We start from the raw sequence: 280,060 nt of genomic DNA on the forward strand, positions 1-280,060 counted from the left end.
ATGCAAAGTGAATGAATAATGAAATGAGTTAAAGAGGGAGAATGTGGTGAAATGATGAAGTAGGAAGGTGGAAATGCATGTGACTTGTTTGTGGAATAAAGAATGAATGGTGGAATGATGAAGAGTTGCATAAAGAATGCATGTAGGGTTAGCTAGGTTGGCTTTGTTTGGGTGCATGTGTGTTAATGGTGGTTTTGCATGTGAATTGATGGATTGTTTTTTATGGAATGGATGGTTCTTTGCATGGCTTTTGAAGTGATTGTGGGCTTTGGAATTAGAAGGAAATGCATGGCCTTGGGGTTGGTTTAAGAGAGAATGGGCTAGGCCCTTTGTTTTATGTCCAAAATGAATACAAGGCCTTCAAATTCGTCCAACACTTTGTCTCCAATCATATGCTATCCATTCCAAGCCCAATTTTGCTCCAAAATGCTCTAAAATGCATCTTTTTGCTTCCTTAGCCATATGAACCTAAAAACACACGAAAATGGCTTAAACTACTAAAACAACTATGAATTAACAACATAGATGCACGAAAACAAGCTAAGTAAGTCGCCTAAATATGCTCCTATCATTAATCTTTCAAACAAGCTTAATGCCATGCACATTTGTATCATTAATCAGTTCTTAGTTCATATGACATTAGTTCCACTGTCAAGTGACTACGAACAAATCAAAGTGAACTATAACACACAGAAGGAAACTTGAACCTGTTGGAATGAGTGTGAGATAGAGAACTTTTAGGGACCAGCTATAGGTATTCAGTTAGGTAGATAAGTCTTATTAACAAGAGGACTGCTAATCCTTGACAATAAAGGATTTTGTATAGCATTAAGATCAGTTCTTATACGACAGGGAAACAAGTATTTGTTTCATATTAGGATTTTAATAGGGAACCCTATCTAATCATGGAAAGAACTATTTGTATATATAGGGTGGCCTATCTTCGCACAGAACATACACTCATACCAGGACTTAAGCCTGTTTGTAAGTCGAGTTTTTAGTCGTCTGCTAGAGAAAATAATGTTCACTGGAAAGCTTGGTGTAATGGCCTCAAGTTCTGGAACTGGTGCAGGTACGCTTTTCTTCTTGGTTCTTTTATGTTCGAAATCTGGTTAGTTTTCTTTAAGTTTGATTCATGTTTTGGTCTTGATTGGTTGTTTAGTAATTCACTGCTAACAAGTGGTATCAAAGCCACAAGATACATAAACATGAGTTCAATCTATAGAGATAAAATGTTTGTGTTTTCATTCTAATAATATAAATAAATAAATAAATAAAACAAACTTTTGCTCTCATGGAGAATTGAAGTCTGGTCCTGGAGACTGCAAAAGAAGCAGTGATGGAAAATGACAAAATAACGACTCTATTAGATTAAAGGGTAAATATCAGTTTACTACCCTCAAGTTTCGTAGTTTTCAACATTTGGTACATAAAGTTTTTTTCGTCCCACAGTAATACCTAAAGTGTTAATTTTGGAACAATCTCATACATCTTTTAGTCTGGCTGTTAAGTCTTCCGTTAACTAATGACGTCGCGCCCATGTAGACAATGATTAGGAGCCACGTGTCAATAAGGGTCCCATGTGGATATTAAAAAAAATTAAAAAAAAAAAAGAAAAAGAAAAGTTGTTCTTCCTCAACCCCCGACCGTCCCTCCCTTCTCCCTCCTTTCTCGGCCTCCACCCATATGTGCAAATCCAACCCTCTCCCTCCCTCAACCCCTAACCTCAACCCCCAACCCTCTCCCTCCTTCAACCCCTGACCCACTCAATAAAAATAAAAATAAAAAATGGTTTATGGGCACCCTACCTCAACCCCTGACTCTCTCCCTCCCTTCTCTCCTCCGCACACCCACCCTCAATTCCCAGATCTGGGTTGACCATGGAAGATAAGCTGAGATCAGCCATCGGAATCCCAAAAGACGTGCTCGTGAATAAAAAGCTGGGTCTTGGGCCCTCTATCAAACTCCTGGGCTTCCCTTTACTACTCCAAGAGCTGTATGCATGCTCAGTGTCGCCAGATTCCGATGCTCCACGGTTATACCAAGGTTCCAACTTTTTATCCTTTTATGTTCGCTTCCTCAAAAAGTTGGAAGCTTTTTTTGGGTTTTTTTCTGCAATTTATCTTTATTTGGTAAAAAAAAAAAAATTAAATTTCCCGAGTTGGGATTTCTAATGTGATGTTGAAATTGAAATGGGTTAGTAGATATTTATGATTTGTGAGCATTAAAATCATTTTTGTTAACATGCATTTTTAGGAATGTTGTTATATTTCATTGTTGTTTGCAGATTTTTCCCGGTGCGATTTACATTCATACATTGACGGTAAGCCAGCAACTGGGATTGTATGAATAAGTTTTCACCATCTCCACCAACCCTTTTGCCGCTGGCAGGTGAAGAGGTGAAGAGGCGAAGAGCCGCGGGAGTACAGCTCAGCGGCGAGTTTGGGGTTCTGACTCAATATCTCTTTGGCAAAGCAAAGTGGCCCAGAAGCTATGAAGTGGAGATGGTGTGCGGAGAGGGTATGCAGAGAAGGAGAGAAAAGAGGGTTAGAGAGAGAGTAGAGATGATATGCGGAGAGGTTGAATTCTTTGGATGTCAACATTGGAGAAAGACAACTAGTATTCATGATTCTTCAAGCTCTACCAAGCAAATATAGTCAATTAAAGGTATCTTATAGTACTCAAGACAAGAGCTGGGATGTTGATGAGTTAATAGCACAATGTGTTCAACAAGAGAATAAACAAAAGCAAGAAAGAGGAAATGATGCTAAAATGGTGAATTTCTTGCAACCAAACAAGGGGAAAAAGGCATTCAATTCATTTTTTGGACATTCTAGTAAAAATTATCATACCAAGACAACCTCTTTTAAGTCTAATGCATTTGCTAAAGTAAAGGACTCTATTAAGGGATCTAACAATCTTAAAGTCAAAACCAAAAATATTGCTAAACTTAGATGTTTTTTTTGCAAAACTAAAGGACACTTAAGGAAAGATTGTCAAGTTTTTCAAGACTATCTTAAGAGTAAGGGTGTAGAACAAGCTAATGTCTGTGTTGAGTCGAATTTGATTGAAATCCTTATGAATTCTTGATGGTTCGATACTGGATGCTCAGTCCACATTACAAATTCTTTGGAGGGTTTTATGACATCAAAACAAACTGGTTTTAAAAACTACAATGTTTTTGTGGGTGAATGAACTAAGGTTGCAGTAGAGGCTATTGGAATTGTTTGCTTGAAATTGTCGTCTGGTTTTGTATTAAAATTGAATGATGTGCTTTATGTGCCAAAGATGAGAAGTTTGATCTTTGCTTCTAAAATAGTCAAAGATGGTTTTGCCTTTTTAGGACATGATGAATGCTTAAAAAAAAAATCAAAAGAACTGTCTAGATTGTGTTTTAGGAACTACATACTTAAGTGACAACTTATGGTGATGAATTGTACTATGGAGTCAATTAACCAACATGTTTTAAACACAAGCACCAAAAAAATGTACGGCAGTGATGATTCTTTCATTCTTTGGCACAAAAGATTAGGACACATCTAAAGAAAGGGTTTTAAAGCTGTCCAAGGCTAAGTTGATTCCTGAATTGAATTTTACTATTGTAACTAAATGTGTTGATTGTGTCAAAGGCAAAATGACTAATTTTAGGAAATTGGATGCTAAGAGAAGTCATGATTTGCTGGAAATTATACACACTAATATCTATGGTCCTTTTCCAACTAAAAGCATATGTGGAAACTCTTATTTTGTAAACTTTATTAATGACTTCTCAAGATTTTGTTGCACTTACTTACTTAGTGAGAAGTCAGTTGTTCTTGATTGTTTAAAAATTTATAAAACTGAGGTAGAAAAACAATTAGGAAAGACCATTAAGATTGTTAGATCAGATAGAGAAGGAGAGTACTTTGACAGGTACAGTGAAGCTGGACAACACAAGGGTCCATTTGCTATTTATCTTGAGTAACAAGGCATTGTGGCTTAATACACCACACCTAGAATGCCAAAACAAAATCGAGTCTCAGATAGGAGAAATAGAACCTTGATTGGAATAGTAAGAAGTATGATGAAAAGGTCAAAGTTACCAAGATTTCTATGGGAAAAAGCATTGAAAACAACAACTTATATACTGAATAGAGTCCCTTGCATAGCAGTTTCATCCACACCTTTCGAAATTTGGAATAAGAGAATGCCTAGTTTTGATCACTTCCATGTTTAGGGATGTAAAGCTGAGACTCGAATTTACAATCCAAATAAGAAGAAACTGGATTTAAGGACGAAATTGTGCTTCTTCATTGGCTACTTAGAGAAATCTAAGGCTTTGAATTTTATTGTCCCCAAGCTTGTACTAGAATTCAAGAAACTCACAATGTCAAGTTCTTTGAAGATCAAGATGTTGCAAAATTATCACAAGGAAGGTTCATTTTTGAAGAACCTGAATACGAAGAGAAGTCTTCGTGTAGTGATGCTTACAAGAAAATTTTGATAACTCCTTCATTTGCATTTGAGTTGGAAAAAGATCAATTAGAAGTTTAATCTAATGTAGACATAATGGAAGTTGATTTTGGGACTCGAATTCAGATGCAAGGGGATCAGACTTCAAACTTTGAAGTACAAATGGATTTGAATACTGAAGTTCTTCATGAACCAATATTACCATTAAGACAATCATCAAGGATTAGGAAAACGACAATGTCGAATGACTTATGTTTATTTGCAGGATAGTGAGTTCGATTTTAGTGATGTGGATAATCCTCTTACTTATTCTCAGGCCATGAATAGTCCTCAGCAATCATTATGGCATATTGCAATGAATGAGGAATTAGAGTTAATGTCAAAGAACAAAGTATGGACATTGGTGGATTACAATCCTCAATTCAAGGATATCGGATGCAAATGGATTTACAAGACTAAGAGAGATGTTCAAGGACATATTGAAAGGTACAAGGCTAAGTTGGTTGCTAAGGGATTCACTCAGAGAGAGCGGGTGAACTACAATTACATTTTTTCTCCTGTTTCTTCCAAGGATTTTATGAGGGTTATCATGTTACTTGTTGCTTATTTCAATCTGGAACTACATCAAATGGATGTAAAGATTGCTTTTCTAAATGGTGAACTGGAAGAAGACATATACATGAAACAGCCTCCTGGATTTGTTGAAAGGGGGAAAGAATATATGGTTTGTAAACTTAACAAGTCAATCTACGATCTTAAACAAGTATCAAGACAGTAGTTCTTAAAGTTTGATCAAATAGTTACAAGACAAATTTTCATTGAAAACAAATTAGATGATTGTATTTATGTTAAGTTTGCAGGATCAAGCTTTATATTTCTAATGTTATATGTCGATGACATCTTATTTGCGAGTTCTGATATGAAGCTGCTTAAAGACACAAAGACCATGCTTAGCAAAAATTTTGAAATGAAGGACCTTAGGGAAGCACATTATGTGCTTGGTATTGAAATTGTTCATGACAGATCAAAATCTTTACTTGGTTTATCACAAAAAAGGATATATAGAAAGGGTACTAATGAGATTTAAGATAGCAAGTTGCAACAATGGTGAAGTGCCAGTAAACAAATAAGACAAATTCTCTAAGGCTCAGTGTCCTAGGACAAAATTGGAGCTGGATAAAATGGAAAATAAGTCTTACGCTTTATTGGTGGGAAGTTTGATATATACAACTATTTGCACAAGACCTAACATTTCTTTTATAGTGGAAATGTTAGGTAGGTTTCAAGCAAATCCAGGAAAGTCACATTGGGTAACAGTGAAGAAGGTTTTAAGGTACCTGCAAAAAACCAATAATTACATGTTGGTTTATGGCAAAGATGAGCTTTTGGAGTTCGTTGGCTACACTAATTATGATTTGGCCGGTGATGTAGATGATAGAAAATCCACTGGAAGTTATATATTTATGCTTGGTGGTTGTGTAGTTTCTTGGAAAAGTGCAAAACAAACTCATAGCTACATCCACAATGGAGGCAGAGTTTATAGCTTGCTTTGAATGAATGAAACATGTTGTATGGTTAAAAAAATATGTGATATATTTGAAGGTTGTTAATTTTGTGCAAATGCCTATTAAAATGTATTGGGATGACAATTCTGCAGTGTTCTTTGCCAAGAACAATAGAACGTCAGTCTTCTGATGGATGTAATGTTTCTTAAGGTTCGAGAAAAGGTTAGGGAATGAGCAATTCAGATGGAGCATTTAAGTACTGATGCGATGATTACAGATCCTTTGACCAAACCACTACCAATTGGAGCGTTTAAAGCTCATGTTTCTCAAATGGGGATTCTGGAATCGTTTGATCAATGAGAGTAATTTGTCATAACAAACAATTGTTGGTAGCTACTATGAAGTTCAGAGAGCTGGTGTGACTATATAGACAAGTTTTATGCTAGTATCAGATTATTTTGAATTGAGATCAGGTTTTTGGTCTGTTGTTTTGAGAAATAAAGTTTGAGATAATTCATTTGATGCTTTTTACAACAGTTAGTCTGTTTAAGCAATTGTTATTGAATTATTGATTCATACATTGTTTGGAGCAATTGATTATCTTATAATCTTGTTGTCAATGCTATGAAATAGTGGGAGCAAATTGTTATATGTTTTGTTGCTGATGATCAGGTTCGCAATGATGAAAAATACAAATTAAATATATGTAATTCTGGAGAACTGTTTTGCATTATGGTTGCAATTCGAGTTACAGAGTTTTGTGTTTTAAAATGTAAATAAATGGTTTGTGATTGAGTGCTCTTGGTATAAGACTTAGTGATCAATTCTATTTGAAATTGAATAAGTTGAGTACTTGAAACTATTCTCATACTCAAGTGTGAGAATGTTGGAATGAGTATGAGATAAGAAGTTTTAAATACTTAACTTATTCAATTTTAAATAGAAGTGAGAACCTTAAGAAAGGATTTTGTATAGCATACTCAAGAAATGTCATCACTAATCTCATACTCAAGAAATGTCATCACTGTCAATCCACTAAGCACTTAAGAAAGGATTGTCTCAGGTTTAAAATTTAGCTCTTAAAGAAAGGTAATAAAATCATCAATGTTTTTGTCACTGTAGAGCTCAACATGATATTTGTTACTCACAACTCTTGGTGGTTTGATACTGGATGTTCTATTCATATTACAAACTCTTTGGAGGGATTTCAAAGCCTGAAGGAGACAAATAAGAACATTACAGTGTTTATGCTGGCAATGGCAGTAGAGTGGTTGTTGAATCTATTGGCACTGTCATATTAAAGTTATCTACTGGTTATATTTTAGTTTTAAATATTATACAATGAGAAATAACTTATTTTCAGTAACTCAATTTGCGAATTAGGGTTTTTCTTACGTTGGTAAGTAAAGAGCAAATTTATTTTTTCTTTCAAAACTAGTTTGACAACTTGCTTTGTTATGCTTTTCTCAATGGTGAATTATGGCAAATTTGGTGCTCCTACTTTCAAGAATGTCTAAATGTTGATCATACTTTTTCAAAGAGATTGCTTACTAATAAAAACTCTTCAATTCTTTGGCATAGAAGACTCACGCACATCTCAAAAGACAGGACGTTGAGATTAGTGAAAGATGGTGCGCTGCCACAAATGGAACTTAATGGAATTGAGAACTACATTGACTGTTATAAAGGTAACTAGGTAATGAATCTAAATGATTTATTACAAAAATTCAAACTTTGTAACTGGGTAACAAATCTAAAATTAAAGAAAATAAAATGAATTCACGTAAATACGAAATACGTAAAATCTGGAGACGAGATTTCACACCTTTAATATTAATATTTATCTTTTAATAAATTAAATATTAGAGTTTAAGCAAAGTCATAAAATTCAAGACTATTTCACTAGCAACCTTTTTACCGAAGAAATCCTAGAAGTTCAATTTACAACAGTAAATGAGTCACAAGTTTTGGACAAATATATACATAAGCAAAAGAGGCTACACAAGCCATTTTTCACTGAAAGCAGAAAATCAATATTTACATTTCAAAAGCTGATTTTGTAACTTGAAAGTTTAAGGTTGACAATGACAAGCTAACAACTGCACACCTTAGTGAAGGAAAATTTGTGAAAAACATGTTCATTTAAGCAACATCAATAGCATGCAATTAACAATTAAAGGCGGAATCATGCTTGTATGCACTTAAAACAAAACATTTACCCATGAAATTCAAAGCCTAGTAGATAGGTGAACCAAGACTCAACTCAAAACAAAGTGAGTTGAGAAATCAATACCTTTGTAGATTCATCTTTGCATAAGCAAATGCTAATCACCCAAAGAGAGGGCCTTCATTCCTTGCATCTTGGATCCATGGATTTGGATGGATGAAAAGGTTTCTCCAAGTTCCCAAAATTGAGAACCTCTAAGTCTCCACACCAAGGTATATTGTAGAAGAAATGAGTGACCTAGAGGAAGTAAGATTGCTAGCTATTCCCCTCTAGATTGGCCAAAATTTTTGAGAGAAAGGAGAGCTTGTGTTCTCATCCTTTCCCCAAAAATAACCCTTAGTAAATTTTAGGCTATAAAGTCCTTTATATAGTCCCTTCAAATAAGTGACCTAATGGACCAAAAGCCCTATTCTTTTACACATGGCTAGCCTATAGGTTTATTGGGCTTTCAAGCCCTTTGTTTTATTCAAGTTGTCATACAACTTGAGTTAATGGGCTTGACATTCAAATCCCATTGGACCTTGCGGCCCAAAACTAACCCGAGGTCTTTTAACGAACTTATTCGTTTGATTAATAATCATATTAATTAATCATTGCCATAAATAATTAAACCATTTAATTATTCTTACTCATCTCCGTTGAATCTTCAATCTCTACCTTACACGGTGTACGATCCATTAGGTTCCTTTTAGCGAGGCAGTGGGCGATTCAAACTCTTTCAAATCGATTGTGAATTGAAACTTACTTTCAATTCTCCCGTTAGTGATAATACACTTTTAGGGCTTCCACAAACCATGAGTGACACCTAGCAGCATATCATGGTTACCCAAGCTAATCAGAAGAGGTGGAGAACCTATTCAGTTTAGGATTACAAATGCAATACGGTCTTTCTCTAATACAATACTCTTGACCACATTGTTTGGTTTGATAGTTTATTCATGTCTACTATCCAATGTGAATCTTGTACTTATATGATTACCTTGAATGTGATCTGGAACGCATTCCAACATCTCATTCATACTCTGGCCAGAGATTCTAAATCATATCATAGAGTATTCTCCCTCAAACAGTTTGAAGGTTAGAGATCCCTTGTTGCGCATTCACTTGCCTCCATGGCTAAGTGGCTTAACCCCAACGATGCCGTGGACACCCTGATAGAGTGACTTTGACATAATCAAAGATTAAGGACCTAACCACAAGACAACTGTGATGCCTCAGGTCAAAAGACTAATTTGCATTATCCCAACCATGAGTTCTCATGTGACATGAATATGAGAACTCTTTGTTGATCGTGTTCAGTGAACTCATTCTCTATTGAGCACCTACGTACTTGTCTTGATGTCACACACACCAATGACTCGAGACTAGTCACTCTCCCTGAGAGAAGACATAGCACGTACTGATCTTAACGGACTGTCAATGCCCAATTGACAATCCTATGATCAGGAACGTTTAGGATGTGTCAACGAAAGAATGGTCTCATGAATCTAACTTCTTTAGATTGCATTCTTCCAATCACATATTCCTTGGACTTATCGTTTAAGCATATAACATTTATATTAGACGGCTCAAACAATAATCTTTACCCTTTACATTTAAACTACATTAGTTTGAAATGAACTACATTAGTTTGAAATGTCCGTAAAGTATCATCATATGATTGGTTTTAGGGCACATTTCCAACACTTAGTTCAACTCTTCAATTAAATCTCGCACAACACCTAAAAAATGTAGGGATGATCATCACATCAATCATCCGTACCTCCTCAAGAGGCACCCCACCTAGGTTTGAAATTAGATATACCTTTGTACCACGTATAAGGAAAACAATTTACACAACAAAATCATTTGGCTTGAGTTAAAAAAAAATCCATGCTCATTTAACTTAACTATATCGGGATCCCTAAATTCTTCTTGTCCTGGCAATCGAATACACGACCAACTATCCATACCTAAAAAAAAAAAAAAAATCTTGAATAATACTAATAGAAGGTAGGATAGCCAGAGTGTCCACTTACAACCTATAGCACATAGACACAAATAACCCCCCCTTTCTACAGTTAATGGTACGGGTTTGTTTGTATAGGATCCTCCAAAGGTTTAGGTAAACGAAGCCCAAGGTAGTCACTCATGCCTCTCACTTTCGGGTCGTTGGTACAACATTGAAATTGCATGCTAGAAAAATCAAAACTCTTTTTCCTAACTTGCAATTCTAACAAACAATATCCAATCCAGAGGTTGCATGCATTAGTATTTACATATATAATAAATACAAACTGAAAACCACTAACCAGGATGTGAGTCCCCCTACCTGGTATTCCAGTTTCGCATAACAACTCTTTCCACAAGTGTTTATTTTCACAATTTGAATTCGCTTAAGCAATGGAAGTGCCTAATCTGAAATAAAACAAGCGCACATACTAATATCAATTCCAATTAACACAGTGCACGTATGTCCCATGTAACCAAATCCAATATGTATTCATAGCTTTAGCTATATACAATTTCATCTAACACCCAAGGCACAATTGAATCCCAAAAACCAAAATTATCAACTTAAAATTTACCTCAATCTTCTTCAATGCTCTTCAACCATCCTTGAGGTTTCCAAAACAGTCAATTCAACCATGCAACACTTCAACATGATTTTCAAACTTAATAATATGAAATTCCCAAATAATAAAAATTTTCGAATCAGCATATGAGCTCTGAAATCTTACCTTCATTTGTAGAGCTCGACATTGTGATCGTAGTGGCGAAAACCGATTGTAAATCGGATATCTAGAGCTCAACTTATGAATTTTTTTCTTTTTGATAGCCAAAGAAGAGCCATGATTTTTTTTTCCTTCTTTTTGGTCTTTTGGGAGCTGTACAGCGAAACCAAGAAGATCAAAGAATCTTCTTGAGTGATTGTAACTTGCATGCCCTCCATCTCCCTTTTCTCACTTTTTTTTCATTTTTCAGTTTTTCTTCTTCTTATTAAGAAACTGACAACAACCTACTTTAATTACCAAATTCTTTACAAGCTCTCTCTCTATATATATATATATGTATGTGTGTATGTATGTATGTATGTATGTATATGTACATTTGGGGTTTCACAGTCTGCGTGTCATGTAGGTTTTGTAATTTTTAGGGTCAACATGTGCATAATTAAAAATTAGTCAGTCAAATAAAGCACGCGTGATTAAAAAAACCCTCACTCGCGCACGTAAGCACTTATGCAGAGGCTAGTGTGTCATAATACATATGGATAATAAGGGTGTGTTTGATGACGTTTTATAAAATGATTTTTTAAGAATGTTTTGTAAAACAAAAACGATAAATATAATTTTGCATTTTGATGACTTGAGAATGCATATGGTAGTTTAATTTGAGAACAATTTTTTAGAATAAAAACATTGAAAACGCGTCTGATACCAATGCCTAAATTAAAAAAAAAAATTAAAAATTTGTGATTGGTAGTGATTGCGGAGGTGGTGGTAGAGATGGCGGGTGTGACGAGAGGTAGTGATAATGTTAGTACTGGTGACAATAGAGGTGTCAATAGTGGTGGTAAATAGGTGGTGACAATAATGAGGTAGGCGACAATGGTGAAGGGAGTAGTGGTGGCAAAGGCGGCGATTGTGATGGTGACAGAGGATGGTTGTGTTAACAATTGTTGTGAGAGATGCTTTTTGTGAAAATGGTGGTTGAGATATGGTATGAATGATGGTGGTGGAGAAGGTGGAGGTGGTGGTGTCCATGGTGAGGGTAATGGGGTGGAGAATGTAGTGATGGTGGCGGGAAGTGGTGGTGTTGGTCGCAGTGGTGATGGCCCCAACAATTAGACGGTGGAGGTGGTGATGGACATGGTGGTTGTGATTGTGGCCATAGTGGTGGTGAAGGCGGTGACGATGGTGATGATAGTGGTGGCATACATGATGCTATTCTTTTTATATTAAAACTCAGAGTTTGTTTATATGTATCTCTTTTATTTTCTATTATTTTGAAAACTGTCTTAAAAAGCGAATGTGGCTACAATACGAGAAATTTTTCAATGTGCGAGAAACATGGTCTGATATACCAAGTGTAATAATACAATTAGTTAGAAACTTTACAAAAAAATTTACTAATTGTATTATGACACTTATGTATCGGGTGTTTTAGGCACACTGAATTTTTTTCCTACAATATTCACATGTATTTAATACAACCACTATCTCAACTATCAGATAGTGATTGTGATGCATAGCTAAAAACACGTGAGTTACTATTTAAATGACTAAACAAATACCAGCTAATGGACCAAACCCCCACTAATAACTAAGATTGCTCGGGCTTGGATAATCTATCAAATGATAATTTTTTTGTTAAAAAAAAAAAAGAAAAGAAAAACCTTTTGGCTATAGTTGCCAATGAGGTCCTTTTTTTTAGGCACTGGGCTTTGATTCGTCGCCATTCTTTAAGTGGAGTTGTGCCTTTGTTCATTGCAAGTGTTGAGTTTGAGGCAATGCAGAAGAAGTTTAATCCGGATGTGATCTTGAAGAAGAAGAATGTCATCGTTGCAAATGTACATTTTGTTGATTGAAAGAGGATAAGCGCTATCCATTAAGTAAATGAGTTATTCGGGCAGTTGGTAGCCCCTCGTAATGAGATAGGAGGATATTAAATAGATATATTCACATAAATTATATCTGAACATCAAATGAAAATTGTATTAAATATATTTAAGTATTGTAATATCTCTTAGAAAAACAAAGTAAACATCGATTTGATGTTTCACATAACTTAAACTAAATATTATTTTCTGTGTTTTTATTTTTTGAATTCTTTTTGCTAAAATTTTTTAAATTTATTTTCACAAAACAGTATGACCTATAATTTCCCCCAGTTTTGTATACTCAAAACGAACAACCCCTAAAATTCCCAATGGGTATAGCCTAGGCTTCACCGAAGAGAAACGACGACGTCTCAATGGTAGTAAAAATGAAAAACCCGGTAAATCTGTTACCTTTACCGCATTTTGGACTGTCAGATAAAAATCACATCATCCGCTTTGATCTTCAATCAGCACACCAGCAGGGGCAATCTTGAAATTTAACGAGTCTTTGGGGGTTTATACTTTCCTTCTTTCTTCCTTCTTTTGCTTTCCGCATACGCATTTTCTGTCGTTGATTCTACACCCGACGCCATTGAAGAAGAGAAAAAGAGCTCCCAAGAATTTCAGGCTTCAGATCTCCAATCGCAAACCCTATCCTAATCGTTCTTTTGGCGCCCGCGGTCCGATCAGGTTCTCATCATTTCCTATCTGTAATTCATGAAATTGATCAAAGAATTCAAACATGGAGCTCGAGTGTTCATCGTTGATCAATTATTTCTATTATTTGTTAATTTTTTTTCCTCAGAGTTAGCATTTAGTTTTGTCAGATATTTCAATGTTTTGCTAAATAATGTGGATTTTATTGTGTATTAGCAGCTTATTTGATGTAAATTTATGCTTTTTGTATATGGGAGTGTTAGTTTATTCATGTGATTACTTGTCGGAAACTCGGATAGTGTTTTGTTTTGGTTTGCCAAGAAGTTGAGGGAAAGGAATGGGAAAATGAGCTGGAGGTTTTAGAAGATTTTATTGAATATGTACTATAGGAAGTTTAACAGACTAAGTCAACTCTAACCAGTGTATTTATTGTGTAAAAATTAACTGAGGTAACCAAATTTCTAGTCCTTTTCGACTGGTTTCCGAAATTCGTGGATTAGGCAGTAATTTAGTATGATTCTGAGTGTATGAGAATTTTTTTTAACTTAGTGGTGTTTTATGTAACATGTAATAGAAGGAGAGCACATTGAGGGTGATGGGCTGGAATCACCATTTGCATCCTGACTATCCGATTAGGAAGTGTTGACTTAATATTAAAAACCTGGCTGTGGGGAAGCATGAATATTGTCAAGGGTGTTGCTGACCTTATTCGAAGGACTTCTGGTGGCCACGATGGAGATTCTTCTTCAGGGACCCAAGCTCAGAAGTTCTCTCCTCCTGGCTCGAAGATCCGCTTTAGGTACTTATGATTCACTGTTACACTACTTGTTGTTTTACTCTGGCATTTTAGTTATTGTAAATTGTGATTTTGTGTTTACTTATTTGGGGGTGCTATATTAGATTGAGTACGGTAAAGTTAAACTATTTGAATGAAAGGACTGGTATGTTTGATTATCATTGCATAAATTCAGGTATATATGGAATGATCTTAGTTAATTTTAGCTAGTTCAGTGTCTGGGTCTTTAGAAGAAAAAGACTAAAATGGTTGAAGTATTTTATTCTCCTCTCTCTCCAAAAAAAATTGAACCTAAAGCTAGCCTCGAGGCATTTAGGGATGTTTCATTTTTATAATTTAATCAGATGGGGGAGCAGCTCTAGGTACTTTTAAGAGTTTTGTATTACGATGTCATTGATGAAATTTGGGTCTGCTTTTATGAGAGTTGTATCAGAATGTTGGTGGACCTCTTGTTCACCGAGTGTGTCATTGTGTTTTATGATTTTTATTGGCAAAATTTTGTTTCCCATAAAAAAGTATCCTCTAGGCCTTCACTCAGTTAGTAAAGGGGGCAAACCTGAGATAGGCATTAGGTATGTGTCACGGTATTGTAAAAATTATAGAGTCCATGTGAGGGCTAAAGTTGGAAATTGAACATTTGAAGAAATATGATTATCACACTAATATACGGAGAGTGAATTTTTTAGAGCTTTTGGTGGGTGGAAAGAACTAGGGAGGATTATTTGTGGGAGAGAGTCCAATTTTCGGCTACTCCATGGGCTCTCCAGAATTTAGGGCGCTTTCTTTTCTGTAATACTGTCTGATTGAAGAGCTGTAGTGTTTTAGTGTCACATCCCAGCTCGACTCCGCAGTAGCACGAGGGAGGGGAGCATGTACATATAAGGCACATCACCCCCTCTCCGTTGGTCGTTGTGGGATCTTACATTTAGAGTATTGTTGTAGTAGTCTGTTATTTTTGTGTAGTGTTTTGATGGCTTTTTTAAATTCTTTAGTGAGTTCTTGTCAGGTTTGGGCCATTGAACACCTTGTACTCTTTCCTTTCCTCAATGAAAGGTTTTTTCTTATTAAAAAAATCTGTTAGGAAGAGGAGATTAATAGTAGAAAGCCTTCAATAGCATTTTACTGCCTTCTGGTGTTCCTTGGCACCTCCTTTTTCATAGTAATGCATGACGCAAAGGCCATTTATAGAGTCATAGGACAAGTTGTCCTCTGGCATATCAAACCTAACTAGCAGTATCTACGATCATTTCTTTATCAAATATATAGATATATATATTTATATATATTTCTAGAGATATATCTCCAGATTTTTGGGCAGGGAAACTATGCACAGCAACATAGGATCTAAACAATTATCAATGCATAAGGAAAGGAACAGAAACCCTTAAAAATGTATTTTCAAGAACTTTGGAACAATATTCTTTCTAGAATACAAGAATCCCAGTTGAACTCTGTAGTCTTTGCACAATCCTGATGACTGAATTCCACAAGGATAATGCTCAAGAGGGAATCTCCACAGCCATTTCCCAACAACACACTATTTTGTTTCACCAAATTCTCTAAAGCCAAACCCGTGACGATCCTTTGGTTTATGCATTGAACACATCTAACCAAACGGTCAGTTTCCCCTCTCCATTCCTCTCCCAAAAGTTATCTGTTGATTTTTCCAAAGTTTAAGCTACTTTATTCCACAATGGACATAAGTGGGAATGCTATTCAAGATTCAAGAGTCACTAAGCGAATCAGGGAAAGTGCCCCCTCCACATGAAGACATTCTCTCCTCCACCCATCTAATTTTATCCTCACTGTGTCAACACAGGGGTCCAGGAAGATAAAGCATACAGACTGCCCCTAGAGAAAGTCCCAAATAACTCAAAGGCCACTCTCCTGGTCCTGACCAATAACCCAAATACTAGCCATGGACGCTAATATCTCTATATTAGTACCTACCAACACACTTTTAGACATGTTAGTTTCAGCCCCAACTTTTTTTTTTTTTTTTGAGAAGAAACTATAACAGTTTATTAAAAAAGAAAAGTGAAATACACAGAAGTGGATAAGAAATCCACCAAGAACAGAACAAGAAAATCTCTCAAGAGGATCTGATTACAAGTGTAAATCCTCTTAAGGTCAGATATACAAGTGAAATACACAGAAGTCATTTTGGTTGAGGTTTCAGCCCCAACTTTAAGGTCAGATATATGTGTAAATCCTTGTAAGCTTATGCAGTTCAACCATAGTGACATTACATAGTGTGGGCAATTGTTGTAACTGCAAACGGGAGAATGCAAAATTTGTTATATTATGATGCCTAATTTGGTTAGCCTTTTGCTGTCCTTTTATTCCATTTTCTTCCGCTGTTAGTAATTTCTTTTGTTACACTATCTACGTGGGTATATGCAGAATTTTAAGAGAATTTATTAACCATTTTAGGATGGATAGTTTGATGACTTGGCCGTTTATTTTGCAGTGAAGTTGGAGATGAGGCGGTCCTAAACATACTTTGGGATAGATATGAAAAAGCTGTCGATAAGGTATGCTTGGAAGTTTATCAATTTGTCAAATTCTTTCTACGAAGATTCTTCAATGTTCTTCACAAAGGCTACTGGTAAATTATTATTATTATTTTTTTCTGATGTAATAAAATGAACTGTGCCAAAAACAAGGGTTGTGTGTTGAGATTTGAGAATTACATTTTGTTGAGCTATTTATAAACTTTTCCTTATGCACTATGTTCAAGATTGGCAAGGGATTTTCTGTCTTGCCAAAAATAAAAGAGGGACTTACTGGTCCTTAGAGGAGCTATTCTCATTTTCTTGTCCAGCCATGTATAGTTTCTCTAACAATGATAATACATAATTTACATGCTTAGGAAAAAAGAGTTATAACCTAACCTTCATGAAATTTGATAGCCTTCAAGAAATTTAATTAACAGGAATTGAGAATAGATACTGTGGAATTGTTTTATGTATTGTTACACAACAGGTTTTTTTTTTTTTTTTTTTTTTTTTTTTTTTTTTTTTTTTGGGGAAAACTGTTACACAACAGGTTAGGAATAATACAATAATAGCAGAGAATGACAATAATAGCTTTTCTTGTTCCTTGTGAGCTATAGTTGTAGTATGCTTTAACTTTGTGATTATTTGTTCACTCAATATATAGGTGGAAAAGAGGAGGCTGTTTCATGTTTTTCTTAAGCAGTTTCTGGCTGTATGCAAGAATTGGCAACCAGTAAATACAGGCCAAATGTCAGAGGCTGCTTCAACTACTGTTCAGTCTACAGAATATTCATCACATTCAGATGATGTAGTTATTGGCTGCTTTGCTGGACATCCTGCAGAAGTCATTTTAGTGTTGACTGAAGAGATTACACATATATCTTCTATGGTTGCCGAGTGTAAGTTGAAATTCATGTTTGCTTTTTAGCAATTGTCATTTACTTTGGTGTTCGGTTTAAATTTTTTTGCGAAACATAATTTCTTTATTTTTATGGGATATCTTTGGCAGTATGATTGATACCACTACAAAGTCCAATTGAAAATGTTAGCAGCTGGATATTGGAAATTTTATTATTTAATTTAATTTATATATTTTACCTTGTACATAAAGATAAACATTCTCTACTTGAGTTGAGTAAGAATGGGAATTGGCTTTATAGCTTCCAATCTTCTTTCCAGCCAAAATGCAGGCAGTTAGTTATTGTGTTTCTATGCTATTTTATTATTGTCATTGTGTGAGTTTGAGTTTAGGTAGGATCTTGCAGTTAATCAACTGCCAGGCATACTCAGTAACTTACAGAAATTGATCTAAAGGAAGGATCTTTGCTTTTGTTTTTTTTTTTTTTTTTTTAAATAATAAGAAAAAAAAGTAAATCATTGTTTTGTAGTATATGTTATAACAAAGTTGATTTTACTTGTGATAATCAGCATGGTAGGAGTGCATGAGTAAATGATAAGTCTTTCGGGACAAATTTGTAACTGCACATTATTCATTGGACTTCATGATTGCCATCTAAATTGTATCATGTTCTTCCTCTTGTCTCTTTTGGAAGACGTTTGGTAAACTCTTTTCAGGATTGTGGTCATGGTGTAATACATTGATATTTTAGCTCTTGATATTTGGTTAATTATTTCCTTATGGCCCCTTTGTTCCTCCCTGTATTATTTAGTTATGGTCTGTGTTCTTTCAATTTGGGTTTTCTTACATTTAATTTATGGTTACTTTGTTTCTCCCATGGTTAATCCAGTAAACAACAGTACAGTGCGATCGTCAGCAGATTTCTCTGGCCATTCCGCAGCCTTAAATATCATTTCGGAAGGAATGCCACTCCTGGATGCTCTTATGATTGTTACTCGTTCATTGCATAATTGCAGAATTTTTGGATACTACGGTGGGATTCAAAAGCTAACAGCATTAATGAAAGGTATTAGTAGTTTACTCTCCTAATGTAATATCTCTTTGTGATGACACATTCGGAACTGGTGTTCTTATAATTTGAATTGTTGCAATTGTTAACTTATTTAAAACCTAAACGCCCCCCATTTGATTGAAGATTTTTGTTGCTGATAAAAATATATGTTCTTTTAATTGTTTCAACCATTTGATTTATTTGATTTCAAACCCCAACACAACTAAATGATTGAAAATAACCGATTCAAATGACTTAAAGTTGGATTGGGTTTATAATTCGGTTTGCTTTTCTTTGGATTGTGCAAATATTTTGTTTGGTTTTAATTTGTGTGATGCTGTAAAATATGTTATTAGGACCCTATCCACCAAATTTGTTGATTTCTTTTTAAGTCTTAATTGATCTTATTCTTGCAAAACATTGCTAATTTTGTAAATGTTTTTGTGATTTCAGGGACTGTTGTCCAGCTTAAAACAATAAGCGGTGCACTTTCAGCTGATGAAAAGTCGTCTAATTCTACTATGGAGAGGACAGGACTCTTGCAACAAATACTTGTATATGTGGTGTCAATAATATGTAGTTTCATTGATTTAAATTCAAATGTATATGAGAAAGGTCAGTTGTACAGTAATACTATAGGCTTTGTTTCAAGGGGTGGTGCATCTCCAGTTGACTCTTCTGGTAGTTCAAAGGCTCCTTCCAGTGAAATAAGGTTACGATGGCAGCAGAGGGCAGTTGTGTCGGTGATGGAAGCTGGTGGACTTAATTGGTTAGTAGGTAAGGTAGGCAATTTTGTTTTTACTTGTTCTCTTATCTTTTCTTTTGGATGACAATAGGGTGGAAATTTTTATTTGTAACTTATAGTACATCACATCTCAACTTGGTAATACACACTAAAAACTTGTGCTACACTCTTAGAAACAATATGGTACAGGCTGGAGTCTGGACATCTTCCATATGTGATTTAATTATTTTGTAAAAAAATTTCATTACTCACTCTTCTTACGTCAACTTTTCCTAGAGAGAGTTTAATCTTATCTTGATGACCTGTACCACTTGGTAAAAAATGTTTTTGTATGGTTATGATTTACATACGTCAAAAGTGCTAAATGCGTTCAGACTGCATGTGCATGTCCTTGCCATTTGTTGTAAAGATTTTGTTTTGTGTGCCTTGTTAATTTCCATGATGTATCTGTCCGTGCTTACAGTTTTAAATTTCTTAGATGCCCAATCACTTCTGTATTGCTAATCCACAGTTATACGGAAATAACAAAACTTATTATTTTGTCACAGTTCCATCACTTCCACAAGATTGTTTTCTCGTTTTCATCTGTGTATGTATGTTATACCTTGACTGTGTAGTTGGTCTTAGTTCCACTATTTTGGAGATATTATTTTTATTTTGTCATCTGTACAGGACACTTAGTGCTCTACATGCTTGTATCTCAAGTGTCTGTCTTTATTTTTTTTTGTGCTTGACTATCTCCGTGCAATCTATTTCATTTCTTTTCTGGCAGCCTCTTTTTTTCCTTTTTATGAAATTACCTTTCTCTTCTTTCTGTAGCTTGTTGAATTAAAAATTGTTCAAGTTAATTTAATATGCTTTTGGAAAATCTCATGATGTTGAGTAAAGCCAAAAAAAGGAAAAGAAATAATTTTTTTTTTCAATAGTTGTATGAATTCCTTTGTTGTCCTTAGCATGTGCTCTTGGTATTTACGTTTTCATAGGGTTCAGTGAACATAATGCATGAAGACATCCTACACTATCCCATGCCAGTCCCTGTTGCCTTGAGCTCCTGCTATTTTCCGCCCCCTACCCTTCATTTTTTGCTCTTGGATATATTTGAGTTCTATGAAGGCCCCAAATTCTTTTTGGTATCTGTATGGTATCCCTAGTGCCTTTTGTGAACCCTGTACTCTCTTTGCATCTACATTTTCATTGATGGAGATTGTTCTTGTCCCAGAGCTGCTGCGTGTAATCAAAAGGTTAAGCATGAAAGAACAGTGGACGGATACATCACTTCTGTATTTGTCTTTGAGAATTCTTCATTCGACATTAGCACAGAATCCTCGTGGTCAGAATCATTTTAAGAGCATTGGAGGACTTGAAGTTCTGTTGGATGGTCTTGGAATACCATCAAGTAATGTGCTAATATTGAAAAATTCTGCTTCTGCCGTTGAGAAAAGGTAATACCAACTCCTTGTGTATGACTGGCATCATGAGGTTCGTTTACCTTTTGCAATCATACATGCAAAATTTTCTTGAAATGCTAATGAATAGTGAGCAACATTTCATTTTATTTACGGCTTTCTTAAGTTTGCGTGGAATGTAGATTCAAAATTAAAATTTCTCTGAAAGGATTTCTGTATCTGTTTGATCTCCTTCAAGATAGATTATGCAGGTGAAGGTGAGCTTTCGTTTGTTTTGGGTCATTTTAAAACATATCTTTAGTTGGTGTCTGGGGTTAAGGGAATGTGGCTCTGCCAGATCAAGAGTATGTATTACTTTACTACTAGAATTTGCTTGAGATTAAATTTCTTATCTTTTTCTGGTAAAGTATTCGCTGAACAGCTTATCAACGTCATAAAGAAAAGGTCCTGTAAAGGGTGGTATCTGTGTATATGTTTTAGTTTTGTATTTTTAAGATGTAATTTAACCAGCAAAGTAAGTTTTTGCTGATTTGAAATTGATTTGCTATGTTGTGAACTTCATAGCAATTTTTGTGACATGAGTCTGAGTTACTCAGAAAATTATGTGGATGGATATTTTCTGTTAGAAGGGAACTCTGGCTCTTTGTGTTATACACTCCATCGCTCTGATATGTGCTCACTATTTTTTTGCAGATATGAGAACCCCTTGCTAAAAATTTTCCAGCTTCATGTTCTTTCTCTGGAAGTTCTCAAAGAGGCTGTGTATCCTTTGTGTCCTTCGTTAGTTAACTTGTGAAATTTTGTACTTTTGTTTAATTAGGAATTTGATGTGGTGATTCTTTTTCTCCCAATAAATGAAGTTGTCTTACTGTGTACCATATGTTTTTATTGGATTTATGCTTATATCCATTGAATATCATGGAGACTGTCAATGCATATTTGTTGCATGGATGCATATATTGTTGAATTGAATGGGTACAATCATAAATCGTATAAACACATAAGGGAAGTACTGTTCCTATTCGATCATTTTCTGTGCAACAAAGATCTGCTGTAGCTTTGCCTTTCATTATTCCTTCTTTTGTTTATCAAATAGTAGACGTGACCATATACTGTTCTGCAAATTTGCAATTGTAACCTCATTAACTGCAAAGAATACTATTGATTCCCTTGACAAGTATGCAGCTTTGGGAATATCAGCAACTTGCAATTTCTTTGTGAAAACGGGAGGGTTCACAAATTTGCAAATAGCTTTTGTTTGCCTGCTTTCATGTTTCAAGAGTACAAACAGCAGACCAAGAATATGCCTGGTCAGCCTGATTTCCAAACGCCTATGATTGACTTCGGAAGTGAGAATAATGTGAAAAACCATATAGCAGAGGCTTCTGTTGCACTTCCTGCCAATGGTTCTTTCTCTCAACTTTGGAGTGATTATGCTGTTAAGCTGAGCAGAGTATTTTGTTCTTTTCTTCCTGCTTCAGAAGATTTTAAATCTCATGATCTCGAAGCATCCACTGGTCGAACTACTGTGGCAGTCTCTTCATTGTATGGTGAACTTTCAATCAAATGGATTATGAGGGTTCTTCATACTGTGTTCCCCTGCATTAAGGCCTATTCAAATAAAAATGAACTGCCAAGCCACTTAAGGTGAATTTATTTAGGAAGTATTGTGCCAAGCCACATCCAATTATTTATTAGGTGTTGTTACTTCTGTGTTAATGTACTGTTCAATTTCTCTCCCTTTCTTATGGATCTTACTCTTTGCCTTTTGCATTATCTGTAGGGTCTTTGTCAATACTCTGCAGCATTGTGTTTTAAATGCATTTAGGAATTTTCTTGTTTCTTCTCCTGTGTCACTGAAAGTATTTCGGGAAGAGGGAATCTGGGAACTCATATTTTCTGAGAATTTTTTCTACTTTGGACCAGCGTCTGATGACCTTTCCGGAGAGTGTTGCACATATTATGAGTCCTCAAGTAACCCTGAACTGCCCTCCGCTTCTAGTGGCATCAACGGTCAAGCAAAAGTTTGTGGGATTGAAATTCTCCAAGTGGAAGTGATTTCATTTGTGGAGTTTGCTGCAACTTCTAGTGGAAGTGCTCATAACTTGGTTGGTTTTTCTCAGACATTTACTCTTCACCAAACTCACAATCTGTTGGTTTATGTATCTGGCCAGCATAAACAGTAGAGCATATTAGTACTGCTGATTTATTGTGCTTAATAAAATAACATATTGTTTAAAGGTATTAAGGAATATCTTCCTGTCTTGGTATTGCTGTTGTTAAGCTGTTAGGTGACAAACCTTAGGGACAATATAAGCCCCGATAAATACCTTTCCCAGAGTTTCAGCCTATGCACCTCTCTCTGCACGTCCTCAAACATGAAATATATGTGCAAGGGGAAAACAACTTGTCAATGTCCTCAGAGTAGTTGTAGTACTGGGCAGCGCTATGGGCTTCTGTATCTCCTATTTTTAGGAATATACCTCTATCGACCATTTTATTAGATTGGAAGGCTGCATTATCTTGATCAATCTTAGTCCTTTTATAAATGTAGCCTTATGTATTTTTGTTTTGTTTTGTTTTGTGTTCATGGTGGATTACATGTCCCCTTACAGCTCTTATTTTGAAATAAAATCTTGTACTTTGATAACAAAAAAATTGCAGTACTTCAAATCAACACCTGCTTCATAGTTTCTGCATCTTTCCTTACTTCTTGCCTCTTTTCTGTATGGCAGCCTGAATTATCTGCTTTGTTAGATGCTCTTGAACACTCTGCTTGCAATCCTGAAGTTGCTAGTGTTCTTGCCAAGAGTCTGCGTCGCGTGTTACAGCTTTCAGCTGAGAAAACTGTTGCTTCTTTTAAGGCAGTTAATGCATTTCCTCGTGTGCTTAAAGTTGCTTGCATTCAAGCCCAAGAGTCAAGAAGTTTTGGCAATATAAGCCCTTCTCTTGAAAAAAATATTGATGAAGTGGTGCCAAGTCATCAGGGATCCAAATCACATCAGACAATGCAAAGATGGCTTAAATGCATGGAGACATCCATGGAGCTCTATATGGAATTTTTCTCAACAGCAGAAGATGCTAGAAGTTTGGTTCTGCATAGCGCTGAATGTATTGGTTATTTATTTGATTTGTTCTGGGAAGAAGGTTTCAGGGATAATGTGCTTAGGCATATATTTGAGCTGATGAAGGTATTCCTTTATATCTTGTGTTCATTTGATATGTATTTCTTGACTGTTAGTGTTTATAAGCTGATTAACTTTAATTCTATATTGAATTTTGATATATTACTTTTTAGATTGTACCATCATCTGAAGAGGATCAGAGAGCAAAATTACAATTATTTTCTAAATACTTGGAAACGTTCACTCAAATAAAGGAACGAGAGAAAAGCTTTGCAGAACTGTCTATCAATTTACTTGTTGGAATGAGAGATTTGCTCAAGATTGATCCTGTGGTATAATCCAATGCCTTGATTTTGCTTTCATCTTCAGTAGTCATTTTGTTTGAAGTTCCAATATCTCATCAGTATTTGTTTTACACAGTACTATCAGACTTTATTTCGTGATGGAGAGTGCTTTTTGCACGTTGTCTCTTTACTAAATGGTAACCTTGAGGAGCGTAGTGGAGAAAACTTGGTTCTGAATGTTCTTCAAACTCTTACCTGTCTGCTTGCAAGCAATGATACATCAAAGGTATTTCAATTTTTAAACCTAGATGGACATCTTTTCCATCTTTTTCTTGTATTTAGTGTTCCTTTTTTATTCTTAGAAAAAGTTTGTTTCCACAAAAGAAGGTAATCCTTTTTCTCTCATGGTTACTGTCTCTCTTTGTTTGGTCGTATAGAAGCTTGAATGCTTGATTTATGTCTTGTTGGTTCAAAGAAGATGTTGAATTTAGTTTCATGATGTCATCCAGAAGCATTCACTGTACATTGCATTTTTTATTTGACTTTGTGGATGTGGCAGTACCATGGAGAATAGAACATCAATTGAATATGCATTATGCACACATAAACTTTTTTGAGTTCCTGCTGATCACAAAGAGAACAACACTGAAAGAAGAATTACAAAACTACAGCATTCTAGTCCAAATAAATAGCGTGAAAAGTCCAATCCGCCTTGGAGCCTACAAGGATGACCAAGAACCCTGTCCCACAATCCCAACATCTTTAATAAGGAACCCTGTCTCTCTAACAGTTTCACACACACACACACACACACACACACACACACACGGAGTCCAAGCCTCCTCAGAGCCTACAAGGATGACCAAGAATGCTGTCCCACACCCCCAACATCTTCAATAAGGAACCCTGTCTATCAAACATTGTCACACACACACACAGAGGTGTGGGCTGTAAAAATGGTGAGTGGCCTTTGAATTTTTGGGGTTCCTTTAGGGGAACATCATGATCTTTGAACTTCTGGGATCCTGCAGTGGTAAAAGGGATCATCAAATATGTTAATTAAAGAGAATTGTCTTGAATCTCAACCTTTGGCTAATTTCTACATTGTACATGTTGATTTTTATTAGATTCAACAAAAGATTTGTTACCCATTAAGAAAGAATTCTTTTTATACATTTGTCTTTCCTAGGTTGCTTGACTCTCAAATATGCCAGCATTATTATGTAAGCATATGCATTTGATATTTGGGTACTACAATTTCCTTTTCTTGTTCATTATTCTAGGCTTCTAGTTACTAATGTTGACTGGGTGATATATTTTTGCAGGCTACATTTAGAGTTCTTGCAGGCAAGGGATACCAGACATTGCAAAGCTTACTGTTGGAGTTTTGTCAGTCACGCTCAAGTGAAGGACTTTTGAATGCTTTGCTTGATATGCTTGTTGATGGAAAGTTTGATATGAAATCAGGCCCTAAAATAAAGGTGTCTACCTAAAGCAAACCTTATCCAGAAAGTTTTTAATATCCTCTTTCAGGACTTTTCATTTCCATAATGCCCACAGATTTATTTGTTGTTTATGAGTTTTATACTTGCGCCAACTATGGCTATGGAATTAAATTCCTGTGTCCTGCTTCTTGTAATTATATTTTCTTTTTCACTTCTCTCCGTGCAGAATGAAGACGTGATTATACTTTATCTGCGTGTTTTGCGAGAGGTTGGTGATCATTTCTATTTTTGTTCTCTATCATGTCCAAATTTCCCAAAGTCTATGTCTTTCTATATCATTGCTTTCTATTTTATGATTGGGCAGAGCAGTGACTCGTTGCAGCATAACGGGCTGGATGTGTTTCAACAACTACTGAGGGATTCCATTTCCAATCGGGCTTCCTGCGTCAGAGCAGGAATGCTTAATTTTCTTCTTGATTGGTTTTCACAAGAAGACAATGATAGTGTCATCTTGAAAATTGCCCAACTAATTCAGGTCGTTGGTGGACATAGCACATCTGGAAAAGACATTCGCAAAATCTTTGCCCTTCTCCGAAGTGAGAAAATTGGGAATCAACAAAACTATTGCTCACTATTGTTGTCCAGTGTTTTGTCAATGCTAAATGAAAAGGGTCCTACTGCCTTCTTTGACTTCACTGGGAATGATTCTGTAAGTCCAACTCTGTCTTCGGAAGCTCCTTTGTTTTTCTTTCTTTTTTATTTTTTTATTATTTTTTTATTTTTAAAATGTTGTTACAAGAAACAAGAAGTTGATTGAATGAAGTGGAAAACAAGACGGACAAGGAGTCCATCAAGAGCAACCACCTAAAATTATAACCAATACACAACCCAAAGGGAGTAGAATGAAAATGAGGTGGTACTTCCAAGTTCGGACTAGTAGTTCAGTTTGATCTTTTGAATTGTTTGAAAACTTGGGACCAATGCTAACATACTAATAAAATCCTGCTAAAAAATTCCAAGTAATTAAAAGTAGCCCTATTGCGCATATTCTTCAAAGTTAAGAGTAGGTTGTAGGTCATCACCATCCCCTTAATTTTGTCTATTCTAAATTCTAATGTGTTCTGAAGTTCAAAGTAATTAAAAGTAGCCTAACTGTACTATTATGCATATTCTTAAAAGTTAAAAGTAGGTTTTAGGTCGCCACCATCCCCATAATTTTGTCTAGTCTAATGTGTTCTCTTCTTTTGGTTGGTATGTCAACTGAATACATATCATGGTTTGAAATAACAGTTTTTATTTCAAGTTTGAGGCTTTGTGGGGTTGTTTGGTGATGGCAGTTTTTTGGAACATTTGGTTGGAGAGTAATAGAAGAATTTTTTAGGATTACAAGGGAGTGGGCGTAAATGAACTATGGGATACAGTTAAATACCAGGCAGCTCTTTGGGCATCAGTTCCAAATGAATTCAGGGATGATTCTCATTCTTCTGTAATGATGGTTGTGTTAACAGCTGCAATATGAGTTTGGATTCAAGTTTTGATTTTTGTATATTAGTCCTATTTGAGAGGTCTGGTTTAGTACTTTAGGTTTAGTTGGTGGATTTCTTATCCACTTTTTGTAAATTCTACTGTTGTTAATGAGAGTTGTTTTGTTGACCGAAAAAATGGTTTTATTTACTTACTCTTGGTTTTGGATGCTTGCTTTATGTATATTGATACTATTCTCTAAAAGGTCATGTCTTGTGTCATCCTTATCCCAAAAGTTTAAGTAGGTCTGATTCATCGATATTATCATATGAATAAAACGTTTAAAGATAACTCCCTCTCAATTGTAGCCTCCCTCATACTTCATAAACTCTAAACTCTAGACCCTACATATGTACAATTTTTCCTGTTCTGTTTTATATTGTTAATTGTTTTGTGCTATTTGAAATGCTATAGATTATTTTATCTGTTGTATCTTGTGTCTGATCCTCTCTCTCTCTCCCACTCTCTCTCTTGTTTGCTTGTAGGGGATCATAATAAAAACGCCTGTGCAGTGGCCTCTGAATAAAGGATTTTCTTTTTCATGTTGGCTTCGCGTGGAGAATTTCCCCAGAAGTGGAAAAATGGGTCTTTTCAATTTTCTTGCAGAAAATGGACGAGGGTGTATGGCTGCACTTGCAAAGGACAAGCTTGTTTATGAGGTAAATATATTGTTGGGGGCTATGTTCTCGTGCTTGACTCATATTCTAAATGTGGATGTGTTCAATCTTGTTGCTATTTTAGTCATTTTCATTTACTATATCCTAAAGCTTACCACCAGTGTCATGCCACTAATGATGTCTTTCATGATTCCAGTCAATGAATCTGAAGCGACAATCGGTCCAGTTACAGGTTAATATTGTTAGAAAGAAATGGCATTTTCTATGTATAACTCATAGCATTGGAAGAGCATTTTCTGGGGGTAGCTTATTGAGGTGTTACTGTGGATGGTGATCTCGTTTCTTCTGAAAGATGCAGGTTGGAGGCTACCTCCGTTCTTCCTTCACATGTGGATTTGTTTTATCTTTTGTCTAGTTACAAATATTATCCCTTACTTTCATACTTTTGTGTTTCAGATATGCCAAAGTTAATGAATTATTAACAAGTTGTAGAATTGGCGCAAAATTTGATATACCCCTGCATGACGACGATTTGGCTCTGGAATCTGTAAAAGATTCACATCCTTTCCTCGGTCAGATTGGTCCTGTTTATGTATTTAATGATGCCATTTCTTCTGAGCAAGTTCAGGGCATATATTCTCTTGGACCAAGCTACATGTATTCGTTTCTTGACAGTGAAGCTGCCTCATCTAAGGATAACCCAGTGCTTAGTGGGATCCTTGATGCCAAAGATGGTCTTGCATCAAAAATTCTTTTTGGACTTAATGCACAGGTTCTCTCTTATTGTCTTATTAGAAAACTAGTTCTCTATAATCTTTCGTGTCTGTTTATGAAGTAACCCTAATCCATTAGTTATCCTATAAGGAAAAAGGAGTACGCTAAGCAGTTGGTCTCTTCTTTCAGGCATGTGATGGCAGGAAACTCTTTAATGTTTCACCAATGCTGGACCATGTATCAGATAAGAACTCATTTGAAGCAACTGTGATGGTTGGCACGCAGCAATGCTCCAGACGCTTATTGCAACAGATAATTTACTGTGTTGGAGGTGTATCAGTGTTTTTTCCTCTTATTGCCCAGTCTGAAAAATATGAAAGTGAAGAAAGTGGGAAATTTGAGCATACATTGCCTATTATCACGAGAGAACGGGTGACTGCTGAAGTTATTGAGCTCATAGCTTCTGTTCTAGATGAGAACTTAGCTAATCAACAACAGATGCATCTTCTCTCTGGATTCTCAATACTAGGGTTCTTGTTGCAATCAGTTCCTCCTCAGCAGCTTAATTTGGAAACACTTTCAGCCTTAAAACATCTATTTTATGTCGTCGCAAACTGCGGTATATATCATTAACTGTTTCTCAATTCTCATATAAACGGTTCTTCTCAAAAAAAAAAAAAAAAAAAAAAATCTCATATAAACCGCTAATACGTATATCTGTATTTCTTTTATCCCATGTAAATTGTGCCGAAGTTTCTGAATCATTCATTTGCCCAGATTTATTTATTCTCCTTTTTTTACCTTTAGGCTTGGCGGAGCTGCTTACTAAAGAGGCTATATCCAGCATATTTCTTAACCCTCTCATCTGGTTGTATACGGCTTATAAGGTGCAGCGTGAATTATACATGTTTCTCATCCAGCAGTTTGATAATGACCCAAGGTTACTTAAAAGCCTTTGCCGGCTCCCCCGTGTTATTGATATAATACGCCAATTTTATTGGGATAATCCAAAATCTCGATTTTCTGTTGGAAACACGCCTCTTCTTCATCCCATCACAAAACAAGTTCTTGGGGAGAGACCCAGTAATGAAGAGATACGAAAAATTCGTCTTGTTTTGTTGAGCCTTGGTGAAATGAGCCTCAGGTATGGCTCTTCGCTTCATTAGAAGGATTTTGTTGTTTCCAAACATATAGCTATGATCATGTTTTTTCTGTTCCAACAAACAAATTTAACATAACAGACTATCATGTCTTGTTCATTTCATGTTTTAAGTGAAATCTTAAAAATGTCCTGGGTAATATGCAGGCAGAAAATTGCAGCCGCAGATATAAGAGCTTTAATAGCTTTTTTCGAAACAAGTCAGGATTCAACCTGTATCGAGGATGTTTTACATATGCTTGTTCGAGCACTTTCTCAAAAACCACTGCTTGCAGCTTTCCTGGAGCAGGTGAACCTGATTGGTGGTTGTCACATGTTTGTTAATCTTCTTCAGAGGTATGCATTGAATATTATGAATTCAATGATGTATAAATTAAATCTTCACACTAGAGCATGTGGGTAAGACCTTATTTTCAAGTGTTCTCTTACTCTCTGTCTGGACGAGGGACTTTCAAAGTAACAAGGAACTTTAGACTGAATTATCAAAAATGCACTAGAACACTACCAATGAACTACCCAAGCACTACAAAGCTAGTATTAAAACATTACAAATGAACTACAAAGGCACTAAACAAAGGACTTTCAAATGACACCTTTCTAGGAATCATTTGAAAGTTATCTTAATTGTAATGCATCTAGTCATTTTCAAGTCTGTCTATCTAGTTTTTGTAGAACACTGCTTACAAATTTAGCCTAAGTTCCATGGAACTTTAAAGTCCATCCAAATGCACCATAAGAACTCAATTATTACTTGGGGTGCTTTGATTGTGGAACTACTGCTTTCCCGAAGTGTGCATCAATAAGAATAGACTTGGAAGAATTTGAGAAACATGATTACTTCAAAAGGCAATTATTTTTACCGTTAAAAGTAGTCTGGTACTTAAACTAAATTGGCTCAAAAGATTAGTGATGACTTAAAGGATTTAGAGAATTGACAACAATACTGATAAAGCTATACGTATATATATTGTTTTTTCTGTATGTTACGGTCTATAGCTATATAATTACTGGTCTGTCTAGAGTAATAGGGAAACCTAGGATTGATCTGGTGAAATGCACCACCCTTCCATAATTGGCATTTTATTTCATAGAAAAGAGAAAATCTCTTTAAAATCTTTAAATGAATACAAAGTTGAGAACAAGTAATACAAAGTTGAGAACAAGTAGTCCCCCTGAAAGACACAAATTTGAAGCTAACTACCAGAGATGGAACATTTTAGATTCTGACCATATCACAACACAATGCAGTGAACTACCGTAGAGCTGGCTTCTAGTAAACTAAAATAGCAGAAAAAGGATAGAGCTGTTCTGGAAATACAGATACCCAAAAGCCAAAATCTGATTTTACCACAAAGTACCTCCACACCCACCATAACTTTAATGCTTCTTCAATTTCTCTCCACCCAAAGAACCCCTCCTATCACCAAATACCACATGCTTATTGCTCAACAAAGAGTGATGATGTTGCTTCCAGATATAATTGCACGATTGCAAAAATATTATCTAAATATGTTTCTCAATGATTAATGGTGAGTTTTTGCTCAAATTGCTTATTGGTTTCTCCTCGAATAAGTCTTATATGATTGTAAATTACTATAAGTAACTGAGGCGGAAAAATCTTTTTCTTTTCTAGACCATTGTTTCAGAATACAGTCACTTATATGTCGTTAAAAGTATAGATCGATAAGAAACACGACCTATGCTGTTATATATTGTCATCTGATTTTGTTTTTCATCTCTTGCCATAGGGAATATGAACCTATTAGATTGCTCAGCTTGCAACTCCTTGGGAGACTTTTGGTTGGTCTTCCATCTGAGAAGAAGGGAGCAAGATTTTTTAATCTTGCAGTTGGAAGATCTCGGTTTCTTTCAGATGGCCAAAAAAAAATTAGTATGAAGATGCTACCAATTTTTTCAGCCATGTCTGATAGGTTATTCAGGTTTCCACAAACAGATAACTTGTGTGCTTCGTTGTTTGATGCTCTTCTTGGTGGTGCTAGCCCCAAACAGGTACTTGAAACACAGTTTTAGAAAATTAGAAAGCAAAAAATAAAAAATTTGCAGTTCATCCTGTCATTGTAGCTGTGCAATTATTGTTGCATTCTTGTTTTGATTTTTCAAACAGGATACTGGGCAAACTTACTTGAGAATTGATTTCGGATTTACAGGTGTTACAGAAACACCACCAGGTTGAAAGGCAGAGAAGCAAAGCAAATAGCACTCATTTTCTCCTTCCACAAATTTTGGTTCTTATTTTCAGATTCCTGTCTGGCTGTGAGGATGCAGGTTCAAGAATGAAAATTATCAGAGACATACTTGATCTTCTTGATTCTGATCCTTCAAATGTTGAAGCTTTTATGGTATTTAGCGCTACAAGTGTTTTATAGTGTACTTTCTCTTATTTTATTAAATTCTCCTAACTGAATTGTTTTGAATAGGAATTTGGCTGGAATGCCTGGTTAACAGCTTGTGTAAAGCTTGGTGTATTCAAAAACTACAAGGTTAATCCCCAAGACCAAGATGACAATGAGAAAAACGAGCAAGATATGGTGAGGAATCTGTTTGGTGTAGTTCTTTGTTACTATGTACATTCTGTCAAAGGTGGGTGGCAGCAGTTAGAAGATACAGTGACTTTCCTGCTAATGCAGTGTGAACATGTACGTTAAAATCCACTGTGCTATTCTACATCTCTTATTAATTATAGACTTTATATGATCTCAAGTTTTATTTTTATTTATTTTTTTATTTTTTTTCTACTTTTTCTGGCAGGGGGGCATTTCATTTCGATACTTGCTTCAAGATATATATAAGGATTTGATCATTAAACTTGTGGAATTGTCTTCTGAAGAGAATATCTTCATCTCTCAACCATGCCGGGACAACACGTTATACCTTCTAAGACTGGTCGATGAGATGCTTATCTCTGAAATAGACCAAAAACTTCCGGTAATCAGCTTACTTGGAATTGAGATCATAATATCCTAACTACTTCCATGCTCCACGACACCACCCAAGCTTAAGTAGAAATAAAAAAGAACAATGAATACAATAATTTATCATTTTACAAAAGTACATAAACAGATCTGCGTTGTAGTCAGTTTGCTAAATCAACTGCTTCAATTAGTGGATACTCCATGATCACGTGACACTCCAATTGCATTTCTCTAACTTCAGTCTTCCTATTCTGATTTATTAAGATGCTCTCCATCTTTCCTCGGCTGTGGATAGATGACTTGAAATTCAAAATATGACCAGTTATTCTTATCTCTTGGCAATCACATCACAGTTCTAAACTTTCACATCACATGCTCACTTATTTCACCAGTTTTCTGTTATGTCAACTACACCAATATTTCCCAATGGGTATGTTGGACGAACTCTGGTGACAGTCAGCCAATGCAGTTGATGGTTCCTTAAATTTTCTTTCAGTAATGAATTGTTAACCATCTGCTTCTATATGCATACACAAAAGCATTGCTTAATTGGTTTTCAATGCTATGAAATGGCTTGTAATTTTCTGTTTATTTCATTTTAGTTGCAGAGGTGAGACTATCAATTAAATTTGACTTTCTTGTAGTTTCCGGCAAGTAACTCTGACTTTTCCCTGGATTCGCTGGAGCTAGAACGCCATAAAGATTATGGCTCTGCCTTGTATGAAGTGCTAGAAGGAGAAATTGATAGCCAAACATCCAGGTACTAGCTTCTGGAGTTGCCACTTTTATTTTTGAAATTGATGCCCATTATGATATCAGTCGCTAATACTGTCTGTGTGGATTTAACCTATCTAGATGAATCTGCTTAAATTTAATTTTGCCAGATGAATAGTGTTAATGTTGTCATAATAGTTGTATGTAGTTATGCCAGTCTGCACTGGAGGGAGTCTAGTACTGAGGGCATTCTGGGATGGTGCTCTGTCTGTCGGTTTAGGTTTTCTATTTGGGTTTAGATGTTTCTGCTGCTGTTTTAGGTGTTACATGGCCTACTTGTAGATTTCTCTAGAGGTAAATAGAATTTGTGACCCGAAACCCTTAGGGCCTGTTTGGTGTCCTTCTTGGATTCTATTTCATGTTCAAAAATGATGAATGTGGCTAAATTACTTAATACTCATTCGTTTCAAAAACAAAAAACTGGATCCAAGAAGGATACCGAACAACCCCTTAGGTTTTCTGTTTGGGTTTTTATATTTCTGCTGCTGTTTTAGGTGTTTCATGGCGTACTTGTAGATTTCCCTACAGGTAAAGAGAATAACGTGATCTATTATTCTTCTCTCGAAGGAGGATTAAATAGTACATAGTTGATTACAAGGAAAGAAAAGAAAGGCTAGCAGTCAACTCCCATGAAAAAAGCCTATAACTATGCTAATCGGCCAATTTTGGACTATTAAACATATAAATGTAAACGCTACTTGTCCATGCTTCTTGTAATTCCTTCTGTGTTCACCAAATAGAACTTGTGTTTCTTATCAAAATAAAAAATAGTTTGTATGCAGTTATGCTACACCACTACTTAGGTAATCTGATGATCTGTCTATTAACCATTTTTTTATTGAAGAGAGATGCCTTTTATTCAATGTGACAGGATGTGAGCGTACAAATTACATTAAGACTGCCAAACTCTTATCTCTGACTGGCTTTTTACTCTATTCAGTTTAAGACAGCATAAAAAGATGAAGGAAAAAAATAAAAAAAATTCACATCCCTATACTCAATCTAAACACAAGCCCATCATAACACCCAAACAGAACTCTATCCCCCAATTCCTCTACCTCATGTCCTTATGTTTTTGTTTGTCGTCGTACAGATGACCCATATTATACTGATTCCTCATATAATAAATCTGGGGAGCTGATTTTCGCATACCCTTTTTAGCCTCTCACATGCTTCTTTATTTCTGGCCATTAGATTGAATAAATCAAACAGAAACAACAGAAAAGATTAAACAGGGGTGTGTGGAAGGAGAAAAAGCGTGTATTTATCATTTTCGTATATATTTACTTAGATTTGAAAAAGCGGCGACACTTTATAAAATTTTATTAGACTCCAAAGCAAGTGTTCAATTTTCTCCATGCGTTTTAAATTAATAAGCCAGGAAAATACTTGTGCATTATTTTGTTTGGATATTTTTAACTCTAGGTGAATAGAATGCGTATAATCCCCTGGCCATACATGAGTAGTTAGATTCATAAGCATAATTTAATTCTGTTCTTGACTTGATGCATTGTTCATCTACACAAGATATTTGTGAGTCTCCTCAAAAGGGCAACATGCCCAAATCTCCAATCACTGGGAAAGGACAAAGATTTACAAAATTGTGGTGGTTAAACTCTGATGTTTGTGGTCCATGTTGGCTACATCAAAGGAAGAATTCTCTTAGTTTATGACATTCTTCAGCGATAACTCTTGGTTGGATTTAGGAGCCTAGGAGGTTTCTCGTTTCAATTCTGAAGTTCTTGTGCAGTTTCCTTTGTTTATTTGTATTTTCTTTTGGACCGAGACAATGTTGGATTCTAGGACTTGTACCATTATCACTATCATTCCTTTTCAGTTTCGAATGATTTTAAGAATTACTCTCTTTCTCACATACTATGGGATATGTTAGCAGTTGTAAAGTGATTTGGGTTGAGGTTTTCCTACTTGTAATCAGATCCTCTTGAGAGATTTTCTTGTTCTGTTCTTGGTGGATTTCTTATCCACTTCTGTGTATTTCATTTTTAATAAATTGTTATAGTTTCTTCTCAAAAAAAAAAAATGATGAATACAATTCATGGTCTGATTGACTTATTTTTTTAGGATCCCCGGTAGTTACAAGCAGCCAATCAATAATGCAGATGACATAGTAAATGACAAGTGGTGGAATATGTATGACAATTTGTGGATTATCATAAGTGAGATGAATGGTAAGGGACCAAGCAAGACATCCCCCAAGCCATCACCATCTGCAGGTCCATCTTTGGGCCAAAGAGCACGTGGCTTAGTAGAATCTCTTAATATTCCTGCTGCGGAGGTAGCTGCAGTTGTTGTATCAGGAGGGATAGGCAGTGCTCTAGGTGGCAAACCTAACAAAAATGTTGACAAGGCAATGCTCTTGCGAGGGGAAAGGTGCCCAAGAATTATTTTTAGACTTGTCATCCTATATCTATGCAGATCTTCTCTGGAAAGAGCATCACGTTGCGTCCAACAGGTCATTTCGCTTTTGCCATGTCTCTTGGCAGCTGATGACGAGCAAAGCAAAAGCAGATTGCAGCTGTTCATTTGGTAACCACTTTTCACCTTTGAGGTTTCTAACCAAGTTCACTGATAATAAGAAAAAACAATTTGTTCTAAATTTTTTTTTGGGGTGGGGGGAACTCTGATTTCTTTGTTATAGTGTTATTCACAAAAATTTAACTTAACATTGTGGCCAGGGCTTTGCTTGTGGTTAGGTCGCAGTTTGGAATGTTGGATGATGGTGCTCGTTTTCATGTGATATCACACTTGATTCGAGAAACTGTCAACTTTGGCAAATCAATGCTGGCTACTAGCATGATGGGGAGAGAGGACTCCTTGGACTCGGGAAATAGTGTAAAAGAAACAGGATCTATTCAGAATTTAATTCAGAGGGATCGAGTGCTAGCAGCAGTGCGTCTTGCAAGTTATTTTAGAGATGTTATATATATTATCTTCTGTCCCCACACTCACACTAATTTAAATGTTATGGGTCTGATATACAGCGTTAATGTATAAAATTTTGTCAAGCCATGCCGAAACGTCGCACGTAAATTAGGTCCATATGTGCTTTGTCCATGTGGTGCCATGCACGATTGACCTAGACCTAGGGCTGAACGTGCCCATGCTTGTTTCATGTTTTTGAACGGGCCCCCTATGGTTTTCCTTTCATAGAACACAAATTTATAAAATGAATCTTAGTTACAGAGGTAGTATTAACTAGTAAGGTTAGAAATATTTTAATTGTTCTACTTGACAGATTAAGAAATGAGAATAAAACGCGATATTACCAAAATAAATAAGTAAAATGCGGAATAACTGTACCATTTGAAATTAAAACATGGTTTATTATTTAATTTGAGATATAAGATAAAATAAAATAATAAGAGGCAAAATATTTGTTGTAATCCTATGTCATCTACTGTTTTACTGTTTGGTTTTATTTTTCAGGTAGCTGATGAGGCAAAATATACAAAGTCATTAGATACAGATCGTCAAAGGCAGTTGTGTGAGCTCCAACTTAGGATGGATGAAAATTCCTCTGCAGAATCTAATACCAGGAAAGCTTTTGAAGATGAGATACAGAGTAGCTTGGCCTCCATTCTTGCTTTAGATGACAGCAGAAGAGCTGCATTCCGGCTCACTCATGAGGAGGAGCAACAAAATGTTGCTGTATGTGGCCCATTCTTTTCTGTTATTGAACATAACTTTTCAAAATGAATAATAAACAAGGAACTTGCAACTTCTTTTGTTCATTATTACTGTTGTTTTCTTTTCCGATTTGTGATGCATATTATCAGTGCTTGTCATTACTAACATAATTTTTCAGGAAAAATGGATACACATGTTTCGTGCTTTGATTGATGAGAGAGGTCCATGGTCTGCTAATCCTTTTCCAAATAGTGCTGTGAGGCATTGGAAACTTGACAAGATAGAAGATGCTTGGCGACGTAGGCAAAAGTTGAGACAGAATTATCATTTTGATGAAAAGCTGTGTCATCCTTCATCATCTGTGCCCAGCAATGAGGTTGCACCTCCTGTTAATGAAAGTAAATGTGGTTTCGTTGGGCACATTCCTGAGCAAATGAGGCGGTTTTTGCTGAAAGGGGTATGGAAGATAACTGATGATGGGAGCTCAGAACCAAATGAAATTGATAATGAACTTGGTGGGCAGAAACCCACCCTCCCTAAAGATACTTCAGACAGCCAGTGCTCGGAATTATCCAAAGACAGCGGTGATTGGATGCAGGAAAGAAAAGATTCTTCATCCTCTTCACTTGAGACAGAAACTAGTGAGGTATATTATTTCAGGTTCTTACAAAATCTAGGGAGAGATGATTTTGTGCTATAAAAATGAAATTAAACTTCTAACTTCGGGATTTCTGTTTCAGGTTCTTACATCGGTTCCTTGTGTGCTTGTAACCCCAAAAAGAAAATTAGCTGGACATTTGGCAGTGATGAAAGATGTTTTGCATTTCTTTGGTGAATTTTTGGTTGAAGGTAGTGGAGGATCATCTGTTTTCAGAAATTTCCATGCTTCAAATAATCATGATTTCACCAAACCTGATCAAAAGCAAAAGTCTCTGAAACAGCCTCTATATCTTGGTTTGGATGCTGAGAAGGGAGCCACAGTTGATAAATTTGATGCAACGAATGAAAATGTTCTTAATAGAAAACAGTTAAAAAATATGAAGCGCCACAGGAGATGGAATATTGGCAAGGTTGGAGAAATTTGCATTTAGCTTTTGCTTTTATTATATCTTGCGTATTGTAGTCATCTTTATTTCTTTATTCTTGATCACAGATAAAAGCTGTCTATTGGACTCGTTATTTGCTTCGAAATTCTGCAATAGAGATTTTCTTCAGTGATTCATCTGCACCAGTGTTTTTGAATTTTGCATCCCAGAAGGATGCAAAAGATACTGGAACCTTGATAGTTGCTACCCGAAATGAATATTTGTTTCCAAAAGGAAGTGGTCGGGACAAAAATGGCACTATTTCATTTGTTGATAGACGTGTAGCACTGGAGATGGCAGAAACTGCTCGAGAGAGCTGGAGGAGGAGGGATATGACAAATTTTGAATATCTAATGATTCTCAATACACTGGCTGGAAGATCATATAATGATTTGACCCAATACCCTGTCTTTCCTTGGGTCTTGGCTGATTACTCCTCTGAGGTTCTTGATTTTAACAAGTCTTCCACCTTTCGGGATCTTTCAAAACCGGTTGGAGCACTTGATATGAAGCGATTTGAGGTTGGTTTGTATGTCATAAGTTCTTTGACAAACGTAATCAATTCACATATTTGTGCATCTGTCTTTAACAAAAGTTATGGTGGCGTGCTTCCCAATACAGGTATTTGAAGATAGGTATCGTAGCTTCACTGATCCTGATATACCTAGGTAATATCCAAAGCCAGGTCAAGACTAAACGATTTTTTAGGCCCCAAGTTGTCTTTCTTTCGTTGTCTCACTTGCATTTTTAACATTTGCAGTTTTTACTATGGGTCTCATTACTCAAGCATGGGGATTGTGCTTTATTACCTTCTGAGATTAGAGCCATTTACTTCTCTCCATCGAAATTTACAGGTACTCTTATGGACAGTATCACATACCTTAAGTATCTTATGATATGTTATATGTCTTGTTTTCAACTAAAATAAAGTGATTCCTAGAGAGCCTTTATCTTTTGTGAACAATTTCATCTTCTGACATAATTGTTCTAATAAAATATAGACTACACATATAGTTTCTTCTCAAAAAAAAAAATAAAAAAATAAAAATAAAAAGACTACACACTACATAAACTGCCCCACTACCCTACTTTACATTACCCAACAAACCACATCACTGTATTGCTTTCATGGTTATTTTATCCTTCCATCACCATTTTCCTTTTTCATTTTCTATTTTCATCTTGTGGATATCAAATGGGCAATTTCACATGCATGAAGCGCGATAGTTTATAAATAAGTGGAGGGTTATTCTCATTTAAAAATTTCAAAGTATGAGTTTCTGCCTAATCTTGGAATTCATATCACATTAGTTCTAATTTTACATCTTTCTTAAGTGTGATCTGTGATGTGTGCGTAGCAGTGTTTTCAAAACTAGTTTTGATACTGGCCTAGGCTGTTTTTTTGGGCGGGGCTATAAAAAAAAACCTCTGCCCAGCCAGACTAGGTGGCATAAGGTTGGTGCAAGGTTTTAAAACCTTCTCAGCCTCAATTCGCTATGTACAAGGATCCAGTGGTGGGGAGTTCCTTCGAACGGCACAAAATTTCAGCCATCTCAGATGGCCGGAAATGGAAGTTATAGAGGGGTCAGATCGGAACTCTGGTGAACCTGACCCGCTTAGACTATAAAATATTATAATCTTAGGTACCATGAGGCTGTTGCCTCACGCCTCGAGACTACCCATGAAACGCCTTGGGGCTTTACCCCTCGCCTTTTAAAACATAGGTGCTTGTAAGTTTTTCAGGTGTCAGTTTTTTTTATTAATATTTCTTAGAGGATTCTTTTTGACGTGAGATTTTACCAAAGATATAGAGGTTCTGATGAAGAACATCATCACGAGACACCACAATTGGACAGTAGGACTATAATTTTCGACACATTATATAGGGTTTTCAAAAGACCACTGGCTAATTTAGCTAGATTTGCTAGATGGTGGAATTTTTATCCACTATTTTGTAATTCATGTTATTGTTCTAATAAATTGTTATTTTTTCTTCTCAAAAAAAAAAAAAAAAATCACTGTTTATTAGAAAATTTTATTCTAGTCAGTATTTTCTGAAAATCTAGCTTTATGATTTTTTGAATCTTGTTTCCTATTTCTATATTTAAGGTTATAGAGTTGTTGCTTAAGTGTAGTATCTTTTTATTTATTTATTTATTTTTTTCCTGGAGCTATCGTTATCTCTTATCATTTGTCTACTTTCTTACTGTACTGAATCCTGATTAATGGTCCATGCATTTTACCTGTTTCTTTTTATCAGGGTGGTAAATTTGACCATGCTGACCGTCTCTTTCAAAGCATTGAGGGAACATATCAGAACTGCCTTTCTAATACAAGTGATGTGAAGGAGTTAATACCGGAGTTCTTTTACATGCCAGAGTTTCTTGTCAATTCAAATGCTTATCATTTTGGTGTGAAGCAAGATGGTGAACCTATTGCAGATGTTTGTCTCCCACCCTGGGCCAAGGTATGTCTTAATGAATCCATAAACCCACCTAATCCTTTCAAATGCATACCATTTCCCACCTCTTGGCATGTGGCTAGGAAAAATGGTTTTCTTAATGCCACGTAGATATGTTTACTAAATTACCCTTCCATATCAGCACATTTAACCCAATTTTAACGGATTTGACAAATTCAGGCAGAGCGGAGTGAATATCGAGTTTCAGGGTGTATGGTGGTGATATTTTATTATTTTTGTTTTCGCACCCCGGGGGGGGGGTGGTTGATGAGTTCTAGGGGGCATAGCAAAAAATAAACCTATTTTTTATAAAAGAGGAACTTAGAATGATAGTTGAAACAAACACAGTGAATTTGTACAGTTGCACAAGATCCATCGACCTTGCTTTAATTCAAAGGGTGCCTGTGGAAAGATGTTACGGTGATAGTAGGTGTTGTAGCAATTCAAAATTTTGGACGGTTAATAGCTCATGCAGTTTGAGGAGTGATTAGTGAATCCACTCAAAACCATTCTACATCCTATTTAATTTGGGTGGAAATTGAACCCTGTGACCCTTCTGGGAATGGAAGTGTAGGTTGGCCAAAAGTTACAGTCGCATTCAATGGCAAAGCTTTGACAGTTCTGTAGGAAATCAGTGTGCATATCTATAGAAAATCTACCAAAATCAACAGGTTCTGGAACCACACTGCCTTGACTACAAATCGAGGGTTGTAAAGAACATACTGACCAAGTTGATTATGGTCTACTTCATAGACCAAAAGTGCACTCTAGGCTAACTGATGTGTCTTTGCAGGTAGGAATCGACTACATTTAAGAGAACACTGATAATATGTGAGAAGTAAAAAATTAACACAATAATAAGGGAAACGGTGGACTTGTTTACCCAAATGGATCAGTCATGATACTTGCCTTGGGACTTGATAGTTACACTCACCATTGGCTTACAAATGCACAAGACACAAACCTTTTGTCTGCATGTTTCTAACACATATGACCTTGCCAATTTTTTTCTTTGTTTGATTATAAACAGTTTGCCATCACTGAGACTGCACCATAATAGAATGCATTAAACTTTAACCACATATAATAGGGGTGTCACTCATTATTTTGGAAGCCAGTGTAAAGGATTTCTGCTTTACACATATAACTTTAGAAACTTTTCTTTTGGAATAAGACATCTGAGGTTTGAAGCTCTATTTTCTTTTCTTCATCTTCCATCTTTTCTATGACGTGAGATTTATTCACATAAGATACACCATTTCATTTGCATTGTTTTCTTTTCTTGCTAACTGATCCAATTATATATTCAGGGCTCATCTAATGAATTAGTAACTCTTTTTTTTATATATACTGATCTGATGATTTATTCAGGACTCACCTGAAGAATTTATTAACAAGAACAGAGAAGCCCTTGAAAGCGAATATGTTAGCTCTAATCTACACCATTGGATAGATTTGGTATTTGGTTACAAGCAGCGTGGAAAACCAGCTGTGGAGGTACCTATGTGATAATTCGTGTCCTGAACATTCTCTATTGGTTAATACAACTTCATTACAAATATACTGATCACTGAAAATATTATTGAAAATTTGAAATGCAGGCTGCAAATATTTTTTATTACTTAACGTATGAAGGTGCTGTTGATCTGGAGACCATGGAAGATGATTTGCAAAGGTCAGCTATTGAAGACCAAATTGCAAATTTTGGCCAGACACCAATTCAGATTTTCCGTAAAAAACACCCAAGAAGAGGGCCGCCTATTCCAATTGCACATCCTTTGCGCTTTGCACCTGGTTCTATTAACTTGACTTCCATTGTTTGTAGTACAAGTCATACACGGTCAGCTGCTTTATATGTTCGGACCAGTGGACTCCAATGTTGTTCTTGTAAGCCAGGGTCTCACCTTGTCAGTTAAGATGTGGTTGACAACCTCACTGCAATCTGGTGGAAATTTTACCTTCTCTAGCTCCCAGGTTGGGCTTTTGTTCTATTGTTTATTGTTAAGTTTGATTTGAGTTTTTATGGTAAGTACTTAGAATGCTTATTGCTTACTAAATTAACATGTACAGGATCCTTCATTTGGCGTTGGTTCTGATATTCTCTCTCCTCGTAAAATTGGGAGTCCTTCAGCTGAAAATGTTGAACTTGGAGCACAATGCTTTGCAACCATGCAAACACCATCTGAGAATTTTTTGATCTCATGTGGCAATTGGGAAAATAGCTTTCAGGTTATATCCTTAAATGATGGCAGAATGGTACAAAGCATCAGACAGCATAAGGATGTGGTTAGTTGTGTTGCAGGTATGTTTGACTAGAAGCAGAAATTACTGTTTCCTTTATGGAACATGCATGTGAAGGGTAAAGAGAAAGTTTGCTTCGGCCTAGTTAAATTAGCCCACCCCCTCCCCCTTAGGGTAGATTATATCGTTTGTTCAAAAAAAAAAAATCATTTGACAACCAATTGAATCACATTATTATGCACTTGCAAAAGACCTTTTTTATAATCGGCACTACGCACCTCTTAAGATGTTTTGAATGTGTTTAAAAATAGAGAAAATAATATTAATAAACAACTGATTGAATTATATTATTGCTAGTCCATTGTGAGGTACTAATTATAAAAAAATTTAAAAAAAAAAAACTGTACCAAAAAAATTAATTAAAAAAAAAATATTTAAATGACGAAAATACCCTATTTGATGCATTAATTTGGATTGGCTTTTGAATTTTTTTGTTGGGGGGCATTTTTGTCCCAAAATTTTTGGTGAAGCCGTGGCCCCAAAATGGAGCTGCTGGCTTTATATATAAAGATGAAATACAGCATATGCAAAGTGAAACGATTTCTTGTCCAAGGGCCATTTGGTGGTTCCTTACTGTGATGTCTGGGTTATGTTACCTTTTCTAGCACCCAATACTCATGTAGTCTTAATATGTTGTGGTTGGTTCTTTAAGCGAGTGAGTCAAGGCTTGTGTCCCAATGTTGTGATTTGATAGCCTTCTTTTATCTGTTTATACATGGTTAGATTGATCATAAAGATAAATCATCGTGGGACATGATTCCCTGCATAGGGAAACTTTACTTCCTGAATAAAAGTTAGTAGATTTGTCTGCTTTCAAAATCATGATTATTGCCCTCAATTATTCAAGAAAGGGTGGTGCAATATTGGGTTTTTCTTTTTTTTTTTTTTTTTTGGTGCCGATTTTATGCAATATGGATAGTTATCATGATGATCATGGTAATCTATTAAAAAAATAGATTTAGTTGTTTCAGTTTTACTGGGCAAGGTACTATTACTTTTTTTTAGGCGAAAGTTACTATTACTTTAGTCATGGTAGCATTTTACATTGTAAATTCTGAATTTTTACTTGATTAGTACACATTAGTCAAGAAAGAAATGCTGAGGAAAAATCTTTAAATTCTGTATGACGGCATGCATGTCTTTTTTCTGGACTATGAACTGTGGTAACCAGTTGGGTGCTAACATTCCAATGCATTAATATTTAATGAATAAAAACTCCACTGATTCTTCCTCCTGTTCTGGGTGAGGTTTTGTTTTTGGCTTTTATTCTGGAACAATTCTTCTTAGTGGTTTCAAAGATTGCTTTCTAAGATGTAACAATTATAATGTTGCAGTGACATTTGATGGAAGCTTCCTTGCAACTGGAAGTTATGACACTACAATCATGGTGTGGCAAGTCTTCCGAGGTAGAACCCAAGAAAAGAGACCTCGTAATACGCAGACAGAACTACCACGCAAAGATTATGTCATTGTTGAAACTCCTTTTCGTATTCTCTGTGGACACGATGATATAATTACATGCTTGTATATCAGTGTGGAGCTTGACATTGTGATCAGTGGATCAAAAGACGGAACTTGTGTTTTTCATACCCTGCAGAGTGGAAGATATGTAAGATCCTTGCGCCATCCATCTGGATGTGCATTGTCAAAGCTCATCGCTTCTCGACATGGACGGATTGTGTTTTATGCTGATGATGATCTGAGTTTGCATCTTTATTCAATTAATGGTAAACATCTTGCTTCTTCTGAATCCAATGGACGCCTCAACTGTGTTGAGCTGAGTGGGTGTGGTGAATTTTTGGTTTGTGCCGGTGACCAAGGGCAAATAGTTGTACGCTCTATGAATTCACTCGAGGTCATAAAGAAATTTGATGGTGTTGGAAAGATTATAACATCTCTAACGGTGACCCCAGAAGAATGCTTCTTAGCTGGAACAAAAGATGGAACCATTCTCGTATATTCTATAGAAAATACTCAACTTCGCAAAGGCCTTCCTCGAAATTCAAAATCCAAACCTTCTTCAACAGGATAAATTGACCATTTGTGACGGAAGCCGTTTAGTTTTAATGGTGAGTGAGGATTTGGGAGGTGAATCAAGGTATGCACTGTAGCCATTTTCCTGCAAGTTCACTTTTTGAATTTCAGTTACTTTATATTGCCATTATTTGGGCAATATAGACGTAACAATTGTGATTGATTTTTCTTCTATAGGTCTTATATTCACTGTTCTTGTACTGGTTTAACACGTTATTTTTATTATCCAGTAAGATGCACATTAATCTTTATTTGGACATAAACCAAAAAAACCAAACGTATCTTGGCATACTGTAACAATTCTCCATTCCTTCATAGGTTGATGGAAGTTCTAATAATGTGTTGGACGGTCTGTTGCATATAATGCCCTTGCACATAAAACATCAATAATCTATAACTCTTTAGTTAAGGATTACCTTATCAGTGTGAGTGTTTCAGGAAATATCCTTTGGAACAATGATTTGACCTCAACTGATATTGGATGTTCTTTCTCTGATGATAATACTTGAATTCGTCAACATCTTAAGTTATGAAATGTGACAGGCTATGTATTCATGAACCAGTTGTTTATTACCTCTATGATATTAAGTGCGCGTGTTTGTTAGATTCTCACAACAATTGTGGTTGGAGTGTCCATTATGACAGTTGAAATTATAGCGGTATTTGTTTGTGTTGCCATTAGATTTTGATCATGTTGTCAACTTTCAATACAGGCGTCTGCAAATGATCTCAAAATATTGAGCCATGTCCATCACATGCCTAGGGCCAGAGACTCGTTTCTTTTTCGGTTTTGTCTCCTTGATGCTTTGGTGTGTCAAGACTCAAGACAGTGAAGGGGATTACATGGTTCGGCAAGAATTGCTTGAACAGTTTTTAAGCATGTTCAAGCTCCAGTTATATTAATGTAAAACACACAGAGCTCGAGAACTTCGTGAGGTGAATTTTTCTGCGACGTTTCAAAATGGTAAAATACTGGCTTCTTACAAACTTATCGTCCTTCATCTCCGTCTTGTGGGGCATCAACACATACCTGTACAATAATGTTGTTGGTAGGTTGGATTTCAAATATTGTGTATTAACCAGTGTCAGGCCAACTCCGATTTTTCCCTTTCCAGGTAGCTAGCGTTAATTCTCCGAACTTTGTATAGACGGGCTGCAATGCCTTTTATTTCTTCTAAAGCAATGAAAACCCTTGTTCTCCTTTCTGTGTAGCGTATTTAGTTTGCATAAATTCTCTGAAGTAGTTACGGTTTTTCCATACTTTCGTGGTAACGGTTATGCTAAGAGGACTGCATGAATGCAAATGGGGGAATGCTAACTTATTTCAAAAGTACACATTTTTGTTGCAATTTGTGACATAATCTCCCAAGTTTTTTCGCGTCGAGTAAACATATAAAGTCGTCCACCATCCGATTTCATTTCCTTAGCACTAGTCCTTAACGATTCACCCAAGCCATCCACCATTGCCAACTTTACAAACTCAACCATCAAGTCACGAGTAAACTCCTGGCAATGCCCTTGATCGAGTATCTCCTCGATGTGATCCCTGAGCATGCGACTGCTCCGAGTGGTGTGAGCAGTGCACTAATGGAATGAGCACTACTCGTTAGGCTTTTTGTCGGCCAGATGGTCAAGGAGAGGTGTGCTATGGAGGACGTGTTCTATTGCTATTTGTTGTAAGAAATTGTGTGTTATAGTAGTGTGTGAAGAAAGATATTAGGTGACAAGAGAAAATAAAAATGATATTAGTCATGATATATTTTAAAATTTTATTCGAATAATACGCATTCTTCTTGGGAATGAGTTTATTTCTCACTTACAAATAACGTATTTGTACTATTGGAATTACATAATTGGAACCGTCCAATTTCTTAATCTTTGTTTGAGGATCATCCCTATAAAAATCATTCGAATCGGAGATCGTTTAGTTATAAATCAAATAAATTAATGGTGTACTTACCAAATAAATTTTTTTTTTTTTTTTTGTTTTTTTGCAAGGATATAAATTTATTAAGTTAAGGAAAATCCTTGGAAACACCTAGAACTCATACAGTTAAATACAAATATTGTCAACATTGTGACCAATAGGCGTAATAACATCTACGAAAAAGTTGGCTTTTATATAAATATGTTGCTACTAAATAGAATAAAAAGAGGTCGTCAGCCATTCGATGTTCTCGAAAATTGTTATGAGCCTCCAAGGGATCTTGCATCGGTTGAGAATCACATCTATAACCATGTTGGAGTCACCTTTAACCACCACATTCCGTTTATTTATTTGATATATTTGGATGATCAAACGATCTTCGATTCAAATATTACTATATTTTATTTGTACAGATGATCTTCAAATGAAGATTTAAAAACACAACGGTTCTAATTATAAATTTTTTACGGCGAATATACATTATTTGTAAGTAAGAGGAATGCAAGTTTGATTCATTTTGCTGTATGTGCAGAGATGTGACAAATCAAAGAAAAGAGTTAGCCCACAAAAACTCTCTCCCTGCGAAGCCCAAGAAGCCCAGGTGACGTCATCGGACGGTGCGTTTGTTTGTCCCGGAAACTCGAGACAAAAGCGAAAGGGCTTTCGTCGTAATTATGACCTCAAACAGGGGGATTTCTCGTTGTACCGGTCGTTCACACACTATCTCTCAGGTGTCTGATATCTTTCTCTTCCCCAAAACACCAACACTTTACTGAAGCCTGCGATTCGATTTTGGGCTAGGGTTAGGGTTTCACACATTGATCGGGTCCTCTGTGTAATGCTTGAATGACCATCGATTCGATTCGTGAGCCTCCTCCAATGTCAATGTACGGACACTCTCAGGACATGACCATGCCAAACCCGATCCCCGCCTGCGACGACGACGATGCCGGCGCCGCAGACTCCATCGACAACGCCCACATTCAATACGATTCCCATACGCTCGAGGACGGCGGCATCGTCGTCGTTGAGGACGTTAGCTCCGACGGCGTCTACGTTCAAGGCGGCTCCGCTAGCTCCGAATTGCGCGGTCCTCCTTACGACGGCTCCAGCCAGCTCACGCTGTCGTTTCGCGGCCAGGTCTTTGTTTTTGACGCCGTTACGCCTGAAAAGGTACGAACTTTATCGGAATTTGATTGGCAATTTAAGGCTTTATAGAGCTTGCGGTTGCGATGATGTTTTGTTAGGTTTACAACAAAATGCTGGTTGTTGAAAGGAACTAGAACTCTGTAATATGAAAAGTTTGAATATTTATTAAATTAGGCAAAAATTTTTGCTTCATTGAACAACACCATGCAATTATGGTTATAGTTAAGTTTCTTTGGTTACTAACTTTTTGTGTATTTTGATGGTTTTTGAAGGTTCAAGCAGTGTTATTACTGTTGGGGGGTAATGAATTATCTCCTAACGCTCAAGGGACGGAGTTGGCATCTCAGAATCAGAGGGTATCTTCTTACTTCTTACTTTCTTAGACTCTAAAATTTTTGCATCGTATGTATATCTATTATTGATGGTGTGTTGTCTTGTATTTCATATTGTGTAGGCTACGGAAGATTATCCCCGATGTAGTCAACCTCACAGAGCGGCGTCATTATTTAGGTTTCGTCAAAAGAGAAAAGAGCGATGCTTTGACAAAAAAGTGAGATATGGTGTTCGTCAAGAAGTAGCACTCAGGTTTGTTTCTTTTAAACAAAAGGTTCAGTCAGGTGGTGTAGTCTATGTGATGTTCTTCTGCTCAAATTGATTGGAGTAAAAATATTGCATGTGCCTGTTAAATTGAAATAATCGAGATTCCTTTCTGTTACCTTGTTCATTGCTGTGATGTTCTGTATCTGCGGTTGAGTTTAAATCAAATAACCTTTTGTGCGGGTTAGATAGCAGTGCACATGTTGTGTCTATGCTGATGGTGACAGATTTGTACAGATTTATGGTTTAACATTTTGTTTCCAGTATAGTTTATAATGCCACATAGGGGTCTTGATTCTCTACTTAATTGTTGGCATAGTTCAGTTTTGTAATTTTTTACATCATTCTACTACACTAATCACTCATAAGAGAGTAATCTATACATAATGCGTAACCAGTATCATCTCAAATGTTTGATTACACAAAACCAGCTTTCTCCTTATAAATAGGGATCTATCAATTACTGCCGGTAGGATGTGGTGGGATTTTTGTGATACCTATGTGGAATCGATTATATGTAGCACATTATTTTGACAATAAGCTAATTTAATCTGGAAAAAGCGAGAATACCTCAATTAGTCCATGAAAAAAGAAAACATACAGAAACTATATCTCTTGTTTTGGATTATACAGGCTCCTTTAATATGCTTTTACTCATTTGATCAATGGAAGAAAGCATGATATGATGAGTCTGCATTCTATTACTTTTTCTTTCATTGCTTATTATTACTTTCTTTTGTTGCATTATGCTGTATTCTTCTTTGTTTATTTTTTAGTGTTGAATGTTTGATTCATTTATATCTACATCAGGATGCAACGAAACAAGGGCCAATTTTCTTCTTCCAAAAGGTCAGATGGAGATAGTAACTGGTCTGCTGGCCAGGAGTCAGGGCAGGAAGATTGCCATGCCGAAACCTCGTGAGTCTATGCAATATTGTAGAGTTTTGTACTCTTAAAGAAAAAAAGAAATTAAGATTTTGGTGGATAGTTTCGAACTCTTCACCCTCCCCCCCAAATAATAGTTATAAAAAAAAAATCCTATCTCTAAAGGCATATTATATTTGTTTTTATCGTTCTTGTGCTTTTTGTGTCTTACCTGTGACTAACTATTCTTCAATCTTTTATGATTTGCATGTTCTACCCGTCCAGCTGCAAGCATTGTGGAATAAGTTCAAAGTCCACACCAATGATGCGGCGCGGCCCATCTGGTCCAAGGTCTCTTTGCAATGCTTGTGGGCTTTTTTGGGCAAACAGGGTCAGTATCTGTAACGATGAATTAATCACTTCATTTTTTTTTATTGCAAAGATATCTTATTTGTGACATTATTAGAATGCATAGTAGTTATGATCTCATTCCTCTTTTACGGATCCTTCGCCCTCTTCCAGCCATAACATCGTATTTAGTCTTTGACTTGTTTGTGCTTCGCATGAATCACTGACAAAAGTTATGTTTGACGGGTCGACCTCTGAAAAACGCCGAGTCTCCAACTAAGCCTATAGAAGACTTTGGCTTTAGAGGTGTTGTCTGTTAAATAGGATTTTATAGATTGGTAATGTCTGTTGTGAATAAATATATGTTCAATCTTGGGAGAGATGATATCGAATAAAGGGTGATAGCATGGATTGGTGGATGAGCATGGTTCTAACACCATTCAATGTACCTGCTCTATTCGTGGAGATGAGCACATAAAATTTTCATGCATTGTAAAATATACAAAGGTGTTAATTTAACTTGAATTTACGTTTTTATCTCCCAATTTTAAGTTTTAAAAGTTTTCTCGACCATGAATTAGACTCAGATTTCCGGAGAGTACACTATAGACATTCTTTGTGCGATACCTGTGAATCTGCCTTTATTAATTATGTGCACTTAGTATTTTTGTAGCGGAGATTTCATATATCGTACAATTTACCATCAACTTTTTGCAGGGGGGTTTAAGGGAACTTTCCAAGAGAAGCCATGATATCAAACGAATTGAACAGGTGTGTTCCATGTCTAAGTACATTATATCAAACGACTTGGTATTGCTACGCTTAGAATGATTATCTCATTATCTCTTAGATTGATTATATCATCATCTCTTCTCAATTGTGTGCCCTTCCCTTCTTTTATGTATTTAAAAAAACAGGGTGGTGAACCTGATACTAAAGATTTGGAAAGCGTAACTGCCATCGATGCACATAACAATCTTGTTCCCTTCTCTAATGGTGATAACTCGGCTTTAGTTGCCGAAAACTAGGTTTCGTTAAAATGCCAAAGTTGTCTCTATGGCATATCATTCAAGTAGGCTTTCCCGGAATGTTCATTCGGCTTGTCCGATCTTATGTACAGTTATAATAGTACCGTGATCCATACACGAAATCATGTATTTTTTTCTCCATTTTTGCTTTTGTTTGTTGAGTTTTGGTACCGACTGTGTGCTTGACACCAGCTGAGAGGATGTAAAACGTAACTAAACCATTTCACCATTCAGTATTTTCATATTATTATGCATTCAGCACAGATCATTAATGTTTAACTGCTTACATGATGCTAAGGGGCCTTTTGAAAGTGGGACTCCATGGGTTCTGTCACATCACAGTTCATCGTTAATTCACGTGTTAGTATTTTAAACATTGTGCTAAAAATGAGTTGGCAAAGAGTCTATGAAGAGAGTTACTTTTGAAAGAGTTGTCGTAACATTTCTCTAATGTCAAAGGTTTAAGGCAATGTACGCTTGAAAATTGATCAGCCAACTACCGTATAGTGATTGTCTATGGCAGAAAGTAATTAAACAATGAAGGGTATATTTTGGATAAAGGAGGAGGAGTAGTACGTTAGGTAGTCGACTCTTGTATTTAAAAAATAGAGTGCTGGTTGTCGACTACTTGATGCACTCTCTTCTCAACCATTTAATACTACAGTGTAGTGTTGTTCCTCTTCACTTGTAAGTGAGAGGTCTTAGGTTCAAATTTCGTAAGATGGTGAGTTCAATATCAATTTATTGTTCCTCTTCACTTGTAAGTGAGAGGTCTTAGGTTCAAATTTCGTAAGATGGTGAGTTCAATATCAATTTATTCTCCGGTTCAGTGTAAATATATTTATTTGAATAAAAAATCTCCTGGCTTTCGTGGAACTGTGATAAAGAACATTTGCCCTCTAGGGTTGGGAATGTAGTATTGAGGCCCGGGACATCAGGTGGAAGGCCCACATGTTCTTCTTCTGTAGATGCGACGGCTTCAATTCGTGGTGGTGAGAGTTTTAAGGTTATGGATACATTTATGAGTTTTGGTTGTTTATGGTTGTGTGGGCTCGGATATGGTTATGAAAGATTTTGACTGTCGTTGGTTTTTAAGTTGTTTGTGCGGATCTTGTTCTCTTTAGTTTAGTCATTTGGGATTTGCTACTTTTGCAGTCACGGTTATATTCATCTTTTGTGCACGTATACTTAAAGTCGTTTTAATGAATATCGTTACTTTTTAATTAAAATTATATAAGCTGATTAGTATAGAAATATATAATTATATCAAAAACTTGAAATTCATTTTTAATATAGGAAACTTGGCATGAGACAAAACGATAGCGGTTTTTTATTATACTATTAAGAACTCATACAAATATTAAAGAGGATATTTGAGATAACATCGAAAAGGTCCTCAATCCAAAGAAACCTTAACAAAACATAAAAGGACAACTTGTCAAACAATTTGCCACCATACTGGTGAATTTGAAGGTGAGACAGGCCTAAGAATAAGCAAAAAAACGCATCCAAGTTTTAAAATCATTCACGCTCAAAATTAGAGGATTGAGATGACACTCAAATCCACCGGAGTCTTTGTACCTTCGACTAAGCATAGATCAACAAAGTCTATAAAAAATATTTGTATAACTTTTCTTCCATTCGAGAAATATTCTAAGTAATTAAATAATGGAAAGGGAGATTTGAACTTGAGTCAACGAAGGGGACATATTACCCCTTCTAGACTCATGACGGTGAATGAATTGTTTAATTAAGATATATTAGTCATTGGTAGTGATTTTACTCTCGATTTTTACATTTCAGGTTTCGTGTTAGAACACTGTGTCAAAAAATTTATATAAAATGTAGTTTTTTTTTTTTTTTTTTGGGTGACATTATTTGATCATGCAAAAGTTATCGGAGCCACATTTTTTGTATCATCGTCTAAACACCATCTTTAAAAAAAAGTTAGTCAAATTGAAGATCGTTTAGTCATCACTGTGTGTTTAAAAAATCAATGATTGTGATAACAAATATCATCATTTTGATGAACGATCAATTTGTTTAATTCACATATATAACTAAACACCTCAAAAAGAAAATTTTTATCCGAACCCATCTTTACTTTCTGCTTCCATATTTTATTTGGTATAGTTATCATTATCTCCTAACACACAACTTTATTTCCTAGATTACCCTCACTTGTGAGTAAAACCCAACTCTTGTTTAAACTTCTCTTCAGTTTCACTCCTTACACACATCTCTTAATTTTCGATTGTTGAATCAAATGAATAAAAGAAGAACAATGACCAAAAAATTAACAAGGGCATAACAAGATCAATTAAAGTATATGCTTGAACATGCTAAAAATCACTAACGGGTTTGAACCCACACCATCATGTAAGAGCTCAACACTTTCCACCGTGGTAAATGGTCAATTGCCCCAATGTTGTAGTTGGCTATTTGATTAAAAAAAAAAAAAAAAAAGGGTCGTACAGGGTTCTAATAAGCATATTAAACGAGAGGTTACTGAAATTTTAATTTCGGCTTGAAACTTAACGGGCTTCAACACAAGGATTTAATTCCTAAATATTTTACCACGGGAGCTATTTTTTGATTAACTTATCACCGCGAAAACTATTAATCTAATTTGGCCTAATATAAAATGATTGATTTTTTACTCTAATGCATTAGAAAAGTTATAGTCATGGATTCTGCATTTGACTCAAATATTCATATATGAATATGCATTTGACATTAAACGCTATAATTGACTCTTATTTGATGCGCACTAGAGATGATATAACATTTAGAGTCAAATTTAACTTATAACTATTAGGTTAGAAATAGCCTAACCTTTGCAATTGAAGGATATTTGTCTTGAAAATTAGTAAAGCCCTTCTAAAATGGAACAAATGTGTGTGAATTATTTGTTAATTTTGTAATTTTTTGCTCAACAACTATATTTTCCGAAAAGTATGTGGACCAATCATAGTGGCAAGTACAACATCATCCATTTTGGATCAAATGGCCATGACTGTTATTGCCAACCTGGACCCAAATATCCCATATTCCATCCCATTGAGTTTCTTAGTCCATTCCATAAATTGACAAAACAGAGTCCCAACTTTCCCAGGGATTTTGTAGTGTATCAGAATACAGACGTATACGTAGAAAGATTAAACTTATAAACAAAATTTTATAAACCAAATGATATGAAATTGATGATTGGATTATTACTTAACTGTTTATAAACGTGCTTATTTTCTATTAGTAACACATAATTTAGTTTGTAAATTTTGTCTACAGATTTATGCTCTCTAACATTACTCTTATAAAAGTGGAGGTACACTTGAAAAAAAAAATTTCTTTTATTTGTATAATAACATATGACGCACTATTCAGCTTTCTGAGCAATTTTTTAGTGTGTACGGACCATTGGACAAAACACCACATGACATTATACAATTAGAGAAAATTTTTTTTCAAGTGTCCCTCTAATTATATAATAACATATAATATTTCGCTCCGTATTTTAAGCACATTAAAAAAATCTCCGACGCATTCTGAGCACATTGAGAAATCTCTCGCACTTTCCAATTTTCCCAAACACCAGACCATTTTGCAAACCTATTAACCTCCTCCCTTGTACAGTAATTTTCCATCACACGCCTGCAATCACTACCAGCCTACCACCGGCCGTTGGATTACATTCCCAACACCTACCCAGTGCCTCTGGGTCCCGCCCGCCACCAGAAAACACACGCATGTGACCGTGGACCCCACCCCGTCCCTATCCAAGCAATCCAAATCGCCCACGAAACCCCGCGCAATCTTATACATGCTCCGCGCAACACTGGGTACTACCCTACACGGAGATAAATATAAACAAAAGGATACTACCAAGTCACTATTGTTACGAGACAATATTTTATCATATAAATGTTATAATTATTTGAAAATATATATAAATCGGCCCTTGGATTTATTTGATACTTAGATGACTAATCCCACATTCATCTAGTTTGAGAATCATTTAGTCATTAAGTATTGCGTAAATTATCCATGATCAACTCTTAATTTATTTATGTATGATTTTTTTATTAAAATAATTGTTAAACGATTATAAAAAGAATAAGAATATAAAGTAAGAAGATTTTACGTTGTCATATAACAAAAATTAATTATACACATTAGCATTGTTTGGTACGTTTGTACTAATTATTTTAATAGGATGTATAAATACGGACCAAACAAATTTTTTTTTTGGAAATAAACTATATTATCTACACTAAAAGAGAAATAATGAGCTTAACCTCATAATGGATTAACATAATACGGTTCAAACTCGTTTTTAGCACGAATCAAACCTAAGACCTCTCATTTATAAATGAAAATAAATATAACTAAACCGTAATATTAAATGGTGACTAAACAAAAATTGTAAAAGAGAAAATAAAAGTAGGAAAATATGATTTTTTTTTTTTTTTTTTTTGAATATTTTTTGTATGGGAAAATTAAATTATTACCCAATTTGCGATTCTCAAATCTTAGCTATTTATGGAGGTTACCTTTTTTTTTTTTTCTCATTGATTTTTGGAAGCTTCTTCATCGTCGAGCTCAGAAATTTCAGCTTGATTAGCTTAAAGTAGTAGGGTTTAGGGTTAGGGTTTGTTCCAGAAAATTTTTACAGTTTTTCCTTGCGACGGAGGCGAAGGGTTTTCCGTGGGAACGGGTTTAGGGTTTTGAATTGGGAGAAGGTGGTGGGGGTGAGGGTTAGGGTTTGGTGAAGGGAATATTGGATGGCGGCCGTCAATCCACAGCCTCTGCAAGCTCGATCAATCGAGGAGCACGGGAGGGCTCCAATACAGGTAGAAGACGATGACGGTGATTACGAAGATGGTGGTGATGATGGTATGGAGGACATGGAAGAGGTGCATGTGAACTCCGTCAGCGTTGAGAAGCGAGGAGGAGGTGGGGGTGGAGGTGGAGGAGGAGGTGTGGTTATGGCTTACAGGACCAGTGAGCTCACTCTGTCTTTTGAAGGCGAGGTGTATGTCTTCCCTGCTGTTACACCTGAGAAGGTTCTCTCTCATTTGGTTTGAGTATTCTTTTATTGTAGTAAGAACCATTTTTTCTTTCTTCCCAAATATTCGTGTTGTTCTTCCGCGATTGTGCTGTGCTGTGCTGTGCTGAACTTTGAGTAATTGAGTTTTTGTATTTTTTTTCCTTGTAATTGTGAAGATTTAAATGCGATAATGTTCCAACTAAAAGCTGAAAAAAGAAGGAGAAATTTTAATTGAGTTGGGAAAGGAGGACGAGCTTATGGGACTTGAAGTTTTTATGTTTATGATAAAGTTTAAATTTGATTACGATTCGGTTCCTCACTTATCGTTTTTCTTTAGGTTGAAGACCCTTAGAATAGTTGAGCTGCTTTATTTATCAAATTGGTATTTTGGGTATGAAATGAATATGGTAATTATCATGTTCATGGATTCCCCTGTAACTCAGTGTTTATACAGATGTACTGGAAGGGAACAAAAGTATGCTGTCATGAGTTGTAAATCAATATGGAGCTAAAAGTTATTGACAGAAAAATATACGATAATACGTGATAATTCTTTGACTAGTTGAATCCAAGACAATCTTTATCTACTTCTGTTCTCTCTAAGTTGGCCTGTTAAATTTTTCAGTCATCCGTTTACTAAATTTACAATAAAATGAGTTTGCTGGTTTTGATTATACCCATTTTTAAAGAAGGCTTATAATTAGGATTCCATATAACAGGTGCAAGCAGTGCTCTTGCTGTTGGGAGGACGTGATATACCAACTGGCGTGCCCACTGTTGAAGTGTCTTCTGATCAGAATACAAGGGTAATTCATATGTTGACATTAATGAGACCAATTCCAATGCATCCTCTGTGCTTATGTTCACGTGTTGCCTTCCACAATCTCTAGGGTGTGGGTGGCACTTCAAAGCGTTCAAATCTTTCGCGAAGAATAGCTTCCCTGGTTAGGTTTCGTGAAAAACGGAAGGAGAGATGTTTTGACAAGAAAATTAGGTACACTGTGCGTAAAGAGGTTGCACAGAGGTAAGACGAACTGATGACCCTTCTTTCTTTCAGTTCCTTTTTCTTGTTATAGTGCTTTTGGGTTCAACTAATTTGAAACTTTCGTAGGGGATGAGGGATTTGTGTTTCAAAGAGAATCATTTATTGTGTAATCATAAATTATGATATTATGTTGGTAATGCCTAGTAAATTATGATACTTTCTGCCTATATTTCAGTTGCATCAACTGCTCTTACATTCCGAATGCATTTGATCTTTACTTAGTTACTTGAAATCATTGATATGTGTATCTTTCCATTACGGCATTCTCTTGATGTTCTGTCTTCTTCGAGATGGTTCCTGAACATAATGGATATTTATGCACTGAATAATAGCCTAACTATTAATGGTGCGACCATATGCTCTCAATCCTAAATGGTAGTGGGCCCTCCGTAAATGAAGCTGTATATTCAAATAGTAAGCCAAGGGTCTGAGACAACTGTAACCAAGGCTTCCTGCCTAACACTTGTGACTTCGCTCCCAATTTGGTGTGACGAGAAATACACACATTTTTCGGTTCTTCTTGACATCTCTGTTTAAGCATCTAGTTGCAGTTCATCTCAATTCTAGGGTAATTTGTGCTTTTTCTTGAGGAGTGTAGATCTGATTATGCTGGTTTTTATGTTAGTTATGTATTCATAATTTGTGTGCGGTAACATGACAAATGTCAAATGGGAAGATATGGATATTCATCGTTATTTGTGCACTTGTTCACAAGTCCGTAATATCATTTTTTATATCTTCCATGCACCTATGGTGTTAATGATGAATGATTCTTTCTGTTTTTGTTAATTTTTGCTAGGATGCTTCGTAAGAATGGACAGTTTGCATCGTTAAAACAAACTTCAGGTGCTTCTAGTTGGGAGTCGACTCAGAGTTGCCTTCAAGATGGCACTCCTCAACCAGAAACTGTGTGAGTTCCAAGCTAATTCTATTCTACCGCGTTTGAATGATGTGTACTTGTAATTGAAGTTTTCCATTTGATAATGTTGTGTTCAACGCTTTGTCCTGTTTCTGCTGTGTTTTTTCAGCTTACGGAGATGTCAACATTGTGGAGTTAGTGAAAATAATACTCCTGCAATGCGCCGTGGACCTGCTGGCCCAAGAACTTTATGTAATGCATGTGGTCTTATGTGGGCAAATAAGGTTGGTTTATTCTGCTTTTTATGTAATGTAAAAATATTAAATTTTTGACATAAACATAATACCACAGACCCTCGTTCTCTCACTCTTTATGTATCTCGAATAGATCCTTATTGTCATCATTATTTTTTTACAGGACTTTTTTGTCGTTATTGCTATGGTCACCAATGTCTGTTACTGTCTCATTAAGTAACTTTCATTTTCTTCACCAGTTTATTGATTGTACAGGGAACATTGAGAGATCTCAGCAAAAGTGGAAGGAACCTTACCGTCGACCATATAGAACCTGTATGTGCAACATTTGAGAAAGAGAATATGCATTTTTTTTATTTTAGAAGTAGATTTAATTTTCAAGTGTTTAATCAATGTTTTCTTTATTCTCCCTTATGCTGTAATTTGGCTGGTAGTTCATAAAATGTAATCTAGCCTCTTTACACTGTTTACCCCAAGTGTTCCAATCCAAATGATCAATCTTTGCAGTAACAAAACTGATCTTTGCAGGGGATGCCGATTGAAGCCAAGCCCGTAATTGTTGAGGAAGAAATCTCCAGAAACCAGGATGAGCATGTATGATTTTTCTCGCCTATTACTATTACCTCCTACATGAACTGCTAACCTCATTCTGTATATGCCTAATAATCATGGTGTATGCAGGGTACTCTTGGTGGTCTTTTAAAAAAAGTTGATGAAGGATCCAATGATGCTTCTGTCAACCCGGATGAGGAAGTATGTTTTGCATTTAAGGTTCTAGATCTTCAACGTTTATTTCTATATTTTTTGTCATGTAATGTTAAAAGTTAACTACCAGTTGGAAATTCTTTTGTTGACGAACATGGGCAACCTTGGACCACAAATATTTAAACCATTTTCTTAGCATTCGGATTTTCGTAGTGCACTCTTCAGTTAGACTTGAAGATACCAATGAGTTCGGTGGAAATTTTCATAAATGTCTCCGTATATTGAATACTAAGTTACCATCCCTCATCCATGCTGCAGGATTCGCAGGAAACTGCGGAAGATCTTACTAACAGTTTTCCAATGGGGATTGTTTCTCCAGCCAATGATGAGCAGGTATGATAATATGGATATGTTCCAATCTGAGCTAATATTAATATTCCGCAAAACAATCAAGAAGAGAACACTATGGTCCAACGAAATTGAACATCATATCCCTAAATGTATTTTGGTCCTGGTCAATCTGTCACTCCAGATAAAAATGTGGCCTCTTTGAAGTGCAATATCTCATGTTGAAGTTTTGGTGTCCACAGGAGCCGCTGGCTGAGCTTGCAAATCCGTCGGATACAGATATAGACATCACTACTAATTTTGATTAGAAGGTGAGGATTTGTTAGCCAATTGATGTCAGGAACTGTGGGTGGCAGTTGGGCCATGCCGCATTAGTTTCTCTCGTGACCTTGTGCAACATATAGATGAAAGTTATTGAACTTCTTAAGGACAGTCATTTAGGGACTTTACGAGTTAATCTGCAGTGAACCCCGGGATCTTCTGATTGGAACGATCTTATGAATGGAGGCGCTTTGCTACTTTCAGATAACAATAGATGAACCGGTGATGGTTAACGACTTGTTTACATATGATCTTCTGTACAAGAGTTGTTAGGAGAGATGTGGTTGAGAGTGTCAATCATTATCTAATATTATTTGTAATTTATTTAGGTTTGTTTAGATCATCAGATAAACTTACAGCCAACTGATGATGATTGGTATCAGATAAACTTATACCCGAATTGAGTGTTAAATGGTATCATACTAATAACGTATTATAATCCGCATTACAAGTGCTGCGTAGATGTCATTTATACAACACCGGAATCATTCCCGCAAGCTATACCATGTAAGGCGACGTTATAATAACCATGAAACGCTTTGAAAGAACTCTAACACGCGTTTTTGCGATGCAATTCATTCTTCGCGTCCAACTTTACACACGCACAGAGAGAGAGAGAGAGAGAGAGAGATTGTGCATTCATTTATTTAAAAACATATTTATAGAAATACACCTAGAGCTCTTTAAAATGTAGGAGCCTTGTGTTTTCTTCAACTCAACTTACAAAACTACACAACCAGCCGGTTGAGGCAAAAGGAATTACATACTCCTGAGGCCAACAAAATTGAGGTGTGAGAGATGGCTTCAGCCCGCATTGCTCGAAGTTAATCATCTCCGGATGCACAAATGCATGGTCTAAAAGTGATTCCAAGGGACGCATCAATCTTCCACACGTGTCCTTGGACGATGAACATAGTACCTGAAATCCTTCTTTCTATACCATGAGTTGCCACCCGAGTAAAAGAAACTATATTTGTCTCATTTGTGCTCCCCGTCTCAACTGGGGACGAAGTGAGACCCATCCTGTACCCTCCCAAAGCCGGCTTCAAGGAACCTCTTTGGAAGGCAGGGCGGGACAGCCCACAACCAAGGGAGCAGTTCCGTCGAGAATCCTTAAAGCTGTCACCTGCACAAGCTGGGACTTGTCCCTCACTGAGACTCTCCCTTCTCTCTCTATATTCCTACTAAATTGCATTTTCATCCTAAGTTAAAACATTTTAAACTGGAAAGATTGGCAGGCATGTAACAAAATTTCATTCGTATGGAATGCTCATGGGGTTCGTACAATTACTAACAAGTTCTGTTCGGGGGAATATCGGCCACCTACGAATACAATACAACCAAAACAAATCTCAAAAGTTTCATCACTCACTCATGTCCTCAATTCCTTCAAAATCACTAACACCATCAAGGGCAACATCAGATTCCTCTTCCTCTTCGTTCTCTTGATCGGTTTCCATGGCTTCCTCAGATCCCTCTCCATCACTTGTATCAGACTCATAAATAAATGGAGTGATTGTCTCGTTCTCGTCAACATCATCAATTACCTGTTCAAAAAGCTTGCATTAAATAGGTATTGAAGAATATTTCACTTGCCATAAATTTCACTAACACCGGCACCCTTACCCCTGTATAATGCACGTCTAAGACACTCGATAGCTGAAGAGCCGACTGAAAAGTTGAAACTCTGGACTCAATGAGCTGCATAGTCAATAAAAAAATTCAATGAAAGGAAAAGAACTACCAGGATTTCTTACGACAAAGAGATAAAACACTCCATACTTGCAACTATCTCTTAAACAAATGAGGAAATGAAAATTCCAAAAACTAACTAGTGATACAATACAAGCAGCGCATAAACATGTTGCTCCCGCAGGTTTAAATTTTATGAGTGATTCTAAAATTCTAGATGGCTTTTTGTTGAATGAAACTTTTACTTTGGGATACAGGATATCATCTTATATTAAAAGTTTCTTACCTGATATAAGGAGTTCAAGGCACTCAAAGAAGATTCTTGGGATACTATACCACTTGCGTGTTGAAGAAGCAAACTTCTAAGCCATGGAAGTGCGCATGCCAAAATTGCACCCCTGGAGTAAAAATAAAGCATACAAATCCATTAGGTATACCATGAGAGCATCCAGCACATAAAGCATACCTCTAGATATCTTACCTCGATTGAATGATAGAAATGAGAGATTGTAAGAGCTTCAAAAAACCAGATGGATTCAACTCTGAGATGGACTTTGCAATGACCTAAACCACCAGTTGTATCATCCACATTAACACTTATCTTCATGCATAAGTATTATATAACCAATATGAACTACGACAGCTACTACCTTCTCATCTTGGATGTATAAGCAATCTAATAAAAGGGCACGGTCATCGGCATGTAGTGCTTGCTTGAGTAAAATATGAACCGAGTCTGCACTTGGAGGCTTTGGATCCAGAGAAGATTCTTCTTTATCATGGCTCTCTGGTCTATCATTGTCTAATAAATTTAAACTTCCAAGAATTTCACCCATGGTTGGTTCATTCAAGTCATCATCAACAAGAACTCCATCTGCAGCCTCCCCATGACCTAGAAGAATTAGGGTACACGTATCAACATACCAAATGCTCAAGACTTGTATTTTATTCACAAACCACTGTTTTTCTAACTAAATTAAATAATTTGAAACAACTATGAAAGCATGTAATCAAATAATTATGCTATTATAATTTGAATTTCAATAGTACACAAATAGGAGTATCCTTTCGTATTTCTACTTTGTTTTATCCCCATCTTGAATGGGATGCGGTTGAGGACAGAAACAGTATTTCCAAATCTCAAAGTGTGCTTCTTGTTCTGTCTCAATCAGAGGAAAGTCTTACCAATTTCAAGGATGTCTTTGACAGTTGGAGGATTCGAATCCGGTGCTGCAGCACGCTTCTTACTGCCCTTTTTAGACTTGATTGGCAGATCTTCTGGTTCTAATTTCAAATCATGAACATCGGTGAGAAATCGTACAAAGTTTGAGTTAGAATCTATTGAACAGATAATTACTCGAGAAGTGCTTCCATAGTAGCTGATAATCATCACACAAAACAAAATTAACTTTGAAATCATTCAGAGTTTATCATCCTACGTACTAAACATTCAATCAAATAACCCTTTAATAACAAGTACATTAACAGATACACGGGAAAAAGAAACACTTGTTCAGCTGCTTAAAAAAGAGCAGTTCCAATGAAAAAGTTGTGATTTTTGACGCCACCCAACTACGCATATCTCCGAAGCTTACTTAAACATTCAGATATATGTGATGGTATAAATTTCCCAAAACTAAACAAAAAACATGAATTAATAATTTGAGTTTAGACTTTTATGGTTGGTTCATTCATTCAAAACACCGTTAACAAAGACATCATTTGCAGCCTCCCCAGAAGCTAGATGGATTAGGGTACATGTATCCGCAAACCAAATGCTCAAATATCTCAGATGGAGTTCCTAGTTCAGTGTCATGTACAAGAACATTACCAGTTTCAACCATGCCATTATCTTTAACCATGTCTTTTGCACGTGCCTTGCTTCCATTTTTACTCTTCATTGCCGGAGCTTCAGCTTCTAATTCTAATCCCAAATCACGAAATTACCAAGTTTTGGTTAGAATCTCTAAACACAGAATTATTCAACATTAGCTCACAAACACCACACGAAAGAAAACAAACTGATTCCGAGGGTTTCGAATTAAAAACCCTAACCTGATGAAGGAGAAGGAGAACAACAGGGGCGTGCTGTGGTGGCGTGGCGGTGGCCTTGCTGGACAGTGGCGTGCTGTTGGTGGCCTGAACAAGGAAAACAACGATGTTGGTGGGTTCAGTGAACGGAGAATTTGAGAGAGAGTGAGTGAAAGTCGGAGGGGAGGGAGGCGGAGATAAATATACCGAAACCCTAAAACCCTTAATCACTCATTCAGTGTAAAAGGGTCTACTGCAAGATGATAGAACCTACCTCATCACCAAGTTTTTCTAAAGCCCAATTATATTAAATCACAAATTTGAAGCAGATTTTGACATGCAATAGGTCAATAAGTTAGAAATCGTTCAGACTAACCTTGATGGCGGGCGTCGGAGGAATCGTCCAAATACAGTCGAAAACCTTGAATCCGAACAAAGCTCCTAGGTTATAGCGAGATGCTGTTGTTGTGAAATTCAACGTGCAAAGGGTGAAGGAGAAGAATTTCAATTTGAAAGATAGCAGAGTGGCTGCTCTGCTTGGTAAGGAGAAGTCGGCGAGTCGCAGAAGATTTTCTAGCTCCTCGTACAAAAACCGAAACCTACCGGGCCGGTTTCGGTGCCCTTCTGTTTTCGATTCAACCCGCACCTAATTTTGGGCCTGCTTTTATTTACTAGTATGCGGTCAACATTAAATCACAAATGGGCCTAGAAGAAAAAAATTATTTTACTTCTATTGTTGACCCCTGATCGGGCTTGGTCTATGGAATTAACTTATTGACCTGTAGTCCACTTTTTATAAATTACGATCCAAAATTTTAGGGTAAATTACATTTTACCACCTTAGGTTTGAGATCTATTGCAATCTCATAAAATATCTTCAAAACATTTCATTTTCATACCTCAAGTACTATTTTATTTTAATATAATAAATCTGTTACATTTTCCATCCATTGATCTGTTAGGAGCTGACGTTTCTGCCACATTTGTACCACGTGGCTGCCAAATAAAAAATATTTTTTTATTTAATTTAAAAAAAAAAAAAAAAGAAAGAAGAAAAACTGAAATCCTAGAACCCCACCCCACCTCCCCCACCTCCCCCATAACCCCCCCACCCATTTTCTTTCTACATCATCACCCAGCCCATACAACTAGCCATCCCTTCTATTTGCATCACCATCATAAAAGTTGAAATTTACATAACCAATTTGAATCCAAATATGATTCCCAAATCTTGACACACGACATGGCATGGATTGACGCCTTCGACATTGGCGGCTGACCATCCTTGCCACCTAGCCCGTGCAGCAGCAAGTCCAGTTCCGAATGCCCTTCATTCACCACCACGTGTTGATGAGGTCGATTGCTTCCCGCGGGTTTCGTCTTTCCAAATTTTCTCCATCTGGGTCTTCCGGTCGTGTTGCGGTAGAGGCGGCTACACCTAAGACTAGGGGCACGATCATAGAGAGCTCTCGATCTTGACCCTTCCTCATGAGTCCGTCGAAAAAGAAAGCTAATTCATACACAAACTCAGCTTCCGGTCCAAGAAATTTTCTTGGTTTTTTTTTTTTTTTTTCCCGGATTGAGAGCAAAAACTGAGGAAATATATTAGGAGATTTGGGCAAGACAAATAATCAGAAGAAATTTAGAAAATTTGGGAATGGGGTTTAGGGATTAGGAGGAGGATGATTGACATGGAGGTTGTATGGTAGACCTGTAAACGGGTCGGGTTCAACCCGCCTCGTTAAGCTAACGGGTCATCCAAATCCAACCCGTTAAGCTAATGGGTCATCCGTTTCACCCGTTAACATTTCTTTTTTAATATTTCATCCAAATTTCGTTATCATGTACTGTAATAATGTTGTATTGCAGTATTGTGCACACCGTTGAGTTGAAGAAAACGCCGGAGTGGAAAAAGATGAGGGCACGCCGGAGTAAGAGAAGAAGTCGTCGAGTATCCCGTATTGTGCACGCCGTCGAGTTGAAGAAGACGCCGGAGTGGAAGAAGATGAGGCACGCAGATGACTCAGAGGGAAAATATGAGGGCACGCCAGAGTAGAAGAAGACACTGGAAAAAGTGGTAATTTCTGAGGAAGAAGATGAGGGAGAACTTTTCAGAGACGGCATGCTTGTACTGCAATAGTGCAATGCGAGACAGAGGGAGGGCTTCATTATTGACTATTGAAATTACACAAAATTCCTCAATAACGGGTGTTAATGGGTGGTTAATGGGTTTCGCGAGTTCACCCAAAATGACCCGTTAACCACCCAACCCTTTAAACACTCACCCCGAATACTTATTTTAATGGGTTGGGTCGGGTTGGATTAATGGGTCGGGTTTGAAATGCCAGGTCTACACACATATATGTCTCACAATTTTAGGATGTCTTTTTGTTTTTTGCTAAAGAATCCCTATTTTCTTTTTAAATTCAACTATTAATTACAATTTTTTAGCATCAAAATGTATATTCACTTTCCCTAAATGAAGAAGTACATAGTGAAGCAAATATTGAGAATGAGAGAATGATATGCGATGACTGATGAGATATCAAAAGTCTACTTTCACTTGTGCTGGTTTTGTTCTTGATTTTGTAAATTTAAATACGAAATTTAATGAATTATGTGATGCCAACTGTATATTGATGATTAAACTAATTTTTTGCTAGTACTAAAATTTTAACCTCATTGTCACTCTTAGCCTCACTCACACTTTCAAAGTTTCTTTATGCACCAATGTCGTCATGCACTCTTAGGCTTAAGCCTCAAGTAATGATGGGGCAACACCAACCAAAAAATCAAATGAGTTAAGAGTCCAAATTGAACATAACCAATCAAACCGAAAAGGTGTGATATCAAAGCATATATTTAACTCGATTTAGAGGAGAATTGTGTTCATAAAGAAATGTAATATGAGAATAAGATATAGAGGTACGATTATATGCTTGGAACAATTTTTTATCCTATATGTGCATAGAATCATGGAAATTTATGTATATGGACATTCGTCACTTATCATCTTTCAGACAATTGGTGATTGAAAACTAATGAATTAGAGTGATATTATCCACACCTCTCTTTATCTTTCACACATTTCTCTTAATTTTTGATTGTCGGATCGAATAAAATTGAATAAGACTAAAGACATAAATTAATAGACAGTGTGTGAGAGATAAAAAAAATTGTGAATTACACCACCCATGAATTATTCTTTGTTGCAACTTCAAGCGGTAGACAATCTAACAGTTGAAACAATGTAAAGGAGAGTTGAAAAGGTTTTTATGATTTTTTTATTTTAATGGAGAAGTGAAGAGATTCTTAGGTAATGATATGCTTATAAAATATGCTTATTGGATGGATGGAGAATATTACCTACTGGCAAGTAATGGAGACAGAGATCAACCGTCTTCAAAGTTGAGTTGAGAGTTGAAACTTCCACTTCACTTTAATAAATGGTGGTTGTTTCTATGTCCAAAGTTACCAACTTACCTAAGTCATTGTCAGCGTCAATGTTTGGTCTCCGATCATAGGAAATTTTGGTACACACCCATTCAAATCATCTACTTTTGAATTAAAGTACACTACATAATCTAGATGATAAGTACGTTAGTACATTTATAATCGTAAAAAGTTAAACATTTTGACACTCCACAATTACGGATAGGATAACCAAATAAAATATTTTAAGAGCAAGTTTGGAAAGTAAGAACGATTTTATCAACTAACTATACTTTTGTACGATAAATCTAGAACGTGCTTTATAAAACAAAACCATCAAATTTCGAACTAATCCGGCGGCCGAGAACTACGGTGTGAAACGGACGCCCACGTCCACAAAACACACAGCCAGACACGTGGCATGAGACACGAGTATCATGCTTCGACATGCAACAGTTTAGTAATGCCAAGTCTATGAATTGTCTTATTGAGACTTAAACCCATGGGGCATCTTTGTAACTTGTCATTAATTAGTAATTTTTCAAAATTTGATTTCGTACATCATGTGAATGATATAAACTAATGACACAGAATAATGGTTGAAGTCATTCTTGCCCTTGGCTATTGATGACTTCAAGTAGAGTTTGCTGGGGTTGTGAGTATGATTCCCATCATTGAACTTTGGTCTTCCATTCACTTAGTCAGCCACTCATTTTCTCTCTTTGAACTTCTATGAGTTCATTGTTGATCCTTCAGTTTTAGTCTTCTGCATAACAGAAGTGGAGCGCAACCTTTGCTTTTGAATGGTCCGTCAAAACATCATTTCTCAGTGACTCATCCATGCTTGGCAGCTTCAATGTAAAGAGCCTACAACGTGCCAACTATTATGCGACATTGATGACTTGAAACCTGGCTCCAACAATAGTTGAAGATGACTATTTAAGGGCAATGCAAGGTAAGAAATCAAGCAAAGTTCCAGGCAATCAGTTCCAAATCGGAAGTTTGATTTCAAGTTCTGACTGATTACATTATTTCTCATTGTCTTGCAGGTAAGAGCAAGGGAAAAGAAAAAGACAAGGAAAAAGCATGATATGAGATACTTTTGCTCTCGACCCTAATGATAGGAGATATTTTGCTCTTGAAGAAAAACAATAGAAGGATTTGATGTTCACTCGTTCAAAAATATTTTCTCGCTTAGTATTTTGAGGGGCTTTGTTGAAGAAGCATTCTTGGCAACGAAGAAGAGTTAGACAATTTTGGAGCTTTACCTTATCATGAGGGAATGAGGTCAACATATAGAGGGATTTCTTAATAACAAGTAGTGGTGTTGTTGGGACCATCTCTTTCACGCTTGTCGACAATCGTAGTGTAGTTGGAACAATAAAATTCACGCGTTCCAACTTTGCCAGAGATATTTTGATAGAGTTGTTCTTAATATCTAGAAAGCTGAGATTTTGTATGAGAAGTGCCAATGAACTTTATTCAAGAAAATCCAGCTTTTGCAATCCAAAGAGCGGTGTCTCTTTATTTTTTAACAAATGGTTGTGTTGCTTGTCACATCTCGGGCTCGACTCCATCATAGCACAATATTGTTTTCTTTGGGCCCCAACCACACCCTCACGGTTTTGTTTCTAGGAACTCACACGAGAACTTCCCAGTGGGTCACCCATCCTGGGATTGCTCTTGCGAGAACTCGCTTAACTTCGGAGTTCCGATGAAACCCGAAGCTAGTGAGCTCACAAAAGGCCTCGTGCTAGGTAGAGATGGGAATATACATATAAGGCTTACATTGCTCCTCCTTTTATAGAGGCATCAATTGTATCCAAAAGCATGTTCGAAAAGTTGCGCACTTTATCTGATCTCTTTTTCATTCATCATTTCTAAAAATGGCTTGCCCATTTGACCCTTGTTTTTGTTTAAATGTTGTGGAAGATGCTGACGTGCCTCTTTAGGACACTATATGGCGCTCATCCTTCTTATCCTATAATGGTCTTCTTACGGTTGGAGACTCTGTGATGAAGAATGATATGACTGCTACTGTAACACCCCGGCCCCGAAATATGTTTTATTTCGGAAAATAAGTATATTGGTGATAGGCCCGAACTAAAATCTTGTTTAGTTAACATACCATTAATCCCAATTAAACACTTTAATTTCATGAACCCTCACAATAAATTTATAACCAACATTTAATTATCAAAGTATAAGGATAAAACTCAAGTTATTAACCCAAACTCCCTTCTCTTAGCACAATCGTTCAACAAAAGAATTACCTCAATTAATTTTGATAATTACTCGGCCACTGATGCTTTTGGTTTGAAATTCTGATAATTAATTGACAAAAGATGGGAAAATCTGGAATTTATGATAATCGTGGTTATTATGCTAGTATGTATCTAGCCGATGGTTGATGTTTTGGTATCTATTTAGCCAACAAGAATTATGGTTTAGGGTTGATATTATTTTTCGAATGAATGTGGCTGAGAATTTGGGAGTGTGAGTGAGAATCACGGTTATTATTCATTGAATGCTTATTTTGGAGCCTAAATAAAGTCATAAGATTGAGAGTATGATATCTTTCACCATTAAAGGAATGGTGGAAACAATTCTAATTCTTTTTAACTATTTGATGGTTGAAATCTCAGGGACGAAATTTATTTTAACGGGGGGTGATTGTAATACCCTGAAATTTTAAATATATGAATTTTATATTCATAATTGTGATGTGAAGAAAATTGAAATTTAATCGATGTACGGTCCTAAAGATAAAATTGGGAAAATCGTAAAGTTTTGTTCTAGGAATTATTATAATATACGTATTTGTGGTATTGAGAGTTTATATTATTTTTCGGGAGTTTATATTAATTTATTTGAGTTCAATTTTAAATTAAACTGCTTACGAGGTTTAAAGTTTGGAAATTAGCTATTTAAAGTTCATAGACCTTTTGAGGTCACAATTTATATTTTTGAATAGAGCCCAATCTCACGAACGCGTAAGCGCAAACCGTTCCTGAAACGGAGTTATAACGAAAGAGTTATTAACGTTTAAAATCAGGGCTATTTTGGTAATTTTATTTCCCTTTAGGAGGCTTCGGAAATATGGAGCCATGAGTTGTGCCACATGTGTGGCTGTGATTGAAGAGAAAAATAAATGATGGATGGTTGTGATTAAAAGAAAAGAATAGAAAGGAGGGTGAGGAATGGGGAGAGAGAAAGGGGCAGGAGAAATGAGAGAAAAGAGACACGGGGGATCGGGACCCGGGTCTTGGTGACCCGACCCGGTCGGTGCCCATGCATGTTTCCGACAGGTTTTCACCCCTTTTTTCGGTGAATTGCTTCAAGCAACCACTTGGAAACCCCTCCACGACCTTCCCTCTCCCTATTACACCCCAAAAATCATGAAATTTGGCCTTGCATTTGGGAAGAACACACCCGTGGGTGCCGCGACCCTTCTTGCTCAAAAGCCACCAAATCTGAAATGATTTGGTTCAATTACCACCACCATGAGACTAGCTTTGAGGTCTGGAACAAAGCCCAAACAATTTTATGGGCGGCGGAACATCGGAGATGACGAATCGAGGACACCCATTTATAGGGTTTTCGGCGGGTTCGAGGCAAATTGGAGCCTTTCCATGCCCAATTGGACTTGGCCACAGGTATAAAGTTTGTTCAACTCCTTGAGATCTTCATTTTTGTAATTTTTTAGAATTTTTAGAAATAGTTAAGTTTTCCGGCGAGCTGGGGCGGCCGACCGCCACCCACGGCGGTGGGTGCGGCGGTGCACAGCCAGGGAGCCGACATTGTGTTTTGATGCGAATTTCATTATTATAATTATGCTTCTGAAACCTAACTGCTATGGTTTAAATATCGATACGATTGTGGTATATGTTGGACTAAATGAATATACTTGGGTTTGGTTTGCATTTTTGAAAATGTGAACTACGAAAGGCTTGATCCCTATTTAGGGTACGTAGGCAGTCTAACGAGATGTTAGATGCATCCATAAAATAAGTGAGATTAAACACTTTGAGAATTTTTAATTAGAATGAGATTTGATCTATAAAGGAAGGTGGTGACAAAGTGTGAAAAGAAATAGTGTATTTGATATAGAAATTGTGATTGTGGACCATGGATGGAAACAAGGCCTATAAATAGACAAACACGTTAAGTGGTAGCTAATTAATTAAGGTAAATCTTTTGTTGAACGATTGTGCTATGAGAAGGGAGTTTGGGTTAATAACTCGAGTTTTATTCTTATGCTTTGATAATTAAATGTTGGTTATAAATTTATTGTGAGGGTTCAGGAAATTAAAGTGTTTAATTGGGATTAATGGTATGTTAACTAAACAAGAGTTTAGTTCGAGCCTATCACCAATATACTTATTTTCCGAAATAAAACATATTTCGGGGCCGGGGTGTTACAGCTACAATAGCTAAGAACTTTCTCCCTCCTAAAAATAAAAGAATACTTTGAAAAAAGGTCTGATGAATTGGTTGTTCAAGACTCTTTGGCTTTCAGTATTCAATGTGCGATTTCTGTATCCAACATGGGCCAACGTCTACTTGCCCGAACTCGCCATGTTGAATCACTAATGGCTGAGGTGGCAAGCCTTTGACAAGAAATTAGAGGGCTCAAGCATGAGAATAAAGAGTTGCACATTTGCAAATAATTACTCGACGAGCATGAAGAGAAAGCTCGACCAACTGCAGGAATCCGAAAGTCGAATTCAAAGTGACATTCAGATGTTTGTGGCTTTATTTCAAAGCCATTGCCTCCACCGTCTGGAGTTCTACTGAGTACCAAGGTTTCAAATGATTAACCTCCGATGCCTCTTCCTTATAGAGTTTCGCCAAGTACTAAGGCTTCACATGATCAATCTCCCCATTTTCGGGTTCTGCCAAGTACTGAGGCTTCACATAAGCAACCCTTGTGAAAGCTCATTTTTTTATTGTTGTAGTTGTAATTCATGTGTATGCACGCGTATGTATAGAAAAACTTCATCTCTTCGGGTTTTACACATTTCTGAAACTTCTAGTTCAGTTTGTTAGATATAGGAAAGTATGGAAACTTCTAGTTCCATTAATATGAATCAATGAAGAAACAATGGAAACTTCTGGTTCCATGAATATGATTCAATGAGCTTTTAAACAAAGACTTTTTTCTAACATCATCTGCTTTCACATGAATTCTCAGGCATTATAAATTCATGAAAGTATTTCTTGTATAAAATGTTGATGGTAACGAAATCGAGCTTTGCTAAGTTCACCATTTTCTTATTCCCAAAATGAAGAAATTCAGGTATGATGGAACTTGCGATAATTAACTCATACCATATAAACACATGTCCAAACAAAAGTGTTAGAACTTCAAGTTCTTAACAGTATTTATATTTTGAACTTCAAGTCAAAACATTATACATATGTACTCGAAATTTATTCTCGAGATCGAAATCATTAGACCTTTCAAATTCATATTTTTTTGGAATTCATGCCGTACGTAATGGATTAAGGAACTTATGGTCCTCATTTACATGAATCAATGAACTTCTGGCCCTTATTTAATAATATGTGGACTGAGGTGCTTTTGGCCGTCACTTTAATTTAGTTGAGGAAACGTTATTCTCTCAATTGATTAAAAAAACTTCAGGTTTTTATTTTAATCAAGGAACTTCGGGTTCGATCTTTTTATATGATGAGGATCAAGGAACTTCATATCCGATTTTATTATGTGATGGAACTTCAGGTCTAATCATTTAATATGATGGAACTTCAGGTCCAATCATTTTATATGATGATGATCAAGAAACTTTTGGTTCTAATTTGATCAAGGAACTTCGAGTCCTGCATATACTTATCATAACAAAATGTAGTACAATAAGTAAATTAAAGTATAGGGCGGTAATTCCAACCACTACAAATCAATTGCTTTAAATAAGTAATTATTGTGACAAAGGCTTTAAGTTAGAACCATTGATATAAATATCAAAAGATAATAATTGTTATTATAAGAAGGGCGACAGTGCTGCACCATTCACTTATATAGTAATGAATAAGGGCGATTATTCCACACCAATCACATTAATAACAAGATTAATAATGATAAGGAGAAAGTATATATTAACTTACTATGCTTCCAATTCTTCCTCTTTTGTCAACACTTTAGTACGTCCAATTTTTCTTTTCTTTTTCCTTAGATTCATGGCACCATGATTTCCACCTTTTGAATTTTGAATAAATGAGACATGGTGAGATTTTTGTACAAGCCTTAAGCCACTGACTTTTGTGCAAACCTGCACAACCTAACTTTGAATCAATTATTTTCTTTTCACATGCCATTCATCGCCAATAATAATAGTTATATAATCATATGTATGTTTACTTTAAGAAAATTAGTCATACATAAGTATGAAGATAAAGTAAAGGGATCTTCTTATCAATGAGATTCTAGCCGACAGAGGTGAGAGGTAGGTAGTGCTTCATTGGGTTTATGGCGTTGTGTTTTTCACTGACATGAGAGCTTTTCGGGTTAATAACGTGTTGTAAAATTGAGGATATATGTGCAGTGGAACATAAAGTAAATAAGACACAATATTTACAAGGTTCGGCAAGTGTGTCTACATGCTCAAGGCAGCAATAGTATTTTCTTTCATTATCTGAAATAATAGGAGTACAATGATAACTCTCACTATTTTCTATTTCTGGCCCAGCTCACTGGTAATTTCTTTTGATCTCTCTTCTTTCCTCTTCTCTTCACTCTTTCTTTGATGTTGAATTTTATGTTTACAATGAACGAATGAACCTCCTTTTATAGAGTTTTTCATCCGACAAAATAATGTAGCAACACTATTCACTTTACAATATTTCTTCAAATAAATAGTGCATAAATAGTAATCCATTTAATTTTTCTTCAGATAAATAGTAAAGAACTGCTCAGGTGGGCCATCAACATATTACATTACAACATAATAGAAGTTGGAAAAAAATGAGTGAATGGGGACGGGGAAGTGAGAGAGGAATGTAGGGCCCGCAATTTTTAAGGTATCCCCTACGAATTTTAATTCTTTATGTGCAAGTAAATGCAGTAAAGTCATGATTTGAACACATTTTATTTCTTTTTTATTCTCATTATTGATAAGGAAACGAGTCCTAAACCCCGAGTTGTGGAGTAATCAAAGCCCAGATTACGGTAGATTTTTGGGTGAAAAATGTCATTGTAGCAGAAGCTAGTATGATGGCATGGGCAAAGCCACATACACTCTGTCACATAACAGACCCAGTCCGAATAGTAAGATATTGTCCTCTTTGGGCCACACCCTCACGGATTTGTTCTTGAGCTTCCACCCAAAATGCGTCTCACTATAGGGAGGTGGGAATGTACATATAAGGCACATTACCTCCTCTTCCCCGAGCGATGTGGGATCTTACAATCCACCCCCCTTAGGGGCCTGACGTCCTCTTCGACACACTTCCAGTCGGGGAGTGGCTCTAATACCAAATTGTCACATCCCGGACCTAGTCCGTTTTAGGCCACGCCCTCACGGATTTGTTCTTGGGCTTCCACCCAAAACGTGTCTCACTATAGGGAGGTGGGCATGTACATACAAGGCACATCACCTCCTCTCCCCCGGGCGATGTGGGATCTTACATGCTCAAAGTGGTCAACCGACCCTTGTGGCCTTCTTGTGTGTTTTTCATTAGTTTATATTATATTGCATAAAAATTTATTAATTATGCACAATATGCTTGACCATCTCCAACTCTTGAGTTAAAACCTAAAATTTTTGACCCAAAAAATTTAAGTTTTGACCCAGAAACAGTTTTTCTGCTCCAACCCTTTTGGTTAAATTTTTAGTATGAGATTACAAAAGAATGAATTTAGGATAATTTTTTTCTTAAAGTAAATTTTTTTTAAATAAAAATTATGTAGACTATTCTAATTTAATTTTATGAACATTTTAACCTAAACATATTTAGATTCTGATATATATTGAAAAATCACTAAAGCGGCACTATAAAACTTGTAGAACACTACGAAAGAATATAAAGCACATGAACAAATTTTTTTCAATTATTTTAGCTGTTGGATTTAAATTTGGGCCATTAGATTTTTTTTTTTTTTTTTTTAAACCTTTGGATTTGATTGTATTAGATATTAGCCATTGGATTCAATGAATTTATAAATATGAAACTAAAAAATACACAAATATATGGTGGGCTAACCTACTAACTTGGGTGAAACTGGCCTCAATTTGCCCCAGAAATGAGTTTTGGGTTAAAACTCATATTTAGCCCAAGGGTTGGAGCAAGGTGGGATGGGTTTAGAACCTAAATTTGAGTTTTACTCTAAGGATTGGAGTAGATTCTATGACACTAAAAATTCCTAAACCCTATTTTATATTCAGATTGTCCCCAGTTTGCCCACTATTTTTGGCGCGTCCAAGACAACAAGGCTCCCTCTTTTTAATTCTTCTTTTGAATCAACTGAATGATGTAATTAAATAATCACTTAACTTTAACTTTGCAATTTTCTTTGGACAAAATACAATGAATTAGCTTATATCATCTTTCTTTCTTTTTTGTTTATATTTTCTTTAGTGGGCTGAGATTGTTTAATGTTGAAGGATTTATATTTTTATATGAGTTTTTGTTATTATAGTCTATCCTTATACTTATTTAAGATTCATCCTCTTTGAAATAATTTCTGCCTTTGTCACTATGTTTATTTACAATGAATTTAGCTATAGTGTTGCTACTAAATAGCTACTTACAAACAAATATTTCAATAACTTTTTAATAAGATTGTGATATAGTGATGGTGGCCCATATCACTTTTTAATAAAATGATCGCATTTCCTTTTTAGCCTCACACGCACATGTTTAATTTAGACTGATGTTTTTGTTTAATTTATTCAATTTGATGACAAAAATAATAAGAAGCGTGTAAGAGACTATAAGAAATGTGCGAAAATCATCTTCCTTCTGTGAGTTTTTAATTACTATAATGAATCTAAAATTTGTAAAAGAAAAGAAATTAGACTTAGCCACAAACCAAACCGGCCCAAATTAGATTGGTTTGATTTCTTTAATGACTTTTGTTAAAATTAAATTGAATAAACTTTTAATTGTTCTTTGGATTTATTTTTTTATTTATTTTTTCTTTCAAACAAATGATATTATCCTTACTAAATGATGAGAAAGTGAACTAAAACCTCACAATGGACTATCAATAATGTGGTTCAAATTTGACTTTAACGAGTCTCGAACCTAAAATTTCTCGCTTACAAGTAAAGAAAAATGCTACTAGACAGTAATATTAAATGTCTTACTATTCCTTCAAGTGTCATTCTTTGAATTGAATTAGAACAAAAGCGACAACGTGAAGTGTGTTACTATTCCTTCCAGAGTCTTTCTACTCTCCATTTATTTAATATTCCCTCACCATGACCTCTCCCGCATCCTTATCAGTCGGAAGGCAAGGCGGGACAGCCCACAACCAAGGTCGAGAATCCTTAAAGCCGTCACCTGCACAAGCTGGGACTTGTCCCTCACTGAGACTCCCTTCTCTCTCTATATTCCTACTAAATTGCATTTTCATCATAAGTTAAAACACTTTAAACTGGAAAGATAAGCAGGCATGTAACAAAATTTCATTCGTATGGAATGCTCATGGGGTTCGTACAATTACTAATAAGTTCCGTTCGGGGGAATATCAGCCACCTATAAATACAATACAACCAAAATAAATCTCAAAACTTGCATCACTCACTCATGCCCTCAATTACTTCAAAATCACTAACACCATCAAGGGCAACATCAGATTCGTCTTCCTCTTCGTTCTCTTGATCGGTTTCCATGGCTTCCTCAGATCCCTCTCCATCACTTGTATCAGACTCGTAAATAAATGGAGTGATTGTCTCGTTCTCGTCAACATCATCAATTACCTGTTCAAAAAGCTTGCATTAAATAGGTATTGAAGAATATTTCACTTGCCATAAATTTCACTAACACCGGCACCCTTACCCCTGTATAATGCACGTCCAAGACACTCGATAGCTGAAGAGCCGACTGAAAAGTTGAAACTCTGGACTCAATGAGCTGCATAGTCAATAAAAAAATTCAATGAAAGGAAAAGAACTACCATGATTTCTTACGACAAAGAGATAAAACACTCCATACTTGCAACTATCTCTTAAACAAATGAGGAAATGAAAATTCCAAAAACTAACTAGTGATACAAGAAGCGCATGAACATGTTGCTCCCGCAGGTTTAAATTTTATATTCTATGGACTAATTCTAAAATTCAAGATGGCTCTTTGTTGAACGAAACTTTTACTTTGGGATACGGGATATCATCTTATATTAAAAGTTTCTTACCTAATATAATGAGTTCAAGGCACTCAAAGAATATTCTTGGGATACTACACCACTTGCATGTTGAAGAAGTAAACTTCTAAGCCATGGAAGTGCACATGCCAAAATTGCACCCCTGGAGCAATCTAAAGTATGGTGCTATATCATCCTTTTATCATAGGAGGTTGTGGTCTTTGGTGTTGCTGGTTTGATTTTCTTACTAATTTTATGCTTGAATTTAACTGAAGGTACCAAAGGGAAATCCATATCATAATGCTCGTTTTTCGTGCAAACAGCCTAATTCTCAGAAGGTAATTGTATTAAGATAGTATTTTAATTCAACACCGTGATGCTAAGCTTTCTTTTGTTGTTATACTACACCCACATGTTTCTGAATATTATTATGCCTGACTTTGCCTGGAATAGTCGGAGGATGCTGCATTAGCTTTTTAAAAGAGTCAATTTGATCTTCTTCCCCAGGGATCCGAGGGCCCAGTATGCTGCTTAGAATTTAGTTATGGCCATACTATCATCCTTGGTGTATGATTGTAATCACCTTAGAAGATAAAACCATTATCAAATCAGAAGTTAGGCATTTAACCTGTCCTTCACAACAACCCAACAAGAGGGGACCCTCCCCAATTTTTTGTTTTGTTTTTGCTTCTCTCTTTATGTTATTCGTGTTAAGACCACAAATACTGTATTTTCCTTTAATTTGGTTCAAATTATTATTTGATTTTCTTTTTAAATGTGGTTTTTGGCAAGACTTGAATTAAGTTCTTGTGTTGGTTACGTGATTCCCAATTTAAAATTCCGTGCCTCCCTCCTTGTGCTGTTCTAGAATTTGTCTTCTCTCCTCTTTTATTCTCCTCGTTTTGAAAAATGCGAATGGGAAATTAATGGTCATCCAACTTTTTAATTTGAGGTTTCGGTTCGAAATCCAGTCAAACTTATGATCAGAAGAAACTGAAATGCCTCTATGAGTTTTTCAGCCCATAAAAGAGGTGAATAATTGTGATTTGCCATTTGTCCTCCTTTTTAAAAAGGAAAAAAAAATTAATTGGGTTGTTTGGGAAAAATATTTGAGTCTTACGTCAGACCGCCCGGTCGTGTTATTGATTTAAGTTTTATAATAGTGTCGGCGGTATGGTTTATATGTCATAAATTTAGAATATCATAACAACAAAGAAATGTAGGTAGTATAATATGATGATTGATAATATCATGTAACAAATATTTTGGGAGTTTCTAGAAGGGTCACGGATCGGTGGCATCTAGTCCTCTGTTTAATAGCTCAATTATTTCTTTGGGCGGTTATGGATTGTAGCTCAATTTTCATGCCACGTCAGTTTTTCTGCGAACCCTATATTGGTGTTGTATGTAAAATTCGTCATTTTTTCTACATTTTATAAAAATGAATAAGGTCCCTACAACCCTACCCGTGATTTGGTACATGTTCCTTGACCTGTAGGTTTGGCTCCAATGGTATGTTGACAGATGAATTAATGGTAGATTTGAGATTTGATTTTTATGGACAACGAGTTTAATACCTAATTATTATCAATTCGTCGTGTGATTTAACCTGAATCCGATGTCCCAATGTTTTGTTTTATAAAAATGATGGTAGATATGAGTTTCACCCATTTCTTTGTAAACAAAATGTGGTTAGGATTCCAGTCGGTTCAAATAATCAAATGTGTATATGTATGAGTAATTACGCATAAACTTCATTTGATTGAGAATGTATTGAGTTCATATCTCATTGAACTTGATGTCAAACAAGTGATCTTTTGCGCATTTGATGCCATTAAGTAACTTACATTATCTAAACCTAAGGCACTAATATTCTCTTGAAGCCCAAATTTGAAGATGAAATAAAAGAATTCATAGATAATACAATTCCACTTGTTGGAATAGTTGACAAGCTACAGATAAGGGAATATGTGTACCATATATATATATATGCATGTTGCTAATATTAAGAAACTTCGTGCCAAGTTCCTCTACAAACACAAGCCGTACAAGTCAAGGACAACCGACAGAACTTCCAATCTTCCAACCCTAAATATATAATGACTTGAAACATAGGCATTACACAGAGGTTCTCATATTTCATAATATTCAGTTCAATACTCGTATTGTGTTTCTTTAGTCTCTTTGCATGGCAACAATCTACATGATGTGTCCTCTAAGCACCAACGATTTGCACCGTATTTTCTAAAATCTCGACAAGAATGGAGACGGGCAAGTGAGTCTCAAGGAGCTCGATTGGCTCCTCGAGAGAATAGGCGTGCAGTTCAGCCTTCACGAGCTCGAGTCCCTCGTGGGAAAACCGAGCCTTGACATCAATGAGTTCTTGTTCTTCTACAAGTCCATATATCCATGCAGCAAGGTGACGCCAGTGGCGAAAATGAAGGCGGTGACATTCGTGAGGATGTCGGTGTTGATGGTCAGGAAGATGAAGATGAGAAGGACCTTGCGAAGGCATTCGGTGTGTTTGATTTGAACGGCGATGGCTTCATTTCTAGCGAGGAGTTTGGGAGCGTGCTGAGGAGATTAGGGTTTTGGAGGAGAATAGCAGCCGTGACTGTAGAACCATGATTCGCGTGTTCGACACCAACTTGGACGGCCTGCTCGACTTTCAGGAATTCAAAACCATGATGTTCCAAAATACTATTTCTTAATTAATTCCCGTGCTCCCATTTACAACTTTTTGAAATTTATAGTGTAAGTATTTGCAGCCCCTGCCCAGCACTTCTTTATAATGATAAATGTTTCTTTTTTTTCCAAACGATGTTACTATTCTATTGCAAGTTAAATTTCGAGAAGTGAAAGTGTTTGAATTTGAAACACAATTGGTTGAAGACGAGTACAAATTTTTTTCTTGTTAAACTCTCTCGAGCAAGGTATAGGTTATTAGGTCAGCATCATCCTTCTTCCTCTACCAATTGGTGCTAGTATACATTGGTTGTTGGATGGGATCCATCAGCTTGTGATTTCAACCATCTAAACAATATAATCTACATTTATCAAAATAATATGCCATATAATCTGCACGTCACCGCTAAGTTCTCGTATATATGGTCCCTAGCAAGGCTCCTAGTATCAGAGTAATTGCATGGACATATTAAAATAAGGAAAACTAATGAAAATGACTTCAAAACTTCGAGTTTTAATAAAAAAATTATCCTATAACTTTATTTAATGATAAAGACAAAAGAAAGAAAACTAAAACTAAAAACTAAAAAAACCTAACTAAAGGCACGTGCAAAGAGCACCCAACCAATCATTCAGTTACATAACCCCTTGACATAATCCAAGCATATTTTATTCCTCTACAATTAAAATTTCAAATTGAAGTAGGTTCCGTTCAATTCAGAACCATATATGGGGCGGTATGGTTGGGAGGGAGTCGGTCAGGTGTGGGTTGGGATGGTTGGGGGTAGGGGTGGGGCAACTAGGGATGGGCAACGGTTATGGCGGGTGGGTAACCGTGGTTATTTACCCATAACCGTTTATGTTCATACCCGCATAACTGTTTACCCGTTGGGTAATTGCATAAATGGTTATAACCATATCCATAACCGTTTATAAACGGTTACCATACCCATAACCGTGTATCCATTTAACCATAACCGTTTACCCATTTAATCATAACCATTTACTTGTTTTTGAACCCGTTTATCCTTTTTTTACCCATTTACCCCTTTTTTCACCCGTCTACATGTTTTTTTTTTTTTAACAACTTGAAAATTACAAAAGAAAATTTTGTCATAATTTTCGTTTTCTAACAATTAAACACCGTTATAGGTACATTTTACCATGCATTTCTCTATTTTAATCATTTAAGTCCTCATACAATTCTAATAATTGAAATAATACTTTATGAGCGATATTTTTCTGCTACACCCAAGCAAGTCTTGCAAGTCTTTAACTATAATCCATATGATGGTTGACGACTTGATGTTTACATTTTATTTTCTGTAGAAGAGTTGTTAGTAGAGATGTGGTTGAGAGTGTCAAGCATTTTCTAATATTATTTGTAATTTATTTAGGTTTGTTTAGATCATCAGATAAACTTACAGCCAACTGATGATGATTGGTATCAGATAAACTTGTATCCGAATTGAGTGTTAAATGGTATCATACTAAAAACGTATTATAATCCGCATGACAAGTGCTACGTAGAGAAGTTATACCATGTGCAGAGAGAAGTTACGATACAGAAAGTACAGTACAAAGGGAAAAACGCGAGGTGAAGAAGAGAGCTCTGGATCACCATGTAAGGCGACATTATAATAACCCTAAAACGCTTTGAAAGAACTATAAAACTTGTGTTTTTGCGACGCAATTCATTCTTTGCGTCTAACTTTACACACGCACACGCACAGAGAGAGAGAGAGAGAGAGAGAGAGATTGTGCATTCATTTATTTCAAAACATATTTATGGAAATAAACCTAGAGCTCTTTAAAATTTAGGAGCCTTGTGTTTTCTTCAACTCAACTTACAAAACTATACAACCAGCCGGTTGAGGCAAAAGGAATCACATCCTGAGGCCAACAAAATTGAGGTGTGAGAGATGGCTTCAGCCCGCATTGCTCGAAGTTAATCATCTCCGGATGCACAAATGCATGGTCTAAAAGTGATTCCAAGGGACGCATCAATCTTCCACACGTGTCCTTGGACGATGAACATAGTACCTGAAATCCTTCTTTCTATACCATGAGTTGCCACCCGAGTAAAAGAAACTATATTTGTCTCATTTGTGCTCCCCGTCTCAACTGGGGACTCTCCCAAAGCCGGCTTCAAGGAACCTCTTTGGAGGACAAAATGTTTCCCTCATTAAAATCTTCGAAGGGTGAGGATCCACTAGAAGAATCACTCTCGAATGCAGTGGCCACCCTTGGCGAGGATGGGAGTGAATCCATCTGTTGTGAGGGTGAACCTTACAAAGACAAGAAAAAGGAAAACAAGGTTCAGTTTCAATGTTAAAAGTCATCCAACAATGCCAGAAAACAAGAAGTTGGACATCCTGAGAGTGAACAGGCCAAAGCGCTATGTTATTTTCTACGTCATTGGGGAAGAATAAAAAGGACAAGTGGAAAAAAAAAAAAAAGGTGATGAGGTGATTGATCATTTTACAAAAGTGAACAATTTGACGAACCTTTTCTTGAACGATATTTTTTCGTGTGCCGCCTGATAAGTCTCTTAGCTTTAGTTATAGTGAGCTGCCTAGCAAATGGAGAAAACTCAACATCACTTTCACTCCAATCTCCTTGGAAATCATTCTCTGCTTCACCCCTCATGGTTCGCAGTACGAATGCCTTGGCCTTGCGACGTTGAGTATTGAAAAGGCCTCTAACGGAAGTGACAAATCCATCACCTGCTCCATCTGTTGGACGCTTGAGAAAGGTTATTGGATTCTGGTCAGGCTGTCCTGGCTGACCTTCATTATCGCTGAAATTAAGGTCACTGTCGGGGACAACCGATCCCCTGGGTTCCCTCTGACTATTAGCCTTGTCCTTGAACTTCTTACCCTGAAAAAATTGATTGGAAGAATTTAAAGCAGGTTAGAGATCCTTAGCTGATGATGTTTTCTTTATCCCTCATGTTAAATTATAGGTCAAGTTTTTGTAACAATTTTCCAGCAGTTAAATTACAATTGTAGAGGGAAGAAGTCCCAGTTCATTGATTTTGTATGCATAATCAGTAGGGGTAAATATCAAAAGGTATAAATACAGACCTGCATTCCTGTCACCGACTTCAAGACTCCCCAAATGATATGCTTCTTCACCCGCGAAAAGAGTCTCCGCCAAGTACCAGTGAACTCAACACGGTGAAACGTATCCATGAGCAACTTAAGATCATTTACAACAAATCTAGATCCTTCGTAAGTAACACACAGCTCAACCTGTGAAAATATGATATTAGGCATTCGACACAGAAGGAAAATTAGTGCACTATGAAATGACAGATGATGAAATTGAACCTGGCTTATCTTGATATTGTGAAACTCCATCATCTTTCGAGGCCTAGATCTTTTCTCTTCTTGTGACTTTGTTACCTTCTTTTCTTCATGGGATGACCTGCCAGATCTGATCGCTTTGGGGTCTTTCAATTTATTCTTCAAGGATTCATCTGCTTCAATAGAACCAAGTGGCCCAGTAATGCTTTGTAAGACAAGTTCTGTAGCAACTGATTCTGCCACAGTGTCTTCCCATGATCTGTCAAAGGAAGATGTTCTTCTCAACTCTCGAGTTGGACTACCGACAACTGTTGTCTTTAGGTTTTTCAATTTTGATTCCTGCACAGATGAATCAGGTCAAAGCAAAGGATCATGGAAAGTGTAGTGTAGCTTTAAGATCACGTGGAAGGAAAAAAAAGAAAAAGAAAACAAAACTCTCTAATAACCATTCTAGTATAAAATCAAATGTTGATTTAAAGTACCCGCAATAAAAAAAATATACATCCATTTATCTGTTATAAAGATAATCTAGAAAATAGAAAGCTGCACATACAAATAACAAAAGATCTAGTGATCATATTGTTTCAATAAAAAAATTTCCCAAAACAAGTTAAGAAGGAATCTCACTTGCACAGGATCTGCATGAACAGAGGAGGATTGACTGGAACCGGGGGCAGCAGCACTTGATTTGGATGAGGCCTCAGACTCTTTATTTGTCAGACTGCTTAATACAGAAATATCAGGGATTAATGAGCCTTTCTTCACACGTTTTGCACCAGCAGTTGTTGAAACCTTCCAAACTTCCTGCATGTGACAATTGAACAACCATTTATTTTTAGCATTCATGACAAATTCCTTATACCTCTGACTATTTCTAGAAGCAGTCACAATCTTGAAATCAGTAACATTTCCAACGGACCTGCCGTCTTTGTGAATCTTGCTCTTCTTCTGGGAATAAATATCCCCACATCATTCTGTACATTGTCTCGGTTAAATGGATCTTGAGAGGATAGATCTCTACCTACAGTATTAAAAAAAAATGTTTAGCTAGGAAATACTGGTTCACCGAGGCAAGAAAAACAAACTCAAGCCTGTTTATTACCAGACAGAGAACCTATTACCTGAAACTGTTCAAGAGTAGAATTTCCGTCCTTGGGAGCTCCCTGCTTTGCATCCACACGAAGCAGAACTTTCCTGTTACCAAAGTGTATATCTTTTTGTAAACAATAACAGAAAACATTGAAGGAACTGCCAAATTCTTCATATTTAAAAATGTGCTTAAGAGGTTAGACGGATATATACTTTTAATACACTGCATTACTAAGTAAAATTTCACCCAACAAGTTATATACGATCATGTTATCATACAGCATATACATAACTAGTTTCTTACTAAGCATATCAGTCCATTGCTATTGTTACGTGAGAATGGCTGCATGTATTACAAACTACACATATTTTTCATCAGGAAATATAAACATGTAATAGCATATAAACAATGTCACAACTATGAACTAAATATTCAGGCGAATTTATTTAACTGAACCAAACAGAACGAATTTAAAGACAGAGACATGAAAAAATTTCCAGAACGAAAACCAAAGACAGTGCCTATGGGTATGCTGACCAACGAGAAAAAAAAAAAAAAAAAAAAAAACAAAATTATATTACTAAAATTTATTTGCATGATCTAATCTGAGTAACAACTTCTGAAACATTTTATTCAACTGTCGGTGAAAGAAGGAACACATGAATATTATATGGTGGTTCACCCTATACACAAAGAAAAGCAAGCAGATGTTATTGTGTAGAAAGACTAAGGGTGGTAAAAGCAGAGTAATAGAATAAGCTATGCTTCACGCAGGAAAAGGTGCATACTTTCCCCATTCAGGAGGAGGATTCCATGCTGATAAAAGCATATCTGACTTGGCATTTGGCAGGCAGTTTCTGACAACAAAATTTTTTGTCGTAAACTGGGCAACACCAACATCCTTGTAATCCCGGTCAAAGTCATAAATCTATGAGGAGAAAAAAGAATATCATATCAGCTTTTTCCTTGAAAAAATAATGCTTGGAAAACCAAAATAAAAACATCATAAAAAGCATACATTTATGAAAGTTAACTGAAGTGAACAAGCAACAATAGAGAAAGAAGTATGACTTCAGATGAAAATGATGTGGGCAAAGAGCATCTTTACTTTTCTTAAAGAAACAATAGGTTCTTAAGGAATACAAAGAAAACAAAGACCAACAGATTACAAGAGAACTACGATGAAAAGCTATAGCCACCTAAGTTATGCTATAGCAGCCTTCCAATGAGCAAACCAGAAGAGAATATTAGATTCCTAAACTCTGATGAAACTGAAGCCCAAAGAGCACAAAAACCTCACCACTCCCAAACTACTTCTACCCCTACCCCCCTAAGAATTGTCAGAAGTCCTCCTGTACGACAAAACAGCTTTCTTTACCCCTCCCACAAGCAACAAGAGTTTCACTGAACAACTAGCAACTCCATCAAGCCTCTTTGAATAATAAAAACCACAAAGAAAATTAGAGCAACATGATCAAGGAATCAGTGGGATGATCGTCCTCAAACAAGTACACCAAACAAAGGAAAGAACGAACTGGATTTGTGTCCTAGCCTAGCATCCTTCATAAACTCCGCACTATACTACAAGGTTCAAACAATAAAGTGAGAAACTGTTCAACTCCAACAAAAACAAGGCAAGCTTATCACCCCTCAACCCCAATACCAAAATAATTTTTGTCATGACTTGCATACCTAGTAGCTCTCTGTACTAACGTTATTTTTCTTTCTGCTCCTGGTGTATTAATGTTATTTTAATTAATGTTCTTAAACTAGAACACAAAAACAATTATAGGCTCTCTATGTTTCTAAACCATCTCTCTCTCTGTATGAAATTAATAGATCAGGAAAGGTAAAAACATAAGAAAGCAGGAAAAAACTTTCTCCCCATACCCAAAATGGAAAAATTAATTACGTTATTCAGAATAGCCAACAGTAGTACACAAACTGGAGGGGATACTGCCTACAAAAGACATACCAAACAACAATATAAGAAGCACACACCTCAGCTTGTACTAAAGAAAGTTGAGGTTCCACCATAAAACCAATTGGCAAAATGGGGAGTGGCCCAACCTCTTATAAGCACATGCAAGGTCCCTCCTCTCTTCAAAGTGGGATTCAATCCCATGAAGAAAGTTGAGGTTCCACCATAAAACCAAATGGCAACATAGGGAGTAGCCCAACTTACTTATAAGCCCATGCAAGGTCCCTCCTCTCATCAATGTGGGATTCATTCTCAACATATACTAGATAGCTCAACACTATTACAAGCCTTTTGTTTTTTGCTAAGAAAACCTATAAAAGTATATTAGCAAAGATGGGGAAAAGATGACCTTTTACACAAACTGTAGGGGATGCTCTCTAGAAAAGACATGTCAATATAAGAAACATATACCTCAGCTTGTTATTAGATATGTCAACTGTAGTACAAGCTTTTTCTTTATTGATAAGAAACCCCACTACAACCATTAAACACATTTAGATAATGTTTATTCTTTATTGAATCTTTATTCCAAGAAAGAAAGTCATGTTAAGCAAGTGTTAAGGAGTCACCGCTCAATCTTTCACTAAAAGACAAATAGATTTCAATTCATAGAATATGAAGATGCTCAGTGCTCACCATGTCATTGATCTCAGCCTCAGCAAAAGATTTACCATCAACAAGCATGTTCCAAACCACTTTGTTAATTTGCATAGAAATGCGCATAGCATAGGATGGACTTTTGTTCTTCTCCTTTTCCATCAGTCGTAGCTGGGCAGCCTTATGTAGAGCCATTCTTAATGATGCATATGATGCTTTCCTTGACTTTTTGGAATTCACAAGCTCTCTTTTAAGTCCTTGCACCTGGAAGAAGAAAGTTATGGTTTTCAAAATCTCTCATTATGTACTGAAGAACCAAAAACTAAAACAGCCATACACTTACAAATCATAATCAATATAAACGAGGTGATAAGAAAAAATTATTTGCACAAAATGAACAGATTCTATTGTTGAAAGAAATCACTTCAGAGTAGCAAGCTTCTGTGCAAAACAACCATAATCTAGTGTTTGAGACTACAATAATCCTTATAAACCTTAGAATTGAAAATTTTGAGTCGGAAACTCATATTTGATGTTTATAGTAAGAAACTGGGAAAATTTTTCTTTAGATTAGCAACAAGTGCAAGAAAAGTATTACTTATTATAAATTACGAGTCAAAGGAGAGAAAGAAAGGGGCACTCCAATCAGGTGGAGATGTTTAAGGGAGACTTTCAAACCATCCACATGAAACTCAAGCCTAGGATCTATATCTAAACAAGTCAGACCCAAAGCACTTAAAATGCGTGGTGTGTTAGAACTAGAAGAATAGAAAACAAAATGTTAGCAAAGGATGACAGATGCCAAGTATTTGTATGAAAATTCTGGCTACAATATCATTCAAGTCTAACACACATGATTGTAGGGTGGCTGATGCCATAATACCTACAAACTGAAAATCATGTTGGACAAAAAAGAATCCCTGCAATGGTGGAACCATTAACCACATGCAGAAGAAAATATGGGATCAAAAAGGCCAAGGATTTCTGAATGCTGGTCACTTAAAAAGTTCTTTTACCATACCGTACTTGCAAATAGGAAATACATTTTAGTAAAACCGAAATGCAGAAGCGATTTTTTTATTTTCCATTAACTTTAGAGTTTAAACAGTTAAATGTAAGGCTACACAAGCAAAAAGACTAGCTTTGACAACTCTTACCAAGTTATACACCTTGGAAATAACTTCACCACAATTTAACACTATAACTGTGACCTAATTAGCAGATACAAGATTACAAGCAGCACCCCCAGACCCCTAAAGAAAACCTATGATAACAGGTACCATATTTTGTCTAGAACTAGTTGTATAGTATATTCCATCTCTTTCTTCTTTATTTTGAGTACCAGGTAACATAAAAATGAAAACCACACAATGCAATGCTTTCACCGACTAAACCACATAATGCAATGCTTTCGCTGACTACCACAAAATTCAACAACTTCAGTGCAAAGTTTGTTTCTCACCAGAGTGGATCTTGTACAATTTATCATCCACAAGTCCCCTTCCTTTTCTGGATATAGGTCCCCAGCAGTATCACACCAAAGAGACAGTTTCCTTATGTCACCAAGAATCAATTTCTGCTCCCGCTCTTTCTGCTCAAGGTCCACTTTTGCAAGCTCTACCTCTTCAACACCATCAGGAACAACCTCATCTGCCTCCTCCTCCACATCTTCATCATCTTCACCAGGAAGAGACAGACTACTTTTTCTAGGCCTGAATCGAATGCATCATTCAAATCATCGAATACTTCTATAAAATCACTTGAACAACAACCTTTTCACCAGACGTTTCACATTTAATTTGAGAACTTTATTGGGAAAAGGCCATTGCAGCTGACTAACAAAGTACCAGTATTGAATCTTAATCATACTTATTAAAGTTCAACCAACAACATTTTAATTGCTAACCAACAATGAAACCATAAAGAAGTGGACAAGAAGTCAACCACAAAGAAAACAGTGAAAATCAAAATGTGAGGGCCAAAGTACAAGAACTCCCTAACTTAAACTCATGAAATTAAATGAAGAAATCCTATGCAATTTTCTAAAATTATTGTCCCATCTTTACTTACATAGTTTTCTAAACTTTTATGACTATTGTTTAGTTTTCTAAACTTTTATGTCTATTGTTTCTTATCCCAAAAATATATGCATAATATGGCACAATTCCTAAAGGAGAGAAATCAAATTAGAAAGAAATAGGATGCAAATCCTCACTTGGGAGGCCGTGCAAAGAGAAGATTTGTTAACACATCCAGCATAACCTGAAACTGGCGAGAAGTCATAGTTGCCATAATATTATGGGAATTGAAAGTCAGCTCTTTCAAGGGCTTCACCTACAAGAAAAAGATTCAAATGCAAGGGAAATGCTTAATAAATGTGAACATTCCCACACCAGGCTGGGATAACAGCCTGAATATATAAAGATGATCACTTAGATACGTTAAGTATGTTTATATTGTACATATATACATCGGTTTATGCATATAAATATGCATTCAAGCATATATATATGTATGTATGTATGTATATATGTATGTATGTATGTATGTGTGTGTGTGTGTGTGTGTGTGTGTGTGTGTGTCTATATATATATATATATATATATCTCCGATATATCTAAACTATCCAGCAACCAACATATGCGCATAATGAAGAGCCAAATCACCTTTAACTCTGGAGTTCCACCTTTGTGCCTTGTGTACCGGAAGTACATGTCGCAGGGCATAAAAACTCTCTCAAGTAATGCACCAGTACGTTTCACTTTGGGAGAACTTCTACGAATCTTTGGAAGCCACTGCACTCCAGCACCTGGATCAACATCTGTTGGAGCAACATGAGCTTGAACATGTTCCAACATAACAGAAAACTCCATGCGTTTCCATGTCATTTCAGGTTCACATTCAGGAATATTTACATTCCCAGTACCAAGTGCTTGCTCAAGCATCTCAGAGCCAACCTGAAGGACAGAATGAAATGACCTAGCCAAGACACGGCCACTAACAGCAGCAAGCAGAAATCTTCCCTGTATAGCAAAAAGGACAGTTACCCTAAGATGAAATCACATTTTCTTTTCCGTTCTTGCGTACTTCAAACAATTGAAGAGTGCATAATGCATGAGCACATATACGTCCCAAATTATCTAATCGGGGATCTTATCTGTATATGATCTCATTAAGTAATTTTCAGGAAATTATCATGCTTAAATTTAAAATTTTTTCTCTGAATAGAAAATATAAATTATGACAAGAGCATAACATGTTCTGTCCATTTTAATGTTCTTATTAAATTTTATAGATAGCAAGATTTTTCTGATTTAAAACATTATTGGATAAATATAGATAGTAATAAGAACAATAAAATCATAAGCAACGAAAATTCTAAACTTACATTTGCATCTTCTGAGTGAAGATTAAATTGGGGCTCAATAACATTCACCATGAAATGACGAGTCCCATCCTCCTCAGAATCATTTGTGCTCCTACTATTTGCTGAAATCGTAGGAAACAAATGCCACTTAGCAGATATTTTGGTCTATAAAACAAGTTAATGTCCATGACATTCATCACAATATAGGTAACAATATTTCTTTTCACAGTCTTTCCTTTTGTTTTTCTTTTCCCTGTAAAAACAAAAAGAAAAACCCAGCAAATCCAAAACTAGACTTCTAAATACTAGTTTAACACATTCCCATATTGGACATAAAAATATAAATAATTCAGATTTCATGGGGTGCCTGACTTACCAACTATAGCAGATGATGAGTTCCCAACTGCAACAGATGGAGAGTTACCAGATGTCACAGATGGAGAGTCACCAGATGTCACAGATGATGAGTTCCCAACTGCAGCAGATGATGAGTTCTTGGTGGCTGATGACGAGTTTTCAAATTTAACGGGATGTGCTGGGGATGAAAGTGAAACAGAGGTCTCTGCATGCTCGACGGAAGAGGAAGTAACACCATGACTGGCAGTAGAGGGTTTTGAGCTACCATCCTGTTGCATTTCACCACCAGTATGTGCCTGGTTCTCCTCATGTAGTTTCCTTTGTGCATACTGCCTAGAAGGAGAAGGTTTGGGTGGCTGAAATGCTTTGGATAAACCACCACCAAATGACCAAACAGCATCTCTATTCTCAATATTCCACAGAAGCTTGAGCCCATAAACAAATATGCGCTGACAATTGTCAGCTATTACCACATTGTATCCATCATCATCACTATGATCAGACCGTGCATGCTCATCACTCTCACTCCCATTTTCAAACTCAGACCTCACATATGTCATCTCAAGATTTTTTTTTCCAGCCTCTTGCCAAGCTAATAACCTAGCTGGATCAGCTTTTGGGGCCTGCCTTCTGATTGTGAAATAATCAGACGACAATAGAAATCCATCATCACGATGCTTCTCTGTGCAACTACTCACATAGTTACTTTTCTCATTGGGAACTCTATCCATAGATGCAGATTGTGAATTTTTTATTGTCATTTGAACCACTTTTGCAACGCTAGTGCTTTCTTCTTTATTTAAAAATGCCTTAGGCATATGAAGGTCAAAACCCTGGTAAACAAGATCAAGAGGGTCACGCTTGCATTCGAAAGTAAACTTTTGCTTACCACGACTATAACACATTTCACATTTGAGCCTAGTCATACTGAATGTCAGTCCTTTCGCTGGATCATCATCATCTAGTGGCATATGTTTTAAACAAGTAGGTGCAGCATCAATGCGGAGCATAAATTCTGTCATCACTCTGTCCAATGACAAGTTACCAGATCTAGGAATTCGTGGAACTCCAAAACGAGGCCAACGAGCAAAGGACCGCAATTTGTGGGGAGGTAGATAAGTGATGTTCCAAAACTTCATCAACCATGCTAGATCATGAGCTCCAACATTTATTGTCGGTGAAAGAATGGAAACATTGTCATCTTTATGAGGAGGACCATAAACATTTCCCTCTACATCCCCATTACCCGCCTCAGTAGAAAAAGGGCCTTGCTTTTCATGTGGCGAGGGCCTAAGCATAAATGTCCAGCGAAGGGATAGAGAGGTGGATCTGTATGGATCAAAAATCTATCACGAGGTCTTCCTTCAGCGGAAGTGCAAACAAATAATGATTCATGGGATTTCCAGATTCACATTCCCAACTTAATGTAACTTCAACTGTAAAGGCTGGAGCCTCTAGCAATGGACCGGATACACCTTTAGGAAGTTTTAAACCACGATTATTTGCCAAACTCTCCAAACTAGTTAAGAAAATCTTGAAAGCATTTGCTGATACATAAATACGGCCATCTGACTGCTGAATCTCCACGGAACCAGTTATTGTTTGAAGTTTGTCAAGCTTTTCATAAGGATCGGTAGTTGCAAGTATATTAATTATGGCTTCTGAAAATAATAAGGTGATATTTCCATGGATATAATTTCTCATATCGTCCCACCATGGTAAGCTCTTTTCCTTTTTGGGAGGAATGGGAGGTGGATTAGGGTTCCTAACACATAGATTAGCCCTGCGAAGGGCCACAGTAAAAGCATAACTGACATCAGCAAAAGCAGGTTCATATCCTACCCCAAAGGACACTTCAGCTTTCTGAAAATGTAAGGACAAATCTGTAAATGTCTTCATAGGTGGAGTTGTGCCACTAGCCGAACGAAGCATGTTCACCTTTCTCCATCTCCCAATATAGACTTCTTTGTATACTTGAGGCTGAAAACTTGTTGCCTGATCCAAAGAAATAATTTCCAATTATACAGCATTAGCACACAAGCTTTGCATGTAAGGACACGAAAAAATACATCAAGACCCAAATAATCAATCATGATATACATACAAAGGAAGGTTCGATACGCTTTCAACTATGAATACAGGGTCTGATCACAAAAGACAGAAGAATGGTTTTTCATTTTGATAAGAAGAACCTAGGAGTATTCTGTCCAGGAAAAGAAAAGGTGAAAGATATTCAGCACCTCTTGATGGATGATATTGCTAGGGTCTCTAGGCAATTATTTGTCGTTAGTTTTCACTCTCTTTTTTTATGGGCCTCCCCTGGACCCCATCAAAAAGGTGAAATACAAGCAATGCGTACAAGCAGTCTACAAAAGATATTAAGGAAGCTTATGTGAGCAAATCCAAAGCAAGTGTTTAGACCTAGAATTAAGACAGATCATATGGCATCCCTATTAAAACATTTGGGTCCTTTAAAACATTTGTATCCATAAATGATTCTCCAAAGACAATAATACACAGGCCCCAAAACTAATGAAAGCATAACATAATTGTACGACAATGCCAGCTCAGAGTTTGCAATTTCAAGTGTGCCAAAAACGACTCTTATAGGGGGGAAAATTCCGGACACGATGGAAAATACGTGTTAATACACACCAGCCCATACTTAATTAGCAAGAAAATCATTTTTGTATCTACATCAATCAAAGACCAAACCACAAGCCCTGTTTCTTTATTGTCTTTTAGATTTAAAATGTCTCCTTTTCAGAAAAGGAAAAAAAAAAAAAAAGGAAAAAGAAATATGCTACTGAAAGAACAGGAAGGACCTGGTCATATAAACCCCACAATGTCCTATGAGACTTTTATGTCAGCATTCATACACGTAGCAATAGAGGCAAGTATTTTTTCCTTAATTATCCGAGAAGATGGATGGTATGAAATCAAATAAACTTACAAATCCACTTCACAAACAATATTCTTAGCTCACGATTAAAAGGAGATGCATTGAAAAAAGCTGGGTAATATCTCTGCATTTGACATTTTACAAGATTTAATTGAATGACGTACAACAAGAAATTTACAATGGTACTTGTCCAAAGAGTGGGGACAATATTACTGACTACTTCAAGGTGACCAAGATGAAGATGATATGTTTGCACATTAGCTAGCTATTTTAACTTTTTTGAACCATATAATCACTAATCAGAAATCACAATTTATGACTTGGTGTTTGAACCAGAAAACCACTTTGAATGTGTATGTGTGGGTGTGTATCTGGTATGCTTTGACCCAAAGGATTTGACCAGTCCGCATAGAAGATTAGTTTGAAGATTAGTAAATTTTTACTTAAAAAAAAAAGGAGAAAATTAAGCTGGATGACAAGAGTAATCCTTCTGCTACTTTGTCAAATTATCTGACAAAAGGTCAAGTTTTGCAGCACAGACGTTCAACACTTGCATTTCCAGTTATGGTTATCTTTTTATCATGCTAGGCCTGGCCAACAGAAAATAATTGGAAAAAAACAATGTTCCTGTATTCAAGAGGTGTCTAAGGATTTTCTTCCTTTTAATATTTTTCCCCTCAAAAATAGCATCTGACAAAGCAATTTACATATGCTAAACTACCTAAGAAATCAAAAGAATGGTAACAAACGGAACAAGTCACTTTGCAACTTACCTGCTGTGCAAGCACAAGACGACCTTCACATTTACCCAAAGTACCACACAAAAGAGGAGATGCATAATCACGTAGCTGAACGACAACGGAACCTGCTTGCAAGAGAATATTACTCCCATATAGTCGAGAAAATGGTATATCATTTTCACGACAAACTGGATCTAGCGTCTTTATGACCTTTATCATCCCATCATCTCCACCATCAATCATTGTCAAGGTTACATCTAAGTCCCTTGCTGTTATGGAAAGAAGAGAAGTCCTGGCAGTACTTGGCTTAAAACCAGCCTGAAACCCTTCCCTACAGGCACCTGAACATTCAGAAGGTGCTAGATTTTTGCAAGCCTTGTAATACGATTTGAATGATTGCTTATATATTTCTCCTTGCATCTTGCTAACTGCTGATGGATCTTGTAAATCAATCTCAACTCCATTAAAGCAAGTTTTTCTTGCTTGAGTAGAATCGACTGTTTCAGTGGTTTTAGGAATCTGGTTGGCTTTGGAAACAAATTCATCAAGAAACTTCAACCTAACAGCTAACTCAGATGCCTCATTCTTCATCAGCCGATAGTGTTCATCAAGCCAACCTTGCAGCGGTTCTTCTTCAATATCAGCAGTTAACTTTCTTATGCTAAACTTTAAACAGCCAAATTTCATTGAACTAGGCTTCTTAGGTTTTGAGGTATCTTTCTTCGTGGGAAAGATGAGACTAGTTCTAGCAGCACTTACAAGCTTCAAAGCACGCAACATTTCTTCAATAGAATCATCAACGGCACGCAATTGTAACCTATATGGCAAGCAAATATGAACATCAAGGCCTTGAATTACCCAATCCCATGTTGTAGCTACAGGTGTTTTTGCATCAGAAGGGCTTGAAGCACTAGGAATACGTGAAATTTGCATCCGGCTACTTTTTAATACTCTGGACCCGTTAAAACTAAGCATAAGCCCTTCAAGAAGTACACCTATAAGTGCATTCTCAGAAAAAATTGATTGTATCTGAACCATTGCATCAACCCCATCACCAGCCTCAGCAAATATGGACAGCATTTCCACATCGACAGCAAAAATTGATTCCCTCTTCTTGGGCTTGTCTAAATTCACTGGTTCTGGAATGACTTCTTTTTTCTGTTCAGAACCTCTCATGCCAGGGGCATCTTCATTAACATGTCCCTGAAGCTTCTGATTATGTACAAGTAACTTCAACTGTAGTCCAAGTTCAACTAGTGAAATTTGTACATCAGGTTCCCACCTAACTGTAATATCAGTAGCACTGAAAAGAGAGCACACAGCAACCTCTTTCAGACCACCAGAACGCCGTACAAATTTGGCATTCTGGATGTCAAACAAAGCCACTTTCGTTTTTGGCTTATCTTCCTCCAAGTGGTCCTGATATACAGATCTGGCTCTTTCAAGTTCAATCTGTGTGGATTGTTTGTCTTTGTTCATGCACAAACTTAAATGGAAGATGTCAAGAGAAATGGAATACCTCAATTTCTTCAGTTCAACAGATGTTGTGGACATTACGTCTGCAACCCGGGGTGTGCCATCATCTGAAGTACTTATTACAACTCGACCACCTTGTGATCCATAGTTTACACGCTTAGGATCTGCAACAACAGTATTTTCTAAGCCGGCCTCACCACAAAATTTCACAGAACATCTTTCAAGATTTAACTTCAATAGCCGAGTCCCTTTCCCTGATGATTTGGACGGACGCCCTCGGCTTTGTGATGCTCTTCTTTCAGAAGAAGACAAAGTTTTCAAAAGTGATTGAAAAGACATTGCAGTTGATATAAGCGACTCAACATGCTTGAATGTAAAAAACACACCCATACCAGTCACATCAACAGAAAAAACCAATTTATATATCGGACCATCTTCAGATTGTTCCATGTCCTTCTTGCCCCAGTCCAAACTAACCTTTGCAACATTAATCATAGAACCCGAATTTGATTCTACGCCAAAACGGTTGTCTTTCAAGCATTCTTGGTATTCATCTGCCATGTGCAAATTTAGCTCGCCAAGTTCCATATGTACAGTCGTTCCGGTATTTGATATGTTATTCGCGAATACGTGCGAAGATTGAGAGCAACCCTACACCAGAAACTCAAACGTTATGACTTGCAATTCATAATTTTATTTTTGAACTAAAAAAAGATTAACGAGAATAGGAATACATGATTAATGACAGACAAAGAAGCTGAAGCTAGAGAAGAGCAAGAGAGACAATGACTACTTCACTGGAAAGTGAAAATTAGATTGTCAATCATCAAAAAAGAGCAGTGCACTTGGCAGAGAATGGTGCTACAATGTTGTTTTCTTTGATCTTAATACAATTTTTGTTAATCAAACAAAAGATCCTACTATGTCTGACCTGCTGAGGGGTTTTAATATACACCTCACTTTTACTCATTTTAAAAGAACTAGAACAAAAACTACACTGGATTTTTCCAATGGCAAATGGATAGTTTCATATCCTTTCACCTATGAGTTCGCCATGTGCAGAAAATGATATTCAAGCAAGGAAAAGAAGAGCCTTAAAAACTCTGCAAATATCAGGAAATTCTATTAATACCCCATTTGCTTACTTACACCTCTCATCTCCTTTAACAAATTAAAGATTTGCTCGATATACCAACCTAATCCCAACAGCCCCCAATTTAAAGGAAATAAAATACCTGATCCTTTTGGATTAGATCATGCCCCTAGGGCTAAATCTCTGGCTTCCCTTTGTGCTTCCTTGTCAAAGCACGTAAGGGATGTTTCTTTTAGTTTGATCCATGTGTATTGGTCTGACATTTTAGTCTAAGTGGGTCTATTTTCTCCAAGTCCGGTGTGGTGTTTTAGGATGTTCGAAAAACCACTGCTTCTTAAGCATTTGTTTCCAACAGTCTTTTCATCTTATTTTGTATTTCTCCTTTGCCTCTTCAATAAAAACATTTGGATTCTTGTCAAACAAATAGCTACAACACCCTTTTACTCACTAACCAGCCTATGTCAACTTTTTACTCATTATATCCCTCATAACTCTCAATACTCTTAACTATGAGGACGTGAAAGCAACTGCTGCTAAGGTCCAATGACAACCCACAGCGTCATGAGACCTGCTCACCCACTTCCACATAACCACACATCTAAGATTTTGGAAGCACCTTTTTGAATTTCATCTTCAGCGAAGATCTAGGATGAATCTTAAATCTAAGCTCATTTGTTATTTCTGTAACCATTTTCATACTTTCCATTGCTTCATGGTTTTTTTTTGGCCTTTTCCTGTTATGATTTATGTTGGAAAACATAGTGGGTTTGTGATTTAATGGATTCGCAGTTATCAAACATCAGTGGGTAGGGTAAACATCAAACACCCCTCCATGATCCTTTTACAGAGTGGAAACTAATAACTCAGGGGTATGTGAACAAATAGGGAAATATTAATAGAATTTATTGTAAATGATAATTTAGGAAAGGTAAAATCTAGAATGCACTTACATGAATTCACTGCCACTTTAATCACCTGTTTGGTGCCCACAGATTTTCCGCAAAATGTCTAATAAAATCACTCATACTTATGGGAGTGCTGTTTAAGCATCTCTCCCACCAAAACCTTACGCAGCCATCATAACTGGGAAAGAAACCATTGCGCATCACACACACCCTAATCACATAATATGAACCTATGAGGAATGGAGATGTGGGAAAGTGTATCAGGATTGCTAATTTGCTACCTTGAACTTTCTTATGGTTTAATACATTCCCCCTTTTATACTGTCTTTCTTATGGTAAAATTTGCATAAAATGCTTGATAATATATAACTCAATTTGGCAAACATACATGCCTTTCAGAGTTTGTTGTTCCTAGTTGGCTCTATAAATTTCACGTTAGATAATTATATAACGGAGGAAAAAAAACTGATATAGCACAAGAAAATTTCACACGTACAAAGTTTCGTAGATGCACAGAACAGAATATCTTACTCTTTATACTTTCCTGATTTTTATAACTAATTTTGCATCACTGATTTCGTTCTCTATATGGCTTGCATATATGGATAATAAAAAAAACACATAAAACGATCAGTTGTTCAGTGTAACCTAAAACAATATGATAGTGCTAATAGATAGTTGTATCACTTACATGATACAATGGCAACCCACTGATACTATAAACCACAATAGTCATCTCAGGGGCTGAAACGGTACATGTCCACATGATGGCTTTGTTATCATCGGTTGGTGGTGACTTGTCAAGAGTGGAAGTTTCCTCCCGAAGCACCATTCGTTTCTTTTTTGAGAAGTGGAGGCGCAACCATGGCTGTAATCTATTTGTTATAACATTGCATTGTGTACCTCCGAGCTTTACATCCATTTCAGCTCTAACAGGCGAGGTTAGCTGAAAAGTAAAGAGTTCCAAGTCAATAAAATGACCAAAAATGCAGTGCCTGTTTCTAATGAAATATTACCTGGGAAATTTCAGATTTGTTTCTTTTCAAAAAAAAAAATTATTGCATGGGAAATTCCAGATTTGTTGGAATGGACTGTAGCAGTGGCACGTGGATCTTATCATGTCTTGCTTTGTGAAACATTTTTTTTCTTTTATTTAGAGACTATAATCTCAGTTTCTTTCCTTATTTTCATCATATAAATACATTCCATGTTATACATACAAAGGATTACTAGTACATATAAACCGCAAACCTTCAGTGAAAAACCAGAGTCAAATAATCCTTGTATAGTGCTAAATCAACGATCCATCAATATATTCAGTATCAAAATTACATACACATGATTATATGTTTAATTGGACCACATTTATCCAATGCATGCAAGAAGTATAAAACATATGCAGAAGGACGAGTATTAACTTTTAAGTACAAAGGTTGCACAACTTAAACTGAAAAAAATCACCTGTACTGGAATGTAAAAGAATGATACAACATCAACTTTCAGTATCTCCAAAACAGAAGTGCCAGCTTCTCTAAGCAACTGAAACATAATGTTGAAAATCATCATCAAGAAGAGGCCAATAGACAATGAACGTGAAAAGTAAAACACTAAAATCATTTTAACAGCGTCGAAGTTAAATTCATACATGAATCTCACTGAAATCCAATTGAACATCAAGGCGTGTAGTCTCCCCCACATCTTCACTGGATTGTGATTTGATGCTTTTTAATTGGATGCCCATGATGTTATTCTCAACAGAAAAATCATATTCCCGATGCACAAACCTCACGTCAAGTTTTGGTAAACTGAAGGAAACCTAGCAAAGAAGTAAAACATTAATTCTTATAAGGAACACAAATTTTATAAAAGAGAAGTTACACAAGCGGATATCAGACGTTGCATGATGAAAGGACATAAACAAGAACAAGGGCAAATGCTAATGCGACGCTGCCCTAAATCAAAGGGTGTTTTAGTCTTTTAGTCTCTAGGGTTTTATTATTCTAATATCAAGGGTTTTCGTCTTCTGATTTCCTACTTTTATAAGGATTAGGATTATTTCCAGTTTGATTAGAATTACTTTCTTATTCTATTCTGAATTAGGATTTCTTTCCTAGAACAAGTTTACTTTTCTATTTCCTTTAGCTTTAAGACTTTATAAATATCCCTTGTAATTCAGTTTAACAAACAATGAAGAGTTGATGAATAGAAAAGCTTTGTCTTCCAGATATTGAAATTCTAGTCCTGCGATGGGATTATTTTGGTGAGAGGCCAAGAACGGGTGTGATGCCCCTGGAGTGATTTCAGTTATCCTTCTTCTTGTTTTAATTTAAGTTTTCTATGTTAATTTTTTTTTTAAGTCTTCTATGATTTCACATCAGCTAAACAATCTATATTCCGCTACCCTACTCTGTCCTACATCAGATGCATTACAACATGTCAATTGTAAACAATTGCATGATACTTAATATGATTTAAGAGGTTGACTTGGAAAATGAACTGCTAATATCATCACATTCAGTACAACAACCCTGAGTAATAGATATAGGGTAGAAAGATGCAAGAGAAGCTGTCAGATAGAAACCATATGAAAATCAATGGCACCATTAGAATCAAGTGTCCAGCAAAACAGCACACAAAATATACGTTGGTCAGAGCTTTCAAATAATCTATACCCCACTCAATCTACTTCAAAATACGCATTAAAAATTCATGACTCCTCTACCCTTATGATTCTTCTGGACAGGGAAGGATATCCTCAAACTTTTGGCACCAATTTAAAGATATTCCAACAACTAATTCTTTGAAAATCTGATAATACAGCTTGATGCTCAACAAAAAGAAAACGGCATGGGAAAAATATGACAAACCGAGAAAGGGGGGTGTTGGAGAGATCATGTTGTAAGCCATATTAATTGACAAACCTTTTCTGGAAATAGAGAGGTGTACTTTGAGAGTGCAACAATCATTTGTTGTTTTTTGTGTGGCTTTTTAGAAGCAACAGAATCAGTAGTGGACCCTAGAACGTTATCAGGTTGAGAAGAAGTTTGTGATGAACTTTTGCTTTTTGAAAGCATCTCCTCATTTAGGTTCACAGTAATCTCTCCACAGGCAATGTCCACACTCTTTATCATTACACCGACTTCCCTACGGCCAAATCAAGTGAATAAAAAGATATTAGCTGGTGTACTTTGCCTTAGCATTGGAAATTTGAAAAAAAAGTAATAATAATAACAATAACAATCTAATGATATAAGAGACAACAAAAAGTTACATAATAATGAAAGTCTCATTCTAAAGAAATCAAATTGAAGCCACATTTAAAAGCAATTAACTATGCTTTTGCATCTACAGAAAAACATATTTCTCCAAAGCAAATACCTATCGTGACCAAATTCACAAGAGAGGATGAAACCTTCACAAATAAAAAGAGCAGATGCCCTTTCCATCATGGAAGATGATGATTGGCATGCAGAAATGGACCCTCCAGTGGAAAAATTGGATAACTGGTCATAACTAACCCGTGGGTCACTCCTCAGAACAACAATAGGCGATATCTGTAGCTTAACAATAAGATTTTGCTTGGATGCACCATCTTTAGATATGTCCACTTTCAGTTCCTTCACTTCTACGGATGCTTTGGGCATCTGTCACATGTCAAAAAATGTAACGAAAAGATAAAGTCCATTGCACGAAAGACACAATTGAAAAATGAAATGAAAAGATTACCAGTTAACGAAAAAGTTAAAAAGTACAGCCTCTTGAACTTGATTATTTTCCAACCTAACATTTATACACTATCAGATTCACCCTTTTTTCTTGTCGATGACACAAAATAAAGGTTGTCCAACTTATTGGAATAAACTCTGGGTCGCTTGCACAAAACCTCACAACTATAGGGGTACCCAATCTCCAGAGGACAAACTGGTAAACAAACTTAATGGTACATATATAGTGAACCCTCCATCAACAAGTCCGTCAGACCAAGTGGGTCCGTTAAATTCTTATGTAGCAAACCTGTCCTATGTTCTTTATTAATCGGACTCCGATAGTGTGCCATGCATATAAAATGCCACATGAAACACCAAAACAAAAGAAAACTAGTAAAAAAAAATTGAAATTTCAAAAGATGAAAATTAAATTAAAAAATAACATAAAAATCTAGAAAGAAGAAACCTCCTCTTTAACATTCTCTCCCTCCCTCTCTACCATCTCTCTCTCCAACAGCTGCAGGTGGTGAGAGGGAGAAAGTAAGGGCAGAGTGTTCAAGAGAGGGAGGCTTGTTCTTCCTTTTTATTTTTTGTTTTGTTTTCTACCTCATTTTTTCCACATCGCATCAGTAAATAGTAAATACACATGGTACACTCCAGATAATCATTAAAAATGAGACCCACATTCATACTGAGGGACTGGTTGACTATATTTTCTTACCAGATTGTGATCCTGTACCAACTTGAAATCAACACTATAGTTTGAGGGGGAGGGAGGTATGCAGTTTAATATATGTTCTTATTTTAAAAGAAATGGTGTTGCATATTCTTTCCACTTATTTCAGATGAGTTAACCTTGAACCAGTTTTATTCTTCAAATGGCAACTACAAATATCGTTCAAAAAGTTATTTCATGAACAAACTTCTACACACCAAGAACGAGTAAAGCAAACAGAAGGTATTTTACAGATAAAAAGGGATTAAAATATTAGTACAATGCTGCATACCTTCAAAACCAAATCTGTGATGGAAACCGACAAATATCTTGCAATATTAGCCACAACCATCCACTTTCCCCGGCCTGAATTGGCCTTTGTCGTACGAGGTCTTCGAGGTTTAGCCCTTGCTGTACTTCTACTCGAAGGCCTCATCACAACTTCTAAGTCACATATTAACACTTGCAGCTTAGGGTCTTTAGAAATCAAGCCAAAAAGTTTGACCAAGGACTGACGTAAACTGAGTTTAATTTCACCGACAGAAACAGATTCAACAGCGCCCTGCAAAATTACCATAGTCGTAAAAAGAAGAATGTCAACATCTAAAAGGCACTAATCTGCTGACCAAACAAAAAATTCCTAAGCGTTGACAATCATCCACACAAAATTCCAAATAGTATATGGAGGGCAATGCAGGGTGTTGAGAATATCGCGTTTAAGAATGGGAAAAACAAGAACAAACTCCAGAAATCAAAAAACAAATAACCAAGATAAATAACACCAAGAATTTACGTGGTTCGGCAATATGTGCCTACGTCCACGAGACAGCAACAACAATCTTTCACCATATCAATAATGAGTACAACCAATAATCTTGCCAAATCTCTAGAACTAGGACTTGATGAAAAACCTGAAAGAACAAGAACAAGAAATACACTATCTCTTTTCTTTTCTCTCACACACACTTTACAATATTCTCTCACTCTAATCCCTTGAGTGGTATACAATTTATTGTTTTGCTCCATCCTTAAAACTAGTACAATAGTCCCCTTATATAGACATAATAAAGGTCTTCTTCAATAAGGATTACTAATACTAATTGGAATCTAGTTATGAATCCTTCTCCAATTGAGAAAACAACTCCAATTGGGAAAACAACTCCAATTGGGAAACAATTTAATCCTAAGACTATAATTCCTTATAGATGTAGGAAAACTTATCATGGGCTGGAAAAAACCCAACATAGGGTAAGAGTAATTCCTTCATTTTCTTTTAGGTAGACTATGATCCACTCTAGATGAGTTTAGTAATCAAAGTTGTATACCAAACTAAGGACTAGATCTACAATTAAACACATATACAAAGACCACAAACAAACACACACACACACACACTTGCTTTGTAAACAGCTGCTTAGCTCTGTTTAAAAACCTCAAAACCATCCTGAAAAGAGAAAATATCACAAAGAACTTCCCATTTGGACTGATAGCCTCAATTAGAAACTCCATTTGAAATGAATAAAGTATGAAGCACTCAAGGAACCGCATGCCTCATGAACAGTTGTGATTATATGGAATTACTAGATTTAATACGCTAAGTTGTATTTAGTCGTTGGATGTGCTTTTAAAATGACTGAAAGCGCTTTTGGTGAAAATGTTTTTAGAACCAATCCTCAGTAAAAATGCAAGTAAATCCTGGAAAAGCACTTTAAGTGCTTTCTGCAAGAATTTGGAATCCAAAAACATTTTCTCTAAAAGCACTCTCAGTCATTTTAAAAGCACATCCAAACAAGTCCTAAAACAGGCAATCTATTTTTATGGAATTACTAATTAAAACATGCAATCATTTTTCCATTAGTAATTATTGTGAAGTCACGCTAAGATAGGTCTCACATTACTTTCATTACTTTTCAACTTAAAATAAGGAACAAGAAAAACCCCTTTACTCAGCCTAGTCAGGATAAATCAACTGAGCAACTGAAGAAAAAGTGAAAACCTTTTTGAACTCCACCACGAGATCCCTTATACACTTCCATCCGCCAAACCGGAACCTGATAGAAGCTCCCACTACGCGGCTCAAAATCCAAGCCAGCAACCTTGAAGCAAATCAGCAAAAGATGCTTAGTGCAAAAACTTGGCAACAAAAACCTACTAAATCATTTCAAGCCCAGAGAAAGAATGAAAAAGTTTATCCAATCCCCATGCACTAGTAATAATGAAAGAGTCCTTCTATTTGAAACCATAAAATAACTCAATTTAATAACTGATGCAATTATCATCGCCCCGGTCAGTCCTTTGTTCTTTATTTCAATTTTCAAGTAAGTTCTAGAGCGATGCCTTTCTGTATACCGTTCAAAACTTCCAACTAATACACCTACACTACACATACGCAGACACCCACCATAATCACACCCACATTGTCTTCACTGGTTTCCAAGGCTGCTAAAATTGTCCCAGCATTGCAAATTCGATATCTCAGGCACGCCCAGATGACAAATTTCGTTTCCAAAACTACCAAAATTCTTAAATTTATCCCATTTCTAATTCCGCAGTCAGTGCAATTGGCATCAAAACTGAATTGCACCCAACAAAATTAATAATAAAAAAAAACCAAACAAAAACCCGAGTTTGATGCATTCACATGCCATACATACATACACATATACATGTTATATGAATGGGTCGTGAAGGTGGGAAAACGAGGGACGTACATGAAGAGGAGCCATAATGTGACACAAATAACCAAGAAACAGAAGAGGAAATTGACGGACGAAGCTGCCATTGTCGTCTGCCGCCTTCGAAATTGACGATGAAATGAATTTCAGGAAACTGCTGCAGAGAATCGAAAGGGGGAAAGCATTCTGCGCTCATAACTTGATCATGTGATCAAAACCCTAATGGAAAATTAAAGGGGAACGCAGCGACTGACTCAGTCTTCCTTCTTCCCTTCCGTCGCGATCGCTTTGTAATTTTTGTACGAGAGAGAAACATCGGAGGCAGAGCAGATCCGATCCGCGAGGCAGACAGTGGGGGAGAGAGAGCGTGGGAAAGGGCGGGATCAGGTGCGGCGAGTGTACGGACAAGTGTTCTTCTGGAGGCGCGCGCGCGAGTATTGTTGTTTTAAGGGTAAAATGACGAACGTGTCCTTTAGAGTTTGGGACGGCTGAAACAAGTCAAAGCACATTTTTGACGTCATTGAATCTGAATGACCCGCGGCGGAATGCTATGAACTTCCCTCTAAAATATTGGGGGTTGCTTTAACTTACGGATGCATATTTCCTCAAATATTGAACTTTTAAAAAAAAAAAATATAGGAGGTATTCCACCAAACGTCGGTGACAAACTAAACATGCAGCTCCCGTTGAACATGAGAGGATAGTGTACATTTGATCCCTGATCAAATTGTATGCAAAAGCAAAGCCTCCTAATTGATTGGACCGTATGTGCAATGATATACTTCACAGGCGACGTTTCTAGTTCTAGTCCAGAATAGCCAACTACGCCAAGAAAAACAATAGAAAAATTATTTAACCCCTTCATGCATTATCTCCAAAAAAATGCATTTGTGGGTGTTTAAACACTCTCTTAGACCAAACTCCAACCCTTGGAGTAAGTCTTCAAATTTACCTTCTATTACCCCCTCCCCCATTTCATTCCAACCCTTGTGCCAAAATGGGGTTATGTGTTAAAACTCAAAAAGTGGGTAAATTCCAGCCAAGATTTAGGCCAAGGTTAGTGGTGTGCCTCACATGTGAGAGTACAAAAAAAAGTTGAAACTCAAATGCTAGGCAAAGACGCGTGCACACTCAGTACATGCCAAGCACAGTAGGCGCCCCGACCCCATCCATGTGGGCTTGTCACCCACTTGTCCAGAAGCAATAATAAGCCTAATGGCTTTTTTCTGATCACATGGCCATGATTTAAATGGGCAATTGGTTGATCCAACAGTCCAGGTTTAATTTTCTTTTTCTTTTTTTTTTTATGTTTATATATTTATTGATCAAAAAGCTGAGATCGAATATAATCAAATGTAACGGTAAAAGAAATTTAACAACCCACATTTAAATTCAACTGCTAAAATAATTATAAAAAAAATATTTAACCCAAAATTCACCCATAAATTCTATAAATATCGAAGTATTTGTTCAAACATCTACACAAAAATCACTTTTCTCCTACAATTCTTCCAATTTTTCTTTCTACCATCTTCCAAAACCATTTCTTCCCATTTCACAAATTTCAAGATGGCAAAACATCATATTAGAGGTCATAATTGGTCCTTTGAGGAAGATGTTGTTTTGTGTTTGGCATGAGTTTCTATTAGCAAAAATGGTGTCATTGGCACAAATCAAAATAAAAGGTTTTGTGGGCTAAAATAGTGATAGTCAATGAGAACTCTAATGCCAGCCGAAAGGAAGTTGGTAGTGTTTACGATCGATGGAATGTTATCAATAAAGCGTGCACATTATGGAAGGGAAGCTTAGAGAGCCGTGATTAACATGGCTAGTGGAATGAGCGTCATAGAAGTGGTGAGTTTCTCTGTTAATATTTTATTTGTCATGTACATAATCTTATTTTGCATCTAATTGTATTTATGTATTCCTTGCATAGGGTGACAAAGCAGTGCCAATTTACAAGACAAGAATTATGTCAAACAATCAAGCTTTTAAGTTGCATCATGCTTGGGATGTCCTCAAGGATTGTCCGAGGTGGGGAACAGATACAGGACCAACAATGGGGAAAATTATTTGGTAGTGAAGTCGCAAGCATAAATGATGTCAATGAATATGTCGATTCAATAACCCCAACTTCTTCTTTTGCAAGGCCCTCGGGAAGAGATAAGCAAAAGGAAACAAAGAGAAAAGGGAAATGCAAGATCTGGTTTGTACAACAATTTCTATCGGATTTGCAAAATTGGCTGGAAGCCATAGCTTTCAGGAGGAAAAAGCAGCCCGAATGCGCTTGGCCTTTGTGAAAGAAGCAGAAAGGGAGCATGAAAGGTTCGAATGTGATTTGATGAGGGAGGACTTCAATAAATACACTCCAAATAGGAAGAAGTTCTTCCATGATAAGCAAAAGGATATTATGCGAAGGCATGCCACAAAGAGTATATTTGAAGATGATAATTCATCTCAAGCCTATATCTCAAGTTCACCACAAAATCCACCACCAAGTCAAGGTGGTGAATATTATTATTAATTATTGTTTGTATTAAGTTTATTTATAATTATCATTTAGATTAAGTTTATGTAGTTTATTAATTATTGTCATTTGTATTAAGTTTATATAGTTTATTCATTTTTGTTTATATTAAGTTTATAGCTTATTAATTATCATTTGTATTAAATTTATGGCTTATTAATTATTGTTTCTATTAATCATGGTTTATTAATGATTCGATGTATGGAGATAATTAATATCGGTGTTCTAAAATCGACCTAGGCAGTGGAGTGTCGCTCGGATTTAGTCCAAATCGTCAAGGAAAGTCGGATAGCTTATTAGGCGGCTTCTGGGCGGATCTAGACGAGATTAGGCGAGGCCAAGTAGAGTTAGGCGAAGCCAGACGGGCTAGGTGGAGACAACTAGCTTGTGTGGACAATAAAATATGGAAAGAAAAAAAAGTTGCAGTGCGCTGGAGATTTGCAAAAAAGATGAAGTCGGTTTGATACTTACACGATGTTGTTTAGGTTTTGATAGAATTTCTTACCATTTTTTCAATTGTTTAGCCTTTTTCTCTCTCTAACCGGACCCACCATGTCGTCTCCTTTTGCTTTTTTTTATTTTTATATTTTCTCTTCGCATCCTCCTCTTTTGCATATTTTGGCTATTATTTTATAAATTTTTAACTATTTATTTGTGCCCACATATTTAAGGCCCACCATATTTTATAATTCTTCTTTCTTTTTTGTTTTTTTCGGTTTAAAGTTACACCATATTATGTATCCTATTAAAATATTTACTTTAACCTCACACATACGAATTAATCTATTTAAGATGCCTAATCACTAGGCCTCAACCAGCCGCTCAACTAACGCCTAGCATCTTTTAGAACATTGATTAATATACGAAAATACCACAATAATTATGGCTTGTTAATAGAACAATAACTAATTGTTGTTTTATGGCTTATTCAAGATGTCTTCAATAATTCAAAGGGCCTTCAACAATTCAAAAGGCCTTCAATAATTATTGTACATATTGTTGCACACATTGGTGTACAATAGATGCCTTCAATAATTCAAAGGGCCTTCAATAATTATGACCAACGTACTACACAAAAGACTTGTCACAAGAAAAATACCAATATACTAGCGCACTTAAAATTGTTACATAATACAACCACACTATCACACTTAAATTTATGAGAAGAAAACAACCACACTAGCGCACTTAAAATTATCCATCATCACCGTTCTCCTTCTCGGCACCATAGATGATCAACCAACTTTCGGAGTGTGTCATGATCTTGAAGAGCTTGAATTCTATTTAAATGTTCATGTACTCACCCGGTGTGACACTATCATGCTGGGTCTCGTATGTGTTTATGGCAAGATATTCAATATCTATTGACATAGCTATCGCATATGTTGGTTGGTCGCTATCCACATCTTCATCAGAATCTTCCTCAATTTCTATGTACTCATCTTCAACAATTATGTTGTGCAAAATTATGTACGTCATCATGATTGAATGGAGGTCTTCACATTCCATAATCGTGCAGCCCCTCTAATAATGGCCCTTCGAGCTTGTAGGATCTAGAACGCTCTCTCCACATCTTTCCTACAAGACTCATATTTTTACGAAAATAATTTCTTCTTCACACCATCAGGATGAGAAAAACTTTTCACAAAGGTAGCCCAACTAAGATAAATATCATCAGTTAAGCAGTAACCTAACTCATGTCTATTACCATTTACCTTGTACCTCTATTCTGGTGCCCATTCATTGACAACATTATTGAACAGAGAATAAGGCCAAAGAACGTTGATATTGTTGTTTGGTCTAGGAATGCCATGCTAAATCCAAGAGTCATAAGACGCCACAGCCTCGAGCACAATGGTTGGTTTGTTGTGACGGCCATTGAATTGGCTAGCTCAAGCAGTAGAACAATTCTTCTACTCCCAATGTATACAATCGAGACTTTTTATCATGCCATGAAAGCCTATTTTGTCTGCCTTGCGTAGCAGCATCTTCAAGTCTTCACGACTTAGCTTTCAAAGGTAAGTGGCTCCATATATAGTCTTTCATTATCCAGTCATGACACTCTTCTCTATCACACTGCACAAATAAATGTCCCGTGATAGAACCATGATAGCTAGATTTAGCATGGTGCTCATATTGCATAAGTGAGTTTGTAAATTTAGCTTATTCGTTGTTCATTTCTGCATCCCCAATTGCAAGGCTTACTTGGTGTGCCATCTGCATGGTCAAACTACGCCTTCTTCTATCACCCATTAAGGAGATATTGATGATTTTAAGAAAACAAAAACACTATGAAAGTTGGATGATTGGTGAATATGTTGTGTGATAGTTAGATATTCAAATATGCTTACATATAGGATGATTGAAAGTTTGTGTTTCATGTGTGTATGTTTGCGTTTCATGTGTTTCATATGTATTTAGTATAGGTGTGTGATATCCACATGTCCCTTTTTAATTTTCACACACCCTTCTAATTTTCAACCGTCAGATCTAATGAATTGAAGAAGATCAAATGACAAAAATTAACAGGGGTGTGTGAGAAGTAAAAAGGGTGTGTGGATAGCACACCCCTTTAGTATGTGTTTTGTGTGTTTCATGTATTTGGTGTGTTATATATCTTTATCATGTGTTTTGTATGTGTTTCATATATGTCTTGTGTGTTTTGTATGTTTCATGTGTTTTGTGTTTATACATCTCTATCATGTGTTTCGTATTCTTTTATAGTGTTTCACCTGTCAGTTTAGTGATTTTTCAATATTTATAAGAATTTAAATATTTTTAGGTTAAAATGTTCATAAAATTAATTTAGGATAGTCTACATATTTTTTTTAAGTTAATTTAAAAAAAAAAAACTAAATTCATTCTTTAATAATCTGGTGCTAAAATCTTAACCCAATAAGGTTGGAGCAAAAATGTTGTTTCTAGGTTACAGCCTAAATTTTCTGGGTTAAAAAAAATTAGATTTTAACCCAAAAGTTGGAGATGGTCTAAGAAATTTACAATTTTCAAATTTATTAAAATCAAACTTGCAATTTTGAAGACTTGGACATATAATAAAGGGAAATTGATAGAAATGACCTATTTTCTTATTGTTAGGACTACAATAGAATTTTTGGGATATGCACAGACCATGCACAAGTCATGCATAACAATATGACAGAAATAGGATTTTTCTAAAACTTGAAATGACCAAATTGCCTCTTGATAAATGGGTTATTGCGAAGGCCCATTCAACATTTTCCTTTTCCTTGGCCGAAAACCTCTCTTGGGACCCCTGTTCCACAAACCCTAACCCCCAACGGTGCAAGAGTAAGAGGAAGATCGAATATACAACCTATGCCCTGCACAAACCTCATTTCCTCTCCGCTTCACAAATACCGACCTCGACACTGTTTCTTCCATTCCCAAACCTTAACGTGACCCCATTTCCTTTCCAGACCTGTGACTCATCACTCACATCTTGATGCTCTGTCGTATGATCGAGCTGAGATCGTTGGCTTTGGGTGAGTTGTCGGAGGAGTCGCTGGGAACCAAGAGGAAGACGAAGGTGAACATGACCAGCAAGGTCAAGAACAACATCATGGAGAGATTAGATTAGAGGTTGATTGGATTAGATTGGGAATTGGAACAACAAGATTTGAAGCTCTGTGAGGAGAGATTGGATTAGGAATTGGCACACGGCAAATTCCTTATCCATTGGTTTTCATTTGTTTTTTCAAAAGTCTTGCTTTTTGTATAGGTTAAACTATTTCAATAAAATTTTCAGTTTTTAATTAGTTGTCGATTCAAAAATTAGCAAAAACTGATGGGTTTGTTTTGTTTGATGAATTTGTAAATACGCACCATATACATTGATGTACACAATAGGCACTTGACATGCATAAGATATGCTTACAAATCTGAACTTAACTAAAAAACCCAGAGTTCATAGCTCTTTTTCGACATCCTTCTATTCGAAATCAAACAAATGACTCAATCAACTATGTGTTTCTACAATTTATATGTGGGTATTTTCATCATTTTACCTTTGTACATGGTGTACATGGAGTGTGCATGATCGATTTGTCCTATTTTGGTCCAAAATAACAAAATTGGTAATTTATGTCAATTTTCCTATAATAAAAGTCAGTATTATGAGATGTGACTTTCATTAAGGGTTGGCACGGTGTGGTTTGCCCTGGTTCCACCCTTAAACCGGAACTAGAAAATATCAACGGTTTGATTTGATGTGGTTCTGCTTGAATTTATTATTAAAATTGTATACTTTGATTAATGCCAGTTTACAGTTTTGAATACCAATTAAAATGGTAGTCAAAGTTTACTTGTTTTTCGCTTTTTTGCATGCATGTATTCAAATATGTCTTCTACAATGGCTAAACAAAGTTACAAACAAAACAAATCATTTTCAAATATTAAATCAAAATGCAAATGTCCTTGGCACTTTGGCAGCAAGCAAACAAAAAACTATACCAACCCGCTATTAAGGATATGGCAGAAAGAAATAATAGAAAAAGAGCTCCAGTATAAAGATCCTCATTAGTACGTAAACCGATTGTATACCACCACTGATAAACACCAGAATAAGCGATATTCACTGGGCCAAGAGCACCCCCACGAGTAAAGGCTTCTACAGCCGGTTGACCAAAATGAGGATCCCAAATTGCATGAGCAATAGGTCTTACATGTAAAGGATCCTGTACCCATGCCTCAAAATTTCCTTGCCAAGCTACATGAAACAGATTTCCGGAAGTCCACAGAAAAATTATTGCCAATTGCCCGAAATGAGAAGCAAAAATATTCTGATAAAGACGTTCCTCAGTAATATCATCATGACTCTCGAAGTCATGTGCGGTAGCAATACCAAACCAAATACGACGAGTAGTGGGGTCCTGAGCTAAGCCTTGGCTAATCAAGGTGACAAACCTTCCCGTCGATGTGAGTTCTTGGGGAAGATCAGCATGTTATCCCTAGAGTAACTTTTATCCATTGAGCGACGACCTTTCCACTCAACACTGTCAGATCACTAAGCCCGACTTTCGTCCATGCTTCATGGATGGGTCTTGCAGTCAAGCTCCCTATTGATTCTCTCCCAATTGGTTGGACCGTAAGTGTGATGATTTACTTCATGGGCGAGGTCTCTGGTTCAAATCTAGGGTGGCCTAGCTGCGCCAAGGAAAATAATAGAAGAAGCATTTGACTCATTCATCCATTCTTCAATTCTTTTTTTCAAAATACTTCAATCGGTACACGCAAGAAATAGGCCAATTCAGCAGCTTTTTGCTCAATCTCTCGTGGAGTAAAATTCTCATCAGTAAGGGTCAAGGGAATGGCTCCTTGTCCTTCTATTTACATATAAAGGACACGACGAGGATAAATACCCACTTTAATTTCTATTCTGATGGATTGAATGTCTTTCACAAGGAATCGGAGGAATATGCAACGATTTTTTCCAGGAAATCCCCAACGAAAAATACACACTATGCCCTCTTTTATATCAAATTGATCATTACCACTACCTACATTCCATGAAATTGTGCACCATAAATAAGAGCTAATAAAAGGACCTGCGATCCCATAGAAAGACATCACGACACTTTGTGGGAAAAAAAAAAATTTGCTGAGAAGGAAATAAAGATATAAAATTCCTACCATAATAACTAGACGTTCCAACCAATAAAAACCTTAATAAACCTAAAAAAAGAATAAAGGCTCAACAGAAATTACTTGTTTTTTGAGACCCGGCTACAAGTTCTACCCATAAACGTTCTAATCGCCAACTCATACTCTAACTAGACCTAGTTGCATTTTATTGGAATTGGGAGAATAACAAATTTTTTTTTTCTTTTTGTTTTTTTAACTTTTTTGGTTTCCGAAGTAACTCTTATCAACCAACACTAGTATGATGTTAACCTTTAGGGATAATTCATCGAATTTCTTAGATCCAAACTAAAATAATAGCATCCATTTCATATGATTTCCTAATACATATAGATATATTGACTTTACATTTCAGAAATTCTCCCCAATCCCGATCTATTTGAAAATAGTTATAATTCATTTATCATGTTTACACATACATAAGAGCTTATGCTCGAAGGAAGCCTCATATTATACCATATTTTACTAAATAGATATTTGTGTTATGATCCAAGTAAGTCGCCAATTGCCAGAAATACTAAGCCCACTAAAGGCACAAAAATGGAAGGGAGACTGTTGAGAGTTATTATTGTCACATCCCAGCCTGGGGTGGATCACTTCCCGGGCCCGCTCCACCACCGTAGCACGATATTGTCTGCTTTGGGCTTACCATTCCCTCACGGTTTTGTTTTTGGGAACTCACAAGCAACTTCCCAGTGGGTCACCCATCATGGGATTGCTCTAGCCCCCTTCTCGCTTAACTTCAGAGTTCCTACGGAACCCGAAGCCAGCGAACTCCCAAAAAGCCTCGTACTAAGTAGAGATGGGAATATACATATAAGGATCACTCCCCTGGGCGATGTGGGATGTTACAATCCACCCCCTTAGGGGCCCGACATCCTCGTCGGCACACACGCGGCCAGGGTTAGGCTCTGATACCAAATTGTCACATCCCGGGCCCGCTCCACCACCGTAGTACGATATTGTCCGCTTTGGGCTTACCATTCCCTCACGGTTTTGTTTCCGCTATTTGTCACCGTAGCACGATATTGTCCGATTTGGGCTTACCATTCCCTCACAGTTTGTTTTTGGGAACTCACAAGCAACTTCCTAGTGGGTCACCCATCATGGGATTGCTCTAGCCCCTTTCTCGCTTAACTTCAGAGTTCCTACGGAACCCGAATCCAGTGAACTCCCAAAAGGCCTCGTACTAGGTAGAGATGGAAATATACATATAAGGATCACTCCCCTGGGCGATGTGGGATGATACAATTATAGGATGGGTACCTCGATTTAATATTTGTACCTGTTATTTATTGTTATATTTATTGTTTTATATTTTAACCTTATCCTTATATTGTTATAAAGATATCTTATAATTCATATATAAGTATACCTAAGTGAGTATATATATACTTAATAGGGATAGGGAGTCTATAACTATATGTTTTAAGAAATATATTAATTTATAAAATACAATAAGTATATAAATAAATGGACCTATACATCTTGAGAAATATGACCAACTGTGGTTCGAACGTATATACAAATATATATATATATATATATATATTTTTTTTTGTGCTTCTTACTATTGGATAGTGTCCATAAATCTCATGATAGGTACCCAAAGATTCATAGTGAACTTCGATGGGGTCGCTCAACACATGTACTCTTTACCTGCTTATGCATTCATAGCACAAACACTTTACTACTCAAGCTGCATTATATACTCATCACCAATACATCGTAGGATTCATCATGATAGGGACTTTTGCTCATGGAGTTGTATTTTTTATTAGAGATTACAATCCGGAAAAACACAATCGTCCTAAAATAAACCAAAAAACAAAACTCTTGTTACGACACAAACCGTTCCACACTTTGTCCAAAATTTCTGGCATGCCGTTAAGGCAAGGGGCTGTGAGGTGTGGATCCATGGAACCAATCGAGTCAGGCACTTCAAGAACAAGCTTATGGTTGGGTGAGAAGTGGGATGTGGAAAAGCATGGGAGAGAAAATTGGGTGGGAGAAAAAAGGGAAAATAACGAAAAACGCCAAGGAAGCCAAGAAACGGACATGAAACCCAAATCTAAGACAAGCTCAAGGAAATTGAGATCAGGCCTAAGAAAATAAGAGAAAAGTACAGAGGAAAACTAAGAAGAGTGAAGAAGGGAAGAAAACAATGAGTAGTAGGAGAAAAGTGAGGGGTTTGCCTTCGGCAACCATGGCTTTACTTTCTTTTGAGTTTTTAGAGGGAGAGATTGTTTTTGGATGGTGCTAGATAGCAGTCAATTATTATGAGAAATACTTTAATGATATTGACACTCTTCTTGTTATTACCAAAAAGACTTTCATGATATCAACATACTGCTAGGATAGCATCCCAAATTAGTTGAGAAAAGCTAGCAAAAATAATAATAAAATGAGGATTTCATTAAATTTTTTTATTACAACTAATATTATGCATAAACGGTAGCGATTTTATTGCTTAATAAGTAATATCTTTAGAAAGTACTTTTAAATTTTTGGTATAAGTCAGTGTTAAAATTTCTAGGAATTCCTTAATAATGTAATATAAAAAGTCTAAAATCATTTGGTTACATCCACATCATCTTTTAATTTATGGGTGCACGGACAAAATTTTATGGGTATAAGCCTAAGGAATACGAGAAGAAGTTATATGGTACCATTGTAACGTTGTTGTGTAATCAGACACAAGATGTTGTGGTGGCAGTGTTTAAGTGTCATGTAAATTGTTTTTTGAGAATGTGAGTTACGTGGTGTCTCATAAGAATAGTAACATCACATGTTTGTATTCCGAGTTTTCTTCAATAATTCAGGCTACTCAGTAGTACAGTAAATGAATGATCATGATTGAATTGAAGAAAGACTATTATTCTCAACTTGGCAATCTAATAAATGAAACGTTAGACTACCAATAGTCCGAACTATTAAAAACAAATGAGTAACTGAACTAAACTGAATCATAAACTCAACTCATGGTCCTTCCACTTTTTAAAATATCACAACTCCATAAGTAGGACCTCTGAAGTCTTTTTTGTTGAAGGACAAAAGGGCCTGATAAGGCGAGTTGTGAAGTTGGAGAAGCTTGAGTTGAAACTCTGAGTTTGGTTTTAAGGGTTAATGGTGCCGAAGGTCTTTGAACGTGGGGTGTGAATGATACAGCAGCCATGGATTTGGTTGGCTACGAATAATAACAAAAATAGAATGTTGTTGCTAAAGATGGGGTGTGGGCTTAACTTTCAGGGTGACCTTAGGAAGAAGAAAATCGTAGACAATAATGGAACACGATTCATCTTCAAGTAGATTTAATTAAGCATGTCATAAAAAGTGATTTAGCTCGATAAGACTTGAAATAGTTTGAATTCGGAATATAATGTATCAATATGTACCGTTATACTTTAGAGAAGAGTAATATTTCCGTTTAAGTTTTTGATACGTGGATTTTTCTGAAAGTCAGCATTTAATGGAGGTGGAGTTGCTTTCCATTATACACAATATTAATGGTTGAGGTAAATTGTCTACTAAGCAATATATAATGTAATGAGGTTTATTCTCAGTAAGGTTTAGGAGTGACCTTTATAATCTTACTCGAAGATGAACTCTCAATTTTGGTCACTTCCCATGGCCTTATACCTGATACAAAATTTTATCCCTTTGTCTATTATGCAGTTCCCGTTGCATAAAATTTGTGAAGTTGATTACTTTTTAGGAATCATCTAGTACATTTGAGCTTTTGGTGCAAAGGGGATTGAAAGATTATCTACTTGGATTGAGAACAACGTGAAAAGTCAAATTAAAAAGTTATGAGCATTCTAATTCTCATTGACTATCGAACGACTCTACTCCATTTGATTAATTTTGTCAATGTAAAATGGTTCTTGTTGTGTCAAAGTTGTCACATGTTCATCATCAATTGAAATCGATGTTTCACGTTATCTAAGATGCCATGCTTTTGTGCTTTTGTTATTAGCACTTCAACGAATGTGTTTTCTGCATCGATGCAAATTCACTGTGAATTCGGGTGTATTTAAGGGGCGTATTCAATTGGGATTTTAATTCTTTTAATGAATCTAGGGGTATTCAATCATAATTTTAAGTGATTATCTGAAATTCAAAGTGTATTCAATTAGAATTTTAAGATAGTTTATTAAAATCCTTAGAAATTCGGATGTATTCAATTAGGAATTTAAAGAAGTTTATAATATTCCAGGTGTATTCAATTAGAAATTAATTTTAAAGAATTTGAGAAAGTTGATGAATTAGAGGGAATTGGAGAGATTTCGTAGTATATTTTAAATATCCACAAATCTCACCTCTTCCCATGAGATTTCCAGGGGAATTGAATCAAAATTTTATATGGAATCTTTACAAATCAATTAAACTCCATAAAAATCCATTAAAATCTCTCAAATTCTTAATTGAATACACCCCCTTAATTAGGGTTTGAAATTAGTTTATAACATTTTAGGTGGATTCAAGTAGAAATGGATTTTAAAAAGTTAGAGAATTCGAGGGAATTAGAGAGGTTTCGTAGTGTATTTTAAGTATTTACAAATTTCACCTCTCTCCCTAAGAATTTGAGGGTATTCATTCAAAATTTTATATAAAATATGTAGAAATCAATTAAACTTCATCAAAATCCATGATTTTTTAAATCTGTTAAAATCCCTTAAAATTCCAATTAAATACGAAAAAGAAAGATGGGGATTTGAATATGTTTTCTTTTGTACAACATACCACGGCGGGCACACCCTAAAACTTATTATCCCAAAGAGAGGGAAAACTTAGCCCAAAGAGTTGGAAAAAAACCCTTGAAACTCTCTAGAAGCATATGGTCCGAAGGGACTCCGTTGGTCTCACCCACACACAACATAACGTACTTTATTTTCTTGTTTCCACGGTGCTTGAAATATAAAAACGAAAAATCAAAAGAGTAAAATGCTCGACAAACCAACTTAAGAAGAGAGGGAGACCTACACACACAGCCTACAACAATACAAATAGATACTCTCTCTCTTCGTTCTCCTTCGCTTACAGTTTGGGGTTTCGCCTCTTTCTCTCTCTCTCTCTCTCTCTCTCTTCAAATCTCTCGACTTTCTCGTCTCTCTGCTCGGTACGGCCCTTGGGTCTTCGGATGTGTATGCATCCGTCGCCTCCGTCTCTCTCCCCTCTCAGGTATCCCCCCCCGCTCTCTCTCTCTGTCTCTGTATCTATCGCTGTATCTATATACCTGATTTACCTTTTCAATCAAGGACCAAAATTTATGGGTTTTCTCGTTTTAGGGATTCGTGGTTTACCCTAAACCGCCAATTTCGTTCATGTTTGCTCTTGATTTTTGTTTTCTTTTCGTGGGTTTTTATATTTTGCTTTTCTGTGTTTGGTTTTGGGGGTTTGAAGTAGTTCGAAGTAGGGAAGCTGAGGTGAAAAGATGCAAACCCTAAGATCAAACTTGCCGTCGAGGATTCGGCAACTTCTTTCAGCCGACGGTGCTCTCGGGCCATCCATCAAACTTGACTCCGAGCCAGTGAGTTATCTCTCTCCGTCTCCCGCTCATCTAGTTTAGTGTAAAAAATTTACCTTGAACTTGTTATCTGTGTGTATCGTGCAAATTTTTGGATTTGTGTTTATTTTCTCATTCTAGTCCTTTAAACATTAGGGTTTTCTCAGAATCATCAGGGTTGTTCGAGATAGGCCCTTAGGTTTTCGGACTGCATTGCAAACCGAACTCTAGGTTAAATTGTGTGGAGGCTGTATTGGGCCTGTAACATGTGCTTTTTAAATTTTAGAATTGGTTATATGCTTAGTTTTTGTTAAAGTTATTTAAAGTTAAAGATGGTTGTTTGGCTGCTGGTGTACAAATGAATTTTCAATGCTTGTTTCGTATATAGGTTATCCACAAATCTACCACTTGAATTATACTTGTTCTAATCGATGTATTGCTTTATTATAATTGTTAGTAGCACTAGTGTTGTTGTTCTAAAATAACATGTCGTGTCTTTTCTTATTATTAAGTTTTACATTTTGATATTTGATGACCAAGGATTGGAGTATATTTGTAGATTTTCTATTCTCCTTTTTCGATCTTGTTTTTCTGATTTTTTTCATTTATATTATAATTTGTACAATCTTATACATCGTGTGGGATAGGGATAGAATATGCTAGTGAGTATCCCGGTACAACAATATTTGAAAATTCAGCACCGAATGCTTAAACTAGCAATTGAAGTAATTATGTACAGTTTCATTTACTTTTTCTGAATCATTAAGTGTTCGGAGGTTATACAGTCCAATAATCAGAAAGGCACTTTATTTATATGATAGTTAGAGCATTGGCAGGCTACTTTCTGTGAAATTTGGAGAGTTTGGCAGGCTTTTTTATGCTAGTTTGGGTTTAGGGAGAGGAGACTGCTCTTTTCCCTTTTGCTGCCTTTTTTAGTTATGATTGGCTGCAGTTGGTTTTGTGTGGTCTTCTTGACCACCAGCCTTCCATTCTGTAACTTTCTATGCATATGTATGTATGTATGTATGTGTGTCTCTTTAACACCAAAAAAAATTGTAGTTAGAGCATGTTCTGTAAGATTTACTGTTATCTCTAAGGACTATACTAAAGCGATCAAGTTGCAGTTTGGTATTTTATACACTTTACTTTGTATTGGATAAATGTTATTTCTTTTCCCTAAATATGGATATACTGGTCAAGAATCAGGTATATGTAGAGTGTTGAGAAACAGTGCATTTGATTTATATCTGGTTTGAGTATGGCACCAAAATTATTTGTGCTACACAGGTTCTTGTTATATTGCCCAGTTTCTCCATGTCCCACTATGTTTTGTACATTTACCTTACATATCATGCTTAAGATGCACCACAAGTTGCTAGTAGCAGACCCAAGTATCTTCAATGAATTTGTGGAGTATGAACTTAAGAATGCCAGTGGTATTATTTGCTGCAGTCGATGCAAATAAATTGTGGACAGCATTAACTTAATATGTTCAATTTCCTAAGTAGTCTATTTCTGTTGTTATGGAGATAATACAAATTTTTTCCAAACCCAAAGTTGCTAGTAATTTTATCAGTTCGATACTTTTTATATTTAATGTAAATAAGTTTTCTAGTTGTTAAAATTACTTTTTGTAGATTTTTTGGTATTTCTTATTGTTATATTTGATGCTTTTCTTTCTTTTATGTACGGATCTTCCTCTTCTATGTTTCCATTATTATTATTAGTATTATATATATATTTTGGTGTTAGGCAATGAGCTTCCTTAAGCTCTTAATTGATTTTGTTTCCAGGATAAGATTCAACTAGATTCAACTGATGTCAATTTCTAAAATCGAGACAACCTAGCCATGATAAATTTTTGTTTTATATAAATATTCATTGATGTTAATAATCTCTGTATGGTATAGGAGTCATGTCAGAGTTATATATTTTCCTTTTTAGGGTTGTGAAATTTTGAAGCTGAGGAAGATTTATCCCCTCCTTTGAGGATATTACTGATAGCTTTATAACCTAATGTTATACATAGTATAGTTTTCTTTGACTACATTTTCTTTCTGACGTTAGTGTGCGATACCTTATGACTGCATTTTGTTTGTTTCAGCCTCCTAAGATCAAAGCCTTTATCAATAAAGTGATACAATGTCCGTTACAAGATATAGCAATACCTCTTTCCGGTTTCCGTTGGGAGTACATTAAGGTACTCCTCATTTTTCTTGGGTGAAATTTCTTCTTATTATTCTTTCTGTTACTAATATGATGCTTTGACTTCAGGGTAATTTTCACCATTGGAGGCCGCTTTTTCTGCATTTTGATACATATTTCAAGACATACTTGTCTTGTAGAAATGATCTACTGTTGTCGGATAAAATCTTAGAAGATGATAGTCCGTTTCCAAAGCATGCTGTGCTACAAATTTTGAGAGTGATGCAAACAATTTTAGAAAACTGCAATAACAAGAGTTCATTTGATGGCTTAGAGGTATGTTTTCTTGGTGGATGAAAAATTGTGCTTTATTTTTTGGGTCTGATCTTTGCATTTATTTTTTGGCTCTGATTTAGCGGAAGTTTTTTTACCATGTGTCTTTATAATGTATCAATATTTTATTTCTTTTTCAGCATTTCAAGATCCTGCTTGCATCAACAGATCCCGAGGTCCTTATAGCTGCATTAGAAACTCTTTCCGCACTTGTGAAAATAAATCCCTCCAAGATGCACGTCAGTGGGAAGATGATCGGTTGTGGTTCTGTAAACAGCTATCTCCTGTCTCTGGCACAGGGCTGGGGAAGCAAGGAAGAGGGATTGGGTTTATATTCATGTGTTATGGCAAATGAGACTACCCAAGATGACGGGCTCAATTTGTTCCCATCTGATGTAGAAAATGATTCTGACAAGTTGCAGTGCCGAATAGGTTCTACGCTCTATTTTGAATTGCATGGGAATGCCCAAAGTACAGAGGAGAGCTCTAACAACGTAAATAATTCTTCCAGTTTGGGGTTATAAACATTCCAGATTTGCATTTGCAAAAGGAGGATGATTTAAAGCTAATGAAACGATATATAGAGGAGTACAGGGTACCTCCTGAACTCCGGTTCTCACTACTGACAAGAGTCAGATATGCTCGTGCCTTCCGTTCTCAGAAAATATGCAGGCTGTACAGCAGGATTTGCCTTCTTGCATTTGTTGTGCTTGTTCAGTCTAGTGATGCCAGTGTAGAACTGAATTCCTTCTTTGCTAATGAGCCAGAGTACACAAATGAACTAATCAGAATTGTGCGGTCCGAAGAATCGGTGTCTGGGACCATCAGAACACAGGCAATGCTTGCGTTGGGTGCTCAGTTAGCTGCATACTCAGCGTCTCATGAGCGGGCACGAATCTTGAGTGTATCTAGTATCAGTTTTGCAGGGGGAAATCGTATGATACTCCTGAATGTGCTACAGAGAGCTGTTAGATCATTAAAAAACTCCAATGATCCAACTTCTCTTGCTTTTGTTGAAGCACTTCTTCAGTTCTATCTGCTCCATGTGGTTTCATCATCAGCTACAGGGAGCAATATTAGAGGGTCAGGCATGGTTCCGACATTCTTGCCACTTTTGGAAGATTCTGATCCTTTGCATTTGCATCTAGTCTGTTTTGCTGTCAAAACTCTACAAAAGCTCATGGATTACAGTAGTTCAGCTGTGTCTCTGTTTAAAGAGTCAGGGGGAGTTGAGCTTTTGTCTCAGAGACTACAGATTGAGGTACACAGAGTTATTGGTTTGGCTGGCGATAATGATAACTCAATGGTTATTGGTGAAAGCTCAAGATACAGTGACAACCAGCTGTACTCACAGAAGAGGCTCATCAAAGCTTCATTGAAGGCACTTGGGTCTGCTACATATGGCGCTGGGAATTCCTCCAGAGTGCAACACTCCCATGACAGTTCTTTACCTGCAACTCTTTCTCTGATATTTAGGAATGTGGACAAATTTGGCGGGGACATTTATTACTCTGCAGTGACTGTTTTGAGTGAAACTATCCACAAAGACCCAACTTGCTTTTCTGCTTTGCATGAAATGGGTCTCCCAGATGCATTTATATCCTCAGTTGTAGCTGGCATTCTTCCATCCGCAAAGGCTTTTACTTGTGTACCTAACGGTCTTGGTGCTATTTGTCTTAATGCCAAAGGCTTGGAGGCTGTGAAGGAAAGTTTAGCATTACGCTTTCTTGTTGACATCTTCACAAGCAAGAAATATGTTACGGCAATGAATGAAGCCATTGTTCCTTTGGCAAATGCAGTGGAAGAGCTTTTCCGCCATGTATCTTCGCTAAGAAGCACTGGTGTCGATATCATCCTTGAGATAATTGATAAAATTGCTTCCTTCACTGACAGCCACAATACAGGGCCAGAAGGAAAGGCAAATGGGAGTACTGCTATGGAAATGGATTCTGAAGATAGAGAACATGAAGGTCATTGCTGTCTGGTTGATTCTGTAGATTCGGCTGCAGATGGGATCAGTAATGAGCAGTTCATTCAATTATCCATCTTTCATTTGATGATACTGGTCCACAGAACAATGGAGAATTCCTGAAACATGTCGGTTGTTTGTCGAGAAGTCAGGAATTGATGCATTACTGAAGCTTCTTCTCCAACCCACTATTGTACAATCATCTGATGGGATGTCTATTGCTTTGCACAGTACTATGGTTTTCAAGGGTTTTACTCAACATCACTCTGCTGCCCTTGCCCGTGCATTTTGCTCCTCCCTTAGGGACCACCTAAAGAAAGCTTTATCTGGATTTGGGGCAGTTTCAGGATCCTTTCTACTGGAACCTAGGATGGCATCAGATGGTGGAATTTTTTCTTCTCTATTTCTTGTTGAGTTCCTCTTGTTTATTGCTGCCTCAAAGGACAACCGCTGGGTAACTGCATTGCTTACGGAATTTGGAAATGGTAGCAAGGATGTTCTTGAAGATATAGGATGTGTCCATCGTGAAGTTTCCTGGCAGATTGCTCTTCTAGAAGATACAAAGTCTGACGTGGAGGATGATAATGCTGGTTCTACCACTGAGTCACAACAGTCGGAAACAAATACAAGTGAAACTGAAGAGCAAAGGTTCAACTCTTTTAGGCAGTTCCTTGACCCGTTGCTCACAAGGAGGACTTCTGGCTGGAGCATTGAATCCCAGTTTCTGGACCTTATTAGCCTATACCGTGACCTTGGTCGCTCCACTAGTTCTCAACAAAGGACAAATTCTGATGGTCCTTCAAATCTTCGGATTGGATCCAGTCATCAATTCCAACATTCTGGGTCTTCAGATGCTGTTGGTCCTCTTAATAAAAAGGAGTATGACCAGCAGAGGTCATATTATACTTCTTGCTGTGACATGGTGAGATCACTTTCTTTTCACATTACCCATCTGTTTCAAGAGATGGGGAAGGTCATGTCGGTACCTTCTCGTCGACGGGATGATATAGTGAATGTTTCTCCTGCTGCAAAATCTGTGGCGTCTACTTTTGCATCCATTGCATTTGATCACTTGAACTTCGAAGGGCCTGCTAATTCTTCTGGATCCAAGGATTCCATATCAACAAAATGTCGGTACTTTGGTAAAGTTATTGATTTCATTGATGTAAGTCTACTGGAGAGAGCAGATTCATGTAATGCTGTTTTACTAAATTGCTTATATGGTCATGGAGTTATCCAGTCAGTTTTGAAGACATTTGTAGCTACCAGTGAATTGCTCTTCACAGTTAGGGCTCCTGCATCCCCCATGGAAACAGATGATGGGAATTCAAAGCAGGATGAAAGGGAAGATATTGACCATTCATGGATTTATGGTCCTTTAGCTAGCTATGGTAAACTTATGGACCACCTAGTGACATCTTCTTTCATTTTATCTCCTTTCACAAAACACTTGCTATCACAACCCCTGGCAAATGGAAATATTCCTTTCCCGTGCGATGCTGAGACCTTTGTAAAGGTCCTCCAGTCCATGGTACTGAAAGCAATTCTTCCTCTTTGGACTCATCCTCAGTTTGTTGATTGTAGTTATGATTTTATTAGTACCGTTATTTCTATAATCAGGCATGTATACTCTGGGGTTGAAGTGAAGAATGTTAGTAGCAGCAACACGGCCCGTATTACTGGCCCCCCTCCTAATGAGACAACTATTTCAATGATTGTGGAGATGGGCTTTACCAGGTCTAGGGCAGAAGAAGCTCTGAGGCAAGTTGGATCAAATAGTGTGGAGTTGGCAATGGAGTGGTTGTTTTCCCATCAAGAAGAGACTGAAGAAGACAATGAACTTGCTCGGGCACTTGCCATGTCTTTGGGTAATGAATCAGACACTAAGGAAGCTGTTGCAAATGAGAATGCTCAGCAGCTTGAAGAAGAGATAGTCCAACTTCCTCCTGTTGAGGAGTTGTTATCTACATGTGCAAAGCTTCTGCAGATGAAGGAACCTCTAGCTTTTCCAGTTCGAGACCTGCTAGTAATGATATGCTCCCAAAATGATGGTCAATATCGGCCTAATATCATCTCTTTCATTGTTGATCAGATTAAAGAATGTAGTTTATGTTTTGACAGTGGAAAAAGTACTTTGCTATCTGCTCTTTTTCATGTTCTTGCTTTAATTCTTCAAGAAGACGCAATTGCACGAGAACTTGCCTCGAAGAATGGTCTTGTGAAAGTTGCATCAGACCTACTCTTCCAGTGGGATTCTGGTTCAGTTGGCAGGGAGAAACATGAAGTTCCAAAGTGGGCAACAACAGCTTTTCTTGCTGTTGATCGGCTGTTGCAGGTGGATCAAAAACTGAACCCTGAAATTGCAGAACAGTTGAAGAAGGATGGTATCAGTAGCCACCAAACACCACTTAGCATTGATGAGGACAAGCAAAATCAGTTGCAGTCTGCATTGGGATTATCTTCAAAGCATATAGAAATGAAAGAGCAGAAGAGGCTTATTGAGATAGCTTGTTCTTGCATCAGGAACCAGCTTCCTTCTGAAACAATGCATGCTGTTCTGCAGCTTTGCTCTACTCTCACAAAAACTCATGCTGTTGCTGTTCAATTTCTTGATGCCGGGGGTTTAAGTTTACTACTTTCTTTGCCAACAAGTTGCCTCTTTCCTGGGTTTGACAATATTGCTGCTACCATTATCCGTCATGTTCTGGAAGATCCTCAAACTCTTCAGCAGGCAATGGAATTTGAGATTAGGCACAGCCTTGTGGCAGCTGCGAACAGGCATTCTAATGGTAGGGTTTCTCCCCGCAATTTTTTATCGAGTTTAAGTTCTGCAATTTCTCGTGATCCTGTGATATTTATGCGTGCTGCTCAGTCTATTTGTCATGTTGAGATGGTTGGTGAAAGGCCTTACATTGTTTTGCTGAAAGATCGTGAGAAAGATAAAAGCAAGGAAAAGGAAAAAGAGAAGGATAAATCTTTGGATAAAGACAAAACACTAATGGCTGATAGTAAAGCTGCTCTGGGTAATATAAATTCAGTAGCTTCTGGCAATGGACACGGCAAGGTTCATGATTCAAAAAGTGCAAAAGTGCATCGAAAGTACCCCCCGAGTTTTGTCTCTGTGATTGAGCTTCTTCTAGATTCTGTGTGTACTTATGTACCGCCGTCTAAGGATAATGTTGTCACTGATGCACCACCTTCAACGGACATGGATATTGATGTTGCTGCTACAAAAGGGAAGGGTAAAGCAATTGCCTCAGTGTCTGAGGATAACAAAACTTGTACCCAAGAAGCTCCTGCATCTCTTGCAAAGGTTGTATTTGTTTTGAAGCTTCTAACTGAGATCTTATCAATGTATGCTTCATCTGCACATGTTCTGCTTCGGAAAGATGCTGAAATTAGCAGTTACAGGGCCCCCAGTCTAAAGGGTCCTACTGCTGTATGCACTGGTGGAATATTTCACCATGTTCTTCATAAGTTTCTTCCATATTCACGCAGTGCCAAGAAGGAAAAGAAAGCAGATAGTGACTGGAGGCACAAATTAGCAAGTAGGGCTAGCCAGTTTTTAGTTGCATCCTGTGTTCGTTCTTCTGAGGCAAGGAGGAGAGTTTTTAACGAGATCAGTTTAGTCTTTAATGAATTTGTAGAATCATGCAATGGTTTCCGGTCACCTAACAACGAAATACAAGCTTTATGTGATCTACTTAATGATGTTCTGGCTGCCCGTACTCCTACTGGTTCATACATTTCCGCTGAAGCTTCTGTCACTTTTATAGATGTTGGTCTGGTCGGGTCATTGACTCGAACTCTCCAAATGCTGGACTTGGACCATGCTGACTCACCTAAAGTTGTTACTGGTCTTCTCAAAGCTCTTGAGTTGGTAACCAAAGAACATGTTCATTCTGCTGACTCAAATTCTGGTAAGGGTGACAATTCTACCAAACCTCCTGATCATAATCAATCGGGAAGGACAGACAATATTGGTGAGAGATCCCAATCTATGGAAACACCATCCCAGTCCCGCCGTGATTCTGGTCCAGCTGAGCACATTGAGTCTTACAACGCGGTCCAGTCCTTTGGTGGTTCTGAGGCTGTGACAGATGATATGGAACATGACCAAGATCTCGATGGAGGTTTTGCTCCTGCAAATGAAGATGAATATATGCATGAAAACTCTGAGGAAACAAGGGGTCTTGAAAATGGCATTGATACTATGGGTATACGGTTTGAAATTCAACCTCACGAGCAAGAGAATCTTGATGACGATGACGAGGAGGAGGATGAAGATATGTCTGAGGATGATGGAAATGACGTAGATGACGATGAAGATGACGATGATGAGGAGCGTAATGATCTGGAAGATGATGTGCATCACCTGCCACATCCTGACACCGACCAATGATGATCATGAGATTGATGATGATGAGTTTGATGAGGAAGTATTAGAGGAAGATGATGAAGAAGATGATGATGAGGAAGATGGAGTTATACTGAGGCTGGAGGAAGGCATAAATGGGATTAATGTTTTCGACCGTATTGAGGTTTTTGGTAGAGATCCTGGTTTTCCTAATGAAGGACTTCAGGTAATGCCAGTTGAAGTTTTTGGTTCTAGACGTCAAGGGCGCACTACTTCTATTTACAGTCTTTTGGGAAGAACTGGCGAGAATGCCACTCCATCAAGGCACCCTCTTCTGGTTGGACCTTTGTCGCTGTCGTCAACCCTGCCTAGACAATCAGGTAAATATGTTTAAATGCTTTTGATGTTACTTCTTGTATTTGATATATTATTTTGGTAATTCTCTTCTCTGATGGTGGGTTCCTGGCTTCCAGAGAATGCCCGTGATATGGTATTACAAGATTTAAACTCAGAGGTCACGTCGTCAAGATTGGATAATATTTTCCGATCACTGAGGAATGGGCGTCATGGACACCGATTGAATCTGTGGATGGATGATAACCAGCAAGTTGGTGGATCAAATCCAAGTTCAGTGCCACAAGGACTTGAGGATTTGCTTGTGTCCCAATTGAGGCGACCCATGGCTGACAAGACACCTGAAGAGAATAAGACAAAAGCAGTGGATCCTCAGAACACAGCTGAAGCTTTAGAGTTACAACCACAAACAGGTGTCAGGCCCGAAGTTCCCGTTGAGAACAATGTCACTATTGAGAGTGGAAGCCTGCCTCCTCCGGAGACAATTGATGACTCTGGACATGCTGATTTGAGACCAACTACAGTGAGTGAATCTCTACAAGCAATGGACATGTCTAGCATGCATCCTCAGTCCGTTGAGATGCAGTTTGAACACAATGATGCAGCTGTGAGGGATGTAGAAGCTGTGAGCCAAGAAAGTGGTGGAAGTGGAGCAACTTTAGGGGAGAGCCTTCGTAGCCTTGATGTTGAAATTGGGAGTGCTGATGGTCATGATGATGGAGCAGACAGGCAAGGTTCTTCTGATAGAATGCCACTTGGTGATTCACAGGCAACTCGAGCAAGAAGAACAAATGTATCTTTTGGGAATTCTGCCACGGTCAGTGCAAGAGATGTTTCTCTACACAGTGTAACTGAAGTGTCTGAAAATTCTAGCCGTGAGGCAGATCAGGAGGGTCCAGCAGCAGAACAGCAACTTAACAGTGACTCCGGTTCTGGGGCAATTGACCCTGCTTTCTTGGATGCCCTTCCTGAGGAGTTGCGTGCTGAAGTTCTCTCAGCACAGCAGGGTCAAGCAGCTCCACAGTCAAATGCTGAGCCACAAAATGCTGGAGATATTGATCCCGAATTCCTTGCTGCCCTTCCTCCTGATATCAGAGCAGAAGTTTTAGCCCAACAGCAAGCTCAAAGGCTACATCAGTCTCAGGAACTCGAAGGTCAACCAGTTGAAATGGACACAGTCTCAATAATTGCAACATTTCCTTCGGAGTTGCGTGAAGAAGTACGTTATTCAGGTTCCTTGGGCTATATTAAATTCATAATCAAATTTGTAATTCAAGCTGTAATATTTTGTTTTTGGTTTATGTGCTCAGGTTCTCTTGACTTCATCTGACGCTATACTTGCCAATCTTACCCCTGCTCTAGTTGCGGAGGCAAACATGTTACGTGAAAGATTTGCCCATCGTTATAATCGTACCCTGTTTGGTATGTATCCTAGAAACCGTAGGGGTGAGACTTCAAGACCAGGTGAAAGCATTGGATCTAGCCTGGACAGGATTGGGGGAAGCATTGCGTCACGTAGATCAATTGGTGCCAAGGTAGTTGAAGCCGAAGGCGCTCCATTAGTTGACACAGAAGCTCTGCATGCAATCATTAGGGTTCTTCGTGTTTTTCAGGTAGTATATGAGTGTAATAGTATTTATTCGTTTTTATTTTTATTTTCCTTTTCTTACTAGAAACTGATTGTCACAATTTTACAGCCGCTGTATAAAGGTCAGCTGCAGAAGCTTCTGTTGAATTTATGTGCTCATAATGAAACCCGAAATTCGCTTGTGAAAATTCTCATGGACATGCTAATGCTTGATACAAGAAAGTCCGTTGATCACTCAACTACTGCTGAGCCCCCGTATCGGCTTTATGCTTGCCAGAGTAATGTGATTTGTTCACGCACTCAATCTGGTAAGATCTCCTTTATGGATGATTTGTTTGAGATATGTGAGGATGTAACTGTGGGATTATACCGTAGCAGCTAATTTGGTCATCGGTTCTAACATTGCCTGTTACTCTATAGGTGTTCCGCCATTGTTATCTCGGCGAATTCTTGAAACTCTGACTTATTTGGCTCGACATCATCCTAATGTGGCAAAGATTTTGCTTCACTTTTCTGTCCCACAAGAAACAGATAATATCGATCATGGACGTGGCAAAGCTGTGATGGTTGTTGAAGAGACTGGGCCAAAGAAAAGTCATCAGGAAGGATATTTATCTATTGCTTTGCTTTTGAGCCTCTTGAATCAACCCCTTTACTTGTTCAGAAGTATAGCTCATCTTGAACAGGTGAAAATCTTATTTGGTTATTATTTTGTTTTTGTGTGGAGGGATTTATACTGCTATGCGAAACTGTAGTAATGTGGACTTACTTTCATCCTTAAATTCTTTATGCAGCTTCTTAACTTATTGGAGGTCATCATTGATAATGCTGAAAGCAAACCATTTGTCAAATCTGGGGTTGGGGTTTCTGTTTCTGAGCAATTGTCGGCCCCTCAAATTTCGACTTCAGATGCTGAGATGAATACAGAATCTGGTGGGACTGCTGCTGTTATGGTTGGTATGCCAGATAAGGTGGTTGATTCCTCCAAACCAACAACTTCTGGTGTTGATAGCAAATGTGATACCGCTAGTGTTCTGCTTAACCTTCCACAAGAAGAACTTCGCCTCCTATGCTCACTGCTTGCACGAGAAGGGTATGGAAATTATAACTTCTATTTTTCTGGTAGCTTAATTGTTTAATTACTAGGAACATTTTCTTATCTTTTTTTAATTTCTCAAATTGTACTCCTTGTTATTGGGAAGGGGCTGCTTCATGGTTAATGTTAGGGTGTTTACGAGATGGCTGTGTTTTGTCTGTCCACTCTCTTTGTTCATCTTTATTTTATTTTATAATTGTCGTCTCTTTTTCAATAACAATGTATTAACTAAGACTACTTTTCTGGAGATACTTGTATTGTCTTATCCTGCTCCTGCATTGTAACACTTATGTTGATTACAAGGTTAGTCTTACGTAAATTGCAGTTACGCATATCTTGGTTGCTGACATTTTTTGTTTTCAACCCAGATTGTCAGATAATGCATATACTCTTGTAGCGGAGGTAATGAAGAAGTTGGTGGCAATTGTTCCTACCCATTCAAACCTGTTTATTACTGAGCTAGCAGAGGCTGTTAGAAATTTGACTAGAGCTGCTAGGAATGAGTTGCACACATTTGGTGAAACGGTGACAGCACTCCTCAGTACCATGTCTTCTGTTGGAGCTGCAATCTTAAGAGTTCTGCAGGCATTAAGTTCCCTTGTTGCTTCTCTGATGGAGAAAGAGAAGGACGCACAGATTCTTGCAGAAAAGGAGCATACTCTTTCTCTTTCTCAAGTTTGGGACATAAATGCGGCTTTGGAACCTTTGTGGCTGGAGCTGAGCACTTGCATAAGTAAGATAGAGAGCTATTCAGATTCTGCCCCTGATACGATGACTTCATATCGAGCTTCTACATCTAAGCCATCTGGTGTAATTCCTCCGCTGCCTGCCGGCACCCAAAACATCTTACCATACATAGAATCTTTCTTTGTGGTTTGTGAGAAATTGCATCCTGGGCAGCCAGGCCCTGGTAATGACTTTGGCGTTGCTGCAGTTTCTGAGTTTGAAGATGCCAGTACATCTGCTGGCCACAAGAAAACCTCAGGTTCCTCTTTGAAAGTTGATGAAAAACATGTTGCTTTTCTGAAGTTCTCAGAGAAACATAGGAAATTGCTAAATGCTTTTATTCGTCAAAATCCTGGTTTGTTAGAAAAGTCTTTCTCACTCATGCTTAAGGTTCCACGCTTTATTGATTTCGACAACAAGCGTGCTCACTTCAGATCAAAAATAAAGCATCAGCATGATCACCATCATAGTCCTTTGAGAATTTCAGTAAGAAGGGCATACATACTTGAAGATTCATATAACCAACTTCGCATGCGATCAACTGAAGATTTGAAGGGGAGATTGACAGTTCACTTTCAAGGAGAGGAAGGTATTGATGCAGGTGGACTTACTAGAGAATGGTATCAGTTGTTGTCCAGGGTTATTTTTGACAAGGGAGCACTACTATTTACAACTGTGGGCAATGAATCAACATTTCAGCCAAATCCGAACTCTGTTTACCAAACAGAACATCTTTCGTATTTCAAGTTTGTTGGGCGAGTGGTGAGTACCAGAGTTGTTTAGTTGCTCTTGTTGGATTGAGTTGTTTTGCTAGAAGTTTTATCTGACGAATCTTTTACAGGTTGGGAAAGCACTCTTTGATGGCCAGTTATTGGATGTTCATTTTACTCGATCTTTCTACAAGCATATTTTGGAGGCAAAGGTCACTTATCATGATATAGAGGCCATCGATCCTGACTACTTTAAAAACCTCAAGTGGATGCTTGAGGTATGTAGAAATCTAGCAACTTCCCTACATTCGCTTGCACTCACTCTCACTTTCACTTTCTCGCTTTCATTTTTTAATTAAGTTATTGACTCTCTTTCTCACCTACTCCTTGCTTGGCGATCGTTTTACAGAATGATATTAGCGATGTACTGGACCTTACTTTCAGCATTGATGCTGACGAGGAAAAGCTGATATTATATGAAAGGACAGAAGTAATGAATTTTTCCTCTCCCGTTACCCTGATGAACTAATATTCTGTTTTAAGGACTACATTTATTATACTAATTTTGTTGAACATAATGCAGGTAACAGACTATGAACTGATTCCTGGTGGCCGGAACATCAAAGTTACGGAAGAAAATAAGCACCAATATGTTGATTTAGTTGCTGAGCATCGGTTAACAACCGCCATTCGTCCTCAGATAACTGCTTTTTTGGAAGGATTCACTGAACTAATTGCAAAGGGATTAATATCTATTTTTAACGACAAGGAACTGGAACTTTTGATCAGTGGGCTTCCAGATATTGATTGTGAGTTCCCATGTCAACTCTGTTTCCCCTCTTCTCTACCTTTAACAGGACATGCATTCTCATAAAGATTTATTTTTCCATGTATTTCAGTGGATGACATGAGGGCAAATACCGAATATTCTGGATACAGCCCTGCATCTCCTGTCATTCAGTGGTTTTGGGAGGTTGCCCAAGGTTTTAGCAAGGAGGATAAAGCCCGTCTATTGCAGTTTGTAACTGGCACCTCTAAGGTATTAGTTTGCACTTGTTTTCTTCGTTTACTCTTGAACTGGGATGTAATTGAGAGAAAACATTCATAAATTTATTACTGCTTCATGCTTTTTTTTTCCCCTTTTGTTTAAGTCGTACCGTAGAATTATTTTGGAAGCTGGCGTTGGAATTAAAAAATGCGGTGGTGATGTTCAAGCGGTTATATTCATGGCATAGCAAAATCTGAACATGTGGAAAGGCTTTTGAATGCATGGGTCTTGTACAAGTTAAATTGTTCCTGTATCCCGTGCTAGTGATATCTTGTTTTCTTATTTATTATACATGACTTCCTTTCACATTTGACATAATTTCGCGATGTATTATGATATCTACTATATTTCTTGTATAAGATGTGGTCTGAGCATTGGTGCTCCGTATTGTTCAGGTGCCTTTAGAAGGTTTTAGTGCACTTCAAGGGATCTCGGGCTCACAGAAATTTCAGATACACAAGGCATATGGAAGTGCAGACCACTTGCCATCTGCACATACTTGGTAACTTAGACTCTCATGTTATTTTTTCTTGAATATGTTACTCCGTTATCTGTTTGAGTTATCAGATGCCATTTGAAACTTTTCGCTCGAACTTCTAGCCTCCAAATTAAGTTTATCCAATTGCGAGTGCACAGCTTATTGAATAAATTTACTTATTTGTGCAGCTTCAACCAGTTGGATCTACCGGAGTATCCTTCTAAACAACATCTTGAGGAGAGATTGCTTCTTGCGATTCACGAGGCCAACGAAGGGTTTGGATTTGGTTAAAGAGCCTTGTTCTTTAAGTTATCACCGTGTAGATAATATCAATCTTGTTAAAAGATCTCATGGAAGGGGGAAGTGGTAAATGGTCGTACGAGATGATTTGAGTTTTTCTTGATACATTATATACTGTACAGTCGTTTCTTTTTCGCAATGAAAAGTGCTTTTGGCAGTTATTTTTTGCCATTTCGCTTTCACAAGTCATTTTAATGTTTGATCACTGTTTCTTTGAAGCCGAATCTCTCTCCCTCTCCTCCACACCACCGTCGTTATGAACGCCCTTGTAACCTTTTCGGTTTTTTCATTTTCCAGTATCATCATAATGCCCTTGTAACGTTTTCGTTTTTTTTCATTTTCTGGTATCATGGGCATGGGGCACTCCAACTTCCGACCTCTAGAAACAATTCCCTTTCAACCTTTGGGGATGTTGCGGTGTAAATTTTTCTGTGCGCCAAAGAGAAGTAAACGCCCCACGGTCGCATTAAATATAATCAACATGGGTAAACTATATTAAAAGACCCAATTTTAAATTCATACATGAAAGAAATGAATCATTGTTGATTTTATAATGCATATGCCACTTAGTACTATGGTTTAGTGGTCTATCGGTATTTATCTTCACTTGTAAGTGACGTCCTTAGTACTAACAATTTTAGTGGTCTATTGGTATTCATCTTCACTTGTATGTGACGTCCTAAGTTCGAATCTCATAAATAACTCTCTCCACTCCGTAGTATAAATATATTCATTATATCAAGGATTCAGTACCTAAAACATGTAACCTTTTAGAGTCGTTCCAAATTGGTCTCGATCTTCTTAAACATTCCAAACAAATATCTAACTTATTGAAAATATCACATTGATTAAGCCTCAGTTAATTTTTTGTTAAATGTACAATGGCAACAAGGGGTCCCACTTTTTAGCTTACTTGGACATTAAAATAATAATAAAAATAACTTACAAAAAAAAGACATGAAGATGAAATAAATAAACAAATTCACAAATAAAATGAAAAAAAAAAAAAATGAAGATCGGGAATATCAAGTGAGTCGTGAAGATGCTTGTGCCTACATCATGGTAGTCCATACCATTTCAGCAACCTCCATGACCTTCTTCTCAGTGTTGGTTAATTGAATTGTAAGGTGGAGTTGGTGATTGTGCATTGGGTTTGGAGGTAATAGCCTGATGGGGGAGGTTGTGGTAGTTGGTGGAAGTCATGCTTCTATGACATTTTATTAGTTTTGGAGACAAAATAAGCATAGTTATTAAATAAATTTAATTAGGGCTTACTGGATGTGACAAATTCAATAGATTGGGTGCTTGTTTGAAAAGAATATTTGTAATTTTTTTTTTTTTTTTTTCACTCAAACTTTTTTCTCCATCTGAGAGAATCAAAGAATTTCTAGACCAATAAAAAAAATTCAAAATTTATAAAAAAAATTTGAAAAAAAAATAAACAAACGCACTGTGAAACCCCACCCCCAAATAAATTGTAAATTTTACATTTTATTTTAACAATTTATGAAATAATGATCTTGTCCCCTATCCTTACCCAATCCGGATCCTCTTTTAAGATTCTCCTCATCTCTCAGCTTGCCATGTGGCACCACCCTAACTCACCCCTTCATTCTCTCTCAGCTCACTCACTCACTCACTCTTTCTCCCTCTCTCGTACAAACTCTCTCACTCTCCCCGATCTACACACGCACGCACCCATTCGCACACTCACACCCACCGGCGACGATCACACCACCACCACCAACCTTGCGAGGACTCTTTCTCTCTTTCTCTCTCTCTCTCTCTCTCTCTCTCTCTCTCCCCATCGCCTTTGTGAAGCACCAAGGGAACTGGAGTAGGGCTTAGAGACTTCGGCGAGCCTCGTGGGTCTCGAGCAAAGATCCGGCCACCTCCGGCCATTTCACGATGAATCTCAGGTACTAATCTCTCCTTCTCCTCTCTACCTTCGTTTTGATAGTTAGATCGAAAGGTAGGGTGGCCAATCGACGTTGACCGGAGCTCGGAAGGCTCCGGCCTTCTTCCTTGGCGAGAAACGGGTTGGTTGACCCAAACCTAGAGGCCCAAGTCCCCTAGCCCAGAGTTTTGGGCCGGGCTACAAAGCCCAACCGATTTACAAACCCAAACCCTTTTGGACTAAGGCCTTCGGGTCACACCAATCCAGGCTTCCAGCCCGTTTAACCCTAAACCCAAACCCCTTTTATTTAAACCCTAAAACCATTTATCTTGGGCCGGGCTTTCAAGCCCAGGGCCTGATAGAACCCAAACCTAAAACCCTTGGACCCCAGACCTTTGGGCCTTGAGAACCCGGGCCCTTGGCCCGTTGACCCTTGAACGACGACACGGGCTATTTTTCCGACCAACTTTCCTGCGACCAATGGCGGCGTGTGGGGGTACTGAGGTCCCCCTTTATGTTTTTTGACGTCCTGAATCCGTTTATGGCGTCCGTTTTCCAAAATTCAATCATTTGAGTATAGTTTTGTTAATTGGACCCTTTATGTGCTTAGGTGCAATTATTGGCCGCGATTTCGTTCTTCCTATTTCGTACGGTTCTTTGACGACGGAGGATCTGTTGGTGGATCCCTTCTAAAATGCATGTTTTAGTAATAGAAATGCGTACATGAAAAGCATGATTTAATGGTAATGTTTTATTGGATTTACTTTATATGGTTATCATGGTTTACTGAGGATATTTTGGAATACCATACTTTATCGAACTGTTGTTCTTTGTAGTATATATGATGGATGATTATATACTATTTATGAACTTACACTTCTTGATAGTATATATGATGGATGACTATATACTATGAAGATGTTTTTGAGATATATGTACTTATGCTGGAAAGATTATATTCAATATTTTGTGCGTATCTAGTGGTCACTGTCCTGGCTTCGGGGCGAGGGAGATATATGTAGATGGCTTCGAGCCGAGAAATATAGTGCCTACGGGCTATTTGATACCACTACTTAGCACACTATATATGATGTATGTTTTATGAAGGTTTTATGGCATGCTAGGGTTTAAGTTTCCATAAAACTTTGGGGGTTAGTACTGTTGTTGAATACTTGTTTCAGTATTATATATATATATATATACATCAACTTAGTCCACTCATGTTTGTTTTGCGCTCCCTCAGGATATAGAACGAGGCTTATAATTCGAGCGACGAGGCATTCCCCTACTAGTGATATTGTGCCTTCATCTCTGCTTTGACATCATTGTAATAACACCTTCTATTGTATTATGAATTAGATGTATGCTCTGAACATGTCATGCACTATCACTATCCTTATCATTGTTGGTAGTTGAATATTAGTATATTATTTTATGTAGTTCGAACAAAATTATACGCATGATTTACATGTTCTCAGCATATGCATTCATTAAATGGCTTGCGTTACTCTCAGTTGTCGGCTAGCACGTGGCCATCCCAATGTCCCTTGGACATCGAGATCGGGGCGTGTCATGCACACATTACTAATTGAAACAAAATATGTAATAAACGCACACATTATTCATGTGAGAGAATTAGATCCTAACGTGTAAGTGGCGTGAGCCAACGAGAATGTCAGATAAAAAAGCGTGGTGGAATGTTAGGATCTAATTATCCCACGTGAAAAGTATATAACATATTTTGTTCAATTTGCCACTTACGCACTTAACACCTGTGCCAACGTGTGAATAGGGATTCGTTTGGGGGATTTTATGTAGTTGACCCAAAAACTAGATAGAGAAGATGCACATGACTACTTCAAAAGGTGGACCTCTTAGAGAAGAATATCGTTGTACTAATTGAAAGAACGCAAAGTTATAAATCTCAAGTTAAGGGTTATGAGCATCGGAGAAAAAACCGAACTTCCATTCCAAAGATTGCTTGGACAATTGATACAGTGCAACAATTCATTGATCTTTGTAACTCAAACGTACGGATTTACATTCTCTACTAGTCTCAAACCTTTACTGCTCATATGTAACATCTCAAACATCTGGAGGATGTCAGAATATGGTCATGGAACATTTTTAAGGAGGCCTTGTCTTTATCGTAACCAAGTCCTTGACCTGGAACCTGGAACCTGATCTCTATAGTTTTTGTTGCCCGGGTTCGAAGGGCCTGGTTTTTGACCAGTGGCTGCCGGTCTTGTTAAACTTCTTGTGATCCTGGACCGTGGTTTTTGGTCTCCAGACTTGTCAGTGCTGGATTCGGCTGATGACATCTTCCTGTCAGCCAAAGTAGCTGGCAACATCACATTCTCATGACCTTTGCTGTGCAACTCTCTTCGTCTCCTCAACTCGCGAAGGGAGTCGGTTCCCTTTAGTAGGACGGACTCCTGGCTTGTCATTTGGTTACTATCGCTCAAGTTACTTAGCCTCAAGGGGTCTATGTCGCCAATAGTCTCTCTTCTCGGCCAGGATTTTCTGTCATTGGGGGTTGGGGCACCTGACTTGTCGCCACAAAGTGTCGATATCACATGTTCTTGTTCTTTCTGTCTCAATTTCTCTTCAAGCTCTTTAACCTGGCAATATTTTAGGAGGAAAACATTACTCACTGGTATATCAATCTATCAAGCACTTTTAATTGCAGAATGAAACTCATATAAAGAACCTTCAGTTGCAGAGCTCCCTTGTTGTTTTCCTCCGTTATCAGCCTTTTCTCAAGTTCTTGAACCTGCCACAATAAAAAAGCAGTAAATTAAAAATGTGGTCAATTTGCAGATGTGAACAAAATATGACATTTTCTGATTTTTTGGTCGAACAGAACTACAGCATTGAAACCCCGAGATATGAACAAAATATGACATTTTCTGATTTTCTCAGTCGCATCTGCGCGTCATTCCAACTAGTACACATCAGCATATACACATAAATAAATCAAAGCCTAGTGTACTGCTACTGCATATCTACATTACGAAGTACCTACCCATTATGAGACTATACGATATTGTATCACTGCTAATCGCGAAAAGATAACCGCAAAACAGTAAATAAAAACGTGGGACTTATCCATTTAGCTACAGAAGTAATTAGTCTAGAAGAGAAAGACCATTTGGCTGGATAAACTTCTCTGTGAAATTTTATAACTACATTGCACCCTAATTTTAGGTTGGCTTGAAATTGACACAGAAAAAGGGGACGTGTGATAATTTTTTGGTAACTACATTGCACCCTAATTTTAGGTTGGCTTGATAATTTTTGATAATTTTTTGATAATTTTGATAATTTGCATTAGAGAAAAATAAACTGAAGGTTACCCTTGGAATTTTTGAAAATTACCTTCCGCTGAATTACGGCCGTATTGTGCTCATACTCTTGCTTTCTTTCTTTTAACTTGTTCTCGAGGTCCCTGACCTGTGTAGCATGAGCGAGAAGTCAAAGCTCAACAGAGTTACAAGAGCCAAACTTCTGTTAGACACAGATCAGTCGGCATTTTTCTTTAATGAAATTCCTACTCGTTTAGCATCTGACGCAGGAACTAATTCTTAGTTGATGACAACCAATAGTTCAGACAGAGCTACAGTTGCTTCTCCTAAGTGTGAAGATGACTAATAAGTAGTACAACTCATACCACTCCGAATAACGGAGCCACATTACAGGACAGAGCGCTGCAATCACACTAGAAGTGTTATTAGAGCTTCCCTTCCCACAATATGCAAGTGGTGTAGCTAGAGCACTCTATCAAATGAGAGTCACAGATCATAAAAGCCTTATTTAGTCTATGATATTCGTGGTTGTCAAAGAAAACAGCTACGTCAAAATTATAGTTTTAGGTAGATTTCACTTCACATACCTTGTTTTGAAGAACCATGGAATCTGCATGTTCCCGTTCTTTCAACTTGTCCTCAAGCTCTTTGACCTTTGGGTAAAACAGAAGCAAATGTTAGCCAACATAATTAAACTGTGCACAACAAAAGAACAGGAAATTAACATAAATCATCTGCCAAGCAACCTTTTTGTGAAGATTCAAGCATGATTCTTTCTTTCCATTTGCTTCATCTGAAAGTTCCAACAACTGATTTTCCAGTCGTCTGCACACATCAGTCTGCACAGCAATCTGGTCTTCAAGTTCATTAATCTTTTCTTGTCGACTTCTAGACAGTTGAAACTCCCGTTTTGCTTTACCTTCTAGATTCTGCAAGTTCTCTTCTAATTTATGTAAATCATCATCTTTGGATTTCAACTCTTGCTTTAGCTTGTCAAGCTTCAAAACAAAATAAAAAAGTGGAAATTAGTAAAATCCACCATCTGTTAGTTGCTTCTTTAGTTGAAAGTTCTCTTCTAACTTGTGCAGAGCACCATCTTTGGCCTTCCCAAAACTTACCGTTAGTTTTAGCTTTTGAATCTCACCCGTATCTATTTGCTTCCTTGCAGGACCCAATTCAACACCTCGAACCCGTGTTGCAAAGTTAAGAGAACTTAGAGTCTCACTTACATCCTGCTCAGACGGGCTTATTTGGACAAACATTAGAGTTTTAGCATCACCACCTGCGACATGCCAAAAGAAATATATGATATTACACACTGATCTCTATATAAATAAGAAATTCCAACTTGATGCTTGTTTTAAAATTCTTTTATCAGTTATCAGTTGACACACCAAGTCTTTAACATATCAATCCTCGCATAAGTGAGACCAGAATAAAAGTTGTTTCCCACTTCCTACTCTAAAGTTATAATAAGGTTGTGATGTACAAATGCTTCCGTTTCCTGGCATAATAACGGAGCATTCAAGCTGCAAGCAACATTCATTTTCATGCTTACCCAAGGAGTCTTGAAGTAGATGCGTGAGCTTGGAATTCCTGCAAACACCAACACACACATCAGATTATAAAAGAATGGGAGCGACAAATGTCAATACAAGAAAAAATAGAAACAAACCTGTATGGAATGTGGCTTCTTTTTGTTGCCAAAGCTGAGATGACATCCCCCAGAGCTGAAAGAGATCTATTGATGTTTTGAGCTTCCTTAAGGCGTTCCCCTTGAACTTCGGTTTTTGCTAGTCTCTCACTGCCAGCCAAATCCACAAGCCAAAGCTTGCTCATTGTGGACTCACCAGTGATCAAATTCTGAGCTTTTACCATGATGCAGAGTATGCTGACAGAAGATGGAATGAAGAACATCAACAAATATAAGAAGCAATATTATAAAAGACAACACAAGCACACCCTCTTTCTGTATGGATCAAAAGGTCAGACCAATATATGTAGATTAAACTGAGGTCAATTACCAATGAGATCGGCTGCTATGCTCGTTCACATTGTTTGATCCAACTGCCCTTGCACTGCTTCCAGCTTGCAGAACATTCCAAACCTCTTTAATGCTCTCAACTTTGGCTTCAACAATTCCAGGTATGTGATGAGCACCTTCAGGAGCTTGCCTCATCTCCAACCTATAATGAAAGAAAATTTCTTGTCAAATCGACTGTCTCTGCATATTATAAGAACAAACCAAGCCGCATCTACACTATGCTAATAATCCAAGAATTTACAGGGTAACAGAAAACTGTTGCTCAGGTGAGACCTCTGAGTTACAAACAAGCCAAGCGGCATGTACACTACACTAATAATCCAAATTTAATGGCTAACAACAAACTATTGCTCAGGTGAGATCTCTGAGTTGCACTAAATTGTATGACTAAAACTTACCTTTTTGATGTCGGAGAGGCTGCTAGCAAGTCTCTGATTTGCTCATTATAAACTTCAAGGACGCTAACAGATATGCTATATGTAAAAATTTCTTTCCTTTCCTCAGCGGTTTTAAACAACTGTTCCAAGGTCCTGTAATTGACCCCTCGATTAGTTTCAGAACCTTCCATCGTGAAAGTTTTTCCAGTCCCCGTTTGCCCATAGGCAAATATGCAAACATTATAACCATCTAACACTGAGGTTATCATTGGTGAAGCATCTGCAAATACATCAACTGTAACAAGACAAAACCTTAAGTCAACAAATTTTCGTGTGTAAAATCATTGACTGACCAGTTCCCCAATATCAACTAATACACCAGGTTAAGTAAGGTAGAAAATTTTCACTGTGGTGTATGCACACTACCTTGATCATCCTCTGGTGTGTAAACTCTGTCAAATCTGAACATCTTTTTAGTGGACCCACTAGTAAGTATCCCAAGTTCTCCATCCTTAGCTGCGTCAAATTTTACAACTGTTGCATGCCCAGCTAATAACTCATCTTTCCGCAACGGGCGACACCGACAAAACACCCGAATGTTCCCTGAAATGTACAGTTCAAGGCAAGAGCACCAACCAATTTGATTCACAATACTAAGAAAAATATTGTACCTTTTGCCTCCTGCATTTGGTTATAAAGTATCTTCCTCTTTGCCTGCTCCTCATTGAACTTAAGCTTAAGTTCATCAGACTGTGCAACTAAAATATCAATAGTTTAATTAGATATATGGTTTCAGATAAATCTTATTTAACACTGATACAAACTTACCCATCGTTTGAATTGCAAGTACCATATTGTTGAATTCTGGAATTACATCAATAAATTTGTGCACTTCAGAATATAGTTGAGAATAGTCTTCCTTCATTAACTGCAAATGGGTCAATCATTTTCAGTTCAATCTACCAAGGGGTCACTACATGAATTTGGAAATAATTAATGAAAATAGTGTACCTACCTTGACTTTACTTTCTAAATTGTCAGCAACTGCGGACCACAACCCCTTATCATACTCATATCTAGTAGAAATATCTCTCAATTTTGCTTCTGCTTCGTCTCTAGCATGATCTGAAAAGGAACAAATGATAATCATAAGACTATCTGTGATCCAATATATAAATGTTGCAAAACCATCAGATTGACCATAGCTCCCTGATGATACTCAAAAGTAAAGTATTAAACACTATTTCATAGTTGGATCTTGCCTTACCTAAGCAATGACTTTCATACAACTTGTTATCGAGTTCCATGGTGATATTCTGTAACTGTTTGTTTGCAGATGTCAGTGACATCCAGGCCTCATGGCATTCATCTGTCTTAAGCTGGAACTGTCTCTTCAGATCCTCTATCTTCTTTTCATACTTGGTTGTAAATTCCAACCTCATATATTTGTCCTGCAATTGCCATCAATTCAGAGGCAATGTAAAAGAAAAGTCAAGCATTCCAATCTTCTTATATCAATTGAAGCTAAATCTAACCTGAGCAGATGAAATTTCTATCTCAGCAGCACAATTGTTACATACAAGATGTCCAAGTTTCATCTTTGATGCTGCATTCAAGTTATATAACACAAGGCATGAGTCTCGAGAGTAAGTTACATACAAATACATCTCATGTGGCCAACTAAAAGTAGAAATATGAATATACCAGGTAACGTAGCTTCCCGCTTTATACAAATTCCCCCAACAATTGGACTTCCATTAACTCCATCAAACCTTATGAAAATTGCCCCATCCTCCCCCACCGAAACTGCAACATCTACTAACTGTAGTGCCTTATTAGCTCCAACGATAGAATAGATATCAATTCCTGATAGAACCTGTTATCACAAACCGAAAAACAGACCACTTTCAGAAATTACTAGTAACCGAAATATGCACGAATCAAAATTCATGTACCTAACAAATATGTTAGCAAACTAGTTTAATTAGATTTACTTGCCTTCTCTTCCTGCATGAAGACATCAAACACTCTCATTCCTTTCGGACCATTCGTGTATACAATTTCCGCAAAGTGAAGATCCACGAAGTAATCTCCGGGGGATAGGTTCTCAAAACGGTACGAAAAATCCCCAAACCTTGCAGATTGATAAACGGATGGCACATCACTGCCGTCAATGGTCTCGTTAGTTCTTAGAACATCGCCTCCTTGAAAAAACCCGTCAGGCTCAACTCGAATCCCGGGATTTATATTTTCCGTTACAGCCTCCCCTCCGGCATTCACAAATAGCACAATGCTATCTAATTAAGGAGACAAATCAGTGTGGAATTATACACCAAGAAACAAAGACCAACCAAATGCAAAATTATCAAACCCTAATTGTACAAATTGTGGTCAATTTGTTTGATTAGTTTCCAAGAAATGAGCGAGCTGCGATGGGTACAGACCTGAGAAAGTGGAGTGAACAAACCCAGTTCGGACCAATCTCGAACCTGGCACACAGAGCGCGGAGAGGGTCGAGTCTTCGTCGTCAGCGACATGGCCACTGTCGATCGGTTTGGGGTGTGTTTCGAGGCCAAGAACGTTGCAAGACCAAGAACCAGGGAATTCGGCGTGGGAATCGGTGGGCTGTGCCTCTGCCATAAGAGAGAGATTTCAGTATGCTTCCTTTCACTGCTTCACAAATTTGAAATCTGAAATTAATCGACCGTTTGAGGGTTTGAAATCTCCGTCTCCTTACTTTTACTGCTACACAAATTTGAAATTTGAAATAATTGACCGTTATTATTTAGCTCGCTCATTAGGCTTTTTTTTCCCTCACGAGGAAAAACGATAAATTTGGTGGGTGGGCCTAGTAGTTTTTGCTATAGAACATAACCATCTCTAGGGATGGTTTCGGTTTGGGCCCCGAACTAAAAACTGAAATTGTATCTACTTCGGATCTTAGTATCTGAGCTCAGAGATCCATAAATTTGAATTACACAAATTGAATATGAAAGTTCCCTTTAACGACTGCGATTTCTTTTCCACACAAATGTGTGGCCCATAGTGGATCCAATTCCTTGGAAACCCAATCCCAAAGCCCGAACCGCAATTATCGGTTGGAAATTTCTGTCCGGATTTCAAACCGAAAGTTTTGGAATTCCAAAATTTGAGAATACCGAAATGTGTTTGGATTTCAGGTCGGGTTGGGAGTTAAACGGGCTTTTTTGGGCCAATTTTCAAGGCCCAGATGGGGGTTTAAATTATGAAGATGGGGTTCGAAGGGGAGGACAGAGGGATGATGAATGTAGTAAAGATTTCCTCTGCGGTTCATTCCTTCTCTTTCACGCCACGCTTGCAAGTAGTGAAGATTTCCGATGCCTCAGGCATATATTCCGATGCGCATTGGTCACTTATGTGATTGATGTCCTCGTCTATATCTTTGGTTTCTAATACAACTCGTTTCTTTCCGTCCTCACCCTGCCCGAGTTTAACCGCAGACGCTCAAGACTTTAACTCATTCAAACGGGTAAAGTTGAACCAGAATCGAACGTAAAACTTGTGGGGATGTGGTGAGATTAAAGCTTTGATTAACCCTTAACCACCAATTATGGAGTTTCAATGGTAACTGCATATACGATTGAGCCGAGAGAAATCAAGTAAATATCATAGTTAGGTGTCCTTTGGTGGAGGGTTAGAAGAAAAAGAATTGAACAAGCAATTCTAATCAAGTCCAAACAGCAAAATTTGTTGCCTACTTGTTGGCTCCCTCCAACCTTCTAATCAGCGCGCACTGCCCACTGCCGCCAAAAGAAAAACAACTTGAGGTTTGAAGAAAGCTATTTCATGCTACTGGAGCAATTGGACCTTAAACCGGAAAAGAAACCGTTGGGAGTTGTCAGGCTTGGCGTATCTTTGTCTATCAATGCCGCATCTGCACAAGCGGTTAGAAAGTGTCAATGCCTTCACCATATACAACGCTTGGACAATAAATCTTTACACGATATTATGATAAACAAAAAATGCCCGATGAAACAATAGAAAAACAAAAAATGCCCGATGAAACCATAGAAAAACAAACGCATGTAGGGATGTAAAACAAACACATTGGATACTAGATGCTAATGCACACGACAAATTCCTAGTAGCCAGCTGGATAATTTGGAACACTTGTATGGCAGTATATTCCAGCTGCTTCGTCCAAAAAAGAAATATACCTGCCACTTGCTAGAGAAAAACAATGGGAAGTTTTCAGACATGAAAAGTTCAGGATTTACGGTACACTCTTGTACTCTTGTAACAAATCTCAACCAGTCTTGATTAGGAAATGTCAACATCTCTTAACTTGACAGTTGGACAGTTTTACACTAATTAACATGCACTGACTGGGTGGATATATCATGATATTACATGAAATGCCAAGAAAACTTATAACTTTGTACGCTTGATATAGATTCATATGCACGTGTCGTTTTGTACAACTTCAAGATTCTGACTGTACACAAACATAAAGGAGAAAAACAGATGCAATCATTCTGAGAAAAACAGATGCAATCATTCCGAGATGAGTTATGATTAGGTAAGAAATGCAATAGCATGGCTATAGCCCCACCACCAACATTCTAATTAACATGGTACAATCAGTAATCAGTAGTCTCTTAATTCAGATACTGAAACAGCCCTTTTCCAGATTATACAGAGGCTCAAGTATTCAATATAAAGACACATTTATCCCTAAATGGTTTGCATACGAAGTCTACAAGCATGCCCATGAGAACGGGACATGCTTTCCAGTTTTCCAATAGGCTTCTATAACATGGCCATGCATGTCCTAAATTTATACCCACATATTTAGTACAAAGCAACAACGTCAAGGGAATATAAGGCAGTTATCACAGAATCATACATCAAGAGCAGTCGTTGCACGTTAGAAAAAGACCCAAGTGAAACAGAACAAGAATGCAGTTGGCTCAGAGTATAGAGGAGCACATATTTCATAAAGTAAACTTGCTCCTTTTTCAAGATATCATACATTATACTTTACATGACATACCTTGCGCTTCTTATGCCTCCCCATTACACCCCTGCCACTGCTGAAGCTTGCTACCTGCTCACCATTCTCATCGTCCAAGGGTAAACCCTTGATTTCATCATAGAAATTGTCCGTCAAACCAAGCAATCTGAGAGAAACAAGTTCAGAACAGTCATCCATCAACAAATCTTACAGAAAAATAAATTTGGAATAATTGAAAAAGAAAATCATAAAATAAATTCTTAAGTGTACATACCCATTTCTTGACTTCTTTAAGTGTTTCTCTCTCTGTTTCTCCTTCTTTGTAATAGGAGCACGCGTAAAAAGTTCCTCTTCTTGTCGTTCACGTTCATCCCTCTTTGCCCTGTATCGGGCTAGTTCTATACTTTCAGCTCCAACACTTTCTACAATCTGTAAATATCAACAAAAAGCAGTTACAAGAACAGTAAATCCAGCCATAATGCCTGTTACCCCTACAAAAACAGGCCACAACATACCTCTTCAGGCCTCCCCTCCAAATCATCCACCAGTTCCCTCACAAAAGCACTCTGCTTAGCTTGTCGTAGAGTATTCTTATCTCTTCTCAATGCATTTTTGTCCTGCTTTGACAACTTATCTTCCTCCATTGAAGTCGGGGCAAATTTGGGGGGTCGATACACATCATTACGATCCTACAATATACAAAATGGAAGATGAAACCTCAAATATTGTTTGGCAGGTGACAAAAGAGGAATTCAAACATTGTACTGATGCGCATTTCACCTTAGAATTCACATCTGTTTTGCTAACAAGCATTTCAGGGTTAGGGCGGTATCTTAACAAATCATCTGTTTGCTGAGGCACATTGGATTGTGGTTCCTTTCCACGTGGCCCTACATCTTCAGTTGTGCTTGAAGTAACCTTCGTGAGCTTCTCAACTTGGTATTGGAGCTTCTTGTCAATGGGTCGAATCTGTTGCAAAAGAAAAAGGTGAGAATTGATTGATACTGAATACACAGTTACTAGAACGACAAAGAAAAAGAAAAAAAAGGATCACCAGAGGCCCAGACCTTTTCCAGAAACAACCTTATCTCCACAAGGCTACGAACAACGGGATGCCCATTTATTGAAAACCCTTTAGCCTTACGAAGTAAGTAATAGACAAGTGACTGGCAATAATTTAGAAGCAGCAAATGCTTGGCTTCAAGATAGCTTATCCCATCTGCTGTCGGATAATTATTTGCTTTCACCTGATACATTTGACATGGAGAAGAAAACAAATGAAACATGTGCCTTTTGATGCAAATCATGCTTGTTATACTAACATGCCAATGGGATTCCTATAATCTCCAATTATTAAAAGATTGCTGCAAAAATTGGAATATTTCACGAGAAGACATAGCTTTATAGTCGAACGGTTTTTATCCCTCATTATTATTAAACCTCAAGGAAGTAAACTATCAATCTAGAAACAGTTTTCCTACAATCTACAAACTGGCAGAACAATTTCGAAACAAGATTTTTTGACCGAAACAAACGAAGCGATAGCGAAACTAAAACGACCCCAGAAGAGGGAACTCTTTTACCTTTGCAGTTAAAGCTTGGACTTTTGCCGTCACTGTATCTAATCCTTCCTTCATTTCTCTCAACAAAGCAGCAAGCTGGGGAGCTTCCCTGGAAAACGAAAGCAACAGGAAGTAAATATCATACAGAATTCGAATATCGAAACCCAATTAGCATAATTGCAATTGAACTCACTGCTTTACTCTTTCGTCGGGGATTGCGTTTGAATTTGAAGCGTCTTCCATGCTTGTGAAGCTTCAGATTTCAAAACCCTAAAGGTCGTTCAAGACGTAAAGCTTGATGAGAGAGAAGATGAAACAGAAGAAAAGGAGAAGGAAGAGAGAAACTTGTGTCGTTGCCTGCGAGAGGAAGAGAGGAGGCTGCTGTTCAAATTGAGGTTTTACGTTTGGTTTTTTTTTTTTTTTTGAGGTTTTAGAGCCTAGATAAATTAGGTTTTTGGCTTTTTAATTAAAAAAAAAGGGTGTGCTAGGTGTGTCGATAGCATTATTTTTTACTTTTCATACATTCTTTATTAATTTTTATCATTTGATATTTTTAATTCATTTAATTTGTTGACGGGAAATTAAAAGGGTATATATGAAGTAAAAAAAAGGGTGTGATGTGAATAGCACACTCCCTTAAATAGAAAAATCAATCTTTAATCAGCTATTTTTTTTTTTTTTGTCAAAAAATAAATTTATTAGATTAGATACTAGATTAGAAATTCTAACCTACGTCATGGTGCAAGGGCAGCACTCCCCCTCATTGTAGTAGATGGCCACTTGCTTTAACCAGCTATCTAAATGACTAGTATTTATAAGTTAAAAAGTAAGTTAAATATATATATTTTTTTAACAAATGATAGTATTTACACGGGAGGGGTTGGGTTAGTAATAATATGATTCAAATTCGCCTTTGGCGAGAATCGGACCTAAAAACCTCTCACTTACAAGTGAAGAGGAATATCACTAGACCGTAGTACCGAATGACAAAAGTAAGTTAAATTTTAACCTAAGTTAAAATAACTAGTGACTCATCGATCGACACATTTGGGAATTTCAAGTGAGCAAAGAAGAGTGGGATTTGAAGACCCCCTTATATCACGAGAGATCTCTTTATGGAGAATAGTTTAACTTTATAACTAAGGTGCGAGATATTTTTTTTTCCTTCAACCGAGTTAAAATTTCAGGCAAAATTTGTATCGAGACCCTTTATTTTGCACGTCCTCTGTGTACCGTACAAATATCAAATTCTTATAAACGAATATTGTATTTGAACTCAAAAAACAATAACTATTATCGGAAGTGGTGATTAGCAAAATTAACATTTGGATCGTTTTGCTAACTACCATACCAAAAATTTAGCTAATATTATTGGAGATGCTGTGGGAGTTTATATTACCAAGTAATCTCTCTCCCTCTCCAAGCACTCTGCGGAACAGCGGAAGTCTAATTTTTTCTAGGGTTTGAGACAGAAAAGCTCTGAACTGAAGCTCTGAGAGAGAGTTGTAATGGTGTGGTGGATTCCGTAAGCAGCTCCATAATTGACAGTCAATGGAAAACTCGGACTCTGACGAGCCAGAGAAGAAGAGGCCTCATTTGAACTCCCTTTCCCCCACCATGGCCCGTAGCTCCTCCACCTCTCCGCCCAATAACCACAGCGTAATCCCTCTCTCTCTCTCTCTCTTTAGTCTTTACTGTCTGCTTGTTTGCTTTTCTATTGAATTTTTGGGTTTGAGATCAAAGGTATGTGATCGAAGGGTGAGGGGATTCATTGGGTGCGTTTAATTTCTGATTTGGATTTGCTTTTGCTTTTGAGAATGTTACAATTTCTGCTCTTCTCTGTTGGGTTGTGGAGGAAGTGTACGAAAAGGGGAATCGAATTGCAATTTTGGGATTAGGATAAAAGGGTTCTGTTTAATAATGTTGTAATTTGGGGTAACAGCAGCACGGTTATGCGGTTAACTTCTTTTATGCAGCCATTCCTGTTTCTTTTATGCAGCCGTTTATGGTTCGATGTGTCTCGAGTACACATTAATTTTGATTTGAAATAGAAAGCAGATTGAAAATATTTGTATGTGTATTTTGCGTCTGTATGTCCGTCCAGGTCGATGCATCACTTCTCCAGATACAGAACCAGCAACTTAATCAGCTGGTAGACAAACAGAAGCTTGACTTGCAAGATCTTGAAGCGAAAATTCAGGAACTGAAGGATAAGCAAGGTTCTTATGATGATTTCTTAATCACAGTGAATAAACTATGGAATCAGGTTATTTTGAATGTTTGGTTGGTTTCCTTCCTTTTTATAGTCTGTATTATGTACACCAGGATTACATGCACTTCTTGCTGACAGAGATTTCATTATTTTGCTATTTAGTTGGTTGATGATCTAATTCTGCTTGGACTATGTACTGGAGGAGCCCAAAATGCTTTAGAAGTTTTGGATGGTGCTAATTATTCTCGTGGTATTTTCGACCAGATCCAAATTTATGCTACTAAGTCCAAGTTTTAGTTTTTTTTTTTTTTTTTTTTTTTTTGGGTCTCATCATGTAAATCAGATTAACCTGAAGTTCTTTGTAGGTTCAATTCCATCATGTTCTGCAGAAGAGATGTTTCTTTTTAGACTCTTACAACAAGATTCTTTAGAAGCTAATGGCAATGATGAAATTGTTAAATATGTTGAAGAAACTCTGGCTTTGCGGCATACGTCTACTATGGACTTGTTAGAACTCTTAGAACAGCCAATTTATGCTCATAGGGAAAAAACAAAGAACATATCCCACACTTTGGATGGAAAGATATCTTCAGAAGGTCAGAGGTTCAACTTTATATTTGTAGTTGTACAAACCAATTTCATAGGATCACAGTTACATTTTCTAACATGTTTTGAAGGAGTAAGTGCACTAGGAAATATGTATTGAACATAGACTGTCTTTGCTTTCTTGCAATTCTCAGATGCTGTCATCCAGTTTTCTAAAATTGATGATATGATGGAGAGGGAGGTTAAAAATCTACGTGAAGCGATTGATATTCTTCACATGAAGCATAAAGAGTATGCTGGCATAATTCGGACTTACCTCAGCAGCCATTCAAGAGATCAGTCTGAAATTAGGCGCATTACAGGTTCCTGAGATTGTTATTACGGCCAACCTTTGTTTTTTTATGCACATGTCACTTGAAGTCAAGCTCATGGCAGCATATGTAGAGATACGTCGTCATTTATTATTATTTTTTTTTGGGCAAAACATCATCATATTTGATACGTATAAATTTTAGGAACTATGTTTAATTTGTGACAGAGCAAGTATCAAAATTTACCAAGTTTTGCCACGCTGCCTTTGGAGTGTCTGTTGAATGCGTAAATTTTTTGTTACGGGTGACAGGTGAGCTGGATGACAAAATGGCTGACCTAGAGTTGAAGAGAAGGAAACTAGTGAATCTGAAAATGCAAAAGGATGTTGCATCTGGGGTGCAGAACCATACTTCTAGTGCACTTAATGGAACCCTGTCACCTGAAAAATCAACAGAAAGGACAATCAGCTTGCGAGAACTTAGAAATTCAATTGAGGAAACAAAGGTATAGATGTGTTTCCAAACCTCCATCCCACCGGCTTCCTTTCTCTTCTCTCTCTCTCTCTCTCTCTCACGCACATTCATCTTGATTTGTTTGAGCATGTATTGCAGATACTAGAAGCTGACCGCCTTTCTGAGTATCAAGAGGCACATGAAGAAAATTTAGTGCTGTCAAAACAATTGCAAGAATTTCAGGTTTCTAATTTTAAATTCAAGTTTGATTGTTATTCATTTTTTTCAAAGATTTTATTGTCTGTTTACTTCTTTGATAAAAAAAAAAACTGTATGTTTGTCCCAGGATGAAGTGGAGGATGACAAATATGTACATTCATCGAGACTGTACACTATGCTAAATGATCAACTCCAAAATTGGAATGCAGAATTGGACCAATACAAAGCAATGATTGATTCTTTGCAGGTTAAATTGCTTGGTTTATTTGCAGATGCTTGGAATGCTTGCCCTATATTTTTTGTATTTTAAAAGTTTAATTTCAGGCTGACAGGGCTCTTGTTGTGAGAAGGGAAAAGGAACTAAATTTCAAATTAGAGTCAGTAGATGCAGTGAGGAATGTCATTGACAATTCTGATTCTAGGATTGAAGAACTAGAGCTTCAGCTGCAGAAGTGTGTAATTGAAAAAAATGGCTTTGAGATAAACATGGAAGAAGCTGTCCAGGATTCAGGTAAAAGTGATAAGTTTGATATTTGTTGATAGTTACTGTGAATTTACCCAAGCTTGTAGCACTTAAAATGCTCTTTTCTGCAGGACGAAAGGACATTATAGCAGAGTTCCGTGTGATGGCCTCATCGTTGTCTAAAGAAATGGGAATGGTGGAAACTCAGTTGAAGCGGTGGAAGGAAACAGCTCATGAAACACTTTCTTTACGTGACAAAGCCCAATCATTAAAAGCTTCATTAAGTACAAAGGTCTACTTCCATTCCCAGTTAACTCTCTTATGCAGTCATACTCATACCCGTTGTACTGCTCTTTTTTCCATTTATTTTTTGGAGGTGATGAATACAGATCAAGGGTACTCGTGCAATTTGGAAAGAAAGGGATACAATGATCTTTATGATTGTGTTGCAAGAATCAACTTACACAAACACACACACACACACATGTATACTGTATGCATAAACATACAATGTAATCCAGTTTTTTTATTTTCTTTCTGCAAGTTGGTTTTTTGGGAGAACTTCTTTCTGATCTTAGAGTAAAAGATTTCATATTAATGGTAACTGATTGGGTTTCTAATAGTTTTATGACTTCTACTTTTTAGTTGTTACTGTTGATTAGTATTTAATTGTGGAATATTCTCTGAATTTCTCGAATTTTTTGTTTTTCAAAGACAAATGAGCAAAAGAGCCTTGTGGACAAGTGTGGCGAACAGGTGATAGAGATAAAGTCTCTTAAGGCATTGGTGAGATTCTCTATTAGTCTTGATTACCGTTGCCTTCACTTCTATTGGATCCATGTTTTTCGATTTTTTGACCATTTAAATCTAGGATTTTCTTTTTTAAGCTTTATCAATGCCTTTGATTTATACCTTTCTATGTTTTGGTTTATGTCAACTCTTCTACATGTAGGTCCTTTGTATATCTGTGCCTGATGTTTGATTTTAATTCTATCCAATTTGTGATTTTAAGATTCACTTTTGACTGTACGAGCCTTATAAATTATCCTGTAAACTGTGTTTCTCAGTCAAATAAAGTTTTGTAAATATTTTTTTCGGTTAAGAATTTTTGTTTATTTTAAAGCTTCATGAGTGTTTTTGGAAGTTTCAACGTAATGCTTCAGTTTGATCTTCAAGGCAATAATGCTGTGGCGGAATTATTTGTCTATATCCTTGAGGGTAGTTTTGTCCAATTTGTTTTAGAAATTACTCTTTTTTTGGTTTCTACCATGGAATTACTTATTTAAAAGGCCAAAGGTAATAAATGTATTAAAAAAATATGTATGTACTTATGGCCTAACAAGAAAATAGTTAGAAAAGAAAATATGTAGATATTGGTAACCATTTAATAACATTTTAGTTCGAAGACACATGGAATGTACTATAACTGGGCTCATGTCAGTAATTGATGAAGATGTACTTACTGCAGATTGAGAAGTTGCAGAAAGAAAAACTGGAACTGCAGATCTTCTTAGACATGTATGCACAGGAAAGCTATGAAAACAGGTAAATTTGTTTCCTGACTGCTGCTATGTGGGGGCAATGTAGGGATTTTGTATAAAAGTATAAGCTTATATATGTATGTTTATTTGTTTTTCTTGTTCTCATACATTTTGGAGGGTTTGAATTGTTTTCTTTTGGGGTAGACATAGAATGCAGTAATTTCATCATTATATGATTTGTGGATTCGACTAAATCGTGTGGCAGTTCTATTAGGAACTATTTTGGCTTTCAGTTATCTAATTGAGATTATGAACATCTTTGTGTTCCTTATGTGCTTCTCGCGTTCTCTATCCCATATAAATGGATCTAGGATATTTTCTGTCAGTACATTTAAGATTTGATTTTAAATTTCAGAGACTTGATGGAAGTCAAAGAATCAGAGCGCAGAGCTTACTCTCAAGCTGAAATGTTCAAGAATGCATTGGATGAACATAGTCTAGAATTGAGGGTGAAAGCAGCCAATGAAGCAGAGGCTGCTTGTCAGCAAAGGCTTTCTGCTACTGAAGCTGAAATAACTGAATTCAGTGCCAAACTTGATGCATCAGAGCGGTTAGTTTTCTTGGTTCCATTTGAGTTTTGAATATGGTAGCATACTGGTCGTATTTCTTTTTATTATTTTTATTTTCCTGAGCTTTCTTGTTTTTTGTTGGCTTGGGTTGGGCAATCTTTGTGTCTTTTCTTTGCTCTTCAACGTAATCGTGTCCTTTACATATAGAAGGGTAGCTGTATGTTATTCATTATCTAGATGCAGTGTTTTCACCAGACATGCATATTTTGGAAAACATTACTAACCATTTGTCTGTAGGTTAATTAATCTAAAGGACCAGTAATTTGTTGCCTGTGTAAGTTAGATGGGCTTTTGATAACCGATATATGTAGCATAGGAATGTTGAGATGTCAAACTTGAGATGTCAAACAAGGCAAACTTGGGTGCTTTTGGTTTTGAAAGTTAGGGCCTGTATGGGACCTCATCTGTTGGAAGCACTTTTGCTCATAAGCACTTTTGCAAGAAGAGCTTTTATTAGAAATTTAGAAGCATGTCGCATTTTTTAGTAAAAAACCAAACAGGCTGGTAGTAGATGACACAATAGTGGTAGGAATATGTTATTATTCTATATTTATATTAGTGTCATTCTTTCCCCCTGTTACCAACAAACGTTATGGAAACGTAATATTTGTTTCTTTTGATTAATATTTATATTAGTGTCATTTTCACTTAGTAATATTTGTTTCTTTTGATTAATACATTACTATTCTGTTTCTCAGCTGTTAGATAATCAGTTTGTTTTCTTTCACTAAAATAAAACCCGTGTGTGCAAATATGCTTGAAAGCATAGTAATGCTATGCTTCACCTTATCTGCAGGGATGTTATGGAGCTTACTGAGGCTATTGGAATTAAAGACAAGGAGGCAGAGGCTTATATATCTGAAATTGAGGTGCCGTATTTATACTTATCTCGTAGTTCATATCTGCAGGTTTTGTTCCTCAATAATTGACACGAAATGTTGGTCTCACTTTTCTGTTTCACCTACTCATATATTTTGAAAAACTTAATTGTGTTCCTGCAGACCATTGGTCAGGCATATGAAGATATGCAGACGCAAAACCAGCATCTGTTGCAGCAGGTGACTGAGAGGGATGACTACAATATCAAGGTCTCTATTAATATTTTTGTTGCTTTATTTTCATCCACATTATTACTAGGTTTATTGGTGCGGTGGAATGGCAGCTCATTGTCCTTGGTGGTGCAGCTCGTTTCGGAGAGTGTGAAGACAAAGCAAGCACAGAGCTATGTACTCTCTGATAAGCAGGCATTGGTGAAACAACTTCAACAAGTAAACACATCATTAGAATCTCTAAACATGAGAGTTTCCTATGGTGAAGAGCAGGTATGGTGACTCCCATGCAAATAATTTGTTTTCATCTGTTGACCTTTATCAAGCTGAGTATTTTAATCCTGCAGATGAAGGCTCTCCTGACAGATGCCATAAAAACTACTGAGGAAGATAGGCACCTTGCAGTCGACGTAGAAACTGCCAAGTGGGAACTGGCTGATTCTGAGAAGGAGTTGCAGTGGTTGAAATCTGCCTTTGCTTCTTCTGAGAAGGAACATACGCACATTCAAAAGGATATTGATGATGTCCAATTGGAATTAGACAATGAAAGGTAATGTTTTGTTTGTTTTGATTACAATGGATTTCATGGAATTTCTTATTCTATAGCCAATCGTATATACAAGCTAGGAAGCTAGTACAACTTTATGTGGATACAGTTTTGGCATGTAAGATCCCATTTCCGGTTTCACTTATTGTAGATGTACACTAGAATTACACGCCTCAGGTGAGTTTGTCAGGAATTCATGAGCGCTCGATCAGATTTTGCAAGTTTGGAAATTCTTTATGCAGGTTGCAGCTATTAGTTGTAATACTGGGTCATAAATGTATCTCTAACAAGTTGGATTCTTGTGCAGAAGCACGAGGAAGAACCTTGAGGAAGAACTTAGGGAATTGAACAGCAGTGGTTGCTGAGATGAGTTCTGAAACTGGAGAGGCTGCAATACAGAAACTCCAAACTGAAATTAAATTCTGCAAGAATATTTTGCAGTGCAGTGTTTGTACTGATAGGCCAAAGGAGGTAAGGAAAATATTTGCCGCCTATTCCGTTGTCTAACCAGTGTTTGATATACAAATTTGTCATCATTTCCTAAATTTTCCGATGAACTGATGGATGTTGGTTTTAATTATTTGATTGGCAGGTTGTAATTGTGAAGTGCTATCATCTATTTTGCAATTACTGTGTTCAGAAAAATCTAGAGATCCGTCATCGTAAGTGTCCTGCCTGTGGAACTCCGTTTGGTCAAAATGACATTCGGTTTGTAAAGATATGAACAGAGAGAGTTCCCGATATCCTGTACTTATGGCCTCCTCCCGGCCCGCCGGCCCTTTTTTGATTGCTAAGTATCTTGTACAAATAGCATAGCTTGTAGTTTTTCTTGTTGCAGTAGGCTGACATCGGAACTGTGGTTTTAGTTGTATAGGTTTTCTTTTGTAAATGAGTTTCCTTTCTTTTCTTGTTTTAGCGTTTTATCTATTATTTCCAAATAATGTAGTTGAAAAATACGACAGAAGTGAAGAGAAATGGTTTAATGTTAATTGCACATGCCAGAAATTCTTCCCCCTTTGGTTAATTGCACACGCCGAGACTTGAAATATTTTGACAATGTTCCAACCATGTTCAGTTTCCATCTCCAATTTTTTCAAGTTTGTTTGAATGATTTTAACGAGCTAACTTATCACGACTGCGTTACAAACTAAGAAACTGTTTGATAACTATTCTTTTCACTTCTTGTTACATGAAAAACTAAAAATAGTTACCAAGCAAGAGACAAAGTGGTTATCAAACGCTAAAATTTTACTTTTTCTCAATGTTTTGTGTGAATCTTCTCTGTACTTCTAGTGAATGGCAAGTAGTTATTATAGTACATGGCCTCATGTGGCGGTGACAAATCAATTCATTGAGTTAATGAGTATTTGTTAAGACACATTTAATTTGGTATCATCATAATATAAGAGTGAGATTGGTAAGTATTAATGGGTTGATGTGTCAGCTCTAGCCTAATGATCCTTTAACCAGGTCTGCAGCAAAATAAGACAGCAGAGAGACTCAGAGATTGGATCCTCCAGAGAGCTGGATCTGGATGCCTTTCTTATTCGAACCCTTCAATCTGGAGACTTCAAATCTTCTGCACCAATCTGGAAGACGACATTGTTTTGTCTGTTTCAACCAAGAAAAATGTCGCCTCTCACTAAAACCAAGGCACACGAAAAAGAACCACAGGAAAAAAGCCTCCAAGTCCCCAACATTTTAGGGACACTTTGATTTATATTAGGGTTCCAAGAAAATGAATGATTTATATTTTTTTATTTATATTCCCAAGAACTGGATCCCAGACTCTCGTTGTTGGAAGAAGCGGGACCTTCTAAACGAATATAGTCGTACATAATTCCTTGGAAAGGACTTATACTCAATGCTCGAGTTAGAAAAATGGTATTGTTCCCTTCCAGCAGCTGAGCACCTGGAATGCCGACACTGTACAACCCATACAGCCCATGAATTCCATGCCTTGCTATCGTATTGTCGTTTCCAATTTGTCCTGTAGAAAATAGAGGATTGCTCGCTTCTAGGTCGTTGATCCGAACCTTGACGACGAGATAATCAAACAAAATTTTCTCAGTAAAAATATAATGGCATTTCTGTTAATGGTTATGAAGTTGTAAGAGTGAGCAAGTAATACTTGTAATTCAGAAACATGTGCTGTTGCCAGTGCTATTCGTAATGTGTAGGTATTGTTCTTGCCCACAGTGTCAAGTGTGAACCTAATCTGCCATGTTGATCCTTGGTATGTGTTATTACCTGTCTTCCTGCAGGAAAAACATAAAATCTTAATTAGCTGAATATTAGAAATTAGCAAATGAAAATCTCGATTTTAAAAAGAGGAAGATTACATTTTTCTATCGCTTCTTGTTAAAAAAAAAAACTAAAAGAACATATTAAACTTTCTGATAACATAACATGCCCTAATGACGCGACATATACATAATTTGTGAGTAAATTGATTACCTAGTAACCTGAGCGAAGTAAAAATCTTTTTGATAATCGTTAACACCCACTGTGTAAACCAAGTCATTGTAAGGATACAGTTCTGCATATCTTTCCCATAATCCATATTGCCTAAACCTGTCAAGTACCACAGAGAAATCTGAATTTCATAATATATATAGCTAGCTTGTGATTAAAACTAGAAATTTTAGGTTAGAGAAGAAAATTATTTGCAAGAAGATGCAAACCTGTCAGTGTGATTGACGTAGAGTTTGTTAATGTAGTTTGGATTAGGATCAGGAATATAAAACTCTGCTGCAGTTCGGTCTGGGATGCCTATTTCCCAGAAAGTTGGGCCACTTCTTGGAGGTTCATATACAAGTGTACCCACATCAACATTACAACCTGCAGCTTTATTTACATTTTAGATTCCATACATAGTGAATTTATAAAACTATGATCATTGATCAATACACAAACGGTAGATACTAATCAAACTGCCTCACGACGTTCTCAACCCAACTCACAAATGACAATATATTTTTCTTTGTACGTATATGATACATATATAACTACTAGAGTTAACCTAATTAAGTGAAAACAGAAAATGTGTAGAAAATAATATTAGACGTATCTATATATTTTGCATACCAAAAACAAAAAGCAAAAACAAGAACATATTATTGAATAGAAATAAAGCAAGAGTAAAACAAGACCTGGAGTTATAGTTACTTCAGCATCATGTCGATAGTCACCAATAAAACCAGGAACCCATGCATAAACATTATAGATCCCTGGACGTATTCCACTTATAGAGAAGAAGCCTTTATCGTTTGCTTTGGTCCAAAATTGGTAACCCTGTAAGAAAAATATCATTGCTGAGATTGCTATATCATACAGAGACAAAATATTATAATATTTTGGAATGAGGGGACTCTGAATATCAACCTATATATCAAGGTGTTAGTATCGTATGGAAATTTGAGAATTAAATAAATACCTTGCAATCTAGTTGCCATGATCCAGCATCTCCTGGAGCTGCCAACCCTACCAGTGTACCATTTCCGAATATGTCTTCAGTACTGATATACCTACACAAACATATTGATGTTAAGTTAAATTTTCCTTAATTAGAGACAGACACCCTGAAAAATTAAATGGTGATTAGTAAGGTTAATATGCAGCAGTCATTTACCCGTCGCGTACTAGTAATCTGCCGGTAACAGTACCGCGTTGATCCGATGATAGAAAGTCTTCTGAACTTGGGAAGTCGTATGGCCAGCTTTGAACCTCAGTTTCCATCTGAAAAATGTTGCAAATTCACAGTTCAATCCATTAATGTTTTTTAGAAATACAAAAAAAAACTGTATATACTTAATTTGCTTTTTCTTTTGATATTAACCTGCTGCGTAGCGTCCTCCCATAGCTGCTGAAGTGGGTCATCTTCAGTCACCAAAGAATTAAGATAGATAAAAATGGGGCCAAGAACTTTCTTCCATGGCTCACTGGGCTTAAATTCTATTATCAACTCCGCTCCGGAGTAATGGGTGCTATGAAATATCTGATGATTCCGTGACAAACAAATGATCAGTATTGCCAATAGAGTTGTGAGGAATGTTTTCTTCTTTCTTCTAAAGTGTTTCTTTGTCAATTAATTAGATAGTCTAATATGTTAAATATGTAATAAGAATTCGAAAATCAAGGAGAGATACTAGGGAGATCATCCAGGACATATGCATGTTGTACTTTTATTTCTTCGACTAAGATTTTTTTCGTTTGAGGTTTTCTTATTAAGGTTTTAATGAATCAACATAAACTGCATTTAACACTATCTCAATGATCCAAATAAAGTTGTAACCTTTTTCTTCTGTAGGAATTTTTTCCACTTTTTATAAACCAAGGGTCAAGAAGTAGTGTTGTACTATTAATTCTAGATGGTTCATATAGTAAAGCGACATGTGTTGTATGACCGTAACACAATATACAACACCCTCATTTCACTTCAATCTCTAACAAACGTTCTCTCATTTTGACTATTTATAACATCATTTATGTTATAATATATGGAAAAAATTATACAATGTAGCCATAGTTGAAGAATATGTATGAATGAATTTAAAAGGCAGGAGTCAAGTTTGCTTTAAAATAAAAATGAAGAAAAAGAAGCGTACTTACAGCTAGGGTGGTTGGCCCAACATGGGAAGTAAGGCATTGTTTGAAGGGCCCACCAGATTTGAACTCTTGACTAGGAGTAATCTGCCAGAATCCCACGGGTGGTTCAGTGGATATCCATCCATGAACCCTATTGTCCTTATTCTCAATTGAGTATTGATACTTATCATCTACCTGTAAAAATAGATCAAATCAAATCCCTAAATCACACAGAGAAAGACAATCAATCCAACAGATATAGAAACTCCGTGAATTGTTAATTATGTGATTGAAAATGCTTTATTGTCTAACAACTTGACATGTATGCTATAACACAATCAAAATCGACTAATATAGCGTCCCGTACAAGTATATACCTTGCTGACAGTAGATTTTTTGCATAAGTAACTGTTACATGCATGGCTATCCATTTTAGTAGAATATCAAAGGTGGAGAATAATATGACGTGTTTTAATGTTTTAATTTTGACCATTAATCTTAAATTTAAGAGTGAGTGACTATAAATTCTTAATCAACAAATGGGTAAGAGAATGAGACTCAAATAGCAAGTAGAAAAAAATTGTTTTCTTTTGTTGTTCTAATTGTTCGACTTGTAGGGAAGTTGGTTTTTTAAGTGGCAATAGGAAAAATGATTGTTAGAAGAAATTAATACTTCTCCTTTGAACTGTGGCTCCACAGGATTGACAAGCAAGACTGCCTCTGGGTAAGCCAAGGCTTGGCCTCTTCCTTGCAACCGATCATCTGGAAGTGGCATGTATCTTTGCCTTTTGTCTGATATTGCCATGTAATGAAACCTACGCAAAGATTAATAAGAAAATGAAAACAAAATAATGAAATAAAATTCGTTTTATGCTAGGTGAATTTTGCATAAATGACCATTAACTAATTAATTAAGAGTTTGTTTGGAAGTGCTTTTAGAATGACATAAATCGTTTTCGGTAAAATTGATTTTGGGATGTAAAACACTAGTGTGCAGGAAGCACGTAAAAGTTTTTTCAAGATGCACTTGGATTTTTGTTAAGTATTAGTTTCAAAAATATTTTTACAAAAAACGCTTTCAGTAATTTTAAAAGTCTTTCCAAACGAGTCCTAAAATAATAAAAATTTCGAGTCATGTAATTATCAACGGGTTACACTTGGGCAATATGCTTTGTTAAGTAGTTGTCAATTCATGATAAACCTAACTAAATTCCACCAACTCGGTGCGAATTATATGTTGACCTAGAGACTACCTAATGCCTCCATATTGGTGCTATAATCATCTTCAGGTCTGTTCACGGGAAGGCACATTCGTCTTTTCGATCAGACTACAGTTTATAAATTCATAAAATATGATATGTTCTTTGAAAAATGATCAAACTATGTATGGCATGTTTGTTTATTAGTCAAATCAAATTAGTTCTTAGTTATCAACTCACCTACTTTTAAATTATGTTTACTCCTTAGAAAGAATTTCGTTTACTTTTATTAGACTTACACATTTCAATTTGTGACCCTTGCACTTATAATATTAAAGAACGAGAATAAAAATGGGCCAATTATATTAGAAGTTTAGGCAGAAATCAAGTCACTATAGTTAACAAAATAAAGTGAAATAAAGAGTATAAATTATCCAATATATGATTGGATTTTATTTTTATTTTTTATGATATAAGCGAACACTGTAATCTAAACTAGAGGAGGAAGATTTAAAGATGAGAGGCAGAGATTAGCGTGTACACTATTCTAGACAAACTTGGCTAATTTCATAGCTAATTTCATGTGTGCATATCGATTTGACGTTTTTTTTTATTTTGGTCAGTCATATATTATTTGATTATAATTAAAAGTGAAACTTACTTATCTTTTCTGAGCTTAAACACTGTCCTCGTGTTGGTCAAGTTGAAAGCAGGCCATTCCTTCAAGTGTTCATAAATAGCGTAAGTGTAGAAGCCTGACGAGTTGCGAAGCATAACAAACCTTAAAATAGAAATTATTTTGTCACAAAATAATCAAATAATTAAAAAATTCACTAGCTATTCCTTTTATTTTATTTTTCTTCCCTTTAAAACTGACCTTATGTCTATGTTTAAAGGAACAAGCTTGCCCTCTAGAGAGGGATCCCACAATCTGGTGAATGAAAGCTCTATCTGGTCCTCAGTTTCCACTATAACTGAAAAATTGGTTCCTTCAATCCTGCCAGTAATCGTATATTTTGAAATAATTCATAACACAAATAAATAATCAGGATCGTTCCAATTTTATCCGATATCTCTGAAGGGACCAAATAAATAATCAAGACCAATTGAACATTCTTCTATTTACTTTTGGTAATATATTGTACTATATTATAGCATATATACATGCATTATCAAGCAAATCAGATCCAGAAATAATTTCCATTTCCAAATTATAAGCGATATTGTTACTATTAAGCTTTATTGACTGACCATAAATACTTTACAAATTAGTAAACGCACCTATCAAATGCTCCTTTCTTTCTTGTAATTCCTGGTGCGGTCCAAACCAGGTCCCAGTACCTACAGAATAAGTAATATACATAATAATTAATACCATGGTCTATCAAGAAATTATTATTGTTTGAATTACGACATTTCATTCATTGAATGAAGAAAGTTACAAATGCATATTCATAAAAAAACTAAAAAAAAACTAAAAAAAAAAAACTGTAGTATATTTAAATTAATTTTTTATTTAAAAAATCCCTAATAAAAAATGTATGAAATCACCAATGCAAGAAAGACCATATATTTGTAGCAAGAGACCGCCATACCCTCTATTGGGAGCCTCGTTAAGAACTTCAAGCAAATTGTCGACGCCGTTATATTGTAGTCCGGTGACCACCCCTCCTGGTTTTGATAGCGTCATCTGGAGAATCCCATTTTCCAGCACCACCTGCCAAATGAATAATAATAATAATAGAAAAGTAAAGACACCGTTAGTCAGAAGGTATACAAAATTCAATATTCTGAAAAAATATAAACTCACCTCTTTATCACGGATATGCAACTGTAGGCCGCTCGTACTATTTTGTGCAGCAGCTAGAAATTCATGGCTTGGATGAACAGAATGATGCTGCACAATTTTGCCAAACAGTGACATGTCGATTCGGAAGCCCAAAAAACGTTGCCGGTTGGTACCCAGCCTAATCTGACATGAAAGGTCAACATGTGAACTGTGAAACGCCGGCCCGTGATCGGGACGTCAATTTGTGGCCAAGTTTCCGTGAACAATATATTCTCTTGTGATTTCTTTACTTTGTCGCCTCGCCTCCACTCTGTGTTTGGTAAACCAGACGAGCATGCACTAACTAGTCGTTGGTGGAAAAAGTATACAAACCCTCTCCTACTCATAAACTCATAAACATTCTTAATACACACACACACACACACACACACACACACATACATACATACATAAATATTTATATGATTGTGTATGTATATCAGTATATGCATATATATATATAATATGTGTGTGTATATATATGTTTAAAGATGGTTTGGGGAAGAAACGTCTATATTAATAAAGAAACAATCAGTATATATGTTTAAAGATGGTTTGGGGAAGAAACGTCTATATTAATAAAGAAGATCCAATCAATAAAAGTCATTTATGCTGTACATGTTAGGAAAACCGTTGTGTGGATCCGATTTAGAGAGATGCATTTTTCTATCGTTGCTTTGATTTGCTTTCAAATTAATTTATTGTATTTTTTAAGGGGAAACCATGGAACTTGTTTACGTTTGACATGAAAGTCAATGGACAATTGACCAAAAAAAAAAAAAAAAAAACAAAAGTTAATGCCCCAAAAAATTTGGAATAATGTATCTAATCATATTCATATTTTGACTTTTAGGAAGTTTATTTATTTGCTACAATGGATAAAAATCATGAAGTCAAAAGTTAGGTTAAATGAAATAAGATCTCTTGTGATGACTATTGTTAAAGTGGGAATCATACTGAAAGATTATTCTGTTAGACTCTCTTGTAGTATTGAATTGTGTTATACATAGCCGATAAGGCCAATTAAGTTGTAATTAGTTTATGTATTTTATCTCATAGTATTCAGCTCTAATATGATTATCGGGCAAAGTAATTGTTCATATTATTAATATAACAATTAGTCCAAAAAAATAAGCAGTAATCGGAATGCAATCTATGGGACGGATTGATGAACCAACAACCTAATAATGATATTCTAAAATGTTCATATTCATTGGTTTTCAATTGAGCATTAACCACCAGCTAAAAACTAGTATTTATCTGATATATGATGGTGTGTTTCATTATCATTGTGTAGTGACACTAATGTAGATATGTAGTGCTCAATAGAGATTGTTTACTGAATGTGATCGATAAAAGAAGATCTTATATAGATGTTTGTTACACATATATTCGTGTTAGTAAAATCTTTTAAAGCATAGTGTAGCATTAATCCTTAGACCTGAGGTTTTGTAGTTGTCTTGTGAATAGATTCATCTTTGCATTTGTTAAATGTTGTGCTCTAATCAGGGTATAATCAAGACATCGTTGCAATTGATTGAGACATTTATGGAGACAAACGAATACTCAACAAGAGATCACTAACCTTCGAACTGGGAGGCAAATGCTCATGTGAATGATTCCGAAGTCTTTGGCCAGAGTGACCTCATTATGTAATCATGAAAAATATCACTTAGGCAAGTGACATGATATTGGTATATTAAAGTGATTAGAACCATTGTATTAGAGAAGGATCATACTACATAATAAATACAATGAAATAGATTCTCCTTTGTAATTGTATATCAACTTGTTGACTATGAAATACATTTAGGAGTCACTCAATCCGTTAAAATAATCAAAGGACTCTGAATCTTTTTCACAGCATATTGATTATACCTAATTCATCACACACTCTATTCTTGTGTTAAAAGATTAGAAAATGATACATACGAAAAGGGAAATACATAATTAAGACTTTAATTAATTATTATAAATGATAAATAGAGTGGTTCGGCTTCAAAATGGTTCGGGTTTGACTGGGGTTGTTAAGTCCAATCCAATAGAATTAACTTAAGCCATTTAAATGACTTAATTTAACAAAAGACCCAACTTTAGCCTTATGGCCGATTGTGGGGAAGGAAGTGTGTGATGCTAAGTTTATATCAAAAGGAGAAATCAGGTTTCATTTCTTTTTCTTTTTTCTACTTCATTGATTAAAACTTTTTTCGTTTTCAACTTTTGGTCAAAGTTCTTAGGTTTTAAACGTTTTTATTTCAATAATAAAATATTTACATGTCAAACTAATTAAATTTTATTTTTAAATATACTCATTTAGTGTTAGAAACGTCACATTTGATATATTTATATTTATGACTAAACTTTGTATCATGTATTTTTATTTTTAGTTTGTACTCATTTTTAATTTGCAACCCCTTTTTTAATTTGTACCAATTTTCTTTATAGTTTTAATTTGTACCCATATATTAATATTTTGCTCCCATATTTTTAAAATTTTTGTTTGTACTCATAATTTTTTTCACCTTTTGTTTGTACCCATACTTTATTTATAATGTACCCATATTTCTTAAAAAGTGTACTAGTTATATGTAAAATGCATCTATTTTTTAATGTAAAATCTATTTATTTTTTAATCTAAAATGTATTCATTGTTGTTTATATATAATGTACACATTGATTTCTATATAAAATGTACCTGCTTTTTTTACATATAAAAGGTACCCATTTTTTTAATGTATAAAATGTACCCATTTTTTTTTTTGTATAAAATCTACCAATTTTCGTCAAATTCATCATTTTGGTCCCTCACTTTCAAAATCAATCAATGTCGTTCTTGACATTCACTATCCCACATCAATTTGGTCATTCCGTAAAGATTTTGTCAATTATTTTGTTAGTTTGTATGTGGGACCCACAAATCCAATGGAATGGTGACACGTGGATTGCCCAAAATAAGGGTTTTTATCCCAAATGGTTCATGACATTGATCCAACTCCTCATTTTAGTCCCTGAGTTTCAAAAATCAAAAAATTTTGTCCCTGATTTTCAATACCGCACGTCAATTTAATCCTTCTTTTAAAGTTTTGTCAATATTTTTTGTCCCACTAATCCAATCATATGGCGCCACGTGAATTAACTATAAGAAACGATTTTTTTTTTATAAGATTTAAAACTAAAAGTAAAATAAGAAACTAAAAACCAAATTAAAAGAAAATAAAAGTCATTGTCGTCTTCATTAGGTATGCTAAAAAAGAAAAAGAAGGCACCATGACACCACTGAAGTACTTGGTCCCCTAAACTCACTCCTCTTTCTCTCTAGTTGGTTATAGTCCTATCAAATTTGAATTGAATTTGGATTCGATTTTATTGAATTTAGATTGAATTTTTTCTTATTGGGGTTGTAGGATGCCAAAAAAATGTCAACACGGAATACTCGTCATTTGGTTTACTCTTAAAAAAAATAGTTTCTTCTAGTTAATCCATGTGGAGTCATATGATTGAATTAGTGGGATCACATCAGCACATAAACAAAAAAATATTGATGAAATTTTAACTTGATGTGCGGTAGTGAAAGTCAAGAACCAAATTTATTGATTTTTGAAACTCAAGGACCAAAATGAGGAGTTGGATCGATGTCAGGGACTATTTGCAATAACAACCCTTATTTTGTGTAATCCATGTATCACCATTTCATTGGATTTGTGGGTCTCACATATACAAACTAACGGAATGACCAAATTGATGTGGGGGTAGAGAATGTCAAGAACAATATTGATTGATTTTGAAAGTGAGTGACTAAAATAATGAGTTTGATCAATCTCAAGGATCATTTGTGATAAAAACCTTTTTTTGTTTGCATCAAATTGTAACAACTATTTCATCATTCATAACAATATATATAGGGAATTGTTATTAGCGCTCCAAAAATCTCATTTGGCACTCCAAATTTTCTATAATTAGTAAGAAAAATACACTTGTGAGGAGTGTAGAATGAGATTTTTGGAGTGCTAATAACAATTCTCTATACACACACACACACACACACACACACACATACACTTGACATTTATTAATATACATTTTCAAAAGGAATTATATTGTTATATTGAAAACATCCAAAAGTAGTTTAATTAAATTAACCAATAAATTTAAAATATAAACTTAAAACTAATAAATTATCGAGGGGACTATGTGTAGCACATTCGGTTTGAGATGGTTTATGAGTATGGCCTAACACTATTCATTTTACAGACTTTACCACGACGCTCAGTCAGTAGCTAAGGATGCTTAATTAACTCCTTACTCATACCAATCTCATTCGTGACTTTGATATTGGCTTGTAAAATCGAAGGGAGATCGAGCGGGAGTCATTATTTCATAGACGGCTAGGAAAAGAAGTCATAGGCAACAAAATTCCCACCTATTAGCAACAGAGTCAGGAGCTTAGAGACCATCCAACAGAAAGGGATAAAGATCACATATTGATGAGTGAAGCATTAAGGAGTGTTCATTCTAGGCTAGGCCTTTGCTCCGACGTGCCTTCTTGCATTGGGTCTAGGGCCAGTTTTCATACTTGACTCGGTCCCTAGTAAAGTCTTCATAATGGACAGAGCTTAGGCATATCATTCACTCCCACCTTGGTTTTAGGGGTGCTTTAAGAATCACGTCAGCGCACCATCTACGAGGAGAAATAACACGATGGTTTGTCCGAAGTAAGCTCCACCAATTCTCTAGTTTAATAATTATAGGAAGTGGATCGCAGACCACCGTGAAATTATGGAGCAGTAATGGTAGCAGGTGAATATCTATCATATCTTGGTAAGACATACAACTGTTGCTCAATCAGTGAATCAGAGACTTCAGGCCAGAAGAAAACTTGGAGGTAGTGCTACATAGACAAGCAACCACCGTAAATGTTTTACCATTCATAGACGAGATCGTGCATATGCGACTTTTCTGGAGGTTCTCAATAATCCTTCACGCCGTTCAAGAGAGATTTGGACCTAGACCGGCACCTGAAACATTATTGAAGTGTTATGACACTTCACAAGCAGAACGAAGCCTTGATGTCCAAATTTTTTTGCTATTATTTTGCAGGGAAGGAGCTGAGGATTGGTTCCACTCTCTGGTTTTATAGTCTATTGGTAATTTTAAGAAACTCTGAAACTTATTTCTTAGAAAATCACTTTGAGGCAAATTCTATGAATTCACCTCCCCAGCAAAAGGAACGCTCAGTATCTCTGAGTGATGTCAGACACCTTAGCTCCCACGTCGAGTCGTAGAACATCTAGACATAAGAAAAATTTGAGCATACCCTACACAAGGAAGTTGATTGAGTGACTGTCTCACCATTCTCTTATGAGAATGAGCAGACGGTTCCTATAAGAAGATTTTCAACTCCCACCTTTACACTGTTTTAGTGGGACTCAGATCCAAAGAGACAGTTGGAACACTTTAGGATGACAATCCTTTGATGCACAAAGTCTATGCAACGACTTTGCAACGAGCTGTACAAAACTGGTTCCATACTTCAGAACCCCGTTTGATTAATAACTTTGAGGATATTATCCTCAATTTTATGAAGGAATATTCCTCTTACAGGGTCGTCAAAAAGCTGTCAGACCATCTCGTCATTGTCCAAAAGAAATCTATCAAATCGCTTCATGGTTACATTAAATGATTTACAAAAGAAAATGCCAAAATTGTGGGATGTGATTGTAACATTGCATCAGTCACATTCAAAGGTGGCCTACCAGCTGATCACTCTCTACAAAGATCTTGCCATAAATCAAAGCTTATTTTTGGAAGATGTTTTTGTTATGGCTAAGGCTAAGCAAGTAGTTAAGGCAATTGACCTTGCGAAGAAGTTTGCATGGACCTCACTATATGGAGCTAGACAGAAGACTTTTGGTGGGAATACCCACAGAGGAGAAAAATACAAGGCGCGCCTTTCCAAATGAATATCTTTCCAAGAAGAAGCAAATGGAGTTCACCATCCTTATCTGCCAAATACTTCAAGAAGTGAAGGACACGCCTTGGCTGAGAAGGCTGTCATCGATGAAGAGTGATCTAAACAAACAGAATAAAAAAAAGTATAGTGCATTCATGCATCATATAGTGATAATACTGGTAAGTTCATTTATTGGTGCAACCATCTTTATGAGAAGAAAGGCCATTGCATAAAGTATGGGCCAAAAAGGCCATTTAAAATATCAAAGATTAGGATGCAGGGAATGAACATTCACAAAACACGATCATGATTAACAAGATATTGGCTAGACCAGAGGCTCGTAGCGTTACCAATGGTGAGAAGAAGCATAAGATCCAGCAGGCTACGATGGTAGCCCAAATATTCACTAAGAGTTCCTTTACAGAGGATGAATTAATAGTCGATTTCTCCAAGAAGGATTTAAATGGACTTGATTTATTGCATGCTTTGATTATAAGCAGAAAATAATAATGCCTATGCACTTTGGTGCGGGATCGATCCTACTGATCCCTCTCCCCTTAATAACTAACAACTTAACCTACTAATGAAACAAACATTAAGTTAATGAAACAAAGGCAAGAGAGAATTATGGAGAAGCATAGCAGGGGATTTGAACCAAGAAACAAAGGAAACGGAATTGAGATGGGAAAAGCAAAGAAATCAGGAAAAAACCCCAAAATGGGACAATTTCTTAATCTCGAACAAATCAGCCATGCACACCATGCACAAAACAGAATTACTAAAATATCCACATATAAATACTAAAAATTAGAAGTCTATTGCATCACTTTTCTCATTTGGAAGAGAAGGATGTTGAGAAAGCTTTATGAGCTATGGGTTTCTAGGTTGGGCTCAGATCTCTGAGCTTCTGTTTCGAAGGGAGGGAAGTCTAAAGAGAGATGAGAATAGTGATTTAGGTTTTGAGTTGACCTCATACTCTGATTTTGAACAAAGAGATGAGAGAGAGGTGTGAGAAGAGTAAGCTGGGTTTTGTACCATATTTTCTCTTTTGGCTGGAAAGTTCCATTTTTTCCGGCAACTGAAGCTTTGATAGGCATAGTAAAATAGAGGGTTTAGTTCTAAGTTCCTTCATCAAGGATTATAAATGGGTTGTTTGTAAGATAAATTAATACTTAGAAGTTAAATTAGGGTTTGTGTTTCATGTTAGGCATATGGGTTGTGGAATAAATTTCGGGTTTTGACGTGCTACAAAACTGGGATAGAACAATTTCTGGTTCAAGTGTCCAATTGCAAAAATTTGTGGAAAATTTTCCGTAATATGCATATGATGTGCATGGCATCTTAATATGAGAAACGAGAATGTTCACTAGTTATGATGCACATATATTGTGCCCCGAAATTTAGAGAGTATGACCACAACCTAGTTGGCCTCGGCGAAAAACTAAATTAAGAAAAAGTATAGAGGATATTAAGGATCATGCATGTCCATGAAATAACGACAACAAGTATCATGTTTTCTATGTGCACGGTTAAGTGGTGATTGATATATGTAACAAGACTTTTCAAACTACCATTGTAGCCTTATATACGTAACAATTATATTTTAATTGTATCCACTATACCAATAGGTTGCCGTTAAAGTTTCTTATTAATGTGAAAAGCAGCTCATTGCTCGATCTCCAGTTTTGTGCATGTGGTGTGCATATAGTGTATATGGACAGGTGATGATGTCATTTTTTTGATTTCGAAGGGAAAGCTGTGAGCTTTGGGTTTTTGGATTAGCTGAGATCTATGAGCATATCATGTGCATGTCGTGTACATATAGTGAGCAAATCCTAAAAAATTCATCCAACAAAATACCAGCATTAATGATTGGGCTTTGTTCCCACCCTCGATGCGAGTCCAGTGATGGTGGTCTCGACCTTTGATTGTTTGCCATGTTGCCAGAAAATGGTGAAAAACTCATGGCCTGCTTGAGTTTCAATCCCAACGAGTAGGTATGAAATTCGTAACAAGGCTAGGTGTTTTAAACTCGTGAGGGACCAGATGAAATTGGTGGTGGCTTCGATTTGGAATTGTCGTATTTCTGGGTTCCCAGGAAATTATGGACAACCATCCAAATATGCTTTTTACTATTTAATAAAGCTATCTCAGGTCATGCTATAAAGTAGAAGTACAATCTGATTAACCATAAAAGAAATGTTTTAATATTCTACAAAGTGCAGGTAATCTATCATTTGGAGCTTGGAGATGAGGGACCTTCAAAGCGAAGATAATCATACATAATGCCCTGGAAAGGGCCTGTGCTTCTTGGTTGCGTCAAATAGATTATATTCTCTCCCTCGACAAGCCGAGAGCTTGGTACGTCCACATTGTAAAGCCAATAAAGCCCGTGGATTCCATGCCTTGCTATTGAGTTATCTCTCCCTATCATCCCGCTCGTGAATAGAGGGCGATTTGCCTTTGGATCATTCACCCGAACCTATATATATAACATATATAATTAATATTCACTAGTTAAAGCAAAATTAAAAAAAAAAAAAAATGTTCATGCCAAACCACCTCAAAACATTAGTGTGGATTTGGTAACAAAGTTGATTATGTTCTGAACACACGATACCTACTTACAATTTAAGCATCTATCTAGTAATACAAGTCTGATGATATAACATTATCCGCACATAAAAAATATTTATATATTAATATACATGTATGGTACGTTAATCATGAAATTACAATTAAATAGTGAGTTGTGAAATATACCTGCAATTCAGAAAAAGTTGCAGAGGCAAGCGCTACTCTCAGCTTGTAGGAACCAGTTTGGTCTACATTGTCAAGATTGAATTTAATTTGCCAAGTAGTTCCTTGATATTTATTATCATCTTTTTTCCTATACACATGGTAATCAACAATAAAATGCCATAAGTTTTACGCCGATATACTGGTCAATCGGTATTCTTGCTTCTAGTGCTAGATATGATACCCGTACAAATTGCTTGTCGATTAAGAAAAATCGATTATATATAGTATGGGATGGAAGAATTGACACCTGGTAACCTGAGCAAAGAACCAGTCTTTGCTGTAGTCACTGACACCAACGGTATAAACCAAGTCTTGATCAGAATATAACTCTGAGTATCTTTCCCACAGTCCGTACTGCCTAAACCTGCCAAATGAAATCTTAGTTCATATCTTCTATACAGTCGTTTCTCATTTCTTCAAAATCACAGTCCGACACAAAATCATTCTTGTAATTTTTCATAGTATTTTTGTGTACACATGTCAGACTGTGATTTGCTGGTACTTGAAGAATATATGCGTATAAGTATGAATAACAGCAAGGGGCATATAACTAAGCTAACCTGTCAGGATGATTGACGAAGAGTTTGTTAATGTACTTTGGATTAGGGTCGGGAACATAAAACTCTGCAGCAGAACGATCCGGAATGCCTATTTCCCATAAAGTATGGCCATCTCTGGGAGGCTCATATACAAGATCACCCATATCAATGTCACAACCTGCATTGCTTGCACTGTTAATTTCCTTTTTTCTTTTCTACACTTTAGTAGCTGATAGGCAAAACGAAAGAAGTAAGCCCTACAAATTAACATTAGGGAATTAGTTGGACCACCTGAGGTTATAGTCATAACAACATCGTAATGATAATCTCCAATAAAACCAGGGACAGATGCATTCAGATTATAATCGCCCGTGCGTATCCCATTGATGCAAAAGTAGCCATCTTCATCGGTTGTGGTCCAGAATTGATAGTCCTGACTTGTAATAAAATGTGAGATTAAGAGCAAATTAAGTTGAGAATTATATGTTTGAACTAATTTGAACATGTAGAATTCAATCACCTTGCATTCTCTTTGCCACGATCCAATGTCTCCTGGCGGGGCTAACCCAACATACGCACCATTGACGGATATATAATCGTTGCTAACGTATCTTGATGTTGGATATCACAATAACCAAAATTCAAAACGGAAACATGTTTAGTGTCCATAGTTTTGGAATACAAGCTAATTACAAAAAATATTAAGGCATGACTAAAATAATTAACACGTATAGTTATGTACCTATCTTGAATAAGTAGTCTGCCCCTAACATTACCCCGCTCGTGTGACTTGGGAAATTCCTCAGATGCTGGGAAGCTGTAGGGCCAACACTGGACTTCCATCATCATCTGCAAAAGCAATACTACTCATCAATTTGATTAGTTAAAATAAAGGAGAATGATTCCCGCAGTATTTATGTCCTTGATCATTCTTTGTTGATTTACTCAATCCAAAAAGCAAGAATAAAAGAGGGTTTATAGGAGAGAAAATAGGTATGTGAAATCGTTTCCATTCAAATTAATGAATTGTCACTCTAAATTATATGCACTCATCACCATTCATGTGTTTTATATATGTGTGTATATGGAGTTTGAAAGAAAATTAAACAAAATTTGGTTAATATTGCTGTTAATTAATGTAAATTAAACCTGTGATTTAGCATCCTCCCATAACGAAAGTGGGTCATTTCCGTCATATGCTGAATTAACATACATGAAAACTGGCCCAAAAACTTTCTTCCATTCCTCACCCGCTGCAAATTTTGGAACCAAATCTTCTCCAGCATAATGTGCGCTTAGAAACATCTGATTGTACAATTCAAAATTATTAGCAATTTATGTAAACCTTATAACCTATATATGATGATAGATTTTCTCGACCAATACTGAAATAAATTTCAAGATTGATAAGTGTGGAGTGTGAATAACGTTACGTTGTAACAAATGCGACAGTGGTTGAGTTTTGGGTCTACTTACCGCAAGGGTGGTGGGGCCAACGTGGGAGGTAAGGTTCTGCTTAAAGGGTCCACCAGATCGAAACTCAGTGCTAGGGGTAATTTGCCAAAACCCCACTGGTGGCTCGGTGCATATCCACCCATGAACCTTATTATCCTTGTTGTCACATGAATATTGGTATTTGTCATCCACCTGATTAATTAAGCATCAATTAACTTAGGTAAATAATTAGATTGTCATCTTAAGAAAAGTTTTATTTCATAATTTTTGTTCTCAAGTAAAATAGAAGATTTAATGAGAAAATATATATAGGTAGGAAATATTGTTACTTCTCCTTTCAGCTCAGGCTCCACAGGATTGACAAGAAGAACGGCCTCCGGATAGGCCAGGGCTTGGCCTCTCGGTGGTGAACGGTCATCAGGCAAGGGCATGTTTCTTTGCCTATTGTCCGCCATGGCCATGTAGTGAAACCTTTTTATCCAAAATTCCACATAAATCGTCAATTAGATTAACTGTAATCATAGATCGATTCTGAACATTTCATTGTTTGTCAACACATTGTATTCGCCTATTTATTAGATGACAATTTGATAACTAAATAGTTTCATATTTTGGTGAATTTTTGCATAATTTCTTTCAATGATGACTTACAATTTGATCCTTTCAAATTATAAGAAATATTATGGAGTGGGACAGTACGAGTGATTAGCACCATAATAAAGTTATTACTTGGTTAGCTTTTACATAGAAAAAATTGAGGAATTTGTGTACTTGTCTTTTCTGAGTTTGAAGGCAATTCTGGTTTCTCCAAGCTCGAAAGCAGGCCAGTCCTTCAAGTGCTCGTAAATGGCGTAGGAATAGAAGCCTGAAGAACCTCGAAGCATAATGAACCTACAAATTTACGTATGATCATCATAATAATCGATATTATAAGTTTCAAGATCTTATCTTATATACACTTAATGCATTGGCAATGAACATGTATAGGCCAATGAGGACCTTTTATCAATATTTAAGGGTACGAGTTTGCCCTCTTGGGAGGGATCCCAGGTCCTTGTGAAAGAGAGCTCCACCTGTTCTTCAGTTTCCATTATAATCGTAAAGCTTGTTCCCTTGATCCTGCATGCAAATTGTTTCAATAATGTGTGACTTTGTTCAAACAGAGTATGGTTTGTTCAAATAGAATACGGATATAATAATCGAAATTATAACTTAATATTGTTGTCGAGGGAGCAGCTTGTTAGCAGGAATTCTGTCGTAGAAAGGGGATAGGTATAGGACCATCGCGTAGTGACTATGTATTAACCATCTAGGACCTATTATATATTTCACTGTTTCCCTTTTCTGCTCTACCAGAGCCTTATTGTCCCGTTTTTGCTATAGTAGAATGAGATCCCTGCTAACAAAGGTCTCTTGTTACAGAGAGGAGCTATATATATATATATATATATATATATATATATATATATTTCATGTAATAAGTTATATTAATTAGCTTATATAAGTTTCAAACTATGTACCAGCCAACTAGGTCTTGAGGATAGTGGTAATGGTATGATCTTTTCTCGGCATTGGAAGTATTCTAATCCTAAGTTCCTCGATCAAAAATGAAAAAGAAGGCAATTAAGTGGCCCGTTGTGAAATTCATAGTAATTTCATACTCAGTTGTTTTAAAATTAGAGATTATACAATGATATATTAGGACACATAATTGAGAAATATATTGTGTGATGTTCTGATTATACTATAAAGAGGGTAACAATATATCGGACGTACACATCAAATATTCCTGTTGTTCCAGTAGTAGCTGAGTTCCAAACAAGGTCCCAGTACCTACAATATTTTCCATTCAAATTAACTACATAATAAATAAATGAAACATATATCAATTAATCAGGACACTGAGAATTCTAAGTGATGACTGTTGTAAGTTGTGAAAATACCCTCTGTTAGATTCCTCGTTACGAATTTCAAGCAAGTTATCGATGCCATTGTATCGAATTCCAGTCACGATTCCCTCTGGCTTTGATAGCGTCACTTGGAGAATCCCATTATCCATCATTACCTGCAATTCATTTCACCATGAAAAAGTTTCAAACCAAACCAAAACATGCATGCATGCCTGCCTACAGATTTATCAAACTAACATGCAGAAAGTTAAGAAAAATTGCACTGCAGATTTTATCAGGTAACTTACATGGTGATCTTGAACAAGCAATTCAACCCCAATAGGTGCCATGATGGATGATCGATCGAGCTGATTTCTAGAACTTATTTCAATACAGCAATGGAAATATATATCAGTTTTTATCTAGTTTTATAGCAGTGACCCTCTAAAAGAAATTAATCAATTAATTAATTTATAAAGAATAATGTGATTACTAAAAAGCAAGATATAAAGGGATAATTATAAGAATACATACGTAGAGAGTAGAGTAGTTTACTTGGACTAAAAACAAAGCAAAGCTTTTCCAGCTTTCATTTGTGGTAACATATATGTTATATATGGTTTACTTAGTCGGCACCATTGCTTAATAGTTAGGCGTGCAAGACTCGCTTCGCTTTCTAGGCCACCGCTTTTATCACATATAACTTTGTTGTACGAATACTTTTACTTCTTTTGTTGAACTTGAAAGGATTGACAACTAATTTATAGGGATAGGATTCTGGGATCAAATCATTTACAAGTAGTGTTCCAACATTTTGATGAAAACAAAAACAACACAAGAAGTCTAACTAGAAATTGCACTAATTAAAATCCCGAGATTAGCGTAACTTTACCCAATATTATTCATGCTCAAGTTCGGAAAAATGCTCATAATTGCAAGCTCAAGCTGATCAACTCTGATAATTTTTTGAAGCTCTAATTTTTTATTGGCTTTGCTCAACTCATTCTTTAAACAAACTCAAGCTTTTGTTTAGTCCGATTTAATTTTCATAAAAACCTAATAAAATAAGCATAACAAAACTGTTGATATTAATGTTGCAAGAGTGTGCACAAAATAATAAGTTAGTACTTTAAAATGACTTCATATCCAACATAAAAAATACGAGCTGCTCTCAAGTTTTGTGAGCTGAACGCTCATCTCATTTTTCTAACGAGCCTAACATTTTGTTCAAGTTCAACTCGTTTAACATACAAACCGCGCTTGCATTTATTTTATTTTGAACTATAATTACATGTATGTATGTAATATTATTCAACTGTATGTATGTAGATATATGTACATGAAATATTACACACGCTGATACAAACATATGCACTTGAATCTAAGATGAACTGAAACTACAAGGTGGGGGACCTTCAAATCGTATATAATCGTACATAATCCCTTGGAAAGGACTGGTGCATCTTGGTTGTCTAAAGAAGAAAGTATTATTCCCCTCAACAAGCTGAGCGCCTGGTACGTTAATGTTGTACAGCCAGTAAATCCCATGGATTCCATGTCTTGCAACCGAGTTATCCCTCCCTATCAATCCACTTGTAAATAGAGGTCGCCTTGAATCTGGATCGTTAATCCGAACCTGACGAAAAGAAAAGGAAAGATAGATCAGTGTGATTTATAATCTACTAATGAAATAAATCATGATCTACATTACCTGCAATTCAGCAAGAGTTGCAGATGCAATTGCAACTCGCAATTTATAGCTACCGCTCCGATCCACATTTTTCAGTTCAAACTTGATCTGCCATGTTGTTCCTTCATGTCCGTTGTCTGTTTTCCTGCAGTACACGAGAAATTTAAGCACCAGGTAACCAGACGAGTGACATCTTCATTATGATTTTCACAATGAAGGTCATTATTTAAAAGAAGTAAAGAACCATACCTGGGAACCTGAGCAAAGAACCAATCTTTAGCATAATCACTAACACCGACAATGTAAACCAAGTCTTCATCGGGATATAATTCAGCATATCTGTTCCAGAGCCCATATTGCCTGAACCTGCCAGAAGGACAATGTGAAGACTGTAATAAAAGAAGTTATTACCGACCTCTTAAGCATTAACATAGATCCTTTATAGAGGTCCTACTCTTAACTAGGTTTGTTTCCCCCCTCACCCACTATCGTTTGCATCAAAGAAAAACATAGGTCCTCAATTTGGCTGATGGATCGTTTTAAATGAATAAAAGCCACATATAAGTTGATACAGAAAATTTTCCACCACTTGCACATTACGAGTACAGAAGGGTAGTTTTGATCACATTCATACGGCATTATGAAGATCCACAATCAATCAACTCTTTAACATTACAACAAATGATGGCTTGCCTGTCAGGATGATCTATGAAAAGTCTGTTGATATACTTTGGATCAGGATCAGGAACATAAAACTCTGCAGCAGAACGATCAGGAATGCCTATTTCCCACAATGTTGGCCCATCTCTTGGAGGTTCATACACAAGATCACCCATTTCGATAAAAGAACCTGTAGCACAAGTTATGAAACCAAAATGTGCAAGGAAGGGAAAGAAGAACTAGAAAAGGTTTAACAAAAAAACAATTGACTTTAGTATTTAGGAAGTTCAGAGTTAAAGAATATACCTGAGGTTATGTTAATGACAGCATCATACCGGTAATCTCCAATAAAACCAGGCACCCATGCATAAAGATTGTAAGTGCCAGTACGCACATTGTTAATAGAAAAATAACCACGGTCATCTGCCCTTGTCCAGAATTGATAGTCCTAAGAAATGTGATAACCATATAAGGATGTCTTTAGACATTGACTTATGGAATTTGAATCATGTTTCGCTACATATAGTATATAATATGGTTTTACCAGTCTAATTACTTCATATAATTTCGATATTAAGAGATATAACAAAAGGGCATGTATCAACGGCGTATTCTATGCCATAAAGTAGATCGCTCGAAACTTTTTCATGGTAACTGTGAGACCTTTAACACAAAAACCACAAATGTGGAATAATTTCCCACTGCTCGGTGACTGTGACCTGTAGTGAAGCCCAGCTATATTAAAGAATAGAACCCTACCTAGATTTCAAATTACTTAACATCATAAAAAAAATCAAAAACCATAAATTTTCTTCGACATAGCACATAGCTAATCAGCAAACATTGTGCAGCCCAAGATTCATATAGAGGTTCACAAAATTCACCTTGCATTCTCTTTGCCATGATCCCGCATCTCCTGGTGGGGCAAGACCAACATACGCACCATTTGCAGGTGTGTATTCTTCACTTATATACCTGGACATTGTAATTAAAGGACAGATCAATTTAGCATACTCGGCAAAAAATTTCAGGAAAATAAAAGAGGACATAATCAACCATTAGTTTTCTTATTTTTGTTTCTGGCAATGGGAGCCATCAATTTGATACTTGGAAATTGATTTATCATCCACTCATGTTAATTAATTGCTCATTTTCTACTGAAGTTTTCAAATGAAGATAGAAAAGAATAGAAAAGAAGTGAAACTGATAGTACTCAGATTTAGTAATTAATAGTACAGACCATAAAAGATAAAACTAATAATACAAACTAGTGTATCTAAATTCGAACCTGTCCAAGACAAGTAGTCTACCACTCACATTACCCCGTTGACCGGACTTTTGGAAATCCTCAGATGCGGGGAAACTATATGGCCAGCTTTGTACTTCTGTCATCATCTGAATACCATTTTGTGTCAGCAGTTTTTAATTAAAAACGTACTTTCCTGACTTTCCATCTTTAGAATGAAAGCAGGGTTGTTTTCTACGACAAACCTGTATTTTAGCATCCTCCCATAGCCAAAACGGATCATCTTTAATTGTGGAAGAATTGAGATAGATAAAAACAGGGCCGAAAACCTTCTTCCACGGTTTGCCACCCCTAAATTTTGGCACCAGATCTTGTCCCGCATAATGACTACTAAGAAACATCTGATGACACCAACAGAAAGGTCATAATCAGACTAATGTCCCAAAGTTATACCAACATTTCTGATGAGCAAGAATAATCACATACAGCAAGAGTGGTAGGGCCGACATGTGAGGTTAGGTTCTGTTTTAGAGGTCCACCAGATCGAAATTCATCACTGGGCGTGATCTGCCAAAACCCGACTGGTGGGTTGGTGCATATCCACCCATGAACCTTATTATCTTTGTTGTCACATGAGTACTGGTACTTGTCATCCACCTACAGCTCATAAAATTATAATAAAAGAACCGATGCATAACAAAAATATAACGAAAGAAATGCACTTAAAACCAAGGTTCTAAAAGACGCTAGGCGCTAGTCGGGCGGCCAGCTGGGGCCTAGCGCCTAGGCGGCTAGGCAGGGTCTAGGTGGGCGGCTAGGCAGACTAGGCGGGCGCCTAGGCAGACTAGGCGGGCGCCTAGGCAGACTAGGCGGGCGCCTAGGCAGACTAGGCGGATTTAATTAAATCTATTATATTTCGTGTAAATAAGTGTGTGTTTATGCTTAAAATATATATGATTTCATCATAAACTACAAAATAGAATGACATATCTATTATGAGTTATTGGAACATAATGAAAATGTGGGAACAAGCATATAAGGTGTGTTCATTTAAGTATTCAACAAAGTCTCTTACAATTTATTGAAAAAATAAAATACAAAATGAAAGTTATCTATTTTCTATCTAAGTGAGTCGCAACCTAGGCCGGTGGCTAGGCGGGTCTGAGCCGGCTAGGCGGGTGCCTAGGAGGTCTAGAAGTGTGCCTTAGTAGGTCTAGGCACCCTTTCTTAATTTTCAAACGCCTAGGTATTAATCGGGACGGTGGTCAACCGCCTAGCGCCTAGACGGCGCTAGGTGGGGATTTTTACAACAGTGCTTAAAACCCTCACAGAGGTTAGAATAAAGTCTTATTTAGTATGTGTATGGCCTTCAAAGTTCACAAGTTTAGTTTAGAAAGATCTTGACCCACTAACGGGTTATTTCCACCAAGAAAACCAATGACAATAGTAAAATAACTTGGAAGAATATGTTTGAAAATTGGCTCAATAGTCCCATGCCACCATCACCCCCAAAACAGAAAGACACTCCAACACATTAATATACAGTAGGAAGTTGTGAGAAAATACCTCTCCTGCGAGGTCTTTCATCTTGGGATCGACAAGTAGGACAGCCTCTGGGTAGGCAAGGGCTTGACATCGTCCTGATGACCGATCATCAGGTAGGGGCATGTATCTCTGCCTGTTGTCTGATACAGTCATGTATTGGAACCTATCAACTCAAATTGTACCATTGTTAATAACTCATATGCAAGCTAAAATACTTACATTTATGACTAACTTTTTGTTATATGCCATGGCATAAGCTGACTAGGTAATGTAAGACACACACACAAACTTTTTTCTTACTACAAGTTTGAAACGTCATTACGAAAAAAATCTATTTATAGGCAATTTCAGAATAGTTAAACACAGAAAAACAATATACTGCAAATAACTGATCCTGAGAACTCTAATAAGTACAAACTCCATAATCCCGGAGTTCTAATGAAACGAAACACTAATTCTTAGTTTGCACCTACCCGAAAATGAATACAAAGTATAGTCTCGTATGCAACATCATGTCTTCTAATAATTAGTTTGGTATAAACCACTGTGCAAAATGAGAAACAGTATTTGACAATATGAAAGCAGAAGTTTGTTTTGTTTACTTGTCTTTTCTCAGTTTAAAGGTTATTCTGGTTTCACCAATGTCGAAATCAGGCCAATCCTTCAGGTGCTCGTAAATGGCATAGGAGTAGAAGCCCGAGGAACCACGGAGCATTACAAATCTAAATGAAATACAGATAACACTATCATTGAAATAACAGGAATCACAATGTTACAGTCAGTTTAAATAAGCCAAGATCCTAATGTATAACTGGAATTGGCTGTACTGATAAGAATAGAAACTGTGTATGAATTCAGGAGAGACCTTTTGTCTATGTTTAGGGGAACGTATTTCCCCTCAAGAGAGCGATCCCATGTTTTTGAAAATGAGAGCTCAACCTGTTCCTCATTCTCCACTATAACCTTAAAAGTTGTACCTTTTATCCTGTATAGTTATCAGATAATTTCACTCCATCAGATAAAGTAAAAAGGTTGCTCCAGTATATCTAGAGAGAAAGGAGGGGAAATACATACACATCAAATATTCCCTTACTTCCTGGTGCACTCCAAACAAGGTCCCAATAACTACACAATCATTGGAATTCAAAGTCATAATCTTCAAAGACAACAAAGGCCAAATATATTATATTAAATGACGAAGAAGACGAGAGTAAGAAGGAGAAGGGGGAAGAGGGACAAAAATAGAAGCAACTAAACACGGCGATCATGTACCCTCTGTTAGTTTCCTTATTAAGAGGTTCAAGCAAATTGTCAATGCCATTATATCGTATTCCAGTGACAATGCCATCTGGGTTTGATAAGGTAACTTGGAGTATGCCATTATCCATCACCACCTGCACACGGATGCAAGTTCAAGCACAGAAAGCGAACATTAACATAACCGAAACACATTCATTTTTCCTCAACAAAAATCTAACTGATCAATTCAAATTATATCTATTTAGCAACTTCTAGCCTACAATAAGGCTGATCACTCACATGGGGGCCTTGAATATACAACTGCACCGCGGCAGATGACATAGTGTACGACACTTGATATCAATTGGAGCTTGTTTGCCACAAACAACCCAGATTATGAATTTCTGAAGCACACAAAAAACCCAAATTTATGATGTTCTATGTGCAAGAAATGTGGCGCAATCCGATCATGGAAAATATGTAATTTGCAATAATTACCCAGATGGAATATCAATTTCATCCAATTGACTCTTTCCCAAAAACCAAAAACACATGTACAAATATGTAAAGATCAAAATTTTTAAGAAATGAAAACAATATCTGCATTTGTTAAAGCTGTGATCACTTACACGAGAGAGATGGGTTTGCTCGGGTTTGTGAGATCACCAAGTTGCCCCGGAAGATGTTATCGTCTTCTTCCCTCAACGTTGATGGGTGAGTGAGAGGGGAGTAAGTGTGATGGGTGGTGGCTGAGTGAGAGTGAGCGTGATGGGGGGGGTGGGGGTGGCATAGGATGATTAATTTGACAGTTGACAACTTGATACCCTGCCGTTGCCGCGCATTTGGGAGAATTGAGGACGGTTTGCTATGGCCAAATTTTCTTGTACGTATTTATTTATTTATTTGTTATTATTATTATTATTTATTTATTATTATTTTTCCTTTTGTCAAAGTTATTATTATTATTTGGTTTTTTATCACAAATGGTTTCTTAAATTGACCTTCACCATCGACATGGTCCCTGAAATTGAAAATCAATCAATGTAGTCCCTGAAAATAAGTGTTGCAAATCAATGTGATCATTTTTGTCACAATTCTGTTAAAAATTCCATTAAGTGCTGATGTGGCACATAAATGGATCTCATAAGTCTTTTTTCCTCACAAATGGTCATTGAAATTGACCTACGACATCAAAATGGTCCCTAAAATTGACATGCAACATCACAATGGTCCTTGAAATTGAAAATCGATCAATGTAGTCCCGCAAGTAAGTGTTCCAAATCAATGTAGCATGTCCATCACAATTATGTCAAAAATTTTGGTATCTACTGTTGTGACACATAAATGGATCACACAAGTCTAATTAAATTAAAAAATTACAAATAAGTTCAATAATTTAGAGGTATTTGTTGATATGCCCCCTTGAACTTGTATGCAGCTGCCAATTTCATCCTGAACTTTAATTTTAGCGATGACCCTTGTGAACTATTTTAAATAGCCAATTTTCCCCTTAAACTTTAATTTTAGCCGATCTCCTCTATGAACTTTTATAAATAGCAATTCCCTCTTGGCGTTAGATTTTAAAAACTTTTATTCAATTTTTCATCCATCCAATTTTTTCCCTTTTTGCCCTCATATGGTTGTCATGTGTTGTTTTCGTGAACAAGATGGATGGAAAATTAGATGAATTTTTTAAAATCTAACACCAAGGGGGAAATTGGCTATTTATAAAAGTTCAGAGGATAACCGGCTATAATTAAAGTTCAAGGGGAATTGGCTAACTATAAAAGTTCAATGGGGTAATCGACTAAAATTAAAGTTTTGGGGAAATTGGTAGCTCCATACAAGTTCAGGGGACAATTCGACAAATATGCCAATAATTTAATAGTTAATAAAAAGTTGTGAACCAAAAACCCAGTTCTGCAATCACCACCAATCCTAGTCCACATTCCTCTACCTTCTTCGTTGTCTATTCTCTAAAAAAAAAAACTCAATACACTCATCTTTAAACATTTTGACACCCTGTCACTGAATTGAAATTTGGATCGAGATCAAATTTGGTGACAACTTGGCTGATTGGTAACAACTTCTAGGACATCACAATTAACATTTACGTTATCAACATCCTTGAAACCTTAATCTTGGAGAGGTCTGCCTTGAGATAATGAGGTTATAGTTGTGGTGCATTTAGTGTTGGTTGAAAAACTATTCCAACCCCCCTTAGGCCTTTGTTAAGCTTGTACCTTCGAATTTATGGAAGGGATCTCTCGTCGGAGTAGATCCTACAATAAGAAAAAATTCTAATTGTGGGCAAAAATGTATTTAGACAACTTTTTTAATTACTTATTAAACCCACATTTAGCACATAACAATTTTTTTTAAAGAATGTAGCGAAATGATGAGATTGATTTGTGACTCTATTTTCAAAGGACATATTCATCGATTTTCAATTTTAGGGATCATCTTGATGGGGTGGGTCAATTTCAAGGACCATCTTAACAGTGTGAGTCAATTTCAGGGACCATTTGTGATAAAAACCCGTAAATCATGTGGGGCCCATTTATGTGCCACATTAGCACATTACGAAATTTTTAACAGAATTGTGATAGAATGACCATACTGATTTGTGACACCTATTTTCAAGGACTACATTGATTGATTTTCAATTTCAGAGACCATCTTGATGGCGAGGGTAAATTTCAGGAACCATTTGTAATAAAAACCTTATTATTTTGAGTAGAGTGATAAGGAGTGCGAAGAGCCGACAAGATCGAACTTGCACTAAGGTATATAGACTTAGTTTTTTATTGTTACTGCGGTAAAGCAACATCATTTTATTTATCTTGATCAAATGCCAAATTGCCCATTTTTTGAAAAAAAAAATTATGGCCACAACTTAACAAATTTAAGAAAGTTTTTAATACAAGTGATATCGAAAGGGAGAATTAAACTTCTTTAGGCATACCTCGCGTAACTATTTTCTTTTAATATAATATTTTCATTACATTTTCCATTCCATTGCTCGTTAAGAGCTGACGTGGCTGCCATATTTGTGCCATCTGGCTAAACAATTAATTAAAAAAATAAAAATATTAATTAAAAAAATGTGAAAAAAGAAAGAACCCAGAAATCCATTCCTCCCCCCCCCCACCTCCTCCGCAACCCCCCCCCCCCAACCCCATCCCCACCTCCCCTACAACCCCCCACCTCCCCGGTGGTTGCTCCCACCGTTCATTGTCTTCTTCGACGATTCCCGATGCACCCAGATAACTCCAACGGTGGCTTTTCCGTCGTTCCCCATCGATGTCAAACCACCACCATGACCCAATGTTTCTCGTGGAACAAACAAAAGTTTGCACTTGGTGATTTTCAAACCCCAAGCCCTTGAATCGAAGAGCCCAGTCTCGGACTCAACTTCCCTCGGTGATGTTCTCGTCGTTTTCGACAATGGTAAGCCTCGAGGATCATAGAGGCTCTAATGGCCTCTGCACATTCGTCCCCGACACCTCTCGTTCTTCAATTTGTTCAAACATTAGGACCCCAATTTCAGGGACCTCCATAACACCATCTTCAATTAACAAGCCTCTTACATGGAGAAGAAGATGTGGGAGCGAGAGAGAGGAGAAGGGAGGAAGAAGAAGGAGAGACTTATGAGAGCGAGGGACCACTTTAAGGTGGAAGAAGAAGATGAACAGGCAGTGGGGGTGGGTTTTTGGATAGGAGGTGAGGTGAAGAGTGGAGGAGGGGGAGGGGGTCCAGGGGGGAGGAGAGAATGGGTTTCTTTGTCTTGTTTTTTTTTATTTTTTATTTTATACTTTTTTTAATTAATTGTTTAGCCACGTGGCACAAATGGTGGTAGCCACGTCAGCTCTTAATGGAGCAATGGATGAAAAATGTAACGGAGGTATTATATTGAAATAAAATAGTACGTGAGGTATGAAAGTGAAATGTTTTGAAGATGTTGTATGAGGTTGTAATAGACCTCAAACCTAAGGTGGTAAAGTGTAATTTACCCAATTTATTAGTGGAAAGTTTTTCCAAAGGTTTGCATAGTTTTTTTTTTTTTTTTTTAATATTTTTGCTCATCATCGTGAAGTAATAATAAGTAGAGTGATGATCACCACTCAATATACCACTCTTGGATGAGTTATAATTTCGAGATTTGTGTAATGGATAGACACAAATCTCAAAATTTACACTCATCAAATGATAATAAGTAAGGTGATGAGCAATAATACCATTTAAGGATACGCACCCCTTAACTTGTTTGGTAATTGGAAAGTAACAACAGAATTTAGAAACAAATTTGCTTTTTTTTTTTTTCTTCCTAGAAGTGTTTTAAAAATCAGCCAAACTCTAGGTTGTCTATTACTGCAGTGATTAACCTCTAAGTGGTCACAAAATCAAAAAGAAAAAAAATATTGTTGCAAAGCCGTTGGTGCAACTCACGATAAGAAGATACCACCGTTTTATCTTTACTAGGAAGGCATCGATTTCCTAAAGTTGCAATGATTTTGATTACATGATTATCCCTTTTTTTTCTCTTTGAAACGACCTCACCGTCTTTGTTTTACTGATATTTCGATTTGAATAATAGGTAGATCAACTTTTTAGACCATATTTGTAAAATATGTGACGTGTCACTAATAGAAAATAAACATGTTAATCAACTTTTCTTTTAACCCATAATCTTCTGGCCTTTTGTTTTTACTAGTCTTCATGCACACGAGTACAAAAGACATTTTTTGAATCACGGCGTGCTACGCGCGACTACATAGTTTTTGAATCACATTATTACTAGCCCATTGTGAGGCTAAGCCTACTTCTCCCCTTAGGGTAGATAATATTGTTTGTTCAAAAAAAAAAAATATCATTTGACAACTAATTGAATCATATTATTATGAGCGTGTGAAAAATCTTTTTTTATAACCGGCACTACGTCTCTTAAGATGTTTTGAACGTGTTTGAAAATAGAGAAAATAACCTTTAATAAACAACTGATTGAATCACATTATTACTAGCCCATTGTGAGGTACTAATTATAAAAATAAAAATAAAAAATGCTCAAAAAAATTAATTATAAAATAAAAATACTATTTATATGACGAAAATACCCTTACATTATTTTGGACTGCTTTTGAACTTTTTTGTTTCTGTGCATTTTTGTCCCATTATATTTGGTGAAGCTCGTGATCTCAAATCTCCGTTGTTAAGCACGTGCAAAAAGCATATTTTGAATCACGGTGCTAAGCGCGACTACACATTTTTTTGAATCATATTATTACTAGCCCATTGTGAGGCTAAGCCCACCCCCTCTTCTTTAGTGTAAATAATATCGTTTGTCAAAAAAAAAAAAGAACAATCATTTGACAACTAATTAAATCACATTATTATGTACGTGTGAAAGACATTTTTTTATAACTAGCACTACGCCTCTTAAAGATGTTTTGAATATGTTTAAAAATAGAGAAAATAATATTTAATAAATAAATGATTGAATCACATTATTGCTAGCCCATTGTGAGGTATTGATTATAAAAATAAAATAAAAAACTGCACAAAAAAAATTAATTATAAAAAAAATACTATTTATATGATGAAAATACCCTTGCATTATTTTGGACTGCTTTTGAACTTTTTTGTTTGTGGGCATTTTGTTCCCATTATTTTTTGTGAAGCCCGTGACCCCAAATAAGGCTGCTAAGCATGTACAAAAAGCATTTTTTGAATCACAGTGCTATGCACGACTACACAATTTTTTGAATCACATTATTGCTAGCATATTGTGAGGCTAAGCCCACCCCTTCCCCCTTAGTGTAGATAATATCGTTTGTTAAAAAAAATCATTTGACAACTAATTAAATCACATTATTACGAAAAACTTTTTTTATAATCAGCATTACGCCTTTTAAGATGCTTTGAACGTGTTTAAAAATAGAGAAAATAATATTTAATAAATAATTGATTGAATCACATTATTACTAACCCATCGTGATGTATTGATTATAAAAATAAAATAAAAAACTGCACAAAAAAATTATTTATAAAAAAAATACTATGTATATGACGAAAATACCCCTGTATTATTTGATGCATAACTTGAGCTGCTTTAGAACTTTTTTTGTTTGGGGGCATTTTTGTCCTATTATTTTTGGTGAAGCCTGTGACTCTAAATGGGACTGCTGGCTTTATATAGTAAGTATAGATACAGATTATCCTTCCTTTTGTTTCGCTAATGTTTTGTTCTTTAGTTTGTTAAGACCCAACCATATTACGTCCCACTAATATATTTACTTAAAATCCTCACATTATATATATTCTTCTTTTAAAAAATAATATATGATTCAATGCTTATACATACTAATCTCTCCAAACGTTGTACCACGCACGTGAGAGGCCTTTATTTAATCATGCATGCAGAGAGATTAGTATATATCACACGCCTTTTAAACAATTTGCCCAAATTGAAAGCAGTCACTACTGTTGCCCCTTCTTTTGGAGGTCTTGTCGTTGTTGGGTGTTATTTCTTCCTTGTCATTCTTTCTTCTTTCTCCCCACACAATTCCTATTATCAATATAAAATCATGCAAAAAGTACCGAGTAAAGCAGAGGTTAAAATTAGAAGAAACCTTACGACTCCAAAGAGAAAAACTTAATTGCGTTCCAAAGCTGAAACTGAGCTGAAATATTTGTTGGTAACGTTATCTTGCACAATACACTTGAAAAGTTAGGATCTAATCATTGTTCTAAAAATCCTCACCTAGTCACTAGACGGTTGGCCACCTTTCCGATTAATCTCTAGGCGTTTGAAAATTAAGAAAGTACGCCTAAATCTACTTAGACTGTAGTACTAAGTGACACTCTCTTAGTATTTGGATTTACCAAAACTAAATTTTCAATTTCTTGACCCAAGCAACAAAAATATTCACATAGGTGCATGAAATTATACCATCGATTGAGATCTTACTCTTAAGGTCTCGTTTTCATTTTAAGGAAATTGAAAGGGGATTAAACATGAAAGTTAATCAGTAATACGTAAAAGTTAAAAACAGTGCCCACAAACGAAGTGGCATGCCAAGGAAATAAGGCGAAAAATAAAAAAGCGTAACAAGTACAATCCCAGAAAAACAAAAAAACCTTGTCCTATTAAGTGGAGTCGGCTGTATGAATAAAATAGTATGTGGTATGGAAAAAGATGGCTGTATTTCCCGTGTTTACTTTACAATGGTCATATTTATTCACCCAAAATAACGAAATTAATAGTACAAAACAAGCATATTAATAACCAGAAAGTGTATTATCACAATCTCAATGGAGTTTAATACGGTTACAACAGCGGGTACGACTTCAGAAGATTTACGATACATATAAACTGAAGCTTAAAAAAGATTTACATAACCCAATGAGTCCATTTCCTCAATTGCTAATGCACTTGACTCTCGTCTGGCTTTCTCTGGAAAAAAAGAGACCCTAATAGTACAGCAATACCTGTTAGTGCAATGGTGATAATAAGTAGAGTGATGATCACCACTCTATATACCACTCTTGGATGAGTTATAATTTCGAGATTTGTGTAATGGATAGACACATATCTCAAAATTTACACTCATCAAATGATAATAAGTAAGGTGATGAGCAATAACACCATTTAAGGATACGCACCCCTTAACTTCTTTGGTAATTGGAAAGTAACAATGAAATTTAGAAACAAATTTGCTTTTTTTCTTCTTCCTAGCAGTGTTTTAAAAATCAGCCAAACTCTAGGATGTCTATTACTGCCGTGATTAACCTCTAAGTGGTCACAAAATCAAAAAGAAAAAAAATATTGTTGCAGAGTCGTTGGTGCAACTCACGATAAGAAGATACCACCGTTTTATCTTTACAAGGAAGGCATCGATTTCCTAAAGTTGCAATGATTTTGATTACATGATTATCCCCTACCGTCTTTGTTTTACTGATATTTCGATTTGAATAATAGGTAGATCAGCTTTTTAGACCATATTTATAAAATATGTGACGTGTCACTAATAGAAAATAAACATGTTAATCAACTTTTCTTTTAACCCATAATCTTCTGCCCTTTTGTTTTTACTAGTCTTCATGCACACGAGTACAAAAGACATTTTTTGAATCACGGCGTGCTACGCGCGACTACACAGTTTTTGAATCACATTATTACTAGCCCATTGTGAGGCTAAGCCTACTTCCTCCCCTCAGGGTAGATAATATTGTTTGTTCAAAAAAAAAAATATCATTTGACAACTAATTGAATCATATTATTATGAGCGTGTGAAAAACCTTTTTTTTATAACCGGCACTACGTCTCTTAAGATGTTTTGAACGTGTTTGAAAATAGAGAAAATAACCTTTAATAAACAACTGATTGAATCACATTATTACTAGCCCATTGTGAGGTACTAATTATAAAAATAAAAATAAAAAATGCTCAAAAAAATTAATTATAAAATAAAAATACTATTTATATGACGAAAATACCCTTACATTATTTTGGACTGCTTTTGAACTTTTTTGTTTGTGTGCATTTTTGTCCCATTATATTTGGTGAAGCTCGTGATCTCAAATCTCCGCTGTTAAGCACGTGCAAAAAGCATATTTTGAATCACGGTGCTAAGCGCGACTACACATTTTTTTGAATCATATTATTACTAGCCCATTGTGAGGCTAAGCCCACCCCTCTCCCTTAGTGTAAATAATATCGTTTGTCAAAAAAAAAAAGAACAATCATTTGACAACTAATTAAATCATATTATTATGTACGTGTGAAAGACATTTTTTTATAACTAGCACTACGCCTCTTAAAGATGTTTTGAATATGTTTAAAAATAGAGAAAATAATATTTAATAAATAAATGATTGAATCACATTATTGCTAGCCCATTGTGAGGTATTGATTATAAAAATAAAATAAAAAACTGCACAAAAAAAATTAATTATAAAAAAAATACTATTTATATGATGAAAATACCCTTGCATTATTTTGGACTGCTTTTGAACTTTTTTGTTTGTGGGCATTTTGTTCCCATTATTTTTTGTGAAGCCCGTGACCCCAAATAAGGCTGCTAAGCATGTACAAAAAGCATTTTTTGAATCACAGTGCTATGCACGACTACACAATTTTTTGAATCACATTATTGCTAGCCTATTATGAGGCTAAGCCCATCCCTTCCCCCTTAGTGTAGATAATATCGTTTGTTAAAAAAAATCATTTGACAACTAATTAAATCACATTATTATGCGCGTGCGAAAAACTTTTTTTATAATCAGCATTACGCCTTTTAAGATGCTTTGAACGTGTTTAAAAATAGAGAAAATAATATTTAATAAATAACTGATTGAATCACATTATTACTAACCCATTGTGAGGTATTGATTATAAAAATAAAATAAAAAACTGCACAAAAAAAATTATTTATAAAAAAAATACTATGTATATGACGAAAATACCCCTGTATTATTTGATGCATAACTTGAGCTGCTTTAGAACTTTTTTTGTTTGGGGGCATTTTTGTCCTATTATTTTTGGTGAAGCCTGTGACTCTAAATGGGACTGCTGGCTTTATATAGTAAGTATAGATACAGATTATCCTTCCTTTTGTTTCGCTAATGTTTTGTTCTTTAGTTTGTTAAGACCCAACCATATTACGTCCCACTAATATATTTACTTAAAATCCTCACATTATATATATTCTTCTTTTAAAAAATAATATATGATTCAATGCTTATTTTTACTAATCTCTCCAAACGTTGTACCACGCACGTGAGAGGCCTGTATATATCACACGCCTTTTAAACAATTTGCCCAAATTGAAAGCGGTCACTACTGTTGCCCCTTCTTTTGGAGGTCTTGTCGTTGTTGGGTGTTATTTCTTCCTTGTCATTCTTTCTTCTTTCTCCCCACACAATTCCTATTATCAATATAAAATCATGCAAAAAGTACCGAGTAAAGCAGAGGTTAAAATTAGAAGAAACCTTACGACTCCAAAGAGAAAAACTTAATTGCGTTCCAATGCTGAAACTGAGCTGAAATATTTGTTGGTAACGTTATCTTGCACAATACACTTGAAAAGTTAGGATCTAATCATTGTTCTAAAAATCCTCACCTAGTCACTAGACGGTTGGCCACCTTTCCGATTAATCTCTAGGCGTTTGAAAATTAAGAAAGTACGCCTAAATCTACTTAGACTGTAGTACTAAGTGACACTCTCTTAGTATTTGGATTTACCAAAACTAAATTTTCAATTTCTTGACCCAAGCAACAAAAATATTCACATAGGTGCATGAAATTATACCATCGATTGAGATCTTACTCTTAAGGTCTCGTTTTCATTTTAAGGAAATTGAAAGGGGATTAAACATGAAAGTTAATCAGTAATACGTAAAAGTTAAAAACAGTGCCCACAAACGAAGTGGCATGCCAAGGAAATAAGGCGAAAAATAAAAAAGCGTAACAAGTACAATCCCAGAAAAACAAAAAGACCTTGTCCTATTAAGTGGAGTCGGCTGTATGAATAAAATAGTATGTGGTATGGAAAAAGATGGCTGTATTTCCCGTGTTTACTTTACAATGGTCATATTTATTCACCCAAAATAACGAAATTAATAGTACAAAACAAGCATATTAATAACCAGAAAGTGTATTATCACAATCTCAATGGAGTTTAATACGGTTACAACAGCGGGTACGACTTCAGAAGATTTACGATACATATAAACTGAAGCTTAAAAAAGATTTACATAACCCAATGAGTCCATTTTCTCAATTGCTAATGCACTTGACTCTCGTCTGGCTTTCTCTGGAAAAAAAGAGACCCTAATAGTACAGCAATACCTGTTAGTGCAATGGTGAACATAAGCCGCTTCCGTGAAAACTCGTTCGCCTGTCTTCTTGGAGGACCCTGCCTTCTTTCAGCTGCCCTATCATCCCTTTAGATGAAAATCCAAAAATTAATACCCACGACAGATGAACACAACAGGGTCAACACTTAACCAGTCACCGTAATTCTAAGATTAGACTGTCCCTAATGTCAACCAATGACTAAATGTGCTAAAAAGGTTAGGCAGTTTCAAATAAGGTAAATAAAATAAATTCTTTCCCAGCTCATTCAAAGACGGTGAAACGTTGACAGTGCAGGATTACAAAAGCGGAGGTTTTCACAAGATCAACCAACCTGAAGAAATCTAATGAATCTGATGCACTCATAATCAGATTGTAACACCATGCTAACTAAAATGTAAATCAGCTTGTACTGCGAGCATGAGCTAGTAATCACAATATCTTGACTCAATTTCACTTCTCTTGTTACTTTATCGCACTAACAACAAAAAGTTACAAATGAACCCCAAATTAAAAAGAAACAAACTTCAAAGACTGATGGGTTAGTGTGTGATAGAATAATTGGGGACACTTTTCATTCCCTTTTTCTTTCCAAATAATTATTTACGCAGTTTCAGTATCTAGGATTCAATTGGATAACTCACTAGACTCAAGGTATGTTGAAGCAAGGAAAGAAGGTCAACATCCAAATTTTATCCCTTATGAAGGTTAGAATATGGATTAGTCATGAAGGAAACTTAATTCCTTCTAATCCTACCATTTTGTGGGGATTGGAGGGAATTTTCCTTCATGACTACTCCATCCTTGGACAAAATTAAGAAATTGACCTTCAATTCTTCAACATAGATCGAATCTAGTGGGTTATCTAGTTTAATCCAATCTTAGAAACAACCAAAAGTGACAAAAAAGGATAAATTTGTAATATTACTATGAGTAACTATTACTGATACTAGCGTTGGAACCTAGAGGACCAACATATTCTTCCCAAACCAAGTGAAACTAGTTGGGGTAGGGGGGAGGGATATGAGATAGGCATGTCCAATAATCTATAACTATACCTATAAAGCACAGGTAGTTGACCTTCAATTATAAGTTACAAGATGGCAAGTAAATTTGTTCTTAGGCCTTCTCACAAGATATTTCATTAAATTGCTCAATTACACACAACTATAATATCAAGGTTCTAAAAGACACTAGGTACTAATTGGGCGGCGAGCTGGGGCCTAGCTGACTAGGAGGATTTAAGTATATTTATTATATATGGTACAAATAAGTGCTTGCTTATACTTAAAAAATATAGAATTGCACTAGGATAAATAAATTGCAAAATAGAATGACATATAGATTATAAAGTATTTGAACATAATAAAAACATGGGGAACAAGCATATAATGTGTGTTCATCTAAATATTCAACAAGTCTCTTACAATTTATTGAAAAAAATAAAATGCAAAATGAAAGTTATCTATTTTCCAAGTGAAAGTCATGATCTAGGGGGGTTTGGGTGGGCGCCTAAGTAGGTATAGGCGCCATTTCTTAATGTTCAAACGCCTATGGATTAATTGGGGCGGTGACCAACAATCTAGTGCCTAGGCGTGGCCTATACGGCGCTAGGCGGGGATTTTTAGAATAGTGTATAATACTATAACATACGATTTAATATATGGAAAATGCTAAATGATAGTAACCAACCTGGAAGGACCGGCGGTATTATCTGAGATACCATTACATCTACTTTCATGATTATAGCGTTCTCGCAGTCTGATGTATCTGTTACAAAGATGACAAAGTTCCGTTCGATTCCCGCATACTTCCTACAATTACAAAGAAGCACTGAGATAACAGTAACACTGATTTGGTGCTGATGTATATTATCCAATGTCATCAAATTTACAATTTTGTTCAGTGTTTACCTGATGCTCAGCAAGATCAATTGCAGGCAATGGGAACTCACAGAAGTCACATGTGACAATTCTCTGAGGGCAGTTTTCACCTTTGTGGGTAGCTAATATTTCACGTTCCATTGTCTCACTACAAAGTGAACAGGCTACCTGCAATAATACATGACAATTCGGATGCAAACTATTGACAGTTAAATGGTATATTTACCCAATTTAATATGATAACCAAACAAAATGCATTGTTAAGTAATTAAAAAAATAAGACAAAAAATGGGCACGTGCAGAAAGGTGTGCTCAGGCTACAATATAGATGGAAAAGCTTTCACTCTATTAAAATGAACAAGCAAGAGGCATAATTAATGATTTGTATGCTTCCCGAATAATATGAACCTTTCATTTCAATTTGACTGCTAAGTAAACTGACAAGGAGCTTGATACAGATGCAAAAGTAATTTAGGATCATAGACATGTTTTAATCATAATATATCATAAATAGCATATTAAAAAGCTACTTGAGACACTTGGTGCCCCTACAAGGAGTTAATAATTAATGACCGAGTAGTAAATAATTTCCAACATTGTACTACCAATAGGGTATCCATAATGCTTGAGTAGTAAATAAGGAGATAGGCAACTACAGAGGTGGAAGAGAAATGAGGAGGGAGAAGCCAATTTGGATTTTGCAATGGCATATGAACTCTTTCTAGCCAATACCTTCTTTAAAAAGAGTGAAGAGCATATGATTACTTTCAAAAGTAGGTCATCAAAAACACAAATAGATTTCTTCTAATGAGGAAGGCAGGCTGTATAACTTGTAAGGATTGCAAAGTTATACCAGTGGAGAGCTTGGCTAACCAACGTCGATTGTTGGTAATGGATGTGCATATCAAAAGAGATAAAAGGAAGAACATGACCTTCATCCTTCATGTGTCTAGATGGTGGAATCTAAAAGGACAAAAAAAAAAAAAAAAAAAAAAAAACTTTCAAAGAGAAAGTACACACCCAATGCATTTGGGATATATAGGGGAAAGCTAGCCAAATGTGAAATTCCATGGCTACTTGTATCCGAAAAGTTGCAGAAGGGGTATTAAAAAAAGTCCAAGGGTTTTGCTCCACATCAAAAGAAATCTTGGTGGTGGAAAGTGGAGGTACATGAAAAGGTTAAGGATAAGAAGTACAAGGATAGAACCGAACCGATGAAATAGCGAAGAAGGAGGCAAAGAAAACCATGAGAGAAGCAAAGCTAGCTGCTTTTGACATGTATAAGTGATTAGATAATAAAGAAGGAGAGTTGGATATCTATAAATTGGTTAGAGCAAGGGAAGGAAGACAAGAGACCTGAACCAAGTAAGGTGCATCAAGGATGAGAATGGAAATATTCCAGCTACGGAGAATGCCGGTTAAAGACAGATGTAGAGCTCATTTCATAATCTTTTCAATGAAGGACACGACACGAGTACTTCTTTGGTGAGTTGAGTAACTCTGAACAGTTTAGAAATTACTCCGTCTACCACTGAATCAAGAAAAAGGAAGTGGTTGTGCCTTTGAAAAAGATGAAGTATAGAAAAGCAATGGGTCTCAACAATATACTGATTGATGTGTTGAAGGTCTTCAGAAAGACGGGTATAGCACGACTCACAAACCTTTTCCATAAGATTTTAAAAAACGAAGAAGACGCCAATTTAGTGGCGTTGGTGCCTCTCTACAAGAATAAGGGTGATATACAAAATTGCATGAACTATAGGGGTATTAAGTTAATGAGTCATAATATAAGTCAACTCGACAAAGCCCTGAACTGAACGAGGCAGACAAAATGGATTCTCTTTTAACTATCCCAGTTGGAAGAGACATTGTTTATAAGATACTTACCATGTTCACACGTACAGGCTACAAGCATCAAAGTTCTACACAAAAGTGGCTATCAACTTATTGTATTAAAACAACCCAATCAATCTTAGTGTCAAGACAAGAATAACAGTCGGCTGTACATGGATTCTCATATGCCTCCAATTATCATCTAGAGAAGGCATCTCTGTATGCTCAAATACTTTTACAATAAAACTAAAGACCAGATTACATATGTTAACATGGCGGCCTAGGACTTGGAGAATTTAGGTTTATGAAAGTTACCATGGTGGAGTGACATCTGAAGGGTTTAATTTAAATGAAAAAAATTAGGCAAATCAGGTAAAAATTTCTTATAGAAGTGTTCAGCAAACAAGTAACTAATACAATTGATAAGATAACAGAAAAGCAAATGAGATCCTTCACTCCCAGAGCATGAGAACAGTCAACCCAAATTCAAATATTGTAATCTAACTTCTGACATTTAATACTCCGTAAAAACTGGAAAAGTTTATGCCAAACAAAAGCAGGGCAATCGTAGGTTTTAACTTAAAACTAACAGGAGAAACTGCCTTTTGTTTAAAGTTTGATGAACTGCACTAGGAAGAAAAGCAAATATGGAAACACACATACCGGAGCATGGGTGTTCGAATAATGTTCCTCAGCATATTTTTTTGGAACCATATCACCACAGACTTTACACTTTTCTAGATTGCGGAAGCAATGAACAGAGTGCAAGTCAATATTTGATGAGGGGATAGCTCTGTCACTGGAAACAAAAACAAAAATATGTCCGTTAGGAGAGTACAGTTAGCGTCATGAAGCATCTGGATGTTTACAAACCATTAAGCAAAGTAAACAACTTTGAGGCATAGAACATATAAGGAGTGTGTTTGATCTTGTAAAATCGAACACACAGTAACGCATTCAAGAGATTGTAGAGGGAAAGCAAGCTGGATTGCCTCAATGCCTAAATGATCTCAGCTCAAGGTAAGAAAACACCCAACTACGTCAATTTTTAACAACTTCAGCATCAATCAATTGGGTATCTCAGAAAGTTCAGACCAACTGCTAAAAAATTAAAAAACACAAGAACCCACTTCATAATTATGCTAAAATCATGATTTTCTCTAATTGGAGTCCCCCAGATTTCTCAAACCATGCATAAAAATAGTCCCAGAATTACAAAATTCAAAGACAGAAACTCCCAAAAAAGATTAATTACCAGTGATTGCATATTGTGGTTGCTTCTCCAGATGCAACAGCCATATCGATTCAGAAAATTAAGCCTTATATCTTGAAAAACGAAACCAGATATCTGCAAAAAGCAAATTAGGCAACAAATCACATGAAATTATTGGGGGGAGAAAAGAAGGAGAATTTGTTGGATGAAAATTACCGAAAGCAAAAAGAGCTTCTGTGTTTCGGCAGACTTATAATTATTGTTAATTTTTTGATCAAACGAAAGGGAAGGAGCAGAAGAGTAATATATGAGGCAAAAGTCTAAGTCTAACAAGCCGGTTTCACTTTTTTTTGTTTGAAGGAAAATAAATAAAGAACTTTTGCAACCTAATAAAACAGAATGAGTATTGACTATGGGGATTTGAGAGGGGGCTCAGCTGGCTGGACATCGTCGGTATCGAACCGGGTTGGGCCTTCTGGCATGGGTTTACTCCGTTTGAAGCCTACTGGGCCGCCGAGACTTTAAGATCATATAAAATAGAAATATTTCTACACTAGCGGATCTGATTTTAATTATTCAATACTACGAGATATTTACACTTAAAAATAGAAAGAATAAATTGGTATCAAACTCTTAAATCAAGAAATTTGAATCTAAAAACTCTCAATTACAGTGACGAAATGAGTGGCACGACACTAATGCAGCCATCAATCACTTTCTTTGCAGGATACTAATGCGATCGTGCAAAATGTATGTATGATGAAATAATCTTTGGAAAATCAACTAATTACGAAAATCACAACGCATGAAAAATATGAATTTCCCCTTAACAACACATGCTACTCCCGACTGTCTTAAAACCCTCACTCAGCTGCTAAAATATCGCATGCAAATATATTATAGCAAATGCAAAGTGCACTATATATATTCAATGCAAGAGACAAACACTAAGGTAAAATACAACAATATATATAATAATGAAACAAAACTTGAATATGCAGCATAAGAGAAAAACGAAGAGTGAAGGTTTGATACAGACTTGTGGAAAACTAGAGCATGCAGCAGATGGTCTTTGAATGAACAATGAAGGAAACATGATTTCCTTTTCTTCCTAATGCATGGTTGTCGACTAACATGTAACATCATAAGGAAGCTGTAAAAATCTCTTTTTAGCAGTGCTACGACGGCAAATGAAAAGTATTAACAGATGAAATCAATCACCAGATTTAACAATTGAAGAAGGAAAGATTAAACGAAGAAAGCTTGTGGAAGAAGAAGGCCGAAATCTTTATATCTGTTTTATTAACAAAATGAATGAATCTAGAAAATACAGAGAGGGAAAAAGTCTTATATATCTACTTCTAACACTACTAAGCTTATCACATAAGCTAACATAAAAGCTATGCTGATGTGGATGCTGATGTGGCAATTGCTGACATGTCACATATACTCAATACCCCCCCTCAATCGTAACTGGGAAGTCCCAGTTTGAGATTGCCAGTATGTCGAAGAAAATCAGGTCCATGTAAACCTTTAGTGAGAACATCTGCAACCTGATCTTTGGTAGAAACATATTGAACGATCAAGTCACCCCGTTGGACACGTTCACGAATGAAATGAAAATCTGTTTATAAATGTTTAATTCTGGAATGCTGCACTGGATTTAAACTAAGGGCAATTGCTGACTGATTGTCACAACATAACAGAGGAGGATTAGGCAACACAACACACAAATCCTTTAAAATCAACCTGAGCCAAGCAATATCAGCAGCTGCATGAGCTAAGGCCTTGTATTCAGCTTCTGTGGAACTCCGAGAAACAGAATGTTGTTTCTTAGACTGCCAGGACACAGGATTAGCACCCAAGAAAATGACATAACCAGTAATGGACCTCCGTGTATTAACATTAGCTGCCCAATCAGAATCACTATACCCCTTGATTTGCAGATCAGTTCCAGCAGTAAAAGTCAAGCCACAGGTCATAGTCCCCTGAAGAAATCGCAATATTCTCTTAACCAAACCAAAATGTACATCTGTGGGAGCACTCATGAATTGACAGACATTGTTAACAGCAAAAGCTATATCCGGTCTAGTAAATGTCAACTACTGTAAAGCGCCAACAAGACTGCGAAAGAGCGTAGGATCAGATAATAATTCCCCTTCAGCAACCAAGACAGAGTTATGTGGCTGACAGGGTGTAGAACAAGGCCTACAATTGTCCATCCCAGCTTTATGTATCAGATCTGTGATATACTTTTCTTGATTCACAAAGATATCACCATTAGATTTATAGTGGATTTGTAAACCTAGAAAGTATGTAAGCTTACCCAAATCCTTAAGATCAAACACCCCAGCCAAATCATCTATCACAGATTGAATGAAAACTGAATTTGAACCAGTGATGATGATACCATCAACATACAGTAACAGAATGACCACATCGGTATTCACTTCTTTAACAAACATGCTGGAATCTGAGAGGGACATTTGAAAACCAAGAACAGTCAAATAGCTTGTGAATTTGGCATTCCAGGCCCGTGGAGCCTGCTTTAATCCATATAAAGACTTGACAAGTTTACATACATGTGAAGGATACTCAGAGTCTACGAAACCTTGAGGTTGTTTCATATAGACCTCCTCATGTAATTCCTCATGTAAGAAAGCGTTCTTAACATCAAGTTGCCTAAGAGACCAACGATTTGTAGCTGCCAAAGCAAGAATAATCCTCACAGTGGTATGCCGAACCACAGGACTAAAGGTTTCTGTGTAATCTAAACCTTTTTCTTGACTAAAACCTTGGGCTACTAATCTAGCTTTATATCTAGAAATAGTCCCATCAGGATTTCTTTTGATTTTATATACCCACTTGCAGCCAATAATGTTCTTATCAAGGGGAGAAGGAACAAGGGTCCATGTACCTTGAGCTTGTAAAGCATCGAACTCCTCTTGCATTGCTTTCTGCCATTGAGGAATTTGAGAAGCAATTCTGAAAGTTGAAGGCTCAGAGACATCAACAATGTCTGCAAGAAATGTAAATCCTCCAGAAAAATGATTACTGTCATGTAATTCCAAGGAGTGAATGTGAGGAAACAGTGTAGCAAGAGCACTATAATCTTTCCGGGTTATAGTACTAGTCTTGAACCTTGTCTGAATACCATGAGGAACAGAATCAGGGGATAAAGCTTCAGAACCCAAAGGAACAGTTGCTGGTACCACCACTTCCAACTGTCGAGGAGAATGGACAGGCACCACAGGGGAATGTGAGAGAGTAGCATCTAAAGAGGAATCCTGTACATTGTGTTCAGAAGGAGAGTGACTTGAAGTTGGAGTACCAACTGATGTATAAGAGGATGCAGATACATGTGGAACAGCAGTACTAGAGGAAGCAAGTCCTTGTCTCGGAGAGGAAGAGACTACATTCACAACAATAGGCCGTGTAGACACATTGGTATTATTGACAGGCCCATAATTGTCACACTGTGAAGAGACTGAAGTACTAGCAAAAGGAAAACAATCCTCATCATGAATGACATGCCTAGAGATTAAAAGCTTGCCTGTAACCCGATTATAACAGATAGCACCTTTGTATCCAAAATAATAGCCCAAAAATACACATTGAGAAGATCGAGGTTGAAGCTTATGAGCATTGTAAGGTCTAAGATAAGGATAGATAGCTGAACCAAAAATTCTAATAGAAGAAATGTCAGGTGTCTTGTGGAACAAAATGCTAAAAGGAGACTTCATCCCAAGATTGTGAGCTGGCATTCGATTAATCAGAAACACAGCATGCGCAACAGCATGATACCAAAACTTGAGAGGCAATTTTGCAGCAGTCATCATAGTAAGAGCAGTCTCAACAACATGCCTATGCTTCCGTTCCACTAAACCATTTTGTTGTGGGGTGTAAGGGCAAGAAATAAAGTGTAGAATACCATGAGTATGAAGATAGTCCTTAAAAACATTACTCAAGAACTCACCACCACCATCAGTTTGAAGAACCTTGACCTTACTATTAAATTGATTCTCAACATAAGCACAAAATCGAACAAAGATACCAAAAGTTTCTGATTTATTCATTAAAGGGAATATCCATACAAATCGAGTAGCCTCATCTACAAATGACACATAGTATCTAAAACCCTCAAGAGAAGTAACAGGTGAAGGTCCCCAGATATCACAATGCACTTTATGAAATGGAATATCAACTCTATCTAGCTTTTCTGAAAAAGGCAATTTACTCATCTTGCCACTAAGACAATCAGAACAAACATGAGTAGTTACATCACTAGCTACTAAAACCTGAGAACTTTGTAACATGGCTGCGAGAATGTCATTAGAAGGGTGGCCCAACCGATGATGCCACAATGAAGACTTAACAGCTTTTCCCAATAACGCAGAAGAACAAAGAACACCTGGAGTCAGTAGCTTGGGGAACACATGTACAGGAATCCGAAACAAGTCATTATTGCTACTCCTTCCTTGGTAAAGTACCACCCCTATGGCCTTGTCCTGCACAAAGAAGTTTAAATCATCACAGATAAACCAACTGTGATTATCTTTGCACAACTGTTTTACAGAAAGAAGATTAACAGTCAACATTGGAACATGTAAAACATTACGAAGATAAAGATTATTAGGAGGATTTTGAATAGTCACAATGCCAATATTGTGAACATCCAAACCTGTACCATTCCCAACAACAATCTTCTTATCTTCATTATAAGGAACTGCAGATTCTAATAGAGTAATATCAGGACTCATATGATGTGAAGCCCCAGTGTCCACTATCTAACACTCACCCTCAGAAGCAGATTGTGTAGGTAAATCAGGCACATTTGATGACATAGTAACTCCAGGAATGTCAGAGAACATATTAGACTGTGAAGCCTGAGTCATAAAGGCAGGAGCTGGTGAAAAACCTGAAGAGGAAGACTGCGCAGAAGTGTTGCCAGGAAAACCATAAGGAATATGATATGCAGAAGAAGGTCCCGAAGGAGGATACTGAAAGACAGAGCTTAAATCCTGATAAGCATAATTGGCACTGAGAGAAGGAGGTGGAGAAGCCCCTTGATAGGAAAAGTTTCCCCTGTGTCTACAGTCAACTGCAATGTGACCCCTCTTTCCACAAATCTGGCACTCCTGAGGTGGTTGAGTATTGTCATTTCGATACAAACAAGTGACTGCAGTATGTCATTTCCTTGAGCAAATCTGACACTCAGGAATAACCTCTTGCCTATTTGATGTATTGCCAGACCAAACATTGCCATTTTTAAAACCATTAAACTTGGGTTTAAAACCCCCTGAACCTCTGCCTTTATAACCTGTAGTATTGCCATAGGAACGATGGCCTTGACCACCAAAAGCATTCCCATTAGGTGGAAAATTATTTCCATGAGGCCCACTAGACATCTGAGAGAAACCAGAGTGCTGAGAAAAACCAGGAGGCTATGAGAAGCCAGGAGACTGAGAAAACCCAACACTGGAAGAACCAGGAGCAACAAAACCATATCCATAATTTTGAGGAAACTGAGCAGCAGACCCTGAAGTACTAGAAGAACCAGAAGAACTCGTCATAGGATTACATGTAGGCAAACCAGCATTACTATACATTGCAGCCATAGTATGAACAAGAGACTGCATCCGAGTCTCAAGATTCTTTTCAGCCTCTAACAATTGTGCCCGAAATTCCTTCAGTGTAATTGGTGTTTCTCTGGCTAGAATGACTGTTCGAATTATGTCAAAATCAGGTGGAAGACCAATCAATGCCGCTATAACAATATCATGATCGGAGACTTTCTCACCAGCAGCAACAAGTTTATCTTTAATGACCTTCAACCTCAACAAAAACTTGTCTACACTATCACCACCTTTCTGAATAGTGTGCAACTCAGCCTTCAAATGATTAATACTAGCACTAGAAACAGCCATATATCGATCTTGCAACGCAACCCAAGCCTCATGAGAAGTTTTACAACCAACTACATGCTTCATAGCATCATCACTAAGTGTAGCAATGAGAAGACTTAACAAAGCCATATCGGCCTTAATCTAATCTCTGTAGGTAGTATTAACTTCCTTGGTAACACCTAACTCAGGAGTCAAAACATATTTAGGAGGACAAACAGAATCACCAGTGAAGTGATCAAACAAATCATACCCCCGAAGTACAGAACAAAACTGAAAATTCCATTTGATGAAATTATCATCATTCAGTTTGATAGTCAACATCCCTAAAAGACTCTCCAACTTCACCGATTCAGACATGATTTGGTAAGAAAGAAGTAATTACAGAAAGACCCAGATGAAACCAAAATAACCTAGATGAAAAAGAAACTGCACAAAAATCTTGAAACCAGAAAATTCTTCAATCAAAACTGTCAGATCTTGATGAACACAATGGTTATCGACCTCAATTAATCAAACGACATCGGCATTCAGAACAAATTATTATCAACTCAAAAGCACTATCATCATCAAACGAAGCAAGTTTGGCATCGGCCTTCATCATTTCAGAAATCAAGATTGTAACAAATAGAACTATGATACTGATTCCAAAAAAAAATACCCAAAACTTCACCTTCACAAAATTCTTGAAACAGCAAAGATCAGAGAAAACCTCGAGAAACGGAGCAGCGGAAATCCGTCCAAGATCAATTGCGCGAGCAAAAAAGGCTCTGAGATACCATATTAACAGATGAAATCAATCACCAGATTTAACAATTGAAGAAGGAAAGATTAAATGAAGAAAGCTTGTGGAAGAAAAAGGCTGAAATCTTTATATCTGTTTTATTAACAAAATGAATGAATCTAGAAAATACAGAGAGGGAAAAAGTCTTATATATCTACTTCTAACACTACTAAGCTTATCACATAAGCTAACATAAAAGCTATGCTGATGTGGATGCTGATGTGGATGCTGATGTGGCAATTGCTGACATGTCACATATACTCAATAAAAAGTAGAATGTGTAATTCCAATGCACGTGGCAACGGCAGCAAAAACCCTACTCTAATGCATCTATATATGTTGGAGTAGAAGATTTCAGAATGACTAAAAAATCTAAAAGATTAAGATGAAATACGAATAGAAAATTATCACCACGTTTTTCTCAGCATGGGAGAGGCACCAAATGAGCTTCAAGTTTAATCAGATAAAACCAAATTAGCTAACAATATCTACTAAGTGGCCATGACAGCTCAATAGGTTGTTATTTAAGTCCAAACTCAATAACCATAACAACCTATTAAAGACTAATTTGTAAGCCCAAAACCAAAACAGGCCAGTGAAAACAATTAATTCAAATCGGCATAAACCTACACGATATGGATATGCATGCCAAATTTATCTAGGTGGATGTCTCCAAAATGCTTGTTATTTTTGTGATCGAAAGCACGAGAGAAACGCTTAGACTAGAATAATTATAATTGGTTATGTACCAATCAGTACTACATGAATATACACAAACAATAAATGAAAGAAAACGTGAGGAGGTAAAAATAACATATCAGCCATTTAGTACTACGGTCCAGTGCTATTCTTATTCACTTGTAAGTGAGAGGTCTTAGGTTCGATTCTCACCAAAAGCAAATTTGAACCACAATTGCCAGCCAATTGTGAGGTTTAGGGCTAGTTTGATATTGATATGCTTTAAAAAAAAAAAAAAAAAAAAAAAAAAAAAAAAACTAACTGCTTCTGCTGTACTGTGAAAATAAGTGAGAGGTCTTAGGTTCGATTCTCGTCAAAAACGAATTTGAACCACAATGAGGTTTAGGGCTAGTTTGGTATTGCTGTGCTTTTTGAAAAAAAACTGTTTTTGCTGTGTTGTGAAAATAAGCAGCTGTAGAATTAAGCAGTTCATTGTTTGGTAAAGTTTTTGTAAAAGTGTTTAAAAAAAAAAAAAAAAATATCTAAAGGTTTGGTAAACCTTTATATAAAAGTGTTGTGAATATGTTAAATGACTAAAAATGGTACAATAAAAAAAGAGTATAATGATATAATAATAATTTATTTTATTTTTAATTATAATTTATATATATACTTTTTTTTATTTATAATTTATTAAAACGAGTATAAAGTATGCGGTTGTGATTAATTTATATATTTATTAGTCATTTATGGCCCATTTCCCCTTGTAGACCGTGATACTCTTTCTTTATCATTCCAATTTTTTTTTTTTCATTTATTTTCTCTCCATCTTCTTCCAGAACCTCCTTCCTCCGTGAATCTCTTCTTTCTCATCCCCAATTATTATTTTTTTCTTTTCCTTTCTCAATCTTCTTCCCTATCATCCTTACTCCCTATACTCTTCTTACCATCCTTTCTCCGTCACCCTCTCTTCTATGTCTTCATTTTCTCCGCCAACAACTCAAACTGATCCTCCACTACTACAATATTAACTTTAAGTGTTGGATGATGGTGACGGTTAATAAACCATTATGTCGGATAAAAGATATCCAACACATCATTTAGTTAGTGTCGGATAAAAGTGAATTTATGTCGGATATAACCAACAGGAATTCCTAGCGGATATTTAGTGTCAAATTAAATTGCCACAGAATTATTATAACCGCTAGTATTTGTGAATTCTGTTTTTTAAATATTTTTTATAGATTCTGGCGGTTTTGAAGTTAATGGTGATGGTTATAACCGACAGAAATTGACTATTTTATTATTTTAATATTCTGGCAATTAAAACCAACAGAAATTGACTATTTTATTATTTTTTCACCAAAAGTTTTTCAATTTGTTGTTCATTCAGATTTCTTTCTCTTCTTCATCTTCAATCCTTTTCTTCTCTTCATCTTCAATCCTTTTGTTCTCTTCATCTCACAGTAAGTTTTTCATTGCTTTTGCTTCCATACTTTTTATCTTCTATTTCTTTCTTCATCAAGCACTTCATCTTTTTCTTCTCTTTATCTCACAGTAAGTTTTTCATTTCTTTTGCTTCCATACTTTTCATCTTCTATTTCTTTCTTCATCAAGCACTTCGTGGCTTATTTTTATTTTCTGATTTGATTTTGCAGGGGCTTTATTTAGTTGGCTGACTACGTAAAGAGTAGATGGACGAAAAAATTCTTCAATAGTTCAGGTTTTATTATTGAACTTCTTGATGTTTAAATTGTTTGTTTAACACACAAGATTATTTATTTAGATATTTTAATTTAATTAATAAGATAAATTAGGAATATTTGTATTCCATTAGTTTTTTTATTTACTTAAATTGTTATGAAGAAATTGAGGTAAATATTATTTGTAAATATTTATGTTAAATTGACAATATTTAATATACCATAAATTGGTAATATTTAGTAATATTGGTATATATTATGTTAATTAATTAAATATTTCACTCTAATTGCTATGAGGATATACAAAACTTAAGTTTAATAAATAATCAAGAGTGTAGATAAACATATTTTTGTTAACCTTTTATTGTTTTTTTAATTTGTTTTACTCTGATAGGCGTTGGAAATTAAATTGCAATTGTGATAGTTCGAGGTTGAAAGATAGGGATTGAAATTTCGAATGGTTAGGCCTACATGATAGGGATTGAAAGATTGTGGGCATCTTAGTTTCAACGTAATATTTGCTTTCGTACAGTGGTAAAACATGGAAAAGAGTTGGTTGACAATATCGCGAAATTTGGAAGCGTATATAGATGGAATTAATTTGTTTTTGGATCAAGCAGTTGCGAATGGTGATGGCCCCGATAAGTTTAGATGTCCTTGCAAAAGATGTTGTAATCGATATACCTTTTTTAGAAAAAAACTATTGTTGAACATCTTGTTTTGTATGATATGGATAAAGATTACAAAAATGTTTTATGGCGACATCATGGGGAACCTTTCATTGGAGAGCAAAATATGGGGATTAGAGAAGAAGGTGTTAGGTCGTCTACTGAAACAGGAGATCGATTGACTGGTATTCATGATGTTCTTAATAATGTATTTATCCAACCATTAATGGAAGAAGGTGTTGGGCCCTCTATTGAACCCCTTTTTGGGGAAGGGCGTCCGAAAGAGGTCGAGATGTTTTTTAAGTTGCTTGAAAAGGTATATTAAGATTTGTGGCCAGGTTGTAAGGAATTTAAAAAATTGGAGGTGGTTGTAAGATGTATCAGATCAAGTGTTTAGCAAGAATGCCGGACGGGATCTTCATCACGTTACTCGAGTTAATTAAAAAAATGTTGCCTGATGGAGATTGTTTACCTGAATCTTGTTATAAGGCAAAAAAACTTATCAATGACTTGGGTCTAACGTATGTGAAGATTGATGCGTGTCCCAATAGTTGCATGATCTATTGGAAAGACACTGCAGAGTTGATCGCATGCTCAGTTGGTGGTGAATTAAGATATAAAACTGTCAATGAAGATGAGGGCTTTAGAAAAAAAAATCGCAGCTGTGGTTATGTGGTATTTTCCTTTAAAACCACGATTGCAACGGTTGTATATGTCGAAGCATACGGCTGAACATATGAAGTGGCACACAATTGAATGTCCTAAGGATGGGTTTATGAGACATCCTTCAGATTCTCCAGCATGGAAGCATTTGGATAATTTATATCCGGAGTTTGGATCATAAATTTGAAATGTCCGATTAGGGTTGGCCAGTGATGGATTTAATCCTTTTGGAAAAATGAGACAAGACCATAGCACCGATTAGCACCGATTAGGGTTGGCCAGTGATGGATTTAATCCTTTTGGAAAAATGAGACAAGACCATAGCACATGGCCTGTGGTGCTTTCAATTTACAATTTACCGTCTTGGATGTGTATGAAGCAATCGAATTTGTTGTTGTCTCTGTTAATACCAGGACCGCGCAATCCCGGTAAAGAGATTGATGTGTACATGTGTGCATTGATTGATGAGTTGAATGAATTGTGGGAGGTGGGCAGTCCTACTTATGATGCGTATTCCAACCAAAATTTTACGATGAAGGCTATCGTTTTATGGACTATAAGTGATTTTCCGGCTTATGGAATGATATCAGAATGGAGTACATATAGATATAAAGCATGTCCACATTGCATGCATGATAAAGAATCTATTTACTTGCCAGCGAGTCATAAGATTTGTTATTTGGGGCATTGACGCTTTCTTACTGTTGATCATAGGTTTCAAAGGCAAACCACATCTTTTAATGGTCGGCGAGAGCATCGTAGTGCACCAAGGCAGTGGACCCGGTTTACAATGTCTTGAAGAACTTTGTACTTTGAGATTTACTTTTGGAAAACCAAAGAAAGATGCTTCGGTTGGGCAACGCTGAAAACGAACTGAGAGCAGTACAAGTAGTAAAAGTCAGTGGAAGAAGAAATCTATTTTTTATGAACTACCTTATTGGAGGTATCTATTGATTAGACACAATCTTGATGTTATGCATATTGAAAAAAAATATGTGACAATGTAGTGGGAACATTGTTAGATAAAGATAAAAAGTCTAAGGATGGATTGGCTTGAAATCTTGAACATAAGATATGGACAACATCCATGTAGGGAAGGAAATTGAACATTTCGATCTCCAGCATTGTTCACGTTGAAAAGAGAAGAAAAAACTGCATTTTGTGAAGTGTTGTCTACTATTCAGGTTCCCGAGGGATATGCATCAAATTTGTTGCGATGTGTGCATGTGAATGAACAAAAAATACATGGATTGAAAAGCCACGATTGCCATGTTTTAATGCAGCAGTTACTCCCGCTTGAAATACGTGCGGTTTTGCCTAAATTTGTTACTATGATATTATTAGAGTTAAGTGCAATTTTCAGACAATTGTGTAGCAAGAAGGAGTCCGAGGAAGGTTTCAAGCAATTGAATTCAAGAATTGCCTTGACATTATGCCAATTGGAGAAGATATTCCCGCCTACATTTTTTGATGTAATGATGCACCTACCAGTTCACTTGGCAGATGAAACAACTATTGCAGGGCCTGTTCAATATAGATGGATGTATCCAATTGAACGGTAATTAGCAAATCTTTATAAAATTTGTCAATTTATAATGATAATTTTTATTAGTAATTATAATAATTTGTGTTTTGTATTATAATTATAGGTATTTGCAAACACTGAAGCTCTATGTTCGTAATAAGAGTCATCCTGAATGTATTATTACTGAAGCATATTTGGTGGATGAGTGCTTGTCCTTTTGTTCCATGTATCTTAGAGATGTCGAGTCTTGTCGTACTCGTAGAGGTCGAAATGAAGATGGTATTAGACGTGGAGTATCTGGTGGGTTATCAATTTTTGACTCTAAAGGATGTTATAAGGGTTCAGGAGAAAATGTGGAGCTCGAGTTAAATGTTCTTGATCAGTGCCACATATACATTCTAAATAATTGTAATGAGGTCAACCCATTTAGAAGGTAAGAACATCTAGTCATACATCTTAATGTTTTATCAATTTTCTTTACTTTGAAAAATTAGTTAAGCATATTTGGACTTGATTGGCTAGGCAACATGAGGAATTCTTGAAAAATCAACATCGTCGAGCAAGGCTGACTGTGCGACAAATCAAGGAGCTAAGCAAGAAGGAATTTCCATAATGGTTCAAGCAACATGTGAGTTAATATAACAGTCACATTATTACTTTTTTTTTTCTTTACACATTTTAATTATGATGTGTTTATATTTGTCGTGTCAACTTTTATCCTTTCACTTATTACAGATTAATTCAAGATGTCATTAGACATCTTGATATCTGAAGACTTGTGTTGGCTAGCCAATTATCCTAGTAGGGTTGTGATCAAATATAAAAGTCACCTTATTCATGGGTTCAGATTTCATACAAAATATGTGGACGATAAGCATAAGAATCAAAATTGTGGTGTCTTTGTACCTACAAATGTCCCTAGTGCAATTGGGCAAGTGAATTGTTATGGCAAAGTCAGACATGTTTGAGATTAGATATTGTGGCCCTACCAAAGCAGGAGACAGGGATCGAGCTGTGATGTTGTTTAAGTGTGAATGAGTTAATAGTGAAAGTCCAAGAGGTATGAAGACCGATCAATATGGATTTACTTTAGCAAACTTCAATCGATTGGGATTTAAAGATGATCCTTTCATATTAGCTTCACAAGCATTTTATGTGGAGGACACAATTGAAAAGATTGGCATGTTGTTGTTCGAAAGCAGCCGAGAGATTTGTTTGATATATTGGAGGATAATGATGCACTTGATGATTATGCCATACTTGATTTGGATGATCGTGTACTTGACAATGAAAATTTGCATACAAGGGTTGGCGTGGAAGAGGCTCCTTTTCACGAAGTATTACCATTGCCTACCTAGTTCCTTGATTTTGTCAATGCCAACGATGACCTAACAGAAGATGAAATGGAATAGTTTTATTATTTACTTTATGCTTTTTAAGTATTAATTAGACTATATTTCAATTTGTGTGGTGACTTTTATTTAAAATATTTTAGTTTGTGTGGTAAAATTTAAAATGTTATTTAAAAACACATGGTTTAATTTTATTTTTTTTCTTTTTACTCATGGCCCTATCGGATATAACCGACACGAACAGAACAAAATTTTGGGAGGGATATTTCCTGCGATTTTGATTCAAAAAAATTAAAGGTGCACAAAAACAGACGGAGGAAAATTTTGTGGATGTTTTTGAATATTTTTGTCGGTTATAACCAACACAAACCTGACATGCATATTAAATAGGCGAGCACTTTTCAGTCAGGTTGTCAGATATAACCGACACCATTTACTTTATTGTCGGTCATAACTGACACTATTCTGACATCTACAAATGCATCGTTCTGACATACATAAATGCACTGTACTGACGGAAACATAAAAGCCCTATCGGATTTTAATTTCCTGGCGGATATAACCAACAACATTTATTACCCTTGATGAGTATATTTTATATTATATATTTAAACCTATTCTTAGTATATTTTGGTTAATAATTTGGAAGAATTTTGATACTTTGAATTATATTTCCAATATAGGATTTTTGACTTCCTCTGGAGCAAAACATGGTCAAATGGACGAATTTTGGAGTAATTCTAATTGGAGGACGTTCGTGAGTCACTTAGCTTGATCCTTTCAAAATATCAGTTTTTTCTACCAAGCGATGATTTTCTGGCAATAAAATAAAGGAGCCATGCGCAGTGCTGGAATAGTGACGTGTTGGGCTTAAATTGCATTTTTGGAGCCCAAGATGATCTCGGATGGGTTTGTGGCCTTCTGGAGATGTGTTTAGAATGTTCTTATCTTTAAAACAAGCTATTTTGGGCCGGATTTGAAGGAGATTTGAGGCTAAAACGTGGCTGAACAGTTTTTGTGCAGTTTTTCCTAGGTTAATTAGGAATTTATTTTCTATTTTATGTTATTATTATTTAGTTTCTTAGTGGGAATAAAATACTTGAGGGTTAGGGTTTGTGTGTTGGCTTTTAAGGGAGATATTAAAAGGCTTGGCCGTTGGGAATTTTGGGGGAGGCTTTTCTTTTATGCTATCTTGGGAGACAGAGAATTTGGCTAGGGTTCTTGGAGATTTTCTACTTTAAGGTATTTTCATTCCGTTTATTCTTAATAATATTTCCTATGATTTCAATTATGAATATGCGTAACTAATTCCGTTTGCTAGGGTGAAGCCGTAAGCCTTAGCATGAATATGTGATTTTTATTTAATTGCTTATGATTGATTGCATGCATACTTTGAATTATTGATCACCGTGATTAAAACTATCTAATTGTCTTAATGCCTGATCACCATTAGGATCTTTAGAAAAGTAATTTGATGCAATTTTGGTCGGAAGGTTCCCTGAAATTGATGCTGGCTTCTTGTGATTAATAATTGTAATTTCACTTAAGATGAACACCACATCTTAAGGGTTGCATGGTTTTTCAAAGAGTTTTCATAAAGCATAATGAGTCTCTCATGTTCAGATTTGATCTGAACGTCCGGACGGGTTGCATGTTAGATATACGTTCTATGTTGGAGGTTCCAAGTAGAATATAAATTAGGAAAACCTAACCTTCAAAGTGGCATGTATAGATCATAATTAATTGGTACAAATACATAGGATTGCTAGGTGATGGTGGAACCCTAGTGTTTTCTTAATTTGATTTTTCCAAAATAGTTTTCTTTTCCCTTCATCTTTAATATTGCAAATTAGTTTATTTTTATTAATTAAATTCGTTTTAATTTAAGTAGGTTATAAAACCAATCATCTCAACTTTCTGCTTTACAATAATTAATTGGAATTAGGTTTGTTTTGAATTATTTAATAATCCCTGTGGAGAACGACCTTGCGAGAACCGTTTATACTACAACAACCTTGTCATTCTTGCAAGTAATATAGGAGTTTTTAACCCGTTTGTGTGTGTGGTAAAATTTCTATCAACCCTCAACTCCTTCCCATTTTTACTTCAACCGTTCCTCTTCTCTTTCCCATTTTCACGTCAGCCGTTCTTCTCCTTCCCATTTTCACTCCTTCCCATTCTCACTTCCAGCCATTTTTACTCCTCTTCTCCTTCCCATTTTCACTTCTTCCCATTTTTACTCCTCTTCCCTTTTCTATGGAGGAACAAAATGAACGTAGGACCTGCGGAGCTGCTATTCCAAAATGGAAAGGGAGACAAATTTGTCTATTTGATTTGACAGGAAAATATGTTAGTGAAAATGCCGCTGAATTTTTTAAATTGATAGCCTCAAAGGTTAAGGATCCAAGACATATTCCATTGAAGAGGGATTGGCGCTTGGTTCCTGAAAATGATAAGGAAGTTTTGTGGGAAAGAATTCAAGACTATATTTCGGATCTGTACTAACATGTTTGTTTTTATGAATATAGGGGAATATCATTTTTCTTGATGAAGACCGTGACAGAATACCATTGATTTGTAACATGACTCTCCATGTTGCAAATCATGCATACAAGGAATACCGTAATGGTTTAAAAACGGAGTATTACACCAAAAGAAAAGAGCATGAGTGCTCAGAACCTCCCCCTAGTGTGGATGGTAGTCAGTGGATCGATATGTTAGCGTATTGGGATAATCCTAAAACAAAGGTAAAAAATTAATGATTTGATATTTGGTATTGAAATATGTTTGTCCTATAAGGTTTTCTTACTTTTCAGGAGGTGGCAAAGAAAAACAGTATAATCGGGAGTTAAAAACGATGAACCATACAACTGGTTCAAAAATGTTTGCTCAGGTTCGCGAGGAACTTGTATGTGTTGCTAATTTGTAATATATGTAGTGCTTTTTATTTTTGTATTTATAATTTGGGGTTAATATGTATTTGTTGTTCTCTTTTAACATATTTAAAGAAGAACAAGCATGGGAAGGAGCTGGATCCCATCTTTTTTTTTTTCGAGCTACCCATACCCGGAAAGATGACTCTTGGATTAATGAATCGTCACAACAGAGATGGGTAAATGATTTATAACTCTATTCAGATTATGACTATTTGTATTTAATTCTTATTTATCTTTCTATTTGGATTGATGAATCTGTGTTCTAACACATTATTTAAACAATAATATTGCATTTATTAGAACACATTATTTAAACACATATTTTGTGTTTTTATGAACCTTGTTTATCTTTCTGTTTGGATTGATGAATCCGTTTTTATGAATCTTATTTATTTTTCTATATTTCAACTCTTAATAATCTTTTATTATTTTGTTTAAATATTATATTGCAAGACATCTATGGAGAGTCAAATTCAGTCAATTGTTGAGTATGGAGAAGAAGACACATCTGAGGTTAAAACACAGATTTATGTTGAGCAGATGGGTTCTGAGACTAGAAATAGGGTTTGAGGTTATGGTCATGGGGTGATATCAGAGATGGTGTCATATGCAAGCTCTTCAGGTGATAGGTCTTCCAAGAAATCAACAGGGGTGCATTGGCCAAGATGATAGCCGAGAACAACGAATTGAGGATGAGGGAGAAAGAAGCCTCTAGAAAGTTGGCAACGGTAATGGTTAAGCTTGAGAAATCAAAGACCTCGCAACAATAGGTAAACCAGCAGCAACAGGTGATGAACTAGCATATTATGATGCAGCAATAGCAAATATTGATGTTGCTTATTCCACAACATCTGCAGCGGCCACCACTCAGCTCTTAGGCATCACAGCATTCAGCCCCCAGTCAGCCATCTGTGCCTGCATATCCCATGCATCATTTGCCTTTTCAGCCGCAGTATCCAATGCCAACATATCGACCTCAGATGGCTTCTCCCGGTGACTCACATATTTCTGCAAGTGTTTTCAATGGTGGATTATCCTCGGGTTTGTTTTTTTCAGATTACTGTCGGGTAGTTTTGATGGGGATGTGATGAGGTATTTGGGAGCACATGGAGGATTGGCAGAAGGCTTTGGATCACAGGGAGGATCGACATAAGGCTTTAAAGCACAGGGAGGTTCGGTAGAAGGCTTGGGTTTTATTTAATAGTTTGTTGGTTTTCTTTATAGATATGTCTGGCACTTTATCTACTTCAAACAAATGTTTTTTCTCTAGTTATGTATTATGGCGGATTCAGATGACAGTATTGTATGTTAATTTATATTTAACGTCTACTTTATGTGTTATGGTGGATTCAAAACACATTATTGTAGGTTAATTTATATTTAACGTCTACTTTATGTGTTATAGGGGATTCAAAAGACATCATTCTAGGTTAATTTATATTTCAATGCATATTATGTTTGTTACGAGCTTTGTTTATTTTATTCACTCATTAAATTTTTTTTAGTCATTTTGTAAAATTAAAAAAACAAACAGAAAGTTTCGTATATTTTTTTAATTATTGATATTTTTCTGTCGGTTGTGACCGATGAAAAATAGTAGATTTTTTTTTTAAATTTTTCTGTCGGTTAGGACTGACAGGAAGATGATGTGAATCCAACGGTATTTTTAATTTCCTTGCGGTCACAACATTAATTGATAATATCCAACAATAGTTTAGTATTTATTGTTGCATATATCCGACACAAGTTCTGTCGGTTTTAGGGCCTTAACCGATAGAAAATATATTTCTTGACGTTGGCAATTCTGTCGCTTAGTATATCCGCCACTGCATCCATTTTCTGTCGGATTTCGCTTAATATCCGACAGTAATATATGTTTTTTGTCGGTTATCATAGTGACACTAATAAATGGTTTCGTAGTAGTGCTTGAATCAAAATCCTCAAATTCCCGAAGCAGATCAAGCGATTTCAGGCTTTTCTTCGCCTGATTTCAAGCCCTTCTTCACCGGATTCGCAATTTCAAGATCTTCTCCCCCAACCCCTCTTTGAAAAAAATTTCCAGATCGAGATTGGCGGATCAATCGACTCCGACAACAAGATCCACATCCTTATCGTGCGCAACATAGGGTACGAGGATGGCTTCACGTGGGTCTCCTAATATGTCAAGTTTGATCAAATTGATAGATTAATGGAAGAGGAATGGCTTCAGGTGGCTACGGGGGGATGGCTTCAGGTGGGATTTTGAAGCAGCCCAGTTTGATATGATAATGTAAATTATTGAATTGCTTAAGGTTAATATGGGTATCTGAAAGTTTCACTAAAGCCTCAGCACCTTTTGGTAAAGAGGTTTGCGTAGAAGCGCAAAAGCTAGTTTTTTAAAGTTAGGAATTGCTGCTTTGGCTTTTTGGCCTTTTTTTCATATTAAACTGTTAAGAAAGGAATCTTAGATTGATTTGTCAAATATTATGGATTGATATTTAATTACCTATTAAGTTATCAGTTAGCCTTATTTGTGGGGAATAGAATAGGAAACAAGTCATGTAAGACTTTGTATAAAGCTGTAAATCTCGTTGATGTCAATATACAAAAATTCATTCCTATACTTTATGCTTCTTATGATGGTACCAGAGTGAACGATATTTGGGAAAATAAAAGGCAAAACAACAAACATAAACCCTAGCAGACATTGCTATGGGCGATATATCAGAAAAGTCAACCTTTTCAGGCATGGCTTCGCATCAAAAGTGGGAAAATCCCAATCACCCACTTTTCCTCCATCACTTAGACCAACCTGGTGCAATACTTGTGCTGCAGTCTCTCGTGGAGGATAACTATGGTACATGGGTTCAATCCATGACCATGGCTTTGACAGTAAAGAATAAATTAGGGTTTGTTGATGGAACGGTCAAGAAACCTCATGAAGAACAATTTGAAGAATTACAACAATGGAATCGATGCAACAACTTGGTAAAAACGTGGTTGCTCGGATCCATGTCCAAAGAAATTTCTGGGAGCGTCATACACTACAAGGATGCACGACATATGTGGCTCGACCTGCAAGAAAGGTTTTCCCATGTGAATATTGTCCAACTGTTTCACATCGAAAACGAGATTCACGACTGCGTACAAGGTACTATGATCGTGAGCACATACTTCACCAAACTAAAAAGCCTTTGGGACGAACGAGATGCGTTGTGTTCTATCCCAACATGTGGCTGTGACACAAAGAAGGAGATCACCTCCTACATTGAAACCCAGAAGACGATGAAGTTTCTTATGGGTTTGAACGAGTCTTACCCTACCGTTCGTAGCAACACTCTCCTTCTCGAGCCTTTGCCTACTGTTAACAAGGCTTACTCACTTGTTCTTCGTCATGAACGGCAAGTCGAAGTCTCAAGTGGACGGAGTACTGCCCAACCAGAAGCTGCTGTATTCACTGTCAAAGGTGGAAACCGAGAATCTAAAACTGAGGATGGTGGTTTGCGATGTGACAAGTGCAATAAGACGAACCACAACACAAAGAACTGTCGCGCACATATCAAATGTACTTTCTATGGTTGGAAGGGTCATTCGTACGAGTATTTCCGCAAAAGAAAAGCAGTCATAGACAGCGAACCAAGCCGTTCTGCCAAAGGAAATCAAGTTGCCGTGACCAACAAGGAGATCTCCAACTTCCCGTTCTCTTCAGAAGATTGCAAGCAGATCCTTACAATGTTGCATCAAAACAAATCTTCTTTTGCTAATCATGTTGGTAATTCTTCCAGCCACGATGATCTCTCAGGTAAAGCTTTTTCATTCATGCGTCATGGCAAGCACAATGTTTGGATCCTGGATAGTGGTACCACAGATCACATAGTTTGTAGCCCCGAGTCCCTTACATCCTCTAGGCCTGTTCAAAACCACACTGTTGCATTACCCAATGGATCCCTTGCCACGGTCACTCATGTTGGCCAGGTCATTTTTTCTCCTAATTTTATCCTTGACAATGTTCTTTGTGTCCCAATCTTTACGTTAAATTTAATATCCATTAGTCAATTGGCTTATGATTCATTTACTATTACCCTTTTTCTTAAACCATTTTTGTGTCATCCAGGACCTACGATCGGGGAAGATGATTGGGACGGGAATTGAACGGGAGGGACTCTACTATCTCGACTCACCGAAGAAAGGAACATGCAATGCCATCCAAACCATCTCTCCCAACCTTTGGCACCAACGCCTCGGCCATCCGTCACCTAAAGTTACCATGTTGTTTTCCTTTTTCTCCAATAAAACCTGTAATCTTACTCAATGTTTAATTTGCCCTTTGGCTAAACAAACAAGGTTGCCTTTCCCTTTAAGTTCCATGTCTACTACTTCTTGTTTTGAATTAATTTATGTTTACATTTGGGGTGGTTATCAAGTACCTTCTCTTTCTGGTGCAAAGTACTTTCTTACCATTGTTGATGATCATACTAGGTGCACATGGATCTATTTGATGAAACATAAATCTGATACAAAGGACTTTCTCACTCGATTCATTCATATGGTTGCCACACAATTTAACACTCAAGTTAAAATGGTTCGCAGTGATAATGGTCCCAAGTTTAAACTTGATACATTTTATGCATCCCAAGGAATTCTTCATCAAACTAGTTGTGTCCACACACCCCAGCAAAATGGTGTTGCTGAACGCAAGCACCGTCATTTGCTTAATGTTGCTCGTGCACTCCTTTTTCAAGCTCATTTACCTAAAAGATTTTGGGGGGACGCTATCCTCACTTCCGCATATCTCATTAATCGCACACCCACTCCCATTCTTCATGGGCAAACTCCATATGAAAAGCTGTTTCACAAACCACCCACTTACACTCACCTTAAAGTCTTTGGATGTCTTTGTTTTGCATCCACTCATGCACACAAACCCTCCAAATTTGATCCCCGTGCCCGTCGTTGCATTTTTCTAGGGTATCCTTATGGTACAAAAGGCTATAAACTTTTTGATCTTCAACTTCAAAAGGTTTTTATCTCCCGGGATGTGATTTTCTTTGAAGATAACTTTCCTTATTCTCATTTAGAAATCTCAACTGCACCTACAACCTCCCCTCTAACACCACATTCCGCACCCTTGCTTTCTTTTGACATGGACCCTCCCTTTAAACCACCTCACCCCTATACTGACATCGCTTCTGATGATACTTCTACATCAACCCCATCACCACCTTCCCCTCGGCCTCTTCCTTTAGCTGATGCCACGACCACATCCACCCCTACACCCTCCCCTCCCTCCTCATCTGCTCCCACGACCACACACACCCCACTCCCACCCCCACCCCGCAAAAGTACCCGCCCCACCAAACCTTCTTCCTTTTTGCAGGACTTTCATGTCGAGGCGTCTCTCCTATCCCGGCCGGTTCCCACATCTTCCACGAACGTGGTTAGGTCGTCGTCAGGTAAACCCCATCCACTTTCTTCTTACTTATCCTATACTTGTCTCTCACCCTTCTATAAAGCCTTTATTGCTCATCTCACCCTTCATAAGGAACCTACTAGCTATTCCCAGGCTGTCCAGGATCCCCATTGGCGTGCTGCCATGCAAAATGAACTTGCAGCCCTTCATGCCAATCATACATGGACGCTCGTGCCTTTTCCTCCTTGCAAACGCCCTATTGGCTGCAAATGGGTCTACAAAGTGAAGCTCAAACCCAATGGCACCATCGAACGGTACAAAGCCCGTCTTGTTGCCAAAGGATACAATCAAGTCGAAGGAGTTGATTACCGTGACACGTTTGCTCCTGTGGCTAAATTAACTACTGTTCGCGTTCTCCTAAGTGTTGCAGCCTTGCAAGGTTGGCACCTTCACCAGCTCGATGTGAACAATGCCTTTTTACATGGTGACTTGGAAGAGGACGTTTACATGTCTTTGCCACCTGGTTTTGGATGCAAGGGGGAGACTCGAGTATGCAAATTGCATAAGTCTCTCTACGGTTTAAAGCAAGCTTCGAGGCAATGGTTCATCAAATTATCCAATGCTCTCAAGGCTGCTGGGTTTCAACAATCTTTGTCCGATTACTCATTGTTCACCAGAAGTCATCGAGGTACATTCATTGCTTTACTGTTGACGATGTTATACTGGCAGGGAATGACTTATGTGAGATTACAAGAAACCAAACAACTTCTCTCTCACCGTTTTAAACTAAAAGACTTGGGGGTACTCAAGTATTTCTTAGGGATAGAAGTTGCAAGATCGAAGCATGGAATCACTCTATGTCAACGTAAATATGCACTGGAGATACTGGATGATGTTGGTTTTCTAGGAGTGAAACCTTCCAGGTTTCCTTTAGACCAAAACTTGGCTCTCACACAACTGGAAGGAAAATTGTTGGATGATACCTCTTCATATAGAAGACTTGTGGGTAGATTGATATATTTGACCATCACAAGACCCGTCTTTCATATTGCCGTACATGTAGATATAATCAAGCAGCTATACATATTGCCTCAAATCCCGTCTTTCATGAACGAACAAAGCACATATAGATTGATTGTCAACTAGTGCGAGAGAAGATTCAAAAGGGAATGATACGCACGTCATACATACGAACGGGTGATCAGCTAGCTGACATATTCACCAAACCATTAAGCTCGACACAATTTGAAACCTTACTCAACAAGTTAGGTGTCATTAACATACACTCCAACTTGAGGGGGAGTGTTAAGAAAGGAATCTTAGATTGATTTGTCAAATATTATGGATTGATATTTAATTACCTATTAAGTTATCAGTTAGCCTTATTTGTAGGGAATAGAATAGGAAACAAGTCATGTAAGACTTTGTATAAAGCTGTAAATCTCGTTGATGTCAATATACAGAAATTCATTCCTATACTTTATGCTTCTTATGATAAACTGTGAAAAAAAGCTGATTCTAAGAGGTTACCAAACACTAAAAATGTTTCAGCTTTTTTTTATATCTGTTTTTTTTTTTAAATCATAGCAGTACCAAACTGGTACTTAGCCTATTCTCTTATCTAATTAATGTAAATAATATCGTTTGTTCAAAAAAATAAAATAAAAAAATAAATAAAAGGAACCATATCAAAAATAAGATTAATTAACGGATGTCCATGCCCAAAAGAAAAAGAAAAAACTTACGAAATTTGAATAGGTGGCGGTTATTTGGCTGCTATCAACTTTGAAATGATATAGAGCAAAAAAACAGTTGTTTTTCTGTAGGACGATATGAAGAAGATCTTGGGGGAAGAAAGAGATATGAATACCCAGATTTGAAAATAGTATTTGCCTATAATATTCACATGTATTTGAAATAAGATTAAAAATTTGCAGTCTAATCCAAATAGATAAATAAGGATTACTGAAAGACGAAAAAAAGGGTAAATTACATTTTACCCCTTCAGGTTTGGGGTCAATTTCAATTGCTTACAACATCTTTAAAACATTCAATTTCATAAATTTACTTATCATTTTATTTCAATTTCATACATCCGTTAGAAAATCTGTTAAGTAAATTGTTAAGTGATGACATGGCAAATATGAGATCCACATTTGTGCTGATGTGGCTGTCACATTTGTGTCATGTGGCAAAAAAATATTTTTTTATGCGTTTAAAATATAACAATATTTACCCTATTTATAAAAATAAATAATAAAAAAAAAAAACGAAACAAACCCAGAAACCCCCAGACCCCAAGGAACTCGACCCACTACCACCCTAGCCCAACCGGAAAAAAAAAAATCACACTCTCTTCTTCCCGCCCTAAATCCACCACCATGAACTCTAGCCTAGCTCTCTCAGAGACCCACCTTGGGGTTTTCGCAATCGTCCCGTTGGTTCTGCACCGTCAAGATGGTCGTCTTCCTTGATGAGAAGAAGAAGAGTTTCACTTTCGAAAAATCCGAGCAGGCTTTCAATGCCGCCAAGGTACAATTACGATTTTACCTAATTTGTGCTTTATTGTAATAGTTGTTGTGGGTTTCGAGCAAGTGGTTTATGGAGTTGTAGTGAACCGTTGGAGTATGAGGAAGTTTGGATTGGTTTGAAATGGTTGGATTTTTGATGATTTGGAGATGTCGGTTTGTCTTAAAAATACAAAAATTTAGAGGATTTGAGATTGCACATGAATGTGCTGAAAGCTTTAATCTTGATGATGTTTTAAAAAGCTATGGAATTTAAGTTTGGACTGTTCAATTCGAGCTGTTTGAGGTTCTGAAGTCAAATTTATTAGTTATCAGAAAGGCGATCGGTACACTAATGCTCATGTTGAATAGATAATTATATTTGGTTTTCGCACCTCTATTCTAGTTGTCGGAGAGCTCGGCTCGAGCTCATGGTGGTGGATTTAGGGTGGGAAGAAGAGAGGGTGAATTTTTTTCCAGTTGGGCTAGGGTGGTGGTGGGTCGAGTTCCTTGGGGTCGGGGGGAGGGGGGTGGTTGAATAGGGAGGAATGGGTCTGGGGAGAGAGAAGGTATAGGAGGTGAGAAGGGTTGGAGAAGTGGGTCGGGGGGTTTCTGGGTTTGTTTGGTTTTTTCTTTTTTTATTTTATTTTTTTAAATAGGGTGAATATTATTATATTTTAAATGTATAAATAAATATTTTTTTTTGCCACGTGACATAAATGTGGCAACCATGTCAGCACAAATGTGGATACCATATTTGCTATGTCATCACTTAACGGTTTACTAAACAGATTTTCTAATGGATGTATGAAATTGAAATGTTTTAAAGATGTTGTAAAGAATTGAAATCGACTTCAAACCCGAGGGAGTAAAATGTAATTTACCCAAAAAAAAAGTATGATGTGAAATTAAATAAATTGTACAAAATATGACGTCTACAAAGTTAAAAGACTTGATAAAAACCGAAAATTAATAAGGTGTTAGTAAAAAAATAATTGTGATTAAGGGCCCAATCGTAATCTTATTTATTTCCTTTAAAAATATATGTTAGCTCTTATAATTATCTAGTTTAAGTTTGATTGTGTAAATCCTAGATTAGATATGATTCTAGTTATTCTTTTGTATTCCTTGGGGATGAAGGATTTCTTCTCGCTCGCTCTTATTACCATAAATAAGGCACTACGTAGGGGGAATAAGACACGCATTCCTCTACACAATTCTACAAACACATTTCTCTCAATTCTCTCTTTGCCCCCGACCCCTTCCCTCTGTCAAATAAAATAGGTTACAACACGTTATCATCATGCTCTTACCGCTGTGCCTAGGAATCTAACGTGGAAGCTTTCTGTATCAAACCAGTTCATCCATATCATCACGCAATCAGGTTCTTCCAGAACAACGGTTTTTATCTCGATATTTTTGCAGCCCTGATAGCATGAACATTCACCATAATACATGACCCAACTTTACGTTTTTCGAATTTTAGATTCTACATAAATTGTGTATGCATTATATCCACAATTGTTGAATTATGTGAATTTGATATTGCCTTGAATTGCATTAAATATATGCTCATGCATTAAATTATTTGAATATATATATATATGTATGTATGTATGTATACACACACATTGAATCAATTGAAAAAAAAAATTAGAACATGTTTCATCTAGGGTTCTTCGAACCTAGGACCTGAGCCAACACCATGGAGCATGATGCTTCACCCCCGTGAGTAAACCAAAACGACGCCGTCCCTAGCATCGTCCCAAAACCCAGAAAACCCCCACTCGCTGTCACGAGTCACGGCTTCGTCGTCTTTATTTTATTATTATTATTATTATTTTCTAAGCGACCAAGACCTGTAATCGTGTTCTTGGGCCTTGTTCATCGTCTTGAACGATGATTGAATGGAATTCTAGAAGAATTCCTTCAAAATTTTTTTCAAAACTTTGGTTCCATATCCCTCGATCGAGAAACCTTTTCTCCGTCATTTGGATTTGTTCCTATCGAACTCACGGACTTGCACCATGATTTTTAACCCAAAACTTAATCACTGGCAATGATGGCACCGACCTTCTTCTTCGGCAAAGCAACCCAGCACATGGTAAGGTGTTCTGGACACCAAAACCCGAAGCCCAAAATTGGGCTGGCCTTCTCGGCTTGCAGAAAAAAAAAAGTATATTTTTTTTCTTAAACGAGCTCGCATAATGCAGCACAATTCCTTGGCTCGGCCCAACAAGCGACACCAGCCCATAGCTTTGGTGTCCCCATGTCCCCATCGCACTAGATCCCAACCTATAGCTGGTGCATCGGTACACCTAGCCTGCGATGCACTCAATTGTACCCCATCGGGAGCACATATGCTGTGAAGCGGCAAATCCATGCCTATCTGTTTTGGTCCTGCAGCCCAGCCGAATCCAACCCAGCCCTCTTTTTGGGCCTGGCTGCACAGTTTCAATTTATGCAGCCTACCCGTGGGCTTTGGTCCAAGTTTTTGGGCCCCGAGGGTTAATTGCCTAATTATTTTAGGCCCAATGGGTTTTATATTTTTTTCACCCACGCTAAATTTGGCCGGAAGTCCAAATAATTAATTCAATTATAATCATAGACCTAAAGTTCTATTTGAATATTTGCTTGTTGCATATTTTCTGTATATATATTTGAGTTTGTTTGCAAGAACGCATAAACCTGAAGTTCATAATTATTTCAAAACCTGAAGTTTCTAAAGACATGCCTTGTTTGAAAACCTAAAGTTTTCCTTAAAAACATCACCTATGAAAACCTGCAGTTTTTTCATGCGAATTTAAACCAATGCATGTCTATTAGAACCTGAATGTTCTACTCCTATGGGAATGGATTGATTTTTTCTCCATTACACTAACCACATCTTGTCCATCTAATTTGTGATGGGAACATGTCGAATTTGAACAATTTTGACTTTACCGCTTTGGAGGTCTTTGGAATGAACTACCTCAAGTGAGTTCAAGTTGTGAAACTCCACCTCACTGCAAAGAATTTGCGTCCCGGCATTTAAGATGAGACGAACAACCCAATTGGCAAAGTTAAGAAAGCCATTGCCATGATCTTCATCTGAAGACATATTTGTGACGCACTGTAAACTGATTACATTGCTGAGGATGATCCACGAGCACTATGGGTTGCTTTGGCTGATCGTTTTGATCACCAAAAGGATATCTTCTTGCCTAAAGCAAGACATGACTAGCAGCATTTACGCTTCTAAGACTTTAAGTCTGTGAATGAATATAATTATGAAGTTTGTCGAATCCAATCACTTTTCAAGTTTTGTAACAAGAACTTGACCGAAGAGGTTTACGTAGAGAAGACCTATTCGACCTTCTCTACTACTAATATTGTCTTGCAGCAATAATATAGAGCTCAGAAGTTCACTAAGTTTTTAGATTTGATCTCTGTTTTACTTCTCGCTGAAAAGCAGAATCAGCTGTCGATGAAAAATCATTAAGCTCGACCTACTAGGGCAACTGATGTGCCTGAAGCATACTATAACACAAACCAACGCCCAAAACCCCAAAAGAGGCGTGGTAAGGGTGGCCAAAAGCCACTCCGTCAAGGTTAACAAAATCAAGGCCCATCTAAGGGAGGAAACAAAGCCCAGAAGCGCTCTAACCTCGTTCTCAAGGCCCCAAACTTCAAGAATAAGGGCAAAGCACCTTAAATCATGGACGTTGATATGTGTTATCATTGTGGTTCAAATGACCATTGGTCCCGTGTTTGCCGAGCTCCCCAGAAGGTTGTAGCTGAATATCATTCTCTTCGTAAGAATTTGAATCAAACTTTGTGCAAGTGGATGAACCGAAGAGTACCAAGATAGAGGTTTCTGACTTTCAAGAGGCCGTTACCCCTATGGAAGATTAGAATTTTAAACATAAACTATTTTTCTAGTTGAAATTTAGACATTGGGGCCAAATTCCACCTAGTGGCCGAATCCCCTTGTGTTTTTGGTTAAATTTTGAATAATTTTCCTTTATGTTTGGGTTATTGTTGGTGATTTTTTTTTCGGATATTAAGTTTAATTAATTACCGCCCTTGAATACTTAAAATTATTTTGAATGGATATTTGTTTTCTGATAACTTTTATGCATGCGACTGATTCAAATTAATTTCATTTTAGGTATGACTAGTGGGAAAGTTAGTTGTTTGGCAGATAGTGCAACCACGCACACCGTTTTGCATGATCACATCTATTTCACTAACTTCATACCTGAGAATGCACCTCTGACAACCCTCTCAGGCCCATCCAACCTGATCGAAAGATACGGTAAAGCACATATAATGTTGTCCAATGGTACAATTTTGACTATTGATAAGGCATTTTGTTCTCCGCGTTTCGGAAGAACATTATTGAGTTATAAGGACATTAGAGTTAGTAATTACTACACTGAAACCTATCTAGAAACCAGAGTTAAATTTCTATGCATAACTTCCAACGAATATGGTCAAAAACGTATTCTAGAGAAGATAGAGCGTATCCCAAGTGGTTTGTATACTATGACCATACGCCTCATAGAGAGCCACTATGTGGCTGGCCCTACCTCTGGGACCACTCACGAAATTACACTTTGGTATGATCGTTTGGGACACCCTGGACGAACAGCGATGCACCGTATCCTCAAATCATCACACGGGCATCCACTAATCCAAAGTTTAGGTTCGATTCAAGGAATCACATGTCAAACATGTTCTATGGGAAAGCGTATTATTAAGCCTTTTTATGACAAGATTCATTCGAATCCTCCTATTTTTCTACAAAGGATTCAGGGGGACATTTGTGGACCGATTCACCCTCTATATGGACCATTTAGATATTTTATGGTTTTGGTTGACGCTTCCGCACGTTGGTCACACGTGTGCTTATTGTCCACAAGGAACATTGCATTCTCCAAACTGTTGGCTCAGGTTATCAAAATCAGGGCTCACCACCCTGATTATCCAATCAAATCTATTCAAGATAATGATGGAAAATTCACATCTAAAACTTTTGATGACTATTGCATGTCGGTTACGGTTGAAGTTGAACATCTAGTACCCCATGTTCACACCCAGAACGGCCTAACAGAGGAATTCATTAAGCCCTTACAAATGATTGCTCAATCGTTAGTCATATGTACCAAGTTCTCGATCGCTGCTTGGGGCTATGCAATATTGCACACATCCATATTAGTCATCCTGAGGCTTGTTGCAACCCAACCATATAGCACCCTTCAGTTGGTTACCAGATACAAACCCGACATATCGCATCTGTGCGTTTTTGGTTGGGCAGCCTATATGCCGATTTTGCAACCTTTACGTACAAAAATGAGGCCTCAGTGAAGGATGAGAATGTATGTCGAATATGATTCTCTTCCGGTTATTCATTACTTAGAACCTTTGACAGGCGATCTGTTTACCACTCATTTTGCAGATTGTCACTTCTATGAGACAATCTTCTTGTCGTTGAGGGGAGATAAGAACGTCAAAGTTCCTAAAGAACGATGCAAATTATCGTGGATGACTTCCATTTTCATTTAGATCCCTGCACCGCTCAGTCTGAAACTGAAGTGCAGCGTATATTAGATCTTCAGAGCATAGCTTAGAGCTTACTAGATGCTTTCAGTGATCTAGCACGAGTGACAAGATCAAATATTCCAGCTGCGAATGTGCCTGCAAAGATGGATGTACCAAATGTACGATGAACTTCCCTCTTGAAGGCCCGAGACGCCAATTTTGGTGACCTATGTACACTAGTAACTAGCCAATCATCTGCCCTAACACAAAGGCATGGTAGACCTCTTGGTTCAAAGGATTCATATCCTCAGAAGAGGAAACCCACGACACAAGCACCTAAAGAGCCTACTGTGAATTCGACTGTCGTATACTCATTCTATCCAACTTATAAGGAAATTCTAGATTGTGGAAGCGTCATTGAAAAGACTTCCCGAGAATCGTGATATTTTGATCTATTATGCTAGCTTAGATGATGTGTGGTGTAGAAACGAGACGATCATCAATGATGCGTTAACATACGTAGTAGCTACTAAAATCATGTTGAGCGATGACATTGAACCTCGTTCCATTGATGAATGTAGACGTAGAATTGATTAGTCAAAATGGAATCAAGCAATCCAAGTCAAACTCGATTCACTTGCGAAACGTAAGGTGTTTGGACCTGTAGCTCCTACTCCTCTACAAGTGGGTTTTCGTTCAGAAACATAATAAGAAGAACCAAATTATGCGTTACAAAACTTTTCATGTTGCATAAGGCTTTTCACAAAGCCCCGGGATTGACTATGACTAAACTTATTCACCCGTTATGGATGTGATTACTGTTCGCTACCTTATTAGTTTTGTAGTTTTCGAAAACTAAGTATACAGCTGATGGACGTAGTAACTGCGTATCTCTATGAGGATCTTGATATGAAAATTTATATGAAAGTTCTTGAAGGACTTACATTGACTGGATCAAATATTTTCAAACCCCGGAACAAGCTCTTAATTCGACTAAGGAGTTCACTCTACGGTTTGAAGCAATCCGGAAGAATGTGGTATAATTGTCTGAGTAAGTATTTGACTAGTCAAGGATATGTGAACAACGAACTATGCCCTTGTGTGTTCATTAAGAAGTCACATTTCGGTTTTACGATTGTTGCAGTATATGTAAATGACATGAACCTTATCGAAACTCCTGAGGAGCTCGCGAGAACTACCTCACACCTGAAATTGGAATTTGAGATGAAAGATTTAGAAAAGACTCGATACTGTCTCGGTCTCGAGAGGTGTTGTGCCGCTTTAATAAGGAGATCCCTATGGTCATTCGATCGTTAGATGCAAAAAGAGATCCCTTCCGTCCAAAGGAGGATGATGAAGAGATTTTGGAGCTTGAAGTTCCTTATCTAAGTTCGATAGGTGCTTTATTGTACTTAGCTCAATGCACTAAACCCGACATCTCCTTCGCTGTTAATCTTTTGGCAAGATACAACAATGCACCACCACCCTGACACTCGACTAGTGTTAAATACATTTTCCACTACATTAAGGGTATTACAGATTTGGGTTTGTTCTATCTCTATGGATCCTCGAGTGATGCCACACCCCCTTATCTCGAGTCTATTCTCGCCATGTTGGTTATGCCGATGTAGGATACTTATCTAATCCGCACAAGGCACGTTCTCAAACGGGTTATGTCTTTACTGTTAGAGGCACTGCAATCTCTTGAAGGTTAACTAAACAGACCTTAGTTGCCACGTCGTCTAACCATGCTGAAATTCTTGCTTTACATGAAGCAGCTCGAGAATGCTTTTGGTTGAGAGCAGTTATGGGCCATATTCGAAACTTCTACGATCTTTATCCCGTCGTTTATGTCCTGACGATGATCTATGAAGACAACGCAGCATGCATTGAACAGCTCAAGAAGGGTTATATCAAAAGAGACAACACCAAGCGCATTGTGCCGAAGTTTTTCTTTTCACGTTAACAACAAGAGTATCAGAAGATTGAAGTCATGCAAATCCTTTCACAAGACAATCTGGTCGACCTCTTCACCAAATCACTACCGAAGGCGACGTTTCAGAAGCTTGTTCAAGGAATTGGTATGCGTAAACTTTCTGAGTTGTAACATTGCTAGTTTTTTTTGGAATTATGTCAAACTCAGAGGGAGTATCTTGAAGTATACTTACTTGATCTTAATGTACTCATTTTCCCTACGATTGGGAGCATTTTTTCCATTGGGTTTTTGCTACTTAACTAGGTTTTAATAAGGTGCCCACCTTGGGTTGATCATATCCCTGATGATGTCCCGTAGACATTTCATTTGACTTTGCATTTCTCACACATTATTTCTTAGACTATGGATTTTGTCCCTACTTGGGTTTTTGCCATAGCCATAGGGTTTTTTGTGAGACTTACTTCCTTATGTAAGTTCCTACCTTATTTGAGAATAGCGTGTTCTCAGAATCAGTGCCGATGAGTCGACTTCCTCAACTTCTACATGAAGTCGGATCTACCTTAAGTATTTACACACTCAAGGAGGAGTGTTATAAACTTTCTAGTTTAAGTGTGATTGTGTAAATCCTAAATTAGATTTGATTATAGTTATTCTTTCTTATATAGACTTGTATTCCATGGGGATAAAGGATTTATTCTCCCTCTTATTACTATAAATTGTTAGAACTGCAGAAATCTTGAAGAAAAGATACAGAAAGCAGAAAAAAGAAGAGAGAATTAGAGAGAGAGAATCAGGCTGAGGAAGAGAGAGAGACGATTGTATTATTTCAATATGTAATTTTCACTATTTACAAAAACTGTTATATGTCGTTACAAAGCTTTCTCACTAAGCTAAGAACTAATTGCCTAACTACCTTATAACAGACTATGTAATCTCTTGACAAGTGTCATTCATTTCTGCCATAGATTTATCTGTCACTCGAATGTTGGTTTTCTTCACTTCACTACTTTTACATCCCCCCCTCAATCTTATGCTTGTAGGAGCTGAGCATGAGATTGCCATAATGCAACTGAAACAATGGTGCAAACAACCCTTTAGTCAATATGTCAGCAGATTGATCAGATGAAGAAACATGTTGAATTTGGAGATCTCTTCTTGTTACTCGTTCTCTCACAAAATGGTAATCTATTTCAATATGTTTGGACTTAGCATGAAACACTGGATTTGTGGATAGAGCGATAGCAGAAACATTGTCACAATGAATCATGGGAGGCAATTGTAATGGAATGTGAAGATCACAGAATAATTGTCTTATCTAGGTAAGCTCAATTGCAGTGATGGCAAGAGCTCTATATTCAGCTTCTGCTGAGGACCTAGAAACATTATGTTGCTTTTTCGAAGCCTATGAAATTGGATTGGAACCAAGAAACACAATGAAACTAGATGTAGACCTTCTGTCATTGGGATCTCCAGCCCAATCTGCATCACTATATGATTGTAGATAGATTGGTCCTGATTGAAATCGAATACCATACTCCAAAGTGCCTTTGAGATACCTAAGTATTCTTTTTACTGCAATAACATGTGATTCTATAAGATTGTGCATAAACTGACAAGCTTGATTAACTGAAAATGCTATATCAGGTCAAGTAAACATGAGATATTGCAATGCCCCAACAATACTTCGATACTGGTCAGGACTGTGATAAGGTCTCACATCATCTTTTAGCAATCTGTGATAGGGAAGACAAAGAGTAGCACAAGGTTTGCAATCTTGAAGATCAACTTTGTCAATTAACTCATTTGTATATTTTAATCGAGAGACAAATAAGCCATCACAAGTATATTGAATTTGTAACCCTAAGAAGTAGTTCGAAACTCCCAAATCCTTCATGTGAAATTCATTTGTGAGATTTGCAATAACATCAGAAACCAACTGAGGATCACTACTTGTGAGAATCACATCATCAACATAGAGCAATAGAACAACTGTGCCCTGTGATGTGTGTTTAACAAATAAAGAAGGATCTGCTTGAGATAGTTAAAATCCCAATCCTGGCAGAAAACTTATGAACCGTTTATTTCAAGCTCGAGAAGCTTGTTTCAGACCATATATGGATTTTTAAAGCTTGCATACATAATTGGAGGGATGACTAGAACTTTGAAAGCCTTGAGGTTGTTCCATATACACCTTTTCTTGGAGTAAACCATGCAAGAATGCATTTTTAACATCCAGTTGTCTAAGAGTCCATTTAAACTGTGCTGCCAATGCTAGAATCAATCTAATGGTTGTTGGTTTAACCATCGGACTAAACGTTTCACCATAATCAATGCCCTCCTCTTGACTGTAACCCTTTGCAACAAGCCGTGCTTTATATCTGGATATTAAACCATCTGCATTCCTTTTGTTTCTGTACACCCACTTACAGCCAACAAGATTTTTATGTGGTGGGAGAGGAACAAGAGACCATGTTTGTTGAGAATGTAGAGAAGCAATATCCTCTTGCATTGCAGACTGCCACTATGGTATTTTTGCAGCTGCTTTGAATGTTTTTGGTTCTAGTTGTGGTGAATTGATAGCCATTGATGCAGAATAAACCTTTGTTTTGACAATGCCACTCTTTGACCTCGTTTGTATTGGATGCAGATTCATATGGATGGGAAGATCAACAATTAGTTGGTCTTGTTAGAAATCAAGATCATCAGGGATAAGGAATTGTGTAAATTCATGGTGGCTAGATTCTGTGGGTGAAGAAAGTAACTGTGTAGCTGAATGATGTAGTAAAGGTGTTTGAATAGATTATGAAGCATTACATGATTGTGTTTCCAAGAACTTTGAGGTTGTAGATGTAATCAAGGAATCTGTGGCACTAGATGAAATTGGACTCAAGGACTTTGAAGCTCTAGATGAAGATGAATGCAGATGAGATGATGGTAATGTGACTTGATTATGCAATTGAAACTGATGGTATGGATTAAAGGTAGTGATGACTCGGATGTTGGTTGGATCAACTGAGTTATAGCAAGTGGTGTAGTTGAATATGGAAATTGTGTTTCATCAAAAAGAACATTTCTAGAAATATAAACCTTGTTTGTGATCCCATCTAGATAGAGAAAACCTTTGTAGTTGGCTGCATATCCCAAAAATGTACAAGTTGTTGTTTTGGGTTGTAATTTTGAGCTGTTATAAGGTTTTAATGAAGGATAACAGGCACATCCAAATACTTTGAGATGTGTAAGAGTTGGAGGTTTACCAATTAACAACTTGTAAGAAGATTGTATTTTTAAAGAAATACAAGGTATTCTGTTTATCAAATAAACGACTGTTGAACAAGCAAAAAAACCAGAACTTGGATGGAAGTGTAGCTGTTTGCAATAATGTGATGGCAGTTTCCAAAATGTGCGTGTGTTTCCTTTCTGCCAATCCATTTTGCTCTGGAGTGTATGGGCAAGATTTTTTTTATGCAAAATGCCTTTGGATGCTAGAAAGTGTTGAAATTGATGACTGGTATATTCAAGGTTTTAATATGGGCAGAAAATTGGGTACTTAAGAATGCATGAAACTTAACAAATATTTGGAATACTTTTGCTTTATTTCTCAATAGAAAAATCCATGTGTATCGAGCACATTCATCAATAAAACTAGCATAGTACTTATACCCTTCAAAAGACAACACAAGGGCAGGTCCCAATACATCACTATGAATCACCTCTAATGGGGTTACAGACTTATTTGCAGGAAAAGAAAAAGGCAATTTTGTAAATTTGCCTTTTAAACAAGGAGTACAAATGGTTTGACAAGTATCTGTGAATGCACAAGCTTTGGTGTGTTGCAACACTGTAGAAGTGACTGTATTTGAGGGATGCCCTAATCGTTGATGCCATAAGCTTGTAGTAACTGGTTTGGCTAGATAACGTGCATATAATGTGGATGATGCAGGTAGTGTCTTCTGTGGAGATTTAAACGCAATGGGGTAATAGCCAGCTTTACACAGTCCCTTGAGTAAGATTTTCCTTGTGATTTTGTCCTGAACCAAAAGGAAATATCATCACATATGAATCTACATTTGTTATCCTTGCACAGTTGATATATGGATAATAAGTGTTGTGATAGTTTAGGAACATGCAACACATTTTTCAATGTAAAGGTATAACCAGGAGCTTGCAGTATAGATGTACCAATATTAGAAATTGTCAAACTTGCACCACTCGCAGTGGTTATTGTATCTATGCCTTGATATTGAGTAGCCAAATCAAGATTTGCAAGCTCTGAAGTCATATGAGATGTGGCATCAGTATCCGCAACCAAGAACTGTTCATGTGGTGCATAAGGATTGTGACTTGCTTGCATCGCAGTGAGATTAACTGAGGGTGCTCTTCCTTGGTATGCAAAGTTGTTTCTGTAATAGCACTGAGTAGCAGAGTGCCCAAACTTCCAACAGATTTGACATTGAATAGCTGCTCCATGTCCAGCAGTTGGTATATTATGCCTTTGAAAACAATTTGCAGCCATATGACCTTTTTTGTTGCAGATTTGACAAGTAGGAATCTCATCTGGATGATCAGGGCAGGTGTGTTGAAAAACTTTTGGAGCTGCAAGAATTCCAAGACTAGAATTGTATGCTGGAGAGTGAAATCTGGGACCATTGTTATACTGAAACCTACTTCTTCCTTTTCCTCTATAGTTTGTCCCTTTGTATCCCCAAAAGAAAATGAATTGCAATAATTGCCATTAAAATTTCCAGAGCCATATTGAGAAGATGACCCTTGTCTAGAGTTATATCCATTAGAAGTAGATCATCCATTGCGACTGTAGCCTTAGCTCAAAGACCCTATGTCAAATCCCTGAGACTGAGATGAACCGTGATCAAGACTAAGAGCTTTTCCTTTTTCAAACTGAGTGCTTGCAACCATTGCAGTTCCAAAAGACACAAAAGACTCACAAGACTGTCCAATTATAACTTGTTCAGCAAGAATCTGTGATCGAAATTCTTTCAAGGAAATCCCAGTTTCTTTTCCTCTAATAACACATTGAAATGTATTATAATCAGCAGACAACCCTTTTAGAGCAAGGATGATTATATCATCATCGTCAAATAGAACACCGGCTGTAGCAAGATGGTCTGTAGCATCTTTGATTTTTTGTAGATAGACAGATATTGAATCAGACCTTTTTTGTATGTTCTAAAGCTCTGTCTTCATCTGAAAAATTGTAGCCTTTGTAACTGTAGAGAACCGTTCTTTGAGATTTTTCCACATTGCATGAGAACTAGAACTGCCAAGAACACAAGAAATTGCAGTAGATGACAATGTAGCTATAAGAAGCTGCATAATAGCACGATCGTGCATTTTCCAAACCTGATAGGCATCTGTTTCAACTCCTTCAAGATTTGCCTCATCAAGAAACCGTGGACGACATTGCTTAGATCCATTAACAAAACCAAGAATTCCATGACTGTCTAGCAGAAGATTGATCTAAAAACTCCATACAAGACAGTTTGAGTCATCCAATTTGACTGTAACAGAAGATGACACAGTAGAGATGAGACTTGTGATGGGCGATTGCATAATTTGCAATTGAGCTGCGGTAACCATTGTTGTAACAGCAAGAAATTTCTTCACTTCAAACTCTTATCGAACAAGTTGGTGGGCAACTGTTTTGGAGTCGAGTATTTTAAAGAACTGGGATTTTGATGAACCCAAAAAACACACAGAATCAACAAATCAGAGGGTTGAGAGAAAGAAATATATGTATCAGATAGTATGCGGAAGCTTTAGATTCACCTATGGCGATGATACCATGTTAGAACTACAGAAATCTTGAAGAAAAGATACAGAAAACAGAAGAAAGAAGAGAGAATTAGAGAGAGAGAATCAGGTTGAGGAAGAGAGAGAGAGAAAGAGATGATTGTATTATTTCAGTATGTAATTTTCACTGTTTACAAAAACTGTTATATCTCGTTACAAAGCTTTCTCACTAAGCCAAGAACTAACTGCCTAACTACCTTATAACAGACTATGTAATCTCTTGACAAGTGTCATTCATTTCTACCATAGATTTATCTGTCACTCGGATGTTGGTTTTCTTCACTTCACTACTCTTACATAAATAAAGGCACTACGTAGGTGGGAATAACGCACACATTCCTCTACACAATTCTACAAACACATTTCTCTCTATTCTCTCTCTTTGTCGCTAGCCCACTTCCCCTTGTCAGATAAAATAGGCTACAACAAAAAGAGCAATTTTGGATTTCAATTATATATATATATATATATATATATATATATTTTTCAACTCTACGTTTTTGCTTTGTAGCAATCCTAGAATTGTGTTTTGTGCATGTTCAGTTACATGGTGAGATCAAATCCTTGAACATATACTTTGAATTTCAGAGGAGTTTGCTCTTAGTTGGTTAAGTTTGTTTCAATTGTAATAATCACTCATATTTTTCGTTTGCTTCTTTTAATTACCTTCTATATCCTCCTTTTTCCTTATAGATTGAAGCTTTTTCGACGTCCCTTCATGTTCTTTGACAAGCATAAGTTAGATTTGACATAAAAAGACAAATATAGGTTGGAGATCCTGATTGACAGATGAAAAAGTAGTGGTACGTCTAGTTTGATGCTGACTAATTAATCCCCATCCATCGTCCACCAAAAGTTACTTTTAATGTATTTGATAAGTTCATATATATATATAGAAGCAAGAAATCATTTTTTTCGATCCATCCATTTTGAGGCCATTCTAACAGTATGCTTCTGCAAGATGGAGAGATACATGTTTAAAGGAATAATTGGAATTGGATTTCTCTGACCGGGAACACGTCTTTGTTCTAGATTTTGATTGATTGGTTCCAACTTCTGGCATTTCAAAAATCATTTTAGCATTTTTTTGGAGGAACTTTTTCATATTTCAGACATATTCTTAGGGTTATATATGAATCTTGTAATGATTAATTACCATGATCAAGAATGCGTTGCATACTAGTGAGCCTCACTTATTAAAGCTGAACGCGACGCCTTAGGCTTCTTGAATAAATTTTTTATCGGGGCCATGTTGACAATAGATTCAATAAAGAAAATTCTTTATAGATAATTATATTTGCCGATTAGTTATTATCATATTTATAATGAGTCAGTAAGAGATACTGACAGCTTCTTTATCGTTACGTCATTAAGTACAATGTAGACCGCATATGTGCACATGAATATGTTACACGCTTGGTCATTTTAAGTGGTAGAAAATAGCCATTATGCCTGGCACTTATGGATAAGTCGTATGTATAATGTGTTAAATATGTAGATAATATCGTTTGTAAAAAAAAAATGTGTTGATTGTGGTTGGCCAAAAAAAAAAACGTTGACTGTGTTGATTATTTGGTAGGCCTGAAAGTGCATGTGGGTCAATGTAAATAGTTGTTGCTACCCACTTTGGAACTTGTTTCCTCATGTGAGGGACACATTTCAGATTTGGAAGAGGGATCAAAGTCACTCAGGTGCTTTGGCAACATCAACAAAGTGATCTGAAGTGAAGTCTTGGCAACTTTCCTGTTTCGGTAACCTTGTGGAAAAAAAACGTAGTCTTTCATACCACTTCCGATTTCCCACGTTGTCTGTTCAGACTTCTGACCCGCACAGTACACAACCCTAAACCCTAATATATATAAGGGTGATGAGAGAACAGTGCTACTGCTAATGCTACTATCGTGAGGCACTGAGGCGCCGAGTATTTGTTTAGGTGGTAATCGATCTTAAATTCTGAATCATACTTTGATTTAAGTATTTGTTTAGGTCAGACTTTATATACAGTTTAGCTTCATGGTTAGACTTTTGAATGTCTTATGACTCCTATCCCTAGTTGGCCACCTTAGTTCAGAGGTTAGAATTATAGCCAGAGTTTCAATTGTTGGAGACATAATCTAGTGCATTCGTTTTGATTGGAATAATAAATTGTTGATGGCATCGATATTAATATAATATGAGACAATTGTTATCGTCAAGTGCCACATTTTCCAGATGCATCTTGTGTGAACCAGTGTAGGATTCACAAATATTTGAGAGTCCCACAATCATTTTACGTTCTTTCATTTATCAAAACATTACTTACTAGATGAATATTATAGTTTTCCACAAATAATACAGAGTGATTATTGGTGAAGACATAGACGTATCTAAGTTGGCTAGGATAGTGTGCCCTCACAACATCTATGTTCCAATTCTCTTCTTTGTGGTTTAGACTATATTAAAATATCGTTGAATCATTGGACATCATACGAGCAAAATAAGAAGGTGGAAGTGGAAAGAAATAGGTTGACATGAATTTGTATATTACGAAGACACGGCATACAAATATGTGCATAATTTTAAACGACTTTAAATATATTGTATAGTTGTACACATATATGTATGACGTGAGTTGTAAACATATAATACTTATAGGGTTACTAGCCTAAACATTAGCTTTGTCTTGTAGAAACTTGCATCACATCCTATTCCTTTTACCTCTTTGTCGGATCCGAAGAATCAATCAATTGTGTTCGTTTATCGTACATCATACGGTCAATTTTCATTAGGTACTATTTATATTCAATTTAAAATTTAAAATAATTTTTAAACGCACGAGGTATGATGACCAGATATGATTAATTGATTCTTTGGATCCCTATAAAAGGATCCAAAGAGAATCCTATTCCTACTTTTTAATTCAATTCTGGCCTCGATCGGCCAAGTATCTGTTTGATAATTTAGAAACCCGAATATTCCAATATTCATTATGTCAAAGGTACCCACTTGTGTTTATTTATTTTGGAAAATGCCAAAATGGATTAAACTAGCCCACCCTATATCTATTCTATTTTATTAAGAGAAGAGGATTTGTTAACTTTTTACCCTTTTTTTTCTAATTTTGTCCTTTTTTTTTAATACACATGAGAAGGGCAAAATAGTAATTTTGTTTGACAACATGACAATCATATCCCTATTTTTTCTATTTTACCCTCACTTTTGATACACAATATTTACATAAAGAGGGCAAAATGGTAATTATGTAATATTAAAAAAATTCTGCCTTTTTTAAGAGATCTCATCATCATTATCTCATACTCTTTTTAAAAAATTTAAAAACTAATCACACTCCTTAATAAAAAATAAAAAATAAAATGAAATTGTTCACATACAAAGTGTGTGCCCATCTTCTAGTATCTCTTTATGAAAAGCTCCCATAAAACCAAAGAACGACATATTTTATCATGCATATAATGATATCAATTTCCCTTATTTCTGTTTAAGAGAAAGCATATTAGGGTTAACAAACCGATAGTTGAGACATCAATGGTCATAAATTTTTCTTCAACTCATTGCATCTCGAGTTCAAAACTTTTCTTCTTATTTTTATTGTAAATTAATCTATCATTTTTAATTATAAAAAAGCGAGAATTGGATTTCAACACCCTGACTAAAATGATAAGCCAAACGCTTGACAGCACCTCCATGCCCTCCATGTCACCTTACAAACTTACCTAAATTAGAAATAACGAAAAATTTCAAAATACTTCTTAATTACAAGTGAAAACACATATGAATCAAACAAAAATAAAATATGTTTTCATCTAATGTAAACTTTGTCAAATGTAGCATTTTGAATTTTTTTCTACATAACAGTGATTTAGTACCGAAAAATAATCTCACCCATTGATGGATTTCAAACAATCCCTTTAGCTAATTAAAAAAATAAATAAATAAGTAGACAATCCCTCTTGCTTTTGTGCTCCCTCTCGTCAATGATTTGCTAGCGTCGTTGGCGCTAAATACTATCTTGGAGTTGTATTTTCATGTATCCTTCTTGTATTGGTTTGGTTTGTCCACTTGTCTTATATATGTCCTACACTACATAAAATATACATTTTATTTATCAACATTATAACTTTAACTCAAAAGAAAGCACTATTTTAACATGCATATTAGGATAGTTTTAAGTCTTATATTTAAATGTATATTATCAACATTATCAATTTTACTTGGAAAAAAAAAAACTAGTCTTTCACGCATATTATAATAGTTTAAGCCTTATATCGGATTAGCACTTTATAGATTCTCTTGTTTCCAATAGAAATTATAAAAATCTGAATGTCATATGCTTAAGGAGAAGAGAAGAAAATTTCCATCGTGTAGAAGCTAGCTAGAATAATAACTTTCCACCAAGAAGAAACCTTGATTAGACATGCTTTGTAGTTGGGAGGACCAGCCACAAAATAAGGTTGGTGGATCCATATACACGATCAATATATATATATGGAAGCAAGCTGTTACTTACAAAAATGAGATCAAAATTTTCTTTCTATAAAAGACAAAGTTCACCTGCATCAAACCAACATCAGGATTCGTAAAGAAAGAAAATATAAAGGGGAGAATGAATTGGTAAAGTGCCATTTCCACTCTCAGATAATAAAGCAATCAATGCAAGTGATATACTATCTTTATATATCCAATAAAGGTGGACATAGAAGACGTATTTATTAGAAAAATCCCCTGCTTTCGCCGCCGCCCCGTTCCCTTCCTAGCTCCTCTTTCTGTTTCTTTTGTCTTCCTTGTTTCCAGTAACTTTTTTCATTTTTAGTTTTCTTGAGCTTGTCTCAACCTTTCTCAGATTTGGACTTTTATATCCTTTTCTTTCTCCATTGCACCTCGTCATCAATCCTCCCCCGTCGACTTTTGCTATTTGGCCCATCACATGGCTCTTCTCGGTGGAGCACTTTGGTGCTGAATAGTTGTTAAAGAGCTTTTAGCACTGATTAGTAGGATTACGAAATGCTTTTCCGTTCATCCAGCTTGTTCGTGGATTCTTCCTCTTGGTGGTGGTGGCAGATCAACAATTGTAGTGCAACTGCTGTGGTGGAGGCAGTAGTTTTCTAGATATGGGGATTTTGTTGTTGTAGGCTTGCTCTTTTTGGGTATTTTTGCTGTAATTTCTTTTGGACCATGCTTGCATTTGGACTGCCTTTGAGCTTTCTATTTTATGTAACGGTGGTTTTTTTTTTTTTTTTTTTGGGAAAACAAGATATAGCATTACTCGGGCAAAGATGCCAAAAGTACCTGAAGGCCTACAACGAGGCAAACAGCCAAAAAAAAAAAAAAAAAACTAGGAAAAGGTAGTGCAAGGAGGTGACAGGAGACCTAGACGCCGCACCTAGTGCTAAAGCGTCCCTCCTCACCCTACCAATACAATTAGAGGGGACACGGGAGGTCGTCATTACATAAAACATGAATAAGGGAAGATAGGGGTCTGTTGACCCAAATAAGATCACATACTTCCCTACTATGTTGCGAAGTCCAAAGATCCGCTGCCGAGTTGGCCGATCTTGGAACCCAAGACCAGCGGCAATCTTGAAAACCCCCCTCAAATTAATGCATTTCGCAGTAAAAGGGAAAGCTTCCCAGATGCCCTTCCTTAATAAATCCTTCAAGCAAGAAATAAATTCCAAAGAGTCAAACTCCACGATAATCAAGTTCCACCCTCTGCTGATCCCCAAATTACATCCATGCAAAATTGCCATCGCTTCCACCATAGCCACGCTGGTGGCCTTAACTTTATAGCAGCAAGCCGCCAAGAATCTACCCTCCATGGTTTTTAGTTAACGAAAGTTTATAGTTTGACCAAAAAAATGGGAACTATTATTAGCACTCAAAATATCTCATTCACACTCCTCACAAGGAAGTTCCAATAATAATTCTCAAAAAAATAAGAAGACGTATGAAATAATGGGGAGGAGAATGATTTATATCGAGTAGTGCTAAGTGTAAGTACATTGAGTTGAGATCCTTTTCGGATTTCACTGTCCATGGCCCAACAATCAAGGAATTTGGACTACTTTAATTGAATCCGGCTCCTCACTAATCCATGTTGTTGTTTTTCTGCAAATAAATCTGTAAACCCATTAGAAGTGATTCATAGTGATGTATGGGGACCTGCCCCTGTGTTGTCATTTGAAAGGTCTAGGTACTATGTTCATTTCATTGATGAATGTACCAGATACACCTGGATTTTTCCAATGAATAATAAAGCTGAAGTTTTTGCAATATTTGTTAAGTTTCATACATTTCTCATTACTTGGTTTTTTGTAACTGCTAAAACGTTTCAAAGTGTTGGTGGTGGTGAATATACCAGTCACCAGTTTCAAAATTTTCTAGCATCAAAAGGAAATTTTCATCAAAAATCTTGCCCATATACCCCAGAACAAAATGGCTTAACAAAGAGGAAACATTGGCACATTTTGGAAACTGCTATCATATTAATGCAAGCAGCTAAACTTCCATCCAAGTTTTGGTTCTTTGCTTGTTCTATAGCCATATATTTGATTAATAGAATGCCCTATGTTACATGAAAGATGCAATCTCCTTACAAGTTGTTAATGGGAAAACTTCTAGTTCTTACACATCTAAAAGTCTTTGGATGTGCATGCCACCCTTTACTGAAGACATATATCAGTTCTAAACTACAACCAAAAACAACAACGTGTATCTTTTTAGGGTATGGAGAAAACTACAAAGGTTTTATATGTCTAGATAGGAGTAAAAATAAGATTTATATCTCTAGACATGTGCTTTTTTATGAAACACAATTCCCATATTCAAAACTGTCATCTGTTACACATTAAATCTCAAAACCAACATCTATTTCATCATTACATTTATCTGCACCATCAATACCATCAGTTTCTCTGCATAATCAGGTCACATTACCCTCATCTCATATGCATTCATCTTCATCTTGAGCTTCAGAATTCTTGAGTCAAACATCATCAAGTGCCACAGAATCCTTGATTACATCTATAGCCTCAGGGTTCTTGGAAGCACAATCATGTATTGCCTCAGATTCTATTCAAACATCCATGTTACATAATTCAAATACAAATTCAATCTCACCAATCACAGAACCTTACCAGTCTGAAATTACATAGTTCCCTATCCTTATTGATCCTGATTTCCAACAAGAACAACTCACTGTTGTTCGACCACTCCATATGAATCTGCATCCAATGCAGACAAGGTCAAAGAGTGGAATTATCAAACGAAAGGCCTATTTTGCTTTAGTGGCTGCAAATTCCACACCAACAAAACCAAGAACATTCAAAGCAGCTGCAAAAATACCAGATTGGCAATCTGCAATGCAAAAGGAAATTGATGCTTTCCATTCTAAAAACACATGGTCCCTTGTTCCTCTTCCCAAGCATAAAAACCTTTTTGGTTGTAAATGGGTGTACAGAATAAAAAGGAATGCAGATGGGTCGATATCTAGATACAAAGCAGGGCTTGTTGCAAAGGGGTATAGTCAAGAAGAAGGCATAGACTATGGTGAGGCATTCAGTCCAATGGTTAAACCAATAGCAATTCAATTAATTCTAGAATTGGTAGCTCAATTTAAATGGACTCAAAGATGATGGAAAACTTTATCATAGCCCTGAACAATGCAAAAGCAAGGTTGGAGCATTGCAATGTCTCACTTTCACTATACCTGACATAACTTTCTCAGTCAATCAAGCTTGTCAGTTCATGCACAATCCCATGGAGTTACATGTTATTACAGTAAAGAGAATAATCAAGTATCTCAAAGGCATTTTAGAGTATGGAATTCAATTTCAATCAGGACCTATTTATCTGCAATCATATAATGATGCAGATTAGGCTAGAAATCCAAATGATAGAAGGTCTACCTTTGGTTTCATTGTCTTTCTTGGTTCATATCCAATTTTGTGGGCTTCAAAGAAACAACACATTGTTTCCAGGTCTTCAACAGAGGCTGAGTATAGAACTATTGCCATCACTGCTGCTGAGCTTGCCTGGATAAGGCAATTATTCTATGATCTTCACATTCCATTAATATTACCACCTATGATTCATTGTGACAATGTCTCAGCTATAACTCTATCTACAAATCCAGTTTTCCATGCCAAATCCAAACATATTGAAATCGACTATCATTTTGTCAAAGAAAGGGTAACAAGGGGAGATCTCCAAATTCAACATGCATGTTCATCAGATACAATCAGCTGATATATTAACCAAAGGATTGTCTGCACCATTGTTTCAGTTGCAATGTGGCAATCTCATGCTCAGCTCACTCAAGCAAGAGATTGAGGGAGGATGTAAGAATAATGAAGTGAAGAAAACCAATATCCATGTGGACGATGAATCAATGGTTAAATTGAGTGACACTTGTCAAGAGATAACATAGGTTGTTATATAGTTAGTATTTAGCTTAGTGAAAAAGCTTTGTAAAAACTATATAACAGACTTTGTAAATCTGTTACTTCACTGTCAAGAAATACAACAAACTTTTCTTCTCTCCAAGCTTGATTCTCTCTCTCTCTTCTTCGCTAAGTTTCTTCTTAATTCTAAGTCTTCTTCCTCAAGATTTTTCTGTAGTCTTAACAACAGTAACAATCACATAAAAATGCAAAATATGATGTCATTACTCTTCAATCTCAAGTGATATAGGGCAAGTTGGAAAGTCCTTTATAAAACAGCTAAAAATGCTTTTAGATAATTTAAAGTATTTATGTAAATCGGTAAATGTTTGATAAAAGAAATTAAAAGTGCTTATAAGTAGTAAAGGATTTCAAACTTGAGTCTTTTCGCTCGAATTTTCAAAAAGCACTTGAAGACAAGCAGTCTACATAAAAAATAAAAAATAAAATTAAAAAAATTAAAAATAAAAAAAAACATACAAAAAAGTCAAAAATTGATGAAAATTAAGATTCCATCAGAAAATCAATTAATGATATAGAAAGGGAATTGTTAATGATACTATAAAATCTCATTTTGCACTTCAAACTTTTTATAATTAGTAAGAAAATTACACTTATGAGGAGTGTAGGATGAAACTTTTAGAGTGCTAATAACAGTATCCTATAAATTAGTTCAACTACTTATAAGCATATGAAAAATAGATTTCTCCCTCTCCTATATGAGTACTGCATAGAATATGGTGCTTCTTTCTTGAGCAGTTGTTTGGATTGGCTGACTCACGTGAATGATATTGAATGGACCAATAGGGTAAACTTGGAGATTTATATGCGGATCGATAATTAAATGCATCCCATAAAAAATAAAAAAAAATAAAAAAAGGTCTGCCATGGTTCCCATACATAAGTGTCAATTATCAGCCAAATGATAATTAGTTGAGATCTTCTCCGAATCATTGTTCAAAGTCTAAGAATCAGACATCCGAACCATTCAAAAGAGAGAAAGAGAAAGATCTAAATCCCAGACAATTTTGTAAATTTGCCTTCCAAACAAGGTGTACAAATCGTTTGAGAAGTGTTTGTGGATGCAGCAAACTTAATGTGTTGTAGGATTGCAAAAGTAATTGCATTTGATAGATGTCCTAACCTTTGATGCCATAAGCTTGTATTAACAAGTTTGTCTAGGTAGCATGCATGTGAATTTGATGCAGGTAATGTCTTCTGTGGAGAATGAAATGGAATGGGGTAATAACCAGCTTTACATAGTCCCTTGAGAAGTATTTTTCTTGTTATTTTGTCCTGAACCCAAAAAGAAATATCATCACATATGAATCTACATTTGTTATCTTTACAGAGTTGATATCTATATATATATATATATATATAGTAGTTGTTGTGAGAGTTTAGGAACATGCAACACATTTTTCAATGTAAAAGTGTGACTAGAAGCTTGCAACTTTGATGTACCAATGCTAGAAATTGTCAAACCTGCACAACTGGCAAAGGTTATGGTATGAGTGCCTTGATATGGAGTAGCTAAATCCAGATTTGCAAGTTTTGAGGTCATGTGAGATGTGGCACCAGTATCTGCAACCCAAAACTGTTCAGGTGGTGCAGAAGGATTGTAACTTGCTTGCATTGCAGTGAGATTGACTGAGGGTGGTCTCCCTTGGTATTTAAAATTTTTTCTATGGTAACACTGAGTAGTTGAATGCCAAAACTTCCAACAGATTTGACATTATATAATTACACCATTTCCAATAGATGTTGTATTGTGCCTTTGAAAACAATCTGCAGCCACATGAACTTTTTTGATGCAGATTTGACAAGTAGAAGTTTCATTTGGATGATCAAGACATGTATGTTGTAATGGTTTTGGAGCACCAAGAATTCCAGGGCTTGAGTTGTATGATGGAAAGTGAAATCTATGGCCATTGTTGTACTGAAACCTGCCCCTTCCTTTTCCTCTATAGTTAGACCCTTTATATCCATTAGAATGAAACGAATTACCATTGAAATTTTCAGAGCCATATTGGGAAAATGATACTTAACCAGAATTAAACCCATTGGAACTAGACCCTCCATTGAGATTATAGCCTTGGCTTGAGGATCCTATATCAAAGCCCTGGAATTGAGATGGAATTTGTTCAAGACTAAGAGTTTTTCCTTTTGTTGACTGAGTTCTTGCAACCATTGTAGATCCAAAATTCACAAAAGACTCACAAGACTGTTCAATTATGGCTTCCTTAGCAAGAAGATGTGATCTAAACTCTTTCAATGAAATCCCATTTTCTCTTCCTTGAACGACACATCGAAATGTATTGTAATAAGTAGATAATCCTTTAAGAGCAAGAATGATTATGTCCTCATCTTCAAATAAGACACCAGCTGCAACAAGATGATCTATTGCATCTTTGATTTTCTGTAGAGAAACAAATATAGAATCAGACCCTTTCTGAATATTTTGTAGCTCTATCTTCATTTGAAAGATTGTGGCTTTTGTGACTGTAAAGAATCGTCCTTTAAGACTTGTCCACATTGCATGAGAACTGGTACTTCCAAGAATGCAGGAAATCACAGTGGATGGCAAAGTAGCTATGAGAAGTTGCATAAGAGCACGATCGGGCATTTTCCAGACTTGATAGGCATCTGTTTCAATTCTTTCAAAATTTGCCTCATCAAGAAACCTCTGTGGACATTTCTTGGACCCATCAACAAAACCAAGAATGCCATGACTCTCTAACAAAAGACTAATTTGAAAACTCCATACAAGATAGTTAGAGTCATCCAATATCACTGTAACCAAAGATGATACAGTAGTAATAAGATTTGTAATGGGTGATTGCACAATTTGCAATTGTGCCACAGTGACCATTGTTGAAGCAGCAAAAGAGCTCTTCACTTCGAACTTTTATCAAAAAGGTAACGTGCACTGTTCTATCAAGAAAAAACACAGAGAATCAGCAGATCAGAGGGTTGAGAAGAGAAATATATGTTGCAAAGAGTATGCGGAAGCGTTGGATCCACCTATGAAGAGGATACCATGTTAAGACTACAGAAAAATCTTGAGGAATAAGACTAATAATTCAGAAGAAACTCAGTGAAGAAGAAAGAGAGAGGGAGAATGATCTTGAGGAATAAGACTTAGAATTCCGAAGAAACTCAGTGAAGAAGAGAAAGAGAGAAAGAGAGAAAGAGAGAAGAAAAGTTTGTTGTATTTCTTGACAGTGAAGTAATAGATTTACAAAGTCTGTTATATAGTTTTTACAAAGCTTTTTCACTAAGCTAAAGACTAACTACCTTATAACAATCTATGTTATCTCTTGACAAGTGTCACTCAATTTAACCATTGATTCATCTTCCACATGGATATTGGTTTTCTTCACTTCACTATTCTTACAACTGTTTCAGTGATTCTCTTCGAGTTTGAGTTATGGACTTCACCGGACCCATCGAAGAGCATTCTTCGTGCAAGGGAAGTGATCAAGTCTATAGAGAGGGAAAGGACTTTTTGGCCCTTCTAATGTTGAATACTTGCTAAATGGTTCACTTAGAAGTCCTAATTTGATTTCCCTAAATATTGACTTCAATCCCACTTTTCTCTTTGAATTAATTTTACCAAGTGACCATAATTAATTTTACTTTCATTAGCCTTGAATTTGTAACTCATACTATTTCGTTATTGTCATTATATGTTTTCTTCATTGTCATTACTTGTTTTCTTCAATAGTTTGGAGTACTCAATTGTACGGAAAATGAACAATCAAAATTAAAATTGAGAAGATAATATTTTTCTATTCACCATAACCTTAAATCATTTGGAAGAGGGAGAGATGGGGATATGTGGGTGTGAGATGGGTATGAGAAAGAGAGAGTTTATTGCAGAGGGAAGAGCAGCGCTGATAGGAGCATATTTATGCGACTTTTTTAGCTTGTTTCTTTGCATTTAACAAGTTAGTTTCTATTTATTATAGTGATTTAAGCTATTTTCGTGTGTTTGTAGGTCCAATTGGCAAAGATGACAATAAATGGTCAAAAGGAGCAATTTGGAGCAGTTTTGGACTTGGATTGGATAGCATGTGAATGGAGCATAATGGATGGATGTTTTTGGTGTTTAAATGATGCTAAAAATGTGCTACAAATCTGGAAGATTAAGGCTTGGAAGACAAGGAATCAGCTGAAAACAAGGAGATTTTATCCAACCTTATCTTATATTATCCCATATTATCCAAACATTATCCTATTTAATCCAACATTATCTAAACTCATCTCCAGCTGTAAAAGGAGTCCTTATCCTATTCTAAATCCTTCCCATCTGAATTTAGGAGTCCGTATCATGTTTTAACAATGCATATTTGATTCTAGAAGTCCTAAAATCATGCAAACAATTTAATTCCTTTTCTCCTAGAATTATGCCGTGCCCTATCCTTGTCCTCCAAGGATTGGTGCCATGAACCCTACCCTATATATACATACATTGTGCCGCAATTATGAGGGAGAGAGAGAGTTTTAGAGAGAATTTCAGAGATAAGATATAAAGAGTGCTGCAGCTTTGCAAGGAAGGAATGAGAAGAAGAGCTTTGTGCCGTGACCTGCCATTCAAGGCCATTGGAGTGCTGGAGTGTTTCTAGGTGTATTCTATCCTTAGTTTTAGTCCAATGTTTGTTTTAATTTGGTTTTCAATTATAATGGACATGTAGAACTAATTTCTTTTTAGCTAGAGGAGAATTCGAAGCCATGGACATATGTTTGATATGAATTGATCACATTCAGTTATTGTTTTGTAAAACATGAATGCGATTTACTTATCTGTTTGATTGATAACTTATTCTTGTATGTTGATTAAGGGTGCACACTTAGTTTGTATGCATGAATCTGATGCTAAAATATAAGGGAAATTCACCTAATAATTATGAACTTATATTTATAAGTAGTGGAATCACTAGTCATGATTGTGTTAAGTAAATCCATGGCAGGAGTATCATGCAGTTCATAGTTACGAATGCATTGTCAATGCTTATGATTTTCATAGAACTTAATGATCTTTGATATGTATCTCTATCATGCAGTTCATATAGGGAACTTGATAAGAATAATTTGATTGCGTCACTGAGTCCAATTCAATGAAATTAGGAAAGTCTAAGAGTTAATTTGTGCAGTTCATAATTAATTTGGGGCATTGTCATTCATGGTTTATAGAAATAAAAACTGGAAATCGATTTGTATGCATATGTGTCATGTGTGGAGAAGGACCCTCTAGCTAGCCTTTCACCCCTTAAGTCACCTTAATTTCATGCAACCTTTACTTAGTTCTACAACTTATTAGTTTTAAGTCAATTTTTGTCCAAACAAACCCCCCTTTCGTGTTTTGAGTCAATTTAGTTAGATTTTCGTCCAAATCACCCCTTAATGCTTGTTTTGAGTTATTTGAGTCAGTTTAGCTTAGTTTTATGTTTTTGAGTCTAATTAGTGTAGATTAGCATCCCTTCTAATCCCCGGCCTAGAACTATCCCTACTTACGCATACTACAATTGTCTGAAACATGGTTTAATCTGTGTGTTAGTTTCTATCACATCAAGCACGACATGGGAGGAGGAAGGAGAAAATAAAGGAGAAAGAGAAAGAGAATGCACAAACCTTTTTAATGAATAAAGTTTTGCCTAACAAACCAATTCATCAGGCAATCTAACAGTCGTCGAGTAAAAGTTGTGTCAGTGGTTTTTTTTTACAAGTAATTGTGGACCTTTGCCGAATAGTTGACAAACCTGGCCCAACAAAACATATCGTCAAGTGATGTACCTTAAGTCAATGAACTTCAATTTTGTTGGGCAAATGCTCACACAATACTCCCCAATTTTCCCTTGGCGCCAAAACATTGCCCGGCAAATGTTATCTTGCGATGCAAAAGTTCTTCGTCACGCAAATCCTCTACTAAAACCCTAAATATTAACTAAGTTTGCCGCACAACTTTTTTTTTTTCGTCAAATAAAATCGCTTGACCTGACTAAATGTGGTTAGTCGGGCAAAATGTAGTCTAACACATGGTATTTTCTGATAACGAGACCCAATCCTAATTTTTCCTTTTAAAAATATATTTTAACTCTTATTATTATAAAAGAGCAATTTTGTATTTCAATTTTGTATATAATTTGTTCCAACTCCACGTTTTTGTTTTGTAGCAATCCTAGAATTGTGTTTTGTGCATGTTCACTTACATGGAAGCCTTACCAGAAAATAGGGATCGCTTTACAAAATGTTGCCCGATTTGATGAATTTTTCAGTTGGTAGAGCAAAGCAAATCAGGTATTCAAGGTTTATTCAAACCCTTTATGAGATGCAACACGGTCGTAGGGTAAGGTAATATTCATCGAGCAAGTTTTTGCACCAAGAGAAATAAAATAGCGTGTGATACCTAAAGGTTTGTGCAACGACAAACTAGTTCATCAGCTAGGTCATCTTTACCCAATGGACAAATTTGTCAGCTCACTATTTCACTTTGTCGCTCAAAGGCTCGATTAGGTCTTAGGCTAATTACATTTTAAGGTTTAGGGTTTAGGGCAACCAACCTTTCTCGATGAACTTCTATCAAACTGCCTCTACTATTTGCATCAATGATGGAGGTCTAAGGAGTAGTATTGATGGGTAAAATTAGAGGAGTAAGTGAGAGAAGAGGAAGGAACGTGGTAGCCAATTGTGGAGGTTCGAAATGCACATCTATAAGATTTCTGATGGTATTAGTAGTTGGGGATATAAACACCCATTCTTACTCCATTTTTTAGTTCACTCAAATCCACTGTTATGTTAAAATCTAATTCCTCTATAAAATTCAAAATTTCCCTTCTTTTCTCAGTTCTTTTTGTAATGTATCGCAAAGCTTTAAACCCTACGACTGAAAATTCAACAATCCAACTGTCAAACATGTTTCCATATAGTTCGAGATCTCCTATGCCAAAAATCACCCAAAACAAATATTCGAAGATTATGTAACAAGACAAAATCATCTGACGGTTAGAAACAAAAAATAATTGTCGTTTTAACTCCAATTTTGTTGATTTTTTTTACAAATACAATCCTCAACCATAAAAGAATACGATGATCGAAACCCAATCATCAATTTAAAATATTTGCACTAGTGGATACAACAAAAACTTACATTCTACTAATGGAAGTATAGAATAAACCCTAACTGTTTTGGAATCCATTTGATTGACGAGACAAGCATTCTACAAAACTAGTTTCTAATCTCCTATGCCAAAAATAACCCCAAAAAATTTTGCAAATTAGTTAATGGGCCAAAATCATTCAACGGTTAGAAACAAAAATTCACGATTTAACTGTCATTTTAACTCCAATTTTGTTGATTTTTATAAATATAATCCTCAACCCTAGAAGAGTACAATGAACGAATCCGATTGTCAATTTAAATATTTACACAAATGGATACAACAAAAGCTTATATTCTACTTAATGAAAGTATAGAATAAACTCTAAGTGTTATGAAATTCTTTCTTTTGATGAGGCACGCATTTTACAAAAACTAGTTTCCACAATCCTACCGTCAAACAAGTTTGCATATACTTCGAGATCTCCTACCCCAAAATCACTCAACAAAAACGTTCAGAGATTAGGTGATAGGACAAAGTCATTTGACAGTTAGAAATGAAAAATCAGGATTTAACTATCATTTTAACTCTGATTTTGTTTATTGTTTACAAGATCCCAAATTGAGAGTAGCATAACACTAAATTGATCTGATCATCAAATTTGATGATTTTTTAGCCGTTTGAAATTATTGTTCAAAATGTGAGAATTTTTTATTTAATTTGCCCAATGGAATTTGTAATTTCATCAAGCCAAGTAAAAAAAATTCCCACAATTTTTTACCAAAAATTTAAATTTGTCCCAAAAGTCAACTAACTTGACAAACTATTCCAAAACTTCGTCGGGTAACCTTTATTTTCCACCAGTTATGTGAAATTGTAGGAAATTCATGCCCGAAGAATTTTGAGGGTTTTCAACAAGTGTCACAATTTTAAAAGCCTTTGTTCGACTAACCTTTTATAAGTCAGAGGTTTAAAATGTTATAACCCCTAGATCCTTCTTTTTTTTTTTTTTCCTCCTCGCGCCCTGAGACCTCTCAACTCATTGCACTCTCTCTCAAATTCTCATCTCTCTCTTTTTTGACCCTTATCTCTCAAATGTTTTTCTCTCCCTATCCCAACCCTCAACTCCTATCTCTCGTATCTCTTTATCTGAACCCTCAACTGTAAGTCCATTTTTCTCTCTCCCTATTTTTATGTTTTTTTTATTTTTTTATTTTGATATTGTTCGGATTTGATTATGTTATGATTAGTGGATTTCGAATATATTGTGAATGATTATGTTGTGAAAAGTTTGAAATATGTTATGATTTGTGGTAGGGTGGGTACGATGGTGGTCATGGTGTAGACATGGTGGTGGTGGGAAATTTGTGGGAGGTACGGGTAGTGGGGTGGGCATGGTGGCGGTGGGGTGGGTACATTCGTGGTGGGAAATTGGTGGGAGGGACCGAGGAGTGGGAAAATGTTTAAATTTGCGAAATTGTTTAAATTCGGAAAATATTTTAAATTTGTAGAAAATATATGAAATTTGTGAAATTTGTAGGAAAATAAGACAATTTTGTGAAATTGTAGAAATATGTGAAATTGTAGTAATGTTATGAAAGTTTTTGGGGAAAATGTTTAAATTTGGTAAAATTTCAAAAATACGTAAAATTGTTAGAAGTTTATGAAAACGTGTGAAATTTGTAGGACAATAAAAAAAATTTATGAAATTGTAGAAATATGTGACATTGTACCAAAGTTATAGAAATTTTCGAATTTTGTAAGAAAATGTTTAAATTTTAGAAATATGTGAAATTGTAGGAAATTTATGAAAAGTTGGGAAATTGTAGGAAAATAGGAAAATCTTGTGAAATTGTAGAAAATTTATGAAAATTTGTGAAATTTGTATGAAAATAGGAAAAATTTGTGAAATTGTAGAAATATGTTAATTGTAGTAAAGTTATAAGAATTTGTAAAATTTGTAGGAAAATATTTAAATTTATGATTATTTTCACAAATGTCTTCGTGCCTGATAACTGGTGGCCATTGCTTTGCCTAGATGGAGCGGTCAACCCCTAGCACCACCAAAGCAGCCAGCGGGATCAGGAGGTCAGTTTCGAGTTGTCCACTAGTGCTAGTAGTTCTACCTCATTAGGGACAGGTGGCCCAATCTGCCAGGCGCCCTTACAGTCGGAGGCACCATGAGCATATGGCAACCACAGCCCTAAAGCCATCATACATTTCTCAGGGTAGCCCCAAGTGGGGGGACTGAGCCCCACCGGGCTAATAAGCAAAAAAATTCAAGATATTTGTAGGGGCTGCCGAGCAACTAAATCACCCACAAAAGCGAATCCAAATTGTTTACCTTCCTAGTCATCGATGAGTGAGTGACAAAGGCAACAGTTGTTGACTCACGATATAGGTGCCATAATCAGCATCATGTGGCCCCATAGTCGTCAATTCCTAAAAGACGCACAGCCCCCAGGTCCACGCTGAGATGAACAAACTTCTTTTGGTAAGTAAACAACTTTCTTAATTCATTAGTTATTTTTCCTTTACTTATTTAATGTGGTTTTTAAACTAAAAATTTTGATTTTGAATTTTTTTTTTTTTTTTTTTTTTTGGAATTTCAGGCCAACTTCAAGTGTGCCATGACAGACAAGGCTTATGTCAAGCACATAGACTGAGTGTAGAGGGAATGGTATAAGGAGTGGAATTGAATTGCACAAGTATTACCAGACTTGTGTGTCACTTAAGACAAGTCCTAACGATCCACCCGAGGACTTACGCGTTCACTTCATTCTCGACCCCTATCTTACTAAGTCGAGGAATGGCAAGCAAGTGGTTCGCATTTTTCACATGCCAATTATGGCAACGAGGTCGCTAACGACATTTTTGTAAGTATTCATTTCTATGTTTTAATTGTAAATTTTATTAAAATAAATAAAGTTTAAATTATGATCAACAATCTTAATTAGTTTTTTTTTTTTTAATTATTATTATTATTTTTTTTTTGTAGGCTTCTATGATGCAGAAGAAGGACAAGGGACGAGTACCTCACCAACCTCTCATAGCAGCAATTGAACATGCCTATGGAGGAGCTGACATATAATCCAGAGGTGTCTATACAGTTGCTGATAGACATGAGCTGACACCTAATCCAGAGGTGTCTATTCGGGAACTCAAGGTTTCTTCTTCTTCAGCGAGCTCTAATCCTGTGACTGAGATGTATTCTAGACTTTAGTAGGTGGAGATGGAGATAGCATAGAAAAAAGAAAAAGTTGAGCGTCAAAGAGAAGAAGCGTAGCGCATGAGAGAAGTTGTTGTGCTCGACCGAGAATTAGTGTGCTTGTACTTTGCTAGGATAGCTTAATCCTTGTCAGATTCTGGCATCAGCATTCCTGAGCAACAAGCAACCTTCAGGAGCCATTCCCCCAATCATAGTAGCACCCACCCGAGTAGTTTACTTTTAATTCTTTAGTTTTTTAATATAATTGTACGAACAATTTTATTTTAGGGAATTTTGCACAAGTACCACTTGAACTTGAAAGCATGTGCGCAAATACCACCTCTACTTTCAATTTTGTATTTTTACCACCTGAACTTTATCAACTGTTGGAATCTACCACCTACTGTTACTTTCCATCCATTTTGTTATTAAAACATACCATTTGTGGGGGCATTTTCATCATATCAACCACCTTAAACATATCTACCACCTATGTTCGATGAAGCACAAGTTTTGGTATTTAGTATATGCCTAATTTCCTAGAACTTATTTGTTATAGTTGATGAAGGACAAGTTTACTATGGATGATTTATGCTATTTTTAAACTTTATGGAATTACAAAAGTCATGAATATATCGTTATGATGAAAAAACTAGTTTTACATGCCACGAAAAACACCGGATAGTCATCATTTCCGCACCACACCAATTATTTTACCGCCTCTAAGATGGGCAGCAACTAGAATTTTGGTTCACATGTTGTCCCCTAATTTGCACAGTTGGAGGTCTGACGTTGTTCATCAATTGGCTTGCCATCCCGCAAGTAAAATGTTTTAGAACTATGCAATCATAATTACAGCATACTCAATGAATTTATGCGAAAATCTATTAATTTTTACAAAATTGGGGGCTTGACTTATGTGTCTAATTTTGGCTCCTTATTGACTTGGACATTTTTATTTAGGAGCTATTTTATTCTAACTAGCCCTGTGAAGTTAATTGACGAAAATACCCCCACAAATGACATGCTTTAACGGCAAAATAGATGGAACGTAACAGTAGGTGGTAGATTCCAACAACTAAGAGAGTTCAGGTGGTAAAAAATTACAATTAAAAGTTCAAGTGGTCTTGGCACACATGCTTTTAAATTCCGGTGGTACTTGCACAAAATTCCCTTTATTTTAAATGTAATTGAATAAATTTTTTAAAGTTGTCATTAATTATAGCTCTTTTCATTGATATAATTAGAATTAAATAAATTATTTATTATAAATTGTTTTTTAAATTGAAAACTGTTAGCCTGACAAATTGTTTCGTCGAGCAAACCTTATGTTATTTTTTAAATTTTGATTTCTTAAAGTTGGCTCGACAACTTTTTTGTCAGGTCAAGTTTATAACATTATTTAATTCTATTCCGGGCAATGAAATATGTTTGTCTTGCAAGATTATTTCGTCGGGTCAATACAGATAGCGCACGTTTGTCTGACAACTTTATTCGTCAGGCAAATGCCATTTAGCCCAATGAAATATAAATTTCGTTGGTTAAGACTTCGAGCTACGGGTTTTGCCCGACTAATCTTTTCTGACAAAGCACCATCAGCTAAATATTATGCTGAAACCAGTTTTGACCTGACAAAACTTTTCTGTTTGGCGAGGTGGTTTTTTTTTTTTTTTTTTTGTAGTTTGAGGTCAAATCTTGAAAGGAACATATATTTTGAATTTAATAGGAGTTTGCTCTTAGTTGATTAAGTTTGCTTCAATCGTAATAATCACTCATATTTTTCATTTCTTCATTTAGTTATCTTTTATATCAAAGTATAATTCTTTCATCTTCAAATTTCCTTTCTTTCTTTCCCTGCACTTTCTCACTTTTTTATTTTTTTTATTTTATTTTATTTTTTACTTTCTCTCAATAGAAAGAGTCAACGCAAAATATTAACATAATTTAATTATAATTATTTAAATAAAAGAAGATTGAAGAGGAGAAAAATTTAGAAAATAAAGAATCCTACTCCTATATCTCGTTTTACCTGTAACTTGTAACTCTTTCGACACCCTTTCATGTTATTTGACAAGTAAATGGTTGCATTTGACATAAAAAGACAAGTATAGGTTGGAGATCATGATTGACGGATGAAAGGGTAGTCTGGTAGTAGTGGGTCTAGTTGGATGCTGACCATCGTCCGGCAAAAGTTACTTAGTTTTAAAATATTAGATAAAATATAAAAAACTACTTCAACTATTAATGTCACAACATTTTCATACTTCATTTTTTAAAATTGACAATGTTATACCTTCCGTTACTTGACCATTTATTTTTCAGTTAAATGCTGACATGGTTTGATTCGGACCCACTTTCTATTAAAAAATTATTAAAATATTATTAAAAACTAAAAAAAATTATATTAATATTTTTTAAACATTAAAATAATAATAAAAAGTAAAAAATAAAAAAAATAACCCTCAGTTCGTCCCTCCCCTCCCCCTCCCCCTCCCCCTCCCCCCTCCTCCCTCCTCCCTCCTCCCTCCTCCCCATCTTCATCTTCATCTTCATCTCACCACCTGCAAATCCCGCCCCCCCAAAAAAAAAAAAAAAAAAAAAAAAAAATTTGAAAACCCATCAACCCCCACCCATGTGGAAGAAGAAGAAGGAGAAGGAGAAGGAGAAGGAGAAGGAGGAAGAAGAAGAAGACGAGGAAAAAAAGGAGGAGGAAGAAAATAAAAAAATTTTGAAAACCCATCAAACCCCAAATCCACCACTGTCATCCATTCTTCACATCCTCTTCCGCACCCATCCTCCACCTTCTCTGCGCACCCATCTTCCCACCGAAGGGATCTGGGTTTTTTTTTTTTTTTTTTTTTTTTTCTGGGTTGCAGGAGGGAGAATAGGGGGTAAGGAGGGGGAAACTGAGTGTGGGTTGGGGGAAGACAAATTGGATAATATTTTTTTTTTTGGGAGGTTTGCAGGTGGGGGAAGAAGATGAAGATGGGGAGAAGAGAGAGGAGGGGGGAGGGGGGAGGGGGAGGGGACGGACGAAATGAGGGGTTTTTTTTTTTTTTTTTAATATTTTTTATTATTATTTTAATATTTAAAAAATATTAAAAAAAATTTTTTTTAAGTTTTTAATAATATTTTAATGATTTTTTTAATAGAAAATGGGTTTTGAATCAAGCCATGTCAGCATTTAATTGAAAAGTAAACGGTCAAGTAACGGAAGGTATAACATTAGACCAAATTCTAAAGATGAAGTATGATATTGTCAATTTTAAAAGATGGGGTATGAAAGTGTCATGGCATCAATAGTTGAAGTAGTTTTTTGTACTTTACCCTAAAATATTTGGTAAGTTAATATACAGAAGCAAGAAAACCAAATATAAGAAATCATTTTTCTCGATGCTTCCATTTTGAGGCCATTCTAACTGTAAGCTTCTACAAGTGGGATAGAGACTTTTTTCAAGGAATACTTGTAATTGAAATTCTCTATATGACATCACGTCTATTGTTCTAATTCTGATTGACTAGTTCTAAATTTTAACATTTCAAAAATCATTATAGCATTTTTGCCAAGCAACTGTTTCATATGTCAAACATATTCTTCGGGCAATGAATCCTGAAATAATTAATTACTAAGATCACTAATCCCTTGTATACAAGTGGGTCCCACTTATTAAAGCTCAGTACAATACTTTAGTTATATTAAATAAACAATTTATCAAATTCTTGTTGACGAAGTATTCAATGAAAAAATTTTGTTATTGATAATTATATATGTCAACTAGTTATTATCAAATTTATAATAAATTTGTAAAAAATAATGACAACTCGTCTATCATTATGTAGTTAAGTAAAATGCAGATTGTATATTTGCCATGCATATGTTACTTAAACATAGGGCAAGTTATCTCACGTGCTTTGTCATTTTAAGTGGTACAGAGATCCATGATTACCACCACTTGTGGATATGTTCTATGTATATGTGCTGGATGTGGTTGGCCAAAAAAAAGTGTTGATTGTTGATCAGTGGTTATTTGGTGGGCATGAAAGTGCAAGTGGGTCAATGTATATAGTAGATGTACCAACTTTGGAACTTGCTTCCTCATGTGAGGGACAAATTTCAAACTTAGGGAATCAAGGGTCACTCAGGTGCTTTGGCAACATCAACAGAGTGAAGTCATGGCAACTTTCTCCTGTTGGTAACCTTGTCTTTGGGGAAAAAAAAAACGAAAATAAAAAATGCAGTCCTTTCGTACCACTTCCGACTTCCCACGTTGTCTGTTCTGACTTCTGACCAGCACAACACAACCCCAAAACTAATATGAAGTTGGATTTTCTGCCCTCTTATTTCTATACTCTTTTCATGTCTTTCTGTTTGGATGGTCACGGTTAAGTCACATCAATATTTTATATTTCTATTATTTTTTGTTTTATTATTTTTATAAAAAATTAATATAAAATGTTGACGTGGCTTAATCGTGACCACACATCACAAGAGAGCATGAAAAGAGTATGGAAATGAGAGAGCAGACAATCTCTAGCATATATATAAAAGCGTGATGAGAGAACGGTGCTACTACCGTGATGCGCCTATATATAGTGTTTGTGTAAGTGGTAATATATCTCAAATTCTCAATCATATATACTTGACTTAAGTATTTTTTTTGGATGTGCTGTCTTTTATGCGCCTGGATAGTATTTGTTTAGGCCAGACTTTATATACAGTTTACCCTCATGGGTTGACTTTGAATGTCTTATTCCTTGTTGGCCTCCTTAGTTCAGAGGTTAGGCTAATAGCCAGAGTTTGAATTCGCCTTCCTATATATTTGGCGGCTTCAATTCTGCAGAAATAATTTATTGCATTCGGTTTGATTGGAAACATATGTTGTTGATGGTATCGATATTAATATGAGAAAATTGTTATGGTCGAGTGCCACATTTTCCACTTACATCAAGTATGAAAAATCGAGTAGGATTCACAGACTTTTGAGAGCTCCACAATTGTATTAAAATTTGCATCCTCAACCACGTACTTTTTATTAACAAAAGCACTAGCCGTATCACTACAATTGTGTTAAAATAATGAAGCACTAGCTATAAGAATACAATCTTTGTTCTCATATAACTTTCTTAACTTCGATATTTTTTTAGTATAACAACAGCTCTAGTCTTATTCAATATTACTTATATCACCAAATATGTCCAACCATTTAGACCTTAAAGTGTGTGGGTAATTCAGCTTCACAAGCATCTATTGTTTTGCTTTTTTTTCCCGGAATGAAGTCAATCATACAAACATTTCTGTCATCATAAAGATGATTTTTTTAACTGTTTCATTCATAATGAAAATAATGAAAAATAACTATTTTAAAGTGCTAAAACAATTCATAACAATAACAGAGAATAGATTTTATACTTACTTTTATTATCCAACCATTACTTACTAGACTCTTCAAAAACCATACTTAATAGATGAATATTTTAGTTTTCAACCAATTATACAAGGTGATTATTGGTGAATACATCGATGTATCTAAGCTAACTAGGATATTGTGCCCTCGCCACATATTAAGTTCAAATCCCCTTCTTCGTGGTTTAGATTTAGACTAAAATATTATTGAATCATTAGAAAGTTTGATTGACACCATACGAGTAAAATTAGAAGAACGAAAGAATATGGAAGTGGAAAGAAATAGGTTAACATAAATTTGTATATTATGAAAACACAATATACAAATATACGTATAATTTTATGAGTATACTGTATATAGTTGTATACTATAATACTTATAAGGAAAGTATAAGCAGTTGCCTAAACATTAGCATTGTCTTGTAGAAACTTGCATCGCTTTTTATTAATCATTTCTTGTACAAGTATCCGATTGATATATAATATGAAAAACCAAGTATTCCAATATCCATCCTTGTACAAATATCCGATTGATATATAATATGAAAAACCAAGTATTCCAATATCCATTATGTCAAGGGTACCCACTTGTGTTTATTTTTTTGGAAAATGCCAAAATGGATTAGACTTAGCCCTGGTTTGGTACTGAAGTGTTTCTAAAAAAAATGGGTATCAAAAAAAGCTAGGAGCTTTTTTTATGTTTGGTAAACATTCAACTTCAAATTTTTTCACAATTTTGGGTGAAAAAAAAACCAAAAACACAAAGATGCAAAACCCAGCTTTGAAAAACCAGCTTTTTTTTCTTGCCCAGCTTTTGCTCAAACCGATTTCGCAAGAGGCGCTGAGGCCTTTAATGAAATTTTCCAATACCCAAAATGGCCTTTAGCAATTAAATAAATTATACATTATACTCGTCGACTTCATCGCCGACCCCGCCATGTCTCTTTTCTGTCCTCTCTGACTCTGAGCTTCTTTGGATTTCTGGGACAAGAGCAGCGGGAGGTTCGTCAGATTTCTGGGCTTTTGTCAAAATATGGGTTGCACATAGAATGCTAGATTTTCACCCTTCTGCTTAACACCCAAAATCTCAACAGGAAAGCCTCAACACCTTCGCTGCTAACCCCAATGGTAAGTCCTAAAATCGGAGTTCATCCATCTTCCGCGAGTGAAGACAAAGGGCCACTTGGGTTGGACCCAAAAGGAGCTGAAGACATGTTGAAAGCTCCAAAAAGAGGGCGGCGAGTGGAAGACGACCAAGTGGTGGTAGTTGTGGGCAATAATGTTGACGACGAAGCCTCTAACATGAAGGGAACTCTCCCATGATTTCTCCCAAATCTCCGTCGAGAGAGCAGGGATTGTGTTCGAGGGATTGCAATTGGTGTTGCTGCGGTGGTGGTCTTCAATAAAGGAGTGGACTTTGGTGGAGACCCAACCTTCCTTAGGATATGGCAGAGAAAGACAGAGAGAGAAGAATGAGAGAAGGAGTGGGCAGTGGAAGAGGAAAGAAAATACAGGTTTTGCAAAAGAGGAGAACCGAACCTTGGAGAAGAATATAGAATAAAAAAATATGATTCCATAATAATAGAAAAGATAAAGAGTAATAGTTGTATGGTAAATAGATATTATAAATGTTGGATTACATGTTGAATGTTGAATTATGATTTCTTGTTAAACATTGGATTATATGTTTAAGATAAAGTTTATAAATATTTTTCTTTTAAAAATAAAGTATATTTATTAATTCACCTTTATGTTAAGAAAATTAAATTAATGGCACATCTAGTATTATACCCTTTTTGGTCATTTCACACAATCACAACTGTTTTCCATAAAAGTTTGCCAAACACTATAATACTGCTTTTTTTTCTTTTTTTCTTTTTTTTTTTTTTTTCCAAAAACACTTTTACAAAAATGTTTACCAAACACTCTGCTGCTTTATTTCACAGCTGCTTATTCTCACAGCACAGCAGCAACAGTTTTTTTTCAAAGTACAGCAATACTAAACCAGCTCTTAACCGACCCAAATAACAAGACATTTTATCATGCATGTAATGATATAAATTTCCATTCCTATTTCAAAGAAAGCACATTAGTGTTAAAAAAACAATAGCTGAGGCATCAATGGTCATGACTTTTTTTTTCAACTCACTATGTTTCGAGTTCAAAACTTTTATTCTTTTCTTTAGAGTAGATTAGTTAGAACATCACTTTTGATTTTAAAGAAAAACGATAAATGGATTTGGAGTACCCTGCCTAAAATGGCAGGCCTAACGTTTGATACAGCACCTCCATGTCACTTTACAAACTTACCTAAATTGGAGATAACGGACATTTTCAAAATTCCTTAATTACAAGTGAGAAACATATGAATCAAACTATCTAATGCAAACTTGGTCAAATGACTGTAGCTTTTCGAAATTCTTTTCTACATAACAGTTGATTTAGTACTGAAAAATAATCTCACCCATCGATGGAATTCAAAGAATTCCTTTTGCTTTTGTATTCCCTCTCGTCAATGATTTGGTAGCATCGTTGGCACTAAATACTATCTTAGAGTTGTATTTTCATATATCCTTCTTTTATTGGTAAGGTTTGTCCACTTATCTTGTATATGTTCTCCATTGCATATAATATACATTTTAATTATCAACATTATCACTTTCCTTCAGATAAAACACTACTCTGACACGCATATTATGATAGTTTAAGTCTTATATATGATTAGCACTTTATAGATTCTCTTGTTCCCAACGAAATTTAAAACATTTTAATTGGTTTAGCGGTAGTTCAACTTTTACCTAATCATACAATTATAAAGGTCTGAATTCCATATGCTTAGTCTAGGGAGGAGAAGAGAAGACAATAAGAGGAGAAAATTTCCATCACGTAGAAGCTAGCTATAATAGTGAGTTTCCAGCAAGAAGAAACCTTGATAAGTTATGCTTTATAGTTGGGAGGAACAGTCACAAAATAAGGTTGGTGGATCCATATATATACGATCAATATATATATATATATATATATATGGAAGCATGCTGTTCCTTACAAAAATAAGATCAAAATTTTCTTTCCATAAAAGATAAAGTTCACCTGGATCTATCCAACATCAGGATCTATAAAAAAGAGAGAAAATTTAAAAGGAATGAATGAATCAATAACTGCCCTTAATGAATAGTAAATAGCCCTGGCAATAGCATTTGCATCTCCACCGTTACACTTCAATAGCCCTGGCAATAGGTAATAAAATATTAGTATTTTTTTTTATTTATAAAATAATACAAAATAATTTTAATTGTAATATCAGATAAGATTTTTAATCGTTCTCGTTGCGCCACGTGTCATTATCCGAAGTATTATTAAATAATACAAAATAATTTTATTTGTAATTTCGGATAAGATTTTTAATCGTTGTCGTTACGCCACTTGTCATAAAATCCGAAAAGACAATTATTGGGGATGGATTTCCGATAAATTTTTTAATCGTACTCGTTATGCCACGTGCCATTATCCGAAAATACAATTATTGGTGATGGATTTCTGATAAGATTATTAACCAATTACGTCGCGCCACGTGTCATAATCTGTTCACAATCTTTGAGGATAGATTTCCATCAGATTTTTAACGAATGACGGCATGCCACGTGTCATAATCTGTTCACAATCTTTGAGGATAGATTTCCATCAGATTTTTAACGAATGACAGCATGCCATGTGGCATTATGTACAACCTAATCCTTTCTGAATCTTCTATATAATCCACCATCCATTCTCACAAATCTCACACCAATTTTCTCAAGATCTCTATCATTATTCATAGTTTCTGCTTCCTTCTTCACAAAAATCTGTATCATTATTCATAGATTCTGCTTATTTCTTACAATGTCTTCTTCTTCCTCAAGGATGATGTGGGAATTCAATCAGGAAGAGAAAGAATTGTTTAACCAATCAGAAGCAATGTTCAATCAACAGGGGGAAAAATGAGAGGGAAGAGGATGAGGAGCGTATAAGGAGAGATGACGAAGTAAGAATGGGCAGAACCTCACATTCCTGTCGAGTCATCCAAGCTGCGGCTCAGATCTGCAGGGCCAGCCGTTCCGGAAACCTTGATAGAAGCAGGCAACGACGAGGTATGGAACTCTTGGATGATTATTTTGTTCCTAATAGTGCATTCCCTGATACGTACTTTAGACGTCGTTTTAGAATGGAACGACATTTGTTCAACAAAATCATGATTGCTGTTTGCAACCATGATTCTTATTTTGTGCAAAAGAAAGATGCTTTTGGTGCTATGGGTCTACTGCCTGAGCAAAAAATTACTGCTGCCTTGCGGATGCTTGCATATGGAGCATCTGCAGACCAAGTGGATAAGATAACGAGGATGGGGCAATCAACCATTCTTGAGTCCCTGATGAGGTTTTGCGGAGCAATCGAATCTATCTACACCGCTAAGTACCTCCGCAAACCTACACACATCGACTTGGAGCGGCTGTTGAAGAAGATGGAGATGCGTGGCTTTCCTGGGATGATTGGAAGCATTGATTTTATGCACTGGACGTGGAAAAACTGTCCAAGTGCATGGCAAGGCGCTTACGGGGACAGAAAATGAGCAAAAAGTATCATTCTGGAGGCGGTGGCATCTTTTGATACATGGATTTGGCACGCCTTTTTCGAGGTCCCGGGAGCTCAAAATGACATCAACGTCCTTGCCCAATCCCCAGTGTTCAACGATGTCCTGCAAGGAAAGGCACCAAAAGTTACGTATGAGGTCAACGGATGTATGTACGACGGGCCATACTACTTAGCTGACGGTATTTACCCGCGATGATCAACATTTGTCAAAACAGTGCCACGTCCGCGGAGTGCAAAGGAAAAACACTTTGCAAGCTGTCAAGAGGGGTGCAGGAAGGATGTGGAGCGTTGTTTCGGTATCCTCCAAGCTCGCTGGGCGATCGTCAGGGGTGCTGCCAGATTGTTTGATGTAGAGTCGCTTCGATCCATCATGATGACGTGCATCATTCTTCACAACATGATTGTGGAAGATGAGTACGATTATGAAGCCGTTGATGAATATGAGCCAGACCTGATGAACAATTCAAGAACGCGTATATATTGTGCTCATGACGCCACCGATGAGCCCGTGCAACATAAGCCATTACAAAGGGATGGACGTTACAATGAAAGGCTCATTCAACGATATACTGCATTTCAAATGCTAGACATGCACAATGCCCGACAAATTGACTTGATAGAGCACCAGTGGGCATTGAAACAAGCTGAAGATAATTAAGTTCATTTAGTGTGTTTTTTTTAATTTGGTATGTTTATGTTATTTTATTTGGTGTGTTTTATTATTTGGTATGTTTATGTAATTTTTTTTAGTGAGTTCTTAATTATTCCGTATGCTTATGTAATTTTATTTGGTGTGTTTTTGTCATTTCAATAAATATTCTCTTATAAATATTCTCTTAGTATAAATAACTTACCAAATTAATTTGAATAAATATTCAATAAATTGGAAACAACATAAATAATACAAACAATAAATAATAAATTACAACCCAAAGTGATTGGAAAATTATGGGCTCCGATTACAAAAAGTACTCTATTCATCATCACTTAACCAATTTGTGGTGCTAGGATGATCTTCTCTTGCGGTGCTAGAACCACCTTGGCTTGCTATCGCTTCTCTTGCACGCCTCATTCGCACCACGTCCGCTTTCTCTGACTTCCAAAAAAATTTAGAATTTGGAGACTTCCCTTCTAAAGACATGTTCATAATCTCACGATCTTGTTGAGCCCGTCTTTCTTCTCTAACATGTTCCCTTTCTTGCCTAAGTAGCTCTCTTTCTCTCTCATTAGCATGAAATTCTCTCTCAACAGCTGCTGCTTTTGCGTCCTCTCTAGCCTTATCAGCCTCATATTTCGCCATTTCCCTCGACAAAGTCAATTCACCTTGACGAGTAAGTTCTTTCATGAACTTTGCATAATCATTCTTGGAAGCACTCCCTTTTCTCTTTGAAGCCTTCTTACCTTGAGGCCTAATTGGATAACGGGTCGAACCCGACGCTTGTTCAGGGAGGGGCGTTTCGGGCACTTCTTCTGCATCATCTTCATGAACATGATCAGGTGTAGAGTGTAGAGGGGTGTTGTTCATGTGCACTTTTGGACCGACTGACACAACTCTAAATTTAGGACAATCTTTGACAATATTCCAACATTCCCACCTGTTGAATGATTTATTTTTGCTTTTGGTTTTGGCAGCGTACCAAGCCTGTGCTTGAAGTTCCTACACAATGAAAATAAGTAACAAATAAATAATACAAATAAATAATTATAATGAAAATAAGTAACAAATAAATAATACAAATAAATAATTATAATGAAAATAAGTAACAAATAAATAATACAAACAATAAATAATAAATTATGTAGGTAACAAATAAATAATACAAACAATAAATAATAAATTATGTAGGTAACAAATAAATAATACAAACCATAAATAATAAATTATGTAGGTAACAAATAAATAATACAAACAAATAATTATAATGTAAATTTGGGTATCAAATAAATAATATATTGTTACCTGATCCGAGTAATTTTCCCCACTTCGAATATTACTACTAGCTTGTGCCAAGGCGTCTCTCCACGTACTAAACGATTGGCTAAGTAATTTCCAACGACTGGACATTGATTCTTTGGTTCTTTGCCCACCAATTTTCTGAAGATAATTGGTATGAATAAGACTCCACATTTCTCGCAACTGCATCTCATTACCCGTAAGCGAACTATGAGTAACTTCAACCCAGCTAGTACACAACGCAACATCTTCAATAAGCAACCAATTCGTACGTGCACCAATGGTCATTTTGTTGAAAAAAAAATGGATTCAAACTTTGAGACAAAGAAAGGAATGTGATTGAAAGTAGTTGAGAAAATATGAAATTGTTGTGTAAGGTAGATGATAATGAGAAGGTATTTATAGAAAAGTAAAAACAATTTTTTTTACAATTTTTTTCAGATTTTTTCAGATTTTTTTTTGAATTTTTTTTAAATTTTTATTCAATTAATTAATCTCTGCCGTTGGATATAAAAAAATTTGAATTCCAACATTCCAGATTGTGCCACGTGTCACAACGGTAACTTTTCTTAATTTTAAAACTATTTTTTCTTTTATTTTTTTATTTATAAAGAATATTAATATCCACCGTTGATATCAGATCGAACGGTGGATATTAAATCTGACTTTTTAATTTTTTTTGACCGTTGAGATCGAACGGTCCAAATTAAGTAACCGTTGAGATCTAACGGACCGTGGGAAGCCACGTGGCTTCCCAACGGTAACTGACAAACTTTTTTTTTTTTTTTCTGATTTTGTGTCGGCGACGCGCCCCCACGCGCGAATGGGATGCACGCGCCTGACACAAAAAAAATTAAATATTGCGCTGACGCCAGCTTGGCGTCAGCGATGACGTCATATAGCTCGGGCTCTCGGGCTGGCAATTCCCCACAGGCCCGGAGTTCGGGCCTCCACCTTCACTCGAGCTAGCCCACGCTGGAGCTCATCCACCGGGCCTCGGGCCCTTGTTCCTTCCCCTGTCCCCCGAGCAATACCCAACGCTGGGCTTGCTCTAATGGGGGGGGGGGTGAATGACTTGTATCGAATGGTGATAGATACGTGTAAGGATTATAGCACATGACATTATATATATATATATATATATATATATTTTAACAAACGATATTACACTAAGGAAAGGTAGTGGGTTTAGTCTCACAATGGGGTAGCAATAATGTGATTCAAACTCGTTTTTGGCGAGAATGGAACTTAAGATCTCTCATTTACAAATGAAGAGGAATATCACTAGACCGTAGTACTAAATTAAATTAAAACATTAAAAAGCAGTGAACTCGTTACGTGTAAGTTACTATATAGAGAAGATTAACTGTCTTGATTTATCTTGCATAGTATCGAATAGTGATTGACATATGTAAATTTTTTAACACATAACATTATATCATTAAATTAGAACATTACATGATAATGAACTTATCATGTGTAAATTGTTATAGAGAACGATTAACTTTCTTCTTGCTTTATCTGCTCATTATCATTTGGCTAATGATTGACACTTGTACTCCTCCTTATTGGTTGATTCCCTAGTACTTATCGAATCTATAGGTCCACTAAATATCATTCACGTGAGTGAGTCAATCGAAACAACTACGCAAGAAAGAAGCACCATCTTCTATGCAGTTTTTCAATACGAGATTCTTTGAGAAATAAAAAATAAAAGAAAAACAAATAACATTAAAAGGGTATTCTTTTATGCATTATAGGAATTTACAAAGCATACTTGAAGATATTCTAATTTTTCAAGGAGATGTTATTGAAATTTAAAAAAATTAAGGTAATGTTAAGTAGATTAAAATATTAAATTAAATTGGCAAATTAAATTATATGTCATTAATAAGTAACAAACACGTTAATCAACACTTAAGTAATAATCTTATCATCAACAACCACTTCATTTATTTTATAAAATTTAGTTTATAAATATACTCCCTAGCATTACCCAAAAAGTTATTATAAGTCAATTTTTGTTTTTAAATTTAAAATAAAATTGGAGTGCATAATATTTTTTTAGAATGCCAATAACGACACCCACTTTTTAAATGAATTATTATATCACTCAAAATTGTTATAACAAAGAGTAATGCTACATTTATTATTTAGTTGTACCATCATTTGTTTCATCTCTCTAATAGAGATAGGATTCGCCAACGAATGTGAGTCCCTCCTCTAAAAAAAGAGGATATAATAAATAGGTGATAAGACTAGCATTTTTGTATAACAAAATTAATCATGCAAAAGTTGTTTTCTTATTAAAGAGTAGTTACTAAAGCTGTTAGAGTCAATTGACTGGTGAGAATGAATAAGGTGATAGATAATAGTAGGCAAGAAATATAAAGTTGAAACTGGCTGTTGTAACCAAAAAAAAAAAAAAGTTTAATAAAAGTAGTGAGTACATACAAATAGTTTTATTGTGACCTGCAAAACCTTTTTTAAGAAGTGGTGAGATGTATTGGCAGGATTGTGATTTTTTTTTGGAATTCAAACCTTCTGCACCGTTTTACTGTGTCATCTTTGTAGCCTTCATTATTGATTAACACATATTAATAAACTTAATTCTTCTTAACTTTATTATTATAAACTTAACACGTATCATTAAAGACCATAAAAAGATCACAAACAAACAGGTGCAGAAGATTGGGAAACCAGTCGAATGACATCGCACTATAAACCCACAAACGGCGTGCAAACGGCTCCCTCGATTAGCTATTTTGTGCGTCTTTCAATCATATTTTGACATCTGCTATTGGCTCCCATGCGTTTGGATACAATATCAGATTATATGGAGATTGCGACATCAACTTCGAGCCTGTAATTACATAAAAAGTAGTTATAAATATGAGTTAACTCAATGGCGAGAGCAATACTAGAAGTGTGTTTTGCGCATGTCCAAGTTACATTCGTTCTGAAAAAATTTTAGAGCCATATATTAGCTTTGGCGAAGTTTGTTTCAATGGTAATATCACCCATAATTTTTCATTTGCTTTTTATCTTCTACATCCTCCTTTTCATTCTATAATTTGTACCTCTTTCGACATCCGTGCATGTTCTTCTACAAGTATGGGTAAAAGGTCCGGATTTACAGATGAAAAACTAGTGGTAAGTTCATATTTAGAAGCAACAAACAAAATGGAAGACGTCATTTTTCTCGTTGTTTTTAAATGAGTAATTGTAATTGTAAGTTTGTGGTGCAACAAGTCTTTTGTTCTAAATCTGAAAATTGATTTTAACATCAATAATCATATTATCATTTTCGTGGAGCAATTTTTTCACATGTCATTGGTATTTGAAGTTCTAAATCCTGTAAGAATTAATTATTATGATCAGGAACCTGTCGCATAATAGTGGATTCTACTTATTGAACCCAGTGCGATGCGCTGGGCATATTGAATAAATAATTCTTTACTAGGACACTTTTGGTGAAGTATTCAACAAGGAAAGTTCATCGATGATAATTATTTCGATGAATTACTATCAATTTTATAATGAGTCGATTAGAGATAATGACAGCTCATCTGTCACTTTGTCGTTAAGTAAGATACTTTTACATAGCATAAATGATCTCACACACTTAGCCCTTTTTAAATATCATAATTTAGTCACGAAGGAATAAACTACATTAGTAACAGCTAGCAAGATAATATAAATATATTAGTGGGTCACATTATTGGATGCTCGATATCATATCGCCAAGAGTATTTAATTTTTTTTAGTAAAGTAATTGAGTAAGAAGTCAAGAAACAAAACATTGTTAGATGCAGCTGAAAAGTTCAAAGTCGAGAAGAAACATATTGAATAATAAAGGAGGATTATATAAAATTGATTTCAAACCAATGAAACTTTTTAAGCAAGAAGACTAAAATACATGAATATTTATTGAGATGTGTATATATGTTTTGCTAATTACCGAGTGATTACCAGGTTTGGTATCCTTGAAAAGTACAGAAGCCATGACCCTTACCACTTATGGATAAGAGTCATATGCTGTGTTTTTTTGTTCAAAGAGTCATATGCTGTGTTTTTTTGTTCAAAGAGTCATATGCTGTGTTGAATGATCTTTTGGTGGGCATGAAACTACGAGTGGGTTGATGTATGGATTACATATATATTTGATGGTGCAAACTTTGGAACTTGTTTTTTTCAGGTAAGGGACAAAATTAGCAATTGGCAGAGAGAATCAGGTGCTTCATGTCATAGTTGTTAACCAAAAAGAAAAAAAGAAAAAAAGGAAAAAAAACAAAAAGAGAGAGGGTCGAGGTCAGTCAGGTGGATTGGCAACATCAAATTAAGCGGTGAGAGGTCATGAGCGTGGCCAACTTCCTTTTCCAGTAACCTTAATTTTCTGGAAAAATAAAACGAAAGAGGAAAGTTGGTTTTCATAAGTCTGATCGAGGCCCCAGTCCGCCACGTTTTTATGTTCCTGACTCCTGACTCCTCACTCGTCCCACACCACACATATCATGGGAACTGGGGACTTGTGATGCACGTGAGTCGTGATTTTCTTCTTTTGGTTGAATAAAGTGGCAAATGCACCCTTCAGTTTTTGGAAATTGACCGGGATGTCCTCCTTTTTAATAATTTGTGCGAGTCGGCAGGGGCTGGTGGGCTGGTATTTGATTTAGGTGGGAAAGGAAAACATCCTAGTTGGATGCGGTAGCGATGAGGCCAATAATCGCAATCTGTCTCAATCATGGATGCTTACTTTATGTGATACTATATGCGCTTTTTGAACGTGCCTAGGTCTTTCATTTGAGTACTTCACCGGTAAGGCAACTTGCGACCCTTTTATGGAAGAGGTTCTTCTGTTCGGAATCCAAACAAAGTTCTCTATTATATTTACTCCAACTCTTAGAGTAAAACTTAAATTTTAAATCATAAATTTACTCTAACTTACTTCAACCCTTGGACCAAATATGAGTTTTAATCAATAACTCATTTTTGAGGCAAATTTATGCTAGAATTTTTTCCTAAGTTAATGGGCTAACCCACCTTATATGTTTATTTTTTTTTTTTATAGTTTTATATTTATAAATTCATTGAATTCAACGGTTAAGATCTAATCTGATCAAATCCAACGGTAAAAAAAAGATCTAATAGTCTAAATTTAAATCCAACAACTAAAATAATTAAAAACATTCTTTCATGTGTTTCATATTCTTTTACAGTGTTTCATGAGTTTCATGGTATCGGTTTAGTAATTTTTCAATAGTTATTGGAATCTAAATATTTTTAGGTTAAAATGTTCATAAAATTAAATTTTAGTAATTTTTCAATAGTTATTGGAATCTAAATATTTTTAGGTTAAAATGTTCATAAAATTAAATTAGTATAGCCTACATTTTTTTTAAAGTTACTTTAACAATAAAAATTATCCTAAATTCTCGATCTAAAAATTTAACCCAAAAGTATTGTAGTAGAAAAGTTGAATTTCACTAAAAAGTTGTTGGTGGGTAGGTAATTGTAATTCAACTTCAAAGTCATCTGTTTGTTTTGGGTTTTTTTTTTCTTCTTTTATGAATGATGTCATCTTACTAGCATTTTTTGTGATTTGGCCAAAGCCACGCTCCCAGAAGGTTGATTTGGCCAATAAACCTCTAAAGCCTAAGTCATAAACTTTGTAGAAAGAGAGTGATTTAGGCTTGAATTGCATAGAATCAACTGAACAAAGAATGAACTGGTGATGCAGTATTTATAGGAGCTAGGGCCAGTCACATGTGTAGGGTTTTCATGTCATGTGTCGGTGTCTGATTAGGAGAGTTTGTCATCTATTGGATACAATAGGAAAGAACTTTTAAGACGTTGAAATGTCTTAAAGATGCTTGAGAATAATCCTTTGAGATACTATTAAATATATATAATCTAAGAATTATCTTTAGAAAATCCTTCTTTTTTTTTTTTTTTTTTTTTTTACCATTATCTTGGGAGAATCCTTGATTGGATTTCATTGTCTTTTCTTGAATAAAGGAACGTGTCTTCAATTAGGAAAGCTTAAAGGGTAGGAATTAGTCATTAATTTCATCTTTAATCCTTTGCCTTATCTCCTTAATTGCCATTGACAGAGGAGCTTGGAGAAATTATAGGTGGCACCTCAGGGCTCCTTGGTGGTTGAACTGCACGTGGAATGAATGTGGGACTCGCCAATTAATGAGGGCATTCCCGTTAATAGTGAATAAAAGTCCATTTGTTATCTAGGATTTTCTTAATTATTTTTTGCTCCATAATCATAAAGCTTTTCTTTTTTTCTTTTTTTTTACAAAAACGACTTGCATGACATGGGTTCAGTGCCACGTGTCATCTCATGCCAATAATATAAAGACATGCGTTAGTTTTTTTTCACATATGCTTGTGTTATTAGCAGAAGACTCCACCATGATGATGATCATGTGCCATACAAGCTGTTTTTCTTTTTTTAGGTTACAAACTTAGCCAAAATAGACAAGGAATTTAATACTTACTAAAAGTAGAAATTAGTAAACTTACAAAAGCATACATAACAAAGTTCCAAAGAACGAATGTGCAGAGAAAATATCACTTTGTGCTAAAAGCTTTGTTTTACTTCCTTTAAACTCATATAATTATTTTGCATAGCTGATTATTTACAGTGTAGACTTTAGAACTTATATTTTAGATCAATCTCAAAGCCTCAATTTAGGTGGAGCTTAAAACCTAATTCTAAGCTCTGTAATTCATTTTATACCTTATATAATCAACTCTGTAGTTGAAGATGATCAAAGTTAAAAGTATAAATGTCTATGAGTTTTTATCGTAAATGGCCCATGAGATTGACCCAACTCATCATTTTAGTCCCTCAATTTGAAATCGATCAATATTTTCCATGACTTTAACTACCACACATCGATGTGGTCTCTGCAATCCAAATTTGTCAAGTTTTTTGTTAGTTTGCTAATGTGGCACACAGAAAGCCCATACAACCAATTAATGGTTGTCACTTAGATCATTTCCGACTCAATTCAACTGATCAGATGAGATCCAAGATCTGCTAGAGAAACACATTCAAAGGTGTGAGAAGTATGAGGAGAATAAATAAGTATAAGAAGCGGAAAAAAAAAATATTGATGCCTATGAAGAGATGCGAAAGTCATTTGCACATATGTTGAAATGAAAGCTTCAAGTACCTACAAGAGGTAAAAGAGGACAGAGCCTGCTTCAATAAGTGGCTAGATGAGAAAAACCTTCCTTGCATTTTTGCGTATAAATCAATTCCATTTGAAATGTGGTTGAATCAAAAGGTCGGGAGGGCAATTTTTCGATTCGGCTCCAATTAAGCGTCAGCCTAAAAAGAATGTCAATTTCGTCGAGGAAAAAGTTAGGTCACTTGGTTTTTCGTTTGAAATGGATAAATTGGTTGATCTAGAAGAACAAATTGAAATTTTTGAGCCAAATACAAAAGGTGATATGGTTGTTGGAGACAACGCCTGTAATAGCGCAATCTCGTTATGCGGGGTTATTTGAGTTAAAGCTCAAATTGTGAAGTGATTATGTTAAGGGGCATGATAACTCGGCCTACTTTGCAACCGAATATCTAGAATATTTTTCCGAATATCATTGTGATTTAATCTTAAAACTTGAAACAAAACTAGATTGGCGACGGTGATACAACAAAATTCGGCCAATGGCGAGAATATAGGGGACATCGTGCTGACTTGCAAAAAAAAAAAAAAAATTTAACGGCCACCCACTTTAGTTGGAAGACCTTCATGTGGATTAGTTGGTTAATTCGGCGAAAAGGCTCATATTATTGTTTCGTTGAACTTCAATAAATTACATTCGGATGTACAAGCCGATACTTCAGAAAATAAAGGTGCTGTGTTTGGTAATCGGCTGGAGACATGATTAATTTTCTTAACCATCAGTGTGCAGGCCGAAGCTCAAGTTCACTACATTAGCTTCCCAATGAAGTAAGGTGTTACCAAGTTATTTTGTGTTCGACACATTAAAAGCTGAACCGTTTATCAAACTTCACAGTGAAAGACAACCTCTTGTCTTCCACAACCCTAGGTCGAGAGGCGTTCCTTCATCGATTGTAGTTGCTCAGGTCAAGAAGTCAGTGAATTCAACACGACCAAAATCTTTATTATACTCACCTGACCAAGCTCGGTTACGAGTTGGAATGCTCAAATTCAGAAGGACAGCCTGCGTGCCATGTAGGATGTGTAATTTTTAAGAACAACATTAGTTTTTTAATATAAGTGAAAAGAAAAGAGGTTGAGAATGATGCATATTGTGCAAGCACGACATAAATGTGAATATAATTTTGTAAAATGTTTAAATATTGTTTAGTCCATTATGGTTGTATAATTGTATTTATTAACGATAATTTGTCAAGCATTTGCCTACCCAACGTTAGCATTGTCCTCTAGCAAACTTGCATGATTTTTTAGTTTTATTCTGGACCCAATTAGGCAAGTGTGCCAATTTTTATTATGTGCTAAAAGTACCACTTGTGTTAATTTATTTTGAAAAATGCCAAAATGGTTTAGACTTTGCCCACCCTATCTCTTTATGGATAGCTCCCATCCTATGTAACCAAATAATGAGATATTTTATGTGCATATATAAGATACAAGCCATGTTTTATTGTTGACAAAGAGGGAAAGCATTAAAAAATCATGTTTTGAAAATGTATTTTTGCTCACTATTTTAATGTAATTGTGAAGTTTGTCATTTTATTAATTTCCATTAAATTAGTTTGATTTAATTCATTACTGTCCAAACTCCGAAATCATGCTCATTCGACAACAATCAATAAGGAGTGATCACCACTTAACGATAGTGAAAAAATGTATTTACATAGATCTGGAAATGCCTGCCTAATTTGACATTGACAGGCATGACAGCAACCACATGTAAGTTTAGCGAGCACTCCCATAGGGACACCACGGCCATTCCAAAATTCTGCTTGGGCAACTTTGTCTGCTAAATGTCTATTCGTCCAACGTTTCCCGTCATTTGAAAAAGGAAAAAATTCCTAAAAATAGGATGTGCGTAACACACGCGTCAGCGATCTACACGATGTCTAGCTTAAGGTCTCCTAGCACCGATTGGTCCACGTGCCCAGAACATGAAAACCACTAGAGGTTTTGTACGCTAAAAGATAGTGGTTTCATTGTCCTCAGGTACACTTTCCTTATATAGCTTTCTGCTGAGGTGAATCATCAGTCCAGCCAAAGCTATTTTGGGCGAAACCTCGGTTTGTCTCCATTACTTAAAAGCTGTTGCTCCTTCTTTGAGAACCAGGTAAGTTTTAAGTCCATTTTTTTCTTTCCTTTATTCCCTTTAATTTTCTATTTTTTCCATAAATTTAAACTCCTCAATTGCTTCCTTTATTTTATTTCATTGTTTTCTCTCTATTTCCTGGAAAATTTGTTTCAAAATCCACCGTTTTGACTTCATACCTGTCCGATCTTGAACTGATTGAAAAATGAATCAGGTTCCTCAAATAGCCGGCTAATCTGTATTGTTCTTCTTCATCTTGTGCATATACATTTACTGGAGTTAGATGATTCATTTTGAAGTAGTGAATTAATTAATTAATTAACCCAGATTTGGTAGGTCATCGATGGGGAGGGGTAAGATTGTGATAAGGAGGATCGACAACTCGACCAGCAGGCAAGTGACGTTTTCAAAGCGGAGGAAGCGGGCTGTTGAAGAAGGCAAAGGAAGCTGGCGATCTTGTGCGATGCTGAGGTTGGAGTCATGATCTTCTCCAGCACTGGCAAGCTCTATGATTTTGCAAGCACCAGGTCTTACTAATTCTATCAACTTTAATTTAACATATTTAAGCTTGATTGCAACTGTTATACGTTGTATTTGATGATACGGCATTCATTCATAGCTTGAGATCCATGTGGAAATGAAGTTAATATGGTTGATATTTAGCCTGCAAAAATGCATGCCTTGTGGTGTTGCATTGTTCACAAATGCCCGACAGATTCTGATTGCAATTAGCTTGGGAATCGCATAAATTATAACATGCAAGGACTACTCATTAGTATATTAGAACTAGCAACTTATTGTTCACTAACTGAGTAGTGTTTTTTAAATTTAAATTCCTTTTCTAATTTTACACCCGTCAAAGATTATTGGCACAAGAATTAACATAGATCTCATAATCACTTCCTCTTCTTGTGTACCATAATGGTATCTCTTATCATTTTTTAAGGAAAAAAACAACAAAAATTAGATATGACTTCTAACTAAGGGAGTACATAGCAAATCCAAGACACCACTTAGTCTGAGGTCAAACGAAGATTACACCCTGTCCTATTGGCAAAGTCACCATATCTTAAGGAGAGTTTCTCTTTTGACTAAAGATGAACTAATACATTCTTTGAAAAAAGGGTAAATTAGTTCTAATGACTACTTAACCAAGGGTTTGTTTCATGTTCTTGCCCCTTATCGTTTTGTGCCTCTGTGAAGGAAATTTCTAATTGCTTGTTAGTAACTTTACTTTTAGACAAAAACAGTTAACTTAGTTCTCACTAACCCTATTGTGTAGACTTTGCATTCATTTTAACAAGAAATGTAAGAAGCCAATTTTAAATTAAGTGACAAACTTATAAAACTATACGATAATAGCTTCTGCCTTTTTATTTTTTATTTTTTATTTTTATTTTTGAAAGTTTAAAACTACCAAAGACTTAGAGGAAAGTGCATGCATAATATCTATGATTGAACAACTATTTCCTAGTTAACTATGTATGCCATTAAAAAATGCATGCATGCATGATAGTTTAATGCATGATATCTATGATTGAACAATTATTTTCTTCCTAAAAATACCCCTAAGCCATTTAAAACAATACGGGTAACTAATACTTTAATTATTTCAATACGCATTTCATAATAATTTGAGTTATTTTGGGATTGGATTGGTTGAGAATCCTTCCTTGTATGTTTACTTCATATTTCAAAAATTAATAATGTTTTGATTTAAAATGACCAAACAATCATCAATTTCTTTAGGAAAGACTCAAATTTGACTGCGAGAAAAATACTTATTAATGAGAAACCAGCAAGTGCAAAAAGGCTGGCACTAAGTACCGTTTAGCCTCCAGTAGACAAGAGGTAATTGATTATACCATTTAATTAATGTGGCAAGTCGTTTTTCTAAAACTTAGCTTTTTAAACTATTTGAATTGCCACAAAATTAGTTTAAAAAATTTGCAGTTAAATCATGTAGGTCATTGTGATTCTTTTGCCTTTCCTCAAAATTTACCCATGTAGAATTGTGGCTTTTTGCCATTATCAACCTCTCAAACCTAAGGCTGTTGAGGCTTCATGATCTCAAAAAAACTGGAACTGTTATTGGATAGAGCCTAACTGGGTTCAATAGTATTTGTCCCGAGTGTTGGTTTTGGTCTCAATGCTACAGTATGACTTGAGAGAAAGAGAGAATAAGCGTGCCACTATTGGATGTTGCCAAGAGAAGGTAGTGTATGTGTTTAGAGTTGTGTTGTGTTTGCGCATAGATCTGACTTCTCAACCAAATAATTGTGCATAGAGTGGGACGCTGGTTCAATTAAGTTTTCTTTTATTCCTCAAGCGAGGACTTGAAATCTAGTGCGAAATAAGTGTTTGCCTAAATTAAAAACAAAAGTCAAATAGAAATATAGACGAGAAATTTGATGTAATCATTTCATGATAGTAAAAAATACAAACATTTACAATAGTGAATGTAGGTTGATGAGCCGGTCTACATAACTTGAAAAGTAAATGGACTTGAAAATGTAAAGAAAGCAGTAAACTCTAGCAAGACTCAGATCATGTAGGGGGAGATAATGCTAGAGGAGTCCATGTTAGACTAGACTGAAGGGAAAACATTTCCTTAAAGAGGTGATCAAGTTTGGTTGGAATGTTCATCAATTGAATCATACCACAGGGTGGCAGAATTAAAAATGTTTTAGATCTCAACGCGGTCGTAGACAATGTTTTCATTGAAGAAAGCTTGGGTTTGTAGATCATGAAGAGCTGAGAGAGTTTCTTAAGAGCAATTGGTTTGTGCTTAAAATTAGTTTGGTTGATTGAAGAATTACTTGATGGTTGTATAATCGTAGAGATTAAAAATGGACGACGAAGGTCTCGAGCTTGAAGGCATATGGTAATATTTATAGGCATCTGGGCAAGAGCAATCTCGATCATATCGCTGAGCTGGAGCAGGATTAGATTGGTCATTTGATGCTAACAATAATTGAAATTTTTGGTTGGTGGCTTATTGTTGGGATTTACGATGCATCGCATAATTGTTGTGGTGACATCATGTCTGGTGACGCATTCCTTGCTATTTAAGAAAGCAAGAGATTCCCGAAGCTGGGCATCCATGTGGTAGACATGCTTCGGAAAGGTTCGAGTCTAAGCACTTGGACAATTGCAGAGTAATGAGAGTGGTTACCCGATTAAATACTATCAATTTCTCATCCCACAAAAATATGAGAATTAAAGTCATAATTAAACATAGATTGGTCCTATATCAGGTCTTATTTTTATTTATGACTTTAATTCTCACTTTTTTTGGATGAGAATTTGATATAATTTAATTAGACTTGGTTTTATATCTAATTTAGATTAAATCCTTTCTTCTGGAGGAATGATTTCAGGAGAAATAGCCAATCGAGGCTAATTCATCGATCCTTATTTTAACATTGACTTGTTTTGTTTTAGACGCGCTACTTGCAATAGTCATTCTTCAATTGAGCAAACCCTAGCCTTCATCCATGGTTGCCGGCCTCTGGCTAAGGCTGGGGGTCGGTCGCAGCTTCTCATCTTCTCTCTAGCCTCCCTCCCTTCTCCCCCTCTCCCTGTCCTCTCTGTCCTCTCCATTCCCTTCCCCTTCCACCCCATTTTTCTCTTGCCTCACCATACACCCCCTTCTGTTTTTCTTTCGCTATTTCCTCACCCCAGCCTATCTCAGCCTTCCACCCACCTCTCTTCTCCTAGCTCATCCTTCATTCCTCCTTCCCTTCTTCCTTATCCCAGCCCTTTTCCCCCCCACACCATACACGACCTTCTCACACCACCTCACGTCACCCACTCCTTCCTAGCCTTACCTACCTCATCCCCCCTCCTATGCCTCTCTCCCATCATTTTGGGTGCGGTTTCTACGAATTTATGCCCCACATCCTGACCCAGGCCATGCCATCTCAAGATTTTCTTGTTTCTGGCGTTCGTTTTCTTGGTGTGAAGTTTGGAATTATGTTGCAGGTGGTTTGGATCCACCTTCGTTAACTTGTTCCCATGGTGGAGTCACCTTCCTCGCTTGGTTTCGATGGATGCACTGTAGTGCACTCAGATATGGTAGCTCGGCTACTACGGCCCCGTTGGATCTGTCCATTTGGTATCGATGCGGATTAGATGAATATGCAAGTGGCGTATGTCTGTGCATATTTGCCAATGTTTTTCTCTCGGTTGCTTGAACATCCAAGGGCTCTGCCCTTGGAACTATCGTTATGTCCTATTTGGCTTTGTGGTGGTGGTTATTTCTTGCCATTACTGCGACCAACTCCGGTCAGAGGAATCTCTGGTGGCTCTTGGTACTATTATGTTGGTCTGGTTTGTGGTGGCGTTCCGACGACTTCGGTGACTCTGGCTGGAACCCTTTCTTCCCCACCTCTCTCTGTTCGTCCTGGCTACAGATGGCGCCACTCTCCTCCCGACATTTCTACATGTACCTCTACCAACTTGCAGCTGCACCACCTGTCTCTTTTGTTTTTTTAGTTTAGTTGTCTATTACTGGTCTGTTGTTTTGGCCTTTGTGTCGCTTATGCGAATTTGTTTGTAGCCTCACTGTCTCGCGTAGGTTTTGATAAGGGTTTCGGTGCTTGGTTTTTCAAGTTTTACGGGACATATCAATCTCGGGATTTCTCATTGTAGTGGTGTGTTTTGTGTGATGATCGTATAGGGGCTTTTAAAATCATTTGTATTTGTGCTTTTTACCTTCAGATCAAGAAATTCATCACTGAAGTATATGTACTCATCTAGCATCCTTGTAATTGTTTGGTTATGTTAATGAAATCCTATTGTTTCTTCTCAAAAAAAAAAAAAAACAAAAAAAAAAAGGTGTAAAGCATTAAACTTTTTAAAATCTCTTTCAATATTTTAAAGAGAAGTATTCTGTCAGACAAAAAGCTAGTT

The 280,060-nt window shown here is 36.3% G+C and overlaps 15 protein-coding genes and 1 pseudogene across 19 annotated transcripts; 7 read left to right on the forward strand and 9 right to left on the reverse strand.

The window, feature by feature from the left end:
• Positions 1-13,298: 13,298 nt before the first annotated feature.
• Positions 13,299-44,949, forward strand: LOC103964926 (BEACH domain-containing protein B). Its single transcript, XM_048583158.1, is given in 42 exon segments — positions 13,299-13,456; positions 13,998-14,222; positions 16,690-16,753; positions 17,382-17,616; positions 18,466-18,642; positions 19,081-19,404; positions 20,592-20,814; positions 21,472-21,540; positions 21,964-22,425; positions 22,562-22,886; positions 23,514-23,969; positions 24,077-24,235; positions 24,324-24,473; positions 25,513-25,668; positions 25,859-25,900; positions 25,997-26,341; positions 27,642-27,815; positions 27,970-28,095; positions 28,097-28,131; positions 28,230-28,545; positions 28,677-29,106; positions 29,295-29,631; positions 29,794-29,982; positions 31,395-31,656; positions 31,815-32,006; positions 32,085-32,303; positions 32,416-32,592; positions 33,224-33,339; positions 35,436-35,900; positions 36,050-36,263; positions 36,801-37,022; positions 37,180-37,647; positions 37,742-38,071; positions 38,155-38,607; positions 38,708-38,754; positions 38,847-38,940; positions 40,347-40,553; positions 41,919-42,044; positions 42,149-42,406; positions 42,408-42,521; positions 42,618-42,849; positions 44,183-44,949. Coding segments are annotated over 41 exon segments (9,810 nt in total). The 5' UTR covers positions 13,299-13,456; positions 13,998-14,100; the 3' UTR covers positions 44,881-44,949.
• A 2,691-nt stretch (positions 44,950-47,640) lies between these two features.
• On the forward strand, positions 47,641-51,058 carry LOC125476607 (GATA transcription factor 25-like). The gene is made up of 7 exons (XM_048582877.1): positions 47,641-47,982; positions 48,231-48,314; positions 48,413-48,543; positions 49,366-49,473; positions 49,705-49,810; positions 50,485-50,538; positions 50,685-51,058. The coding sequence occupies exons 1-7, from the start codon at positions 47,656-47,658 to the stop codon at positions 50,793-50,795; spliced, it is 921 nt and encodes a 306-aa protein (XP_048438834.1). The 5' UTR covers positions 47,641-47,655; the 3' UTR covers positions 50,796-51,058.
• Positions 51,059-55,333: 4,275 nt separating this feature from the next.
• On the forward strand, positions 55,334-59,819 carry LOC125476729 (GATA transcription factor 24-like). Its single transcript, XM_048583159.1, has 10 exons — positions 55,334-55,858; positions 56,562-56,648; positions 56,733-56,866; positions 57,687-57,797; positions 57,916-58,030; positions 58,256-58,315; positions 58,529-58,594; positions 58,682-58,771; positions 59,024-59,098; positions 59,296-59,819. The coding sequence occupies exons 1-10, from the start codon at positions 55,577-55,579 to the stop codon at positions 59,359-59,361; spliced, it is 1,086 nt and encodes a 361-aa protein (XP_048439116.1). The 5' UTR covers positions 55,334-55,576; the 3' UTR covers positions 59,362-59,819.
• Positions 59,820-60,605: 786 nt separating this feature from the next.
• LOC125476730 (WD repeat-containing protein 43-like) lies at positions 60,606-63,635 on the reverse strand. Of its 2 annotated transcripts, none has more exons than XM_048583161.1 (9): positions 63,474-63,635; positions 63,122-63,205; positions 62,898-62,990; positions 62,252-62,344; positions 61,717-61,958; positions 61,548-61,630; positions 61,353-61,464; positions 61,001-61,075; positions 60,606-60,921 (listed from the first exon to the last, which is right to left on the reverse strand). In XM_048583161.1, exons 3-9 carry the CDS (start codon positions 62,965-62,967, stop codon positions 60,739-60,741), a joined length of 858 nt encoding a protein of 285 aa, XP_048439118.1. In that variant the 5' UTR covers positions 62,968-62,990; positions 63,122-63,205; positions 63,474-63,635; the 3' UTR covers positions 60,606-60,738. The 2 variants fall into 2 exon arrangements, with proteins under 2 accessions (XP_048439118.1, XP_048439117.1); XM_048583160.1 differs by having other exon boundaries at positions 62,252-62,350.
• Positions 63,636-76,154: 12,519 nt separating this feature from the next.
• LOC125476975 (protein GrpE-like) lies at positions 76,155-77,005 on the reverse strand. The gene is made up of 2 exons (XM_048583691.1): positions 76,550-77,005; positions 76,155-76,470 (listed from the first exon to the last, which is right to left on the reverse strand). Exons 1-2 carry the CDS (start codon positions 76,628-76,630, stop codon positions 76,288-76,290), a joined length of 264 nt encoding a protein of 87 aa, XP_048439648.1. The 5' UTR covers positions 76,631-77,005; the 3' UTR covers positions 76,155-76,287.
• Positions 77,006-78,878: 1,873 nt separating this feature from the next.
• Positions 78,879-79,735, forward strand: LOC103946765 (annotated as a pseudogene).
• A 1,551-nt stretch (positions 79,736-81,286) lies between these two features.
• Positions 81,287-104,878, reverse strand: LOC125476731 (protein SABRE-like). The gene is given in 25 exon segments (XM_048583162.1): positions 81,287-81,826; positions 82,046-82,418; positions 82,625-82,792; positions 82,871-83,185; positions 83,474-83,650; positions 83,766-83,867; positions 83,968-84,040; positions 84,725-84,864; positions 86,554-86,778; positions 87,977-88,226; positions 88,730-88,848; positions 89,181-89,537; positions 89,903-90,003; positions 90,258-91,586; positions 91,589-91,606; positions 91,609-92,233; positions 93,914-96,007; positions 98,046-98,300; positions 98,816-98,893; positions 99,000-99,170; positions 100,276-100,498; positions 100,733-100,998; positions 102,069-102,338; positions 103,773-103,872; positions 104,488-104,878. Coding segments are annotated over 25 exon segments (8,040 nt in total). The 5' UTR covers positions 104,559-104,878; the 3' UTR covers positions 81,287-81,686.
• A 12,754-nt stretch (positions 104,879-117,632) lies between these two features.
• Positions 117,633-133,417, forward strand: LOC125476732 (E3 ubiquitin-protein ligase UPL2-like). The gene is given in 20 exon segments (XM_048583163.1): positions 117,633-117,817; positions 118,040-118,166; positions 120,247-120,342; positions 120,417-120,623; positions 120,761-121,133; positions 121,136-122,709; positions 122,711-126,988; positions 126,990-127,326; positions 127,420-128,519; positions 128,611-128,913; positions 128,998-129,196; positions 129,309-129,574; positions 129,683-129,981; positions 130,353-131,472; positions 131,552-131,698; positions 131,830-131,910; positions 132,004-132,229; positions 132,320-132,459; positions 132,864-132,970; positions 133,135-133,417. Coding segments are annotated over 19 exon segments (11,052 nt in total). The 5' UTR covers positions 117,633-117,817; positions 118,040-118,070; the 3' UTR covers positions 133,238-133,417.
• Positions 133,418-137,088: 3,671 nt separating this feature from the next.
• LOC125476623 (kinesin-like protein KIN-14R) lies at positions 137,089-143,681 on the reverse strand. The gene is made up of 19 exons (XM_048582919.1): positions 143,314-143,681; positions 142,868-143,166; positions 142,574-142,745; positions 142,405-142,475; positions 142,137-142,320; positions 141,885-141,994; positions 141,698-141,797; positions 141,541-141,627; positions 141,296-141,472; positions 140,891-141,164; positions 140,473-140,634; positions 140,124-140,339; positions 140,007-140,044; positions 139,567-139,730; positions 139,195-139,446; positions 139,036-139,101; positions 138,522-138,596; positions 137,854-137,916; positions 137,089-137,764 (listed from the first exon to the last, which is right to left on the reverse strand). Exons 1-19 carry the CDS (start codon positions 143,507-143,509, stop codon positions 137,288-137,290), a joined length of 3,183 nt encoding a protein of 1,060 aa, XP_048438876.1. The 5' UTR covers positions 143,510-143,681; the 3' UTR covers positions 137,089-137,287.
• Positions 143,682-144,488: 807 nt separating this feature from the next.
• On the reverse strand, positions 144,489-147,778 carry LOC125476640 (neuroguidin-like). Its single transcript, XM_048582951.1, has 8 exons — positions 147,618-147,778; positions 147,446-147,533; positions 146,930-147,109; positions 146,643-146,831; positions 146,378-146,551; positions 146,137-146,291; positions 145,902-146,028; positions 144,489-144,782 (listed from the first exon to the last, which is right to left on the reverse strand). The coding sequence occupies exons 1-8, from the start codon at positions 147,665-147,667 to the stop codon at positions 144,771-144,773; spliced, it is 975 nt and encodes a 324-aa protein (XP_048438908.1). The 5' UTR covers positions 147,668-147,778; the 3' UTR covers positions 144,489-144,770.
• Positions 147,779-148,756: 978 nt separating this feature from the next.
• LOC125476733 (E3 ubiquitin-protein ligase BRE1-like 2) lies at positions 148,757-156,339 on the forward strand. The gene is given in 20 exon segments (XM_048583164.1): positions 148,757-149,083; positions 149,529-149,690; positions 149,799-149,886; positions 150,002-150,232; positions 150,377-150,544; positions 150,805-150,998; positions 151,106-151,189; positions 151,293-151,412; positions 151,490-151,676; positions 151,760-151,920; positions 152,343-152,414; positions 153,097-153,173; positions 153,525-153,719; positions 154,535-154,607; positions 154,740-154,826; positions 154,923-155,060; positions 155,135-155,337; positions 155,642-155,690; positions 155,692-155,805; positions 155,927-156,339. Coding segments are annotated over 20 exon segments (2,643 nt in total). The 5' UTR covers positions 148,757-148,975; the 3' UTR covers positions 156,059-156,339.
• Positions 156,340-156,995: 656 nt separating this feature from the next.
• Positions 156,996-163,302, reverse strand: LOC125476661 (probable rhamnogalacturonate lyase B). Its single transcript, XM_048582992.1, has 15 exons — positions 162,931-163,302; positions 162,716-162,837; positions 162,402-162,461; positions 161,998-162,117; positions 161,782-161,901; positions 160,595-160,736; positions 159,946-160,116; positions 159,173-159,331; positions 158,966-159,072; positions 158,771-158,861; positions 158,487-158,628; positions 158,019-158,175; positions 157,792-157,908; positions 157,466-157,592; positions 156,996-157,370 (listed from the first exon to the last, which is right to left on the reverse strand). The coding sequence occupies exons 1-15, from the start codon at positions 163,042-163,044 to the stop codon at positions 157,092-157,094; spliced, it is 2,028 nt and encodes a 675-aa protein (XP_048438949.1). The 5' UTR covers positions 163,045-163,302; the 3' UTR covers positions 156,996-157,091.
• Positions 163,303-170,990: 7,688 nt separating this feature from the next.
• Positions 170,991-176,053, reverse strand: LOC125467896 (probable rhamnogalacturonate lyase B). The gene is made up of 15 exons (XM_048583342.1): positions 175,892-176,053; positions 175,638-175,759; positions 175,471-175,527; positions 174,694-174,813; positions 174,466-174,585; positions 174,024-174,165; positions 173,716-173,886; positions 173,389-173,544; positions 172,982-173,088; positions 172,760-172,850; positions 172,531-172,672; positions 172,261-172,417; positions 171,948-172,064; positions 171,662-171,788; positions 170,991-171,380 (listed from the first exon to the last, which is right to left on the reverse strand). The coding sequence occupies exons 1-15, from the start codon at positions 175,931-175,933 to the stop codon at positions 171,132-171,134; spliced, it is 1,920 nt and encodes a 639-aa protein (XP_048439299.1). The 5' UTR covers positions 175,934-176,053; the 3' UTR covers positions 170,991-171,131.
• A 778-nt stretch (positions 176,054-176,831) lies between these two features.
• LOC103956155 (probable rhamnogalacturonate lyase B) lies at positions 176,832-182,825 on the reverse strand. Its single transcript, XM_048582923.1, has 16 exons — positions 182,593-182,825; positions 182,264-182,367; positions 181,997-182,118; positions 181,799-181,849; positions 181,590-181,709; positions 181,327-181,446; positions 180,746-180,887; positions 179,666-179,836; positions 179,425-179,580; positions 179,222-179,328; positions 178,818-178,908; positions 178,240-178,381; positions 177,967-178,123; positions 177,523-177,639; positions 177,295-177,418; positions 176,832-177,219 (listed from the first exon to the last, which is right to left on the reverse strand). The coding sequence occupies exons 2-16, from the start codon at positions 182,303-182,305 to the stop codon at positions 176,965-176,967; spliced, it is 1,917 nt and encodes a 638-aa protein (XP_048438880.1). The 5' UTR covers positions 182,306-182,367; positions 182,593-182,825; the 3' UTR covers positions 176,832-176,964.
• A 6,398-nt stretch (positions 182,826-189,223) lies between these two features.
• Positions 189,224-198,127, reverse strand: LOC103956156 (XIAP-associated factor 1). 4 transcript variants are annotated; one of them, XM_048583547.1, is made up of 7 exons: positions 197,964-198,123; positions 197,790-197,882; positions 197,198-197,333; positions 194,732-194,869; positions 194,511-194,632; positions 192,813-192,907; positions 189,224-189,451 (listed from the first exon to the last, which is right to left on the reverse strand). In XM_048583547.1, exons 2-7 carry the CDS (start codon positions 197,831-197,833, stop codon positions 189,387-189,389), a joined length of 600 nt encoding a protein of 199 aa, XP_048439504.1. In that variant the 5' UTR covers positions 197,834-197,882; positions 197,964-198,123; the 3' UTR covers positions 189,224-189,386. The 4 variants fall into 4 exon arrangements, with proteins under 4 accessions (XP_048439504.1, XP_048439503.1, XP_009366372.2 ...); XM_048583546.1 differs by having other exon boundaries at positions 189,224-189,432; positions 192,794-192,907; XM_009368097.3 differs by lacking the exon at positions 189,224-189,451 and having other exon boundaries at positions 192,585-192,907; positions 198,002-198,127.
• Positions 198,128-216,650: 18,523 nt separating this feature from the next.
• On the forward strand, positions 216,651-218,090 carry LOC125476803. Its single transcript, XM_048583355.1, has one exon. The coding sequence runs from the start codon at positions 216,651-216,653 to the stop codon at positions 218,088-218,090; it is 1,440 nt and encodes a 479-aa protein (XP_048439312.1).
• The last annotated feature ends 61,970 nt before the right edge of the window (positions 218,091-280,060 follow it).

This window comes from the organism of the source record quoted next, unplaced genomic scaffold (genome assembly GCF_019419815.1).
Source record: "Pyrus x bretschneideri cultivar Hongxiangsu unplaced genomic scaffold, Pyrus_bretschneideri_v1 Contig2, whole genome shotgun sequence".
NCBI classification, from domain to species: Eukaryota; Viridiplantae; Streptophyta; class Magnoliopsida; order Rosales; family Rosaceae; genus Pyrus; species Pyrus x bretschneideri.

Excerpts from the sequence above, each read along its gene's own strand:
- LOC125476607 (XM_048582877.1), top strand. The coding sequence starts at position 47,656 with ATGACCATCGATTCGATTCGTGAGCCTCCTCCAATGTCAATGTACGGA. Across the intron at positions 48,315-48,412 it reads TGGCATCTCAGAATCAGAGG|GCTACGGAAGATTATCCCCG; the intron begins GTATCTTCTTAC and ends CATATTGTGTAG. Across the intron at positions 49,474-49,704 it reads GATTGCCATGCCGAAACCTC|CTGCAAGCATTGTGGAATAA; the intron begins GTGAGTCTATGC and ends CTACCCGTCCAG.
- LOC125476729 (XM_048583159.1), top strand. The coding sequence starts at position 55,577 with ATGGCGGCCGTCAATCCACAGCCTCTGCAAGCTCGATCAATCGAGGAG. Across the intron at positions 58,316-58,528 it reads CCGTCGACCATATAGAACCT|GGGATGCCGATTGAAGCCAA; the intron begins GTATGTGCAACA and ends TGATCTTTGCAG. Across the intron at positions 58,595-58,681 it reads CCAGAAACCAGGATGAGCAT|GGTACTCTTGGTGGTCTTTT; the intron begins GTATGATTTTTC and ends TGGTGTATGCAG.
- LOC125476730 (XM_048583160.1), bottom strand. The coding sequence starts at position 62,967 with ATGAAGAGTAAAAATGGAAGCAAGGCACGTGCAAAAGACATGGTTAAA. Across the intron at positions 61,631-61,716 it reads TATACATCCAAGATGAGAAG|GTCATTGCAAAGTCCATCTC; the intron begins GTAGTAGCTGTC and ends CTGGTGGTTTAG. Across the intron at positions 60,922-61,000 it reads TAGACGTGCATTATACAGGG|GTAATTGATGATGTTGACGA; the intron begins GTAAGGGTGCCG and ends CTTTTTGAACAG.
- LOC125476975 (XM_048583691.1), bottom strand. The coding sequence starts at position 76,630 with ATGCAGCTCATTGAGTCCAGAGTTTCAACTTTTCAGTCGGCTCTTCAG. Across the intron at positions 76,471-76,549 it reads TGGACGTGCATTATACAGGG|GTAATTGATGATGTTGACGA; the intron begins GTAAGGGTGCCG and ends CTTTTTGAACAG.
- LOC125476623 (XM_048582919.1), bottom strand. The coding sequence starts at position 143,509 with ATGGCAGAGGCACAGCCCACCGATTCCCACGCCGAATTCCCTGGTTCT. Across the intron at positions 139,447-139,566 it reads TTCAAAAGCTAAAACTAACG|CTTGACAAGCTAAAGCAAGA; the intron begins GTAAGTTTTGGG and ends TTTGTTTTGAAG. Across the intron at positions 139,102-139,194 it reads GCTTGAATCTTCACAAAAAG|GTCAAAGAGCTTGAGGACAA; the intron begins GTTGCTTGGCAG and ends TTTTACCCAAAG.
- LOC125476640 (XM_048582951.1), bottom strand. The coding sequence starts at position 147,667 with ATGGAAGACGCTTCAAATTCAAACGCAATCCCCGACGAAAGAGTAAAG. Across the intron at positions 147,110-147,445 it reads TCCAAGCTTTAACTGCAAAG|GTGAAAGCAAATAATTATCC; the intron begins GTAAAAGAGTTC and ends CAAATGTATCAG. Across the intron at positions 146,029-146,136 it reads TTAAAGAAGTCAAGAAATGG|ATTGCTTGGTTTGACGGACA; the intron begins GTATGTACACTT and ends TGTTTCTCTCAG.
- LOC125476661 (XM_048582992.1), bottom strand. The coding sequence starts at position 163,044 with ATGTCACTGTTTGGCAAAATTGTGCAGCATCATTCTGTTCATCCAAGC. Across the intron at positions 162,838-162,930 it reads TGCATATCCGTGATAAAGAG|GTGGTGCTGGAAAATGGGAT; the intron begins GTGAGTTTATAT and ends TTCATTTGGCAG. Across the intron at positions 160,117-160,594 it reads AGCCACAGTTCAAAGGAGAA|GTAGATGATAAGTATCAATA; the intron begins GTATTAATTTCT and ends CTATTTTTACAG.
- LOC125467896 (XM_048583342.1), bottom strand. The coding sequence starts at position 175,933 with ATGGCACCTATTGGGGTTGAATTGCTTGTTCAAGATCACCAT. Across the intron at positions 175,760-175,891 it reads TGCTTGTTCAAGATCACCAT|GTAATGATGGATAATGGGAT; the intron begins GTAAGTTACCTG and ends AATGAATTGCAG. Across the intron at positions 172,065-172,260 it reads TTCGTCAATCATCCTGACAG|GTTTAGGCAGTACGGACTGT; the intron begins GTTAGCTTAGTT and ends TTCATTTGGCAG.
- LOC103956155 (XM_048582923.1), bottom strand. The coding sequence starts at position 182,305 with ATGTCATCTGCCGCGGTGCAGTTGTATATTCAAGGCCCCCAT. Across the intron at positions 179,329-179,424 it reads GGGAGGATGCTAAAATACAG|ATGATGACAGAAGTACAAAG; the intron begins GTTTGTCGTAGA and ends AATGGTATTCAG. Across the intron at positions 178,124-178,239 it reads TGTCATTAACATAACCTCAG|GTTCTTTTATCGAAATGGGT; the intron begins GTATATTCTTTA and ends CTTGTGCTACAG.
- LOC103956156 (XM_048583547.1), bottom strand. The coding sequence starts at position 197,833 with ATGGCTGTTGCATCTGGAGAAGCAACCACAATATGCAATCACTG. Across the intron at positions 197,334-197,789 it reads ACCACAATATGCAATCACTG|TGACAGAGCTATCCCCTCAT; the intron begins GTAATTAATCTT and ends TTTTGTTTCCAG. Across the intron at positions 194,633-194,731 it reads TTGATCTTGCTGAGCATCAG|GAAGTATGCGGGAATCGAAC; the intron begins GTAAACACTGAA and ends TTGTAATTGTAG.
- LOC125476803 (XM_048583355.1), top strand. The coding sequence starts at position 216,651 with ATGGGCGATATATCAGAAAAGTCAACCTTTTCAGGCATGGCTTCGCAT.